Source organism: Solanum lycopersicum, chromosome 10, assembly GCF_036512215.1.
Source record: "Solanum lycopersicum chromosome 10, SLM_r2.1".
NCBI lineage: Eukaryota > Viridiplantae > Streptophyta > Magnoliopsida > Solanales > Solanaceae > Solanum > Solanum lycopersicum.
The window spans coordinates 51993973-52282330 of NC_090809.1; the positions used below are offsets into that span (position 1 = coordinate 51993973).

The 288358-nt window shown below is 33.5% G+C and overlaps 4 protein-coding genes and 4 long non-coding RNA genes across 8 annotated transcripts; 5 read left to right on the forward strand and 3 right to left on the reverse strand.

The window, feature by feature from the left end:
• Positions 1 to 11910: 11910 nt before the first annotated feature.
• On the reverse strand, positions 11911 to 15365 carry LOC101262755 (uncharacterized). Its single transcript, XM_004248656.5, has 5 exons — positions 15220 to 15365; positions 14245 to 15028; positions 13598 to 14145; positions 12581 to 13191; positions 11911 to 12460 (listed from the first exon to the last, which is right to left on the reverse strand). Exons 2-5 carry the CDS (start codon positions 15021 to 15023, stop codon positions 12125 to 12127), a joined length of 2274 nt encoding a protein of 757 aa, XP_004248704.2. The 5' UTR covers positions 15024 to 15028; positions 15220 to 15365; the 3' UTR covers positions 11911 to 12124.
• A 12517-nt stretch (positions 15366 to 27882) lies between these two features.
• On the forward strand, positions 27883 to 48044 carry LOC138338908 (uncharacterized). Its single transcript, XM_069289993.1, has 13 exons — positions 27883 to 27961; positions 28043 to 28185; positions 28295 to 28503; positions 29854 to 30037; positions 30149 to 30244; positions 41767 to 41864; positions 42869 to 42926; positions 43481 to 43642; positions 43724 to 44143; positions 44824 to 44896; positions 46620 to 46803; positions 47459 to 47665; positions 47951 to 48044. Exons 1-13 carry the CDS (start codon positions 27883 to 27885, stop codon positions 48042 to 48044), a joined length of 2007 nt encoding a protein of 668 aa, XP_069146094.1.
• Positions 48045 to 75930: 27886 nt separating this feature from the next.
• Positions 75931 to 76621, forward strand: LOC109121323 (uncharacterized). The gene is made up of 2 exons (XR_002028723.3): positions 75931 to 76097; positions 76185 to 76621. It is a non-coding gene; the product is annotated as an uncharacterized lncRNA (long non-coding RNA).
• Positions 76622 to 80057: 3436 nt separating this feature from the next.
• On the forward strand, positions 80058 to 80593 carry LOC138338909 (uncharacterized). Its single transcript, XM_069289994.1, has 2 exons — positions 80058 to 80255; positions 80345 to 80593. Exons 1-2 carry the CDS (start codon positions 80058 to 80060, stop codon positions 80591 to 80593), a joined length of 447 nt encoding a protein of 148 aa, XP_069146095.1.
• A 2090-nt stretch (positions 80594 to 82683) lies between these two features.
• LOC112940173 (uncharacterized) lies at positions 82684 to 127228 on the reverse strand. Its single transcript, XR_003244119.2, has 4 exons — positions 127120 to 127228; positions 117494 to 117702; positions 116286 to 116646; positions 82684 to 82877 (listed from the first exon to the last, which is right to left on the reverse strand). It is a non-coding gene; the product is annotated as an uncharacterized lncRNA (long non-coding RNA).
• Positions 127229 to 157173: 29945 nt separating this feature from the next.
• On the forward strand, positions 157174 to 157548 carry LOC138338910 (uncharacterized). The gene has a single exon (XM_069289995.1). It carries the CDS (start codon positions 157174 to 157176, stop codon positions 157546 to 157548), a length of 375 nt encoding a protein of 124 aa, XP_069146096.1.
• A 3198-nt stretch (positions 157549 to 160746) lies between these two features.
• LOC138339033 (uncharacterized) lies at positions 160747 to 162666 on the reverse strand. Its single transcript, XR_011212049.1, has 2 exons — positions 162529 to 162666; positions 160747 to 160995 (listed from the first exon to the last, which is right to left on the reverse strand). It is a non-coding gene; the product is annotated as an uncharacterized lncRNA (long non-coding RNA).
• LOC104649629 (uncharacterized) lies at positions 161003 to 165972 on the forward strand. The gene is made up of 2 exons (XR_743503.4): positions 161003 to 163393; positions 164706 to 165972. It is a non-coding gene; the product is annotated as an uncharacterized lncRNA (long non-coding RNA).
• Positions 165973 to 288358: the final 122386 nt, after the last annotated feature.

Consider the following 288358-nt stretch of genomic DNA (forward strand, 5'->3'; position numbering starts at 1 on the left):
AAAATCTGAATACTTATTCTCTTAAAAGACTGAGAAAATTAGCAAATGTTTTGATTGATTCTGTTATTGAGTTAACTTCTGAAAGAGATTTCATGAATATTGAGTTTGAAAGTATAAATGAAAACAGAGATAAAATGGGTGAGAAAATGTCACCAATTGAAGAAAAAATGGCTGTTCTAGAATCTAGAAAACTAAAATTCAAAAAAAAATTGCAACTGATGACTGCGAAGTCTGAAAAACACAAAGGAAAGTCTACTTGAAGAAAAATTGAAAACTACTGAGACTAACCTTGTTTTAGCTTTGGAAAAGAGCAATAACCTAGAGACATATATAGCCAAACTTAAGGATGAACTTGCAAATCCCCTTAAGTGGAAAAAATCCTCTAAGCTGCTTTCAAATGTGAAAAATCAAAGCAACTACAACAAAAGGGTCTAGGAAGCTTGAATATTACTCCTCCTTTCAATCCTCATAGAAAATATGTATTTGTGTCTAATAACTTATTGTGTCTTCACTGTGGTAGAAATGAACATTTAAAAAGGGAATGTACAGCCTGGAGAGAGTCACATGAAAGATTCTCAAATTATATAGAAAAGAAAAGGATTTCAAAAGGGGAACCTGGTCCTAATCAAAATCTCTTGATAAAAAAGAATCTAAATTACCTCACCGGGCAAGAAACACCTTGATTACTCCTTTATCTGCCTTTTGGGAACTAAAATTGAAATGGGTTCCAAGTCTTATAAGTGATTGTTGCTGCAGGTGAGTGAGAGGAGTAGCAGTCAATATTGGTACATGGATAGTGAATGCTCCAAACATATGACTGGAGATACAAAAAACTTCCTCTCTCTCAAGGCACTTTAAGGTGGAGATGTCTCTTTTGGTGATGGAAAGAAGGGGTATATTTTAGGTGTTGGTAAAGTGGGAAAAACTCTTGAAGAATCTATTGATAATGTGTACCATGTCATGGGTTGAAGTACAATCTTCTGAGTGTGTCTCAAATATGTGACAAGGGAAATGAAGTAAAGTTTACATCTGAGAAGTGTACTGTAGTTAATCTGACTACAAAGAAAGTGATTCTCACATCTCAAAGATGTAAAAACATGTATATGGCAAACTTAGAAACATCTCATGGAGATGATCTAACATGTCTAAGTTCTCAGAATGAAAATGTTGATTTGTGGCATCGGAGACTAGGTCATATGAGCTCATCTTTATTGAATAAGTTGGTTTCTAAGGACCTGGTACTAGGTCTTCCAAAGCTGAAATTTTGTGAAAGTAAAATCTGTGAAGCAGTGTGTAAAAGGAAAATAGATCAGAGCGTCCTTCAACTCAAAGAAGCAAGTGACCTCATCAAGAGCATTAGAGGTGCTGCACATGGATTTATGTGTACCCTTGAAAGTTCAAAGTAGAAGTGGAAAGAAATACATTCTGGTGATAGTTGATGATTATCAAGGTTCACATCGACAAGGTTTTCAAGATCAAAGGCAAAAACACCAGATGAATTGATAGTGTTTTTCAAAATGATTCAAACAAAATTGAATCAAGTGATAGTTGGGATCAGGTATGATCATGGAACTGAGTTTGAAAACTCAAAAATTTGTCAATGTTGTCTGAAAAATGACATAAGCCACAACTTCTCAGTTCCAAGAACTCCTCAACAAAACATAGTAGTGAAAAGGAAAAACAGAACCTTGGTAAACATTGAAAGAACCATGACTATTGAGTCAAATTTTCCACAAAATTTTTGGGCTGAGGCAGTCAACACATCATACCATGTCACAAACAGATGTTTGATAAGGTCATTGTTGAATAAGACTCCCTATGAACTACTCAACAACAAGAAACCTACGTTCAACTATCTTAGGACATTTGGATGTAAGTGTTTTGTCTTGAATAATGATAAAGATGATCTTGGAAAGTTTGATCCTAGAAGTTATGAAGGAGTTTTTGTAGGATACTTTTCATCAAGTAAGGCATACAGAGTATTCAACAAAAGAACTCAATGTATTGAAGAAAGTGTCCATGTAGTCTTCGATGAATATGGAAATATGAAAAGGAAAGCATCAAATGATGCAGTTAAATGAGTTGTTTCAAGCTCAGCAAAGTGAAAGAAGTAAAGCTGAGACAGGTGATCAGTTAAAGATAGACAATGCTGATCAAAGTTCATCTGATAAGACCGATGAAGTTGATAAGCCTGAAGAGGAACCTGGTCCCATTCAGAACTCGAATCAAGATATCACTCACTCTCCAGAATCCTCATGATTCTGTCGATGAAGAGGAGGACACTGATCAGTTACATCCTAACTTCAAGACCAAGATGGAAACATAGTTCATCTCATCCACTTGATAATCTCATTTCACCTCTGAACTCTGGAATCCATACTAGATCAAAAATAAGAAATCTAGTTTCATTTTCATCTTTTATCACATCAATTGAGCCTAAGAATGTAAAAGAGTCTTTGTGTGATGCAAACTAGGTTAACTCAATGCAAGAAGAACTACATCAGTTTGAGAGAAGAAAAGTATGGTACCTGGTCCCATGAACTGCTAACAGAACAGTTATAGAACAGGTGGGTATTCAAAAATAAGCTTGATGACAATGGTGTGATTACAAGGAACAAATCCAGATTAGTGGTTCAAGGATATAATCAAGAAGAGGGCATAGACTACGATGAAACCTTTGCACCAATTGCGAGAATGGAGGCTTCAGAATCCTTATAGTCTTTGCTACTTTCATGGGTTTCAAGATGTATCAAATGGATGTCAAAAGTGTGTTCCTAAATGGATACTTAAAGGAAGAAATGTTTGTTAAAAAACCTCCTGGTTTTGAAGATGCTCAGCTACCAAATCATGTGTTCAAATTGAATAAGGCCTTGTATGGGTTAAAACAAGCTTCAAGAGCTTGGTATGAAAGTTTGTCAAAATACATATTGAAAACATGGCTTCAAAAGGGGGAAAATTGACAATACCTTGTTCTTAATGAAAAGAGAACAGGAACTACTTATCATAACATTATGTTTGGAGCTACATCGGAGCACTTGTACGAATAATATTCATCATTAATGGGAAAGGAGTTTGAGATGAGCCTGATGGGTGAACTGACTTTGTTTTTGGAGCTACAAATTAAGCAATCATCAGAGGGAATCTCAATCACTCAGGAGAAGAATACAAAAGAATTGTTGAATGAACTCAACATGTTTGATTCCAAACCTATAGATACTCCTATGGGAACAAATTCCAAGCTTGTAACAGATGAAGCTAATCCTCTTGTGAATCAAAACCATGGATATGTGAATCATTGATCCTTGTTGTATCTGACTGCTAGCAGTCCTGACATTGTATATACTGTTGGATTGTGTGCTAGATTCTAAGTATGTCCTTGAGATTCACATTTAAAGGCTTCCAAATGAATTATGAGATACTTGAAGAAAAAGGGTCCTTTTCTATCCACCTGGTGACTCTTTTGACCTTGTACTCTTTGCAGATGCTTATTTTGATGGATATCAAGTAGACAGGAAGAGCACTTCAGGGATGGCACATTTCCTCGGATCCTCTCTTATTTCTTGGGGAACAAAGAGACAGAATTCAACAGCTCTTTAAACGGTTGAATCCGAATATGTAGCAACAGCTGCATGTTGTTCACAGTTGTTGTGGATCAAGCAACATTTAGAGGACTTCGGAGTAAGCATCAAGTCAATACCTCTTATATGTGATAATAACAGTGTTGTTAGTATGGGAAAGAATCTTGTTCACCATAAGAGAACCAAGCACATTGATATGAGGCATCATTTCATGAGAGATAATGTTGAAAAAGGAAATATTGTGCTGACTTACTACCCAACAGAGGAACAAATTGCAGACATCTTCACCAAGGCTTTCAGCAAAGATCAGTTTGAGAGTAACAAGTTGAAGTTGGGAATGCTGAATTAAAATCGATCTCAAAGTCATTCAAGCATGAAATTTTCTTGGTGGCTAAAATTTGTAGTGCAGGTATCCTTTTTATTAATAATAATTTGTCTCAATAAGATCACTGTTATACCTATTGCAAGTATACATTCATAAAAGATTGGCAAAAGCAAAAATATGGGTAGAACCATTCGGGAATGGTTCTTAAGTTGCATTAAGGGACCTAGTCCCGACAGAGGTTAGCTTTCTTTACATTAATTTTAAACTAGCTTAAAGAGACTGTTGATATAGCCACGTGTCAGTAATCGGTCATTCTGACGATTAGTCCCATAGCTTAAACTCCAAGCGACGCGTCAAATCATAGGGACCTAGCACCGTTTCAATTCTTTTTATACATCCCTTCTCTTTTCTAAATTTCTTCGTACTTGTTTATAATTTCTCTTCTGACAACCCTAAAATTATCTCTCTCTCACTCTTCTCTCTGTTGTTGATCCGTTACTCTTCTTCTCTCCTTGACTGATAAACATGTCGGAACCATCATCCTCATCAAAGAAGATGCTCGCATCTTTGAGTGAGATTGACCCAATATCTTTTTACACTTCATCATCTTCTGGGTCAAAATCCAAAGTTCCACCAACCTCCAAAGTCAATCTTTCTTTCGATAATCCTAAAAAACCCTTTCATTCTATCGATCTAAATTGTCCTATTCTTCCTCTTGGACGTGGTCTCTATTTATAAATGATTTCAGATACCCTTTTTGAAGGCGACTTACCAAAGAGCAAGAAATCTGAGTCAAATATCTTGTCTACGAGTGAAGGACTAGTTATTGAGAGTCTCACTATGATAAGAGAAGAAGCCAGACTAGAGGAATGTGACAACCTCCTGAATGACGACATAAGAGAAATCCAACCTGTTTTTTACAAAAACTCAAATTTTGGGAAATATCCTTCCTTCGACTCTTCTGACACAGAGGGTGATAATCGTCCTATTATGTGGTTGGTGCAGAAGAGAGATGAGAATGTCTCTAAAAATGTAAAGGAAAAGGTAGTTGAAGGTGATTCTATACGAAAACCATTTACTAGATCCGACGCAAAGAAAATGTTGGTTGATGCTATGAAAGACAGTGCAAAATCCACAGCCAGAAATAAAAGTGCAAGAAACTTCATAATGTCAAAATTCCAAATGCTTTCGTCTGTTGTGGTGGAAGTCTCTGGAGGAGAGTCTGATGTGGGATTTGGTAAGAAAAATTTAGGAAAAATGAAACAAAGTGTATAAAAGAAGTCTGAAAACAGAAACCCAAAAAGGTGGCAATGAAAGGGAAAAGGAAAAGAAAGACATCTGCAATAGAAACTAAGAAGTCTGAATAGGGACCTGGTCCTCAGGTGCATGTGGATGAAGTGTTGGCCACCAAGCAAGAAATTGTTGATAATTTGAGTAAGCAAACTGTCTTGGATGGAAGGGTGTTTAACATGAACATTGTTAATCAACCTGGAATGGACTCTCTTCATAATATTGTAGAGATTCAATCATGGATGAATTTATTTGACTATAAGTCTCCCATTCTTCATGAGGAAAAGGTCTGTGAATTCTATTATAATATTTCATTTCAGGAAGATGGTAGTATACGTACTAGAGTGAAAAATATTATTGTTCATCTTGATGAAGACCTACTGGGAACAATTCTTGGAGTACCTCGAGGAGGTATCAAGTCCGTAGTTGGAAAGGCTTGTTTGGTGGATTTTGTAAAGAGTTGTTCTAAGCTTCCTACTACCCAATGTGCTGGACTGTTCAAGAAAATGATGAAGAGTGAATACCAGTTGGTATTTGAGTTTGTCAACAAAATCATCCTTCCAAGAACTGAAAAGAAGACTTCAACAACTTCTGCTGATTTGTTTATCATGGAGTCATTGGGAAAACTTGACTCTTTGGATCTTCCAGGACTTATGCTCGAACACATGTACAAAACTGTCATTGAGCGGATAGGAAAGCATGATATGGGTTATGGATACTTTTTAACTAAAGTATTCAAACACTTTAACATTCTTCTTGGTGTTGGAAAAGTTGGTACTATGAATCAATTTTTCTCTGAGTCTACTTTGGTTGAATGTGAATGGATAGAACGGAAGGGAAATCCTAAGAGCAAAGTGGCTCAACTTGTTGAAGACTAGGATCAACTGAAGCATGTGGTTAAAGAGATGACTATGAGGTTGAGTAGTAAGGATGCATAAATTTCTATTCTTAAGACCTAGCTACTCAAGGCGCAGACTGAGGGACCTGGTACCTCTATAGTTCAAGAACTGAAGAAGGAAAATGCAGAACTGAGGACCAAGAATGTTGCTTTACAAGAGAAAGCAATCAAGGACAATGATGATGCTAATGCTTGACTTACTCTTATCATCCAGTCCTTTTCCATCAACTTCCCCCTTCATAGTTCGTCCTATCATATCCCTGTATGTCTTTTGTGTGGCTTATCTACCAAGTCTTTTGAATCCTACTTTAATTTTAATGTATTGAATGTTATTTATGGATTGTTATTAATCTTATTCCTCTTTTGTTCTGGCCAATGTCTTTTGTCAAATGCACTCTTTTATGCTTGATTGCCTAAAGTCTATGATCTTACCTAGCTGTATTATTGATAATATTGGTTTATTGTGTCCTTTTTTTATGATGCCAAAAGAGGGAATTTTATGTGTGGGTGATTCAGGGTGGAATGGGGAATTATATGCTTCAGGGAGAACAACATTGATGTGTTGGTGTGTGTTACGGCTAGTCTCTGGTTTTGTGAGTTTTCTTTATTTCAGGTGTATGGACAAGCAATTCAGGGGGAACATAAAAGTGATAGTGTGTGATGTTGTCTGGATGTCTGGAGTATAGTTTGTCATCATCAAAAAGGTAGAAAATATTATTTGAAGTTATGATGAATTGACAAAACACAGGGACCTCATGAAGGTACCTGGTTCTCAGCTCAAACTGCTTTTTGACTGCCAGCTGGAGAAAGTACAAATAGTTGGTGCATAGGTTCTAACAGCAGCAGAAGCGTCAGAAAATCTTAACCAATGGCATGGGTTTAAGGATAGTGACCTTTCTATACAAGGACAACATCTCGATGCACTTCACTTAGTTTTTTCAACTTGAAAAATCACATTCAAGAACTCTTGCAAAGGCTTAGAAAATCAAGAAGAAGAAATATTCCAAACAACTCAAGCTCAAGTGAACATAGTGTGTAGTTGTTTTGAAATACTTTCTTCCGATCTTACATTGTGAACTGATCCTAAAACTATAAAGAACTCAGTGTGGTTTTGATTTGAAACTCTAAGTTAGTTATTTAAACTAATTTAGTGAGAAACATGTGTGTTTCTTAGAAAATTCTAAATCATTAGTAGGTTGATGGTTTAGTGGGCAATCTGTAAGATTGCTTAGAAAATCCTAAGGTGTCTAGTGTGATAGTTTAGTGGGCTTCATGTTACTCTTTCCAAGTGACATGTCAGGTCCTGGGCATCCCAATTAGATTGATTGGGATGACAGTAGAGTAATATCTACTCAAGTAATAGAGTTATTGCTTGATAGTGAGATTAAAAAATTTTCCTCATATTTTGTGTAACCGATTTCCTTTTCCTTCTGAAGATTAGTGAAACAGTTTTGAAAATTCTGTGAGACAGGTCGTGGTTTTACTCCCTTGGGAAAGGAGGTTTCCACGTAAAACTCCTTGTGCTATTCAACTGTATTTACTTACAGCTATTACATTTTTGTGTATCATGGGACCTGGTCCATTGACTTGTTGGGACGCACAGATTCTAACACTATCATAATTGCAGGGCAAATGTGTAGATTGGGTGTTGTATATCTCATTTATATTGATTCAGTCTCAGCCCTTATATCACGAGTTGAAATTGAGGTAATCAACATTTTAATCTTTGTGTAGGGAGAAATTGGGATGCAAAAACTAGGTAAACAAACATGTCTGGTGAATCAAGCTCCTGTCAAAACAAGTAATATGAAAAGTTCAGTGTCCTAAATAAACGGCTAAAAAACTTAATACGACTAAATAACTAAATGGTGCCTCTATATGCTCTTCACTGTTCCCAAAACTTGTAGTCATGTTCGTGAAAATGGGAAAAGGAAAAGACAAAGAAGGTAAAAAATGAAAATGAATGAGTTCTTCAAATTTGCACTGTCGACTTCTTATGTTCCTCAGATTCTCCAAAAACGATTACACACTCCTGTTGGATCCTTAAAAGATTCACTAATTTTATATATTAAGAAGTAGGAGATCGACAATTCTCCTAAATGCACCGATATATTTAGGTGTTCGGATGGAAATTAATCTCGTTATTAACTCTGTTCTTTCTGTTCTTTTGGAGAATCCGTTTTGATGGTTGTCAATCTCATCTGCTGATGGCATTTTACAGTCTAACAAAATCGAAATGATACCTAAAGGTACTGACTAGTGCAGACATTGATTTTCTTGACATAAACACCCCAGTCAAGAGGTTTCATTTTTCCCCTCTTATTTTTCTTCTCTAACATCAATTCATTTAGTTAAATTAGAGTAAAAAATGTGTATTAACTTTTTTAAATACAAGCTAAATAAAATAAGAATATTTTTTTAAACAACATTACGAAATATTTTGTAAAAAACTAAGAAATATTTGTTAAATTTTTATTTTTTTAAAAAAAGTTTTTAATTAAAAAAATATATACTTATACACATGGGGGGCGAGTATGTACAAAAACAACTAACTTGGGTGCTTGAACGTGCCAATCAGCACAAAAGGTGTACAAAAATACGAATAAAATGAGTTCACAGGGGTAATAGAATCTTTATTAAGTTTAGATGTGTCATTGGAATTTCGGTGATACGCTAGAAGGGTACTTATGCATTATTCCTATAGTTTTTGAATATCTAATTTTATTATTTAAAATAATTAATAAATGCAATCTTTAACTTTAAAAATTAGTCAAATTGACTTTCGAAAAGCGTCACATGACAAATCCAAATGCTTAATTTAGGTTGTTGATTTATTCAATACTCCCTCCATTTCATATTAATTGAATTTCTGAGATGTTTCGTATATTTTAATAAAAGTATATTAAAACATAAATTGAATATAGTTTTTCATTTTTATGCTTATTAATTATTATCAAATTTCTGATTAAAATGAGTAAAGATTAATTAATCACTAATTTCAATATTAGTAAAATTGAAAGAACACCCTAAATATAGTCTTAAAAATTCAACAATAAAAAATTAATTTAAATTAAAAAATATTTCAACAATTCAATTAATGTGAAATGATTGGAGTATTTTATCATTAATATGGACATAATTTTTTTGTTGTGAACATGGATATACAAAAAGATTTGGACCAGTTATCTTGGCAGAGGCTGACCAAGTTGTTGGAATTGAGGCTAAACCACATGGAGGTCTAAAGAAGTAAACAATCCAACAAAATATTCGCTCGAGATTTAGGGTCCATTGGGCCATGCGATATAGTATTATGATATAATATCATAATATGGAATTACGAGATGAAATTAAAGTTTTGTTTGAACATGTGATATTAAATTTTTGTGTTGTATATTTTCTTATAAACATAAGAATTTTATAAGTTGTAAAACTATTAAATAGCCCCAATTTTTATTTGATCTTACCAAATAAACAAAAATTTACAAAATTGCATGATAAATTATTACGAAGCTATTTTTTCTCCACTTAAGTAACTGTTTTATCTAACTTTAATGGAAAAATGCATAAGTATCCCCTAAACTATGACCGAAATCTCAGAGACACACTTAAACTTAACTAGAGTCATATTACTCCCTAAACTAATTCAAAATGGAATAAATACACCACAAACGCTGACATGTCATAGAGAGAGTGCACACTCTCTTGAAGGCAAGTGATGAGTGCACAAATTGGACATGTGTCATTTTTTAATTGGTAACTTTATAAATAGTTAATGCACATATTTATTGATGATAAAACTTATATTTATTTATTTATTTTTTTAAAAATTTATTTTAATTTCTAAATTATTTTCAATTAATTTATTATCTTGTCACTTTTAATTATTTTTAATAAATTGCATGTATTTAAAAAATAATTGTAAAGTGTTATTTAATTTTAATGTTTTAATATGTATATGTTATACTTGATTTTTCTTCACTTAATTTGATATTCGTTATTAATTAACTTATTTTAAATACAAGACATTTGAAATCAAAGCAAAACGAAAGACAAATAAAATAAACTCAATAGAAAAATAAAAAAAATGAATATAAGTAAAAAAAATTGTTCGATACAAGGTAAAAAATGTGTATTAACTTAATTTAAATACAAGATAAAAAATAAGAATATTCTTTTAAAATATTTTTTTTTTAAAAAAATTATGAAATACTTTTTTGAAAAATTAAGAAATATTTTTTAATATTTAATATTTTTTAAAAAAAATATTTTTTAATTATTTTTTTTACACACTTGGCGATCGAGTGTGTACAAACACAACTAACTTTGGTTGAAGGTGCCACATCAACACAAAAGGTGCACAAAAATATAAATAAAATGAGTTCAAAAGGATGATAGGATCTTAGTTAAGTTTAGGGGGGGTGTCTGAAATTTCGATCATAGGTTAGGGGTACTTATGCATTATCCAAACTTTAATCTAATAAAAAAAAATTAAACATAAATTGTAGTGTATTAGTCTTTAATATAATCCTCCCGTATAGTACGGACAATTTTCTCATGTTGAACTTGCATTTCTCGATCATGTGACCGAGAGCCAACATTGTTACTTTGAGTTGTATTACATACAAAACAGTAGAAGTAATAGATCAGATATTGGAGTAAACGAAGAGAACAAAATGAGTACTCAACAATCAGTTGGTTTGAGTTAAAATGATTATATATTGGTGAGAATAATAAATTTTATGTCGGTGAGAATAATAATAAATTTTAAAAAGTAATGATGCGATTATAAGTTTTATTTACATATGAAATAAATGGTTAATAGATATGAATGTGGGATTGTTTTAACAAAATATAAATTTGTGAATCAATTTTTATATTAAAATATCTTAAATTATGATATGAAATTCTCATATCATAGTTTTTGAAGAATATGAAATCATATCTCATGATATAAAATCATGAGATGGAATCAACGTAAAATCATATATCCAACCATTGATTCCATCTCATGATTCCATATTGTGTTATGGTATCGCATGCCCAAATACTCACTTAGATTGAGTAAGGAGGCACATGTCAAAGGGATAAAACTTAAAAAGGCTTGTTCTCCGCGTCTTTAGCAATCATGCGTATTGTTGAATGCGTATTGTTGAGTAAAGAAAGAGTAAAACTTACCTGTATCGGATGTTTACACCAAGACAATAATAAAAAATGTATTGACTTCATTAATTTCTCTTATTTCCGTTCTCTCAATGCATGTTCGATCATGTTTCTTTATAAATATATGGAGAGAAAAAATCTTTTTCAAAGTGAAAAATAATAGATGTTTATTGATAATACATACACAGAGCTACATTTTTTAGTACTAGATTTATTCTCCCTATTAATACTTAAACATGTATTACAGTAATGTTGATATTAGATATGCTTTTTCTAAGCACTGAATTGCTCAAAAAGGGAGTAGTTTTTCCTTGATGTTTTGAGAAGGCGTAATGCATAAACATGATCTTAACTTCAAAAGATAACTACGCCCTCCAACTTTGAGTGTGTAGAAGTATAAAGTTAAACTTCTGTAAAATTGAAAAAGCAAACACACGTGTCCTACATGACAATATTCTTGTAGGAATTAATGTAGTACGAATGTGTTCATTTATTCAATTTTATAAAAGTTTAAGTTTGTACACACCCAAAAGTAAAGGTTATAGTTGTCCGCTGACGCTAAATTAAGTATCATATTTATGTATAACACCTTTTGAGAATAGTTTTGTCAGCTACAAGTACATTTTATTATTTCATGTCAAACCAAGAATGCCCTGATATGAAATAAAAAAAACAAACTAATCATTAAGCTCCATAGACAATTCATTGTAATTCATGAACAATGACAATGATTAAATTAAAAGAAAAGAATAGAAAAACCAACAAATGTGTTGAGTTTTCCACGAGAAATTGTTGTACCGCTTTGGTTGTAACCCTGTGTCCACACTCTCCGCGTGAAAATTCTCTCCTCTTAGCTTACGACTTCAACGATGACTAGATTCTCAACCTTTTTGGCCTCCCCGGTCTAATCTTCCCCGTTGATGGTAGAACTACTTCTTCTAAGACCTCTCTAGGAATGTCCCAAATGCTTTCATCGGGAACTGGATATGTAGATATGTCATACGTTTTCAGCAAGTGATCCTTGTTGTAGAAGACAGAGCAATATTGATATGCATCCATGCTTTTGAACGTTATAACTGCCAGAGCGTGTGGGCATGGCATTTCATCCATTTGAAACCTTATGCAAGTGCAGGTTCTCTCTCTCAAGTTCACCTCAAATTGTTTTTCATCGTCAATGACAGTGTATACGTAATGAGAGGAAGGCTTCACCTACATTTTGGAAAAAGATGCTCAGTAATATACTACATACAGACTATGTATCATACTTTTATGAAGTATTTCAATTTCATTTTTCGGAATGAAAAAAAAAACATGGTAATGGCATCTTACCGTCATCCTCTGAGATGTAGTGTAATTTTCCTTCATGATGTCTTCATATTTTTTGCCCAGCTTCGTGGTTGTCTCTAATGCATTTATCTTGTTCGCATAATGCCAATCTTGAACCAACTTCGTCATGTATTCCAGCAAATGCAGTATTGGTTGATCTCTTGCGTAATTGTTCACTGTATTCATCGACTCCACAATGTTTGAAGTCATAATCGTGGTCCCGTTGACTTTGGAATGAACTCTTGACCATCTACGATATCCAACCTCCAACAAGCATTCTCCAATCCTCTTATCGATATTATTTATCGCAACCATATGTCGCTCAAATTCTTCAATCGTATATGCTCTGGCTGATGCGAAGAACAGTTCCTTGACAGGTTTATGAATTTTTGTGTACCTTGTCTTTATGTTGTTCCACAAATGGAACATACATATACAGTGAAGCACTTCTGGATACACAATCGAAGTCGCTTTTGAGATGCTTTCATGCATGTCCGATACTATGCACATCCCTTCCCTACCACCATAAGCGTCCCTGAACCTTTCGAAGAACCACTTCCAAGATGCATCATTCTCCGAATCAAACACGCTGTATGCGAGCAAAAATATTCTACCTGTTTAAGTCAATTAAAATTACTTGTATAAACATATATTAAATCAAGAGTGTCAAATACACAACAGGTATAATATTGCAACAATGACGTTTAATAGCAGCCACACAATCCATTTTTTGAATTGAAATTTTTTATTGCATATGTATGATTTATATAGAATGGGAACAGCCTCCTGCAGTAATGCAAGGTAAGACTGCATGCGATAGACCCTTGTGGTTGGGCCCTTCTCCGGACCCCGCGCATGGCAGGAGATTTAGTGCAGGGGCTACCCTTCCTTCTTTTACAGATGATATACACTGCATATGTATTGATTATATAACACAAGTATACCCTAGGTATTTTTCGAATATAACAAATATGCAACTTCAATTATTTATAAATGTTTTCATTTGTTATTTTAACTCACCGGCTGCATCTTGTGTGTAAGCCATGATTAAAGTCCCCCTGTGTGCTGATTCTAGCAAACTCGCATTAACTATCACAATAGGCTTGCAATATTTCCATCCCTTAATTGATGCATCCAACGATACAAAAACATACAAAAAGGAGCCACCTTCTGATTTTTGTAGTTCCGCTATGGATCCAGGGTTTGTATGCGTCAACATGTGCAGGTAGCTCGGCAGCTTACTATATGATTCGATTTTGTTCCCTCTCAACAATTTAAGAGCTTTCTGCTTCGATCTCCAAGCCCTCATATAGGTCAAGTCCACACCATAATCTTTTTTCATGTCACGTATTATGTCTGCTGGAGAATATACAGAATCCGAGTCAGCATACTTGTTCCTGATCATACCTCCAATGATCCCCGCAGAAGAGAGACGTGACTGTAATCTTTCCTCTATCGAGCATGTGTGAACATCATTGAACATTCTTATTTTGAAAAGCTTTGACTTGTGCAGGCTTGAAGACTTAAAACACCAGGAACAATTTTCTTCCGGGCATAAAAGACAATAACTGTTGGTAATATATATACATATACACTATCAATATTAAGTCCGAAATCATCAAATGCACTCGAGATAAAATATATACAATATATGTATCATGCAATACCTGGTGCTACTCGACCTTTCAACTCTAAACTGAAAGTTATTTCGGATGGCATAATGCCTCATAACATTGACGATGGTCTCTTTGTCTAGGTACAATTGACCCTCTACAACATCTTGATGCCGTGGGTTGTCTATTAATACTATACCTCTATCATCATCGAGCATACCATTCCAATCCTCCCCATGAACAGAACTTATCGGCTCAACAATATCTACGTTGTTTATTATACCTTCCTCATCACCTCGTACGCCATTAGAGTCCTCCCCATGAACAGAATTCATAATCTCAACTGTATCTAATTGGTTGTTCATTATACCCTTATCATCACCTTGTATACCATTGCAATTCGTTCCACGAACAGGACTTATCATCTCAACGACATCAGGCAAATATGTATCAGGTTTATTTTCACTCTGTATACCATCAGATGAAACAGTAGCAAGGTTCACATTTGAACAACTTCCAGCAGTACACTTATCCTTAAACGTTACACAAAGCGGATACATTGTGAATTCTGCATTCATCTTTTTCAGTTCAATATACACTCTAACACTCATATCACTGTGTACCGTCATCGGTGGATATCCATCCTTCACTATGTACTTGATATCTATCAAATTAGTATCCAAATCCTTCTCAAGCTGATTCGCTATAACGGAAACTAATTCTTTAAAATTGCATCCAGAAGTAATCAGAACACCATTCACAGAAAAATTCACAAAACTATAGTTACTTTCCCATACTCCATTGTGCTTTATAAAAATAGGTACATTTTCCATGATTTCTGAAAAAAAACCAAAAAACACAACCATTTTAATGACAATCGAAATTACAACAAATGCAATACAATATTGGCGAGAATATTATAGATCAAGTTTTTCGAAATCCCAAATTTGAAACCCTACGTCAATTTTTTTTCTTTCTATCATATCAAATTTATTACTACATTATATACCATTTAAGGCATGAAATTACCTGCAGAGGATTAATCGAATTCTCAATATTCTAACTTACTGCAGAAATGTGGAACGAAAACTGAAATATTTGAGCAAAGAGAATTGGAATTTAGGGATCATTTGAAGAGAATTGGATATTTGGCCGCACTATGATGAATGTGTTTCGAGAGGTGAAAGGGTTTTTTTAAATTTATTTATTGAGATTCTGGAATAATTGTGGGGTTCTTTTGGATTTTGGATATTTGGTGGGTCACATGTGCAGATCCCAGTTTCATTATTTTCCCCTTCTTTTGGCCTTTTTTTGCTTGTGCTTTTGTACTTTTCTTATAAGGGTAATTTAGATTAAAGAACTGATGGTAAGGTGAGATAACATTGGATAAAATTATAAATGCGGAATGACCACAGTGACCCTTGTAATTGACATTGCTTGTAAGTGGATTCTTATACTTATGACTTTGTTAATTCAAACCTTAAACTAGTTGAAATATACTATTTTAAACTTTTTCTCATCAGATGAGTATGCGTGTAGTACACTTATTTTATGCAATTTCATGTCATTATTAATAATACATTATAATTATTATTCGTTTTGTTATATTTTATGTGATAATATTTGGCTGGACACAGGATTTCAAGAAATAAATGAAGACACTGAAATGTTTACCAATTCGGACCTTCAAAAAATAGTCATATTTTAAAATAGACTCATTTTTGTTTCTCCACATAATTGTATTGGAATGTTATCTTTAACATTAAGTAGGACCAATGAGAGTAAAAGAGAAATTTTATTTTTAAATACTTATTATATTAGAAATATAACATTATTTTGAGACTAGCCAAAACGAAAATGATGCCAATAAAATGAGACCGAGAAAGTAACTTTTTTTCAAAAGAAACATCAGAAATTAAATATTTAAAAATAAATAATATAAAAATTACAATTTTCTCTTTTACACTATAATCATGTCTCTCATTCCCCACATGACCTTCTTATTTCACATCCTCACTCCTCCCAAAAATGAAAAAAAATCACCATCGACTTTCACTATTCACTTCTTTGCACCTAAAATCTTTTTCAATCGCAAAAACTTATGAGTACCTTGTAATAATGTTATAAATTGTAATTAATCATTGGTATGCTGTTAAAGGAGGGTTTAATTTATTTTGATTTGGTAAAGAGAGATATTAAATTAAAAAACGTCAAGTTTAAAATTTAAACAATAGATCTTTAAAGATTAAGATTATAAAAAAGGAAAAAGTTAAAAAATATCCTTGTATCAGAGTAGCTTTAAAATTGACCTCTTTCCACTTATTGGTTTAAAAATAACCTTAACTATTTTTTAAACTAAAAAATACCCTTTAATTATCAGAAATTTGATGTGAAATTTAACTAAACAAGTGATAAAATTTCATTGGTCCAACTAATTTTTTATCAAATAAAATAAACCCCACCCAATCGAAACCCGTTTCATTGTCACTTTGAATGTTTTTCTTCCTTTTTTTTCTTTCTTTAAGAACAATAACTTCCAATTCAAAACTAGCAGACTAAACCCAATGCGTTTGTAAAGTCTTGTTATTTTAAAAAATCAGACATACAAATTTAACAAGAGATGAAAGCAAGTAATTAAAATATTTTGATACGATGCTTTATAAACCATAAGTATGAAGTTTGAACCAATTCTAAATTTAGCAAAAATTCTAGCTTTAATCCATTTCAAAATTGATATAGTTAAAAATGATAAGCAAACAGAAGTTTAAATCTCCATGTGACAGAAACAAACAAATATTTGGAGGTATAAAATTAAAGATATTGGGTTAGATTTAGCAAAAATTGTTCGAGTATAAGGTTTATTTTTTTAATAAAAAATAGCTATGTGGGCCACTTATTTAGTTAAATTCCACATCAAATTTGTGTTAACTAAAGGGCATTTTTGAGCCTAAAAAACATTAAGAGTATTTTTAAATCAATAGGTGGAAGGAGGACATATTTGAACCTATTCTAATAGGTCAAGGACATTTTTGAGCCTTTTCCCTTATAAAAATGGCGAATGAGTATATGTTATGACAAAACATTATAAACTTTTTTCTTATGATGGTGATGATGAGGTGTCCGTCAAAAAAGGAAGAATAAAGTAGCATAGAATGAGGTATGAAACATAAGAGGGAGTGATGAAACAGGATGATTGTTGAAGAAGAAGAAGAAAAAGAAAAGAGTAAGGATGGGGGCGGGGCTGTGTTAAGGTTGAAAAATAAGAAGAAGGGGTAGGGTGGGGGTTGGGCGGGGTAAGGGTTGAAGAAGATGAAGAATTTGAGATTTTTATTATGCTCGAAATCCAAGAGACACACTTATACTATACTAAAGTCCTATTATCCCCCTGCACTATTTTTAAAAGTAATTTTTTACCTCTTTTCGGCCTACGTGGCACTAGCTTGTCAATCAGCATTGTACCCACAATATAGTGCCATGTAGGCCATAAAAGGGTAGAAAATTATTAATAAAATAAGTTCATGGGGGGGGAGGGGTAATAGGACCTTAGTATAGTATAAGTGTGTCTCTGAAATTTCCAACATAGGTTGAGGGGGTACTTGTGCAATATCCCTAATTTATTTTTATATAATTTTGAATTTTTTTAAAAATAAAAATTGCATTTCATTGCTTTAAAACGCATGCAGTTATGCACTTTTCCAACTCAACCATTTTAGTGTCAAATAAGCTCGGTCAATGGTCAGAGGAGAGAAATTTGATGAGTTTATGGGTTTAGTTGACAAAGTCATAAGTATAAGGGTCCAACTTACAAACGATGTAAGTAAAAGCGCCACTAGGGTCATTCCACCAATTATAAATGGATGACATTTTGAACTATTCTATGTAGTTTAAGGGCATTTTTTTATTCCTTTAGAATATATTTACTAATCAAGCAGACAATTAGCAAGTAACTCAAGTAGATATTTAGCCACTAGTTTTTGGTAAGTCTTACAACAATTTCTTTTTCTATAAGTAGAAAATCAATTTAGTTTATTTGTATATTGGTTTGAAGAGAAATATTATACCTCTATCCCTTAGTATTTTGCCAAACTGTAATTTTTATTTAACCAAATAACATACATACACCTCTAGTTCATTTTGGACTCTAGAACTAGTTCTCAAGAGATCAACTAAATATTTTTATGTTATAGTTACAACAAATTTTATCTAGGCACGGTAAGCATTCAAATGATCAAGAGTTGACTTCTACTTCAGATTTAATTGTCTTCTGGAGTGCAGTTGGAGACAAACTTCCTTTAATCACTTGGCAGCATGTGTGCACTTTTGTGAGAATCGTCTTGAATTCCATTCATTCTATATATAGTAGAACTCGTTGTGTACTACCAGCCCAATATTTCTGTGAGCAGTCCACCTTTATGGCCTCTATTTAACACCCATTGTAGTTCATCCTCCCAACTTCCTATCTGTCTAGGCCTTTTTATGCATATTAAGAGTGAATCTCATATGTTGGTAGAGTATTCACACTCGAAAAAAGATGGTAGAATAGTTTCGTCGAGCCTGTAGAAATATAGGACATAATGTATGGAAATTTTTATGTATGTTCTTATGATCAATGTACAGATTTCTACCACTATTTATACACGTAATTGCTAAAAATGAACTGTAAAACAAAATTAATGTATTTACTCTAATTCTAGATGATTTTATATTTTACCATATATACAGTTATTCTTTTTGCATTTGTGTATCTTGTGAGTTGTGTATATCTTGTGAGTTGTCACTTCCAATATCAGATCAATTTAAATTGAACGATCCCAATAAATAGTTGTCTCAACTTGTCTGTAAGGAATCCATTCTCCTCTTTCTTATCTTGGTTTACAATGTTAACATGAGTGGTTCCCTTTTTGTGTGAAAGCTACCTCTTATCTCCAACAGCCCTCCTCATTTTGGAGGGGAAAGAAGAGAGCCCCAACTTGCCAAGTATCGAATACAAATATGTACAAAAGACAAAATATAAACCCTGAAAGAAATTGTTGGTGGACGAAGTGATAATGTAGCTTAACGTGCTTTGTACGTTGATGAAAGATCGGGTTCCGGGTAATATGGATTGCAACTTGGCTATCAGAATATATAGGAGCCGGTATGATGACTCAAAGGATAAATCAGCAAGAAGACGAGTGAGCTAGGTTGATTTGGTAACAAGCCGACTCATTGAGCAATATTCAGCTTCAGCTGAAGAAAGGGATATGAAGGTTTGTTTTTTCGATTTCCAACTGATGGGAGAAAAGCCCAAGCTTATAAAGAAGCCACTCACAGATGTGCGAGAATCACGACAAGCCTCCCAATCTACATCACAGAAGGATAAAAGAGAACAATTAGGGTTTGAATTGGGAGAAAGGCCTTGAGTGGGGTTTGGTTTAAGGTATTGAAAGATACGGAGAGCTACTGTGAAATGGAAAATAGAGAGTTATTGCATGTATTTTCTAAGGGTCAAGATAGTGAAAGAAAGGTTGGGTCTTATATGGGTGAGGTAGTTAAATTTTTCCAATCAAATGTTGAAAGATGGTTGGATCAAGTAAAAGAATTCCTAATTCAGCAATTAATGTGATGGAATGAACAAGTGGAGAAGATATTGTAGGGAGACTGGAGCAATCAAATTCACTGAGTAAGTCCCGAGTAAACTTGCTTTGTGTAATGATGATACCTATTGGTTCTCTCATGATTTTCATTCTTAAGAAATAATGAATTTGCCCCAGGTCCTTTATTAGGAATTCTGAATGTAGAAAAAACTTTAGATATTGAAGTATTTGTGAGTAATAAATCATCAACATAAACTACCACAGTAGAGATATAGCTTCCTTTCTTTTTAAAAAATAATGAATAATCATTGAGAGATAATGAAAAACCTTTAAAATTGAGAACCCCTGCAAGCCTTGCATAGCATTGTTGGAGGCTTTTTTTAAATCATAAAGAGTTTTCTTGAGTTTACAGACATGGTGGGGACTAGATGGACACATTTTAGATGGAAATGTCATGTAAACCTCTTCTTGGAGGTCTTTATGGAGAAAAGCATTACTTGCATCACACTGAGAAACTGACCAATTCTTCTCGATTGCAATTAATAATAGGCATCTGATAGTCATCATGTTAACAACCGGAGAAATAACTTCATTGTAGTCTATGCCTTCCTTTTGTATATCACCTCTGATAACCAATCTTGCTTTAAGTCTTTCTGTACTTCTATCATCCTTTTGTTTAACCTTGTAGACCTACTTACAAGGTAAAACTTTCCTTCCAAAGCAGAGAGGAACCACATCCCATGATTGATCAATGATCAAAGCCTGCAAGTCAGAATCCATGGCCACTTTCCATCCCGGATGCTGGAAAGCTTAAGAATAATGAGTGGGTTCTGATATTTGTGAAATAGAATGCAGTAAAACCTGATTTAGATCGGGAAGAGAAGAAAATGGATATGTAGGTGGTGAGGAAGGTAATGCTAGACAAGTAGTAGTATGATAGTGGTAAAATAATTATTGCAAGCAAATTCATGTAAATGACTAGGTAAAGTACGCGAGAAGAGAAAGCAGTAAAAACCTCTCTTATTCGGTCACCGAGAAGTCGGACGACTCTTCAGTAACCCAGGGTGATCCGACCCCTTCGACGTTGTTTTGTCTACAAGATCTTCTAGAGGTTGGGATGGTAACGGGAAGTAAAAGGTCTTGAACAGTGGATGTAGGTGGAGTAGTAGTAGTTTGAGGATAAGAAGCGAAATTAGCGTCCATAGTAGGAGATAAAATTTGTGAGGTTTAGTCTGAAATTGTAGGAGAAGGAAAGAACATGAATTCATCTGTAATGTGTTCAGAATAAATAGAAGATATAGGTTAAAAATGGTATTAGGTTAAGAGGAAAATAGCAAAATGTGTTCATGAAAATGAACATCCCTTGATATGCATACCTTCTTAGAGTGGAGAATTAAGGACTATATATCCCTTTTGTCCAATATGATAGCCTAAAAAGATGCAAACAACTGCTCTGGGTTGAATTTTTCCTTTATCACGTGGTAATTTAGAAGCATACCACAAACATCCAAAGCTTCTTAAAAAATTATATGAAGTTTTCTGATTAAACAAGAGTGCATAATGAGTGTTACCTTGGAGTACTCTAGATGGAAACCTATTAATCAAATATGTTGCAGTGAGTATGCACTCTCCCCAATAAGGAATTGGAATTTCGGAATGGACCATTAAGGCTCTAGAAATTTCCAATAAGTGTTTATGTTTTCTTTCCACAATTCCATTATGTTGGGTTATGGTTGTGCAAGAAGTGTGATTGTAAAAATGAAGAAATTTATGTAATTTTCCCTATTTCTAAGGCATTGTCCGATATTATTAGTTTCACTTTATCATCAAACTATATTTCGATCGTAGATGAGAAATACTTGAGTAGTAAATAGGCATTTGATTTAGCAGTCAACAAATAAGTCTAAGCCCCTCTGCTGAAATTGTCCAAAATTGTGAGAAAGTATTTAGAACCATTATAAATAGGAACCTTATAGGGACCCCAACTATCAATGTGAAAAAGATAAAAAATTCCTTTACTCTTGATATGATTTATTGGACTGTCTTGCTAAGGGGCAAACAATGCAAGTGCATACATAATTTGAAGAGAATGATATTGAATTGATATATTTTATTGTATTGAAAGGCCAATGCCCCAATCTTACATGCCATAACATTACATAAAATTGTGATGTATCTAAAATAGGGACAAAAACAGAAGCTAGAAGAGAATGAGAATTAAATCTCTTAGGGGACGAAACTACTGAATTTGAACCAGAATGAAAACTAGCTCTCTTAGGAAATGAAACTATATTATTTGTAGCAAGAGGTTGAGTCCCAGTAGGCTCTAAAATGTATAGTCCATATTTGAATTCCTAAAAACTTGAGGGCTCTTCAAGAAAAGGCCCTTCAAAAGACAATCAGTAGATGTGAACATAATCACACACTAGAAAGATAGACACAGTTTATGAACTGAGAGTAAATTATATTTGAAACTTGTGATATGAAGGACATTTATGAGTATAAAATCAAGCAAAAGAGAAATATATCCATCATGAGTAACCATTACGCTAGATGAATTAGGTAACCTGACCACTAAAGGCTTACATAAGGGAATGAGAGATAAGAAAGAGTTAGGATCAAAGAACATATGTTCAGAGGTCCATGAATCAATAATTAAAGATTTAGAATATGAATTATCTACTGAATAACAAGAGGGCGAATGTTCAAAAGCTATACCAGCAGCCGAGCTGACATTTACTTCTGATCCAACAAGTTTTCCTTCTTGAATATGTTTTAAGAGATGAACAAGCTGCGTGAAATGATTTGGGGAGAGTTGTTGAGAAAAATTAGGATTCTCAGAAGAATCAAAAATAGGTTGATTGCCATTTGATTCTTCCATTGAAGTTTCAGAGTTGCTTCTCACAGCTCCTTGAAATTTCTTTTATTTGGTGAACTTAAAATTTGCTGGGAAACCCATTAACTTGTCACAATTACCAATAGTTTGATTAGTCATCTTACAATAATTGCATAATTGGTTGCTTTTATTTTCTTTGCAGTAAGTATTTCCATGATTCTGTTGATAATTGAATCCAGATCTAGATCCACTTTTCTGTTGACTATTGAGTTTATTTTCAAAGATAGTTGATTTTTCTACCATGAAGGAAGAACTATCTCAAGGAAACTGAGAAGATAAATGATTCTCTCTCTGATTTTCATCCTGCATCAACAGAGAATATGAATGGTTCATAGTGGGTAATGAATTTAAAATAAGAGTATTGCTCCTGGCGGGTGCATAGCTATCATTCAATCCCATTAGGAAATGAATGAGCCTCTCATCTCCTTTGAATTGAATCATCTTCTTTTTTCCTTCACATGAACAATCACAGGTGAAAAGCATATTAGCATTTGGAGTGTCTAACTTACCACATTACCTTTTTACCTTGGTGAAGTATCCCACAATATCAGCAGATCCTTGGATTAAATTTGCTAATTCTTTCTGTAGATGATACAATTTTGCCTCATTGGGTTGGCCGAATATATGTTCAAGATCTGACCAAAGATCTTTTGCTGTTATGAAATAAAGAACACTGGAAGCAATATCTTTAGAAAGAGAATTTAAATGCCAAGATGTTACCATATCATTGCAGCGACCCCATAGTTTAAAGGTCGGACCAGTCAAGGTTGGATCAGGACAAGCTACATCTGTGAAACCCTACTTGTTTTTTGCTGAAAGAGAGATAAGAATAGACCTTGCCCATCCTAGATATGCTTTACCATAAAAAGAGTATTCACCAGGACCATTCCTGGTGCATCAGATGGTTGAAGAATGTATATATCATAATTGTCAATGATGATTCAATTGTCTTGTTGAACACTTGTAATTAAAGTGCCTTAAATGCTCTCAGAAGTTGAGTTTTGCATCTTTGAAAGGAATAAAGAATAGAATAATTGAAGAAATTAAAAATATATGAGCTATCAGATGTTATTGCTTTGATACCATGTAGAATATAGGACTGATGTATGAATATTTTTTTGCATTTTCTTATGAACATCACGAATTTCTACCATTATTTATACATGTAATTGCTGAAAAAGAAAATGTATTAATGTATGTACTTTAATTTTGGATGATTTTATTCTTAACCATATACACAATTCTTTTTCTTACAATTGTGTATCTTGTGAGTTGTCAATTCCAATGCAATATTAATTCAAATCATACGAGCCAATAGATAGTTGGCCCAATTTGTCTATAAGGAGTCCATTTTCCTCTTTCTTATCTTGGTCTACTATGCTAACATGAGTGGTTCACTTTTTGTGTGAATAAAGCCTCTTATCTCCAATAGAGCATGTATAATAGTATACACTCAACAGGAACAATTATACTCCATTTACTTAGTCTATCAACTGTGGTGCCTTCGCATGCCTTATCAAGTGCGAGAAGCATCCAGGGGACGTTAGGGAATCGTGGTAGGAATGAATTGTACATTCTTTTGATACTGAAAATCATTGATTTGTACACTTGTGTAACTCTTTAACCATGTTCACATTCATAAGCCACTTTGAGCCTCAAGGATCTTCCTAACAAACCAACTTGTTTAGGGATCACTATTTCATCCAAAGGTGTTTTTTTCCCTGTAGAAGCTGTGAATCTAACGAACCAAAAAATTGTCTTTCTTAATAGCGATGGCCTATAAGAGTTAAACTATGTCTTCTTAGTTCCATAAGTGTTAGTATATCAAGCTCAATCCTCCAGCAGATTTGGGCTTACACAAGGCTTTCCAAGCCACCAAAGCTCTTATAAACGTCTTAGTTCTCCCCATCCATAAAAAAGGTTCAACAAATACTAGTGAATAAGTAGATCACTTTGTTTCGTATAAAGAATACTTGAGCCCAGTACATTTGCATTTCAAATAGCACATTTTTGATTTACAATTTGGTTTATTTTATTTCAGTTGCAATTATATTCTTGGAGTTACATGGATGCAAGATAAGTACTTTACTTGATAGTCCTTTACTGTGATAAAATTATATTTTGTTGTATTTTTTCTAATCACTCTCTTCTTGGGGTACTTGAAGATATGTAACGACAACTCATCTGGTCGTTTTTTTTTATCTTGGAGTCTCTTCCTTCTAAAAGATACTTTCTATATCCTTTAAATTGTGATTTATGAATTTTGAGGGTGAGTGATTTAATTTATTAAAGCACATTGATCCATTGATCTACATTCAGAATCACGTGATGACACAATAATCGTTTGATCTACATTCACGATCATGTGAAGTTTAGGTAGTTTATAAACTTTGTATACGTGTCAATGCATATGGTAAGGATTGAAGAAAAAAAATATAATGAACCAATTTCTTAAAGATCTACAAGAAGAAGTGAATGTACTAGTAACATTACTAGAGAAATTTATTCGCGAACTTGTTCACCTAATTAGTAGGGAGGGAGACTGTTAAAGATAAAAAAAAAGTGTTTTTTTATTTGTGCAGAAAGATTCCTTGAAAAATTGCAATACGGGGAAGCCAATCAACAAGAAACTAAAAATTTATACAAAAAATGCTATCATAAACTTGCCTATGAAATTTATCTTAGAAAAAGACAAAGATGCTCATGCACATCAACAAGAAGAACCAAGGGCAACTCTTGCACTACAAGAAAAACAGTCTCTAAGAAAGGAAAATCTAGTCCCTCAAAGTTCAAAATTTTGTCTCAAATGAGAAACTGGGATCAGAAAAATCTGGTCGCCACCTGTCCTAGATACTTCCGTTGCTAGGGGTCAGTAAGGATGGGGTCAAAAATATGGTCCCTAAATTATTTTGTGATGGGAAAAATTGAAGCATTGTACTTCGTTTAGTGATTACAAATATGGTCTCATATAGACACATAGATCTTGCTATTCAAGTCGTTAAACCTTCTTTACGACTTGCCACGTCTGGTCCTTTGTAAATTTTTAGAGACGAGTGTACCAGTCGGTCCTAAAATAGCTTTACAGGCTAGCATCATTTATAGTCCTAGCTTATACATTAGAGACGAGCAACAACTCTAGTCCTAGATTGACCTTTAGAGACGATAAATGATTGTGGTCTCTAGCTGACAACTATTGATCCTAGAGCCATTAATATCACATAGAATCTAAATTCATCAACATATATCACTATTATTACTACTAAGAAGATAGAGAGAAGAGTGTGATTGATTACAATAAATTGGTTAACATCCTATCACTACAAGAAAAATTGACAGTTAAGACTAACATTTAGGGGCGAGTTAGTAATCTCGTCACTATAGATATATGCATTAGGAAAATATTATATTCTGGTCCTTATTTATATATTTTATTGCGGAGATACTAAATTCAGTCCCTAAAGAACTTATTAACTGGTCCCAAATTCTAATTGATGGACTTAAGCGGTAAAATAATCTCCAGCCAATAAATTTTTGATACTTATAATGAAAAGCTTTTGTTTTCACTAGAATTTAGGCGCCAAATATTTTTAATAGAAGCCAAAAAAATTCGCTCAACTTCTGAAAAATAAAAACAAAAAAGGGGAAAAATCTTTCAGGAATTTGGTTGAAGCTTTTCCTAGCTATCTCTTCAAATCAGAATTGACGCATCTCCATAGTATTTTCATTTAAACTATTCCCCAATCTCAACACCAGCGAATTTCTCTAATGATCCGGTTCAATAGAATTATTTAGACAAATAAAAGAATGTCGACAGTGGGAATCAAAGTCGAGTTGCGGAATAAAAATAATTGAGTCCACATTTAATGGCTAAAATCATGAGTCATTAAAGTGGTCAGCAACAGTAGTTATATAACGACCTAGAAGGGGGAATCACATAGATAAAATCCTGGTAAATCTTCCTACTTTTTCTCGTACTCTTTCTCTCCTCTGTTCTTTTTAATAGGTAGTGGAGCCTGATTAATTTTAGGTTTTCCTATTTATTCTCTATTTTAGGTTTTCTATTTGTTCTCTATTTTAGGTTTTCTAATTTATTTTCTGTAACAAAAAAACTCTGATTTATTAATATAAATATACCTCACCGCCGTGGAAGTTTACTCACGGGGTGTTACCACGAAATATTGGGTTTTCTCTTTCTCTCTCTAGATCTCTCATCTCTTTCTCTTGAAAATTCTTGTATTCTTCATTCATCTAGTGTGTGTGCGTGAATTCGATCCTTACAACTGGTATTAGAGCAAAGGAGATTCAACATGATCACAGTAGATGGATAGTTCGAAGCTTGGAATCGAGAAGTTTGATGGATCCGATTTCAGTTTCTTAAAGATACAGACCGAAGATTATCTGTACCAAAAATATCTTCACGAACCGTTGACCGGAGTTAAGCCGGAATCCATGACGGAGGAGAAGTGGAAACTCAAGGATTGCAGGCTCTAGGATTGATGCGGTTGACTTTGTCAAGAAACGTGGCATTCAACATCGTGAAGGAGAAGACTACGTCTGGTCTGTTGAAGGCACTGTCAAATATGTATGAAAAACCATCGGCTATGAACAAGGTATATTTGATGCGTAGATTTTTCAACTTACAGATGTCTGAGAATAGATCCATTTCTGATCATATAAACGGGTTCAATATGATTGTGATTCAACTCAATTCTGTGGATATTAATTTCGAAGATGAAATTAAGGCGTTGATTTTGATGTCATCTCTGCCCAAGTCATGGGATACTATTGTTTCTGCGATTAGCAGTTCCTGTGGATCTGAGAAACTGAAGTTTGATGAAATCTGTGATGTTGTTCTTAGCGAAAATATTCGCAAACGAGAAGTGGGAGACTAATCGGGCATTGCTCTCAGCGTTGATCGAAGGGGGAGAAGTAAGACAAAAGGCCAAAATCAACATGGTCGATCAAAATCCAAGCAAGGAGTTGTTCCAAAACATCAAATCTGGAAATTTTGGAAAAGTATATCTTGCTGACAATAAAGACTTAGAGATTGAAGGAAAGGGGGATGTTTGCATAAATACCATCTCACGAAACTAGTGGACATTGGAGAATGTCAGATATATTCCTGGAATCAAGAAAAATCTGATCTCTGTTGGTTAGTTGGATAGCACGGGATATGCAGCAGAGTTTGGGAAAGGTTCGTGGAAGATCGTGAAAGGTGTTATGGTAGTAGCTCGTGACACCAAATCTGGAACCTTGTACGCCACTGCAGGGTGTATAAACATGGCCATTGTTCCTGAAGGTGCTTCCGGTTCATGTCTGTGGCACAACAGACTTGGACAAATGAGTACTAAAGGAATGCTGGTTGCAAAATGAGCATTAGAGAGTCTGAAGTCTGTTGATATGGGTCTTTGCGAGAGCTGTGTTATGCGCAAACGGAAAAGAGTAAGCTTCACAAAGACTCCTAGAGAGCCAAAGAAAGTGTGGTTGGAAAAGGTCCATACAGATGTTTTGGGACCATCTCCAGTATCATCACTTGGAGGATCCAGATTCTATGTTACCTTCATTGATGATTTCAGCAGGAAGGTATGGGTTTACTTCTTGAAGCATAAGCCAGATGTTTGCAACTTTCAAGAAGTGGAGAGCTAAAGTTGAGAATCATACCGGTTTGAAAGTCAAATGCCTAATGTCTTACAATGGAGGAGAGTATGACAAATCAGAGTTCAAGGCATTCTTTGCAGCTGAGGGAATCAGATTGATGAGAACAGTTCCTGGTAAGGCAAGACAGAATGGAATTGATGAGAGGATGCACAGAACATTGAATGAGAGTGCAAGGAGTATGAGGTTACACTGTGGGCTGCCCAAAACACTTTGGGCGGATGCTGTGAGCACAGATGCATACTTGATCAACAGGGGACCATCAGTTCCTTTAGGGTTCATGATTCCAGAGGAGGTGTGGACAGGAAAAGAACTCAAGTACTCACACTTGAGGACTTTTGGTTGCACTGCTTATGTTCATGTTGATCCAGAAAAGAGAGACAAGCTTGATGCCAAGGCTGTGAAGTGTTACTTCATAGGCTATGGTTCAGATTTGTTTGGTTACAGGTTTTGGGATGACAAGAACAGAAAGATCCTGAGACATTGTGATGTGACATTTGATGAGTCTGTCCTGTACAAGGACAGAGAGCAGAAGGTTCAAGAGATTACAAAGCAAGTGGGAGTTGAGGTTGAGTTGGAGAAGAGTAACCCCAGAGATGTCGAAGCAGATATTCAACCAACTCCTACTGAAGAATCTGAAGTGGAGTAAGTTACACCTGAGCAGGTGTTAAGGAGATCATCCAGATCCATCAGGGCACCAGATAGGTATTCACCTTCATTACACTATCTATTGCTGACTGATGAGGGGGAACCATAGTCTTTTGATGAGGCCCTACAGGTGGAGGATTCGATCAAGTGGGAGCAAGCCATGGATGATGAGATGAGGTCACTTGAGAAGAATGACACATGGGTGTTAACTGAGCTACCTGCCGGGAAGAGAGCTTTGCTGAATAAGTGGGTGTTCAGAATAAAGACTGAACCAGATGGCAAAAGAAGGTTCAAGGCTCGTTTAGTGGTTAACGGATATTCACAAAGGAAAGTACAAATTATGCTGAAATATTCTCTCTTGTTGTGAAGTTAACCTCTATTCGAATTCTGTTGAGTACAGATGCATCGGAGAATTTGCATCTAGAGCAAATGGATGTAAAAACAACATTTTTACATGGAAATCTGGACAAAGAGATCGATATGCAGCAACCGAAAGGATTTGTTGTTCCAGGCAAGGAACACATGGTGTGCAAGCTCACCAGAAGCTTGTATAGACTAAAGCAAGCACCAAGGCAGTGGTACAAGAAATTTGACTCCTTCATGACCAAGAGTGGATTTTGCAAAGCTGAAAAAGATCCTTGTTGTTAGTTCAAGAAATAGACTGATTCATATGTCTTTCTACTCTTGTATGTGGATGATATGTTGATTGCAGGATCTAGTATGAGTGATATTAACAATCTGAATACAAGGTTGTCTGCGACATTTGAGATGAAAGATTTGGGTCCAACAAAACAGATTTTTGGGGATGAAGATTTCTCGGGATAGATCTTTTGGCACTTTAAATCTATCTCAGGAGTTGTACATTGAGAAGGTGCTGATCAGATTCAGGGTTAATGATGCTAAACCCAGGACTACTCCATTAGCAAATCACTTTAAATTGTCAAAGGAGCAGTCACCCAAGCCTGCCGAGAAGCGTGATTACATGTCACTTGTTCCTTATACTTCAACAGTTGGTAGTTTGATGTATGCTATGGTCTGCACCAGACCTGATATAGCACATGTAGTGGGAGTTGTTAGCAGGAACATGGCGAACCCTGGGAAAGAGCATTGGGAAGCTGTGAAGTGGCTTCTGAAATATCTGAGAGGTACATCCAGTGCTTCACTTTGTTTTGGCTATGGCAAGGTGACTCTACTGGGTTTTGTGGATGCTGATCTTGGTGGGGATGTTGACTCAATCAAGAGTACATCTGGGTACATTTACAGCATAGGTGGAACAACAGTGAGTTTGATGTCCAGACTTCAGAAGTGTGTGTCTCTTTCATCTACTGAAGCTGAGTATGTGGCAATAGCTGAAGCTGGGAAAGAGATGATATGGCTGACAGATTATCTTGAGGAATTGGGCAAGAAGAAGAGCGAGAAGATTCTTTACTCAGATAGCCAGAGTTCCATACAGTTGGTGAAAAATCCAGTCTATCATTCGAAGACAAAGCACATCAGAAGGCGATACCATTTCACTTGCAGGGCAGTGGAGGATGGTGATATGTGCTTGGAGAAGATAGAGGGCGCAAAGAACCCGGCAGACATGTTGACAAAATGTGTTGATGTTGGGAAACTGAGGTTATGTAAAACCTCGGTTGGTCTTCTCTAGTTGTTGCTATAGATGTTGTGGTGCGGTAAAGATGTTGATGATGAAGAGATTTTTTTTTGAGAATGTATTTTTTGGATGACTGAGTCAGTCTCCAAGTGGGAGAATTGTTAGGTAGTGGAGCCTGATTAATTTTAGGTTTTCCTATTTATTCTCTATTTTAGATTTTCCTATTTATTCTCTATTTTAGGTTTTTCTATTTATTTTCTGTAACCAAAAATACTCTGATTTATTAATATAAATATACTTCACCTCTGTGGAAGTTTACTCATGGGGTGTTACCATGAAATATTGGGTTTTCTCTTTCTCTCTCTAGATCTCTCATCTCTTTCTCTTGAAAGTTCTTGTGTTCTTCATTCATCTAGTGTGTGTGCGTGAATTCGATCCTAACACTTTTTACTCTTCTAATTCCAGATCTTCTCTTCTTCTTTCTATAGATTCGAGACTCGATTTATTTTAGTTATCATAGAGTAGTTCAGTTTTTCAATTCCTTGTAGTCAATATCCTATTTTTGTATTTAATAAAATCAGAAAATTGTCCCAAAGCACACATTTCTACTCTTATTTGTGAACTACAATCAAGTCTTATTGAGATCTTGACAATTAGTATCAGGAAACATATATGCGACCCGTGTGGTAGACAATGGGTGACGGAACAAGAACTATGATGGTGATTGAATGGTTAGCTAGACATGATTAGATCTTAACGGAGGTATTGGCTATTCAACAGGAGATTCTAAATACACGTACCGGGATCCAATAAATGTTGGAGTTGATCCTTGATCGACTAATAATTCTCGAGAGAATACCTAATCAAACCCATGGAGAACACCAACAAGGAGACAACATACTTCCTAATCCGGCTTAGGATCAAAGGCCTAACACACTTAAAATGGTTCTAATTCCCCCTCCTAAGTAGAAGTCACATAGTTTTGAAGGACATGAACCTAAATTTTGGCTGCGAAAGTGTGAAAGGTATTTCAACTTTTAAAGAACGCAGGAGCATTAGAAAGAAGAAGTTGATGCCTTGTATTTTAATGGGTTAGAAAACACTTGGTATCATTCTCTAGTATTTAGTAGAGGGTTGGTTAATTGGGTGGATTTCAAGGAAGAGTTGATAAGTAGGTTTTGAAGATGAGTTTCTGGATGACATTGTTGAACAGTTGAACAAGCTAGTTCAAACAGTATCAATAGATGAATTTCTCGGGAAATTTGAGGACCTTAAAGCTATAACATCTCACAAATAGAAACAACTAGAATAGGTTAAAATCTGGAAGTATTTATTTTGGAGAGAATAAGAAAAATCTGGAAAATTGACTAAGTGAAAAAGTGAGTTTTGGCCGTTTTAAAACGCTCAAAACTTCTAGCTCAAGAGAAGTCAAGGTTAGTCTTTTATATGGTTGTAAAGACGTGAAGAGATCTTTTTATCGCTGCTGATTATGCAAAAATCCAAGGTTGTATGAGGGAGATATGCTTTTCGGAAGTTGGATTGCTGAGCTGAGGAAAATCCCATCCAGATTTGGGAAGGGCAAAATTGTCTTTTTCTTACCCAATTATTTTAATTCATTTTGGGTAATAAATTGGGTTCTAAACTGATTTCATTCAGTTAAAGCTTTTAGAAAACAAGTTAGGGATTTGAGAGAAGAGAAAAGAAGAGGAGAAAAGAGGAGAAATGAGAAAAGGAAGCAAGAACATTCAAGATCGTCGAAGTCCGGCTTGTGGAAATCATTGGGGGCGATCCCTAAAAATGTTTGTGAGATCTTTCTGTGTTGGGTTATTTCAACCCACACACCAATTTGATTCAATTCATAAAGTTAGAGTATATTGGATGATGAAAATTGATATTTTTATGAACAATTATCAAATTCTTGATTTAATGGTTAGAAACATGTTTTAGTTGATTTGATTCGTATTTCTCGGCTGCTTTACGAAATCTTAACTATTGGATATTGAGTATATTAGTGATACTAAGTGTTATTGGGAAGATCCATTGAAGATTGGAAGGTTTAGAGTTGAAAAACAGAGAAGAAAAGTCTAAACGCGCATTTGTAGGGCCTTGAGGCGTTGGACCTCATATAGCCCCACAAGACAGTGTCTGTCCATAAGGGATTGGGGCGGCGTGCCGTACAGAGCACCCCAACTTGGCCTCTGAAGTTTTGGTCCTGGCTCCCCACGTGTCACAGAGTTCTAAGGACACCAGTTAACCCCATTCAGTCCCCATCTTTTCGTACTCGTTCCTAAGTGATGTACCATATTTCATAGTTGATACCAACGCTCTAAGGTACATCATCATGAGATCATCCATAAATATGAGATCATGAACCTTTAATCCATAATCCAGTTCAAGGAAAGTTAGGATCAAAGTCCAAGAAGCTAAGAGTTAAGTGTAAAGGTTAACAAGTAAGACAATGTAAAGTTTCTTAGAGTTCCAAAAGTCCTATTTAAACATTTTAACTTCGTTCACGTCTCAAGTTAAAGAAAGGGTAAAAGCTAAAGTCTTTCCTTCAAGATTTGTAGTTCATATTTTTTATAAATATAAGGGAACTAAGTATTTCCCGAAGAGTCATTTCAAAACACAAGTTTTAAGCTAAGTAAAGAGTAAAGAGTAAAGAGTTACTTTGAAGTTCTTTTCTTCAAACTATAGGGGGGGCTAAGTATCCCCAAAGAGATTTTGAAATGTTTTCACATTTAAACAAGGAAGCTAAGTTTTCCAAAGAGACTTAGGGCTAGTTTTCATAAAAGAGTTATAGCTTTATAAAATGAATCAAGCACAGAAACTATGATTTCCAAGAGATTTTTAAAGCTATGTTTTGCGCACTAATATCAAACCACAGAATCAGTATGTTTTAAAAACATAAGATCCAGTATATTTTTGGGAGTAGTATTGAGCACCGATTTAGGGAAGCGAGTTTCATATCAAGTCTTTAGGAAAATCATGTAGCCATCATGTGTAGAAAGTCATACTTTTTAGATGAATCCTTTTTATAGTTTACTAGTGGATCCATTAGGCAGTTCAGGTCCTTTATTTGGCTTAAGATGGTCCTTGACAGCGTCAGTTAAAATGGTTTATCATCACTATGACTATAAATGATAGTTGTCGCTTAGAGAAACTCCCATAGTAGTAGTTGCATGGTTCCCAAAGAGGTTATGCCTAGTTGAATGGGGGTATGAAACTTCATTCATGCATTGCACGAGTAGAATTTTAGAAAAAGCATGATGTATTTTCTTTATTATTATTATTATTATGAGTTCACATCAATTTTTTTTGTATTTTTACGTACATTTTAGAATTAATGAAATCTTTTCATATAAAGAGTTGAATACCATGTCTTAAACACCTTTTCTTTTATATTTCACATGTCTCTAAACTTCTATATAATGAAATGAGTAGTTATAATGAGTTAGTTATTAATGAGATGAGTAGAAGCAAGATAAATGTTCTTTCTTAGTCATTATCAAGCCTATGTTGTTTTATCATTCCAACTGACATAATCGTATATTCAATGTAATGATTCCACTTGGCTTTCATCGTATTATGATGCAGACACAGGTAACTAGGATCTATATTCCAGCACTTCGTTGAACCATACCAAGTTCCAGCGTTAGCGGTGAGCCTCCTTGCATTCCGGAGGACATCATTTTTCATTGATTTATTAGTTTAGATTTTAGTATGTTGAGAGGTATGGACTAACATCCCTCTAAATTTGTTTAGAGTCTTCGTAGACAATAGTACATCAGTTTGGAGTTGTTGTCAGTTTTTGAGACATAAATGCCATAATGGCCAGATTTATGAACTGAAGTACTTTCCTTTTAAAATTTCTTATTCTTGTTTAAGTTGAGTTTAGTCTTTCGGTGACTTAAGTAATCCATGCCAAGGGTTTGCTTGACGGCCAACAATGGTCTTCAAGTAGAAGTTCCGCCCAGGGCGTAGGCTCGGGGCATGACAAAAGCGCAAATGCTTATGAGGAATCCATACCTTAATGATGCACACTTCTTGTCTAGTTTTGTGGGAGAATTAAAGAAGGGAATCAGATTTGTTGTAAATATGTTCAAACCAACTACTCTAAAGCTGGCAATTGAAAAAGCTAGAATGCAAGAGAAGGCAATTGAAGTTGTTCAAAGGAGCAACAAGGTTACCATTAAACCTTCTAATACTATAGGCCAGAGTTGTCTTCCCAAGGCGTTACGAAGCTCGACCAGTGGACCTAATGCTTTTTAAACATAGTCCTTTAGTTTATGAGTACAAAAAGAGCAATAGGATGTGTTTTCTATATAGAGACACGTACAACATAGGCCAGTGTAATGTAGGGAACCAGTGTAGACCAAAGCAATTGAATTGGTTAATCGGAAAGGTAAAGACTGGTGAAGAAGTATCTTCGGAGGTGGAGGACCCTTCCTACACTATTTTAAGTATTGAAGGGGAGATAGAACAAGAAGTGCAAGAAGTAGTTTGGTTGAATGCATTCACAGGGAACAATCAAGGGGTCAATACTATACTGGTGAGTGGTACTTTGAAGAATACAAGCCTCACTTTGTTGATTGATTCAGGAAGCACTCACAACTTTGTTGATCAACACACAATCACCAAAGCAGGTTATTAATCTAGTTATTTTGCGCCAGTAAGAGTCACAGAAGCTGATGGTAACTATGCCATGTGCATATCTAATTGCAAAGGGTTTAAGTGGAAAATGCAATGGAGGTCCTTCCAAGAGGATTTGCTTATTACTCTTGTAGGTATGTGTGATATTGTTTTGGGAACTACTATATGAAAAAGTATAACCCAACCAAGTTTGATCACGAAAAAAAATTGTCACTATTGCCAAGAAGGGCAATAAATTGACATTGAAGGGCATACCTGAAGAGAGTAGGTTGAACATGACACATAGTGATTCCATAAAATAGTTTTTGAAAAAGGGCCATGCTTTAATTGTTCATTTGTTCATGATAAGCACAGATACCCAAGGTGATCACGAAGTTGTGGATAAGACTATTCAAGCCATTTTAGATTGGTTTTAAGGAGTGTTCGAGGAGCCAAATTTATTGAATCCTATCGAGGCACTTGATCATGCAATTCCTCTCAAACCAGGCATGGTACTAGAAAACTGAGACCTTACTGATACAACTATTACCAGAAGAATGAATTGGAGAAACAAGTTACTGAAATAATCAATCATGGGCATTGTCCGACCTAGCCAATCTCCATTTTCATCAACGACTCTTTTAGTAAAGAAGATGGATGGTTCCTTGAGGTTTTGTGTATACTATAGAGGACTAAATGACATCACTATAAAAGAAAAAATATCCTATACCCATAAAGGATGATAAACTGGATGAATTGTATGATTTTGTCATCTTTTCAAAAGTGGACCTTAGAGCTGGTTACCATCAAATTAGGATGAAGGCTGACGATATCCATAAAAATACTTTTAGGACCCATTTGGGTCACTATGAATTTAAGGTGATGCTTTTTTGGGCTATTTAATGCTCATGTGACATTTCAGGCCTTGATGAACCAGGTTTTTCAACCCTTCCTTAGAAAATTAGTCATGGTATTTTTTGATGATAAAGTTATTTATAGTATATCATTAAAAGATCGATTGGAACACTTAGTTGTTGTTTCTGATACCTTGAGTGAGAACTCCTTATATGTTAAAAGATTGAAATGTTCTTTCGGAGAACCTAAGGTTGAGTACCTAGTTCATGTTGTTACTGGAGAAGGAGTGACTACTAATCCTTCTAGAATTCAAGAGATGCTGGGTTGTCCTACTCCTAAGTCCTTAAAGGACCTTAGAGGGTTCTTGGGGTTAACAGGGTATTACATGAAGTATGGAGCTGGTTATAGTACGATTTTCAGGCTTCTCACTAATCTATTTTAAAAAAGGATGCTTTCAAGTAGAATGATGAAGCTAATTTGGCATTTTCAACTCTCAAGTCGGATATATCCTCAACACCAGTATTGGTTTTACCTGATTTTACCAAGGAGTTTATTGTAGAGACTGATGCTAGCCATAATGGCATTTATGCTGTTTTTAGACAAGAAGGAAGACCAATAACTTATTTCAGTAAAGTACTAGCACCTAAGAGCAAAGAGAAATCTATCTATGAAAAGGAATACACGGCCCTGTAAAGGATCCTAAGATAAGAAAGAACATATCACATGAAATTGAATGGATAAATGGAACAAAAAACTATTTTTTTTGAACTTCCATATTGGAAGTGTCTCTTGTTGCAACATAATTTGGATGTTATGTATATTTTAAAAAATGTACGTGATAATATCATGGGGGGAAATATGAATGTCAAAGGAAAAACCAAGGACAATTAAAACTCGGTTAGACTTGCAAGAGATGAATATTAGGTCAGAATTGCACCCTATCCAAAGGGGGGAAATTTGACGTTCCAACAGCAAGCTACTCATATTCTTATGAAAATAAGCACAAATTTGTTCCTTTTCTTAAAGAATATTAAAGTTCCTGATGATTTTTATCTACTATTTCTCAATGTGTGAATCTAAATGATCACAAGATATCTAGATTGAAAAATCATGATTATCATATTATGTTGCAACATCTACTCCCTATTTCACTTCGTGGTATGTTGTCTAAAGAAGTGTGTGAGCCACTGATTGAATTATTTATATTTTTAGTGTTCTTGGATCAAAAGAGTTGAGAATTGATAACTTGGAACATATTGAAGCGCAAATACCCATAACATTTTGCAAGTTAGAAAAGGTCTCCCCTCCATTTTTTGATGTCATGGTGAATTTACCGATTCATTTAGCTAATGAAGCTTAAATTTCTGGACCGATTCATTATCAGTGGATGTATCCTATTGAACAATGGCTGCATAAATTTCATTTTTAAAATTTCTGCACTGTTGCAACATTGCAGCCAGCTCAATTAGTTTATGCTAGCTCTGTTTTATAATTTCTGCACTGCTAAAAAATTGCAGCCAACTGCTCAATTTTGTTATGCTAGCTCTGTTTTAATATTTTTGACACTCCTTCAACATTGCAGCCAGTTTCTCTCTATTTTAAAACTTCTTCACTACTGAAAAATTACAGTCAGCTGCTCATTGGCCACATTACTATTCTACTTGCAGGATCTGGACATGTACAAAAAACAGTTACTCAATTTCACTCGAATACTCTCAAATTTCTATTTTTGTGGCTTTTCAATATAAAAAACAACACAGAAAATAGAAAAAATGGAAGAATGTTATTTAAGATGTAATACAAAATATGACCTTGCCTAGGCTATTATTCGCCATGAACTCATATCTACTCCATTAATGGAATATCCCAACAACTTGGTAAGGTTACGATGTTGTACATTTGCTATTAATTTGACTTCATTCTCGAACTCAATATATCCTTGTCGTGAAGTCACGTCTTGCTTCATCCCTGTTATTTCTACTCATTCTCTAATACACCCTACAAATTATGTACATTTGGGTGTTAATTTTGTTGTCTTAGTTATTATAAATATGCACTTTCATGCATCTTGAAAATAAATGATAACCTTATAAACATTGTCAAAACCATCATGCCCTATCTTATTAGACATACACATTTTTTTATAAGATTGGGCATGATGGCTTTTGCAATATTTATAAGGTTATTATTTCTTTTCCACAAGCATAAAAATGCATCTTTACAGTAACTCAAACAAAATAATTAATACCCAAATGATACATAATATTTGTAGGGCGTACTAGAGAATGTAGTAGATATAGCAGTGAAGAAGCAAGACATGAATTCACGCCAAGAATTTACTGAGTTCGAGAATGAAGTCAAGTTATCAGCAAAGCTAACATCGTAATCTGACCAAGTTGTTGGGATACTGCATTAATGGAGTAGAAAAATTCCTAGTGTATGAGTTCATGTCGAATAATAGCCTACAGAAGGTCATATTGGTATGACATCTTAAATAACATTCCTCCTTTTTACTATTGTTTATGTTCTATTGATATTGAAAAGACAAAAAATTGGGTGTATTGGACTGAAATTGAGTAACTGCTTTTTGTACATGTCCAGATCCTACAAGAAGGGGTACAGTTACATGGACAATACATATAGTAGCTGGAAACAAATGATAAAACTGAGAGCTCGCTGCAATTTTTAAACAGTGCAGAAATCGTAAACCAAAGCTAGTGTAATAAATTTGAGCAGTTCGTTGCAATGTTGAAGTAGTAAATAAATTTTAATGCCGCTTTGCAGAAAAATAAAAAATAGAGCCAGCATAAAAAATTGTATGGTTGCAAAAATGTTCTACAGTCGAGGCACCTTAGCTCGTCTCCTCACCTAACCAACTTTGTTTAAACAATTTAAGATTTCAAATTAACTCTAACTATTCTTTGAACATTCAGTAACTTTGCATACAACTATAGACAACATTGCTCAAACAACTCATGTTCCTATATAAATATAGACGAGTTTTTCTCATCTTTTGGAAATACCACTTTCAATAAAAATACTCTCAATACAAAAAATGTCTCCCGACTATTGAATCCATGGTATCAAAAATAATGTTTTCTTCTAAATTGTTGTCATACAGAATTAGACTGCAACTATTATAGAGTGGCATGTCAATGGTGACAACAATATGCAAGCCTAAGACAAATATATATATACAAACAAGGCGTCAATTGTAAGAAATACGAAGTCACTGACTCTAATTAACAAGATTAGAAGAAGATTCATTTTCAATATTTTATCTTATTCTACTGCACAATTAACACAATTAGAAACAAGTTTGTTATTCCATTTTTTTTTAAGTTTACTTTTTTGACTGGGAATATTACTTTTATACGGAATACCTCGTAATTATGCCTTTTGGTATCACCATGGAGAATGTTTGGTTACACCATTATAAGAATCATAATGAAAAAATGAAGACGAAGAACAAATGGGTGAGACAGTAGAAGAATGTGAGAGTGAAGATGAAGTAGAAGAGCTATTGAGAGATTTGTATCCTAATCTTGACCGACAAATTACACATACTGATTGCGATGACTTACTTGAAGAGGAACCAAATGTTGATTTTTTTTTGCATCCTATCAAAGGTTTTCGAGTTGTCATTATACTAATAAGAAACCTTAAATGATTTCCTCTTTGATAAATTGCTGCATATTAAAAGTATGGGTCGTTGGAGTAATGCATCATTTACAATGCTATTGAAATTTTTGAAAGAGGTGTTGCTGCTTGATGTGACCAACTTGCCGAACTTATATTATGAGTCAAAGAAGATAATTCAAGAACTTGGGATTTCATACAAAAAGATTGATGTGTGTACTAATGATTGCATGTTATATGGAAAGGAGGATATCTTAGTTGATTCTTGTAATGTTTGAGGTGCGTTTAGATGAAAAATAAATACACATTGTGAATAAACAAGGAATAAGATGGTAAAAAATAACATCAATGAGTTTACACTATTTTCCTTTGAAGCCTAGACTTTAGAAATTGTTTATGTCTACAAAGGCATATACTCTAATGACATGGCATAAGGATAAAAGATTGATGATGGAATAAACAAACATCCGGTTGATTCAATGGCATGGAAGTCATTGATGAACTTCATCCTTTATTTGTTGTTGAGCCTTTAAATGTTTGACTTAAACTTGATGGTGATTGATTTTAACCACTTCGGAATGCAAAAGCCTCACACAACATTTGACATGTGGTTCTTATTCCTTATAACTTACCACCTTGGTTGTGTATGAAGCAATAAAAATTTATTTTTTAAATGCTTATTTTGTGTCCAAATGGTCCAGGATATGCAATTGATACATATCTTCAACCTTTAATAGAGGAATTGAAGGAGTTGTGGAAAATTGGTATTAAGACCTATGATGCATCAACTAAATAAAATTTTAAGTTGCATGCTTCTTTATTATGAACCATTAATAACTTTCCGACATATGTAAATTTATCAGGATGGAGTACAAAAGGAAAATAGGCATGTCCATGTTACAATAAAGACATTGCCTTAATTTGATAGGCTAATGGTAATAAGCAATGTTTTATGGGTTATCGTGTTATATTTCTCAGAATCACAAATGTAGAAGTGAGAAGAAATCATTTGATGGTAAACCATAGAAAATGTCCCCACCAAAAGTGAGTTCCGGTATTGAGACACTTAATCAAATGCAAGATCTTGAAGGATTACAGTTATCAAAGGATCCTAAGATAAGAAGAAGATATCACGTGAAAATTGAATGAACAATTGGAACAAAAAAAGTATCTTTTTTGAACTTCAATATTGGAAGTGTCTCTTGTTGCTACTTAATTTGGATGTTATTTATATTGAAAAAATATATGTTATAATATCACGGGGATAAATATGAATGTCAATGCAATTCCAAGGACACAATTAAAACTCGGCTATACTTTCAGGAGATGAAGATTAGGTCGGAATTGCACCCCGTCCAAAGGGTGAGAAATTTAACGTTCCAACAGCAGGCTACAGATATTCTTATGAAGATAAGCACAATGTTTTGCCTTTTCTTAAAGAATCTAAAAGTTTCTAATGATTTCATCTAATATTTCTCAATGTGTGAATCTAAATGATCATAAGATATCTGAATTGAAAAGTCATAATTATGATATTATGTTCCAACATCTACTCCCCGTTGCACTTCGTGGTATGTTGTCTAAAGAAGCGTGTGAGCTGTTGATTGAATTATTTATATTTTTAGTGTTCTTGGATCAAAAGAGTTGAGAATTGATAACTTGGAACATATTGAAGCTCAAATACCCATAACATTTCGAAACATAGAAAAGGTGTCCCCTCCTTCATTTTTTGTTATCATGGTGAAGTTACGTATTCATTTAGCTACTGAAGCTTAAATATCTGGACTGATTCATTATCAGTGGATGTATTCTATTGAATGATAGTTGCATAAATTTGTACTGTTGCAACATTGCAGCCAACTGCTTAATTTTTTTTATGCTAGTTCTGTTTTAAAATTTCTTTTATATGAGAAATTGCAGCGAACCGGTCAATTTTTTTATGCTAGATCAGTTTAAAATTTTTGCCACTTCTGTAACATTGCAGCGTGTTGCTCAATTTCTTATACTCTCTATTTAAAACTTCTGACTGTTGAGAAATTACAGCCAGCTGCTCATTGGCCATGTTATTATACTCCTCCTTGCAGGTCTGGCAGAACGAAAGACTTGAAGCGGATAGCTGGAAACTGGCATTTCCACTAGATATATCTCAATGGCTGCAAGGGCTTACCTTGGCGCTCCTACTGTTAGAACCCCAATTGACAAGGGAACTCTAGTGGAAGACCTTAACACTTCCACTGCCCGAATGCCTTATCAATCTAGAAATGTACAGAACACAGTTACTCAATTTCACTTGAATTCTCCCAAATTTCTGTCTTTTCAATATAAAAAACAACATATACATTAGTAAAAAATAAGAATGTCATCTAAGATGTCATACTAAATATGACCGTGCATAGGCTATTATTCACTACGAACTCATAGACTAGGAATTTTTCTTCTCCATTAATGCAGTATCCCAACAGCTTGGTTAGGTTATGATGTTGTACCTTTGCTCTTGATTTGATTTCATTCTCGAACTCAGTATATCCTTGGCGAGAAGTCACGTCTTGCTTCTTCCATGTTATTTCTACTCCATTCTCTAATACACCCTACAAATTATGTATCATTTGGGTATTGATTTTTTTGTCTTAGTTATTGCAAATATGCATTTTCATGCTTGTTGATAAGAATTAATAATCTTATAAGCACTGCCAAAGCCATCATGCCCTATCTTATTAGCCATACACATTTTCTTATAAGATAGGGCATATGACAATATTTGTAAGGTTATTATTTCTTTTCCACAAGCATGAAAATGCATAATTACTGTAACTCAGACAACATAATTAATACCCAAATGATACATGATACTTGTAGGGTGTACTAGAGAATGGAGTAGAAATAGCAGTGAAAAAGCAAGATATGACTTCACACCAAGAATTTACTGAGTTCGAGAATGAAGTCAAGTTAATAGCAAAGCTACAACATCTTAACCTAACAAAGTTTTTGGGATACTGCATTAATGGAGAAAAAATTTCTAGTCTATGAGTTCATGTCGAACAATAGCCTACACAAGGTCATATTTGGTATGACATCTTAAATAACATTATTCCTTTTTACTTTTGTTTGTGTTGTTTTGATATTGAAAAGACAGAAATTTGGGAGTATTGAGTGAAATTGAGTAACTATTTTTTTGTGCATGTCCAGATCTTGCAAGACGGGGTACAATAACATGGCCAATAGATATAGTAGCTGGAAACAAATGGTAATCTGTTGAAGGAAGCTTGACAACTGATGGAATACGTCAAAGGAATATGTCCCTCGAATATGGCTGACTACTTGGAGTTTAGAGTCATACTAGGACTAGACTAATAAATCCTAAGCTATGTACGACTAAGCTACTGAATAATATTGGAGTCGACTATGATAGGTTATTTGACTTGTAATAAAATACTACCAATGTAATTATTTGTATTGTATTAGGGTTCCTAGTAGAACTAGAATATGACTCTAGTCTTATACAACAAGCTTGTAACAACATTATAATTATCAAAACATCCTTGATTTTTCATACTTTCGTGATATTTCTACATGGTATTAAAGAGATAAATTTTTCCGCTCTTTAACGTATTAGACCAAAACCAAAACCAACCAAATTATCAAACCACAATGGCCCCTCGTACCAACACTCTTTAGACCTCTTCTCTTTATCATCTTATTTCGTCATGCTCCATTAAACTTAAGACAAGGAACTATCTTATACGGAGGACACAAATGACTTAGTTGATTCATGTGATGAGATTAACTACCTCATTATAGAACCACGTAGAACGACCTATTCCACTGGACAGACTACTAAAAACTGTAACAGGCGAGAAGGGTGCAGAAGACAACAACATTGTTGATGAATGGGAGGAGAAGGATGTGTTACTAAGGAGTTGGATTTCAGGAACCTTGATAGAAGAAAACATGTACCTGATCGTAGGATGCTTAACTGCCAAGGATATGTGAGAATGCTTAGAAGAAGAATATCTTTAAGAAACTAAAGATAAGGAATTCTAGCCCAAGCAACAGCTGCAAAGTCTGAAGATAGGAATCGAAACAATTGACGAATACATTGAGGAATTCAAAGGCATATGTGATGGTCTTGCATCCATTCAAAAGCCGGTAGATAAAGATAGCAAAGTGATTAATTTTGTTGCATGTCTAGGTTTCAAGTACAAGACCTTCAGGATTGTCATGCTAGGTAAGTCACCATATCCTACTCTTAATCAGTTTGTTAATGCTCTCAGGGGTTTTGATATTAGGGAGGATGAAGAAGAAGTGCCTCAAAAAAACCATAACATGGCATTCTCTACCCAAAGAGGCAGTGGAAGAGGAAACTACTCTAAAAAAAAGGAAACAATAACTTCAATTCAAAAGAAAGTGGCTTCAAACCAGTTGGACAAGGAACATGTCCTTATAATAGTAGAAATGGATCAGGTAACAATCCTTCAAGTGGAAGTCATGTAAAGGAAAAGTTTGATGCGTGCCAAATTTATGGTAGGAATAACCATACTGCTCTTAAGTGTTTTTATAGGTGGTCTTACATTTACCAAGCCACGTATGAGCTATCACAAGCATTGGTTGTTACTAATCTACAAAACACTACTGATGACGCCCTGTATGTGGACTCAGGAGCAAGTATCCTTATGACACATAACATAGGTTTCCTAACTGATCTTAAACACTACAATGGACCAAATAAAATAATTGTTGGGAATGGATCAAAGTTAGACGTAAGACATGTTGGGAACATATCTATAACATTTCTAAAGTTAAAAGAAACTATTGTAGTTCCTAAGATAAAAGAAAATTTACTCTCAGTTAGTCAGCTTGCAAAGGATAATTGTTGTACTCTTAAATTTTATGAAACTAACTTTGCTTGTAAAGGAAAAGAGGACAAGTACAATGCTGGCCAATGTATCTAAAAGGAATGGACTCTATTCTTTGGAAAATAACAATATGCCTTGACTACTCTACACGATTGGAACACGTCAGACAACGTGTGGCATACTAGATTAGGACACCCTACTTTGAAGTCTTTAAAAGTTTTGAGTAGTAATAGTTGCATCAATGTTAGTAGTTGGAATAAAATGCCTATTGTTTGTTCTATTTGTCAGTTGGGAAAGAGTTGTAAACTTCCTTTTGATCTGAGAAATAAAATTGAGAAAGAACCTTTATTGACAATTCATTGTGAGTTAGGGGGACCTGCTCCTATCGAATCTTCCAAACATATGAAATATTATGTCATTTTTTTATGATCACACAATATATACATGGATTTATCCACTGGAAAGGAAGTCTTGATTATTTGAGGTCTTAAATTTTGTTTAGAAATGGTGGACCAATAATTTTCTAAAGAGATAAAGATTTTTCAGTGTGATAGAGGTGGTGAAATTATCCAAACAAACTTCATGAAGCATTTGGAAGATCATGGCATTGTGAGATATATTTAATGTCCTAACACACCGGAACGAAATGGAGTTGCAAAGAGAAAACATAAGCATATTGTGGAGACTGTCTTAACTCTACTACTTCATGGTAATCTACCTTTGTTTTTATAGGTCGATACTTTCCTCACTGCAGTATTTCTTATTAATAAATTGCCTTCATCATTCCTAAAGATGGTGACTCCATTTTTAAGTTGTATAGGAACAACCTAATTAACACGATCTAAGAGTTTTTGGGTGTAGATATTTTCCATATAACAAGAGTGACAATAAGTTCAGTCCAAAGACCTACCCTTGTGTGTTCATAGGGTACAACAACTTACAAGATGGATATAGATGCTATCATTCTCTACAAGGAGGGTTTACATATTGAGACATCTTGTGTTTGATGAAAACACATTACCCTATGTATCTCCAAAGCAATCTCAAACTAACATTGATGTCCCACCTCACATTGCTACTTTTGTTGAATCATTCTCTATACTACATGCACATGATAGTTCTGATAAGGGTAAGTACAAGATGCTAGCGCACACATTAAAAGTGATAATGCTGCTACACCTCATGTACTCATTGATGAATAAGAGTATGATAGACCTCTCAGGCACATGAGTTGATGATGAGGAACAAGTTAAAGGTGAAGACCCATACAATAATATTGAAACTCCAGCTGCAGATTTTTAATCTGTTAGCAGCAATGAGGAACAAGTTTCTCTTATAGTCCAACGAATGATCATCATCAAACAACCACTTTAGTTGATGTACCAGTTGACCATCAACCTGAAAGTTCTACACTCCAGTCAACTACATTGGTTAATGTACCAGTTGAGGTACTTCCTGCACCACAAGGGCATTAATTGATCACTTGACACAAGGCGAAGGAACAACACTTGTCACTTGTTGCTCGCAACAATACAAAAATTGTGAGAGAACCAAATACTACTAAGGAAGCACTAAAATAACCTCATTGGCTTGCAAAAATTTAAGAAGAAATAGATTCTTTACATACTAACAAGACATATATTTTACTTGGTTGTCTCAAAATGGGTGTTCAAGACAAAATTAAAGGTTGATGTGACAAAAGATAGATATAAAGCCATACTTGTGGTTAGGGGATTATCGCAACTTAAAGGGACAAATTTTAAAGAAACATTTAGTCCTGTGGTAAAAGCTACAACTATTAGGGTGATTCTATCCATTGCTGTCAGTTCAAAGTGGGAAGTTAGATAGCTAGATATCGAAAATGCCTTTCTCTATGGTTCTTATAAGAGGAGGTGTACATGATTCAACCTTCTTGTTTTATTGATCCCATCATCCTCAGCATGTATGTCTACTTAAAAAGGAATTATATGGTCTTAAACAAGTACCAAGAGCCTGATTTGATAGGTTTGACATACATCTCTTACACCTTGGTTTCATTTGTAGTAAGGCTGACCCTTCCTTATTTACTTTGCGAACTCATGCAGGCAAAATATTTCTCTTGTTATATGTGGATGATGTTATTGTTATAGGAAGTAATCCATCTCATGTCTCAGAGTTGGTTCTACAACTTGGGAAGGAGTTTGATATGAAAGGTCTTGGTCTTTTACACTTCTTCCTCGGGATTGAGGTGAAGGATTTCGAAGGTGGAATTCACTTAAATCAAAGAAAGTATGTTGCTAAGATCTTGGCCAATACTGAGATGACTTTGGAAAATGTTGTATACACTCCTTCTGCTAAAAAACATGGTTCGCATGAAACTGTGGGAAGTTTTGAAGATGCATCTTTTTATAGAATGATAGTAGGGAGCCTTCAATATTTGACCTCACAAGACCTGATATCACTCATGTTGTGAATTTAGAAAGCCCGTTTATGAAAAGTCCAAACACTGAACATCTTCAAGGGGTAGAATGGATTCTCAGTCACATCAAAGGTACTCTACACTTTGGACTCATAATTATTTCACAATCACCATGTAGGTTGTATGACTACTCAGATACTGATTGGAGAAAATGTACCACAACTAGGAGAGAAACTATAGGTTATATTACCTACCTAGGTTCAAATTGTATTTCTTGAACCTCCAAAAATCAGACCACAGTAGCCCGATCGAGTGGTGAAGCTGAGTATAGAGCACTAGCCTCCACTACTGCAGAAATGACTTGGATTTTGTATCTTCTTCATGACCTTGGAGTGTTCCTTCGATCTGTTCCTACATTGTATTGTGATGATATGAGTGCCTTATACATGATAGTTAATCTAATTATGCATGCTAGAATAAAATATGTTCAAATGAACTATCATTTGTTCGTGAGAATGTGGCCAGGGGACAACTTCTTACTCAGTTTGTGAAGTGTAAGGATCAACTAGCTGATATTCATACCAAAGCCTCAACAAAACAGTTTTTCTCTGGTTTTTGTAGTAATCTAGGAGTTAAAGTTCTTCCACTCACTAGCTTGAGGGGAAGCGTTAAAGGAAGCTTGACGACTGATGGAACATGTCGCAGGAACAGTTCATCGAAGCAGGCTGACGAGTTAGAGTTAGAGTCATACTAGGACTAGACTACTAAATCATAAGTTATGTACGACTAAACTACTGAATATTATTCGAGTCGACTAGGATACGATATTTGACTTGTAATATAATACTACCCATGTAATTATTTGTGTTGTAGTAGGATTACAAGTATAACTAGAATATGACTCTTCTCATATATAAGGAGTTTGTAACTCAACATTATAATTATCAATACATCTTTGATTCCTCCATATTTTCGTGAGATTTCTACAAAACTGAGCAGTTGGCTGCAATTTTTCAGCACTGCAGCAATTTTAAAACAGAGAGCAGAAAATATTGAGCAGTTGGCTGCAATGTTGCAGCAGTGCAAGAATTTTAAAATAGAGCTAGCATAAAAAATTGATTTTTTTTTGTAGTGCAGAAAATTTAAACCAGAGCTAACTTAAAAAAGTTGAGCAGTTGGCTGCAATGTTGTAGCAGTGCCGAAGTTTTAAAAATAAAATTTATGCAACTATGCATTAAAAAAACAGCACCAACATAAAAGAAATTTATGGTTACAAAAATGTTCTACAGTCTCACCTTAGCTCGTCTCCTTGCCTAACCAACTTTGTTTAAACAAAGATAAAAGACATAAGGTGACACCTGAAGTAGTCCCGAAATTTCAAACAAGTGTCCTATAACCCCCATAAACAATCCTGAACCGATATTATTACATCATTTTTTGTCCATCTGGCATGAAGAGTATATGCACTTTCTTAAAGAGCCTGAACAAATTAAAAAAACGAATATAATTTTATTTTTACAAGAATTTTACTATAAAATATATATTTTTATTTTTCTTATTATTTTAACTTTTTCTCCTTATTATTTTTTTTCTTTTTTTTCTTCCTTCTTCAAAAATTCATTGTCATCTTCATTAACTTATCACTTTCAATATCACTTTTTATCACAACTCCATCTCTCTTTTATTCTACTATTAGTTTAACACTCTTAAATTTTAAAATTATATCTAGATATTTTAATATATTTCGACCAATGTGATAAACCCATTAGATTTCAAGATAATTAGTAGACATTCTTTAATTTTTTATCCATTTTCTAATTAAACCTTTTCAATGTCCGGAGAATTCTTGTGCTTTCAAAATTATCATTCTAGTTTTGAATTTATATGGAAATGAGATAAATTAAATGATGATACCTTCAAAATTTTGATCTTTCTTAGAAAAATAATTATTTTTGTTATCAATAACTCAACAAAATCGAGAAAATAGTATGATTTTGGAAAGTAAGAAATTTGACCAAATAAGAAGAAGAAAAAAGAAAGAAAATGGAGGGGCTCAACTTGACATAGGTGTGGGGTTAGGTGAGGATGAGAGATGAAGAAGAAATAAAGAAAGAAAATGAAGGAAGCTTGAAAGTTGGGATGGAAGATGAATTAAAATTGAAATGAAATTAAAATAAAAATAATAGAACTAAAATAAGTCAAAAGTAAGAGAATGAAATAAAGAAAAACATAAAATGAAAAAAAAATATTTCAAATTGAATTAACGCATGTCACACAATGATTGGTGTGTGATTACACTTGCCATTCAAAATCTGGAATTGATCTGAAAATGATGTAATAATATATGTTCGGAATAGTTTTGGGGGGTAATAGAATATCTGCATAGTTAAGGTGTCTTTTTGAAAATTCGAGACAACTTCAGGTGTCACTTTATGTCCTTTCTCCTTAAACAAATTAAGAGTTCAAATTTAAATCCAACTATTCTTTGAACATTCACTAATTTTGCATACAACTATAGAAAAAATTGATCAAACAACTGAAGTTCCTATATAAATATAAATGAATTTTGTTCGTCTTCTAGAAATACCACTTTCAACAAGAAGACTCTCAATACAAAATTGAATCCCGACTATTGAAAATATGGTAGCAAATAAAATCTTGTCTTCTAAGTTGTTTTCATATCGAAGTAGACTGCAACTTTTGTAGAGTGGCATGTCAATGGTGACAACAATGTGCAAGTCTAATATATATATATATATATATATATATATATATATATATATTGTATCTTATTCTACTTCACAATCAACACAATAGGAATATATATATATATATATATATATATATATATATATATATATATATATATATATATATATATATATTGTATCTTATTCTACTTCACAATCAACACAATAGGAATATATATATATATATATATATATATACACGGAACAAGGCGTTAATTGTAAGCAATAAGAAGTCACTGACTCTAAGGAAACAAGTCTATTATTCTATTTTTCTCGAAGTTTACTTGTGTGACTGGAATATTTCTTATTCACATCGAAAGATCCATATTTTTTTCTTTAATCATACATTGTTTACGGTGTTACATTTCAACAAAATAAATCAAAAAGGCAGGTATATTGTTACTAACCTGGTCAGTTGAAAATGCAGTGGTCATTTAGTTGAGGAGGACGATGTTATAGGTGGGACATATGATTGTTGAGCAGTGAAGAATTCTTTCATTTTCATTATTTCTTTCATCTCATCTTCTATGGTAGACAAGCGATAATTCAAGAGTTGTTTTCTTCATTCAAGGATTTGATATCCTCTCGAGTTGAAAGTAGCACATACAGCAATTCAGCCTTTGATAAAGTTCCACCTTTCAAATCATTTTCCTTTACTCAACCCTCAAATCAAAATACATGGCTACAAGTTTGAGGTACACATAATTTTAAAGCAATCTCTACGGTAGGTAGAGATGGATCTTTTTGAATTACTGTTTCGAGTTGAGCCTACAAAATATATCAAAAAAACATTTTATATCATAACACATAACGATTATTTCAAGTAATTTACATATTCAATTGATCAAATGCACATCTTTTTTTCATTCCTTTAGGTTCAACAAGCTTGTTATCTTTCTTACGAGTCTCAAAGAAAATAGTTGTCAAATCTGGTGGATTGCCATCTTTCCTTCCCTTTACATCAAAGTCAAACATGTCAAATAACACAAACCTGGAAAAGATCTTTGAGCTCAAAAATCACAATAGATTTTAAAAAATTATGATAGATTTGAAAAGATGTTACTTGTTTCAACTTCTTGGGTGTATTTCTTTACTTGATTAGTAGATGTAGGAGATGAAGTATTAATTTGAACGTTCTCTTTCTCAAAAGCTGTGAAGTTATGCATCATTTGTATCCCTGACTAGTGGACAAGGTAGAGTTTTTATGTCCTTGTCCCTGCTCCTTCCCTGTAGAACCTGAAAAGCAAATCAGACTTTATAAATTGACTAATGTATCACAAGATACGAAAAGAAGCAAAGATATCTACAAGGAGTTTCTTAAGCCGATTTTGTTTCACAAGTTCTCTTTTGTGAAAATTATGTATTCAACATCAGTTTCTTAAGCTGTTTTTGGCTTGGTATTCACCTTCTTATTATGGTAGTTTTATATATCAGGTATTATGCGTATATTCTGCATAAAACATAAAGCTGGAAAAAATATTTTCCACACCTCCTCCAAGATAAAATACAGAATACAGAAAGCTGCAAAAAAATATTTTCCTTTAACACAATTAAAATTTTTGCTTATGTTCTGAAATAAAAGAATACAAAATATCTTACTTGTTTCAATTTCTCTGATATACTTCTTAACTAGATCAGCTGATTGAGGAAATATACTCTTAGATGGTAAATTTCCTTTATCATCCAAAGATTTAAGCCCTCATCCTCGTCCCTTTTCAATAGCACCAGGCGCGACAAATGTATAAATGATAGTATTCTTCAGATTAGAATCGACTTCATTTTCAATCTTCAATGGTTTCATCTTGAACCTGCAATAAGAGCCAAAAAAGTTAAAAATTAAAATTAAAAAATGTTTAATAATGTGCTGAAAGGAAATTTTGCCATCATAACGTTAAAGGATGAATATACTAACTAAGAAAAGATATTAATTTATCTCATTAGTTCTTTTTCTTTTCTTTTGGGAAGAACTTCCTAAATCTACAATATCATCCGTTTGATCTGCAATTTCATGGGAATCATGAGGTCGAGTCTTCCTCACTACTTGCAAACCTTTGTTAGAATTATCATCAACATAAAATACTTGAGATACTTGATCCACTAAAACAAATGGCTCATTTGTTTTCGAAAATCTACAATGATAAAAACTCACAAAATCATACTCACCTTTTTCAACTACATTTATTTCATCCTATACAAATCAAACCAATTACATCGAAATAAGGATACTCTTGTATCCATGAAAAAATGCAACTCAATGCATCAGTTAAAACTCCATAGTAATCAAGGTTTTCACTATCTTCATTATTCTCACCAAATACAAAAGTGCCATAATTTTGAATCCTTAACTTTTTATTATAATCATGATGTATGGAGTATGGTAACGACATTTATCAGTGGATATGATTTGCCCAGATTCATAAAACATACAAATAATGTGCTGATACCAAAGAAGAATGTTAGGTTATTAGCATTTTAATATTAATATTTAACATATTAAATTGCTTTATTTTGGAGTTATAAGAATGAACAGTGGTAGGCATGTGCTTTAAACTATCAATTTAATCATGGTATTCATCTTTGACTTGGTAGCCATGTAATGCCATTACTTTTGGCTTTATTGGTTGAATTCATTGTAGAGATAAAAACATTCCAATAAACATTCGAATGGATAACTTCTATATCATCTATAAGCATTGGTTATCCATCACTTTATTTCATTCTTAATTCCTCCATTACTCTTTCTAACCTATGTAACTCCCATTGTAACCTATGTAACCTATGAAACTCCTAAGGCCATTATCTTCACTATTTACTACCTCCATTATTTTCCTATTCATTGCTAGAAAGACTTCTTGTATTATAAATAGTGGTGGTCTTCATTTTGTTTGGAACACAAAAAACATAGGAGAAAACAAAGAGTGAAATAGTTAGTCTAAAAGAGAGTTCTTATTAGTTGAAGGGAGGTGTTCTTTTTTGTGGAGCTTTGCACTCAACTCTTGTCCAGATTTGTTGAGTTATACTTTGTGAAGGTTGTTGTATCCTGGAGGGGACAAGTCAAAGAGGAATACTGCTGGACCGGTGAAAACATTTGCTGCAGTAGGCTTGAATCTCTTTAAAAAGAGCGAGATATCCGCGCCTCAGCCTAAAGAGATTAATTTCTTCATTTTTTTTAATTGTAATCTCGCAATTTTATTATCTTGTAAGTTTTTTTACTAACAAAGAATGAGGCTTATTAGCCTGAATACTTTTGGTAATTAAATTATATCAAGGTTGATACAAGAAAGTTTCATTGGTGTTACCTAGTTTGGTTTCTCAAAAATAGTCAGAGTTTGTTAAAGGAGGAGTATAATTGAAAATTTACTTCTGGCTTAAGAAATAATAAGGGACATCAATAAGAGGAACATTTAGCATAATGTAGCCGTAAAATTAGACATGGCAACAGCATATGATAGAGTCTCATGGAAATAGTTAATCTAGGTCTTGAGAAGATTTGGATTTTCTGAGAGATTAATTGACCTGATCGTAAGTCTAATAAGAAATAATTGGTACTCAATTCTAGTGAATGGAAAAACCTTTGGCTTCTTTCAATCTTCTAGAGGTTTGAATCAGGGTGACCCCTTATCACCTACCCTATTTAGAATAGCAGCTGAAGTGTTGACCAGGATCCTAAATGGTTTATATGAAGATACTAACTTTAAGGGTTTTGGGATGCCTAAATGGAGTCCGCAAATAAACCACTTATCATATGCTGATGACACTGCAGGAAGGGGTCCTCACATGATTGGAGAAAGATGATAATTGTAAGGAAGGAGGTAGAGTAGAATATACGGTGGCAGATAAAGTAGAAAATTCCAACTTTTGATTTGATAACTGGACAAAATTGGGAGCCCTATTTTATATTGAGAGTGATGTCCATTGATGTAAAAGTAGAAGTGAAGGAGTTTACTACTAATGGTGGATGGAATCAACAGAAGATGGACACTAAACTCTCAGCAGAAATGGTGGAGTATATTATGGAGAATATATAACCACTTTTTAATGAATATTAGATTGATTTTCCTTGGTGGATGACCAGTAAGCAGGGGAATTTCTCTATTCTTTTATTAATAAAGGTGACTTTGTATTAACAAGAAAATGGTTAGTTACAATCCACCATGTTATTTCAAAAAGAAACAAACCAGGGCTAAGGTTTTATAATTTTCCTATGAAGTCAACTAACAAATCTATATCCCCCACCATATCTTTTTTACACCAAAAACAAAGCAGGCTAATGTAGTTCATCCTAATCCTCTAGATGTTGTTGATTTTGCCTTCAAAACACCTTACATTTCTTTCCTTCCATAAGGTCCACCAAATGGAGGTTGGAATTAGTTTCCACTAGTCTCCCGTAAAATTTCTTCTTCCAATTGTTTCCCATCTCCTTAGTAGATCAAAAGTGTTCCTAGGAATTGTCCAACTTACTCCAAGTTTACATAAGAACATGTTTCATAGATTTACAGCTGTTTTGCGATGTAGGAAGAGGTGGTTATTTCCCTATGCTTTCTTTTCATAAATAAAACACCTTGAGAAAATCTGCAAACCCTCTTCTCTGTAGTGCTTTGTGGGTTAGGAAACTCTCCTAATCACCATCCACATAAATAGGACACTTTAAAGGGGATTTTAATTTCCCATATTAGTTTCTAAGGTTAAATCCCAGTGGAGGAGAAGCTGAAGTTGTTGTTCTAGTAGCATATACTCTTTTATTGTGCAACTTCATTAGAGGTTTTCCTGGATTTACCAAGATACCCAGAAAAGGGTCAAATAATGGCTATTTTGTCTACCTTCCAGTCATTTAAAGCTCATCAAAAGACGAAATTTCACCCTTGTGGGCTCCGTATCTAAGCAACAGTATCATTTCTATGGAGACTGAGGTTGTAAAGGTCTAGGAAGGTGTTATTTAAGATTTCATGATCTATCCACTGCTCATTCCATAACTATATCTTTTTACCATTCCTCATCTTATAGGAAATATTGGTACTGAATTTGGGCCACAATCTTTGAACTGTTTTTGATAAACTGCATTCGAAAGTACCTTCCACATCTTCCATTTTCCATTGGTTTAGGAGTCCATATTTCTCTGTGATGAGTCTCTTCCATAAGGGAATGTCTTCTATGATAAATTTCAACAACCACTTATGCAATAGACAGTTATTATGGAGGTTGATTTTCTTGATGCCTAAACTTCCATGTCTCAATAGATTGTAGCCTGTATTTCCTTTGTTCCCTGCAACAGGAAGCACCTTCTCATTTGGTTGATAATCTTTTCAGTGCTCCTTGGTATGGAAAACAAACTCATCCTATAGGTGGACAGTGCATCCATGGTTGATTTTATCAGTGTCAGTCTTCTTCCAAAGAATAAATATTGACTTTTCCATCTTGATAGCCTCTTTTTACATCTCTCTGATAATGTGATCTATACTTCGAGTTCCTTATTTTTGGCTCCCAGTGGCATTTACAGATAATTTGTGTGTAGGGAAGCAACATTGCGGCCGAGATTCATGGCCAAAAACTGCATATTCAGGACTTCATTGACTCGCTAGAGGAAGCTCTTGTGACAATTTACATTGAGTCCTGATATGCCTTCAAAAATTGTTAGAATAACCTTGTGGTGTCTGATTTTTATGCCTCTGCTTCACATAGTATATGTGAGTCATCGGTATACAGTAGGTGGGAAATTATCATACCATTTGCTATACTTAGATGAGCTCCAAAACCTCTAGACCAACCATTTTCGTTTTCTATTCTGAACATATGACTGAGACCGTTCATAACTAATAAGAAAAGGAAGGGAGAGAATGGGTCACCTTGCCTAAGACCCTTCTGTGATTGAAAGAAACCTAAGACATAACCATTTAACATTACGGAGAAACTCACACTGTATATGCAAAATTTAACCCAATTACCCATTTTTTTGCCAAAGCCCATATCTTTAAGGATGCTAAAAAGGTAGGTCCAGTTCACATTACTAAAAGCCATACACTTCATTATTGAATGTACCAGTTCATTTTCCACAAGTGATGCATCCATTATTTGTCCCCCCCTCAAAAAGTTCATTGATGCTCGTCCACACGTTTGCCCTTGACAGACTTTAATCTATAATTAAAAGTTTTGAGATGATCTTGTTAGTCCCTTCTATTGATATTATAGGTATGGAGTCTTTTACTTCTTTTGCATTTACCTTCGTTGGAATTAAGGCTATGAAGGTGGCAGTCATAAGCTTCTCAAACAATTCCTTCTAGTGGAATTTTTGAATGGTCTTCATGAAATTTGCCTTTATAAAGTCCTAGTGAACTTTAAAAAAAACTCATGATGAAACCATCACGATAGACTTATCAAAAAATTCCTTCTGTTGGAAGTTGTGGATGGTCTGCATCAAATCTACCTTTATAGTGTCGTAGTAAAATTCAAAAAAAACTCATGGTGAAACCATTAGGTCCAAGGGCTTTTTCCCCATTACAACTCTTGATGATGTGTATTACTTCTAACTCTAAGAATGGTATTGGGAGCTATTCATTCTTTTCATTTTTGATTCAAGGACATCCTTGTAAATTGAAAGTAGGCCTCCAAGGATCAGCTTCTAAGTACAGATTTTTGTAGAAATCTTTCATGGATTCTTTTATCACCATAGGTTACCAAGTTTCTTCACAATTCACTCTCAGTCTATTAATGGTGTTTAATCTCTTGTGTGTTGTTGCCTTTCTTTGGAAGTACTTTGTGTTGTTATCACCTTTTTTTAGTCATATTACTCTTTATTTGTGTCTCCATATGGATTTCTCTTGTCTATCAAGATATTTTAGCTCCACTATGATTGTCGCTCCAGTTATTATTTCATTTATGTCAAGGTTTCTACTTTCCTGAGTTAAGTCAATGACAAGGAATTCTTCGAGTAATTTTTTCTTCTTATTGGATTATCCTCAAAAGTAATTCTACTCCACTCTTTGAGTTTCAACAATTTTAACTTTCTATTGAACCTGAAGTGGGGATATCCTTCTACTACATAGTCACTCCACTAGTTTTTACCAAATCGCTGAAACCCTCCATATTGAGCCACAAATTTTTGAAATTGAAACTTAATTTGATTTTATCCCAGTTTCCACATTCTAGCATGGCGGGATTGTAGTCTGAAGTATCGCTAGGCAAAATCCTTTATATGATATTTTTGAATGTTTTCCCATTCTGAGAAAAGGAGGAACATGTCGAGTCTAGCTGCACTAGGATGATTGATGCCTCTAAAGCGGGTAAAATTACCCCAAATTAGATGGTGTTCATGATGTTTCATGTCCTCGATCCATCTAGACAAGTCATACATAACATTAGTGATTATGAAGCTCGTTTTTCTTTTTGACATAAATCTATATGTATCGAAATATCGACAAGTTACCCAAGGACCTTCACAAAGTTGTCTGTAAGCTAAAATTTCCTCCCAACATAATAATTTTTCACTTAATAGGTAGAGCATAGACACCGGTGATGCACTACGTAAAAGAGTTTTGAGAATAGACATATCCATTAGTGATAGAGTGTCACTCTATTTACACCATTATACTTGACAAAACTCTGTTGTCCCACATTATTAGGATCCCCCACTGCTTCCCACAACATTGATGAAATCACATTTCATCCAACTACAAGGCCATAGTTATTTGGTATCTTCTTCAACTTCTCGACTTAACTTTGTTTGTTGGAGACAATAGACATTAGTCTTCCATTTTCCAGTAAACTCTTAACAAAACTCCTATTTTGTATCTTGTTGAGTCCCTTCACATTCCATGAAATTAGGCTTAAATTCATTTATAAGTAAGACGAAGAGTTTTCCCCCTACTTCTGACCCATTCTACTTGGTTGAGATTAGATTACAAATTCTTCAATTCATTCTTTGTGAGTCTCTTACTTTTTAAGGTGTGTGGGGGGGGGGGGTTGATTATCTTCTCTTGCTCTTTCTTCTTTAGCACCGCTTTTATTTTATCTAGAGTCATGAAAATGGCTAGAGTTTCCTCTTCAAAATCTCCAAAAGTTACTCCAAAAGTATTGCTTAATTTAAAAATATGAGAATTTACCCAGTCTGAAACCTCTATCTCAACGTCCTTTAAAGATGCAGGAGACTAGGTGGTAACCAATTCGACGTCGTGGATGGAGTGCAGTTGCACTCATCTGGGATGGCTGCATGCATGGTTGTCCCTTTTACTATTTCTTTTGAATGGTTATCAATATCAATCTCTTCATGTGAGTGAGGGATAATTTCAAGTTGCATGGTCAAGGTCCTTTTTGATTTCACTTTAATCGATTTCTCTATATTGCTTGAGTCTACAAAGCAAGTTTCCAAATTCATATATGATTCTAGGAATTTTGAGGCTAGAAATTGAATGTTCTCCAGTTCGGTAAGAGTATTATAAGAGCTCTTCATATGAAATTGAGTTATAGCTAGGCTCATGATTTTAGGAAAAGGTTTTTGGCCTAATTTAATGGGGACTCCAGAATTAAATTAAACCCGGCCCAAAAGACTTAAATTTTCTATGGAAGTTTTCCCGTGTAACTCAGCATTAGCATGTTTTATCACTATCATATGTGACATAACATTGGCATGTGTTGACACTGTCCATACTCAGCATTGGCATGTCCTAACACTGGTGACAGTGCAAGTGGAAGATTGCCAGTATTTTTATCCACTGGGTGAAAATTCAATGACTACTGGTAATGGGATTCAAAATTCTTCTATCTCCGATAATTGTCATAGACGGAAGCTCGTCCAATATTTCCATGGAGAAGGTTATTCCACCATTTTTGATGGAGATCTTCTTCAGGATCTTCCTCTTGTATCCTTGGATTCTGATTCTCGCCCATTTGATATGGCTCCAGATGGACGTATCTTCCTCAGTTGCAATCCATCCACCACAATGGTCTTCGATGGCCTTAATGGTTTATGGGTCCATAGGTGAATAGGGATTCCCACGAACCTAATATAAGTGGAACTTAGTTTTTCCTTTTAATTGGAAGTGCCCGACAATTGGTTTCACCAGTGAAACATGAGTGGTCTTTTGTTCAACAACTAACTGCTCAAAGGTAATTGCTCATTCGTAAGAATAGAGGTTAACTCAAAAAGAAAGAGGTACATTCCTATTTCGTATTTGTTGAGGCCGAGCACTTATTTACATAGGTTGTTGTCCCATCTGCATATTTGTGACGATATAGATGAGAGATTTGACCTATCTTCGTAATACCAACCAAACTCTTCTTTAATACCTCAGTTATTGAGGAAGAAAAACCATTAATGTAGATGACATACCCCCTCTTTAGTGATTGAAAGTCCATCGAATTATTTTATGCCCTATTGCACCATTTATTGTTTTTGACTGCCTCAACAAAAAGAAAAGTTTGTTATCTTTTAATTTGTGGTTGTGTCTACTGGTCTTCCTCTTTTGTTTGGCAATGAAATTCCTAATTTTCTCATAAATGAAGGCCCAACTAGAGTTGAAGGTCAGTTCACAGATGATGATGATTGATCTCCTCCAGCACCTTACCTTTATGAGACTTGTGTATTTGTCGAAATTGTAAGAAGTTCCTAGCAAAAATTGTTTTTGATAGCGTTTCCTTCTTCTTTAACCTCTTTACTACATTCTCATCAATCTTATAAGCTTCAAAGAGAGTCTAGATAATCCAATGCATTATCTTCCTAGTGAAAAATGTTCTAGTGATGCCGTTTCTACGTCTTTCGATCCAATCATAAAAGTTTCATGACCGAGTATTGTCAAACGACTTGAATCCAAGTACAAAATAGATAGAGTCCTTCATCTCGATGGGGAATGAGAAGGGGGGAGGGGGATAAGATAGGAAAGAGGGAATTTGGTGACCAGAAGGATCATAAGGAGAGGGTTAAAGGGTGATCTAGAATGATTAAAGAATCTTTTGGGAATCGTATCTGGGAGAAAAGAAGTTTTTAATCCCAAAATAATTCAAGTTAAACCTCTTTCAGTGTTAAATGAGTTTGGAAGATTATGATGAAGAAGTAGGAGATAAGAGTTTATTAAGTTTATATTTGGAACAAGTTGGTTCCTTTTAAGGTGAATTTCTTCCTACGGAGGTTTTGGAAAAGAAGAATTCCTATCAATGATAATTTTAGAAAAGGTGAAAATTCATCTAGTTTTAATATGTTGGTGTTGTAATGAAAAGGAAGAAACAACAACCCATGTTTTTCTAAAATCCTCCTTGGCTAACAAGCTCTGGAGACAATTTGCTGATTTTGCAGGTACACAAATTGAAGGAATGCATATACAACAATTAATCATTGCTTGGTGGAAATTCAAATCTTCACCACAACTATTAGAAGTAATGACAGCAATGCCAACAATAATTATGTGGACAATGTGGAAGAGAATAAATATTTATAAAGCATGGAGGAAACACTAACTTTTGAGGGATGGTGATGCAAGTTCAAGAAATGGTTAGGAAGTTGGTGAAAACGCTATATCGCTGGATACATTTGGAGTCAAGTTTATGGCTTGACAGTGTCACAAAACTAAAGTGGTACAAGCCTAGATTACATTATCATAGTTTAATGTGGAAATCCCTAGATAAACATTCCTTCGAATGCAACACAGATGGAGTATCCAAAGAGAACCTAGGGCTGAGTGGATATGGCTTTTGCCTAAGCAACTCACAAGGAAATTTGATTTATGCTAGGTCAACAGAAGTTGGAAACAATACTAACACAGAGATATGGTAAGTAGAAATATATGAATCATTGGAGTGTTATTATGAGAACAGGGTGATGTAAGTAACAATCAAAACAGATTCATTAAATGTAAACATCACTCATATTTTCAGAGAAGGCAATAATGTTGCAGACTTATTGTCTAATGAAGTAGTGGAAACACAACAAAGAAAGAAGTACAACAATTTTGCGGATTTACCAAGAAATATCAGGACATAGATAAATATAGACAAATCACAAATACCAACATTGAGAATCAGAACAAGGAGAATCAATATTCTTCAATGAACATACCTAAAGCATATCTTGATAGGAAAGGAAAGCATATGACTACTGCAGATATTGAACAGAATCTACATAATAGTATAATAATATAATATACAATCACATTGTTAAGGGGGTAGATCAAGACATAAAACGGTAGCTACCACAAAGTTACATCAAATAAACACAGAGACAGGTGGATCGGACACTACCGGTGGAGCTTTAGAATGTTTCAAGGGAAAGATAGATCACCAAATCTACATCTGAGAAAAAGAACAAAAGATAGGGATATCATTCAAAGATCATGCGGGGAGTTGAGAAGAAGAAAATGAGGTAGAAAAGAATCATACTTACCAAATAACAGTGAAGACCACTCGAGCTAAAAAATGATTCAAAGGAGGAGGCAGACAACTGGAATTTTCTTCGACAATGCAGTGGAGAAGGTGGATGAAAGAGTATTGTGTACTCACCAAGAATAAATAGAGACCTGACCAAATTAGGTATTTTGTATTTTTGTTATTATTGGGCCATGGGCCATTTAGTTTTATGGACAATTGTTTTTCAATTAAAGGCTCTAGGCAAAAAAAATTATTTTAAAAAATCTTGCATTATATTGCTAGAAGGAGACGATTTACTCTTATATAAACAACACAACATCAAACCTTTGGGGTTTGGCCACACTCAAAGACTTTATCTTCAAAAAAATTCTAGTTATACATGACGAGTCACAAATAAGAACTTGACGCTACAACAAAAAAAAAACTTATTCCTTTCACAAATTTTCCTATACAATTCTTCAATTTGTTGTAGCTAATTTCTTAGAGTAAATAATTCCAAGATAGATTTTGTATCCAAAACTTGTTTTTGTTTTTATTTTTCCTTAAAAATATTTCTTGAAAATACTCCCCAAGCAGCGAATTTCTTTTAAAAAAATTATTTTAAAAAAATCAGCACCTATTTTATTATAATTTTTTTTAAAAAAAAAATCAATGCCTTGGAATTAGTTAATTGATCAGTTGATTAATTCATTTAGTTAGTCAAGGTAATTAGCTTTATTTTGATTTGGTTACAAAGTTTGTTAGGTTGTCAGATAGTTAGTTAAACTTTTTAGTGATCAGTTGGATCTAGAAGTTGTATATAATACATGTAATGCAGTTGATATACAATTAATTGTGATGAATTAAAATTTCAGTCTCCATCTAAATCTCCCTAGTAAAATCTACATGGTATCAGAACTCTAAATTGTTAATCAGTTCAATATGATCATTGATGAAGCAGATAGATGGGAGATGCTGAAGCTGTCACCATTGATGCATCACAAACATTTACAGTTGAAACTATTGATGATGTTGCTCGAAAGCGAAAACATCCATTTCATCTTCACTATTCAGACATTCTTGCTATTGTGCTCATCATTGAGCAACTTACAGTGATGTAGAATTACTCTCGATGGAGCGTATCCATGTTGATTAACCATCGAGCCAAGAGTAAGTTGGGATTCGAGAAGATCAATGGGAGAAATGCAATGCGTTTGTACATTCTTGGATCATGAACGTTGTGTCAGCGGAGTTGTTCGGTCGTATCGTTTATGCTACAAATGCAAACATCGTGTGGAAAGATCTGAAAGAGAGATTCGATAAGGTTCATGGATATCAACTGCAAAAGGAGATCTGCACGATTTATCAAGGTAATTCGACAATATCAACATATTTCTCGACATTACGATTGTTGAGGGATGATTTTGATGTACTGGTTTCTCCACCTTCATGCAAATGTGTTAAATCTATAGCTTATGTTGATATACTAACTTGTTTTAAGATATTTTCTTTTTTGATGGGATTGAATGAAGTGTATGGTCATGTACGAAGTTAAATCCTGATGATGAACCATCTACCTACTGTTGGAAAGGCATATGCTATGCTGATGGCAGATGAAGGCCAACATCTGACTGCAAGTTCATCTACTGGGGGTATTTCAAATCTAGATCCAACTGCTCTGTATGCAGGCAAAGGATATCTAGATCCAACTGCATTATATGCAGGGAAAGGGAACTCTCAGAGGAAATTTTAGGATAAAAAGAATAATTGGGATCAAATATGTAATCTTTATAAATTGCAAGACCACTTCAAGGTGAATTTTTTCAGGTTAATTAGATATCCTGTTGGTAGGAAGTTCAAGAAAACGTCAAAACAACCAGCAAATAAATTTTAGAAAAATAAGCAACAAGACATGTAAAATCATACAAATGCTGCCAGTTATGATAATTTTAATGATGCATTTGGCCCTTTACTATAAGAGAAGAATATGTATTACAAGTATAAACACACGATAGTCAAGGCGGAAGTACGATCAAGATCCAACGGTAAAATGGATATGGAAAACATGGCAAACATAATTTCAAAACCCAAAGCATTATTAGTGACAACTAGAGAAATAGAGAAGGGAGATAGATGGATAATGGATTCAGGTGCTACATGCCATATGACATCTAAGCTCAATAAATTGTCATCTGCATCTAGTTGTCTAGGTGGGACGGTGAACTTACCTAATGATGAATTTACTTTACTGCCTTATGTTGGTAAATGTTAGACTATTGATGTTGATTAGTTGACTAATGTTTTGGTGGTACATGCATTAAAGCATGATTTTATTTCATTATCACAGATTACAAGAAAATAGAAATGCTCAGTTATCTTCTTTCCTAAGTCTTTTGTTCTTCAGGGCTTCTCGAATGAGAAAGTGAACCGGATTTGTAAGGAGATTGATGAACTCTACTATAGCCATGTGGATAAGGAAGGAACGATGAGATGGTGTCCCTCACAACACTCTGATGCATACAAGCTCTTTTGGCATTACAGGCTAGGATACCCTTCAATAAAGGTCTTGAAATATATAACTTTAGGAAAAGAGAATATATACATTATTGCATGTAATAAATGTTCAATATGTCCCAGTTCCAAGTAAAGAAGATTGCCTTTCCACACAAGTATATCTAGAGTTGTTGAGGTTTTTGACTTGCTTCACTCAGATGTTTGGGAACCATATAAGACTGCTACTCATAATGGTTGTTGATTGTTCCTGACAATTGTTGATGATAATTCAAGAATGACCTAATTGTATCTGTTGAGAATGAAGAGTGATGTCTTCCAAGTTCTAAAGTCTTTTTTACTTTAGTTCAAGCTCATTTTGCTAAGCATGTAAAAAAGATAAGATCAGATAATGGCACAAAGTTCTTTAATACTGAATGCAATACTTTGTTTAAGTCTCTTGGTATTATTTATGAAAGTAGTTTTCCTCACACTCAACAACAAAATGAAGTGGCGGAGATAAAGCACAATCACATACTTGAGTAGCAATGGCACTAAGATTTAAAGGTGTTATTCCCAGCAGATTTTGGGGAGAGTGTATATTAGTTGTTGCTTGTCCGATGAACAGATTACCTACTAATGTTTTGAAGGGGAAAACTCTTTTTCAATGGCCATAAGGAAAATATTGATTATATCATGACAATAGGATGTCTATGCTACGAAACTAGAGTGGTTAAGCCTGATACATTCACTCCTAGAGCTGGCGTATGTGTTATAATGGGATACTCAACAACTCAAAAGGGTTATGTTATGTACAATCTGTTTCAGTAAAAACTCTTGGTGAATATAGATGTTGTTTTCAAGGAGAAATTTTTTTCCTTTTATAAGATGACCAAAACAGAACCATCCTATAATTGCTGATGAACTTAATAAGACATAACTTGGTATGAGGATGGTTCTGTTATACCTTCTGAGCATGATTATTCTTATGTGGAAAATATTACCCATGATCAACCAGGTATAACTGAAGAAAATACAGAGAATGAGGTTCATGTAGATGTTGATGAAACAACCCAGGCAGGAGGAAGTAGAAAGTATTCCAGTGTTTATCATCCCCCCACCCCATTTGGATGAAAGACTATGTTACTCAAGGGTCTATGTCATCTCATCATTACTCTCAGAGCAACTATGTGTCTTATGATTGTGTTTTCCCTCAATATAAGGTTTATTTGTCTCAGTTTTCCACATAGACTTAACCTAGAAACTATGAAGAAATAGTAAAAGACACGGTGGATACAGGTCATGCAACAATAGATTCAAACATTAGAAGAAACTGGTACTTGAGAGGTAGTTCAATTGCAAAAAAAGAAAGGTTGTTGTAGGATGCAAATGATTGTTTAAAATTAAGCATAAGGCTGATGATTAGATTGACAGAAAGAAAGATTAGTAGCAAAAGGTTATAGTCATACTGAGGGGATTGATTATCAAGAAACCTTTTCACCTGTAGTGAAAATGGTGATTGTTAGGGCAATCATAGCCTTAGTTGTTGCTAAGAACTAGAAGATTTTTCAAATGGATGTATTCAATGCTTTTCTATAGAGTGATTTGTCTTAAGGGGTATATATGGAACTGCCTAAGTGATTTTGTGGTCAGGGGAAGAATCTACATCTTGTTTTGCAAACTTCTTAAGTCACTCTATGGACTTAAACAATCATCAAGACAATGGAATGTCAAGTTGACAGACGTTTTCTTTAATTCATACTACACACAGAGTCACCTAGATTATTCTTTGTTTACTAAAAGGAGAGGATCTAGCTTTGTAATAATCTTTGTGTATGTTGATGATATATTGATTACACGAAATAACATTGAGTTAATGGAAGAAACCAAGTATGTACCGCACAAATATTATAAAATTAAAGATCTAGGATAGCTTATATATTTTTGGGAATTGAGTTCTTTAGATCGAGCAAAGATTTTGTGGTGAACCAAAGGAAATATGCTTTGGAGTTGATAGCTGAAGCCGGGTTGGGAAATGCTAAACCAAGTTTGGCACCACTAGAATGAAACATAAAGTTGACCAATGTAGAGTTTGATCAAGCTATCAAGACTACTGACATTTTATTTGAGGATGTTCCTTTATCTTACGAACACAAGGCTGGACATAGCCTTTACAGTACAGACCTTAAGTCAATTTATGAAACAACCAAAAATGTCGAAGTTGGATTGCTGCTCTAAGGGTGATAAAAAAACATTAAACTAGAACCAGGGAAGGGATTATTGATGAGCTCAGATCATAGGCCTCACTTAACAAACTATTATGATGCAGATTGGGCTGCTTGTCCAAATACAAGAATATATGCTACTGATTTTGTATTTGAAATTTGGTGATTCACTCGTTTCCTGGAAATCCAAGAAGAAGAATCATATCTGTAGGAGCTCTGCAGAGGCTTAGTACATCATATTGGCTAGTTTGACAGCTGAAGTAGTTTGGGTTGTTGCTTTGTTCATTGAACTAAATGTAAATTTGATTGAACCATCCTCTATTTTTTGTGATAGCAAGGCTGCTATATAAATTGGTGCAAACCCAGTGTTTCATGAACGTACTAAGCACATAGAGATTGATTTTCATTTCATTTGAGAAAAGATTTAGAAAGGACTCATGAAAACCTACATCAACACTAAAGACTAACATGCTGATTTGCTTACTAAGGCTTTGGGAAGGACACAACATGAATTCTTTCTAGACAAGCTTGGAGTAGTGAACTTGTTCAGTACATCCAACTTCAGGAATAGTATTGGAATTGATTAATTGATCAATTTATTAAATCAATAATTATTCAAGATAGTTAGCTTTATTTTAAGTTAGTTAAAAAGTTTGTTAGGTTGTCAGATAGTTCGTTAAATTTTCCAGTGATCAGTTGGATCTAGAAGTTGTATATATATATACATGTAATGTAGGTTATGTACAGTTCATTCTAATGAATGATGAAGTTTCAGTTTCCATCTAAATCTCTCTTTAAAATCTACAAATATATGATGGCCTTTTTCTAGTTGTTTCATTTGTTGCTAGGTTTTTAGTGCTTTTGACATTATCATGTCTTCTCTAATGAAATTTCTATTGCCTTCTCAGCGACTTCGAAAAAAAATTCAGTTATTTTTTTAAAATTAAAATAGATGCCTGGGGAGTGATCTACTAAAAAAATATTTTTTTAATCAAAACACTGTCATGGCAACGTATTTAGTTAAAAAAATTGAGAAAAATGTTGCCCTTGTAGGACAACGGATTTTATTTTTAATAGAGTAATGAAGTCAATATTTTGTCAGAGGAAAATCGCTTCGCCATGAGTGATTTTCTACTTTTGGTTTTAAAATATATATATGCCCCTCTGAAATTTTCAGAATTTGTTTTCCCTTTAGACTTCAGGCTCGATTATATAGTAGGTATTGCCTTTTTTTTTTTTTTATTGTAAGGGACTTCACTGACCTTGTTAAGGTAATTGAAGATTATGCAAAGCGTTTAAAAGTAGTTCTTTAGGTGTTACAAGGGGCTTTAGAGTTTAGGGTCTAGTTAAGTAAAAGATATTAAGAAATTCCTACACAATGCAAGAAAGATCATGGTCAACAAATGAATGAATTATTGGTCTTGATGAGTTACAAAGTATATCCATTAATTGTACCATAGAATCCATTTATGGTCCATATTTTGCTTACTCGAGGTGTGGATGTACAAGGAAAAAAGATTAGATTTTCTCTTGAACTTGTCCTTAAAAGGCAGTCACACACTTAAACTATCATGGTGACTTATTAGACACTTTAACTATTTAAAAGTGAATTTGGATGTGTAACATCACTCTCGCATTATGTGGTGTACTACACTCGCTGCCACATCAACGCACGTCGGTGTTATGCCAAAAATTATATTTTTTTTGTTTTATTTTCTTTATTTGTTAGTTTTTTATTTGTTAACTATATTTTACTCTAACAAATCTCTAATTAGTTGTTTTAATTCTCTAATAATTGTATCTTCTTTATCAATAATCCCACCCATTTTCAATTCTCATTTTATTGAAAAATCACATTAATTGGGCCCCACCTCCACTATTGATTTTGTTCTTCACCGCCACTATATCACCTTCAATTATTCATCTTCTTTGTCATTCAACATGAAATATCACCACCACCATTACTACTAGTAGTTTTTTCTTCTTCACCGCCCTTCAATTACCTCTTTTAATGTTTGACACCCACCATCACCAAACTCATAAAGCTGCTATTACTACCAAAACAAAAAATTGACTAACAACCAAAAATTCTTTAACAAAGTCAAAAAATGAAAAAGATAGAAACAATTTTGTCAAAAATTTTCTAGATAAAATACAAATTATTCACTAACAAATCTTTGAAAATTAACCTTATTGTGAATCAAAAAAAATTATGCTTTAAAGATTGTGATAAAAAATAAAGAATGTGATGAAAATAAAAAATGAAAAAGAAGAGGACAATGGGTGGAGTTTGAAGAAGAAGAAGTGGGGGGGGGGGGGGGGGAGATTCTAGCTTACTTTAATTTCAAACTGACGCGCCTATTGTAATTTTTATTTTATTGTTTTGCTACAACAGTTTTAAGGGGTAAGAAATTCACTTTTGTATAGTATAGGTGTGATAGGTCACTACAATAATTTATGTGTATAACTGGCTTTTCGGGATAAGTTCAAAGATGAATTTATGCCTTTTCTGAATGTACAATTCATAAATTGAACGTGAATTCAATATACATTAAGGTGTACTTGCACTTTTTCAGATTTCAATTTCCTATGGAACCACATATGCTCTGTATTTTTCAGGTATATATGTAGATTAATGTAATGACTTTAATTTTACCCGTTATTCAATAACTAGTAAATCTGGCTGTGCTAAGCGCGATTTTTAAATATTTCAGATTTTATTTGAATGTTGCTAAGGAATTTCTTTTTATTTGATAATAATTATTATAAAAATTGTGTTTTGTTTCAATAAAATTACAAAACATTATTTCCTTTAATTCTACTGGCACTATCACTGTAAAATTGTGAACACGCGTTGGACCCAGAAGATAGTGCTACATAGGCCTAAAAGGGGTAAAAAATTATTTATAAAGGACCTCAGTATAATATAAGTGTATCTCTGAGACGTTTCCGAACATAGGTTGGGGGATAATCATGCATTTTCCCTTAGTATTTCTCATACACTTATTATTTGACTTATCCTATAAAAGTTTTTGAGTATTCAGCTTCGTAATTATTTTTCATATTTTTGTATTTTCTCCTATTTTAAAAGAGCATGAATACTGTACCCTGAAACATAAAAAAGGTGAATGTCTTGCCTTGCAAAAAAAGGAAGTATATTTTTTAAGTTATACAATATAAATAGAAATAACAAATGGACATTTTATCATTATTTTTACCAAATAGATTTCAAATTATTTAATTTCTTATATGTTTTCTCATTTAACGGCTCATTTTCTCAGATTTATACACTTTTAATATACTGTGTGTTTCGCTAAAACAATCTAAATCAATTTCTACTACAACAATCTATTTGAAGCTAGTGGTTCATTTTTCATAATTATCAAAAAAAGTAGTTACATAGAGTAATTTGTAATTACGTAAGATGAGGTATGGTATGGCAAAATATACTTTTAGATTCTTTTTATTGTTTTGATGTACAAATAAATACAGGGAAATAAGAAATTTTGCAAATTTTTCATAAGCAATTTCAAAATAGAATTTTCACAAGTCCATTACGATTTTTCTCCATCTATCGTATTAGTTTTTCACTTTTTATGCCATATAAAAAAAATATAAACATGAAATCACTTACTGATTTGCAAAAGGATAATCCTACATGAATGAAGCTAATCTTGCTTAGTTGATAAATCTTCTATATTTATATATGTTATGGCGGGTAACATTATATTTTCATATAATATGTAGTGCATAAATAATTGAAAAATTAATAATTTACAATGAATCGATTATATAAATACAATCAATAATGAAAAGTCAATAAGTTTGTGATCTTAATAACATCACATATCCGTGTGATCTACAACAAGAAATTTAAAACACAATTACACTTTTTTTAAATTCATTCACGAAGAACTAATAATTCATAAACATTATCAACAATCAGCGATTAAAATTCACTTTATAATTTTTAGAAATATTTGTGATGAAAAATTAAATAGTAAATTTGTTTGGTAAACTTTGAAGACAAACCAAAAGCATGGTGAGAGAACTACTTGCACTTGTTCATGTTTCAATTCCTCTGGAAAATCAATAAAGAGATAATTTGTTGTAAAACTACTAATAAACTCACAAACATTATTAACAACAAACGATGAAAAGTCACTATATATTTTTTAGAAATTTTTGTGATGAAAAATTAAATAGTAAATTTGTTTGATAAAATTTGAAGATCAACCAAAATCATGGTAAGAGAACTACTTGAATTTTTCATGTTTCAACTCCTCTGATAAATCAATAAAAAGATAATTTGTTGTAAAAACTACAAACAATTAACATATAATTAGAATATTATTTCATATGATATATAAATAAAAATTCATTGCTTGAGGTAAATTAAAATGAAGATAAAAATAAGATGTTGCAATGCTAAACAAAAAGAGATTAAAGGAAGAGACATAAAATAACAAAATTGAAGTAATGATAAAGTAGTACAAAATGGAAAATAGAGGAATTGTGGTAGAATTCTGAAATATTTACAATTATATAGTAAAATTCTAAAATGTTGAATTATCTTTTCATTAAAGTTACCATTAAATGAGAATCGTTTTTAATGAAATTACGTAATCACTTTTTTCGTAATTAACAACATTAATTATGGAAAAGTAAATGTTAATTATAAGGAGTAACCTTTTGGAATTCTATATTTTAGGAATGTACAAGTGACCATTAATAATTTATAATTTATAATTAATACTCTCTTTATTCATATTTACTTGTCCACTTTTCATTTTATAATTGTCCCTAATTATTTGTCTATTTTGACAAAATCAAGAAATGACAAAAAAAAAAAATCTATATGTACCCTAAATTTATTAGGTTGAAAAAGGTAGAACCTTTTTAATTCACCATCCCAATAATTATTTTCTTAATATAAGTTTCAATTCAAAAGTAGACTAGTAATTATGGACAGGAAGTAATTGATAGTACTTAATAATTTAAAAATAGAGAAAAATGTCTAAAATTTAAGAAAATAATTAATAAAAAATTCAGATCATTTCGGCATGCCACATTAGCAGGATTAAGATCCGCTTTTATAATTCTATCTCTCTCTCTCTCTTTATATATATATATATATAGAGAGAGTATATATATATAGAGAGAGAGAGAGATGTTACAAATTCACCTAATTGTGTGGACGTTTCTCTTAATTAATCCCTAATGAAATGTATGTATTTATTGTATTTATTATATTTGTACTAACGTATTTGGTTAAGGATATAACATGTGTTTTCTAAATTCTATAAAAGGGCATTTCACCCTTGTGAAACCCAGTAGAAGATATAAAAGGGTACTCTTTCACCCTTGTAAAGTACACTAGAAGAGATAAAAAGAATAGTCTCTACTACTTTATACTTCTTATTCGTATTTGTCTTTCATTTCTTATTTAGTATTATTATATTTTGCTCTCGTTTTACACTAAGAGATATTTATTTCTTTCATTCCGCAATTACGAGCTAACATATGATGTATAACTCCATTTCACAATCTGTAAATAGATGTTACATTGAGGTGTACTTGAAATACAAAATAGTAAACAAACATATGGTCTGTAATTGAGTTTTACGGCTTGTATGTGACCTATCAGACTAAATTTTCTAATTTTTTTTGTTCAACTCCCTATTTTACACTCATTTGCTCTTTTCTTCCTTTTTCACACGTTTTGTCACTCTTTAAACTCATGAACTCACACTTTAGCTCAGATACTAATAAACTTTTTATTTCAAAAATATTATTATGATTTTTTTTTCTTGTTAAGTTTGTGTCTTCAGTTCAGGTCTCCATACAAAATATTATTATTACTAACTTATGATGTTCCAATTCAAAATATACCTGCATTATAAATTTGTAGACTTGGGCACAATTGCAAAATCATTATGATGTTCCAATTAAAATATTGTGTTTTCAATTTGCACCGCGCCGCATCACAACAACGTAAAATATATCTAATTGGGACAAGAAAGGATAAAATATAAACTATCCTAATGAAATAAGATTATTTCATATGCAAATTTTCAATGAGAAAATATAATATAGAGTTGACTAGAATAATAAAGCCTAGATCAAGAATTTGATTAGATATTCTAATACGAAATATTGTTGTGTGATTTTAAAAAGTTGATGTAATGATGTTTAAATAGTTGACTTCTTGCCGTGTTTAAAATTTTAAGAAGGCACCAAAAAGTAATTTTAATACTTTTTTTTTTTTTTAAACAAACAACTATATAGTTTGTATAACGCACAAGGTTTGGACGTTCGAAAAACTTCAAAATATTCAATAAAAAGAGTATAAAAATAGTGAAGGGAGACCGAAAAAGATAAATATTTCTATTATATAGAAAAGTGAAGTGGTAAGACGATCAAAGGTAAATATATAATTTCATACTAACAAAAATCAATTAAAAAAGATAGTATGTTTTAGAAACATATTTCTATATATAAAGTGAATAATGTTTAAGGGTAAAAATCTAATTTCATGCTAACAGAAATCTACTAAGAATTATAACAAGGAAATTTAATGTTCTAGAAATGTCTTAGTTATTGTTATTACTGTTAACTTATTTTGTTAGTACTTCACTTTTTTTTGCGACTCAGTGTAATATCTATTCATTACTCTATCTTACTATTACTTTAATTTCATTCTTAATATTTTTTCTATTCATTATGCTTATAAAAATACCTACTTTAATGTAAAAATGCATTAGATATTAATTATTTTCACCTTTATTTTGATTTCAATTAATATACTTGAAAATAGAATGATGAAATTAATAATATATATAAGACTGAGATAAAGAAAAAGATGTTAAAAAGTAATTTTACAAATAAAAATGAATAGGATGATATATTTGCATTTAAGAAGACCAAGAATAAAATATAATTTCAATCTAACAAAAATTAATTAAGAAAAAGTAATAATTCTAGAAACGTCTTTCTATATACGAAGTAAATGATGATCAAAGGTAAAAATATAACTTCACGCAAACAAAAATCTATCAAGAATGTTAACAAGAAAACTTAATAGTTCTAGGAATATTTTTAGTTATTATTATTTCCATTTACTCAATTTGTTATTACTTCAATTTTTTATGAGTTATTGTGATATATATTCAATACTCTATTTTAGTATTAGTTAATTGAATTTTAAAAAAAGATTTATTCATTATACTTATTAAAAGTACCCACTTTAATAAAAAAATCATTATTTAGATTAGGGATAATACCCAATTACCCCCCTAACCTATACCCAAAATCCCTACGACACACCTTATCTTTGATGAGGTCCTATTACCCCCTCCAACTTTTTTTTAAGTAATATATTACCACTTGCGTGCCTACGTGGCAAAAATAATCTGCAAGATCAATTTGTTTGTTGAACACGCGCTGGGACCCACTTTTTCAGTTTTTCGATAAAGTAACTTTAATGAAATATACTCTTCCTCTCTCATGTCCCACCCCACTCCCTATGCCCCATAATTAATAAATCTATATGAATAAAGATAATGATTTTTGTTTCAAATTGTTAATATTGATCTTTTATTATTTTATCATTTGGTTTAATATAATTATCAAGTTCAGAATGAATAATCGACATAAAATAAGAATTAATAATCGACATAAAAAGATGTAAACAATACTTAAATTTTACTTTACCTTTTCAAATCAAGGAGCTTGAATGATAATGGATGGAGCTTCTTCAAAAATGAAGAACCATAAACATGGGGTTATTTTTTGAAAAGAGGAAGAAGATGCTTTGAGAGAAACAATAAAATTTATTTTTGATTTTTTTTCAAATTGCTTTGAGACGTGGCTCATTTTTATTGGCCATTGTTAGCCAAAAGCTGCACTCACTCTGCACTCACGCGCCCTAGATGGGTGAAATCGCGATTTTTGCCACGTAGGCACGCAAGGGGTAATATATTACTTAAAAAAAAGTTGGAGGGGGTAATAGGACCTCATCAAAGATAAGGTGTGTCGTAGAGATTTTGGATATAGGCTAGGGGGGTAATTGAGTATTATCCCTTTAAATTATAAAAGTAATTACTTTTATTTTTATTTTGGCTGTGATAAATATTAGCTGAAAAGAAATAAAGGTGATAAATTAATAATACATATTAGATTGAAACTAATGAATGAATAAATTAGTTGTAATACTAAAAACCTAATATTTTAAAAGATGTCAAAAAGTAACTTTACAAATAAAATGAATAGTAGGATGGTATATTAGCATTTAAACTAAACTAATAATCTTTACTAAATTATAAAAGAGTAGTTCTTCATTAAAATATACAATCAAATTTTTACTTTTATTTGATTTCAAACATATTAATCTGAATAGTGAACAAATGTAAGTTTGATTTGAATTTAAAATGGACGGGTCAAAATTTGATTTTTTTATTATATTGAAATATGAAGTTGAGGAAGGATAATATGGTCATTTCATTATATTTTAATTAAATTTTTTATAAATTCTATTTTTAAATTTGTCAAAATATTTTTTCAAGTGGCTAAATTTTCTGTAAGTTCCATGATTATTCTAGAAATTATAAATTACGAGATTTTTCTAGAATTAAATCCATGACACAAGTAAAAAGACACTAACATATTCTTCACTCCATTCACTCCTGAATTATCTCCCCTCTCATGTCTTATACCAATAAACTTATCGCCCTTTATTTCTAATTTGCATCCTAAATAATACACACTTCGGTATAGATCTCTTATTAGAAAGATTAATAATGTAGTTTTTTTCAACATTAATTGAGAACTTTATTTATGGTTAAATCCCTACATGATGGACCTACTTTGGTGAAATGGTCTATTTCAAGCTACAACCTTATAGACAAATATATGGGGCACTAAGGAAGCATTTGAAACTTTCGTCCAAGTATTATGGACTTTACAAGATTTTAGCTAAGACCTGGTCAGTTGCTTACAAGCTTGAGCTACCTGTCGACTCTAAAGTTCATCTAGTATTTTATGTGTCATTGCTCAAGAAGAAGGTGGAAACTACTGTAGTGGTGCAATCTGCTTTACCTAGCACTGGATAGGATGGTCAGTTCATTGTGTAACCAATAGATATCTTACAAAGACATATGATCAAGAGGAACACTACAACTGAGGTGAAAGTTTTAGTTCAATGAACCGATTTGCCTCCAGAAGATGCTACTTGACAAGTTTACAGCTTGAGTTTTTGATTAAAATCATCCTTGGAGTATGACCAAAACCTAAAATATATCCTTGTGTTATATAAGTGAACAAAAAACACCCCTGAACTATCCAAAAAGTTGCAAGATTCATCCTTTTGTCTATATTTTTTAAGAAACTCAAGCCCCAACAAAAAATGTATTAAGTCAAATGAATATATGTACGCATGGTTAAGCTAATCGAGTTAAGTGGTTTTTAAAACTTTTCAAAATTAAGGGTTTAAATTATATTCAGACAAAATATATTCAAATTCTAAATATTCTTTGGAAAAACAAATACTACTCCAACTTCAACAATTTCAAATACAATAAATATTTTTGTATTTTAATAACTAAACACTTACGTAGTTTTACTAAATTTTCAGCATTTCTATACATTGTATATATAGTATATATCCCTCAATATTTTACTAAAGAAAATCTCTTAATAGTTGGATGTAATATATTTGAAATGATTTTTTTACTCAATCTTTCTAACCTTCGGAATGTACTGTATGAATATTTCAAACTTATGTATTAGTGCAACTCAATTTACTTGGTGATGCAAAAACAAATACTCTATAAACTAACAACAACGAAATGTAAATTCAAGATTCATTTCCTATTCATACACTTATTCTTTTAAGTTATAGTTTTGATCTTCTCGTCGTGGTCAAGACGTGACCAAATATTAAAATAGTTTTTTAATTAGTTCAATCAGTTTACTAATAAAAATAGACTGAAGCATGATTCTTGTTAATTTTTTTTGGATAGTATAAGGATTTTTTTGGTTACTTAGATAATATAAGAGTTTACATTAGATTTAAGTCATAGTTGAGCGATGATTTTACCCAAAAATTCATTACAGTTTCCTCAAGGACGACTTTCCATGTATTGATTCACATCCTTGAGGTCAAGAATGAATTAATGGATGAGGGTATGTACCGATCCGGTTCAATAGAATTAATTAGGCAAATAAAGGAATGTCGGCAGTGGGAATGGAAGTCGAGTTGCGGAATAATAATGGAGTCCACATTAAATGGCTAAAATCATGAGTCATTAATGTGGTCAGCAACAGTAGTTATATAACGACATAGAAGGGAGGAATCACATAGCGATAATCCTGGTAAATCTTCCTCCTCTTCCTCGCACTCTCTCTCCTCTGTTCTTCTTCTCTCTTCTAATTCAAGATCTTATCTTCCTTTTTCTACAGAGTCGAGACTCACAATGGATGCCCATTTATTTTAGTTATCATAGAGTAGTTCAGTTTTCAATTTCTTGTAGTCAATATCTTGTTTTCCTATTGAATAAAATCAGAAAATTGTCCCAAAAACACGAGTTTCTACTCTTATTTGTGATCTACAGTCAGGTCTTAGTGAGGTCCTGACAATTTCCTTAGTAGCGGTGTCTTCTTGTTGTTGTGTAGTTGTTTCTTATATTAGCTGCTCAATGACTTATAGATGTTTTCTTCCTCTTCTCATTGAATAGAGTTGCTTGTTTCTTTCATAAATTGTATTGTTTTCTTGTTTTATTCAAGGTACTCTTCTTCTTCTTCCTCTTTTCCAACATTCAATAGGTTTAAAGTTTCGTAATCTGCTTTGTTTTCTTATGTACAATCAATAAAGATTATTGGGTTGAGCTTTCTTGTAGTTGATTCGATTTTGTGAAGTGACTTATGAGACTGTAAGAAAGAGAAATAAGGGTGTGTGATATTTCTTGCTTCGTCATATCTAACGACGGAGGATCATGGTGATCCTGGAAAGAAATAATTCCTCTATTTGTTATTAGAATTTAATCTTATATGAAATCAATGACTATCTTAGATGAAAATATTGATCTTTTTGATGATTTTTCGTGTAAATTATCATATAGTAGGAGTTAGGATTTGAGTCACCTCATATTCACAGTTAACTTTCCACCATCTCGTTCTGGGCACAAAAGGTTAAGTAGGCTGCTTTGACATAGTTTAAAAAATCACCTTTTTGCCCCCCATGTTAATCTATTTGAAGTCTCATCATTGTCTATGTGCAATTGTGGGGTTCAAGTACTGCCTATTAATTTTAAGTTAATTTATAATAATTCCTAGTGCTATTTATCCTTAGATCTTAATAACAAGTTGTTTGCATCATAGCATTTTTGTTATTTTTATGGTCTTGAAGGTAGGGGTATACCCACATGGGTTTCAAGGGGATCAACTGAATTCCCTCGAACAAAAATTACACCGTATATAGTAGGGGCGGACCCACGTGTCGTCCAGGGTGTTTACCCGAACACCCTCGATAAATACATTGTATACCTAAGGTGAATTTTTTGGATTGTGTTGATATATATATTTTGAACACACTGAATCACAAATGGATGAGATAGACCAGCGGTAGCTGAGCTCAAAGTTACGCGCGATGTCTAGGATTTGAGTCCCTAGGTTGGCGTTTTATTTTTTACATTTTTTGGTTTCAATTTTTTTAGTCAAATGTTTATAATTTTATTTTCCGAACCTCCTCAAAGAAAATTCTAGGTCCGCTACTGCTATATATATAGGGTAAATTTTTATTATTTATGTGGATATATGTATTTTGAATCCATTAATGACAACAAGAAATTGATAGTCAAATGGCAGATCTCTTGAAAGTAAGTTTCATGCTGAGGGTCCAAATTCCTCTATTAGCGTTCTATTTTTTTCTTCTTACTTTTCAGTCTTTTCACTTTTTTTTTTAGTTTTTTATTTTGTAAAACGTCTTTTTTGTTTTAAACTAAATAATGAAGAGGTCCTCCACTAAAACTATATACAACTACTTCCTTGAAATTTTGTTTTATTAAATTATTTACATATTTATACTTTTATTTTTCGAACCCCCAAAATGAAAATCCTTGATCCAGCACTACTTGAAGGTTATGACACCTAGTACGCAATGAATGCAACTTATAAATAACTGACTCGATGCAATCTACTTAGTTGGCGTGGAGAAGTTTTGGATTATGCCTTCAAAAAATAGGAGAAGAATATGAAATACGATGTTCATTTGTCAAATATTACAATACAACTTTAAGAACTCGTCAAATAGTTGAGACACATTTTCTAGTATATGGAATACTTCGTAATTGTAGATTTGGTATAACCATGGAGAACGTTTGGGTGAGCGATTATCAGAATCATAATCAAGAGATGAAGATGAAGAACAATATGGTGAGGCAGTAGAAAAATGTGAGAGTGAAGATGAAGTAGAAGAGTTATTGAGGGATTTGTATCTTAATCATGACGGAGGAATTATGCATACTGATTGTGATGACTTACTTGAAGAGGAACCAAATTTTGAATTTTTTTTCTACAAGCTATCAAAGGATTTCGAGTTGCCATTATACCAAAATTCAAAAGCTTCAAACCTTCCCTTTTTGATAAATTCTTCATACTAAAAGTATGGGTCGTTGAAGTAATGCATCATTTACAATGCCATTGAAACTATTGAAAGAAGAGTTACTGTGTAACATCTCGTATCCAAAAAAGACTAAAAATCAGCTTTTCAGAAAAATTGCAGGTGCAATCGAAGGTCACCATCTACGGACCGTACTGTGGGTCCCTAGATTGCCACTGTAGCCCCCTATAAAACGCAGCTAAAAAAAATCGACTAAGTATTGATCCACAGACAGACCAATGGCCCGTAGTTTGTGTCCGTGGATCAAGACACAAATACCCAGTCTCTGACATGAACTACAGATGACCACCACAGACAGTATGGTAGACTTCGATGTCATTCTAGGCATGGATTGGTTACATTTCTTTATGCCTTAGTCGATTATAGAACTATGATTATTTGTTTTAAGTTTCCAAACGAACCAATCTTATAATGTAAGGGTAATAGCTTAGCCCCTATGGGATGATTTATTTCTTACGTTAAGCCAAGAAAGATGATCTTTAAGGGTTATCTCTATCATTTAGTTCGGGTTAAGGATTATAGCTTTGAAACCCCAACTCTTGAGTCAGTTCCAGTAGTCAGTAAGTTTCCAGAAAATCTTCCCGCTCTTCCTTCCAAAAGGGAAATCGACTTTGGAATTGATCTCCTTCCAGATACCCAACCTATTTATATTCCTTCTTGAAGAATAACTCCAACTGAGAACAAGGAATTGAACGAGTAGTTGAAAGATCTTTTAGACAAGGGATTCATCAAACCTAATATTTCGCCATGGGGTGCTAGATATTTCTCGAAGATTGACCTCAGATGAAGTTATCATCAGCTTAGAATCAAAGATAGTGACATTCTAAGACAGTCTTGAAAACTCGGTATGTTTATTTTGAATTTGTAGTATGTCGCTTGGACTAACAAATACTCCTGTAGTTTTCATGGATTTGATGAACAGAGTGTTCAAAAAATACTTGGACTTGTTCGTTTTCATCTTTCTTGATGATATCCTCATCTGCTCTAGGAATGAGGAAGAACATGCAGGTCATTTGAGAATTATTCTACTGACTCTCAAAATCACCAATTATTTGCTTACTTTAGCAAATATGAGTTCTGGTTACAATCAGTTGCTTTCCTTTGTCACATTGTATCTAGAAAGGAGATTCGAGTGGATTTGCAGAAGATAAAAGTAGTTAAACAATGGCCCAGACCTACCTCTGCTATAGATATCTGACGTTTCTTAGGCCTAGTAGGTTATTACAGAAGGTTCGTGGATGGATTCATCCAAAGCCTCACTATTGACTAGGTTGACTCAAAATATGGTCAACTTTTAATGGTCAGATGATTATGAGAAAAGCTTTGCAGAATTGAAAACTATATTGACTACAACTCCTGTCTTGAATACAAAGGGTTTAGATGGTTGTGTGATCTATTCGATGAATCCAGAGTTCCTAGGTTGTGTGTCGATACAACGAGATAAGGTTATAGCTTATGCATCTAGACAACTTAAGGTGCATAAAAAGAACTATCCAACTCATGACCTTGAGCTTACAACAGTGGTGTTTGCACCCAAGATCTGGAGACACTACTTGTATGATGTTCATGTTGATGTGTTCACTAATCATAAGAGCCTTCAACATGTGTTTACCCAGAAAGAGTTAAATCTTTGCTCGAGGAGACTTGAGTTCCTTATGGATTATGATATGATTGTGCATTACCATCCTGGTAAGGCAAATGTGGTAGAAGATGCCCTTAGAAGATTAACACTGGGTAGTGTAGCCCATGTTGAGGAAGAAAGGAAGAAACTAGTGAAGGATGTCAACAGGCTTGCTCGCTTGGGAGTTTGCCTTATGAGCATATCAGATAGTGGTGTAACAGTTCAGAATGAGGTATAATCTTCTTTGACAATGGAAGTTAAGGAAAAGTAAGACAGTGATCCAATCTTTCTTGAACTTAAGGGTGCAGTCCATAATCATAGAGTGGAGGTTTTCTCCCAAGGGGAGATGGTTTAATTCGCTACAAGGGTAGATTATGTGTTCCTAATGTGGGCGAGTTCAAACATCATATTCTTGCAGAAGCCCATAACTTCAGATATTCTATTCATCCAGGTGCCACTAAGATGTACCACAATATGCGGGAAATCTACTGGTGGAATGACATGAAGAGGGATATAGCAGATTTTGTGAGTAAGTACCCCAATTGGCAGCAAGACAAGGTAGAACATTAGAAACTAAGGGGTATGACTCAAGAGATTGACATTCCAAATAGGAAGTAAGTATTGATCAATATGGATTTCATCGTAGGGTTACCTCGTACTCGCAGACAGCATGACTCCATTTGGGTGATAGTTGATAGGATGACTAGGTCTTCTCGTTTTTTGGTAATCAATACTACATATTCTATGGAGGACTATGCCAAGATTTATATTAATGAAATTGTGAGGTCGCATGGGATTCCTTTTTCTATCATCTCAGGTAGAGGTCCTCAGTTTACCTCTTATTTTTGGAAGTCATTTTAGAAGGGTCTTGGTACTTATGTTAACCTTAGCAAAACATTTCATCCGCAGACTGATGGACAGGAAAAACGTACTATTCAGACCCTAGAGGATATTTTGACATCTTGTGTAATCATTTTAAAGGGTAGTTGGAATGATCATCTTCCTCTTATTGAGTTTGCCAATAACAATATTTACCATTTAAGCATTCAGATGCCTCTTATGAGGCATTGTATGGGCGTAGATTTAGATTTTCTCTTGGTTGGTTTGAAGTAGGTGAAGAAAATTTGATAGGGTCAGATTCATTCCTTTATGCTTTGGAGAATGTACAACTCATTAGAGATAGACTTAAGGCATCTCAGAGTCGGAAGAAATAGTATGCAGATGTAATGAGAAGGGAACTAAAGTTCCAAGTTGATGATTGTGTTTTCCTGAAAGTGTCACCTATGAAGGGGGGTGATGAGATTTGGAAAGAAAAGGAAGGTCAATCCTAGATATATAGGCCCTTATAAGATCTTAAAAAAGGTTGGCAATATGGGATATGAGTTAGAGTTGCCAGTAGAACTAGAAACAATGCATCTAGTCTTCCACATCTCGCTCTTGAAGAACTGTGTAGGTGATCCAGCCTCCGAGGATATACTAGTTGAGATTCATTACTGTCATGTTAGAAGGTTGAGAAACAAAGAAGTCACTTCAAACAAGGTTTTGTGGAGGAGTCTGTAGAAGGAGCTACTTGGGAAGCAGAAGCAACCATGAAAGCAAAGTATCCTTACCTCTTTTCTTGTGAATCCAATCCAGCTTGAGGTAATAATTTCTCTTCAGTTTTTAGTCAAATATGCGGGAATTCAACCTTAGAATCATGTTCCCTCAGTTTGTACTTGCATTTTCAGCATATTTGGAAGTCCTTCGCACTCAATTCAGTCAAAAACTCAGTTTCAAGTGTTTAGTGGTAGGCATTGCAGCCTCTCCCTCTATTTTAGCTAGTTTAGTCTTCATTCGAGGATGAATATTCTCAAGGGGGAGATAATGTAACACCCAGTATCCAAAACAGACCAAAAATCAGCTTTAAAAAAAATTTCAAGTGCAATCGAAGCTCACCATCTACGGATTATAGTTTGATATACGGCCCGTATTGTGGGTCTGTATATTACCACCATAGCGCCTCCAAAATTCATCTTAGGAAAAATTTGTTAAGCCTCAACCCAAGGACAGACCTACGGTCCATAAGTCAGACTACAGTATGTAATCTATGTCTGTGGATCAAGACCCCATTACGCAGCCTCTGACATGAACTACGGATAACCATAACAGAACGTCATTTGATCTACAGTTTGTAGGTCTGACTGTAAGTGAAGGTTAGCAACTAGTTAGGGGGAAATTGTTGTTGGGTCAACTTTAAATGCTCATAACTTTTAGCACAAAATGAAATAGGTGTCCCATAACCTATACGATGATATATAATTGAATCAGCTTTCTAGGGCCACCGAGTGTCACATCCGGGAATACCCCCTAGACGTAACTGGCGTCGTCGTCCTCATGGAGGACTAAGACTAGCCTCTTAGATTACATCATTACATTCATAGGTCAAATTTAGAGGAAATTTAAAACTTTTTATTACTTCTACTTGCAGATTTACATAGACCTCTGCATTCACATATTGTGTGTGTGTATATATATATATATATATATATATATATATATATATATATATATCGAGTATACATAGACCCTTCGTATAGAAAGATTACTTAGTCTTCTACTTTTATTGCACATAAGCATATAAAATATAACATAATCATACTAGTCATCTCATCTTATAATAATCTAATAAGAGTGTAAAAACATGGGAGTTGCCCATACATCAAATTAATAATGCCTCACATGGTCTATACAATGTTTCACACTAAATGGAAAAGAAAGAAACATAGAATTCTTAAACTCAAAACAACTCCATTAGCTAGAAAGTGGCATCGCGCCCTCAAATAGTCGTCTTTAGAAGCACTTCAACGACAAAAACCTAAATTGTTGGGAAAAAGTAAGAAATGGGGTTAGTACACCACTTGTACTAAGTATGCACACATACTTTGGAAATAAGCTAAGAAAAGGGAAATGTCATAAATCTATGCCATTTACTTTGAAAACATTTATGCATATTCAACAATACTATACCAAATTACTTAGGCATATTCATTATGTCATAGACATGTACATCAGAAGACCAACAACATCAAAACTAGTCAAGTCAACTTGCATATCATGTATTGAATACATGGTCAAGTATGATAAAGTCATAATAGCAACAACCATGAATGAGAGTACATTTCATCATTACTAAAGCAACACAATTACCCATGAATCCCTATCAAGTCAACAAGTGCAATGACCAAGAAAAGCCCTATAACCTTATTCAATCAAGTAACCCAACAAGAATTATGACTAACATCCTACTTCTCATATCATAACATTGAAGAGTACATAGCATTATGCTTTAACAATATAGACCAACACATATTCATAAGTGACACCAATCAACATATAGTATCAACAATGTGCACGTTCACCATATACATGTCATGTAGAATTTTAAGCATATTCATACATAAGAACATCCTTATAAGACTCCCTTCAAGGATAAATAGTGCAATGTTTAGGTAGAGTCCCATACCCCTACCTAGACTAAGCTAAGCCCCTTAGGTCATCTTAGTTAGAGTTCATTCCTGTAATTCATTTTACCTTTTGGTAACATCTTTCCCTAACCGACATAGACCACATGAGGTAATGTGGAATCCGATGTCATGGAATCCTAAATTGAAAGAAGGAGGACCACTTCCCAAGGTAGTACAAAAACATGAACAACAACTACTATGTGGATCCACTAACTAGTATTCGTACAGGGGAAACATAGTTCAACAACTAGGATATATAGTTGGGACCCTCTTTATGCTACATGCATTGTAGTATCCAATATCAAGAGTACATTAGTGATTCTACCATACCTATGTGGGAACGGACACTCCTCACTCTAGTTCACTCGGTGCTAAGATAGATTCCCTTTTGAAATATCTTTAATGTCTTTATTAATCATCATAGATTATTGTAGGTTATAGGGCCTAACCCTTGTATAACATTATCATCATCATATCTCAATAAGAATTGCATGATTATTTTCCTTTCATTACAAATCATATAGGTGATGTTAGCACATTATTATTTTCATATCATGATAAGACACATTGGTAAATCATTCACCATCCTTATAACATTTACATCTTAAGCCAAAACGTCACAAAACATAGTCAAGACATTTGAATTAAACATCATACCACCCAATCAATCCTATAAAAGTCATATTCCAATACCATATCATGAATTAATTAAAATTAACCACAATTCGATGTAAAGGATAGGGATCATAAGACTTAACAAGTATCCTTCATAATTCATCATCAAGGTCTTATTGTCAACCCTTAATTCAACCCAATTAGGGTATAACATCATCATAATTCAATGACCAACATAATAACAAGGATAAAAGAATCACTACATCACAATTCAATACTAGATCAAGCTATAGACAAGATACTCAGGTCAATTAACAACAAACTTCATAACCTAGATAAATTCATAAGAACTAGAATGATAGGACTATAATTAATCCTAATTTATTCATAATTGATACAACCATACAACATTAATTCAACCAATAATCAATTCAATTGAACCAATACAATACAATTCTTGTGAAAATCACAACATAGGGTTAATGGGAATAGGTCATCTTTTATAAACTAGACTAATCCATCAAGAAATAACATAATTAAGTTAGAATATATGTTAATATATTCATACTATCCAAAATAAATTATAAATAAATTAATTCATAACTTCAATTTTGAGATTGGATGAAACTCACTTGAAACTCAATTTTAGAAATCAATTTGATGGAACCTTTTGAGGAAAGAGGTGTCAAAGGTGAATCACATCCCATACCTTACTAATTGATAAATTTTGATGGAAAAACTTGACTCTTTGCAGACCTTAAGACCTTCCCCAGCTTGGTCTTCAATGGTGTTCTTCACTAGAGCGAGAAAGAAGAGAGTTTTGGGTTTGTGAGTTATGAGAATTTAGATTAGTTTAATGGCGTTTGAGTCTTCATATGGGGTGTTAATTAACTTAATTATACTTACCATAGTCACCAAATAATTACCTAACCCCTTAATTAATTAATTAGACTAAGTCAAAATGTGCAGAAAATTAGACCATCACTAACGACACCAAGATCGACGGATCATGGGTCAATCGACGGCCAACCCCCCTCCTTGCGTGCTGCACATTCATAGATTAGTTCAAAGACTGTGAAAAAGATCCCCTTCAAGTATTTTTCTAAGTGTTGGTATACGTATGGCATCGATGCACCATCGATCCACACACGCCTAGTAGACTGTCTTCGTGGGTGCACATTGCCCAGGCTGTGTTTGACTCCAACGTGCAAGGGTCCTCCTCAAGCGCCCTTGGTTGGTCCTTGGGGAGTCGTACCCAGACCTTTCAACTATGAATCAACTTAAACACATGTTAGACACTCTTCCACCAATTTTCATTATTTTTTGACTCTTAAAAGCTAGTCAAATAGGCTAAGGCACGCGAGCATCTCATTGAACTAGTTTTCCGAAGTCATGGATGTTCTTGGACGTTTTGGTTTCTAGACTTCCTACATGACTTATATTCATTAAAATAGACCTTAAAACAATGTCTAAACCTTATGAAACTTATATTAGGCTGTAGAACACGTCTTAGATTTTGGAAGTGTTAGATTATCCCCCCTCTTAGGAACATTCATCCCCGAATGACACTAAAAATTCTTTTGAAGGAAGGAATAGACTCAAAACTAGAATCCCAAACAACAACAATAGATAACAATACCCACCATATCTTTTACACAAGGCAATTCAAAAAGCTTCAATTACCACACAAAGGCTCAACATTACATTATGAGGAGTATCCTTCTCACAACAACACGAGCTCAACATAGTATTTATGGGTCAATTATGCCAAAGTTCAACTTACCAATATGTTACCTATCATTTAATTAAGACTCACCATATAAAAATGCACAAGATAAGTCAAACAAAAGAAAGTTGCAATTTATTGACATCCTTCACTATAATCGCTGTAACAACATCCCAAAAAATGCACATTTTGCAAAACTTCTCTAAAAAGCAAAGAAACTTAAATTTTTGTCTTTTTTTCCTCTATTAGTAAGAACAAATAACCTTAGTTGTCAAATAGATGAGGATAACGGGACTTCATGTCGGCCTCGGCCTCCCATGTTGCATCCTCAACTAGGTGATTCTTCCATAACACCTTTACGGAAGCCACCTCTTTGTTCCATAACTTCTTTACTTGTCTATCAAGGATTTGTACTAGAACCTCCTCATAAGAGAGGTTATCTTATACACCAAGACCCTCAATAGGAAGAATAGAATCAGGATCACCGATACACTTTTTAAGCATAAAAACATGGAAAACAGGATGAATCGAAGCCAATTCACTAGGCAACCTTAACTCATAGGTAACCTTATCAACCCTTTGCGATATTTCATAGTGACCCACATAACGAGGACCTACTTCCCTTTCTTGCCAAATCTAACAACCTCTTTCATAGGTGAAATTTTCAAATACACCTTATCACCTCTTTCAAACTCTAAATCCCTTCTCCTATGATCGACATAAGACTTTTGCCGACTATACGTCATTTGCAACCAGTCCTTATGATATGAACTTTCTCCAAAGTTGTATAAATCAAATTGGGACCAAGAAGCGAAGGTTAAACTACTTCAAACCATCCAATAGGAGACCTACACCTCCTACCATAAAAGGCTTCATAAGGATCCATGGATATGAATGAATGTAAACTATTATTATAACCGAACTCCACCAAAGGCAAATGCTTATCCCAATTCCCCTTGAAATCTATAATACAATAACTAAGCGTATCTGCAAGGGTTTGATTAGTAAGTTTCGCTTGACCATCCATTTGGGGATAAAAAATAGTAACTTCACCTTACTACCCAACCCTTCTTGGAATGACCTCCAAAACCTAGATGTGAATTGTGCAGCCCGATCCAATATGATGGATAACGGAATACCATGGATATATAAAATCTCATCTATGAAGATCTTTGTATAATCTTTCGCTGAATAAGTAGACTGGACGGGAGGACTTGGTCATCCTATCTACAATTACACAAATAGAGTCATATTGTTTTTTTGTTTGAGGGAAACCTACTACAAAATCCATATTGATGTCTTCCCACTTACAAGTAGGAACTTAAATTTCTTGTAGTAAACCACCCGACTTTTGATGCTCGACTTTTACTTGTTTTAAATTTGGACACTTAGCAACAAACTCCACTATATCGTTTTTCAAACCTTCCCACTAAAGCACTTCCCTAAGGTCATGGTACATTTTTGTCGAACTTGGATGAATGGAGTAGCGGAAACCATGGGCTTCTTGAAGGCCCGGTTCCTGAACCCATCTTCATTGGGAACACATAATCTTTCTTGATACTTTAAGTCACCATCCCCTCTTAAGGAGAATGACTCATTAAACATACCAAGAAGCGAGTTCCTTCAACTCCATCAATGATTGATGAAGGTGTTGTGTGGACTTTACCTCAACTACCAAAGATGACTCGGAGTTATGATGGACCATGAAACCACCATTCGAAGAATCTTCCAACCTCACACCCAATATAGACAACCTATGAAAATCCTTCACTAGGTCTTTGTTGGCTTTCTCTATATGAGACACACTACTCATGGATAACCGACTTAGAACATTCGCAACCACAATGGCTTGCCGGGGTTTTAGAGAAAACTCATGTCGTAACCACCTTCTTTGAGAGATTCAACTCCTTTTGGGTAAACACATATTGGAGACTCTTGTGGTTAGTTTACACATCAACATGGACACCATACAAGTAATGCCTCCATATTTTCAAGGAAAATACCACATCTTCTAATTCAAGATCATGAGTTGGATAGTTTCTCTCACGCACCTTAAGTTTTCTAGAAGCAGAGGCTACCACCTTACCGTGTTGCATAACCACACACCATAAACCCACTAGAGATGTATCACAATACACAATGAAATCCTTTGTGACCTCTAGTAAAGTCAACACCGGAGCGAAAGTAAGCCTATTTTTCAAAATTTGGAAACTTCTTTCACATGTCTCCAACCACTCAAGTTTGTTACTCTTTTGGTCAAAGTAGTTAAGGGAGTTTCTATGGATGCAAAACCATCCACAAACCTCTAATAACAACACGCTAGACACAAGAAACTCCTAATGTCGGTTGGAGTCAATGTTCTAGGCCAATTTTTTACCGCATCGACTTTCCTTGGATAAACCTCAACTCCCTTAATAAAAATGATATGACTAAGAAATGCCATCGACCTCAACCAAAACTCACATTTTTTATACTTGGCAAATAATTGGTTCTTCTTAAGAACTTGTAACACCACACTCAAATGGTTTATGTAATCACCCTCATTTTTCGAATATACCAAGATGTCGTCAATGAATATAATGACAAATGAATCTAGGTAACTTTGAAACACTCTATTCATGAGATCCATAAACGATGTATGGGCATTCGTGAGACCAAAGGACATTACTATGAACTCATAGTTACCATATCTAGTCCGAAATGCCGTCTTTGGTATATCCTCACCTCTCACTCTAAGTTGATGATACCCCGATCTGAAGTCAATCTTAGAAAAGTAGCTTACTCCTTGGAGTTGATCAAACAAGTCGTCAATCTAAGGGAGAGTATACTTGTTGTTAATAGTGACTTTATTGAGTTGGCGGTAATCAATGCACATCATGAGGGACCCATCTTTCTTTTTCATAAACAAAACCCGAGCACCCCATGGAAATATACTAGGTCTAATGAAGCCTTTGTCTAGTACATCTTTGAGTTGAGCCTTCAAATCTTTCAATTTGACTGGAGCCATATGATAAGGAGGAATTTAAATGAGATTTGTATCCGGTAACAAGTCGATACAAAAATAAATTTACCATTCTGGAGGAATACTGGGAAGATCATTAGGAATGATTTCTGAAAATTCCCTCACTACAGGACCGACTCAATGGGAGGAATGTTGCAGTCTAAATTTTGGACTTGTAATATGTGGTATAAATACCCTTTAGTAATCATTTTACATGTTTTCAAACAAGAAATGATTCGGCCTGTAGGGATAGAATTTCCCCCCTTCCACTCTAAATGATTAACCATCCCTATAACATTTACATCTTAAGCCAACACCTCACAACTCAAAGTCAAGAAATTTTGATTCAACATCATACCACCCTATAAATCCTATACAAGACATACTACAATACAGAATCATGACTTAATAACAATTAACCACAATTTGAAGTAACGGATAGGGATCATAAGACTTACCGGTCTCCTTCATAATTCATCATCAAGATCTTACCATCAACCCTAACATCAACCCAATTAGGGTATAACATTATCATAATTCAATTAACAACATAATAACAAGGATAAAAGAATCACTTAATCACAATTCAATACTAAATCAAGCTTAAGACAAGATACTTAGGTCAATTCACAACATATATCAAAACCTAGATCACTTCATAAGAACTAGCATGATGGGACAATATTTCATACTAATTTAATCATAATTGTTACAAAAACATCATCTAACATTAATTCAACAAATAACTAATTCAATTGAACCAATATGATACAATTCCTATCAAGATCACAACATAGGGTTAAGGGGAATACATCATCTTCTACAAACTAGACCAATCCATCATGAAATAACATAATTGAGCTAGATTATATGTTCATCCATTCATAATATCCAAAATAAATCATAAACAGATCAATTCATATCAACAATTTCTTGATTGGATGAAACTCACTTGAAAACTCAATTTTGGAAATCAACTTGATGGAACCATTTGAGGAAAGGGGTCCCAAAGGTGAATTAGATCCCATGCTTTAATAATTTATAAAGATTAATGGTGAAACTTGAATCTTTGCCTTCCCTATATTATTATTCAATGGTGTTCTTCACTAGAGAGAGAAAGAAGAGAGAAGGAAGAGAGTTTTGGGTTTTAGAGGTTTATGAGTTTAGATTATTTTAGTGGGGTTGGGGTCTTTATATGGGGTGTTAATTAAATTAATTAGAATTTCCTTAACTCCTAAATAATGACCTAACCCCTTAATTAATTAATTCAAAATAAGTCAAAACATGCAGAAAATTAGACCTTCACAGACGACACCACGATCGACGGATTGTGGGTCAATCTTCGGTCAACCCCTCTCTTTCGTGTTGCACATTCGTAGGTAAGTTCAGAGACTGTGCAAAAGAGCCCGTTCAAGGATTTTTCTAAGTTTTGGTTGACGGATGGCATTGAGGCCTCATCGATCCACACACACCTCGTCGACTGTCTTCGTGGGTGTACACTGCCCAGGCAGTGTTCGACTCCAATGTTCAAGGGTATTCCTCAAGGGCCCTTGGTTGGTCCTTGGGGAGTCGTACCCAGACGTTTCGATCATGAGTCAACTTAAAATCATGTTATACACCATTTCAGCAATTTTCATCATTTTCTGACTCTTAAAACCTAGTAAAATAGGCTAAGGCACGCTACCACGTCATTGAACTAGTTTCCAAAGTCATGGATGTTCGTGGACATTTTGGTTTCTAGACTTTATAAATGACTTATATTCATTGTAATAGAACTTAAAACAATGTATAAACCTTATGACACTTATGTTAGGATCTAGAACATGTCTTAATTTTTTGAAGTTTTACACCGATTTTGCTAAAACCCGACCTTTGATTAAAAAGTTTTGCCCATTTTAGTGAAAAACCGTCAGGTAGACCCAAACGATGGACCTTCAATTGAATGACGACCCATCAGTCCAGGCCGTCGATTTATCAGACAACAATTATTTTAGGGTCTTTTGGTCTTTTTCTAGTTCGTTTAACCCCGAAGATACATTTCTTAAATCCTAAATAATGATAATAATAAAAAAATCCTAAATAATGATAATAATAATAACAAATCCTAAATAATGAGACTTTAGAAATTTAAGACTAGAAACGAAACTAAAACTTACCTCAGTCAAACTCATTAATAAAAATTTAGAAAATTCTAATCAAGAGAAGAGAAACAGGTCAAGAACCATTGTTCAAGAACTCAACAAGGATCCATCAGTTCATGGAATTCATCACCAGGCATGTGAGATTTCACTAGTGGGTTACTTTCACCCGTTAGATCCCTCTTTATCATTCAAATTCTTGATTCTCTTATCATGATTAGACCTAGGGTTTCTAGAACTTCATCAGATTATCATAAATTATTCTGTTATAAATTCCAAATTGGATTACCATGCTATTACTAAGTTTATTGCATGAATTTCAGAACCCTAGCAGTGTATTTCTTTAGCTCTTGAAATACACATGTTAGGTCAAACATTTCAATTATTAGTTATACATGTCTCTGTTATTGATGTATCATTATCAAATTAATTGTTGCATTCTCAGTTTGTATGTTCAGTGAACTATCTAGTATTTACAAAACTCAGTCATAATATGTTAACCACTTAATCCATTGGGAGTAGCATAATACCAATTTGGACTAGAATTCAACGTACCCAAATAGTCCCTGAACTACTAGCCAAGTAGGTTATAAGTCACCTATGTGGGCATAAGTTTAGTGATCACGCCAGGATGCCTTTATACCTCTGGCAGGGTATATTGGGTCCTCTCGATAGGGCGTATACATCAGACTCCACAATTAGCCTATGTGGTTATATTATCAATTATTAGTATCTCCCACAGTTCAATTAGATTCCATTGCATTGACCATTTATCAGTATATCCAGTATTCAATTTCAGCCTATAATAAATTGGTCACTCCATTCAGTTATCTCAACATTTAGAATTATATCATGTTCAAACTATATCACTGCTTTATTGCTATGTTTAGTTATGTATTATTTTTAGTTGTACTATATCTTACATGCTCAATACATTTAAAGTACTAGCGCATATGTGAGGTACATCTTCTCATGATGTTAGGTTTTCAGAATCAACATTGCGCTTAGATCGATTCCTGATATCCAGTTCAACAGAATTAGTGGTGAGTCCTAATTCTCTAAGGACAATACTTATGAGTTTACTTTCAGTATTTTATTGCTTTAGTTTCAATTTTCCCTAGACTTAACTGGGGTCTATCCCAACATTTCTAGTAAGTTAGAGGCTATTTTAAGACACAGTAAGTTTTAACTTAGTATTGAGTTCATATTGTAACAACCCTAAAAATGAATAGGATAAATACTTAAGGTTATTTATTTATTATTTAAAATCTTAAATTTTAAGGGCAAAATGGTCCTTTCACTAAGTTAATTAAATCAGGTTTTTATTTAAATTAATAAGGAGTCCTAGTTTTATTAATTCCTAAACTACAACTCCGATTACGTTACTACTCTCTGTCTCACGATATCTCTCTCACGTTCATCATTCTCTCCCTCACGTTTGTTTCTGTCAAAAAAACTTCAAGAACTGAAATAATATTATGAATTCTTCACACTTGAAGAACTCATATGAAATTTTAAGAAAAATAAAGTAACCAAAAACATAAAGACAAATAGAAGTTGTCTGTCGAGTGGTGTGGATGTTGAGGGAGGTTGGACTAATTTTGGAGAGGGTTTTGGGCAGCAACTTCAACATTTGAACAATCAAATAAGGTATTCGTTTATTTTGTCTTGGTCCCTTTCCCAAGAGACCCCTTAAGATTCAGTTATTTCCGTCCGAAAACTAGGATTTTTTCCCCGTTTCATGTCCCTGTCACTAGCTCCCAATGATTCGTAGGTTGGGTATGTTTGATGGTAGATTAACGTATGTGTGCTATTCTTGTGTTGAATGTCAATATATTTATGTACGTGAAATTATCAAAAAGACAGTCAATGTGTGTTTGAAGTTATGTGCAAGTGTGTGCAAGTTTGTGAATGTGGAAAGGGCCTCGGCTTGATGCTTAAAATTTGATAAGGCTATAGTTGTTGTTTTGTGTGCATAAATCAATGAAAAATCGTGATGTCCATTTAAGGAAATGTGGCTGATTGAGTGACAATGTTTTAGCCAAATGAACTCATGAAAAATACGCCTAAAGATGTGTTAAAATGGTATATGAATACACCCTATGAATTAAGTGCAAACGTTGATAAAAATGAATCGAAAATGACAAAAATTTCAAGCAACTATGCAAGGTTAAATTAGAATAAAGTTTAATAATGAAAATCTGTAAATTTAATTCATTTTAAAGACGTGAGGCCACAAGGATTTGAACCTGTGACCTCACCTTTTGGCTACTGGAATTCGCGTGAAAAGGAGACGAAAATGTATGGGAAAGAAGAGAAAAATAAATAAAAGAAAATGTGAGGCGTGAGAATCGAACCCATGACCTCAAGGTTAGAGAGGAGAATGGAAAAATTAAATAAGAAAATAAAATGAGGCTGTTGGGGCTCGATCCTGTAACCTCACTTCCAAGGCGCCTAGTTAAGAAATATTTAATTAAAAATAAAGATAGGAGGTAGTGGGGGTTCGAACCCACAACCTCAAAGCCTAGCAAAATTAAAACTAAAAGAAGGAGACTGTGGGGGTTTGAACTCACAACCTCCCATTGTCCAGCGAAAATAGAGAATAAAATGAAAGATACTGGGGGGGTTTGATCCCAACAACCTCTTGGTTTGGGGGACAAAGGGCCATGTGATGTTAGTGAAAAATAAAAAGGGGTTGTGGGGGTTCGAACCCACTACCATTCGGCCAATTTAAGAGGGAAACCAAGTAAAAAAATTAATAGTATAATGTTAATGTTAGGGTTCAATCTTGATTCCCAATGTCATGGAGATTAAAAATAATATCAATGAAAACTGTAAATGTTATTCTGGTGATTCGAATTTGGGTTTCCCTGTCCAAACATCCGTATTGATACATAAGTCATACGTGAACAAAATATCCAAGAATAATGCCATCTACTTAGATCAAATCAAGATCTTGGCATATATACAAGATACATAAGTCTTGTACTACATAATCTTAGAAATGTAGTAATTACTTAATGAACTATGAATGAATCCCCATGGCTTGTATGTGTAGACACATAATTCTAACATACGTTCAAAAGTAAGTGAACCTAAGTTGTATGTAATGCAATGATGAACCCTAGAAAGGTTAAGTATGAGTGTATGATAAACTAAATGGCCAAGTGCATGGGCATATGATGAGATGAACAATGAAATGAAGAAATGATCAATGAAATGATAAAACCCTAGAAGGGTTAAGTAAGGGTGTGAAGCACACTAAGTGTATTGGCATATGATGAAATGAACTTTCACGTAATAAGAGGTGAGTAACTTTAAAAGCAAAGGTGCTAATGATAATGAATGTGGTGACAACATGATATCAGGCTAATGTTAATGATGACAGCAATCTCAAATGAGCCTAAATAAATGTTACCAATACGTAATCACCTATGAGAGTGTAAGATAATGAAGAGACCAGTCTTTATGAACACTCTAATGAGAGTATGGAGCTTAACACACTCAATACAAATGTTGAGATGATAAATCATCTAATGAGGTATGATGTCCTAATACTAGAAGCCTGCTTCTAAGATTTATGAGATGAATGTAATGGAACTTTATACTAAGCAGCGAAAGACTAGCTATGAGTGGTGATGCCTTCTTTTATAAAGGGAGGAGGTTCACGTAACTCTCATGAGATAAGACAGTCCGGCTTGTCGGGTATGGGTCTCCTTATATCTGCTAGTCTTCGAACCTATACATACAATATAAAGATCTGGCGGGGTTGAATTCACATGTATGCTAGCATGTTATGGATCACTTTGGCTGGTGATTCCACCTATTTTTGGTGTGGGGGAGACACTGAATTTCATGATGCTCACATGTCTATGTCGGTTAATGTTAAAGTTCCCAATGAATGAATGAGGCCTACCTCAAATGATGCACATAATGAAATGAATGATACCAAAGGTGTTAGGATAGGATAATCATGAGATGAGACTGCCTCGCTTGCCGGGTATGGGTCTCCATATATCTCATAGTCTTCGAATCTATACAGCCAATATAAAGATCTAGCGGGGTAAAATTCCCATATACGCTAGCATGTTATGGATCACTTTGGCCGTTGATTCCACCTCTTTTTTATATGGGGAAGACACTTGACTCCATGATGCTCACATTATCTATGTCGGTTAAAGTTAAAGTTCCTAATGAATGAAGGAGGCCAGTCTCAAATGATGCACATAATGAAATGAATGATACCAAAGGTGTTAGCATAGGATAATCAAAAGGTGAGTTAGATTCAAGTAATGACTTTACGTCATTCTTGGTCATTGTACAACGAACCAAATAGAAGTCTTAAACTACATCCTAGGTGTACCTGGTGTTTACACTGGCCTATGAATGAAATGAAATGGAGTACGTATGAATGAACGAAGCAAACTCTCTTTTTTCAATGAAGACTCCCTGGTTGAGGTCCCATCTGTTCAGCCCTGATTTCTGGGATGTCTTAATGTTAAGTCCATGATTCTGAGGTATCATGACATATAAATGAATGATATTAAAGAAGTTATGTGCTACATGCAAATTGTGTTATAAGTTATATGATATGTGCTCTATGTAAATGTTATGTGCGCTGTGCAAATGTGAAAAGTATGATGTATGGTATTCTCACGGCATAACTTTCCTATTCCAAATAAGGAAAGCTCATTGACTTTCCTAATCCAAATTCGGCAAGCTCATTGAATTTCCTAATCCAAATTTGGCAAGTCCACTGACTTGACTTCCAAAAATCATGTTGTTAGGAAAGAGCTATTCTTTCTCATGCATGTATGTGTTGTGTGCTTGCATATACTCATACTTAGTACAAGTGTGTACTAAACCTATACAATCTCTACTATTTTAGGTGCAGGCACAGGTGGACGATAGAGGTACAGGATCGCTACTGCAGTTATCCAGACATCCAACATTCATTCGGTTTTGGTAGGTCCTGATGCTTTTGAGGATGCTACTATTTTATATTCTAGCTTAGTTTTAGAATTGAGCTAGTGGAGTATGTTTCACTAGCGTTTCTTTCTTGTTTTTATTCAGACTATGTATTGGTGTCATTTTAGCAATTATACACTTAAATAAGAATTGAACTATTTCTTTCAGTTACTTATCTCTTAAGGTTAGATGGTTGATGGTGAAAAATTACATATTAATGAGAATGTTTTTTTATCAGTATGTTAAGAAACAAAAAGTTTCAAATTTTCCGCTAAAATTTACCTATGTAAAGTAAGAATGACGTATGTAGACTTGTCTGCGACCTTTGAGAGGTCAACGACGCCGATCTCGTCTAGGGTCTAGATTTCGGTCGTGACAAATATTTTCTTGGTATTAAAATCATCAGTTTCAAATATCTTAATTATAGTAAATGGGTTTCTCCATTTTTTATTTTAATTATGTTTTCGATTCCGCGTCACTTTATTTTCTTTAGGAAGCTCATGATCATTCCACCACGGTTAGCTTGAGTTATTTGTGGTCCTACGTCTCGTATCCACATCTCAAGGGTAGCTCAAGGCGTGACATGTTGCCTAATGTGACTAATATGTGAAAAATCATATTATGAGGTAAAAAAGATAATCCAAGAACTCAGGCTTTCATAGAATAAGATTGACGTGTGTACTAATGATTGCATGTTATAATGAAAGAAGGATACCGTACATGATTCTTGTAAAGTTTGAGGTGCGTTCAGATGGAAAATAAATACACATGGTGAGTAAAAAAGGAATAAAAGGTAAAAAATAGCATCAACGCGTTTACACTTTTTTCCTTAAAAGCCTAGAATCTAGAGATTGTTTATATTTACAAAGGCATATACTCTAATGACATGGCATAAGGATAAACAATTGATGCTGGAGTGATGCGACACCCGAATGATTCAAAGGCATGGAAGGTATTTGATGAACTTCATCCATCATTTGCGGTTAATCCTTCAAATGTTTGACTCAAACTTGATGGTGATGGATTTCAACCATTTCAGAATGCAACAACCTCACACAACATTTGACATGTGGTTCTTATTCCTTATAATTTACCACCTTTGTTGTGTATCAAGCAAGAAAATTTTACTTTATCAATTCTTATTTCGTGTACAAATGGTCCAGGACATTCAATTGATACATATTTTTTACCTTTAATAGAGGAATTTAAGGAGCTCTGGGAAGTTGGTATTGAGACCTATAATGCATCAACTAAATAAAATTTTAAGTTGCACGTTTCTTTATTATGGACCATCAATTACTTTCCAACATATGGAAATTATTTATCAAGATGGAGTACAAAAGGAAAGTTGTCATGTGCATATTGCAATAAAGACATTGTCTTAATTTGATAGGCTAATGGTAAGAAGCAGTGTTTTATGGGTTATCTGTGTTATATTTCTTAGAATCAGAACTGTAAAAGTGAGAAGTACTCATTTGATGGTACAATAGAGAAAATGTCTCCACCAAAACTGAATTCTTGTATTGAGATACTTAATCAAGTACAAGATCTTGGAGGACTACAGTTATCAAAGAACCCTTAGATATGAAAGAAGATATAACATGAAAATTGAATAGATAATTGGAACAAAAAAAAACTATCTTTTTTGAACTTCCATATAGGAAGTGTCTCTTGTTGCTACATAATTTGGATGTTATGTGTATTGAAAAAAATATATGTGATAATATCATGGGTACAAATATGAATGTCAAAGGAAAGACCAAGGATACAATTAAAATTCAGTTAGACATGCAAGATATGAACGTTTAGGTTGGAATGGCACCCAATTCAAAGAGGGCAAAATTTGACGTTCCAACAAGAGGCTACACACAGTCTCATGAAGATAAGCACAAATTTGTGCCTTTTCTTAAATAATCTAATGTTTCTTATGATCTTATGCTAAAATTTATCAATGTTTGATTCTAAATGATTACAAGATATCTCGATTGAAAAGTCATGATTAGTATATTATGTGTAACATCTACTCCCTGTTGCACTTCGTGGTATGTTGTCTAAAGAAGTTTGTGAACCGCTGATTGAATTGTAAATATTTTACTGCTCTTTGATAAAAAAAGACTTGAGAATTGATAACTTGGAACATATTGAAGTGCAAAAACCCATAACAATTTGAAAGTTAGAAAAGGTCTTACCTCCTTGATTTTTTAATGTCAGGGTGAACTTACCTATTCATTTAGCTATTGATGCTTAAATGTCTGGACCGACTCATTATCAGTGGATGTATCCTATAACGGCTGCATAAATTTTATTTTTAAAACTTCTGTACCATTGCAACATTGCAACCACTTGCTCATTTTTTAATGCTCTATTTTTTAAAACTTAAGCACTATTGAAAAATTACAACAGCTGCTCACTGGCCATGTTACTATACACCTGCACTACTCACTGGCAATGTTACTATACACCTTCGTGCAGGATCTGGACATGTAAAAAAAAATAGTTAATTTCACTCGAATACTCACAAATTTTTATTTATTGTGGATTTTCAATATAAAAAATGACAGACAATAGTAAAAGAAGAATGTTATTTAAGATGTTATACAAAATATGACCTTACCTAGGGTATTATTCACCATGAACTCATAGAATTTGAATTTTTGTGCCCCATTCAAGTTGTATCCCAAAAACTTGGTTAGGTTACGATGTTGTACCTTTGCTATTCATATGACTTCATTCTCGAACTCTGTAAATTCTTAGCATGAAGTCACGTCTTGCTTCTTCCCTGTTATTTCTACTCCATTCTCTAATACACCCTACAAATCATATAACATTTGGGTATTAATTTTTTTGTCTTAGTTATTGTAAATATGCATTTTCATAATTGTTGAAAAGCAATAATAAACCTATAAACATTCCCAAAGCCATCATTTCCCTATCTTATTAGCCACACATATTTTCTTATAATATAGGGCATGATGGCATTGGAAATGTTTATAAGGTTATTATTTTTTGTCAACAAGCATGAAAATGCATATTTAGAGTTACTCAGACAACATAATTAACACCCAAATGATACATAATATTTGTAGGGTGTACTAAATAATGGAGTAGAAAAATCAGTGAAGAAGCAAGACATGGCTTCACGCCAAGAATTTACGGAGTTCAAGAGTGAAGTCAAGTTAATAGCAAAGCTACAATATCGTAACCTAACCAAGTTGTTGGGATACTGCACTAATGGAGCAGAAAATTTCTAGTCTATGAGTTCATGTCAAATAAAATCCTACACAAGATCATATTTTGTATGACATCTTAAATAACATTCTTCCTTTTTACTATTAGCTGCGTTGTTTTAATATTGAAAATACATAAAATTTGGAGTATTCGACTAAAACTGAGTAATTATTTTTTGTACATGTCCAGATCCTGCAAGAAGGGGTACAATAACATAGCCAATGCATTATGTAAAACTGAGAGCTAGCTGCAATTTTCAGCAGTGCGGAAATTTTATTCTAGATCTAGTGTAAAAAATTGAGCTGTTGGCTGCAATGTTGTAGTGGAGCATAAATATTAATGCAGCTTTGCAGAAAATAAAAAATAGGAGCCAGCGTAAAAATAATTGTATGGTTGCAAATACGTTTTACAGTCGAGGAAGCCTAGCTCGTCTAGTAATTGCTATCTTATTAGGTTCAGCCACTATAGCTGTTCGGAACCTACAAACCATTCCGACCGGGGGTCAGAATTTCTTCGAATATGTTCTTGAATTCATTCGAGATGTTAGTAAAACTCAAATTGGAGAAGAATATGGGCCCTGGGTTCCTTTTATTGGCACGGCGCCGCTATGCCCCTTAATGAATCGAATGGTCCTTCGACCTTCGTTTGATTCCGACGGCCGGCATAGATCTCATGAGACCGGCCCACTATTACTACGAAAAAAGCCCTGCCCTCTCCTTCGCTACTAGGAAAGTAAGCAACTTCTATTAGCGCCGGACCTTGAGTCGAATTGATCCTGTCATGTGCAACGTCCATCAATGATGGTTCATTAATGTCCATTGATTTAGACTCCTTCCCCCTTCTCAACTACGAAAAAGATCGAGATGAATAGTGAGTGGGACCTCATGTTCGCCGGGTAGCCATATTTGCATGGAATTACATCAGTACATTAGTTAGACGAGCTGGTAGCTAGCTACCCCGATTCACACCAAACTCATGTTTCTATAATCAATTCGATCCCCCGATTGAATCGGGGGCAAACGCCTACGAAAAGATCGCTTGAATTTAAGAAAAGGTCGCTTGGATTTATCCATGGTTTGTTTGTTTGTTTAATTTATTCCTTATCCCTTACCAACTTTGTTTAAACAATTTAAGAGTTCAAATATAAATTCAACTATTCTTTGAACATCACTAATTTTGCATACAACTATAGATAACATTGCTCAAACAACTCAAGTTCCTATATAAATATAAACGAATTGATCGTCTTCTGAAAATACCACTTTCAACAAGAAAAATATTAATACAAAAATGTCATAGATGGTAGCAAAAACAATAGTCTTCTATGTAGTCATACAGAAGTAGAGTGGAACTATTGTATAGTGGCATGTCAATGGTGAAAACTATATGCAAGCCTAAGACAACTGGGACATTGAATGTTATATATATATATATATATATATATATATATATATATATATATATATATATGCAAGCGCACACACACACAAGCACGGAACTAGGCATCAATTGTAAGTAACAAGAATTCACTAACTCAATGAACGACATGAAGACAAGATTAATTTTTGATATTGTATCGTATTCTACTGCACAATTAACACAATAGGAAACCAGTCTTTTATTCCATCTTTCTTAAAATTTACTTGTGTGACTGGAATTTTTACTTCTATATGGAATACTTCGTAATATTACTTTTTGGTATCACCATGGGGAACTTTTGAATGAGCCATTATTAGAATTATAATCAAAAGTTGAAGATAAAGGAACAAGATGGTGAGTCAGTAGAAGAATGTGAGAGTGAAGATGAAGTAGAAGAGCTATTAAGAGATTTGTATCCTAATCTTGATGGAGGAATTACAAGTTGTGATTTTTATGAATTACTTGAGGAGGGACCAAATGTTTAATCCTTTTTACAGCCTATCGAAGGATTTCGAGTTGCCACTTTACCAGAATTCAAAAGCTTCAATGATTTCCTATTTGATAAAATTGTTTCATATTAAAAGTATGGGTCGTTTGGAGTAATGCATATTTACAATGCTATTTAAACTATTGAAAGTGGAGTTGCTGCCTGATGTTACCAATTTTCCGAACTCATATTATGAGTCAAAGAAGATAATTCAAAAAATTGGGATTTCATACAATAAGATTAATGTATGTGCTAATGATTGTATGTTATACTGAAAGGAGGATAGCTTACTTGATTCTTGTAAAGTATGAGGTGCATTCAGATTGAAAATAAATGCACATTGTGAATAAACAAGGAATAAAAAGGTATAAAATAACCTCAACGAGTTTACACTATTTTTCTTTAAAGCATAGACTTTAGATATTGTTTATGTCTACAAAAGCATATACTCTAATGACATGGCATAAGGATAAAATATTGATGATGGAATAATCAGACACTCGACTGATCTAATGCATGGTGGTCATTTGATGAACTTCATTCTTCATTTGTGTTTGAGCCTTCAAATGTTCAAATAAAACTTGATGGTGATGGATTTCAGCCATTTCGGAATGCAAAAGCCTCACATAACATTTGATATGTGGTTCTTATTCCTTATAATTTACTACCTTGGTTGTGTATGAAGCAAGAAAATTTTATTTTGTCAATGCTTATTTCATGTCAAAATTGTCTAGGAGATGCAATTGTACATATCTTTAACGTCTAATAGAGGAATTAAAGGAGTTGTGGGAAGTTGATATTGAGACCTATGATGCATTAACTAAATAAAATTTTAAGTTGTATGCTTATTTATTAAGGACCATCAATGACTTTCAAGCATATGGAAATTTATCAGGATGGAGTAGAAAAGGAAAATTGGCATGTCCTTGTTGCAATAAAGACACAACCTTAAATCAATAGGCTAATGGTAAGAAGCAGCATTTAATGGGTTATATGCATTATCTTTCTCAGAATCACAAATGTAGAAGTGAGAAGGACTCATTTGATGGTACAACATAGAAAATGTCCCTCCCCAATAAAAAAAGTGAGTTTCGGTATTAAGATACTTAATCAAGTGAAAGATCTTGAAGGATTACAATTATCAAAGGATCCTAAGATAATAATGAAGATATCACAGGAAAATTGAATGGAAAATTGGAACAAAAAAACTATCTTCTTTTAATGTCCATACTGGAAGTGTCCGTTGTTTGATACCCAATTTGGATGTTATGTAAATATGTGATAATATCATGGGGACAAATATGAATGTCAAAGTAAAGACCTAGGAAACAATTAAAACTCGGTAAGATTTGCAAGAGATGAACATTATGTAGGAATTACACCCCATCCAAAGAGGGAGAAATTTGACATTCCAACAAAAGGCTACACATATTCTCATAAAGATAAGCAAAATTTTATGACATTTCGTAAAGAAACTAAATGTTTCTAATGATTTTATCTAATATTTCTCAATGTGTAAATCTAAATGATCACAACATATCTAAATTGAAAAGTAATGATTATCATATTATGTTGCAACACTTGCTCCCTGTTGTACTTCGTGGTATGTTGTCTAAAGAAGTGTGTGAACCGCTGATTGAATTATTTATATTTTTATTGTTCTTGGATCAAAAGATTTGAAAATTGATAACTTGGAACATAATGAAGAGCAAATGCCCATAACATTTTGCAAGTAAGAAAATGTTCCCCTCCTTTTTTTTTTGATTTCATGGTGAACTTACCTAATCATTTACCTACTGAAGCTTAAATTTCTGAACCGAATGATTATTAGCGGATGTATCCTATTGAATGATGGCTGCATAAATTTTATTTTTAAAATTTCTGCTACTCAATTTTTTTATACTAGCTCTATTTTAAATTTTGTGCAATGCTGAATACTTGCAGCCAACTGCTATAGATTTTTATGCTCTGTTTTAAAATTTCTGCACTACTGAAAAAAATTACAGCCAGCTGCTTATTATCCATGTTACTCTACTCCTTCTTGCGGGATGTGGACATGTACAGAAACCAGATACTCAATTTCACTCGAGTACTCCCAAATTTCTATTTTTTTTGGTTTTCAATATAAAAAACAACACAGACAGTAGTAAAAAAAGAATAATGTTATTTAAGATGTCATACCTTACGTATCCTATTATTCACCATGACTCATAGACTACGAATTTTCTTCTCCATTAATGCAGTATCCCAAAAACTTGGTTAGATAACAATGTTGTACATTTGCTATTAATTTGACTTCTTTCTCGAACTCAGTATATCCTTTGTGTGAAGTCACGTCTTGCTTCTTCCCTGTTATTTCTACTCCATTCTCTAATACACCCTACAAATTATTTATCATTTGGGTATTAATTTTGTTGTCTTATTTATTGTAAATATGCATGTTCATGCTTGTTGAAAAGAAATAACAACCTTATAAACATTGCCAAAGCTATCATGCTCTATGTTATTAGCCACACACATTTTCTTATATATAGGACATGATGGATTTGACAATAGTTATAAGGTTATTATTTCTCTTCAACAAGCATGAAAATGCATATTTATAGTAACTCATACAACATAATTAATACCGAAATGAAACATAATATTTGTAGGGCATACTAGAGAATTGAGTATAAATAGAAGTGAAGAAGCAAGAAATGACTGCACACCAAGAATTTACTGAGTTCGAGAATGAAGTCAAGTTAATAGCAAAGCTACAACATCATAACCTAACCAAGTTGTTGGGATACTGCATTAATGGAGCAGAAAAATTTCTAGTCTATGAGTTCATGTCGAATAATAGCCTATACAAGGTCATATTTGGTATGACATCTTAAATAACATTATTTCTTTTTAATATTGTTTATGTTGTTTTGATATTTAAAAGAAAGAAAATTGGTAGTATTTGAGTGAAATTTAGTAACAATTTTTTGTACATGTCAAGATCTTGCAAGAAGGGGTACAGTAACATGGCAACTACATATAGTAGCTTGAAACAAATGGTAAAGTGTTGAAAGAAGCTTGACGAATGATGGAACACGTCGAAGGAACTAGTCCATCGAAGTAGGCTGACGAGTTAGAGTTTAGAGTCATACTAGGACTAGACAACTAAATCCTAAGTTATGTACGACAAAGATACTGAATATTATTGGAGTCGACTAGGATAGGGTGTTTGACTTTAATAAAATCCTACCCATGTATTTATTTGTGTTGTAGTGGGATTCCTAGTATAACTAGAATGTGAATTTTCTTATATATAAGGGCATGTAACTCAACATTATAATTATCAATACATCCTTGATTTCTCCATACTTTCATGATATTTCTACATGGCATCAGAGCAACAAAGTTTTTTCGATATTGAACGTATTAGAAAAAAAAACAACCAAATGATCAAACCATAACGACCTCTTCTACCAACACTTTTTCGACCTCTTCACTTCATCATCTTATTTAGTCATGCTCCATTTAACTTATGCCAACCAACTATCTTATATGGAGGACACAAATGACTTAATTAATTCAAGTGATTAGATTAACCTACCTCATCATAGAATCACGTAAAGCGACATATTCCACAAGACAGACTATTCAGAAACGGTAACATGATGGGTGTAGAAGACAACAATATTGTTGATGAATGAGAAGGATGTGTTTCTAAGGATTTGAATTTTAGGCACCTTAATAGAAGAAATCATGTACCTAATCATAGGCTGCTCAACTGTCAAGAGGATGTGGTAATGCTCGGAAGAAGCATATCTTCAAGCAACGAAAGATAAGGAGTTCCAACTCAAGCAACAACTGCAAAGTGTGAAACTAGGAACCAAAACAATTGACGAATAAACTAAGGAATTTGAAGACATATGTGATGGTCTTGCAACCATTTACAAACCTGTAGATGAAGATAGAAAATTGGTTAATTTTGCTACAGGTCTAGTCCTTAAGTACAAGACCTTCAGGACTGTCATGCTACGTAAGAGAACATATCCTGCTAATAAGTTTATTAATGCTCTTAGGGGTTTTGATATGGGGGAGAATGAAGAAAAAGTGCCTCAACAAAATCATAACATGGAATTTTCTAAACAAAGAGGCAAGGGAAGAGGAAACTACTCTCAAATAATATGAAACAATAACTTCAATTCAAGAGGAAGAGGCTTCAAGCCTATTAGACAATGAATATTTCTTTATAACAATAGAAACGAACCAAGTCCTCAAAACAGTCATTCAAGTGGAAGTCATGAAAGGGACAATACTGATGCATGTCAAATTTGTGGTAGGAATAACCATACTTCTCTTAAGTGTTTTTACAGGTGGGATTACTCTTAACAAGCCACAAATTAGCTACCACAAGCATCGGTTGTTGCTAATCTACAAAAAACTACTGACGGTGCCATGTATGTAGACTCAGGAGCAATTAGTCATATGACACATAACTTAGATATCCTAATTGATTTTAAAAACTACAACCGACGAGATAAAATAATTGATGGGAATGGATCAATGTTAGAGATATCACATGTTAGGAATATATCTGGAACATGTTTAAAGTTAACGGAAGGTCATGTAGTTTCTAAGATCAATAATAATTTTCTCTCAGTTAATAAGCTTCCAAAAGGTAATTGTTATACTCTTGACTTTGATGAAGCTAACTTTGTTGTAAAGGACAAGAGGACAAGGAAAATGCTTTCCAAAGGATCTAAAAGGAATAGACTCTATGATTTGGAAAATAACAATCTTTTTGCCTTGACTACTGCACACGTTTGGAATACGTCAAACAACACGTGGCATACTAGATTAGGACACCCTAGTTTGAAGTCTATAAAAGTTGAGTAGTAATAGTTGCATCTATGTTAGAAGTTCGAATAAAATGTCTAGTGTTTGTTCTAGTTGTCTGTTGGGAATGAGTTGTAAACTTCCTTTTGGTTTGAGAAATAAAATTGAGAAAGTACTTTTATAGAAAATTCATAGTGACTTAACATGAAGTCTTGATTCCTTGAGGTCTTTCAATAATTTTAAAAAATGGTGGAAAATTAATTTTCTAAAGAAATTAAGATTTTTTAGTCTGATGGAGGTGGTGAGTTTATCCAAAAATACTTCATTAAGCTTTTGGAAGATCATGGAATTTTTTAGATATATTTCACGTCCTAATACACCTGAACAAAATGAAATTGAAGAGAGCAAGCATAGCAATATTGTGGAGACTGGCTTAACACTACTATTTCATGCTAACCTACCTTTGTTTGTATGGGTTGAGGATTTCCTCACTATAGTATTCCTCATCAATAGATTCCTTAATCATTCCTAAAGATCATCACTCAATTTGTTAAGTTGTATGGGGATCAACATGATTACAACAATCTAAAAGTGTTTGGGTGTAGATGTTTTCCACATATCAAGAGTAACAATATGTTCAATTCAAAGACCTACCTGGTGTGTTCATAGGGTACAACAGCTTACACAAAGGATATAGATGTTATTATTCCTCTATAAAGAAAGTTTACATATCCAAAGATGTTATGTTTAATGAAAACACATTATCAAATGTATCTCCACAGTAATCTCAAACTAACAATGATGTCTTACCTCACCCTGTTACTTTTGTTGAATCTTTCTCTAAATTGCAGACATATGATAATTCTGATTTAGAGGATGTACAGGATGCTAACCCACACATTAATAGTGATAATAATGCTACACCTCATGTACTTATTGATGATGAGGGTATTATTGACATCTCAGGCACAGACTAGATGCAAAGGAGCGATTTGAAGCTGGTGAACCATAGAGTAGTATTGAAACTCCAACCACAAATTTTGAATCTGCCAGCAGCAGTGAGGATCATTTTTCTCTTATAGGTCCAACTAATCATCATCTTCAAACAACAACTTTAGTTAATGTACCAATTGACCATCAACCTCAATGTGCTATACTCCAGCAAAATACAATGTTGACATACTAGTTGAGGTACTTTTTGCACCACAAGGGCATCATATGATCACCAGACACAAGTAGAACTAGCATCACTTGACACTTGTTGTAACAACCCTAAAAATGGCTATGCTAAATAATACTTAATGTATCTAGAATGCCTATGATTAGACCGGGTTCACACGGATTAATGCACGTAGAACCAGACCTCTGTACCCTTGCGACAGCCAAGCCAACTGACTTGGGGAGTTATCTGAGCTAGGAGAGGTTGGGTCCAGCCATGTAGGGCTCCCGAATATGAAGATTTACCCGGATGAGTATTTACTGAACATAAAGAGGGGCAATCTTACGTTTGGAGGGTCTAGAGGTAAAATGGTCTTTTTCCAGGCTAAGGGTAGTATCGTAATTACCTTAAATATGTAATTACTTATTTAATTAATAATGTGGAGGGGCATTTTTGGCAGAGAGGGCCAATAATTTGCCTTTGAAGTTAAGTCTTGCTCCACTCGGGTTCGAACCTAGGTGGAAGCATTGATTTAAATTATTTTCATTTAAATTGGTAATTAATTTAATTAATTATTATTTATTGGCTGATTCAAAATAAAAGCAAAATCGTATTTTTTAATATTATTTGAAAGAGTCCTAGTTGACTAAGTCTAAACTACTTCACCTCTTTTAAATCTCTTTCATGTTTAACTCTCTCTCTCTCTCTCTCTCTCTCTCACATCAATATCTCTCTTCTCTTTCATGTTCTTTCTGCCAAAAACATAAGAAATGATCAGCAACTAAAAAATTCTTCACACTTGAAGAGCTTTCACGTTAAAAACTTATTCAAAACATAACCAAAAATGTGAGGCAAAGAGAGGAGTTTTTCCTTCGAGTTAGCGTTGAAAATTTTTGACTTAGACAAAATTTTGAAAAGCTTTGGGAAGCAAGTTGAAGGTTTGAACGTCAAAATAAATAATGGGTTCTCTTCTCTCTCGGTCCCTTTCCAAAGAGACCCCTAAGGTTCAGATGAATCTATTTCGAAAACTAGGGTTGTTCCCCGTTGCATGTCCTTTTCACAAGCTCCTATCAAATAATAGGTTGGGTATGTTTGCTGGTAGAAATTAGGGATATAATGTGTTTTTCGTCATGATTATATTTATGTGTGTATGTTCGGATTATGTGAAATATTGAGCATGTTGTCCAAAATTAAGTGAAAAGGGATATGTGTGCAATGTGTAGCCGTGATATACACTCTTGGATTCAAGTTCGAAAAATTACATCTTTATGGTTGTATTTCATGCTTACAAACTTGCTTAAATCGTGATGTTCATAACTGATGGAAAAATGTTGATTTGAGTGCAAACTAATAGTCAAATGAATCCATGAAAGTGCACCTAAAAACTCACTAAAAACAACTTAAAACGTCTAAACATGTAATGTGAAAGAGGTGAGAAACTATGCTGTAAATATTTCCAGTATCTTGTTGATGAGTTTCGGCCAAGCTAAGGGGATTATCATGCTATGCAAAAATGAATTAAAATATGTGAGGCCACTGAGAATCGAACCTGTAATCTCACCATATTATAAGTCATTGAATTAATGTGAAAAAAAGAGAATGTTGTATGTGCGATTCGAATCCATGCGCCTTGATCCAAAAATGAAATAAAAAAATAAGAAATGAGAGGATTGGGGTTCGAACCCACAACCTCTCAATCAGATTTACGGTGGAATAAAAAGAAAAATAAAAGGTTGAGGCGTATGGGAATCGAACCCACAACGTCTACGCAAAACCAAGGAAAATTAAGGAGAAAAAAATTAAAGTGGGGCTGTGGGGGTTCGAACCCACATCCACTCGACCAAAAGAAGAGAAATTAAAGAGAAGGAGATAAAAAGAAAATGAGGTTGTGGGGGTTCGATCCCACATCCTCTCATTCACAACGAGCGAAATTTAAAGAGAGAAGTTTCAAAAAAATAAAATGGAGGTGTTGGGGATCGATCTTGGGTTCCTAAGTCGTGTGGATCAAACAAAAATAAATAAAAATGTAAGTGTTGTCCAAGGGATTCGAAATCGGGTTCCCTTGCCCATATTCCGTATTGATACATAAGCCATACATGAATTAAATGTTCAGAAATAATGTTGCCTACGTATATCAAAACTGAGATCTTGGCATATATACAAGATACATTAGTCTCTTACCAAATAATCTTAGGAATATATGAATCACTTAAACGAACTATGAATGAAGCCTTATGGCTTTTATGTATAGACCCATAATTCTAGCATAAAAGTAAATAAACCTAAGATGTATGTAATGAAATAATGAAACCCTAGAGGGTTGAGTTAGAGTGTAAAACACACTAAATGTCCAAGTATTTTAGCATAAGATCAAATGAACAATGAAATGATGAAACCCTAGGAGGGTTAAGTAAGTGTGTGAACCATACAAAATGGTCAAGTGCATTGGTATATGATGAAATGAACATTCACGTAATAAGGGGTGAGTAATTACGAAGAGCAAATGTACAAAGGTTAATGAATATGGTGACAGCATGATAAAGGGCTAACGTAAAAGATGAGAGCAATTTTAAATGCTCCTAAGTAAATGTTACCAAAACGTACTCACCTATGAGAGTGTAAAGTTAATGAGGAGACCAGTCTCTATGAACACTCTAATGAACGTATTGATATTAATATACACTTAATAATAATATGATATGAGAAATCATCTATTGATATATTATATCCTCATACTAGAACCCAGCTTCCGTGACGTATAAGTTGAATGTAATGGTACTTTGTACTAAGCACCGATAAACTGTCTGGCATGCTAGGTATTAGTCTCCTTATATCTTCTAATCTTCGAACCTATACTGTCAATATAGGGATCTGGGGGGTTCAATTTCGATGTACGCTAGCATGTTTTGGGTCACTTTAGTCGGTGTTTCCACCACTTTTCGTTGTTAAGAAGACACTGGATTTCAAGATACTCACATGATCTATGTCGGTTAAAGTTAAAGTTCCCAATGAATGAATGTGGTCAGCCTCAAATGATGTACATAATGAAATTAACGATAATAAAGGTGTTAGGATAGGATAATAAAGAGAAGAGCTATATCTAAGTAATGAGACTAGGTCATTCTTGATCATTGCACAGCGAACCCGATGAAAGTCTTAAACTACATCCTAGGTATTACTGGTGTTCAAACTAGGCTAAGAACGAAATGAAGTGAAGTACGTATAAAGGAATGAAGCAGACTCTGTGTTTGCTAAAGAGGACTCCCTAGTTGAGGTCCCATATGTTGAGGCCTCATTTTGGGAAAGTCTTAACATCAATTCCATGATTCCAAGGTCTCATGGCATATGAATGAAAGTTATAAAAGATGTTATGTTCTATATGCAATATGTTATGTGCTATTTGCAAGATGTTATGTATTGTGTGCAATATAATAAGTATAATGATGCATGTTTCTCTCATAGCATGACATTCATAATCCAAATTTAGAAAGCTCACTAACTTTCCTAATCCCAATTTGGCAAGTGCACTTACTTGACTTTCCATAATCATGTTGTTCGGAAATAGCTGTTCTTACTCATGTATGTCCTTTGTGTGTGTTGCATATACCCATACTTAGTACAAGTGTGTACTAATCCCATACAATTCTTCAATTTTAGGTGCAGACACAGGTGGACGCTAGAGCTTAGAGGTTGGCGTTGTAGTTATCCGAACGTGGAGCTTTCGAGGCCTTCATGCTTTCGAGGATGTCTACCGTTATTATCTAGGTTAGATGTAGGCTATAGCTAGTGGATCATGTTCCACTAACGTTTCTTTCCACTTTTTTTATACTTTGCATTGGTGCCATTTTGGCAAAAATACGTTTAATAAAATTATGATATGATTCTTTCATTTGATTATCTCTTTATTAGATGGTTTATTTGTGAATGCCTATGATGTTAAGCAGTATGTATACATGTATGTTAAGAAACAAAAAGTTTCAAATTTTCTGCTAAAATTAACCTAGATGAAGTAAGGATGACGTATGCAAGCTTGTCTGCGACCTCTAAGAGATCAACGATGCCGGTCTCGTCTAAGGTCTAGATTCCGGTCGTGACACTTGTTTCTCGCTGCAGCACAAAAATTATGAGTGAACCAAATACTACTAAGGAAGAACTAAAATCACCTCATTGGATTGCATAAATGCACGAAGAAATTGATGTTATACATACTAACAAGACATGGATTTTGGTGCCCAAATCTCCTGGTATAAACTTGATTGGCTCAAAATGGGTGTTCAAGACAAAATTAAAAGTTTTCATGAGGCAATAGATAGATACAAGGCCTGACTTGTGGAAAGGAGATTCTCGTAGCTTGAATTGACATATTTTGAAGAAACATTTAGTACTGCGTGTAAAGATAAGGTAAGCTTTTTGAAACCCTAGTTTTGGAGTTTTCTCCAACCAAACTATACCTTACTAATAAAAAAAGGCTTCCCTTTTTCAGCTGCATTGCACTGCCGCAAAAATAATGGATCCGCTGGGCTAGATGAGCAACCTTCTATCTGGCCTCTATGTCAATATTAGAGTGGTTTGCTACTTTCAATCAGAAAAGGAAAATTGAGCAATGCAAAGGACAAAGGAGTCGGGAAAAAGGTAGAGAAGATCAGACTGAATGTGTGAAGGATATGGTTCTGGTTCTCTTTTTTCCCGTTCCTTCAATCAAAAAAATCCGTCTCCATGGCTACTGTCAGCGCATAGTCAGTGTCTTCCCCGCATGCCTAATATCAACTCATTTCCGAGTGCCTTGTAACGCCTTTAACGATGAGAGAAGGCGATACAAAGAGAATAACTCAAGGGCATTGGATACTCCATAAACTTAATTTCTATGTGTAAGTGATGATGCCACTCATCAAAGTCTGAACTTGAAATCTTTCGTAGGATCATCTCGTCGATTGACATTCTAATCCTGGTCATTCATCGATAGTCCAGGCATTTAGTAATAGGTTATCGCTCATTCCTGATAGCCGCAGCTCTGCCCGTTCCCTATTCCATTAAAGAATGAATAGGAATTGATTTGACAACAACTGAGAAAAATCCTCTCATAAAATCTTGCTCCAATCTAACTTAGGTGGCGAGCGATCCTAGTTCACGACAGAGAACAAGACAGCAAGCGAGAGTACTTTTATTTGCTTCTTCTCCACCAAGCCCAGAAGCATAAGGAAAACTATACGTCAGTGGCTACCTAAGTAAACTCCGATTCGATCTACCCCCTGGCTTGGAGGCATCTATCTAATCCCGATCACAAGGAGAGGTTCACTACGTGGGGTGGGGGTACCTTTTTTCACTTGAGAAAAAATGAAATATATAGGGGACCATCCTTGCAAGGTACCATTATGATCTCAATTTATACGAGTGTTATTCCGTGAAATAACTTGAATCTCAAATCATTCACTTGCTTTAACTACTCATGTTATGGATGTAGGAGCATCAATCCGTTCTTGTGGGATTTTGAGGAGTGGGAGAAATTGTTGGAATTCTATAAAAGGGTCTTGGGAGCTGGGATGCATGCCAGTTATATAGGATCAGGTGGAGTGGAACAAGAACTTTTTCTTGGCTTGTTTATATATATTGATTCATTCACACAAGAATTTTCTTTTCGTATTGACGAATTAGAACAGATGTCAATCGGCAACCGTATCTTGAAACAACAATTAGTCGATATTGGTACCGTCACTGCACAATGAGTTTTTTTTCCTGTTCCCCCAAACCCACAACATTCTTTATATATGATACCTAGAAAAAGTACCCATAACAAGCTTGACTCATATGGCATGTCGGTAGAATCATACCTAGACCTAACAACCTAGATATTTCATAAAGATCTATTTTTATTGAGTTACCAAGCCCACCGATATCTATTTCAGTATTCTTAAAACTATCGGGGCTCATCTTCTATAGGGTCTTCGGGAAATCAAGAGAGAAATAACTAATACGATCAGCCCATCCATATCTATTATAATGATATAGAACCTAGGACATTTAAAGACAGGAATCAGAGCTTCGCGAAAGAATCGTGTGGCGCGGTGAAAGTTTTCCCATTGAGGTTTCTAACCCTCAATGTCTCCACGTACTTGTGGAATGGGGTGGTTCCTTGATATTAAGGTGTCAATATGGTCAAAGAAGGCCACAGGTGGAAGCAACCAATGCCTTGATTATTCAATTGACTGCTTGCTGACAACAAACAAGTTTAGAGTGGTTCTTTCCATTGCTGTCAGTTAAAAGTGGGAAGTTAGACAACTAGATGTCAAAAAATTTCTTTCCCCATGGCTTCTTACAAGAGGAGAGACTTAACCTCCTAGTTTTATTGATCACAGTATCCTCAACATGTATGTCTACTTAAAAAGGCATTGTATTGTCTTAAAAACGCACCAAGAGCCTGGTATGGTAGGTTTAACATGAATCTCTTACACTTTGTTTTCATTTGTAATAAGGCCGACCCTTCTTTATTTACTTTGCAAACTCACAAAGGCAAACTATTTCTCTTGTTATATGTGGATGCTGTTATTGTCAAAGGAAGTAATCCATCTCATGTCTTAGAGTTGGTTCTACAACTTCGGAAAGAGTTTACTATGAATGATCTTGGCCCTTTACACTTCTTCCTAAAAATTGAGGTGAAGTATTTCCAAGGTGGAATTCAGCTAAATCAAAGCAAGTATGTTTCTGAGTTGTTGGCCAAGACAGAGATGACTTTGGCAAAAGTTGTAGCGACTCTTTTGGCAAAAAAATATGGTTTCCATGAAGTTGTGGGAAGTTTTGTAGATGCATCCTTTTCAGAATGATAGTAGGGAGCCTTCAATATTTTACCCTCACAAGACCTATTATAACTCATGTTGTGAATTTAGTAGGTAAGTTTTTGCGAAGCCCAAACATTGAACATCTTCAAGGGGTAAAAAGAATTCTCAGGTACATCAACAGTACTCTACACTTTTTACTCAGAATTATTTCACAATCACCATGAAGGTTTTATGGCTACTCAGATGTTGATTAGGGAGGTTGTACCACAACTAGGAGATCAACTACAGGTTGTAGCATCTACCTAGGTGCAACTTGTATTTCTTAGACCGCCAAGAAACAAAATATAGTAGCCCAATCGAGTGCTGAAGTTTAGTATAAAGTACTAGCCTCCACTGCCGCAAAAATGACTTGGATTTTGTATCTTGTTCATGACCTTAGAGTGTTCCTATGACCTGTTCCTACATTGTATTATGATAATATGAGTGCCTTGTTAATGACAGTTAATCCAGTTATGCATGCTAGAACCAAATGTTGCAATTGACTATCATTTTGTTCATGACAAAATGGCCAGGGGATGAATTCTTACCAGTTTGTAAAGTCTAAGGATCAGCTAGCTGACATTAATAAACAAGCCTTAACATAACAGGTTTTGCTCTTATTGTCGCAGCAAGCTAGGAGTTACTGTTCCTCCACTATCTAGCTTGAGGGAAAGTGTTGAAGGAAGCTTGACGAGAAATGGAACACGTTGAAGGAACACGTTTACCGAAGCAGGATGACGAGATAGAGTTAGAGTCATATTAGAAGACTAGACTACTAAATCCTAAGTTTTGTACGACTAAGCTAGTGAATATTATTGGAGTTGACTAGGATAGGGTATTATACTTGTAATAAAATACTACCCACATAATTATTTGTGTTATAGTAGGATTCCTATCTAACAAGAATAGGACTCTTCTCCTAGACATGAAGCATGTAACTCAACATTATAATTATCAATACATCCTTGATTTCTCCATATTTCGTGAGAAATCTACAAAACTGAGCAGTTGACTGCGATTTTTCAGCACTGCAGAAATTTTAAAACAGAGAGCACAAAATATTAAGCAGCTGGCTGTAATGTTGCTTCGGTGCCAAAATTTTAAGATTGAGCTAGCATAAATAAATTGAGCAGCTGGCTGCAAGTTTTCAGCAGTGCAAAAATTTTAAACCAGAGCTAGCGTAAAAAGACAGCAGTTGGCTGCAATGTTGTAGCAGCGCAAAAGTTTAAAAATAAAATATATGCAGTTTTGCATAAAATGAAAAACAGAGCCAGCATAAAAAAAAAATTATGGTTGCAAAAATGATCTACAGTCGTGTCACCTTAGCTCGTCTCCTCGCCTAACCAACTTTGTTTAAACAAATTAAGAGTTCAAATTTAACTCCAACTATTCTTTGAACATTCACTAATTTTGCATACAACTATAGACAACATTGCTCAAACAACTCAAGTTCCTACATAAATATAAACTAATTTTGCTCATCTTCTGGAAAAGCCACTTTCAACAAGAAAAATCTCAATACAAAAATGATTATCGGCTATTGAAAATATGGTAGCAAATAAAATAGTGTCTTCTAAGTTGTTGTCATATCGAAGTAGACTACAACTATTGTAGAGTGAAATATCAATGGTGAAAACAATATGCAAGCCTAAGACAACAAGGACACACTGAATGTGATATAAAATATATATATATATATATATATATATATATATATATATATATATATATATATATATATATTCTTTGACCATTCACTAATTTTGCATACAACTATACACAACATTGCTCAAACAACTCAAGTTCCTATATAAATATAAATTAATTTTGCTCGTCTTCTGGAAATACCACTTTCAACAAGAAAACTCTCAACACAAAAATGATTCTGGACTATTAAAATATGGTAGCAAATAAAATGGTGTCTTCTAAGTTGTTGTCATATTGAAGTACACTGCAACTATTGTAGAGTGAAATGTCAATGGTGAAAACAATATGCAAGCCTAAGACAACAAGGGCACACTGAATGTTATACATACATACACACACACACACACACACATATATATATATAGAGAGAGAGAGTGTGAGATAGATAGATAGATAGATAGATATACACGGAAGAAGGCATCAATTGTAAGAAATAAAAAGTCAGTGACTCCAATGAACAAGATGAGAACAAGATTCATTTTGATATTGTATCTTTTTCTACTGAAAAAATTAACACAATAGGAACCAAGTATGTTATTCCATTTTTTCTTGAAGTTTGCTTGTATGATTGGGAATATTTCTTTTTCACATCAAAAGACCCATATTTTGTTATTTAATCACACATTCATTAAGGTGTTACATTTCAATAAAATAAATTTTAAAGTCAGGTATATTGTTACTTACTTGGTCAGTTGAAAAGGCAGCGGTTATTCATTTGAAGAGGGCGATGTTGTAGGTGAGACATATGATTGTTGAGCGGTGAAGAGTTCTTTCATTTTCATTATTTTGTTCATCTCATCTTCTATGGTAGAAAAGAGATCATTTAAGGAGTTGTTTTCTTCGTTCAAGGATTTGATATTCTCTCGAGTTGAACGTAGTACATACAACAATTCAGACTTTGATGAAGTTCCACCTTTCAAATCTTTTGCCTTTACTCCACCCCCAAATCCAAATACATGGCTACGAGTTTCAGGTCCACAAAATTTTCAAAAATCTCTACCGTAGACGGAGATGGATCTTCTTTAACCATTTCTTTGAGTTGAGCCTACAAAAAATATCAAAGAACATTTTACTTCATAAGACATAAGGATTATTTCAAGTAATTTACATATTCAATTAATCCAACACACATGTTTTTCAATTTCTTTTTGTTCAACAAGCTTGTTATCTTTCTTACGAGTCTCAAAGAAAATAGTTGCCAAATCTTGTGGATTGCCATCTTTCCCGCCCTTTACATCCAAGTCAAACATGTCAAATAATACAAACATCTTTGAGCTCAAAAACATGAAAACACAATTGATTTTAAAAAAAAAACAATACATTTGAAAAAATCTTACCTGTTTCAACTTCTTGGGTGTATTTATTTACTTGATTAGAAGATGTAGGAGATGAAGTATTAATTTGAATATTCTATTTCTCAAATGTCGTGAAGTTCTTGTTCATCATTCGTATTCCTTGACTAGTAGACACAATAGAGTTTTCAAGTTCTTGTTCCTATTCCTTCCCAGTAAAACATGAAAAAGGCAAATCATACTTTATACGTTGACTAATGTATCACAAGACAACGAAAAAGAACCATAGATGTCTACAAGGATTTTCTTAAGTTGATTTTGTTTCACAAGTTCTCTTTTGTGAAAATTATGTATTAAGCATCAGTTTCTTAAGCTTTTCCTTTTTTTGGCTTGGTATTTACCTTCTTATCATGGTATAGTTTCGTATATCACTTAACATGCCTATATTATGCATGAAACAGAAAGTTGGAAAAAAATATTTTCCACAGCTTCTCTTCCAAGATAAAATACTGAATACAGAAAGCTGGAAAAAATATTTTCCTTTAACACAATTATAACTTTTTCTCATTGTCTGAAATAAAAGAATACAAAATATCTTACTTGTTTCAATTTCTTTGATGTACTTCTAAACTAGATCACTTGATTGAGACAATATACTTTTAGATAGTAAATTTCCTTTCTCATTGAAAGATTTAGGCCCTCATCCTCGTCCCTTTTGAAAAGTACCAAGCGTGAGAAACGTATATATGATAGTATTCTTCATATTAGAATCTACCTCATTTTCAATATTCAATGTTTTCACCTTGAACCTGTAATAAGATCCAAAAAAGTTAAAAATTAAACCTAAAAAATGTTTAATAATGTACTAAAAAGGAAATTTTTCCATCCAAACATTTAAGGATGAATATACTAACTCATAAAAGATTTTAGTTCACTCATTAGTTCTTTTTCTTTTCTTTTGGGAATAACTTCCTAACTCTACATATCATCATCCATTTGTTCCACAATTTCATGAGAATCATGAGGTTGAGTCTTCCTCTCTACTTGCCAACCTTTGTAGGAATTATCATAAACAAAAAATACTTCAGATGCTTGATCCACTAAAACAAATGGCTCATTTGTTTTTGAAATATACATGGATTAACACTCACAATATCATACTCACTATTTCTAACTACTTTTATTTCATTATACACATAAAACCAATTACATCGAAATAAAGCTACACCTTCTATCCATGAAAAATTGCAACTCAGTCGCATTAGTTAAAACTCCATAGTAATCAAGGTTTTCACTATCTTCATCATTCTCACCCAATACAACAATACCACAATTTTGAGTCCTTAACTTTTTATCATAATCATGATGTATGGAATATGGTAAGGGCATTTATCATTGGATATGATTTGCCCAGATTCAAAACACGTACAAATCTAGTGCTGATACAAAAGAAGAATGTGGTGGATAATTTTGTGACTTAAGGATTATTAGCCTGAATACTTTTGGTAATAAAATTATGTCAAGGTTGATATATGAAAGAGTTTTATTGGTGTTACCTAGTTTGATTTCTAATAAATAGTCAGACTTTGTTAAAGGGAGGAGTATTACTTAAAATGTACTTCTAGCTCAAGAAATAATAAGGGACATCAACAAGAGGAACAATTTGCATAATGTAGCGGTAAAATTTGACATGGCAAAGACATAGGCTAGAGTTTCATGGAAATACTTAATCCAGGTCTTGAGAAGATTTGGATTCTCTGATAGTAAGGCTAATAAGAAATAATTGGTACTCAGTTCTAATGAATTGAAAAAGATTTGGCTAATTTCAATAATCTAGAGGTTTTAAATAGGGCGACCCCTTATTACCTACCCTATTTATAATAGCAGATGAAGTGTTGATGGGGAACCTAAATTGATTATATGAACCACTTATCATATGCTGCTGACACTATTCTTTTTTTGCTGAGGACAACCCAAGTCAATAAGGATGATGATGATGATTGTGCTAAGAATACATGAGAGGGTGTTTGGACAAATGATATACATAGACAAAAGCATTTGTTATCGACATAAGAAAGTCCTTGTTGCACTGTGTCATCAAATAAAGAGGATAACAGGGGTCAGTCAAGGTAATTTTCCTTTTACTTATCTGGATTTTCCTATTTTCTATGAAAGGAAAAATAAAGGTCATTTTGAAGTTCTGATTAAAAAGGTGGCTAAGGGAAAGGCTATATGGCAGAATACATTACTATCTTATGAGGGGAAGGTATATTTTAGAAGCACGTATTTTGTAATATATGCCCATGTATTTACTATCAGCCATGAATCCTCATGTAGTGTAATAAACCAATTACATAAGATATTTGCTAATTTTTTCTGGGGAAATGCAACTGGATATAAGAACAAGCACCGGGTTTCATGGGGACACATGTGTTATCCCAAGGAACAAGGGTGTCTAGGTTTCAGGTCATTGCATAATGTATCAAAGACTTTTTTTGCAAAGATTCAGTGAAATTTCAGAACATTAATTTCTTTTTTGTGGAGTGGCTATATGTGGAACAAGTATTTCAAGAAATTGCATCAAAATATAACTACAGGAAGGGGTGACTCACATGTGTGGAGAAAGATGATAATTGTAAGGGAGGACGTACAGCACACGATATATATATGGTGGCAAAATAAAGCAGAGAAAATTCCAGCTAAGCAGGGGGATTTCACTTTTTTTTAATTAATAAAGGTAACTTTGTATTCACAAGAAAATTATTAGTTACAACCCTCCATGTTATTGCAAAAAGAAACAAACCAGGGTTAATGGTTTACAATTTTCCTATAAAGTCAACTAAAAGATTTATACCCCCCACCATATCATTTTTACCCCTTAATAAGTAACGCTAATGTAGTTCATTCTAATCCTCTGGATCTTGTTGATTTTGCCTTCAAAACGCCTGACATTTCTTCCTTCCATAAGGTTCACAAATGCATGTTGGAATTAGCTTTCACCAGTCTCCCCTAGAATTTCTTCTTCCAATAGTCTCCCAACTCCTCAGTAGATCAAAAGTGTTCATAGGAATTGTCCATCTTACTCCAAGTTTACATAATAACATGTTCCACAACAGTTGTTTTGCAATGTAGGAAGAGGTGGTTGTTTCCCTCTGCTTTCTTGTCATAAAGAAAAACACCTTTAGCAAATCTACAAACCCTCTTCTCTGTATTGCTTCGTGGGTTAGGAAAGCTATCCTAATCACCATCTACATAAAATAGGGCACCTTCAAGGGGATTTTAATTTTCCAGATTAGTTTCTAAGGCTAAATCCTAGTGGAGGAGAAGTTGATGTTGTTCTACTAGCATGATTTGTCAGAGAATACTCCTCTACTATGCAACTTCAATAGAACTTTGCCTGGATTTATCGAGATACCCAGAAAAGGATCAAAGAATAGCTATTTTGTCTACTTTTCAGTCATTTAAATTTCTTCAAAATATGAAATTTCACCCTTGTGGGCTCCATTCTTAAGCAACAGTGGCATTTCTGTGGAGACTGAGGTTGTAAAGATCTGGGAAGGTGGTCTTTAAGATTTTATCACCTATCCACTGCTCATTGCATAACTATATCTTCGTACCATTCCTCATCTTAAAGTAAATGTTGGTACTGAATTGGGGCCGGAGTCTTCGAATGTTTTCGATACACTTCATGCAAAAGTACCTACCACTTCTTCCGTTTTCCATTGGTTTAGGAGTCCATATTTCTCTCTGATGAGTTTCTTCCATAAGGGAATGTCTTCTATGCTAAATTTCCACAACCACTTATGCAATAGACAATTATTGTGGAGGTCGAGTATCTTGATGCATAAACTTCCTTGTCTCACTAGAGTGTAGCCTCTATTATCTTTGTTCCCCTGCAATAAGAATCTCCTTCTCATTTGGTTGATCTACTTTTCAATAGAATACTCTTTTGGATGGAAAACAAACTCGTCCTATAGGTGGGAAGTGCATCCATGACTAATTTATGAGTAGGACGGGCAGTGCATCAATGACTGATTTATGAGTGTCAGTCTGCCTCACAAAAAATAAATATTGACTTTTCCATCATGATAGACTCTTGTTACATGTTTATATTGTGGTATATACTTTGAGTTCCATATTTTTGGCTCCAAGTAACATTCCTAGATAATTTGTGGGAGGGGAGCAACATTGCCACCATGATTCATGGCCAAAAACTGTATATTCGGGACTTTCTTGACTTGCTAGAGGAAGCTTTTGTGACAATTTACATTGAGTCCGGAAATTCCTTTATAAATTTTTAGAATAGCCTTGTGGTGTCTGATTTGTAACACTCCTTCTTCACATACTATAAGTGAGCCATCGACATTACAGTAAGTGGGAAATTCTCATACCATTTGCTCTACTTATATGAGCTCCAAAACCTCTCAACCAACCATTTTCGTTTGCTTTTCTAAATATATGATTGAGACCCTCAATAAGTAGTAAGAAAAGGAAGGATGAGAGGAGGTCATCTTTCCTAAGACCCCTCTGTGATTGAAATAACCTACAACGTCACCACTTAACATTAGGGAGAAACTCACACTAGATATGGAAAATTTAATCCTTACCCTTTTTTTGCCAAAGACCATATCTTTGAAGATCCTAAGAAGGTAGGTACAGTTGACATTATTAAACGCCTTTACACTTCACTCTTGAATCTACCAGTTCATTTGCCACAAGTAATGAATCCATTATTTGTCTCCCTTTCAAAAAGGTCATTAATGCTCATCCACCAATTTTACCATGCAGACTTTAGTCTATAAAAGTTTTGAGATGAGCTTATTAGTCCATTATATTAATATTATAGGTATGGAGTCTTTTAATTCTTTGGCATTTACCTTTGTTGGAAGTAAGGCTATAAAGGTTGCAGTGATAAGTTTCTCAAACAATTCCTTCTTGTGAAATTTGTGGATGGTCTGCATGAAATTTACCTTTATAGTGTCCTAGTGAACTTCAAAAACAATTCATGATGAAACCATTATGCTAGACTTCTCAAACAATTCCTTCTAGTGGAAGTTATGGATGGTCTGCATCAAATCTGCCTTTCTAACGTCCCAACAAACATAAAAAAAACTCACGGTGAAACAATCAGGCTTAAGGGATTTTTTCCCATTACAACTCTTGATTATGTGTATTACTTATAATTCTGAGAAGGGTCTTTAGAACAATTCATTCTCTTCATTTGTGATTCTGGGACGACCTTGTAATTTGAAAGTAAGCCTCCAAGGTTCAGCTTCTAAGTACAATTTTTTTTGTAGAAATCTATAATGTCTTCTTTTATCACTGTAGGTTCCCGAGTTTCTTCACCATTCACTATCATTCTATCAATGGTGTTAAATATATTATGTGTTGTTTCCATTCTTTGGAAGAACTTTGTGTTGTTATCACCCTTTTTAGTCATAGTACGCTTCATTTCTGTCTCCATAAAAATTCATCTTGTCTAATCATTATTCAATTTTTAGTCAGGTATCTACTTTCCTTAGTTAAGACAATGACAATGAATTCTTAAAGTATTTTTTTCTTCTTGTTGGCTTATTCTCCAAATGTAGTTCTACTCCACTCGTTGAATTTCAACATTTTTAACTTTCTATTGAACCTAAGGTCGGGACATCCTTCTACTACATAGTCATTCCACTAGGTGTTTACCAACCCGCTGAAACCCTTTTTATTGAGTCACCAATTTTTGAAATTGAAACTTAATTTTGCTTTCTCCCAGTTTCCACATTCTAGCACAATGGGGTTATGGTCTGAAGTAGCTCTAGGCAAAATCCTTTGTCTGATATTTTTGAAAGTTCCTTCCCATCCTGAGAAGAACAGGAACATGTCTAGTCTAGCTGCACTAGGATGGTTGATGCCTCTAAGGCAGGTAAAATTACCCCCAATTAGATGGGGTTCATGAAGTTCCATGTCCTCGATCCATCTAGAAAAGCAAGACAACACACTAGTGATTGTGAAGCTCCTTTTATTTCTAACATAAATCTATGTGTATTGAAATCACCACAAGTTACCCAAGCACTTTCACAAAGTTGTTTGCAAGCTGCAATTTCCTCCCAACATTATAACTTTTCACTTAATAGGTGGAGCATAGACACCGGTGAGGTACCACGTAAAAGAGTTGTGAGAATGGACAAATCCATTGATGATAGAGTGTCGCTCTATTCACACCATTATCTTTGACCTTACTCTGTTGTCCCACAATATTAGGATCCCCCACTACTCCCCACAACTTTGATGAAATCACATTTCATCTATCTACATGGCCATAGTTATTTGGTTGCTTCTTTAACTTCTCGTCTTAACATTTTTTATTGGAGACAATAGACATCAACCTTCTATTTTGAAGTAAACACTTAACAATATTCCTATTTTCTATTGTGTTGAGTCCCACACATTCCATGAAATTAGGTTTACATTCATTTGTAAATGAGACGGAGTGTTTTCCCCCTAGTTCTGACCACTTCTACTTGGTTGAGATTGGATTGTAAATTCTTCAATTCATTCTTGGTGAGTCTCTTACTTTTTGGGGTGGTGATTATATTTTCCTGTGCTTTCTTCTTTAGCACCGCTTTTCTTTTATCTAGTTTTATGAAAATAGCTAGACTTTCCTCTTCAAAACCTTCAAAAGTTACCCCATAAGTATTTCTTAAATTAAGAATGTGAGAACTTACCCAGTCTGAAACATCTATCTTAGCGTCCTTTAGGGATGCAGGAGATTAGGTGGTAACCGATTGGATGTCATGTATGGAATGCAGTTGCACTCATTTGGTATGGATGCATGCAAGGTTGTCCCTTCTATTATATATTTGGAACGGTTATTAATCTCAGTCTCTTCGCCTGACTGAGGGGTAATCTTAAGTTTCATGGTCAAGGTCCCTTTCGATGTCACTTTAATTGATTTATCTATATTGCATGAGTCTACAAAGCAAGCTTCCAAAGTCATATATGTTTCTAGTAATTTTGAGACAAGAGCTCGAATGTTCTCCAGTTCGTTATGAGTATTAGAAGAGCTCTTCATCTGAAATTGAGTTATAGCTGGGCTCAAGATATCATAAATAAGTTTTGGTCTTGATTTAGTTGGGTCTCTAGAATTAAATTTAACCCGGCTCGAAAGATTTAAATTTTCTATGGAAGTTGTCCAATGTAACTCAGCATTAGCATGTTTTATCACTATCACATATGACTCAACATTGGCATTGTTGACATTGTCTCATACTCAACATTCCATGTGCTATCACTGGTGACTGTCCAGGTGAAGAATGCAAGTATTTTTATCCACTGGGTGAAAATTCAGTGACTGTTGGATAATGGGATTCAAAATTCTTTTAGCTCCGATAACTGTCATAGCTAGAAGCTCGTTAAAGATTTGCATGGAGAAGGTGATTCCACTATTTTTTGTGGATACTCCTTCAGGATCTTCCTTCTATATCCTTTGATTCTGATTCTCTCCCATTCGATATTGCTCTAGATGGACGTATATTCCTCAGTATCAATCCATACACAATAATGGTCTTCTATGGACTTAATGGTTTTATAGGCCCATAGGTAAAGAGGGATTTCCACGATCCTAATATAAGCGGAACTTGTTTTTTTTATTTATTTGGAAGAGCCCGCCAATGGGTTCCACCAGTAAAGCGTGAGTGGTTTTTGGTTCCACAACTAACTGCTACAAGGTAATTGCTTTGTTGTAAGCCTAGAGATAAACTCATAAAGAAAGAGGCCCATTCCTATTTCGTATTTGTTGAGGTCGAGCACTTATTGACATAGGTTATTGGTCCATCTACGTATTTGTGATAATGCAGGTGAGAGATTTGACCCATCTTCGATAGTACCAACCAAACTCCTCTTTAATCCCTTATTTTGGCGACGAGAAACCATTATTGCATATGACATTCCCACTCTTTAGTGCTTGAAATTCCATTGAATTATTTTATGCCCCGTTGCACCATTTATTGTTTTTGACTGCTTCAGCGAAAGAAGAGTTTGTTGTCTATTAATCTGTGGTTGTGCCTACTGGTCTCCCTCTTTTGTTTGGCAATGAAATTCCTCATTTTCTCAGCAATGAAGGCCCAACCAGAGTTGAAGGTCAGTTCAGGGATGATGATGTTTTATCTACTTGCCCCTTACATTAATGAGACATATGTATCTGTCGAAATTGTAAGAAGTTCCTAGGAAAGGTTTCTGACAGCGTTTACTTCTTCTTCCACCTTTTGACTACATTCTCATTAGTCTTAGAAACTTCAAAGAGAGTCTAGATAATCCAATACTTTATCTTCCTAGTGAAAGATGTTCCAATGACGCTATTTCTACATCTTCCGATCCAATCATACAAGTATCATGACATATTAATGTCAATAGACTTGAATAAAACTACAAATAGTCCTCCATCTCGATGGGGGAGGAGAGGGGGGCAGAAGAGAGGAGAGAGGGAATCCGGTGATTAGAAGGATCATAAGGAGAGGGTTAAAGGGTATCTGTAATGGTTATAGAATCTTTTTGGGAATCATTTCTTGGAGAAAAAAAAATTTCATGACCGGGTAATGTCAATACACATGAATACAACTACAAAATAGATAGTCCTCCATCTCGATGGGGGAGGAGAAGGGGGGAAAGAGAGGAGAGAGGGAATCCAGTGAATTAGAAAGATCATAAGAAGAGGGTTAAAAGGTGATATGTAACGATTATAAAATCTTTTTGGGAATCATGTCTTGGAGAAAAATAAAGTGTAAAAATTCCAGTTAAACCTCTTTCAGTATAAAATCAGTTTGGCAAACTATGACAAAGAAGTAGGAGATAAGAGCCGACTGTGTTTATATTTGGAACAAGTGAGTTCCTTTTAAGGTGAATTTCTTCCTATGGAGGTTTTGGAAAATAAGAATTCCTACAATATGATAATTTAAAAAAGGTGAAGATTCATCTAGTTTCAATATGGTTGTGTTGTGATGAAAAGAAGAAGGAAACAACAACCCATATTTTTCTAAAAGCCTCGTTGGAAAACAAGCAATGGAGAAAATTTGTTGATTTGCAGGTACACAAATAGAAGGAATGTATTTACAACAATTAATCATTTTTTGGTGGAAATTCAAATCATCACCATAACTATAAGAAGTAATGATAGAAATGCCAACAATAATCATATGAACAATTTGGAAGAGAAAAAATAGTAGAAAGCATGGAGAAAACACTACTTTTTGAGGGATTGTGATGCAAGTTCAAGAAATGGTTAGGAAGTTGGTGAAAACACTATATCCTTGGATACATTTGGACTCAAGTTTGTGTCTTGAAATTGTCAAAAAACATAAGTGGTACAAGCCTAAATTACATTATCATAGTGTAATATGGAAAACCCCAGATACACACAGATTGGGATGCAACACTAATGGAGTATCCAAAGGGAACCTAGTGCTGAGTGCATATGGCTTTTGCCTAAGGAACTCACAAGGAAGTTTGATTTATGCAAGGTCAGCAGAAGTTGGAAATCATACTAACACAGAGATATAGTCAGTGGCAATCTATGAAGCATTGGAGTATTATTGGGAGAACAGGGTGATATCACTAACAATCAAAATAGACACACTAAGTCTGATAAAAATGATAAGAGGGCAGTGGAAGATACCTTGGGAGTTGGCGGAAAGAGGAGATAATATAAGGATGAGATCAGAACAATTAAATGTAAACATCACTCATATTTTCATAGAAAGCAATAATGTTGCAGACTAATTGTCTAATGAAGTAGTGGAAACACAACAAAGAAAGGAGTAAAACAATTTTGATGATTTACTAAGAAATATCATGACACAGATAAATATAGACAAATTAGAAGTACCAACATTGAGAAACAGAACAAGGAACATACCTAAAGCATATCTTGATAGGAAAAGAAAGCATATGACTACTGCAGATATTGAGAGAATCTACATAATATTAATAATAATATAATACATAATCTAAGTGTTAAGGGTGTAGGTCAAGACATAAATGTTATACTCTACCCTAGCTACCACAAAGTTACATAAAATAAACACAGAGACAGGTGGATCGGACACTACCGATGAAGTTTTAGAATGTTTCAAGGGAAAGTACATCACCAAATCTACATCTGAGGAAAAGAACAAAATAAAGGGATATCATTCAAAGATCATGGGGGGAGTTGAGAAGAAGAAAATGAGGTATAAAGGAAGCGGACTTACCAAGTAATAGTGAAGACCACTCGAGATCAAAAATGATTCAAAGGAGGAGGCAAACAACTGGAATTTTCTTCGACAATGAAGTGGAGAAGGTGGAGGAAAGAGTATTGTGTACTCATCAAGGATGAATAGAGTCCAGACCAAATTAGGTATTTTGTATTTTTGATATGATTGGCCCATGGGCCATTTTTAGTTGTATGGACCACAATTTTTTCAAGAAAAGTCTCCCGACCAAAATATTTTTTTTTAAATTGCATTATAGCACTAGAAGGAGACGATTTACCCTTATATAAACAACGCCACATCAAACCTTTGGGGTTTGGACAGACTAAAATACTTTCTCTTCAAAAAATTTCTAGTTATACATGAAAAGTCATGAATAAAATGTTGCAGCTACAACAAAAAAAAACTTATTCCTTTCACAAATTTTCCTATATAGTTCTTCAATTTGTAGTAGTTAATTTCTTAGAGTAAATGATTCCAACATAAGATTTTGATTACTTTCGTATAGGAATCAAGATCCAAAGTGCAAGAAACAATTGCCAAAAATTTTAAAAGGGCACATTAATTTTATTTTTTTAAAAATAATAGGGAAAATTGCTCTGACTAAACAATTTTCTTCTGACATAATATTGATGTTGTTACTCTGTTAAATATAAAAGTCTCTTCCATAGCAACGATTGTATCCAAAACTTGGTTTTCTTTTTTTCTTCCTTATATATTTCTTGAAAAAAACTCCCCAAGCAGAGATTTTTGTTAAAAAATCAGCAACTGTTTTATTATAATTTTTTTAAAAAAAAATCAATGCCTTGGCAGCGATTTATAAGAAAAATAAATTTAAATTGATGACAAGACAGAAAAAAATCTCTCTTTTCTCAAAGAAATATACTTTTTCACTTATGTATATTTGAATTGGTTAATTGATCAGTTAATAAATTCATTTAGTTAGTCAAGGTAATTATCTTTATTTTAAGTTGGCCAATAAGTTTGTTAGATTGTAAAATAGTTAGTTAAACTTGTCAGTGATCAGTTGGATCTAAAACTTGTATATACATACATGTAATTTAGCTGATATACAGTATTGTGATGAATGACTATTTCAGTTTCCATCTAAATCTCCCTTGTAAAATCTACATGGTATAAGAGCTCTAAACTATTGATCAGTTCAATACGACCATTGATGAAGTTGAGAGATGGGAGATGCTGAAGCTTCCACCATTGATGCATCACAAACATTTACAATTGAAACTATTGATGATGTTGATCAAAAGTTAAAATGTCCACTTCATTTTCACTTTTTAGACACTCTTAATAGAGTTGCTCATCACTGTGCAACTTACGGTGATGTGGAATTACTTTATGGAGCAGATTCATGTTGATGAACCTGCGAGCCAAGAATAAGTTGGGGTTTGTGTTGGGGACTTGCAAGAAGAGTGCTTATCAATGTGAACAATAAGAGCAATGGGAGAAATGCAATGCATTTGTACCTTCTTGAATCATGAACGTTGTGTTGACGAAGCTGCTCGGTCAGTTTGTTTATCCTACAAATGCAACCATCGTCTGGACAAATCTGAAAGAGAGATTTGATAAGGTTCACGGATATAAACTGCACAGGGAAATCTGCATGATTCATCAAGGTAATTTGACAATTTCAACATATTTCTCGACATTATGGTTGTTGACGGATGATTTTGACGTACTAGTTTATCCACCTTCACTCAAATGTGATAAATGAAGAACTTATGTTGATAACCTAGCTTGTTTGAAGATATTTTCTTTTTTGATGGGATTGAATGAAGTGTATGGTCATGCACGAAGTTAAATCCTGATGATGAACCCTCTACCTATTGTTGGAAAGGCATATGATACGTTGATGGCAGATGAAGGCCAACGTATGACTGCAAGTTCATATGTAGTGGGGCTGTTTCATATCCAACTGCTCTGTATGCAGGGAACAAAATTCTAGATCCAACTACATTATATGCATAGAAAGGGAATTCTCAGAGGAAATTTTAGGATAAAAAGAATAATTGGGATCAAATATGTGATCAGTGTAAATTGAAAGACCACATCAAGGTAAATTGTTTCAGGTTATTGGACACCGGTAAATTGTTTCAGGTTATTGGACACCCTGTTGACTAAAAGTTCTAGAAAATTTCAAAACAACCAGCAAATCAAAATCAGAAAATCAGCAACAAGACATGGAAAATCATGCAAATGCTACCAGATATGATGATTTAGATGATGTATTTGGACCTTTACTCCAAAAAAAAACATATATCACAAGAATAAACACATGATGGACAAAGAGAAAGTAGGATCAAGCTCCAAAGGTAAAATGGATATGGAAAACATGGCAAGTATAATTTCAAAACCCAAAGCATTATTAGTGACAACTAGAGACAAAGAAAATGGAGAGATGGATAATGGATTCAGATGTTACATGCCATATGACATCTAAGCACAATAAATGGACATCTGCATTTAGTTGTCTAGGTAAGAGGGTGCATTTACCTAATGTTAAATATACTTCAGTGTCTTCTGTTGGTAAATGTAAAATTATTGATTTCAATGTGTTGAATAATGTTTTGGTGGTACATGCACTCAAGCATGATCTTATTACAGTATCATAGATTACAAGAAAATAGAAATTCTCAGTTAACTTCCTTCCTGAGTTTTTTGTTCTTTGAGACCTCTCCAATGAGAAAGTGAAAGGGATTGGTAAGGAGATTGTTGAACTCTACTACAACCATGTGGATAAGGAAGGACTGATGAGATGGTGTCGAGATGGTGTCCCTCACACAACACTCAGATGCATACAAGTTATTTTGGCAGTAAAGGCTAGGACACCCTTCAATAAAGGTCTTGAAATATGAAACTCAAGGAAAAGAGAATATATACATTACTGTATGTAATAAATGTTCAATATGTCCCATTTCCAAGTAAACAAGATTGACTTTCCACACAAGTATATCTAGAGTTGTTGAGGATTTTTAACTTGCTTCACTCAGATGTTTGGGGACCATATAGGACCGATACTCATAATGGTTGTAGATTGTTCCTGACAATTGTTGAATATAATTCAACAATGACCTAGTTGTATTTTTTGAGAATGAAGAGTGATGTCTTCCTAGTTCTAAAGTCTCTTTGCTTTAGTTCAAACTCAGTTTAATAAGAATATCAAAGAGATAAGATAATATAATGGCACAAAGTTCTTTAATACTGAATGCAATACTTTGTTTAAGTTTCTTGGTATCATTCATAAAAGTAGTTTTCCTCACACTCCACAACAAAATGTAATGGTGGAGAGAAAGCACAAACACATACTTGAGTAGCAAGGCACTAAGATTTAAATGTGTTATTCCCATCAGATTTTAGGGAGAGTGTGTATTAGTTGTTGATTATCTGATTCACATATTACCTACTGAAGTTTTTAAGGGGCAAACTCTTTTTCAATGGCCATAAGGCAAATATACGTCATATCATGACAATAGAATGTCTATGCTATGCAACTAGAATGGTTAAGCCTGATAAGTTCACTCCTAGAGATGGCGAAAGTGTATAATGAGATACTCAGCAACTTAAAAGGGTTATGTGATATACAGTTTGTCTCAGTAAAAACTCTTGGTGAATATAGATGTTGTTTTCATGAAAGATGTTTTTACCTTTTAGAAGATGAACAACACACAACCATCTATGATTTATGATGAACTTCATCAGACACATATGCCCATAGAAGATAACTTAGTAGATCTGAATGAATGTTTATTCTTATGTGGAAAATATTACCCATGATCAACAAAGTATAGCTAAAGAAAATACAGACAATGAGGTTAGTGTAGATGTTGATGGAAGAGCCTAGGCAGTAGGAAGTAGACAGTGATCCAGTGTTTCTCATCCCCCCATTTGGATGAAAGACTATGTTACTCAAGGTTCTAAGTCATCTCATCCTTACTCTCAGAGCAACTATCTGTCTTATGATAGTGTCTTTCCTCAATATAAGGTTTATTTGTCTCAGTTTTCCAAAGAGACTGAACCTAGAAACTATGAAGAAACAGTAAAAGACACAAGGTTGATATAGATTCAAACATTAGAAGAAAATGGTACTTGCGAGGTAGTTCAGTTGAGAACAATAAAGGCTTCTACAGATGAAAATGGGTGTTTAAAATTAAGTATAAGGTTGATGATGAGATTGATAGAAAGCAAGATTAGTAGCAAAAGGTTATAGTCAAACTGAGGGGGGATTAATTATCAAGAAACAATTTCACCTATAGTGAAAATGGTGATTGTGTCACAACCCAAAATGATTCGTGAGTGGCACCCACACTTACCTCCTTAGGTGAGCGAACCAACACATCTACACCTCAACATATACCAACATTTCAACTATAAATAATATAAATAATGCGAAAGCTCCAAAAGATGCTAAGCAACCAATTTAAATAAGTTTCTAAAGTTTAATACTTATCATCCCAAAATCAGATAGTCATCACATCAAGGACATCTATTTCCAAATTACCAAGTCTAAGAGTGTTTAAGAAACCAAAATAAGCAATAAGATGGTTCATGTCCAAAATTCAAAGACATCAAGACGTGAATAAGAGAATCCAGCACGTGCTAGAATTAATAGCTCACCCTGAACTCTAATGTGCTAGAGACTGGCTAGAGCTGAGGGCGAGTCGAAGTTGATGGTACACTTGCTGCACTCCACAAAAGAACAGAGAAGAAATACAAGTAGGGGTCAGTACAAGGAAACGTCCTGAGTAGGTATCATCAGCCAACTCAAAATAGAAACCAATATATATTGAATAATATCATAAAATCAACTACAATACTTAACAGGTGGCAAGCAACAAACACATGAACCATTGACAACAACATCATAATAGGTACACCATCAATCACAACATCAAGCACACCTATGAGTACTTATGCCTCCACACCATACTCATTTGGAAAACAGGTTCTTTGAGAATAAGTATATTACTTCAAGATTTCTTTCCTTTAATGTTATTGTGTCGGAACGTGACACTCTGATCCCACATATCGTGTCGGAATGTGACACTCCATTACAACATTTAATATGTTTTTCTTTTAAATTTCATCAAAGACACATGCTGAATTTTCTTTATATATAAATTGCTCCAATTGATTCTCTTTCAAGAGTTTGGGTGCAACAGGTATACAACAACAATCACCGCTTAATGACCATTACACACGAGCACCGTCAACCAACCCAATGCTACTATCTAACCTCAATTTCAACCCAACCAAATTACATAATCAATATAATCAAATTGGGACATAAATCAACAGCGAAATATATTTAACACTAAGCATATTACCTGGTTCGCTAGTTCTCTTAGACGCCGCAGGAAGATTTGCTAGGTTTATTTTTCCCTATCCTTCTTTTTCAGATTATATCTTTTCCAAAATTCTTATATAACCAATTATAATCATGGTAAAAGTGACCCATTACTAAATTTAAATGTTACTTTCTCTAACCACCAACTCTATAAATTATTAAAATAACCCCACTAATTACATAATTTTAATTACGAATAGTCCAAAACACCTCTTTAAATCTATTGGAAAGTATTTTATGACATAAAAAAAATTTAGTGCTCAAAACGATTGAAAATGACCGTTACAAATTGTTAGGCCAATCATAGCCTTAGCTGCTGCTAAGAACTAGATGATTTTTCAAATACATATATTCAATTCTTTTCTATAGGGTGATTTGTCTTGGGTGGTATATGTTGAACTGCCTAAGGATTTTGTGGTTAGGGGAAGAATAAACGTATTGTTTGTAAACTTGTTAAGTCATTCTATGGACTTAAACAACCATCAAGACAATGGAATTTCAACTTGACAGAGGCTTTCTTTAATTCAGACTACACACAGTCACCTAGATTATTCTTTGTTTACTAAAAGGAGTAGATCTAGCTTGGCAATAATCTTGGAATATGTTGATGATCTATTGATTATACGAAATAATATTGAGTTAATAGAAGAAACCAAGTGTGTACTGCACAGACATTTTAGAATTAAAGATCTAGGAAAGCTTAAATATTTTTTGGAAGTTGAGTTCTTTAGCAAAGATTTTGTGGTGAACTAAAGGAAATATGCTTTCAAAGTTGATAGTTGAAGCCGGGTTGGGAAATGCTAAACGAGTTTTGCACCACTATAATCCAACATAAAGTTGACCAATGTAGAGTTTGATCAAGATATCAAGACTACTGACATTTTATTTGAGGATGTTTCTAGATACAAAAGGCATATAGGTAAGCTGCTTTATCTTATGAACACAAGGCCAGACATAGCCTTTGCAATACAAACCTTAAGTCAGTTTATGAAACAACAAAAAATGTCATACTGGATGCTGCTCTAAGGGTAATGAAATACATTAAACTGGAACCAAGGAAGGGATTGCTTATGAGATCAGATCACATGCCTCACTTAACAAGCTATTCTGATACAGATTGGGCTTCTTGTCCAAATACAAGAATATTTGTTACTGGTTTTATATTTGAAGTTTGGTGATTCACTCATTTCCTGAAAATCAAAGAAGCAGAATCTTGTCTCTAGGAGCTCTGCAGAGGCTGAGTACAGGAGTATGGCTAGTTTGACAGATGAAGTAGTATGAGTTGTTGGTTTGTTCATGGATCTGAATGTAAAACGGATTGAACCATCTTCAATTTATTTTGTTGATAGCAAAGGCTTCTGTACAAATTGGTGTAAACCCGGTGTTTCATGAACGTATAAAATGCATAGAGATTGATTGTCATTTCATTCGAGAAAAGATTTAGAAAGGACTCGAGACAACCTACATCAACACTAAAGACTAACAAGTTGATTTTCTTACTAAGTCTTTGGGAAGGACACAACATGAATTATTACTAGACAAGCTTCGAGTATTGAACTTGTTCAGTACATCCAACTTGAGGAGGAGTATTGAAATTGATTAATTGATCAGTTAATTAATTCAATTAGTTAGTCAATATAGTTAGCTTTATTTTAAGTTAGTTAAAAAGTAAGTTAGGTTGTCAAATAGTCCGTTAAAATTTCCAGTGATCAGTTGGATCTAGATGTTGTATATATATACATGTAATGTAGCTTATGTACAGTTAATTGTGATGAATGATAATGTTTTAATATCCATATAAATCTCTCTTAAAAATCTACAAATGTATGATGACCTTTTTCTAGTTGTTTCACTTGTTTCTAGTTTTGTAGTGCTTTTGACATTATCATGTCTTCTCTAATGAAATTTCCGCTGCCGTCTCAATGGCTTTTAAAAAAATTGCAACTATTTTATTTTTATTTATTAAAATGGCTACCTGGGGAGCGATTGACTAGAAAAATATTTTTTAATTAAAACGCTGTCATATAAACGATTTTAGTTTATAAAATTTGAGAAAAATGTTGCCCTTGTAGGACAATGATTTTTATTTTTAATAGATTAACGACGTCAATATTTTTTCAGAGGAAAATCGCTTCGTCATGAATGATTTTGTCCTTTTGGTTTTAAAAAATATATATGCCCCTTTGGAATTATCGGCAATTCTTTTTGCCCTTTAGACTTCGAACTAAATTATATAGTAGGTATTGCCTTCTTCTCTTTTTTTTAAATGTAAGGGATTTCATTGACCCTTATAAGGTCAATCAAAAATTATACGGGCATATGCAAAACTGTTAAAAATAGTCCTTTAGGTGTTACAAGAGTCTTTAGAGTTTAGGGTCAGGTTAAGTAATATTGGAAAATTCCTACACAATGCAAGGAAGATCGTGGTCAACAAATGAATGAACTATTGGTCTTGATGAGTTAGAAAGTGTTAGAACAAATGAACAGGAATGATAAAATTACAAGGAATACAAAATAAAACTTGCTTGGCTTAGAGGCACGTTAATACGTTTCTTGAAGATAGTTGGAGTCTCTCCCACGAGCAATCGGAAGAATAAATAACAACTCTATCTTCGGGATTCAACTAAGCCACAAAACAAGTAGCATTCAAGAATGTTGCTCTTCTATTCTTGAATTGGTGATTTCACCTTTTGATCAATGTCTCACAAGTGTTTTCAAGGGAAAGTATTTTTGTTTGGATGCATATCTTTTTCAACCAAAAGAAACTCAATTTATAGGATAAAAAGTTTTGCAAGAAAAAGTTTTTTTTTTAATTAATAGAATTTATTAGGTTCATGAATTGGAAATAAAAAACTTATCTTTCCAAAAATCATAACATAGAATTTAAAAAAAAAAACTTCTTGCAATAACATAGTTTTAAAGTAAATGAATGTTACAACTCACATTCATGTATTTGTTAATTCAAAACGGATTAATTTGTTTCAAAATTAATTGAAACACTAACTCTTACAATCCTCCACTTGTTTCAAGAAATTTTATCTTTGAAAAATCCAAAAAAAAATTTGAGACATTAATCTAGCAACATGCATCAATAATGGTGTCTTTTGGACTTGAACCATTAGCTAGTGAAGGTTTTTTTTCTAAATCATTGACTACTTAGTGAACATATGTTGAACTAAGTGAATCATTGAATGAAGTTAGAAAAATATTCCACGCATATCACTATGTTCCGGTGAACATCGAAATCCTTTGACACCTTACGGCCATGTGTCCTGAATCCTTTTTTTTTTAGCCAAGTGCTTTAAGATTTCCTGTTAAAATCTTATTGAAGCGGCCTCCACTTCGCACTTAGTGCGGTGAATTCATCAAGAGTAACTTTGTATACTCCGACCAAATAGTCTATGAACTTCATTAAGAGAAATTAATCTCATCCTCCTTTACACAAAGTATCCGTAAATCTATCAAGAGTATTCCTACACACTCCAATCGAAATCGATTTATAGACTTATTAAGAGAATATAATCTCATACTTCTCTTCAGCAGGAATATCGAAAAAAAATTATCAAGAGTTTTCTTACTAACTCCAACCGAGATCGGTCTTATAAATTTATGAAGAGAAAAGAATCTCAATCATGCACATCTACTTATTTCATTTTATTTTGAAAATGAGAATTTTATTGATGTGCTGCAGAATTGTAACTTTACTTGTTTTTCCCTTTGAATCCAAGATTACATCATTAGGTAGGGTTACCATAAAGTACAATTAATTTACAACGGGTTTTATTCCCATTCCATTACAAGTTTCCACCACTAACTCTTTGCCTAACCCTTTAGACAAAGGATCCGCTAAATTAAATCTGGACTTCAAATATTGAAGCGATATCACGCCTTCCTCTAATAATCTCCTGACATGATTATGTTTGAGACGAACTTGTCTCGACTTGCCATTATAGCAGTCACTTGAAGCCCGAAATATAGCAGCTTGATTATCACAATAGATAGTTAAAGGTGGTATTGGCTTACTCCATAAAGGAATATCTATCAGCATCGATCTCAACCAATCAGCTTCTTCTCCAGCAGAAGACATAGCTATAAATTCTGACTTCGTGGTTGAATGAGTAATACATGTCTGCTTCTTTGATTTCCAAGAGATCGCTGCTCCAGCGAAAGTGAAAATCCAAGCAGTAATAGATTTAGAGTCATTCGGATCAGAATTCCAAGTAGCATCACTATAACCTTCAAGAACAATGGGAAATGTAGAATAATGCAGGCCAACATTAATTGTACCCTTCAGGTATCTTAAAACACGAATTAAGGCATTCCAATGTTCAACTCCGGGATTGCTAGTAAACTTGCTCAAAGTTCCTACTGCGTAAGCAATATCCGGCCTGGTACAATGCATGGCATACATAAGACTCCCAACAATCTGAGAATATGTCAGCTGGTCGAGAACATCACTAGAGTTCCGCATTAGTTTGATGCTAGGATCAAATGGTGTAGGAGCAGGTTTGTCATCAAAGTGACCAAACCTCTTTAGAACTTTCTCAATATAACTTGATTGAGTAAGAGTCAAGCCATTCGCTGATCTTATAATTTTAATACCCAGAATTACATCAGCTTCTCCAAGATCTCTCATTTCAAATTGAGAAGCTAGAAAATTTTTTGTTTCTTTGACTCTTTCAATATCAGTTCCAAAGATCAACATATCATCTACATAAAGACATATTATAACACCAGATTTTTCTTGAAATTTGCTAAATATACAAATATCACCACCATTGATTGAGTAGCCATTAGAAATCATTACTCTTCTAAATTTCTCATTCCATTCTTTTGGAGCTTGTTTTAATCCATAAAGAGATTTAAGAAGCTTACAAACTTTGTGTTCTTGACCAGGAACAACAAATCCTTCTGGTTGTTTCATGTAAACCTCTTCATCTAGATCTCCATTCAGAAATGCAGTCTTCACATCCATTTGATGTATTACTAGGCTATGAATTGCGGCTAAATCAATCAAGAGTCGAATAGAAGTCATTCGAGCTACAGGTGCAAATGTACCAAAATAATCAATATCTTTCAATTGAGTAAAACCTTTTTCCACCAAACGAGCTTTGTACTTATCTAAGGTTCCATCAGATTTTAATTTCTTTCTAAAGATCCATCTACAACCAATAGACTTACATCCAGGAGGGAGGTCTGATAAAATCCATGTATTGTTTAAAATAATGGAGTGCATTTCATCATCAATAGCTTCACGCCAGAAATGAGCATCATGTGAAGCCATTGCTTCAGCATAACTTTCAGGATCCCTTTCAACTAAATAGACTTGAAAATTTGGTCCAAAGTCTCTTGGTTTGGCTGATCTTGCACTACGTCTTGGTTGACTTTCTTCCAAAGGTTCAATTATTTTTCTTTTAAGAGTAGATATTGAAGAACTTGTATTTTGTTCCAAAGACTCTTTTTTCTTATGAAATATATGCTCAAAAAAGTTAGCATGCAACGATTCAATAATTGTGTGAGGGATTGGAGTATCAAGATTCAAAAATCTATAAGCCTTACTGGTTTGTGAATAACCAATAAATACACAATCTACTCCTCTATATCCAATCTTAGTCAATTGTTGATCTGGTAATCTAACATGAGCCAAACAACCCCATACTTTAAAATAGTTTATATTTGGCTTTTGATTCTTCCAAAGTTCATATGGAGATGAATCATGTTTCTTGGAATGAATTTGATTCAAAATATGACATGCAGAAAATAAGGCTTCAGTCCACAAATTTTCAATGATACCAGATCCATAAAGCATAGAGTTAACCATTTCAATGAGAGTTCTATTTTTATTTGTGCTACACCATTTTGTTGTGGTGTATAAGACATAGTCAATTGTTTCTCAATGCCTTCTTTTTCACAAAAATCAATAAAATTTGATTTTAAATATTCTCCACCTCTATCAGATCTAATTGATTTAATCTTCAAACTCAATTTATTTTCAACTTCTGCTTTATATGTTTTAAAAGTCTCAAATGCCTCATCTTTTGTTTTTAATGGAAAAACATATGTATACCTTGAGTAATCATCAATGAAAGTGATAAAATATCTCTTTCCATGACGTGATAAACAATCCATCTCACAAATATCAGTGTGGATTAATTCCAAAAGTGTGGATATCCTTTCAACAAAATTAAAAGGTTTCTTTGCTATTTTACATTTACTACAAGTAAAACACTTAGCAACATGATCCTTTCCACAGTTTTTAATTAATCCATTTTTCATCATAAGTTGAATGGATCTAAAATTCACATGACCAATACGTTCATGCCATAAATCTAAAGACTCCACAATATAAGCAGAAATATTTTCATTTTCAATATTGAGTTTGAACATGTCATTTGTAGCATAACCTTTTCCAACAAGCATGCCTTGTTTAGACAAAATAAATTTATCTACCTCAAAAATCATTTTAAAAGCATGCTTCGAAAGAAGCGTACCTGACACCAAGTTCTTTCGAATATCAGGAACATGCAATACGTCTATCAATGTGACAATCTTTCCGGAAGTGAATTTTAGTTCAACAGTTCCCTTTCCCACAACCTTAGCAGAGGATGAGTTTCTCATATGCAAAACTTTATCGCCCCCCACTAATTCATATGTCGTGAAAGAATTTCGATTACCTGATATATGACGAGTTGCACCAGTGTCTATCCACCATTCCACTTGATCTCCTGCTACAAATGCTTCTGTGACCATTGCCACCAGTTCATTTTTTGTATTGTTATTTGCCTTTTCTTTCTTCTTTTCAGCTTTAAGAATTTTACAATCACGTGCATAATGACCAATTTTATGACAATGATAACATTCAATCGACTTAGAATTAGAATTCGTACGCTTGAAATTTTTACTCTTTTTTGCCTTCACAAATTTATTATTGGCAGGTTCCTTTTTGATCTTTTCTTCAACAACATGAGCTTTCATGATAGGCTCCCTCAAGATGTTATTGTTGCGGTATCGTGTCTCTTGTTCAATTTGCAGGTGTTGCAATAATTGTTCAAGAGTCAAATCTTCCTTCTTGTGTAAGAATTTGCTTCTGTACTCTTTCCAAGATGGAGGAAGTTTTGAGACAATCGCACCAACATGAAAGTTTTCATCAAGAGCAATTCCAGTTATAACAATTTTATTAGCTATAAGTTGAAATTCTTGTACTTGTTCAGTGGTTGACTTGTCATCAACCATTTTGAACTCCATATAATTTGAAATAAGAAATTTCTTTGAACTCGCCTCTTCTGCTAAATGAATAGCTTTAAGAGTGTCCCAAATCTCCTTAGCAAATTTACACTTAATATAATATTGATCATAATATTTATTGGACATTCCTCCAAGAATATAATTCTTGCATAAGTAATCATCATCTTGCCATTTGGCAATTTGTTCTTTAATTAAAGTAGCCTCGTCCGTTGCTACCTCAGAACTAGGAGCCTCAGGACAAGGTTTCTCAAGAACATACGCTAACTTTAATCGTCCTAAAAAGAATTCCATCTTTCCACGCCATCTAGAAAAGTCTTTTCCATCAAATATTTCAAAATTAGGATTAGGCAAAGACAGAACACTGTTCGTTATTGATGTGGATGCCATAGAGACAACTATCTTCAAATTGTTAGAACAAATGAACTGGAATGATAAAATTACAAGGAATATAAAATAAAACTTGCTTGGCTTAGAGGCACGTTAATACGTTTCTTGAATATAGTTGGAGTCTCTCCCACGAGTAATCGGAAGAATAAATAACAACTCTATCTTTGGGATTCAACTAAGCCACAAAACAAGTAGCATTCAAGAATGTTGCTCTTCTATTCTTGAATTGGTGATTTCACCTTTTCATCAATGTCTCACCAGTGTTTTCAAGGGAAAGTATTTTTGTTTGAATGCATATCTTTTTCAACCAAAATAAACTCAATTTATAGGATAAAAAGTTTTGCAAGAAAAAGTTTTTTTTTAATTAATAGAATTTATTAGGTTCATGAATTGGAAATAAAAAACTTATCTTTCCAAAAATCATAACGTAGAATTTAAAAAAAAACTTCTTGCAATAACATAGTTTTAAAGTAAATGAATGTTACAACTCATATTCATGTATTTGTTAATTCAAAACGGATTAATTTTTTTCAAAATTAATTGAAACACTAACTCTTACAGAAAGTATATCCATTAATGTTACAATAGCATCCATTTATGGTCCATACTTTGCTTACCTGGGTTGTGGATGTACAAGGAAGCATAGATTTCCTCTTGAACTTGTCCTAAAAAGGCAGTTACACGATTAAACTATCATGGTAACTTTTTACACACTTTAACTATCCAAAAATAAATTTATTACCATCCTAAGATGTGTAACACCACTATCACATTGTGTAGTGTATTACACTTACTGTCACATAAGAGCACGTCAGTTTCATGTTATAAATTATAATTTTTTGTTTTCTCTTCTTTATTAATAAGTTCTTCATTTGTTAATTATATTTTACTCTAAGTAATCCCTAATTAGTTGTTTTAATTCTCTAATAATTGTATCTTCTTCATTACTAATCCCACCCATTTTCAATTCTCATTTCATTGAAAAATCACATTAATTGGGCCCCACCATCACTATTGATTTTGTTCTTCACCGCCGCTATATGACCTTCAACTCTTCTTCTTCTTTGTCACCAACATCAAATATCAACACCACCAATATTAATATCATTTTTTTCTTCTTCACCCCCTTCAGTTACCTCTTTTTATGTTTATCACCCACCACCTATCACCACCAAACTCTTAAAGCTGTTATTATTACCAAAACAAAAAATTGATTAACAACAAAAAAATTCTATAACAAAGTCAAAAAAAATGAAAAAGACAGAAACAATCAATTAAAAATTTTCTAGATAAAATACGATTATTCAGTAACAAATCATTGAAAATTAACCTAATTGAGGATAAAAAATAATTGTGCTTTAAGATTGTGATAAAAAAAATTAAGAAATGTGATGAAAATAAAGAAGAGGACAATGGGTGGGGTTTGAAGAAGAAGAAGTTTGTGTTGGGGGGGGGGGGGTGGATATGATTCTAGCTTACTTTAATTTCAAACCAACACGCCTACTTTTATTTTTATTTTATTGTTTTTCTACATTAGTTTTAAGGGGTAAGAAATTTACTTTTGTGTAGTATAGATGTGTAATAGGTCATTATAATAATTTAACTGTTTAACTAGCTTTTTCGGATAAGTTCAAAGATGAATTTATGCCTTTTCTCGAATGTACAATTGATACATTGAAATGTGAATTCAATATACAATAAGGTGTACTTACACTTTTTAGATTTCAATTTCCTATGAAACCACATATGCTCTGTATTTTTCAGGTATACATGTAGATTAATGTAATGGATGACTTTAAATTTACCTATTATTCAATAACTAGTAAATTTGGCTGCGCTACACGCAGTGTTTAAATATTTCATATTTTATTTGAATGCTGGTAAGGAATTTCACATTATTTGATAGTATTTATTATAAAAATTGTGTTTTGTTTCTATAAATTTACAAAACATTATTTCCTTTAATTCTACTGGCACTATCATAGTAAAATTGTAAACACGAGCTGGACCTAGAATATAGTGTCACGTAGATAGAAAAGGGGTAAAACGTTATTTTTAAAGGACCTTAGTATAGTATAAGTGTATCTCTATGACGTTTTCGAGCATAGGTTGGGGGTACTCATGCATTTTCCCTTATTATTTCTCATACACTTATTATTTGACTTTATCTTATAAAAGTTTTTTGAGTATTCACATTCGTAATTATTTTTCATATTTTTTGTGTTTTCTCCTATTTTAAAAGAGCATGAATATTGTACCCTGAAACATAAAAAAGGTGAATGTTAGGCCTTTAAAAAAAAATAAAGTATATTTTTTAAGTTTTACAATATAAATGGAAAGAAAAAATGTGCATTTTATCTTTATTTATACCAAATAAAATAGATTTCAAAATTTATTTAATCTCTTATATGTTTGCTCATTTAAAGGTTTATTTTCTCAGATTTATACACTTTTAATATATTGTGTGTTTCACTAAAACAATCTAAAATAATATCTACTACAACAATCTATTTGAAGCTAGTGGTTCATTTGTAGTAATTTTCAAAAAAAAAGTAGTTACATGGAGTAATTTGTAATAACGTAAGATGAGGTATGGCAAAATATACTTTTAGATTTTTTTTTGTCGTTTTGACATACAAATAAATACAAGGAAATAAGAAATTTTGCAAATGTTTTCACAAGCAATTTCAAATGTCGTATTATTTTTTTCACTTCTTATGTCGTACAAAAAAACATAAACATGAGTTCACTTATTGATTTGCAAAAGGATAATCCTACATGAATAAAGTTAATCTTGCTTAGTTGATAAATCTTCTCATTTTATATATGTCGTCCCGGGTAGCATTATATGTTCATATAATATGTAGGGAATAAATAATTTACAATAAATCGATTATATAAATACAATCAATAATGAAAAGTCCATAAGTTTGTGTTCTTAATAACATCACATATCCGTGCAATCTACAACAAGAAATTTAAAAGACAATTACATTTTTTTTATTCATTGACGAAGAACTAATAACTCATCAACATTATCAACAATCAATGATGAAAAGTCACTTTATAATTTTTAGAAATATTTGTGATGAAAAATTAAATAGTAAATTTGTTTGGTAAAATTTGAAGACAAACCAAAAGCATGGTAAGATAACTTCTTGCACTTGTTCAGGTTTCAACTCCTCAGAAAAATCAATAAAGAAATAATTTGTTGTAAAACCACTAATAATTCGTAAAACATTATCAACAACCAACGATAAAAAGTCACTATATATTTTTTAGAAATATTTGTGATGAAAAATTAAATAGTATATTTGTTTGGTAAAATTCGATGATCAACCAAAAACATGGTATGAGAACTACTAGCACTTGTTCATGTTTCAACTCCTCTGATAAATCAATAAAAAGATAATTTGTTGTAAAAACTACAAACAATTAACATATTATTAGAATATTATTATCATATGATATATAAATCAAAATTCATTGCTTGAGGTAATGAAAATGAAGATAAAAATAAGATGTTACAATGCTAAACAAAAAGAGATTAAAGGAGAGATATAAATAACCAAATTGAAGTAATGATAAAATAGTACAAAATGGGAAATAGAGGAATTGTGGTAGAATTCTGAAATCTTTATATTATATAGTAAAATTTTAAAATGTTGAATTGTCTTTTCATTAAGGTTACCATTAAATGAGTATTGTTTTTAATGAAATTATGTAACCACTTTTTTCGTAATTAAACACATTAATTATGGAAAAGTACATGTTAATTGTAGGGAGTAGCCTTTTGGAATTTTGTATTTTAGGAATGTATAACTGACCATTAATAATTAATACTCTCTTTGTCCCAATTTGCTTGTCCATTTTTTATTTTATACTTATTCCTAATTATTTTTTCATTTTGACAAATCAAGAAATGACCAAAAAAATGTTATTATACCCTCAATTTATTACTTTGAAAATGGTAGAACTTTTTCATTAATTTTTTAATTCATCTACTTCATAATTAATAGGGATAAAATAGTAAATTCACTATCTCAATAATTGTTTTTTTAATAGGCGTTTCAATTCAAAAATAGACAAGTAATTAAGAACAGAGGAAGTAATGGATAGTACTTAATAATTTAAAAATAGAGAAAAATGTCTAAAATTTAAGAAAATAAATCAATAAATTTTCTGATCATTTAGACATGCAACATTAGCAGGATGAAGATCCTCCTTTATATATAGAGAGAGAGAAATGTTACAAATCCACTTAATTGTGTGGATGTTTCTCTTAATTATCTCGAACGTAATGTATGTATTTATTGTACTTATTATAATTGTACTAACGTATTTAATAATATAAGATGTAACATGTGTTTGCTAAATCCTATAAAAGGGTACTGTTTCACCCTTGTGAAATATACTAGAAGAGAAAAAAGAATACTCTCGACTACTTTATACTTCTCATTAGCATTTGTCTTCCATTTCTTGTTTAGTATTATTATATTTCTCTCTTGTTTTACAACATGTTATCAGAATGAGTCTTTAACCAAGTGGGACATACTTAATTCTAAATTAATTCCTAAAACTCCATAAACTTTCTTTTAGAGTCGTGTATGTTTTTGTGTGTTTATAACATCTCTAATAGGACTCGCATAAATCCTTGATCTGTATTTTTATTACTATATATAAAACTTTCTTTAGGTATCATTATAATACTTTACTAGGCATAATAATCAATACATTTTAAGTTTATTTTGTTAAGTTATTTATGCTACTAATTTATAACTCAAAATTTCATACTAAGCAATACGATAGCATGATAATTAGAACACTTATTAATATTTTCTTGTCATAAATTTATGATAAATATTTGTATGTCATAAAGAGAGTAGTATTATATTAAATAGGCATGAAAAACTCGCAAAAGTTCGACGTTAATAACTATTGAAACTAGAAATAAATACTTAAAACAAGTAGAAAGTATATTAAACTTACCGTTTCAATGCTTCATGAATTTACATGTTTTTGTGACATAATGTTCATGCATATAATATACTTTATACTAATTTTTAATCATTTGAAACATAAATTTATCTTTTATTATAAACAAATCAACATCATGTTATTAACTCAACTATTTTATGATAGTTTTCATCATGCTGAATTTGTCAAAGCTTAAATTTGTGGCACTCGAAATTTCTGGAAAGAAATATTTGTCATGGATACTTGATGCCGAAATTTACCTTACCACTAAGGGTCTTGGTGATTTAATAATCGAAAGAAATATGACACCAAGTCAAGATAAAATAAAAACTATGATTTTCCTTCGATATCATCTTGATGAAAGCGTGAATGTTGAATACCTAACAGTGAAAGATCCATTTGAATTGTGGATAGGTTTGAAAGGGAGGTACGACCACCTCAAAGATACAATATTGCCAAGGGCTCTTTATTAGCGGATGCTCTTACAATTTCATGATTATAAAACTGTGATTGAGTATAGCTTTGTTAAATTTTAAATCACTTCTTAATTAAAATTATGTGAGGAAGTTATAAAAGATGAGGACATGTTGAAAAAGACACTAACTACTTTCCATGACTCTAGTATGCTAATACAAAAACAATACCGTGAAAGGGTTTTAAAAAAATACTCTGAATTAATCTCATTCCTTCTGGCGGTTGAGCAACATACTGACCTTTTAATGAAAAATCATGAAGCCTGTCCCGCTGAAAGTGCTCCATTACTGAAGGCACACACAGTTGAAGCATATGATCAAGCTGAAATAACACAAAATAATCGGGGTCATGATAATGTGCGTGGGCATGGCAAAGGCAAATGACGATATAATAATCATCGAGCTAGTGGTCATAACAAAAGGGAGAACAATATGAATTCTCAAAATAATTATTCTAAAGGAAAAGGCGATCATTGTCATTGTTGTGGCCTTAAAGGTCACTGGAAAAATGAATGTCGAGCACCTGAGCATTAAAGGCGATGCCTCCTCTTATAATGCCCGAGTAGAGTCACATTTGACTCTCAAAGATGATTCTCACGCAGGATCTTCACAAAATTATACCCTATAATAATAAGGTGGGAGATCTCAAATATATATTCAGTTAGTCATAAAAGAAAGTTGATAATAACCTCTTCAAAAAATAATCTGAGGATAATATGACTTAAATAGTAGCTCCTTGTATCAAATGTGACAATTTGATCATTTATAATTTATTCATGCATCCAGAGAAAAATCATAAATTCAAAAAAAACAGAGATGATCGTAGCTGTGCTTGTTTTGCGTTTAGAGTTGCATTCCGTTGTGATGAAATTTTTGAGCATTGCTTAAAAATTTCTGCCCCGGATTAGAGTATAAGATATATACTCACTTTGTTTAATATTCTACAAATTTTTTTGAGGTTTTCTCAAAAATTCTGCCCCAGTTTATTAGTATGGAATTTTTTATCCTGCTTCACTCAAAGAAAATAGTAAGTTTCAAAGAAAGTTATTGTCTTGTATTTGGACATTAAGGCTCGACTTCATATTCTAGTATCCATTATGTTCATGGATTGTCAATTAGCCTAGATTTGAATTTGTAAAGGAGTGTTTTAAAATGACATGGCAAAAAGAGAAATTTTTTTTATAGAGACCGGACCCATCAAGGGTTTCCTACGTATCCAAAGAAGAAATTAGGTCAAAAGTAGTTTAGATATTACAAAGAAAATGGAAGGAATGAGGATAATTTTTGGCATAAGGTCTGAGAATAATAGAATCATCTTTATTCATAAGTGTCTTGTCCTTATCAATTTCTGTGATGTGATTTACGCTTCCTTGTAAAGTGCCTAGCATTCTTCTTTGTAGGATCTTCTTGACGATGAATGCATTTGCCATAGAAGGATTGCAATTGTTGTTTTGTGGCCCTTGCTGCACTATAATTTTTCCTTTTTCAATCATATTCTGAATCTTATTTCTCAATGCTGCACATTCTATTGTGTCATGACCTTGAATGTTTGAATGATAGGAACAACTTTTGGACAGATCAAAGTTTGAAGAAGAGTGCTTGGGAGTCCATCCATTTCGTGGTCTGAAAAGTCCTTTAGCCCATAATCTCTAGAAAATGTCAGTCAAAGTTTCCCTTAAGGGAGTGAAGGCACGAGGTTCTCTTACCTTATATTGAGATATCTACAGGTTGGAATGCTCAAGAATAGCATGAATTTTCTCAATATTCTAATTTTTTTTGTTTTGGAGGTATGAAGGTTGATGCATCTTCATTCCTTTCATCTAATGAAATTTTTAGGACTTGACGAGGATTTTGTGTATCAGTAATTCATCAAGACTGAATGTCATATTCTATATCTTTTTCAATTCGAATTAGACTGTTGAAACTTTGAATACCAGCGAAGAGCAGGGTTTGATAGTATATACCCTCAAATGACCTGATAAGAGTTTGGACCAACTCCTCTTCATGCAGTAAGTGACGTATCTTGGAGGCTTCCATTCTCCACCGTATGAAATATTCCTCAAAATATTCACTACTTAATTTCTTTACTTTGAGCAAATTGAATATTGTAGGGTCAATCTAAGCCTTGCTTCTTCTGGTCGGCTCGTATTAGCCTGTGCTTTATTACAGGTAGTCATTCCCCCGTTCCTTTAGTCACCTTCTTATTAAACTTGTATTGTTCCAAAAGTGTTGAGTCATGTCTTCCCATGCGATCCACTTGTCAAAGTCTTGTTTGACGTACCAAGTGAAGGCTATTCATGAAAAGCTTTGAATAAATAATCTCATTAGGGGAGGTTCATTGTTTTCTAAGCCAACTAGCCTGCTGCAAAAATCTTTGAGATTTGCCATTGGATCCCCACGTCCGTCGAACATGTTAAATGTTGGAAATTCAAATCCCGATGGAAATTCAACTCCTGGGTGTAGACATAATTTTTTACACCTCAGGTAATGAGCGGATATTGAGTTTAGTCCTCCATTTACCTTTTCCTCCAAGTCATGCATTTTTTCGCTGCATTGCATCTAGCTTAGACTTCTCTATTTTGTCACTTATTCCCTCATATTGTAAAGCATCAAAGTTGAGGCGTGTTGGAGACCTTTGTTGAGAGAGGGTGTGAGTAGGAGTAGAATGAGGAGAGATGGTACAAAAAGTACTTTGTGTTAGGCGAGGAAAGGGGTGATTTTTTCAAAGGTTGAACATATTTATCATATTGCAGGTTCTAAGTCAAGCCAAAGTCCAAATACTAGACAACCTTTAATCAAAGAGGTAATGAAAAACAAAAGCGAGTTATTATATAGTGAGCCAAAATTATAATTTTAAATGAATGACGCAATACCTTCAAAGTGGGACAATTATAATGGTTAATAGAATAAGGTCATATAATTGATTCAACGTATACTTTACCAATTTGAAGTTTAGAGTCAAAGAAAACTTTTAATTCCATTTTGACATAATGACTTGATTTAAATATGATGATCAGATTGACACCAAAGGTTGAACCACCTAGGGCTTATGCAACATGTATGACCTAACTAGGACTTCTAAGAGTTGGCTTGACACCGACTTGAAAGGGATTCTATGCAAAGGCTCGTGGTTTCGCGGTAGTAAAACTATTTGTTACGTCTACGCATATGTCGACTGTCTATAATAGGTGGTTGAAGTAAAATGAAGTAGTTGTGAGAGGTGAAAAGACAAAACATCACGAGAACAAAATAAAAAAGGCAGAGGGTCTCAATTGGGGGAAGTATGAGAGGAATGACAGTTATCAAATCAATAAAGACTTTAACATTTAGATTGGAAAGCGGTAACACATAGGTAGTTTATAAAGCGATATATAAATAAATAAATAACCATAAGTAAGTAAAGAAAAGTAAACATATTAACATATTAAAAATCATGAAAATAAAGAAAGAGGGCATGAGATTAAATATGTAAGTGAACAAATAAGGGGAAAAGGAAAAGATGAGACATGGTAATAAACAAATAAGTAAAAGAGAAAGAGGTGAAATATTGAAAGAAGACGATAAATAAATAAACAAAATAATAACTAAACATGAAAAGCACCTATAAAATAGTGAAATAACCAAAAAAAAAGTTAACCCCACATAAATAAGCATGAAACACGTAATGGTAAGAACCTAATATTCTCCAGAAGAAACTCCATTCAGTCGCGCCCCCATTTATCATAAAACGGGTTTTGTGCACGACCTAACAACTCTTTTGGGATTTTGAGTTTAGAGTCGACACTAACAATTTAAATCGCGTTAGAAAATCTATCTAACCTAACTAAGTCTACCTAAGGTCAACGAGCCAGAGATCAAGGTAAGGGTTCAAATTACCTCGAGGAGATGGTGTTAGGCATCACTCGAGGTCCACAAATGTGGGTTCCGACCGTATCTTATACAATTTATGTGGGGGTTAAAAATAGCACATAAGGTCACTTCATTAATATGTCTGCTAGGCTATAAGAAAATTTTAACAATTAAATCTCTTTATTATTTTAAGTAATTAGGTAAGCATGTTAGACTATCTGATAATATAATATTAAACAATTAAGATAGCATCCTTATTTTAATTTATTATTTAGGCATACGAGACTAAGTGATAAAATATTAAACAAATTGAGAAATAAATTTATTATTTTTTAAATTAATTATTCAAGCATATAAAAATAAGTGATAGCAATAGAAAAAACATCAAATAAAATTTTAAAAATAAGCGAGAGGATAGAAAACGGGACAAATAAATAAGCAAATAAATCTATTTTTTTACCTACCTCAAATAAACATAATTATTAAACAAGTAAAAGGGTAAAAAGGAAGGGAGACTCAAAAGTGACTTTTGGATTAACACTCTACTTTTCTTTTTATTTTTTGATAGGCTGCTGTATAGGGACAGACAAAATCAAGGTTTGTCTTTCAAGCCTGAGTCGATGTCATCATCTCCATTGGGCCAACTACCCCTACCCAACCACCGCATGCATTTCGTACCTAAAAGGAGCCTAATCGCCCCAACTTGATTGTCCAAGAGACATTGGACTCTTAAAGCAGTGGGTTTAGATAAAAATAAAATATAAAGCCCTCCTAGACACCAAGTCAAATAAAAAGAACAAATAATACAGTCATTTACCACGATAGGTCTCAATTTGGCCTCTAAATTTTACTAGACATGCTTTACAAACAACATATAATTGTGGAATGTTTTCATGATAAATTGTGTGAGCATACAAAATTATAATAACAAAATAAAGATTAATTATGAGGGCAACATATCACATGAATGTAGATTTTAAGAAATACATGCAGAGATTGATTGATTCAAAGTGACAATATTTTTTTTTGTGAAATTATTTGATAGTGAGCAGAAAATATGCAACAAAATTTATTTGAATTATTTAACATGCTGAAAATTGATTTTAACGGTCTAATTGACATTTACCTTATTACTTTAAATCCTAGGGACATGATTTCTATATGAGAATGTTGAAAAATTATTAGTATACAAAGAGTTATAAAAATCTAATCGATTAGCCTACTAAGATTATTAGAATCTGATTTGAATATGCAAAAGTTATTAGAATCTACTTATTTTAAAACTTTTTAACAAACTTAAAGTTACTAAAAGAAATCACTAAGAGTGTTGAAGATTAATATTATTCAAAGCTCACAAAAAAATGACTAGCTCATTATTAATTGATTGATAAAATTAACATAGAAAACAAGATTGTACTAAATTTAACACATATTCATTACAAGTTCATTAACACAGTCAAGTTTTAACAAAGGTTTCTCAATAATTAGGCATGGTAATTTTATCAGAATTTTGAGATTAGGTAAACTTGATAAATGAACTACCAAGCTTAAGATGTTGAAACATGCGAGAATAATTAAAACTAATCAACCTTGATTTTATATGTTGAATCCTATCAGCATGATATTTAACCTTATTATTTAAATCCTATAGGCATGATTTCTAAATGAGTTTGCAAATAAACAACAAATAGCATGTAATTCCCTCCCCTTAGGCGATTCCCCAAATTCATTATATATATATAGAGTTAAAGAGTTGTACAAATATTACAAGTAAAAATAAAGAACAAATAAACATATATATAACAATAAAATGAATGAGGCTTCGTCCACCATTTCTTCTAGGCAACTCTTCAACATCTTGAACTCTAAGTTCAAAACCTCGTAGAAGATGTAATGTAACACATATACAATGAGGAAATATTTGTAATATAAAATACTCATAATAATACATTATTCTCATATATATGTAAATAACATACAAAAAGAGATAATGAACGACCATAGTTGTATTCTCACACATAAAAGGATTATGAAACTAACTTGGATGTTTTCTTGTTTTTCATTTTCCAACACACAAATATTTATTATTATGCAAAATCAAATTTAAACTAATAAAGAGGGTTAACCAATTATGCAGAAAAGATTATCAATAATATAGACAGCGTAATCCGAACACAACAATGTAGCAAAAAACACTTGAATGCTTATCAGAATCTTAACTTGTTTTTATGAGTAGAGCAATATTATTAGTATTCAAGTATGAGCAATGAGAGAATGAGAGAGAGTTAGGTACCACTTGTATTAGACGAATGAGTGAATGAGGAATTGATAGGATGAATGTGTGAGTCTTGAAAGTGAGTGTTGAGAGTTAGAGAACTTGGGATCAAAAGTGAGTGGATGAATGTATCTTTGAGGGGAATAACACATAAGGAAAATAAATAAATTAAGGGGTCAATTAATATACTATTTTTCTTATTTAAAAGAGAGCCAAATTAGAAAATTTTAAAATATATATTACCAAATATAAACAAGAATAGAAAAGGAAATGATAATAATATTTTCCTTAAAAACACAAGATCCAAATCAAATTTTATTGTTAATTTATTTTACCAAATATGTATGCAACTAAATATAACAATAATGATGTCATAAATAAACAAGTAAGAATTAGTCAAGCCAAATATTAATGGCAGGAGAGACCAATTAATATAATTTTTCTTTTTCAAAATAGCCAAAATCAAAATTATAATAATATTTCAAAAACCAAATATAAACAAGTAAAATAAAATTAAGGAGAGTAACATCATTTTCCTTTAAATAAAGCCAACTTGGAGAACTAATTTGACTATTGATATATTTTTGTTTTTATTTCTCAATTAAACAAATCATTACAAATACATATTGAGTAAGAATCTACCTGTTTATTTATGGAAAAAGGCTTTATTAACAATAGATACTAAATCAACGGAAGAAAAGAAATATTCAAGCAATGATTGCTTAGAAATATACAAATAATGGTAAAATTCTGCAGTCATTAACTCAACAGACAAACTTACTCACAATAAACTCAATAAAGCCAAGACTACTACACTTAAATAAACCTTGACATATTATTGCATAATCAATTAAAACATCAAATAAAGCAGAACAAAGGAAGTTTACGTCTAAGATCGATAAAAAAAATTGATGAGGGTTCATAAAATCTCCAACAATAATAAAACTCAAAGGATATTTAATTTAATCATGTGAACATATCATGGGAGAGCAATGAAGTTTTAAGAAGACATCCAAATAGATGGCAACCTAGATGATGCTTAACTAATAGCAATGGACAAATTTCAGAAGATTAAAACAGTTTAAGCAAGATGCATATCGATTTTCACGTAACCATACATGAAACTTCCGTGAAAATTTAAATCGAACTGCAGGTAAAAGAGAAGAATAGAAAATGCTAAAAGCGAGATAATAATTTAAAAGTGATGTTCCCGAACGGATCTGTTAAAAATCCATCTTTTGAACAACTTGAAAATTTCAAAAACTCCATCGCAGCTCGCCTTGTTTACTGGTTCGGAGCTGTTGGTGGTCTTAGCTGCTATTGCCGGTTGAAGTTGCTACTCCTGCTTCCTCACTGCTGCTAGCCACTGGAAAAAAAAGGGGCGGAGGCGGCCAGCGAACTTGCGTCGTTGCTCCTCCACCGAAGCTGCTGCCGGTCGGCCGATCTTCTTTTGTTGCTGTCAGCGATGGAGAAGAGAAGGTGGGGAGAGAGGAGTGAGTGGCATCGAAGAAGGGAGAGCGAAGAGGGGTCGCTGTAAAGAATGGAGAGAGGGAGAGGGGGAGGAGGATCTGTTAAGAGATGGGGAGGAAAAAGATAGAGAGAGGAAGGAAAAAAAGAGTGAATTTGTTTTTTAGGTTTTGGTCTTTTTAGGTAGAAAAGTAAAGGGTTGAGCTTAACCGTTTGATGAAAATTGTATAAGTGGTTAGGATTTAATTTAAGAGATGGACGGATGAGATTAAAAATAAAATGAGTCTTAAATTAAAATGGAATGGATATGGAATAACCATAATTGCAATAGAAACTGGCTAGAATTGAAATGAAAGGGTGGTTACTATTGAAATAAGATTTGAATTGGAGGAACTAAAATTGAAATAACATGGAATAGAATGAACTATTTATTTTTTAAAAAATAATTGAGGAAAATTTAAAAAGATGTTATTCAATTAAAATACTAAAAATATCATAAATTTTTTATTTAATTAAAAAAATTGCCTAAATTTTATAACATTTGAATAAAATAATTATTTCAAAATTTATTATGAATTTTTAAAAATATTTTGATAGTATTTACAATAGTTTTATAAAATAAACATACTTAAAATATATAATTTTTATGTAAAATCGACTAAAATTCTAAACTTAAAATAAATTCTACAATATGTATTTAATTGCATAGCATTCCTAAAAATAGTTAAAGATCGGTCAATATTGGGTGTCAACAGTTGAGATCAATGACTCAATACATTTTGCAATTATGCGGTCTTTCTGTGCAAATAAAGTCTCCAACAATATTGTATTAAGATAATATTATTTGCATAGCACAATTAAAGTGAGGATATATCAGAAGAGATCAAACAAAGCATATTTTACCCAAGTTTTTTCAAACATGATCTTCAACAAAATAGTGAGATAAATGTTCAACAACTTCGTTCAAGTAATTATCTTACGGATTTATTCACTAAGGCCATCATTAACATTTGAGAAAATAAGATATAAGATTGGAATCTGTCATTTTCGAGATATTAAATAAAGTTTTCATCATGGGGAGTAAATACGCATTGTACTTTTTTTCCCTTAACCAAAGTTTTGTCCCATTGGTTTTCTTGGTAAGTTTTTAAATAGGCAACACTCAAGGCGTATTACAAGATGTGTGCACTCGTTTTCCTTTATTAGGCTTTTTCCCACTGGATTTTTCCTAGTAGGGTTTTAACGAGGCACATTATCTATAAACATCCAAGGGATTGTTGCAAATTCACCTAATTGTGTGGATGTTTCTCTTAATTCATCTCTAACGTAATGTATGTATTTATTGTATTTGTTATAGTTTTACTAACGTATTTGGTTAAAGAATGTAACATGTATTTTCTAAATCATATAAAAGCATAGTCTTTCACCCTCATGAAATATATTAGAAGAGATAAAAAGAATAGTTTCTACTACTTTATACTTCTCATTCCCATTTCTCTTCCATTTCTTATTTAGTATTATTATATTTTGCTCTTGTTTTACAAAAAGAAATATTTATTTCTTTCATTCCTCAATTACGAGCTAACATATGATTTATAACTCCATTTTACAATCAGTAAATAGATGGTTACATTGAAGGCGTACTTGAGATACAAAATAGTTAACTAACATTTGGTCTGTAATTAAGTTTTATGGCTTCTGTGTGACCTATCACTCTTTTAACTCATTAACTCCGCCTTATCTCAGATACTAATAAACTATCTGTTTCAAAATGTTATTATGATTTTTTTTTTCATGTCAAGTTTGTCTCTTCAGTTCAGGTCTCCATACAAAATATTATTATTACTAATTTACGATGTTCCAATTCAAGATGTGATTGCAATAAAAATTTGTAGACTTGGGCACAATTGCAAATTACGATGTTTTAATTAATATATTGTTTTTTCAATTTGCACCGCAACCGCACCACAACAACGTAACGTATATCTAATTGAGGACAAGAAAGGATAAAATATTCTATCCTTATGAAATAAGATTCATTTCATATGCAAACTTTCAATGAGAAAATATAATATAAAGTTAACTAGAATAATAAAGTCTAGATCAAGAATTTGAATAGATATTCTAAAACAAAATATTGTTGCGTGAATTTACTAAGTTGATGTAATGATGTTTAAATAGTTTTGACTTCTTGCCGTGTTTGAAATTTTAAGAGCACACCAAAGAGCAATTTTAATCTCTTTTTTTTTTTTTGTAAACAAAAAACCATATAGATTTTATAATGCAGAAGGTTTGAATGTTCGAAAGAGTTAAAAATATGCAATAAAAATAGTGAAGGGAGACCGAAAAAGATAAATATTTTTATTATATAAAAGAGTGAAGTGGTAGAACGATCAAAGGCAAATATGTAATTTGATTCTAACAAAAATCAATTAAAAAAGATAGTAAATTTTAGAAACATTTTTCTAAATATGAAGTGAATAATGATTAAGGATAAAAATATAATTTCATGCTAACAAAAATCTACTAAGAATGATAACAAGGAAATTAAATAGTTTTAGAAATATCTTTAGCTATTGTTATAACTATTAACTTATTTTGTTATTACTTCACTTTTTTTGTGAGCCAGTGTAATATCTATTCATTACTCTATCTTATTATTACTTTAATTTCATTCTTAGTATTTTTCTATTCATTACGCTTATAAAAGTGTCTACTTTAATATAAAAATACATTGTATATTTATTATTTTCACCTTTTTTTTCCTAATTAATATACTTGAAAATAAAGTGATGAAATTAATAATCAATATTAGATTGAAATAAAGAAAAAGATGTAAAGAGTAATTTTACAAATAAAAATGAGTAGGATGATATTTTTGCATTTTAAGACGACCAAAAATAAAAATATAATTTCAATCTAACAAAAATCTATTAAGAAAGATTAATAATTCTAGAAACATCTTTCTATATATGAAGTGAATGATTATCAAAGGTAAAAATATAACTTCATGCAAACAAAAATCTACCAAGAATGCTAACAAGAAAGTAAATAGTTCTAGGAAAATTTTTAGTAATTATTATTATCATTTACTCATTTGTTATTACTTCACTTTTTATGAGTTATTGTGATATCTATTCAATACTCAATTTTACTATTACGTTAATAGAATTCTTAATATTTTTTCTATTTATTATACTTACTAAAAGTGCCAATTTCAATTAAAAAAATCATTTTTAAAAAATAAAAATAATTATTTTTATTTTTATTTTGGGTCTGACAAATAGTACCTGAAAAGAAATAAATGTCATAAATTAATAATACATATTAGATGAAACTAAAGAATAAATAAAATTAGTTGTATTATTAAAAACATTATATTTTAAAAGATGTCAAAAAGTAAATTTAAAATAAAATGATAGGATGATATATTAGCATTTTATGTAAACTAAAAATCTTTACTAGATAAAAGAGTATTTCTTCTTTAAAATATATAATAAAATTTAAAATTTTATTTGATTCAAACATATTAATCTTAATAGTAAATAAATGTAAGTTTGATTTGAATTTAAAGTTGACTGGTCAAAATTGGAAATTTTTTTATATATAGAAATGTGATGTTGAGGAAAGATAATATGGTCATTTCATATATATTTTATTTAAAATTTTTATAAATTCTATTTTTAAATTTGTCAAAATATTTTTTCAAATTGCTAAATTTTCTGTAAGTTACATGATTATTCTAAAAACTATAAATTATGATATTTTTCTAGAATTAAATCCATGACACAAGTAAAAAGACACTAACATATTCTTCATTCCATTTACTCCTGAATTCTCTCCCATCTTATGTCTTATACCAACAAATTTATCACCCTTTATTTCTAATTTACATCTTAAATAATGAACACTTCGATATAAATCTCTTATTAGGAAGATTAATAATGAATTTTTTTTCAACATTCATTAAGAACTTTAGTTTTGGTTAATACCCTACATGATGACCCTACTTTGGTGATATGGTCTATCACAAGCTACAACCTTATAGACCAACATATGTGGCACTAATAAAGCATTTGAAACTTTCATCCAAGTATTATGGATCTTACACGATTTTAGCTAAGATCGGGTCAGTTGCTTACAAGCTTGAGCTACCTGTTGACTCTAATGTTCATCTAGTATTTCATGTGTCATCGCTCAAGAAGAAGGTGGGATCTTCTATAGCTGTGCAATCTGCCTTGCCTAGCATTGGAGAGGATAGTCACTTCATTGTGCAACCAATAGCTATCTTACAAAGACATATGATCAAGAGGAACAATACAGTTGAGGTGAAAGTTTTAGTTCAATGGTTTAATTTGCCTCCAGAAGATGCTACTTGGGAAGTTTACAGCTAAAGTTTTTGGCTAAAATCATCCGTGGAGTATGACCAAAACCTAAAATATATCCTAATGTAACATAAGTGAACAAAAAACATCTCTGAACTATCCAAAAATATGAAAGATTAATCCTTTAGTAAATTTTTCTAAAGAAATTCACGCCCCAACAAAAAAGTGTCAAGTCAAATGAATATATGTACACATGGTTAAACTAATCGAATTCGGTGAATTTTTTAAAATTTTAAAAATTGAGGTTATTAATTATATTCAGACAAAATATATTCATATTCTAAATATTCTTTGGAAAAAACAAAAACTACTCCAGCTTCAACTATGTCAAATACTGTAATTATGTAACAACCCTCATAATCATTTTATAAATTTTACCCACTTTCTGAGTTAAAACCTTTTTAATAATTTTTATAAATAATTTATGATATAAGAGGGACTGACATGATTCTCAGGTTTAATAAAGGACTATTTTGTTGCTAATAATAATGGAAAAAGGAAAAAAATAGAAATAAAATAAAATAAATAAATAAAATAATAATAATAATAATAAAAATAAAAGAGTAAAGTTGCCTAAAAGGTTAAAAGCCTCAGGCGGCTACGTTGAAGAAAAAGAACGAACAGAAACAAAAAAAAAACGCAGGAAAAAGAAAAGAAAAGGAAGGGAGAAAAACAAAAAGAAAAAAGATGAGAAAATTTGATAGGTTCATCCTAAGGCGTTAAGGTAATTACTCTTATCCTTCATATTAATTTTTTTATTTAATCAGGAGTATATTCAGGTTAAAACCGTGTATAATTTATGTTAATATATGAACTTCTGATTTTGAATAGAGGTCATTATATACTAAATTATTATTTTATTAGGTAGAAGTTCGAATAATAGATTCATTAGATGTGGGTGGTAGTATATCCTTGTTAGTATTATTATATTATTATTATAATTAAAAATTAAAAAGGGAATTAAAAAGTGACGAAGTTGTCACTGTATACATGAAACAATTTTTTTTCTACAAAAATTGGAAGATCATGCAATTTTGATGATGGAAGTGATTATACATATTGAGTAATGTTATTTAATTGGTAAAGTAACAAACAATTATGACTGTATCTGTGCTTTAAAGTTTCGGTCATGGATATTCTAATTATTTGAAATATTTTAGGGTGTTATTTAGAATATTTTTCACCGTTACCTTTTTCAAATGTCTGTAATCAATACACATCCTCATAGTCCCATCCTTCTTCTTTACAAACAATACATGGAGCATCATTGTTCTCTACGAGTGACTTGAGGTCTAGGTATCATCAGTTGAAAATTAGGGCATCAAATATCCCTAAGACAACTTTTCGGACACGGTATGGGCATTATGAGTTCCTAGTGATGTCCTTTGGATTGACTAATGCCCCTGCATCATTCTTGAAGTTGATGAATGGGGTGTTTTTGACCATACCTTGATTCTTTTGTGATTGTTTTCATCTATGACATCTTGGTTTACTCAAAAACTAAGGATGATCATGTTCGACACTTGGGGATTGTACTTCAGAGGTTGAGATAAGAGGAGTTGTATGTCAAGTTCTTAAAGTGTGAGTTCTGGCTTACTTTTGTAGCATTCTTGGGTCACGTGGTGTCCAAGGAGGGTATTAGAGTAAATAAGGCCAAGATTGATGAAGTTAGAGGTTGGACGGGACCTACTTCACCTGTTGAGATTTGGAGTTTTGTAGGATTGACAGACTATTATTAACGATTTGTTCAGAGTTTCTTTATTATTGCAGCTCCATTGACTAGATTGACTCGACAGGATGTGAGTATTTCTCTGTGAAAATTGTGATTGATGAATATTGAGTTGTTGTTGAAAATGACTTGGAGACTTGTTGCTGATTTGTTGGTGTTGTATTCGTTGTTGTAAATTGCGATTTATGGACCAAAAGGTATCAGAGCCCCAGGTTCATAGGTCTCACGTGTATACAAGCCGAGTCTAAGTAGATTATCGAGGATCGATACATAGACGTCTGTACTTATCAACGAAAGGCTATAGTGACTTTTAGGAAAAATCTTTCACTTCTTGAATCGATATGGTGAGTACTTGGTCTGAGTTGATTCTTATCGCTTTACCCCATTCAAACTCATTTATGTAATGACTCATGTGTAGTTCTCATATTAGTAGTTTGTGTTGCGTATGGCTTGAATGTCAGATATGGTACTACTGTTGGAGTGATATCACTTTGGAGATGATTTCTGGTCAGATTTAGAAAGTTCAATGATTTGAAAAGGTGGAGTTAGGTGATGACTTGACGAATCATTTTGAGGATATTTAAATGATGAGGTTGAATAGTTCTTCATGAACACGTTATATTTTTTGGAATAGTTATTTAGATACAAAAAATAATACTTGCGGGGTATTGTCAATAACTTGATTAGTTTGATAATTGGAAGTTGAATGATTAAAAGGATGGATAGGAAATGAACAGTGTCACTTTGAAAACTACAGTTTATATAATTGTCATAACATATATTGTTGCGTAGAGAATGATGTTGTGCCAATCAAGATTAGGATATCTGTGATAGATTGAGAGTATATAAAAAGGGTTCATAATACGACTACTATAATGGTACTATTCTTACTTGTTTAGAGTTAGATAATGTGTTACTGTTGTTATTAAGTTGATCTACAAATACGACTACTATAATGGTACTATTCTTACTTGTTTAGAGTTAGATAATGTGTTACTCTTTTTATTGACTTGATCTACAAAGGGACACATATTGTTTTAGATGAGACACCGAACATATTGGATAGTGTATATTAGATACTTAATGGTACAAGAATGTGTAGGCTATTTGGCTACTTCTCGATAGGTATGGTTTGTTCTAATTGTGGATTTAACAGACTTCACAAGGTGATAATAATGGTACATGAAAATGGATATGTTGATGTCAAGTGAGATTACAAACTACTTAAAGAGTTTTCCATTGTATCACATTCTCATATAATAAGATTTGATGATGCATTCATGTTTAACAAACCAACTATCTTGATACTATGAACGAATGAGTTAAGCATTATTTATAAGAATGATGTTAGTGGTGGATCGTTGATACGATATTAATGTGTTAAGCTGAGAAGTTGTCACGACCCAAAAATGGACGTGATGGCACTCGTCTTATCCCACCAAGACAAGTCAGCGTAAAACTCAACTATTACAATAAAGTGCGGAAATAAAATATAAGTAACTTAATAAAAACCCCAAAACCTGGTAGTCACGTGTACAAGCCTCTAAAGTATTACAATTGATTCAAAAGAAAAACTCAAGTCTCAAATAAACTTGTTTCTAGAATAGAACAAGGTCATAATTATGGAGAAGAAAGTCTGTTGAGATGGAAACAACTACCTCACAAATCTCCAAGAAGCCTCAGAAAAGAAGAGAATGACAAATACAACAAAAATCCACGCTCATAACCTACAAAAATTTGTAAAAGCAAGGGGTGAGTACCAAACCACACGGTACTCAGCATGTAAACCCCTAAACACAAGCTAAGGGGATGAAATACGGGTACTCCTACCACCCCCAAACGAACCTCCACAACTAGATCCTGCAGTAAAATCAACCCAACCTAACAGCTCACAGTTTACATAGCACGTAGCTCAACAACAACACTTAGACAAATTACATATCCTCAACAACAACATTTTATCAAATTACACATCCTCAACAACAACACATCAACAAATTATATATCCGCAATAACAAGATCAATATTGATCAATCATAAGTTCCGCAGAAAGGCAATCAGAAGATTAGCAAAACACGATATCAAGTTCACTAATGATAAGTATGTGCAATGCATTGGAATGCAATGTCAAGGATAATGATGCATGTCTGACCTAGTGATACACATCCACTGTCTCTCAGTCCGGGACCCATGGGGGACATATCTATCCATGCATCTGTCGCGGCGCACGACAGGACCCTCGATAATAGTAACCATCGCGGCGCGCGATACGTCCCTCGAAATATAGTATCCATCGCGGCGCGCGATACGTCCCTCGATATGGTACATCCTCTTTAAGTTATCATTCTTTCTCAATGCACATAACACTTTCACAACCATGTCTTAGAATAATGCAAATGACATGTTCACACAAATAATGAGGAGATGACAATTTTCATAACATTGCACAGTTCACAACCACACAAACATGAAATCACATCAACAATGATTCAACAAGCCATCAAACCTTTCTCAACACATCACACATAAACAATTAATCACATTGTTTTTTGTTATTCCTTTTTTTTTCATCATTAGAATTAATCAATGTGGACAAGTCAACCCATCACCAATCCCGTTACTCCCAAACATATAACATAAGGAGATACACGCATTCCATACACTTAACAAGAGTTTAGAAATTCAATTGCCTGAATCCAATAAGAATTTACTTCGTGACTTGAGCCTTTCCCATTTGTTGAACTTCCAACTCAAACCAATCTAGTCAAATAATTAACCACAATAAGATTTCAAAACTAAAAACACCCATATTATTATGTGTCTTGTCAATAAGTCACCCCGAATTTATAATCATGTTCCTAATCTTAATGTCAATTAATATTTCAACTCTCATATCTCTCAAATTCAAACCTAGAGTTAAGTCGTAATTCCTCCAAACACTACAAACCTAATAGCTTTCATATAATATAATACACTAAAATAAGGACCCTAAAGAAAATGACAAGTCAGTAGCTTAAATCGCTACAAAAAAACAACTATCCTATCATTCTTTAAACACGATACAATTAACTTATATTTTATTATAAAATAATTATCAAATTTTATCTAAACATGGACAATTAATTCCATCACAAAGAATGCACAGTTACTTTGAGAAAAGGTGATACTATTAATATATTTCTTAAATCATCCTGCAGGACATTTTAAATAAATTCATTTCTCCAATTCAACCAACCCAATATTCCAGCCCACGTCTTTACCTTTAACCCAGTCTAAAATCATTGTCTTCTTCTCCAAAGAGAAAAATCAGAGCGTAGTAGCAACAAAACGCGTCAAAATTCAGCGCGTCAAATCCGGCCCCCCTCTTCACGTTGGACACATGCATCAGTAGTACTCTCATTTTTCTTCTCTTCACGAGACCCGTGAGGAACATGAGTGAGTGTAACCGAAGGGAAATACTCAACGTCTCTTTCTCCTTTTTGGTATGGTTCGACTTTAGCCGAATCTCTCTGCACTCAGCCAGGAAAGCACGCCAAATTGTCCCATGAATGCTGGAGATTGAGCCACATCGCTTGTCAAGGACGATGGGATAAATTTCGGTCGTCGATTTTCCCCTTTCCCCTTTCCCCTTTTGGAATGGGTCAGGAGCCTCAGAAAAGTTTGTTCACCCATTTTATGAAAGATTTTTGGGGAGTTTGGAATTTTTCGAAATGGAAATTTTGCCCCTCCCCCCCATTTTCCTAAACCTAATCTGTCCCTATATATATATTCTCTTTGTCATTTGTAACGGGGATTTTTTTTGGTCGAGGATATTTTTGGTTGAGTAAAAAGAAGATTTTTTTAAAAAATTTCCTCTGGTCAGTAGAGAAGAACAAATAAAAAAGAAAGATATTCAAAATTCACAGATAAAAGTTGAAAAAGATCTTTTAGTATCGATTTAAAAAAAAAAGCCTAGAGTTCCAGGTCGACTCAAAATTTTTGTTCATTGTTCACGTCGGTAATTTGTGTTCAAGTTTTGTGGAATGGAAGTCGCTGCCTATTCCAGCTCATTTGAACCCCATTTGTTGCCCTGAAAAAAGTGAAATTTTTCTTACCTCACTCGTCTTATCGAGTGCTTCTTCTTCCGTAAGTTTGAGACAATCGGTTGATTTGTTTTCTTCTATTTCATCCTTGTCTGTCTCCTCTGACTAAATGATGATTAATGAAATAGCGTATGGTTTTGGATAGAGTAATTTTTTTAGATTGAAGCATGAAGTGTGTTTTTTTTCTTTCCATGTGAGTTATTCGTCTTCAAACGTCTATGGGGGATTGAGCAGAATACGAGGTTCTGTTAATTTTGCTCTATAAGGATCAAATGCTACCTCTACTATTGAGTTTGGTTTATGATGGATTTTAAGTGTTACCATGTCGTTCTTATAGAGTGATTTATTTGGGAATATGGGCGAAATATGAAAGTGGTGGTGTATGTCTCAAAACTGTTTTCTCTAGCTTTAAAAATCGTTATTTTCCTTTTGTATTTTCCAAGTTCTTTTTTTTTTCACGGCTGCATTCTGTTTTTTTATTTTGAAAACTATTTATACTCGTCTTAAGTCCATTTTTCCTCCCTTTTATTTTTTTTGATCTTCTCTATCTGTGCACATGTCCTTGTTTCGATCTAGTGTTGAATCTCGTTGCCTTTGCTTTCTTTTTTTGAACTCATTTTAGTTGGCTTTTATCCATATTGATGTGGGTAAAGATTCATACCATAGCGGGAAGTTTCTTTAATTGATACCCTCGTTCTGATTTTTCTACATATCTATACGTTTTACCGATTTCTGCTAATGTGTTCTCTATGCCTTGGTGATGTTGTTATCTATGTTAGTTGCTTCACTATGTAAAAACCGTGTTGTTGGGTGCTGATTTTTTTCACTGCCTCTTCAAGGTTATTTGATAACCCCTTTTATTTGCATAGAAATATGATTATTTTGGGATGGAATGTGATTTCTTTTAAGTAAGAATTTGATAAAAGCCTACTTCAATTGGTTTGTATTCAAATAATGCATTGCTTTCAAGTTTTAAGTGCAGGCAATTAGTTTGTGAAATTTGTACTGAAAATTGTTGAAACATTTGCTAGAGTTGCTGCCCTTTTATTGAATCTCAAAAGATGAAATGGAATCTTCGTGACTTATATGTCATATTTCCCTACAATATTACGTTGTTAATATAATTTATGAATGTGGCACAAAATAGCTTTGCTCATTCTTCTCACGGTAGCCAGAGTAATTGTTAAAATCATCAAAAGTTGATAGATTATGTCCATTATAACTTTACCATGATCTGTTATACTATGTTATTGGTCACTCTAATGCTATTAATTTTATTTCATAGAGGTGTATTAGAGTTTTTCCTCTTCCCGTACTAATATGATTTTATTTATGCTTGGCATGTAATTTGTTAGAATCCGCCATGGATTTTAACCCTTCCCTTGCATTTCGACAAAATCGTAAAGGCTTAATTTCTTACTTTCGAGTTAACCCTTAGAAAAGGCAAACAAGTGTCAAACTTGAAGAATGCGCGCAAATCAAGAAGTTGAAGAAATAGGGAAAAATAGTCAATTTTTATTATTATTTTATTTTCTTTATCTTTATATTGTATTTTGTTAGCTTTGGGCCTAAGCCCTTGTCTGTTGTATTACTATTATTTTGCTAGTTTAGTACAGGTACAATGGGCCTAAGTCTCAAATGCGAAACGGGTCCAAATACGGATCCAGGCGTACAAAAAACCCAAATTTGGGCCCAAAACTCTCTCTTTCTCTATCTCTCTCTTTATATGCTTCTAATTATTTGTTATTTAATTGTCGGTTGGTTTTAGGGTTAAAGAATTCCGATCCCCGCAAAATGCCACATTTGTTTTAACGACTCAGTTAAATCAAGTACATAGCTCTAAAATTTTTACAAAATTAAATTTACTTAGATAATTATTATTTCACTTTCAAACAATCTTAAATGACTTTAGCATTCATTCTGAAGCAATTCTTAGAAATATTTTTATCACATTTAAGTTAGATGATTTTTAGCCAAATAAGTTAGTTGTATGATAACAGTAAGTAAGTCGATATCTTAGGTGCTTTATAAACCTTCCTAAGATGCTAATAAGTATCTCTGAACCCTACCTTAAAGTATTTTCAAATGATTTTTCTATTAAGTCTTTTGAAAATAAAGGTTTTATTGATTTTTCTCAAAAATTAAGTGGAGAATCTAAAAAAGTTGAAAAATTATAAAATATAAATGTTTTTTCTATTTTTTTATTAAACAATAATCGGGACTATATTGGTGATTGTCGATAACTAGAATATTAAAGAGATGGAGTCATATGAAAGAAAATGTTTGGTATGGTCACTATGGGAGAAGAATCTAGTGTTATTCGACTGTGGTTCTGTATATTTTAATATGACCATCTACTTTGTTTTGGATATGATTTGGATTGTTATTCGCTCTATACCTACACATGTTTTCATATTAATTGTTGAATTCCTTATGGTGGATCGGGTGTACCGATCCTATGAGTGTCCTCCTTGTAAGATGGCACCCTTGGTTAGACTTGTTCATTCTGGGAGATCTTGTGTTGTTTGGGATAGCTCAAGTATAGTAGTGATTCTATACGCACAATCTTGCTTATAAGAACTTATATAAGAGCTACCATATATGAAGAGTTACAATTTTCTAAAAGTATTGTTAGAGATTCTGCATTTTGGAGTGTATCATATTTTTGGATGTTTACTTAATCATTTCTTTCATTGGGTTAGATATGTTTGATCCCCTTTGGGTGAGTATCCGATGTCTAAAGATCATATTTTTATAACTTAAGTTCATTGAAAGATTGTGTTGTGAAAATGAAATCTTGATGAAATATGTGATGGTTGTGCATTTTGAGTGTGGTGGTTTATTATAGTTCACTTCTGGTCGTAGCCGGTATCGATTCACAATGTTAGCTTTGTTATACAAGAAAAGACTCGTCATGGTGGTAGTGTTATCGTCTAATAGGTTTCAATTTAGATTGAGTTCATGGGTTAGTTTGTGGCTTGATAGTAACTCTTGATATATATTGATATTCCAAAGTTTTATTTGAATGTTCTTTTGTTAGTAGTTGATCTTGATGAAATAGTTTTAAGAAGGAACTTGCTTGGAGAGATGAGCACGACTTTAAAAATCATACCTCATGTTTTTAGTCATGTTGGTTATTCTTCCTTGTTCTTCTTCTCAATGTTAGAGGACGAACATGTATTTTAGTGGTGGATAATGTAACAATCCTCTTAATCATTTTATAAATTTTACCCATTTTCTGAGTTAACCCCTTTTTAATAATTTTTATAAATAATTTATGACTTATAAGAGGGACTGACATGATTCTCAGGTTTAATAAAGGATTATTTTGTTGCTAATAATAATGGAAAAAGAAAAAAGAAAAGAAAATAAATAAATAACATAATAATAATAATAAAAGAGAATAGTGACCTTAAAGGTTAAAAGCCTCAGGCGGCTACGTTGAGGAAAAAGAACGAACAGAAACAAAAACAAAAAATAAGCAGGAGAAGAAAAGAAATGGAAGGGAGAAAAAGAAAAAAAAAAAAGGAGGAGAAAATTTAATAGGCTCATCTTAAGGCGTTAAGATAATTATTGTTATCCTTTATATTAATTTTTAATATAATCAGGAGTAGATTTTAGGTTGAAACCCTGTATCATTTATGTTAATATATGAACTTGTGATTATGAATGGAGTTTATTATATACTAAATTATTATTTTATTATGAAGAAGTTCGAATAACCGATTTAGTAGATGTGGGTGGTAGTTTATCCTTGTTAGTATTATTATATTATTATTGTAACTGAAACTAAAAAGAGAATTAAAAAGTGACAATGTTGTCAGTGAATACATGAACAATTTTTTTGTAAAAAAATACGAAAATCATACAATTTTAAGGATGGAAGTGATTATACATATTGATTGATGTTATGAAAATGTTGATTTGAAATGTAACAAACAATTATGATCGGTATCTATGCTTTAATTTTTCGGTCATGGGTGTTCTAATTATTTGGAATATTTTAGGGTGCATAGAATCTGGGTATTGTTGACTATAATAAGTTGATGTGTTATTGTTTCATTATTTCATAATAATTTTCTAGATATTTGGAGAAATGCAAATTTTACCCTAAGTTTGAAATTTGAAAAACATGAGAGTTGACAAGCTAATTGGCACCAAGACATAAGAACTTGATTATAGAATCGGGTAAGTTTTTGGGTCTAAACTAGACACATAGTGATATGAGTGTTGTTAATTCCAAAATCATAGTGTGATTACTTGTATTAATAGATTGCTTTGAGTTTGAAGTTCAACAAAAAGGAAAGGATCAAGTCCCAGAGTGATTGTTCGAGTATTTAAGGCAAGTGGATTTCTAAACCCTTGTTAAGTGTCTGGAATACATGTATTTCGTTGTGGTATATATTTGGGAGCAGTAGGACTTGGTGATGGGATGACTTTTCCACATTGAATAATTCTAACTATGAAAACAAAGGGTAATAAAGACGATGTGAATAATGGGTTGTGTATGATTTGTTGATAATGGAGAATGGTTTGAAAGACTTGTTGAATCACTGCTGATATTTTTGTGAAATGTGCAATGTTATGAAAATGGTAATATCCTCTGTATTTGTGTGAACATGTCATTTGCATTATTTGGAGACATGGTTGTGAAAAGTGTTATGTGCATTAAGAAAGAATGAGAACTTAAAGAGGATGTAACATTTCGAGGGACATATCGCGCGCTGTGATGGATACTATATTTTGACTGACGTATCGCATGCCGCGATGGTTACTATTATCGAGGGTCGTGTCGTGTGCCACAATAGATGCATGAACAGATACGCCCCCGTGGGTCCGGGACTGAGAGACAGCGGGTGTGTATCACTAGGTCAGGTATGCATCATTATACTTGACATTACATTTCATTGCATTGCACATACTTATCATTAGTGAACTTGATATTATGTTTTGCTGATTTTGTGAATGTGTTTCTGTTGAATTGGTGATTGATGAATACTGAGATTGTTGTTGAGGATATGTAATTTGTTAAAGTAGCTTTGTTGAGGATATGTAATTTGTTAAAGTATCGTTATTGAGGACATGTAATTTGTTCAAGTGTTATTGTTGAGAACATGTAATTTGTCAAAGTGTTGTTGTTGCGGATATGTAATTTGTTTAAGTGTTTTTGTTGAACTATGTGCGCTTAAACCGTGAGTTGTTAGGTTGGGCTGATTTTTATGCAGGTTGTAGTGGTGGAGGTTCGGTTGGGTTGGTAGGAGTACCCGTATTTCATCCTCTTAGATTGTGTTTAGAGGTTTACTTGCTGAGTACCGTGTGATTTGGTACTCACCCCTTGCTTCTACAATTTTTTTGTAGGCTATTAAGCCTTGATTTTTGTTGTACTTGTCATTCTCTTCTTTTTTGAGGATTCTCGGAGATTTGTGAGATAGTTGTTTGTCGTCTCAGAGTACTCTCTTTCTTCATAGTTTTGATCTTGTTATATTCTAGAAAAAAGTTCATTTGAGACATATATTTTCTCTTGATTCAATTGTAATACTTTAGAGGCTTGTACATGTGACCACCAGGTTTTGGGGTATAATGTAAGTTGTTAGTAAAATTTTTGAATTTTATTGTAATATTTGAGTTTTAGGCTGACTTGTCTTGGTGGGATAACACGAGTGCCATCACATATATTTTTTGATCGTGACAAATTAGTTTTATTTTAATAACTAAACACCTAAATAATTTCACTAAATTTTCAGCATTTCTATACATTGTATAAAATGTGAACATTGTATATACATTATATATCCCTCGATATTTTACTAAAGAGAATCTCTAAATAGTTGGATGTAATATATTTGAAATGATTTTTTACACAATCTTTCTAACCTTTGGAACGTACTGTATATATATTTCAAACTTATGTATTAGTGCAAGTCAATTTACTTGATGATGCAAAAACACATACTCGATAAACTAACAACACGTGAAATTTAAATTCAAGAAACATTTCCTATCCATGTCCTTATTCTTTTTAGGTTATAACTTTGATCTTTTTTTTTGTGGCTAAGACGTGACCAAATTTTTTTTAAATTTTTTTTTATTACTTCAATCAGTTTCTTAATAAAAATAGAATGAGGGATGATTCTTGTTATTTTTTGGATAGTATGAGGATAGTTTTTGCTCACTTAGATAATATAATGGTGTACATTTGATTTGAGTAATAGTTGAAGGATGATTTTAGCCAAAAACTCATTACAGCTTCCTCAAGGACAAAATTTCCAACTTTTGATTCACCTCCTTGAGGTCAGGGATGAACTAATGGATGAGGGTATGTAATAATCCAGTTCAATTAAATTAATTAGGCAAATAAAGGAATATCGGAAGTGGGAATCGAAGTCGGATTGTGGAATAATAATGTAGTCCACATTTAATAGCTAAAATCACGAGTTATTAAAGTGGTCAGCAACAATAGTTATATAACGTCCTAGAAGGGAGGAATCACATAGGTAAATCTTCCTCCTCTTCCTCGTACACTCTCTCTTCTGTTCTTCTTCTCTCTTCTAATTCAAGATCTTATCTTCTTTTTTCTACAGATTTGAGATTCACTATGGATGCCGATTTATTTAGTTATCAAGGAGTAGTTCAATTTTCGATTCCTTGTAGTCAATATCTTGTTTTCCTATTGTATAAAATCAGAAAATTGTCCCAAAAATATGAGTTTCTACTCTTAGTTGGGAACTACAATCAGGTCTTATCGAGGTCTTGACAATTTCCATAGCAGCGGTGTCTTGTTGTTGTTGTCTAGTCGTTGCTTATATTTGCTGCTCAATGACGAATAGAGGTTTGTTTCCTCTTCTAATTAAATAGAGTTGCTTGTTTCTTTCATAAATTGTATTGTTTTCTTGTTTTATTTAAGTTACTCTTCTTCTTCCTCCTCTTTTCTAACATTCAATAGGTTTAAATTTTCATAATATGTTTTGTTTTCTTATGTACAATCAGTAAAAGATTATTGGGTTGAGCTCTCTTATAATTGACTCGATTTTGTGAAGTGACTTATGAGTGTATAAGCAAGAGAAATATGGGTGTGAGATATTTCTTGCTTTGTCATATTTAGCGACAAAGGATCATGATGAACCTAGAAAGAAATAATTTCTCTATTTGTTATTAGAATTTAATTTTATATGTAATCAATGGCATCAATGGCTGCCTTAGATGAAAATATTGACCTTTTTAATGATTTTTCATGTAAATTTTCATACAGTATGAGTTAGGATTTGAATCATCCCGAATTCACAGCTAACTTTTACCGTCTCGTTCTGGGCACAAAAGGTTAAGTAGGCTGTTTTGACATAGTATAAAAAATCACCTTTTTGCCCCAATTTAATCTATTTGCAGTTTCATAATTTGCTGTGCAATTGTAGGGTTCAAGTGCTTCCTGTTAATCATAAGTTAATTTGTAATAACTCCTAGTGCTATTTATCCTTAGTTTTCAATAACAAGTTGGTTGCATCATAACATTTTTGTTATTTTTATGTTCTTGAAGGTAGGGGATAAGTCGAATTCCCTCGACAAAAAACTACACCATATCTAGGGTAAATTTTCTGTATTTATGTAGATATATGTATTTTGAACCCATTAATGACAACGAGAAATTGATAGCCAAATGGCAGATCTCTTGAAATTTAGTTTCATGCCGAGAGTCCAAATCCCTCTGTTAGTGTTTTAGTTGTTTCTTTCTTAGTTTCATTTCTTTCAGTTTTTTTAGTTTTTTATTTTATAAAACTTTTTTTTTGGTTTTAACCCAAAAAATCTAGGGGTCCGCCACTAAAACTATATACAACTATTTCCTTTAAATTTTGTTTTTTTGGCTCATTTACATGTTTATACTTATTTTTTTTCGAACCCTTAAAATGAAAATCCTAGATCCGCCACTGCTTGAAGGCTATGGTACCTAGTACGGATGAATGCAACTTATTGATAACCGTATCGATGCATTCTACTTAGTTGGCGTGCAGAAGTTTTTGGATTATGCTTTTCAAAAAATTGGAGAAGAATATGAAATATGGTGTCCATTTGTCAAATGTTATAATACAACTTTAGGAGCTCGTCAAATAGTTGAGGCACATTTTCCAGTATATGAAATACTTCGTAATTATACTTTGTGGTATAACCATGAAGAACGTTCTGGTGAGTCATTATCAGAATCATAATCAAAAGATGATGAAGAACAATATAGTGAGGCTGTAGAAAAATGTTAGAGTGAAGATGAAGTAGAAGAGCTATTGATGGATTTGTATCCTAATCATGACGGAGGAATTACACATACTGATTGTGATGACTTACTTGAGGAGTAACCAAATGTTGAATTCTTTTCTACAACCTATCGAAGGATTTTGAGTTGCCATTTAAAAAGGTTCAAAGCTTTCCTGTTTGATAAAATTTCTTCATATTAAAAGTATGGGTCGTTGGAGTAATGGATCATTTACAATGCTATTGAAATTATTGAAAGAGGACTTGTTTTGTAACATCCCGTATCCAAAATAGATTAAAAATTAGCGTTAAAGAAAAATTGCTGGTGCAATCAACGGTCACCATCTACGGACCATAGTCTGATCTAGAAACATAATGTGGGTCCGTAGATTTCCACTATAGCCCCTTCAAATTGCAGCTCAGAAAAATTGGCTAAGCATCGACCCACTGACGGACCTATGATCCATAGTCTGTGTTCGTTGATCAAGACCCCATTACCGAGCCTCTGACATGAACTATGAATGACTACCAGAGACCTTCGTTTCATCTATGGTCTGTGGGTCTGACTGTAGGTGAAGGTTAACAACTCGTTAGGGGAAATTATTGTTGGGTTAACTTCAAATGGTCATAAATTTTATCACAAAATGAATTAGGTGTCCTATAATCTATAAGATGATAGATAATTGAATTATCGTTCCAGGTCCACCGAGTTTGCTAAAATCCAACCTGTGAGTAAAACATTATGCTCATTTTCGCAAAGACCTGTCGAGCAGACTCAAACAACGGACCGTCGATTGAACGACGGCTCGTAAGTCTAGGTTGCCGATTGCTCCGACAACAATTATATCAGGGGTCTTTTAGTCCTTTTCTAGTTCTTTTAACCATTAAGATATGTTGAAACCCTAAATCATGATATTTTAGTTAGTTGAAGCCTAGAAACATAAATAAAATTTACCGAAGTCAAAATCGTTAATTAAAAATTAGAAAATTAGAAGCAAGAGAAAAGAAAAAAGTCAAGAAACCTAGTTAAAGAATTAAACAGTATTCCATCTGTTGCAGGTCCAAAATCTAAAGATTTCTTCGTGGAATTCATCACCGGGTATGTGGGATTTCACTAGTGAGTTCCTCTCACCCATTAGATTCCTATATATCAGTCAGATTCTTGATTCTTTTATCATGATTAGACCTAGGGTTTCTAGAACTTCACCAGATTATCATAAATTAGTTAGTTATATGTTCCAAATTGAATACCATTTCATTACACAATTTATTGAGTGAATTTCAGAACCCCAACTACGTATTTCTTTAGTTATTAAATCACACATGTTAGGTGAAATATTTCAGTTATACATGCCTAAGTTGTTAATGCATCATTATCAGAGTAATTGTTTCATTCTCAGTTTGCATGTTCGTTTTGAGCTATCTAATATTTAGAAAATTCAGTCATAATATATGTTAACCACTTAATCTTTTGGGAGTAGCATAATACCGAGTTTGACTAGGGTTTAGCGTACCCAAATCGTCCCAGAACTATTAACCAAGTAGGTTATAAGTCTCCTCTGTGATTATCAGTTTAGTGATCACGTCAGCATGTCTTTATATCTCTGGCAGGGTATCACATTTATCTCATGATGTTTTATTATCAGTTATTAGTAGCTCCCACAGTTCAGTCAAATTCCATTGCATTGAACATTTATCAGTATATCCATTATTCAGTTTCAGCATGATATAAATTGGTTACTTCATTCAATTATCTCAGCATTCAGAATCTATATCATGTTCAGATTGTATCATTACCTTATTAATTTGTTAAATTATGTATTATTTTTGTTTTACTTTATCATACAGGCTCAGTACCTTTCTAGTATTGATGCATACATGCGTTACAACTTCTCCTGATATAGGTTCAGGTTCTCAGCGTTCAGATCATGGTTAAATCGATTCTCAAACTCCAGCTCAATAGAATTAGTGGTGATTCCTCATTCTCGGAGCACAATAGTCATGAGTTTACTTTCAGTTTTTTAGTCCTTTATTTTCAATTTTTGCTAGACTTTGCTGGGGGTTTTCAAAAATTTCTAGTCAGTTAGCGGCTATTTTCTGACATAGTTAGTTTTTGCTTAGTATTGAGTTAATATTTTCTTTGTATTAAACTAATCATTTTCAAATATCTCAATTATAGTTTATGAGTAGTCTCCATCTTTTAATTTTAATTATATTTTAGCTTCCACATCACTTTATTTTCTTTAGTATGCTCACGATTATGCCAGCAGGGATACCTTGGGATCACTTGTGGTAATAGGTCTGTGTCCATGTCTCGGGGTAGATCGGGGCGTTATAAACATTGTATCAGAGCAATAGATTTAAATGTCCTAGAATTTTGAAAAGTCGCACTAAGTAGAGTCCTTTTAATGGGTGTGAAGTGCACCACATCTAATGAGAGGAAGTCTATGAAGTATTTTAAAAAAAAACTTCGCTTTCTTGTTACATTTATCGTGCATAAGGTATGATCTAATTTCATTCTAACTTGGCGTTAGACATTTCAGATCATGCCTCCTCGTAGAGCTAACGCCAGGAATTCGAAATCCAGGAATGCAAAAACAATTCATCTAGTCCAATGATCAGGAAGTCTCCAATGCTGAATTCAGGAATGCCATTCAGATGTTAGCTTAGAGTGTAGTCAACTAGAACAATCGGGTTCAAGATCCTTTGAATGCTATTGGTGGATCAGCAGCAACAAGTGTCTATGACTTTGTTATGATGAACATGCCAGAGCTCTTACGATCACAAACTAGTGAGGATCCCCACAACTTCTTGGATAAGATCAAGAAGATCTTTGAGGTAATGTAGGTCACTTGAAATGATCGGGTAGAGTTGACATCATACCAGGTGAAAGATGTTGTTCATATTGGTACACTCAGTGGAAGAAAAATAGGGGTACAGATGCAATTCCTATTACTTGGGATTGCTTTAGTGAGACCTTTTTGTATAGGTTTTTCCTAATAGAGTTGAGAGAAGCAAATGCTCAGGAATTCAAGAATTTAAGGTAGGGAAACATGAAGGTCCAAGAGTATGGGCTCAAGTTTAACCTAATCTACAGGTATTCACATGGTTGTTGAATCAACGCCTCAGATGAATAAGGTCTTGTATGGAGTGTTAGATTTGGTGAAAACTGAGTGCTGAACTGCTATGTTACTGGGAGATATAAACATTACTAAACTCATGAATCATGCTCACCAGGTTGAGTGTGATAATCTTAGGGAACGTTTCAAGGATAATAATAAGGCTAGGAATGGGAACTATGACTAGTCTCGGCAAAAATCGGGTGGTGAAAACTGCTCGTACAGTCAGCAAAAGTATTCAAACCCAGCCCCTTCAATAGCTAGTGTTCCATCCACCAAGAACCTGTATGATCAGAAGGTTAGGGCACCAAGATATAAGTCTCCCACAAGTGTTTCAGGAGTAAACACTTACCCCACCTTCCCTAAGTTTAATAAGAACCATCAAGGCAAGTGAATCACAGGAAGGAAGGATGTTTTGGGTGCGGTCAGTCTGGTCACAAGTTGAGGGATTGTCCTTCTAGACATGGTCAAGGAGGTAGTAATGGTATATCTCAGTCTACAACTTCGGTAACACCGGCAAGTAACCCAACTCAACAAGGTAACTCATCTGGTACAGGTGGCGGTCAGCACCAAAACATGTTGTATGCTCTTCAGGCTCACCCGGATCAGGAAGGTTCTCCTGATGTAGTCACTCGTATGTTACGATTCTTTGACCTTGATGATTATGCATTGTTATATCCAAGGGCTACTCTTTATTTTCTAACTCCTTACATAGCAGTCCAGTTCAGTGTCAGTCCAAAAACCATCTGAGACTTACATAACAGTCTCTCAGTAAGTCACCTTAGTATATCTTGTATAGTTAGATATGAATTGGTTACATTCCTGTTATGCATCACTCCATTGTAGAACTAGGATTGTTAATTTTCAGTTTCCAAACGAACCAATATTAGAATGGAATGATAGTAGCTTAGCCCCTATTAGACGATTCATTTCATATTTTAAGGCAAGAAAGATAATCTCTAAGGGTTATCTCTATCATTTGGTTTGGGTTAAGGATTACAACTTTGAAACCCCAACTCCTGAGTCAGTTCCAATAGTTAGTGAGTTTCAAGAAGTGTTTCTTGAAGATCTTCCCGTAGTCCCCCTGAAAGGGAAATCTACTTTGGAATTGATCTCCTTCCAGATATCCAACCTATTTATATTCCTCCTTACAAAATGGCTCAAACCGAGTTTAAGGAATTGAAAGAGTAGTTGAAAGAACTTTTAGATAAAGGCTTTATCAGACCTAGTATTTCGCCATGGGGTGAACTAGTATTGTTCGTAAAGAAAAAAGATGGTTCTCTCAAAATGTGCATTGACTATAGACAGTTGAACAAGGTCACAATCATGAATAAGTATCACATCCCCATGATTTATGACTTGTTTAACCAACTTTAGTGTGCTATCCATTTCTCGATGATAGACCTCAAATCAGGTTATCATCAACTTAGACTCGGATATAGTGACATTCCAAAGATAGCCTTCAGAACTCGGTAAGTTCATAATGAATTTGTAGTTATGTTGCTTGGACTAAAAAATGCTTTTGCAAGTTTCATGGATTTAATGAGCAGAGTATTCAAGTAGTACATGGACTTGTTCGTTATTGTCTTTATTGATGATATCCTCATCTACTCTAGGAATGAGGATGAACATGTGAGTAATTTGAGAGTTTTTCTACAAACCCTTAAAAATCGCCAATTATTCTCTAAGCCTAGCAAATATCAGTTTTGGTTACAATCCGTTGCTTTCCTTGGTCAAATTATCTCAAGAGAGGGGATCCGAGTGGATTTGTAGAAGATAGAAGCAGTGAAACAATGGCCCAAACCTACTGCTACAAATATCAAAAGTTTCTTAGGTCTAGCGGGTTATTATAGAAGGTTTGTGGAAGGATTAATCCATAGCCTCACCATTGACTAGGTTGACTCAAAATATGGTCAAGTTTTAATTATCAAATGATTGTTGTAAAAGCATTACAGAATTGAAAACTAGATTGACTACAATTCCTGTCATGACTATACCAGAGGGTTCAAATGGGTATGTGATCGATTGCGACGAATCCAGAGTTCCTAGGTTGTGTGTTGATACATCGAGATATGATTATAGCTTATGTTTCTAGACAAGTTAGGTGCATGAGAAGAACTATCCAACTAACGACCTCGAGTTTTCAGCAGTGGTGTTTGCACTCAAGATCTGTAGACACTACTTGTATGATGTTCATGTAAATGTTTTCATTGACAATAAGAGCCTTCAATAAATGTTCACCCTGAAATATTAAAAATTTTTCAAGAGGAGATAGCTTGAGTTCCTTCATGATTATGATATGAGTGTGCATTACCATTCTGGTAAGGCGAATGTGGTAGAAGATTCTCTTAGTAGATTATATATGGGTAGTGTAGTCCATGTTGAGGAAGAAAAGGAGGAACTAGTGAAGGATGTTCACAGGTTTGCTCACTTTGGAGTTTTCCTTATGAGCATATCAGACAGTGGTGTAACAGTTCAGAATTGGGGAGAATCTTCATTGATAGTGGAGGTTAAGGAAAAGAAAGATAGTGATCAAATTTTGCTTGAATTGTGCATTACATAATCATAGAGTGTATGTTTTCTCCCAAGGAGAAGATGGTGTACTTCAATACCAGGACTACTAGGAATTTGATCTACTGCCAAAGTTCATTTAACGTTGCAATTGAATATTATACTGTAGCCATAGGTCTAACGCAGCGGTTAAGGCAACTGCTACAACAGATTGTGTAGCAATAGATCTGTCGCTACGGTTATGTACGACGGTTCCTATAACTGTAGCTGTAGATAGACCTATTGCTATAGTTTTTACTTTATTTACTTTCCAACAATTAATGTAGTATTTGTACGGTTATGAACCATTGGAAAAGAGGTTTATGCATCAGTTGTTTTGATGCTATGGCTACAGCTAATCTTTTGTTTCAATAAATAATTTTATTCTGTTGCAACGGTTTATAGGGTAATGCAACATTTTTAAACAATTATAAAAATGTTGCATCATAACCATTGCAAAGGATATTACATGGTACTGCAACGATTCTTATTACATTCTGCAACAACTATTATCAAGAATTTGCAATGTATATATATTATTGGTACAGTTCCACAAATGGTACATTATTGAGGTATTGTAGTAATTTAATAACAAAAAATACACATGAATTATTCAGGAGAATAAATATTCAATACTAAAATAAGAATTCAAGATCCACGATTCTAATATCAATATAGAAAAATATACAAATTATTTTTTTACCATTCCAAAAAGGTTAAACACTTTAACCACAGAGTTTTCGATCTTCAAAATAAAGGATTTCTAGAATACCAATAAATATAACATCCACAATTCAGCTCCTATGTCAAGTCTTCACTGCTACTTTCACCGCCTTCATCAATTTCATCACCTACATACAATTAGGGAAAATATAAATAATATAGCAAATTTTTCATAAAAGCTTAATTGATCCACAATAGTCATATCTATTACAAAGTTAATACTTAGGAATTTCAAGTTAAACACCTAGCAATATAAGACAAAAACAAGAAAAAATTAAAGCTTTCCGCAAATTCAACTCATTAAACTCGTCGAACAATGAAACAACAAAAAAGTTCAACGTTACGTTTCAAGAAACTCATTCAAAATTCACCATTCACTGTAAAATAAAAGAGAAAAAGGTACCCAATAGATGCATGCTATAGTGAAACATCAAAGCAAAATACAGTCTAAAGACCGAAACCTAATGAATGGACTATATTACTAAGAGAGTTGAGAAAAAATAAAAACCTGATGAGTTAAAAATTAAAACCTTGCTCTTAATGCTTTCATAAAAGGAATATGTGCGTTAATACTTTCATAACTATATGAAACTGCTGACTTTTTAGCATCTCAGATGTCATAAATAACTTGAACTAAATAGTAATGCAATGTATTGCTTCTTCCTATATATGTTAAAATTAGTATACCATAAGATTACATCAATAGGCCAATTCACTCCAAAGTAAGATAAAGAACTTTTGTTCCTCTGAAAGCTAAAAAATACAAGATTCAATTTGTAAACTCGTTGAATAACATAACAACGAAAAGATTCAAACTTTAAAGCAACTCATTTAGAATTCACCAACCACTATAATTCAAAATGCAATGAATTGTTTCTTCCTATGTTAACCACTTAATATTTCACAAAAAAGAAGAAGCTTTCCACATATTCAGCTCATAAAAACTCATAAAATAACAAAACAACACAAAGGTTCAATATTTTAAGAATTTCATTCAGAATTCACCAACCACTATAAAGTAAACAACGACATATCAAATGTAGAACTTTTTTTCATTGCTTCCATAAATGCTTAATATCTATTGAATAGTGGGCCTTTGAGTACACATACAAACCCCTGCCCCATTGGTCCTAGAAATTCATTTGTCATCTTCTCTCGAACAAGATTTAATTACAACCACAAATAAAACATCCATTGTTTCCACAAACCATTTTAAGAAGTGGAAACAAAGTTCAATTCCATTTATAACAATTTTCTTTCACAGCCAAAGAAAATACTTCACCACACTTCCATATTACAATAAATAGAAAATAAAGAAGAACAACAAAAAAAAGAGTTGCAATAGAAAAAAATTAAAAGTCGTAATAGAGAAAGGAAATAAAGTTTCAACAGAATCATAAAGAAGAAGAACAAACAATCAAAATACAAATGTACACTTCAACACTTTCACATTTTGATAGTATTTCAGCTTTATTAAGCTCAACAAACTTCAGTACGTTCAAAAATAAGCTCCACAAATTTCAGAAAATTCACATTAAATACGTTAAACTTCACATTTGAACACTGTAAATTTACTTAAAAAAATCATCTGTGTAGTCATTTAAGGTAACAGGCAGTCAGTGCATTCCGATGATCAAGTCTCTGAACTAAAACTTCAACGTCTTTTTTCTTTAAAATCAGTACTTCACACTATAGCTTTTAAAATTATCACCAAAGATAGTTCTTTTTCAGTTATCGCAATTTTCATCCACAGCCAAACAACATACTTCATAACACACACCACATTACCATCAATTAGAAAAAACAATAAGAACAACAACAAAAAAGAGTCACAATAAAAAAATAAACAAAGTCACAACAGAAAAAAGGAAATAGAGTTGTGATAGACATATGAAGAAGAAGATGAAGAAGAAGAAGATAAAATAATCAAAACATAGAATTAGCGACACCAACCTTCGTCACCCCCTTTAACAGATGTCGAATCTCTAGGTGAAGAAATAGACAGTGCTGCAAGTATATTAGGATCAATTAATCTCGCATGCTTAAGTTGTTAAATTACATCTTCTATAACTTCCTGTCGCATAGTTTTTTTTTTGTTCCTCCATTTGTTTCTCCATTTTCTGCATCCTTTCTTGCATTTTTTGTACTCAGTCAGTTGTTGCATTTGTTTTTAAATTTCCTCCATTTCAGCCTTCCAAAGCATATACAACAAACACAATCTTATGAAATATATAATTGATATCAATAAAAAGTAATAATAGACAATACTCATACAATTTTACTAGTAGCATCTCCATTCGAAGCCTTGTACAAATGCCTGGATTTTCTTGTTCTTGTAACCACAAAGAGATTCTTAAATGATACTGTCTCCTTACCTTTCTCCTTGTCACACTGAAATGTATAAAAAAATTGTTTAAATTCCATGTTAATACCAGATAATAAATAAGAGAATACACCAGCTTATTTCCGTTTTGACTCAATTAATTCTCAAACACAGTTAAATATCATGCACAATATTCATAATGATTCCCAGGTCCTCGATGTCCCTGGAGGCTAGGTGAAATTCACCTCACATTTGAACTTTATTCCTGAAACAAGGAAGGAGAGAGTACAATGTTGTTGAGTCCTTGATGATGATAGTTATCCAATAAGTAGTGATTTTAGACAGATTGAAAAGGACATTGTTAATGGGTTTACAATAAGTACACCAGTTAGTGACCAGTTCCGAAGTGATGGTGTTGTTACTAAAGTTCAAGGCTATGAAATTCATAGTATTGATGTAGATGGTAACGATGGTCTTTCTATTTTAACCGTTGTGCATGAGGCACGAAAAATGGGTGTTAATGAACCTAAACCTATTCTAGTTGAGACTCTAATTTATAGAGAGCGTATATCTCAAATGACTCAACCAAATATCGTCTGTATAAATAAATCGAATGGTGGAGAAGAGAAAGAGACCCTGTAAGCAAATTTAGGAAATGGATTGAAAGAGAAGGCAGATTGAACTCTATGGTTGAATCCAAACTTCGCAGTAATATTAGGAAGCAGGTATTCCAAGCCATTCAAGTTGCAAAAAAGCAAGAGAAGCCCCCAATTAAGGATGTATATACAGATGTGTATGACGTTTTTCTAGCCAACCTCCAAGAACAAGATTTATCTATTAGTGAAACAATCCTTAGACATCCACATGATTATCCTACTCATGCCTGTCTAGTTGAAAATTTAAACTACTTGTCTATGATATGAAAATGCAAATTATAAAAAGAGTTAATGTAATTAGCATTGTTGTTGCAAAAAAAATAATCATAAGTAGCTCCAGAAGCATAAATAGAGTATCCACATAGTTGAGTTATTGTAAAATTTCCAGGGAACTAAGCACAAATCAGATGCACATATTGAGTATCCACATAATTGAGTTACAGTAAAATTTCAAGGGAACTAAGCACAAATCAAACTATTAGAAGCTAAAGCCAAATAAGTTTCAATATTGAATAAAGGATAAAATATTTATAGGGGAAGAAAAATTCAAATTTTAACAACATAATCAGTTCCATCCCACTTGAAATAATACTTCCTAAACGACATAAAATGCAAATCCAAAGGCAATTAAATCAGCCATATAAAATGAGAAAATTTGTCAAAGATTAATGAGATAAGCAAAGAAATCACTTGAACTATGTGGATAGTTGCAACCTCCCACTTATATGCTCTTTTAACTCTTCGAAATTTGTTAAAGATTAAAGACGAAACTCCACATATCACAAACAAACATGACAAAAGAAATTACTCAAATTAATGCGGTAAGTAAAAGGAAGCAAGCACACAAGCTGAACTAGAGGAACAACGAAGAAACCAGACAACTAGAACCATGATAAAAAAACTTAAAAAAAGTTTATAGATAACTACTTAAGGATACCTGACTAAATCAACAAGTGATTGAAACAACATCAATCACGAACAAAACAACACCAAACACAAGAGCATAGTTTTTTTCTCAAACAACTAAGACACACTCAATTTGAAACCAAATAGTCCATCACTATGCACCAACAATAAATCAATGAAGAAAACAACCATCCGAGGGAAGGAGAACAAAATATGACAGTAAGCTTTAGATTATCAAAACAAAATGCCGGCTGAAATGAGTTGAGGTCAAAAGAATTATCTTTTCAGGACAGCGACACTGAGACGAGAACACAAAAAGGTTTCTAACAGATTTTTCAACAGTTCTACTATACAAAGGGATGACTCAACCCTAAATCTCCTTCATGTTTAACCCCAAATCCGCTTCAATTTTAACCCTAAATCTTCTTCAAGTTTAACCCAAAATACTGAATTGTAACTTTTATTTGGAAGTGTTTTCTTTTCTTGTTTAACTATACATCACAAATTAATACAGGGGAAGTGTATAGACTACCTATACTAGAAAACATAACATAGATTTAAGACTAACCCATTGTTTATTATGATTTTTAAAAAATAATTCAATGGAGACCTACAAATCATGAACTACCAGAGAAAACATAAACATTACTCACGTTTGTATGGAAGATTTCAAAGTGGAATGTCAGTATCCAAGAGGACCAACGAGCTTTACCAAGAGCTTCAAAAGTGTTCGTTGTTGTTTTCCTCACCAAATGCTTAATTGTCGTAGAGCTTCGCTGTCCAAGAGCTGCTTTGATTGAAATTCTATGGAATAGGGATTTGTTAACGTTGCTTGTATAGTATGCTCACATTGCTAAAGGTTTTGGAGAAAAAGTCTTTTTTCTTTTATATTTTTTAATGAGAGAATATATTTAGGGATAAAAATAAATTTAGGATCTTTGAAAAATTAATGGAGGGAAATATATTTTTTATGATGGAAATATATTTTGTGATAAAAATCAGAACCACAATATTTTTCCTAAAATAACCGTTGTCGTGGAGTAAGCTATTGCGACAGTTATAAAATTTGTGGCCATAGAATCTCTATAGTGATGGTTATAGGAATGATGCAACAGTTCATTTACAGAATTGTTCTATTAGATTCAAGGTTATTTGTTCACAGTTATACCCATTGTAATAGGTGAGCTATTGCTATGATTATAGAATAGTTGCTACATAAGCGTTGCAGTAATTCAAATTTCTAGTAGTGCAGGTTAGATTACGTGTTCCTGATGTGGGCTGGCTGAGACATCATATTCTTGCAGAAGCCCATAACTCTAGATATTCTATTCATCCAGGGGACACTAGATGTACCGCAATCTGTGGGAAGTCTACTGGTGGAAAGTCATGAAAAGGGATATACAAGATTTGGTGAGTAAGTGTCCCGATTGCCCGCAAGTCAAGGTAGAACATTAGAAACTAGGGGCTATGACTCAAGAGATCGGCATCCCAACTTGGAAGTGGAAAGTGATCAATATGTATTTCATCACAGGGTTACCTCGTACTCCCAGACAACATAACTCAATTTGGGCAATAGTTGATAGGATGACTAAGTCTTCTCGCTTTTTGGCGGTCAAGAGTATAGATTAGACGGAGGACTATGCCAAGCTTTAAATCAATGAAATTGAGAGGTTGCATGGGGTTACTTTGTCTATCATCTCAAATAGAAGTCCTCAGTTTACCTCTCATTTCTTGAAATCATTTTAGAAGGGTCTTGATACTCATCTTAACCTTAGCACAACATTTTATACGCGCACTGATGGACAAGCAGAGCATACCATTTAGAACCTAGAGGATATATTGATATCTTGTGTGATCAATTTCAAGGGTATTTGGTATGATTACCTTCCTCTTATTGAATTTGCCTACAATATTAGTTACCATTCCAGCATTCAGATTGCCCCTTATGAAGCACTGTATGGGCATAGATGTAGATCTCTTGTTGGTTGGTTTGTAGTAGGTGAATCAACTTTGATAGGTCAATATTCATTACTTTATTCTATGGAGAAATCATTAGAAATAGACTTATGACATCCCAGAGGCGTCAGAAATCCTATGCAGATATAAGGAAAAGGGAACTAGAGTTCCAAGTTGATGATTGGGTTTTCCTGTAAGTGTCACTTATGAAGGGGATGATAATATTTGACAAGAAAGGGAAGCTCAATCCTAGATATGTAGGCACTTACAAGATATTGAAAAGGGTTGACAGTTTGGCATATTAGTTAGAGTTGCCATCACAACTAGCAATAATGCATCCAGTCTTCTACATCTCGCTCTTGAAGAAGTGTGTGAGTGATCCAGCCTTTGTAGTACCATTAGAAAGTGTGGCAGTGAAGGATAGTCATTCTTATAAGATGTACTAGTTGAGATTCTTGACAGTCAGTTTAAAAGGTTGAGAAACAAAGAAGTCGCTTCAGTCAAGGTTTTTTGGAGGAGTCAGTCCGTAGATGGAGCTACCTAAGAAGCAGAAGCTGCCATGAAAGCCAAGTATCCTCAACTCTTTCCTTCCGATTCCACTCCAGCTTAGGGTAATAGTTCCTCTTCAGTTTTTTCAGTCATTCATGTGTTAATTCATCCTTAGAATTATGTTTCCTCAGTTTTTACTAGCATTTTAAACATATTTTCATGTCATTGGAACTCAATTCAGTTCGAAACTCAGTTCTCAGTGTGTAGTGGCATGGATTGCATCTCTCTCCCTTTATTTTAGCTAGTTTATTCTTCATTTGAGAATGAATGTTCTTAATGGGGAGATAGCACCCTATATCCAAAATAGACCAAAAATTACCTTTTCAAAAAAATTGCAGGTCCAATTGATGGTCACCATCTACGATTCATAGGCCGATCTATTTCCAGTACTGTAGGTTCGTAGATTGCCACCGTAGCCCCTCCCAAACACATCTTAGAAAAAATTGGCTAAGTCTCGACTATGGAAAGACCTATGATCCGTAAGTCACACTACATAGTCTGTAATATGTTTCTGTAGATCAAGACCCCATTACCTAGCCTCTGATATGAACTATGCATGACCAACACAGGCCATCGTTCGATCTACAGTCCATATGTTTAATCGTATGTGAAGGTTAGCAACTAGTTAGGGGGAAATTATTGTTGAGTCAACTGAAATGTCATAACTTTTAACACAAATTGAATTAGATGTCCTATAACTTATGAGGTGATAGATAATTTAATCATCTTTCGAGGGCCACCGGAATTTCTAAATTCGAACATCGAGTAAGAAGTTATGCCCATTTTAGTGAAAACATGTTGAGCGGACCCAAATAACGAACCGTCGATTTAATGACGGCCCATCAGTCCAGGTCGTTGATTTCTCTGACAACAATTATTTTAGGGTTTTTTTTGGATTTTTCCTAGTTCGTTTAAGCCCTAAAATACGTCGTTTAAACCCTAATTCATGAGATTTTATTTAGTTTAAGACTATAAACATAACTAAAACTTACCTATGTCAAAATAATTAATCAAAATTTTGAAAATTACAAGCAAGAGAAGAGAAAAAGGTCAAGAAACCTAGTTAGAGAACGCAATAAGGTTCTATCAGTTTCAGCTCCGAAATTAAAGATTTCTCCGTGGAATTCATCACCAAGCATGTGGGATTTCACTAGAGGGTTCCTTTAACCCATTATATTCCCAGATATCAGTCAAATTTTTTATTCTCTTATCATGATTAGACCTAGGGTTTCTTGAACTTCACCAGATTATCATAAATTAGTTAGTGATATGTTCCAAATAAGATTACCATGTTATTACTCAGTTTATTGCATGCACTTTAGAACCCTAGCTCTGTATTTGTTTAGGTCTTAAATTACATACCTTGGGACAAATATTTCAGTTATTCAGTTATACATGCCTTAGTTATTAATGGATTATTATCAGATTAATTATTGCATTCTCAGTTTGCATGTTCAGTTTTAAGCTATCTGGTATTTACAAAACATAGTCATAATAGGTTAACCACTTAATCTATTAGGAGTAGCATAATACCTAGCTGGACTAGGACTAAGTGTACCTAAATAGTCCAAGAAATACTAGCCAAGTAGGTTATAAGTCACCTCTATGGGTATCAGGTTAGTGATCCCACCACCATGCCTTTATACCTCTGGCAGGGTATATTGGGTTCTCTTCATGGGGCGTATACAACGGAATCCACAATTAGCTCATATGGCTTTATTATCGGTTATTATAGCTCCCACAATTCAGTCAGATTCCATTGTAGTGACCATTTATCACTGTATCCAATATTCAATTTCAGCATCTTATAAATTGATCATTGCAATCAGTTATCTCAGCATTCAGAATTAATATCATGTTAAGATTATATCATTGCTTTATTGCTTTGTTCAGTTATGTATTATTTCAACTTTTATCTATCCTACATTCTCAGTACATTTCAAATATTGACGCATACGTGCGCTACATCTTCTAATGATGCAGGTTCATGTTCTCAGCATCTAGATCACACTTAGATAGATTACCGATCTCCAGTTCAACATAATCAGTGGTGAGTCCTCATTCAGTGAGGACAATAGTCATAAGTTTACTTTTAGTATTTTAGTCCTTTAGTTTCAGTTTTTACTAGACATAACTGGGGTCTATCTCAGTATTTCTAGTCAGTTAGAGGCTATTTTCTGACATATTTAGTTGCTGCTAGTATTAAGTAAATATTTTCTTTGTATTAAACTCATTAGTTACAAATAACTCAATGATAGTATATGGGTATTCCACAACTTTTTATTTTAATTAGGTTTTATCTTCCGCATAAGTTTATTTTCTTTAGGAATCTCATGATCATGCCACCAGGGTTAGCTTAAGATAAATAGTGGTCCTAGGTCCCGTGACCGCATCTCGGGGGTAGCTCGGGGTATGACATGATGCCTGATGTGACCAATTTGTCAAAGTCATATTATGAGGTACATAATACAATTCAAGAACTCGGGATTTCAGAGAACAAGATTAATGTGTTTACTAGTGATTGCATATTATACTAAAAGAAGGATAGCTTACTTGATTCTTGTAAAGTTTGAGGTGCGTTGAGATGGAAATTAAATATACATGGGTGAGGAAACAAGGAATAAAAAGTTAAAAAATAGCATCAACAAGTTTACACTATTTTCTTTAAAAGCCTAGACTTTAGAGATTATTTATGTCTACAAAGTCATATACACTATTAACATTGCAAAAGGATAAATGATCGAAGATGGAATAAGAGGCGCTCGACGGATTCAATGGCATGAATGTCGTTTGATGAACTTCAACCTTCATTTGCGGTTGATCTTTTAAATGTTTGACTCGAACTTGTTAGTGATGGATTTCATCTATTTTTGAGTTCAAAACCCTCACACAACATGTGGCATGTGGTTCTTATTCCTTATAATTTACCAGCTTGGTTGGGTTTGAGAAAATTTTATTTTATCAATGCTTATTTCTTGTCGAAATGGTCTAGGAGATGCAATTGATACATATTTTGAACGTTTAATAGAGGAATTGAAGGATTTGTAGGAAGTTTGTATTGAGACCTATAATGCATCAACTAAATAAAATTTTAAGTTGCATGCTTCTTTATTATGGACCATTAGTGACTTTCCAACATATGGAAATTTATCAGGATGGAGTACAAAAGGAGACTGGCATGTACATATTGCAATAAAGAAATTGTCTTAATTTGATAGGCCAATGGTAAGAAGAAGTGTTTTATGGGTTATCGGCGTTATCTATCTATAAATCACAAATATAGAAGTGAAAAGGACTCATTTGATGGTACAACAAAGAAAATGTCCCCACCAAAAGTGAGTTCTGGTAATGAGATACTTAATAGTACTAGATCTTGAAGGAATATAGTTATCAAAGGATCCTAAGTTAAGAGTGAAGATATCACATGAAAATTGAATGGTTAATTGGAACAAAAAAACTATCTTTTTTGAACTTCCATATAGGAAATGTCTCTTGCTGTTACATAATTTGGATGTTATGTGTCTTGAGAAAAATATATATGATCATGTCATGGGGAAAAATATGAATGACAAAGGAAAGACCAACGATACAATTAAAACTCGGTTAGACTTGCAAGAGATGAACATGAGGTCAGCATGGCACCTCATCCAAAGTTGGAGAAATTTGACATTCCAACAAGAGGCTACACATAGTCTCATGAAGATAAGAACAAATTTGTGAATTTTCTTAAAGAATCTAAAAGATTCCGATGATTTTAAGATAATAATTATTAATGTGTGAATCTAAATTATCACAAGGTATATGGATTGAAAAGTCATTATTCTCATATTGTGTTGCAACATCTACTCCCTGTTGTACTTTGGTATACATTGTCTAAAGAAATGTGTGAACCACTGATTGAATCATTTATATTTTTAATGTTCTTTTATCATAAGAATTGAGAATTGATAACTTGGAACATATTGAAGCGCAAATACCCATAACATTTTGCAAGTCAGAAAAGTCTTCCCTCTTTGATTTTTTGATGTCATGGTGAACTTACCTATTCATTTAGCTACTGAAGCTTAAATTTCTGGACCGATTCATTATAAGTGGATGTATCCTATTGAACGATGCCTGCATAAATTTTATTTCTAAAATTTCTACACTATAGCAACATTGCAGCCGGTTGCTCATTTTTTATGCTCTCTGTTTTAAAACTTCTACACAGCTGAAAAATTACATAAGTTGCTCATTGGCCATGTTATTATACTCTTCTTGCAGGATCTGGACATGTACTGAAAACTATTAATTTTACTTGAATACTCACAAATTTTGACTTATTGTTAAAAACAACACAGTCAATAGTAAAAAAGAAGAATGTTATTTAAGATGTCATACTAAATATGACCTTGCCTAGGCTATTATTCTCCATGAACTCATATACTAGGATTTTTTCTGCCCCACTGATGTAGTATCCCAACAACTTGGTTAGGGTATGATGTTATACCTGTTCTATTAACTTGACATCATTCTCAAAGTCGAAATTCTTGGTGTGATTCCATGTCTTGCTTCTTCACTGCTATTTCTACTCAATTCTCTAGTACACCCTAAAATATTATGTATCAGTTCGTAATTAATTATGTTGTCTATGTTACTAGAAATATGCATTTTTATGCTTGTTTAAAAGAAACAATTACCTTATAAACATTCCCAAAGCCATCATTCCCTATCTTATTGGCCATACACATTTTCTTATAGTATAGGGCATGATGGATTTGGAAATGTTTATTAGGTAATTATTTCTTTTCAACAAGCATGAAAATGCTTATTTCAAGTAACATAGATAACATAATTAATTACGAAAGGATACATAATATTTTAGGGCGTACTAGAGAATGGAGTGGAAATAGCAGTGAAGAAGCAAGACATGAATTCACAACAAGAATTACCGACTTTGAGAATGAAGTCAAGTTAATAGCAAAGCTACAATATTGTAACCAAACCAAGTTGTTGGGATACTGCATTAATGGAGCTATAAAAATTTCTAGTCTATGAGTTCGTGTCGACTAAAAGCCTACACAATTTCATATTTTGTTTGATATCTTATGTAACATTCTTCCTTTTTACTATTAGCCGTGCTGCTTTGATATTGAAAAGACAAAAATTTTGGAGTATTTGACAAGAATTGAGTAACTATTTTTTGTACATGTTCAGATCCTGTAAGAAGGGGTACAGTAACATGGCCAATACATTATGTAAAACTGAGAGCTAGCTACAATTTTTCAGCAGTGAAGAAATTTTAAACCAGATCTAGTGTAAAAAAATTGAGTTGTTGGCTGCAATATTGTAGTAGTGCATAAATTATAATCCAACTTTTCAAAAAATAAAAAATAGAGCCAGCATAAAAAAAATTGTATGATTGCAAAAATGTTCTATAGTCAAGGAACCTTAGCTCGTCTCCTCACCTAACCAACTTTGTTTAAACAATTTAAGAGTTCAAATTTAACTACAACTATTCTTTGAACATTCACTAATTTTGCATAGAACTATAGACATCATTGCTCAAACAACTCAAGTTCCTATATAAATATTAACAAAATTTTCTCGTCTTCTGGAAATACCACTTAAACAAGAAAAATCTCAATACAAAAATGTCTCCTGACCTTTGGATATATGGTAGCATTTATGTTGTTGTCATACAGAAGTAGACTGCGACCATTGTAGAGTGGCATGTCAATGGTGACAACAATATGCAAGCCTAAGACAACAGGGACATTGAATGTGATACACACACACATATATATATACATGAACAAGATGAAAATAAGATTCTTTTTCGATGTTTAATCTTATTCTACTATGCAATTAACACAATAAGAAACAAGTATGTTTATCCATCGTTCTTAAAATTTACTTGTGTGACTGGGAATATTATTTGAATATGGAATACTTCATAAAAATATTTTTTTGTATCACCATGGAGAACGTTTTGATGCACCATTATTAGAATCAAAATCAAAAGATGAAGATGAAGAACAAGATAGTGAGGCAGTAGAAGAATATGAGTGGGAAGACGAAGTAGAAGAGCTATTGAGAGATTTTTATCCTAATCTTTACGGAGGAATTACACATACTGATTGTGATGACTTACTTGAGAAGGAACCAAATGTTAAATTTTTTAAAGCCTATCGAAGGATTTAAAATTTCCATTATACCAGAATTCAAAAGCTTCAAAGCTTTATTCTTTGATAAAATTGCTTAAAATTAAAGTATAGGTCGTTGGAATAATGCATCATTTACAATGCTATTGAAATTGTTGAAAGACGAGTTGCTGCATGATGTGACCAATTTTCCGAACTCATATTATGTGACAAAGAAGATAATTCAAGAACATTGGATTTCATACAACAAGGTTGATGTGTGTACTAGTGATTGCTTGTTATACTGAAAGAAGGACAGCTTACTTTATTCTTGTAAAGTCTGTGGTGCGTTCAAATTTAAAATAAATACACATTGTGAATAAACAAGGAAGAAAAAAGGTTAAGAAATAGCATCAATGAGTTTACACTATTTTCCTTCAAAGCCTGAACTTTAGAAATTTTTTATGTCTACAAAGGAATATACACTAATATAATGACATGGCCTAAGGATAAAAGATTGATGATGGAATAATGAGGGACCTGGATGATTCAATGGCATGAAAGTCATTTGATGAACTTTATCCTTCATTTGTGGTTGAGCCTTTAAATGTTGGACTCAAACTTGATGGTGTAGATTTTAACCCTTTTGGAATGCAAAAAACTCACACAACATTTGGCATTGTGGTTCTGATTCCTTATAATTACCACCTTGGTTGTGTGTGAAGCAAGAAAATTTTATTTTGTCAATGTTTATTTCATGTCCAAATGGTTCAAGAGATGCAGTTAATATATATTTAACCTTTAATAGAGGAATTGAAGGCGTTGTGGGAAGTTGGTATTGACACCTCTGACGCATCAACTAAATAAAATTTTAAGTTGCATGCTTCTTTATTTGTAACATCAATGACTCTCCAGCATATTTAAATTTATCAGGATGGAGTACAAAAGGAAAATTGGCATGTACATGTTGCAATGAAGACACAACCTTAATTAAATAGGTTAGTTGTTAGAACCAGCGTTTAATAGGTTATCGACGTTATCTTTTTCAGAATAGCAATTGTAGAAGTGAGAGGGACTCATTTGTTGGTACAAAAGAGAAACTATCCCCACCAAAATGGAGTTCCAATATTGAGATACTTAATCAAGTGCAAGATCTTGAAGGATTACAGTTATCACAAGAAATTGAATGGGTAATTTGAACAAAAAAATATCTTTTTTGAACTTCCATATTGGACGTGTCTCTTGTTGCTACATAATTTGGAGGTTATGTATATTGAAAAAAATATATGTGATAATATCATGGGGATGAATATGAATGACAAACAGACGACCAAGGACACAATTAAAACTCTGTCAAACTTGCAAGAGATGAACATTAGGTTAGAATTACACTCTATCCAAAGGGGGAGAAATTTGACATTCCAACAGCATGCTACACATATTCCCATGAAGATAAGCACAAATTTGTGCCTTTTCTTAAAGAATTTAAAAGTGTCTGTTGATTTTAATCTAATATTTCTCAATGTGTGAATCTAAATGATCACAAGATATATAGATTGAAAAGTCATCATTATCATATTATGTTGCAACATCTACTCCCTGTTGCACTTTGTGGTTTGTTGTCTAAAGAAGTGTGTGAGCATCTGATTGAACTATTTATATTTTTCTTATTCCCGTAAGTTAGAAAACGTCTCTCCTCCTTCATTTTTTGATATCATGATGAACTTACCTATTTATTTATCTACCGAAGCTTAAATATCTGGATCAATTCATTATCAGTGGATGTATCCTATGGAACGATGGCTGCTTAAATTTTATTTTAAAAACTTCTGCAATGTTGCAACCTTGCAGTCAGCTGCTCAATTTTTTTATGCTAGCGCTGTTTTAAAATTTCTGCACTGCTGAAAAATTGCAGCCAACTGCTCAATTTTGTTATGCTACTATTTTAAAAGTTTTGACTCTCCTGCAACATTGCAGCCAGTTTCTCAATTTTTTATGTTCTCTGTTTTAAAACTTCTTCACTGCTGATAAGTTACAGCGAACTGCTCATTGTCAAGTTATTGTACTCCTTCTTGCAGGATCTGGACATGTACATAAAACAGTTACTCAATTTCACTCGAATACTCGCAAATTTCTTTTTCTTGTGGCTTTTCAATATCAAAAACTACAGAGACAGTATTAAAAAGAAGAATTTTATTTAAGATGTCATTACTAAATATGACCTTTCCTAGGCTATTATTCACCATTAACATATAGACTAAGAATTTTTCTGCTCAATTAATGCAGTATCCCAATAACCTGGTTAGGTCACAATGTTTTACATTTGTGATTATTTGAATTCATTCTCGAACTCAGTATATCCTTGGTGTGAAGTCATGTCTAGCTTCTTTCCTATTATTTCTACTTCATTCTCTAATACACCCTACAAATATTATGTATCATTTGGGTATTAATTTTTTCATCCTACTTATTGTAAATATGCATTTTCATGCTTGTTGAAAAGAAATTCTAACCTTATAAACATTGTGAAAATAATCATGCCCTATCTTATTAGCCATACACATTTTCTTATAATATAGGGCATGATGACTTTGACAATATTTATAAGGTTGTTATTTCTTTTAAACAAGCATGAAAATGCATATGTGCAGTAACTCAGACACATATTTAATACCCAAATGATGCATATAATTTGTAGGGAATACTAGCGAATGGAGTAGAAATAGCAGTGAAGAAGCAAGACATTACTTCACGGCAAGAATTTACTGAGTTTGAGAATGAAGTCAAGTTTATAGCAAAGCGACAACATCTTCACCTAACCAAGTTGTTGGGATAGTACATTAATGGAGCAGAAAAATTTCTAGTTTATGACTTCATGTCGAATAAAAGCCTATACAAGGTCATATTTGGTATGACATCTTAAATAACATTATTCCTTTTTAGTATTGTTTGTGTTGTTTTGATATTGAAAAGACAGAAAATTTGTAGTATTTGAGTGAAATTTAGTAACCATTTTTTATACATGTCAAGATCTTTCAAGAAGGGGTACAGTAACATGGCAACTACATATAGAAGCTTGAAACAAATGGTAAAGTGTTGAAAGAAGCTTGACGACTGATGGAACACGTCGAAGGAACTAGTCCATCGAAGTAGGCTGACGAGTTAGAGTTTAGAGACGTACTAGGACTAGAAAAATACATCCTAAGTTATGTACGACTAAGATACTGAATATTATTGGAGTCGACTAGGATAGGGTGTTTGACTTTAATAAAATACTACCCATGTAATTATTTGTGTTGTAGTGGAATTCCTAGTATAACTAGAATGTGTATTTTCTGATATATAAGGGCATGTAACTCAACATTATAATTATCAATACATCCTTGATTTCTCCATACTTTTGTGATATTTCTACATGGCATCAGAGGGTTAGAGGGTTATTTGGAATGATTGTATTATCTTTTTGGGAATCTGGTGTGGGAGCGAAAAGAATTCTTAATCCCAAAATAACTCAAGTTAAACCTCTTTTAATGTTTAATCAACATCGCAAACTATGAGGACGAAGTAGGAGATAAGAGATGACTATGTTTATATTTGGAACAAGTGGGTTTCTTTTATGGTGAATTTCTTCTTATAGAAGTTATGGAAAAGAAGAATTTCTACCGATGATAATTTTAAAAAGGTGAAGATTCATGTAGTTTCAATATGTTGGTGTTGTGATGAAAAGAGGGAGGAAACACCAACCCATATTTTTCTAAAAGCCTCCTTGGCTAACAAGCTATGGAGAAAACTTTTCTAATTTCGCAGATATACACATAAAAAGGAATTCATTTACAAAAATTAATCAATATTTGGTGGAAATTCAAATCATCGCCACAACTACAAGGAGTAATGAGAGCAATGACAACAATAAACATGTGGACAATATGGAAGAAAATAAATAGTATAAAGCATGGAGGAAACACAACTTTTTGAGGGATGGTGATGCAAGGTCAAGAAATGGTTTGGAATTTGGTGAAATCTCTACATCCTTGGATACATTTGGAGTCAAGTTTGTTGCTTGAAATTGTCAAAAAACTAAAGTAGCACAAGCCTTAATTGCATTATCATAGTGTAATATGGAAACCCTGAAATACAAATAGATTTGAACGCAAAACTGAGGGAGCATCCAAAGGGAACACAGGGCTGAGTGTATAGGTCTTTTGTCTAAGGAACTCGCAAAGAAATCTGATCTATGATAGGTATGCAGAAGTTGGAATAATATAACACAGAGATATAGTAAGTGGCAATGTATGAATCATTGGAGTATTGTTGGGAGAACAAGGTGATGGAAGTAACTATCAAAATAGACTCACTAAGTCTGATGAAAATGATAAGAGGGCAATGAAAGATACCTTAGGAGCTGGCGGAAAGAAAAGATAACATAAGGATGAGATCACAACAATTTAATGCAAACATCACTCATATATGTAGAGAAGGTAATAATGTCGCAGACTTATTGGCTAATTAAGTAGTGGAAACAGAACAAAGAAAGGAGTACAACAGTTTTGCAGATTTACCAAGCAATATCAAGACACAGATAAATATAGACAAATAATAAATACCAACATTGAGAATCAGATAGAGAAGAATCGATTTTCAGCAATGAACATACAAAAAACATATCTTCATAGGAAAGAAAAGCATATGACTACTGCAGATATTAAAAAGATCTACATAGAATAATATAATAATATAATATATAATCATAGTGTAAAAGGGGGAAGGTCAAGATATAAATGCTATACTTTACCCTAACTACCACGAAGCAACATCAAATAAACATACAGACAAGTGGATCGGACATTACCGATGTAGCTTTAGAATGTTTCAAGGGAAAGATACATCACAATATCTACATCTGAGAAAAAGCACATAAGAAAGGGATATCATTCAAAGATCATGCGGGGAGAAGCGAAGAAGAAAATGAGGTAGAAAGGAAGCGAACTTACTAGGTAACAGTGAAGACCACTCAAGCTCAAAAATGATTCAAAGGAGGAGGCATAACTACTTGAATTTTCTTCGACAATGCAGTAGAGAAGGTGGACGAAAGATTGTTGTGTACTCACCAAGGATGAGTAGCGATCGGAACAAATTAGGTATTCTGTATTTTTGTTATTATTGGCCATGGGCCAATTTAGTTGTATGGACCACAATTTATTCAATAAAAGGCTCCAAGCAAAAAATTTATTTAAAAAAACTTGCATCATAACGCTAGAAGTACTCTTGTTTAAGCAACACCACATAAAACCTTTGAAGTTTGGCCACACTCAAAGACATTCTCTTCAAAAAAAAAAATTCTAGTTATAAATGAAGAGTCACGAATAAGAAGCTTATGCCACAAAAAAAAATTTATTCCTTTTAAAAAAAATTCTATACAGTTCTTCAATTGGTAGTACCTAATTTCTTAGAGTAGTTAATTCCTAAATATAACTTTTATTACTTTCATAGATTATACAATAGTCAATAGACAAAATAAAAAAAAATAAAAAATTGTCAAAAAATTCAAAAGGACACATAAATTTTTTTTAAAATACAATCAATACGGAAAAATTGCTTTGATGAAATAATTTTCCCCTGACACAATACTGGCGTCGTTACTCCATTAAAATTAAAAATTATTGCCTGGGAACAATTGTATCCAAAACTTGTTTTTCTTTTTTTCCCCTTATATCGTTGTAGGGGCAATATTTTTCATGAAAAAAATACAGTTATAAAAAAATATTCTTGAAAATACTCCCCAAGTAGCGACATTAATAATAAAAACAACAACACCTACTCTACTATATTTTTTTTATATAAAAAAAATCAATTCCTTTGCAGCGATTTTATCAAAAAATTTAAATAAATAGGGGTTTCATAATTCACAAAAGAGAGGAAAGAAATTTCTAAACAATAAGCTAGAGAAAATCCATGGTACAAACACAATTTAATTCTTTACAAAGCTACAAGTTTAAGAATTCAAGCATTCAAGTTCAAGAACAATCAAGAACAAGGCCATCAAATTCAAGAACAAGCTCGAAGCCCTTGAATTAAAAAAAAGTCAAGATCAAGATAATGTTCAAGTTCAAGTTCATTAGAGATTCAAGAACAAGCTTTAAAACACTTGAATTTATATTTGAAAAGGAGAATTCAGAGGAATCATAGAGATTGTAACACTCACATTTGAAATAATAAAATCGATTGTTGCTATAATCTTATATTCTTGATTATTATTTTCTCGACGCAAATTTTACTGTATACAAATTCTGAACGCCTAGTAGGACAATCTCTACCTCTCATCTCAACTTTTCAAGAATCAAAGAATATCAAAATGTCTTCCACTAATAAAGAACAACTAGCAAGCTTAACTAAAGCAATTGAAGGCCTAACAAAGTGCGCACGCGAGCAAGATGCTAAAATTTCAAAGCTAACAAATAAGATGGATAACATGATTGAAAGAAGATCAAGTCAATCACCTCTGGAGTTTTCTAAAATTCAACACAAAGAAGTTTCTTGCTTAAAGCAAAAAAGATCAAAGAGATTCATATATCAAACGAACGTTTGATTCCAATTGATCAGTTAAAGAACTTTATCATCGAGACAATCAAAGACAAATCAGAGTCTTTATCCAAATTTTATCCCGTATATGCAAATTCATATACACAAAGGGTTGATAACTTAAAAATGTCTGAGGGTTATCCACCTCCCAAGTTTCAACAATTTGATGGCAAAGGAAATCCCAAACAACATATAGCTCATTTTATCGAGACTTGCAATGTTGCTGGGACTAATGATGATTATCTTGTTAAAAAGTTTGTTCAATCCCTCAAAGCAAATGCATTTGATTGGTACACAAATCTTGAACCTAATTCTATAGATAGTTGGGAGCGATTAGGGCAAGAGTTCCTTAATCGTTTTTAAAGCACAAGACGTGTCATTTGTATGATGGAACTTACAAAGGCTCGTCAAGCTGAATATGAATTATTTGTTGACATTATCAATCGTCGGAGAAGTCTTAGCCTCAACTACAAAGATCTCCTTAGTGAAATTTCTACCTTTGAAATGTGAATCCAAGGTATGAATTGGGGTCTTCACTAAATTTTATTAGGATTAAAGCCCAATACATTTGAAGACTTGGCAACTAGTGCGCATGACATGGAATTAGGTATGACTTTAAGAGAAGATCAACAATCTCCTATCTATGGACATCATGAAGATGAAAATATAGAAGAACTCCAAAGTGGGGGCAAGTCTTCATACGAAGATGATTTGGAAGAGTCATTGTATATCTAGACGCTCCTTAACGCATGAGCTTAAATTGAAAAGTTGTAATGCTCATGAGCTTAAACTGCAAGTTACAATGCTCCTTGAAACACGGGCTTAAACTATATATCACTTAAATCTTCAAGTTAGAGTTAAATCTTCAAGTTGAAATGATCTTTTAAACACAATCTTACACTGTATGTCACTTAAATATTCAAGTTTGAATTAAATCTTAAAGTTGAAATGATCCTTGAAACACAAGCTTAAATTGTATGTCACTTAAATCTTCAAGATAGAGTTTAATCTTCAAGTTGAAATACTCTTTGAATCACGAGATTAAATTGTATTTCACTTAAATCTTCAAGTTAGAGTTAAATTATCAAGTTGAAATGCTCCTTAAAACAGAAGCTTAAATTATGTGTCACTTAAATCTTCAAGTTTGAGTTAAAATTTAAAGTTCAATGCTCATTGAAACACGAGCTTAAATTGTATGTCACTTAAATCTTCAATTTTGAGTTAAATATTCAAGTTGAAATACTCCTTGAAACACGATCTTAAATTGTATGTCACTCACATCTTCAAGTTAGGCTTTAATCTTCAAGTTGAAATGCTCCTTGAAACACGAGCTTAATTGTGTGTCACTTAAATTTTCAATTTTTAGTTAATTCTTCAAGTTGAAATACTCCTTGAAACACGAGCTTAAACTATATGTCCCTTAAATCTGTAAGTTTGAGTTAAATCATCATGTTGAAATGCTCCTTGTGACACAAGCCTAATCTGTATATCATAAAGCTCTTTAAATTTGAGCTAAATCTTTAAGTTAAAATGCTCCTCAAGGTACGAGCCTAAAGTGCATGTCACTCCTGGACTGGAAGAGTATAAACTATGTACGACACAACAAAAAAGTCACTCACTCCTCCAGAACAATGTTGCGACTTGATCTTCTTCATTGAGGTACGTAGACACTTAGAACCATATTACAAGTTCAGCTGTATGAGTGTCAAAATATCAAATGTTTCCACTTGATCTGTTACATAAGTTAAAGCTATGAGTAAGATTTCATAAAATCTAAGGCTTGCACTAAATGGTGGTGACTCAATGGGGGCAAACCCATATGAATAAAATTGTTTCAACATGAAGTTTCGAAATGGGGTGTACTTGCTGAGAAAGGAGAGAGCAAAAATTTAAATAAATAAAATGGGAGGCGTGGGAATTGAACCCACGACCTCCAGGCTGCGAATGAAGGGAAAGTAAAAAAAAATAAAGGAAGTCTGAGGTGAGGGAATCGAGCCCAGGACCTCAAAGATGGAAAGGAGAAAGGGCGAAAAAAACAAAAAATAAATTGAGGTTGTGGAGGATCGATCCCACAACCTCTTGCCAATGCTTAGCCAAGTCAACTTTTAACTAAAAATAAAATAATAGGTTGAGGTGGTTCGAACCCACAACCTCACAGCCCCTAGAGAAATAAAGCATAAATAAAGAGAGGTTGTGGGGGTTCGATCCCACAACCTTATCATCCATGCGAACTGGACAAGAAGAATTAAATGAAAAAAAGGGGTTCTGGAGGTTCGATTCTACAACCCTTATGCCAAATAAGAGGAGAATCAAAGGAGAAAATTAAATACAAAATGTTGATGTTGGGGCTCGATCTAGGGTAGCAATGTCATGAAGACTAAAAGTTAAGTAAAAAAAATATATATGTATTGTACAAGGGGTTTGAACTTAGGTTATTTTGCCCAAATTTTCTTATTGATACATAAGTCATACGTGAATTAAATGTTCAAGAATAATGCCACCTACTTAGATCAAAATAGATATCCTGGCATACATATAAGATACATAAGTCAAGTACTACATAATCTTAGGAAGATATGAGTCACTTAACGAACTATGAATGAAGACTCATGGCTTGTATGTATAGACCGATAAGTCTAGCATACGTTTAAAAATAAGTGAACCTAAGATGTATCGAATGAAATGAAGTAACCCTAGAAGGGTTAAGTACAAGGTAATACACACTAAATGGCCAAGTACATTGGCATATGATGAAATGATTATTATGTAATGAAATGATAAAACCATAGAAGGGTAAGTAAGAGTATGAAACACACAAATGGCCAAGTGCATTGTCATATGATGAAATGAACATTCACGTAAAATGGGGTGAGTAATTATGAGCAGCAATTGTACTAATGTTAATGAATGTGGTGACAACATGATATGAGGCTAATGTGAAAGATGAGAACAATCTCAAATAAGCCTAAGTAAATATTACCAAACGTACTCACCTATGAGAGTGTGATTTAATGAAGAGACCAGTCTCTATAAACACACTAATGAAAGTATTGAGATTAACACACTTTGATGAGATGAGAAATCATCTATTGAGCTGTGATGTCCTCATACTAGAAGCCAACTTCCATGATGTATAAGTTGCGTGTAATGGAACTTTATACTGAGCACCGATAGACTAGCTATTAGCGGTGATGCCTTCTTTTGAGAAGGGAGGAGGTTCGCTTAACTCTAATTATATGAGACTGTCCGTCATGCCGAGTATGGTTCTCCTTATATCTCCTAGTATTCAAACCTATACTACCAATATAGGGATCTGGCGGGGTTAAATTCCCATGTAAGCTAGCATGTTTTGGGTCACCTTGACTGTTGATTCCACCGCTTTTTGGTGCGGGTGAGACACTGGATTTTATGATGCTCCCATGATCTATGTCGATTAAAGTTAAAGTTCCCAATTAATGAATGAGGCCAACCTTAAATGATGTACCTAATAAAATAAATGATACCAGAGATGTTAGGATAGGATAATCAAGAGGTTAGCTAGACTAAAGTAATAATACTAGGTTATTCTTGATCGCTGCACAACAAATTCCATGAGAGTCTTAAACTAAATTCTTGGTATAGCGGTGTTTACACTAGCTTATGAATGAATAAAATGAAGTACATATGAATGAATGAAGCAGACTCTGTGTTTGCTAATGAAGACGCCCTAGTTGAGGTCTCATATGTTGAGCCCTCATTTTGAAAGTCTTAATGTGAAAGTTACATGATTCAAACGTCTCATGGAATATGAATGAATGTTATAAAAGATGTTGTGTGCTATATGTTATGTGATATGTGTTATGTGTGAAATGTTATGTGTTGTGTACAATATGATAAGTATGATGATGCATGTTACTCTCATGGCATGACTTTCCTAATACAAATTTAGAAAGTTCAGTGACTTTTCTAATCCATATTTGGAAAGCTCACTGACTTTCCTAATCAAATTTTTGAAAGTTCACTAACTTTTCTAATCCAAATTGGGCAAGTCCACGGATTTGACTTCCCATAATCATGTTGTTAGGAAAGAGCTATTCTTGCTCATGAATGTCCGTGGTGTGTGTTTGCATATACCCATACATAGTACAAGTGTGTGCTAACCCTATATAACTCTACAATTTTAGGTGCAGGCACATGTGGATGCTAGAGCTACAGGTTGACGCTGAAGCTCTTCAGACGTCGAGCATTCATCCAGACTTGGTAGGCCCTTATTCTTTCGAGGATGCTTGCCATTCATATTGTAGCGTAGACTTAGGATTGAGTTAGTGGAGTATGTTCCACAAGCGTTTCTTTCCCGTATTATTTCAGACTTTGTATTGGTGCCATTTTTGGAAGTATTCAGTGATTGCTATATTAAACTATTTCTTTCATTTGATGATGGTGAACAAATTATGATTAAATTAGAAATAATTAGTTAGAATGTTAAGTAACGAGAAGTTCAAATTTTCCGCTAAAATTAACCTAGATGAAGTAACGATGACCTATGTAGGCTTGTCTGCGACCACTGAGAGGTCAACGACGTCGGTCTCGTCTGGGGTCTAGATTCCGATCGAGACAGATTGTTTCTATAATCTTCCGTTCTTGATTATTGTTTTCTCGATGCGAATTTTATTGTCTATAGTGCATTTTTCGTCGTTTCTTCGATAATCAGACGTCTCTCCTCTAGTTTCCGTTAAAAATTGCACAAGTTTGGTATAATTGATAGTTGGCCACAATATCATTTTGTAGGGATTCGTATTTAGAATTTGAAATTCTCCCTCTCGATTTCACTCCTTTTTCAAATCCAATTCTCCCTCATATAAATACCCATATCTTTTACTGTTTTGGGGGGATTTTTTCGGGGGAAGCTATTTTACTATTTGAAACAGAAGAAATTTTCATCAAAGAAAATAGACGTAGAGATAACAAATCTCAAAAATAGCTATGGAAAATATACATTAAGAGCTCACAAGCATAATGATTTTCTCATTTAAATTCTTCAGAGTTTTTAGGAATCCGGTGAGGCTCCCTTTGGTGTGAAGTCGCTGCACATTCTCTACTTGTTGCTGCCTCCATATCTCTGCTCAAAAGATAGTAACACGTCTTTCTTGATAGAATTCTTTTTTTCCTTCTCTTTTCCGTTTTGAGTTTATATTTTTAGTATCAGGAATCTGTTATTGATGTTCGTTTGTCTATTTAACGTTAGATTAATGGTGATATTAGTAGGAAGAGTGTGTTCCTATTTGTTTCATTAAGTTCGCATATTATCCGTTTAAAGTTTGGAAGTCCGCTTGTTTTATCATAATGCTATTCTTCTATTCTTCCTTTTTGAGCATGTTTTCTCAAATATAGTTGAATTTTTACTGTTATTTAATATCCGGTGTCTTATCTTTTCATTTTTTAACCCAGTTGAATGAATGAACTGACATGTTGAGATTTGGAATTTTCCTGTGGAGTTGGTGAGTGTTTGAAGTTCATTTTTGCATTTTTCGGTTCGTCTAAATGATTTTTGCGGTTCCAAGATGATTCTAAGTTTGGTTTTCTATTGAAAATATTTCACAACATTGTGCTAAAATCATATGGTGTGTTTTGTTGCCTAGAATTTTTTTCTTCTCTACCTGGAAAATACAATTCGATTTTGCCATAACGACCAAAACATTGATTGTATCTGCTGTTGAGGTTGAAGATCAGATCCATGATTGCAGAGGTATGTATCTTATATATTATGAATAATACTGTTTATAGTTCATTATATATTATAAAAATTATATATCTCATTCATATTTTTCTTAAATATAATTAAATATATCATTAACATATTTGTTAACATTTGTTTGTTCTAAAACTTCAAATATAGATTGATGATACCCTCAAGAATCGGAAATGGTGGATGTTTCAGATGTCTAACCGAAAGATGAAAATATTCATGGTACTACAAAAAAATCAACACCAAAACGAGATTTTTTCAGAACTCCAAGTCATATATGAAAATATTCATGTTACTATAGATGTAAGTGCGCATAAGATTGTATTAGTATGATCATAAATTTAGTATTATGATACATTATCAGATATTTGATACATCAAAATTTGTTTGTACATGATGCATTATCAATTTAATGTATCCTGAGTTATACCACATGCTGCTTCTTTAGGATGATGAACCAATCAAGGCCCTCAAGATCTTAATGAAGCAAAAAGGAATGAAGATACATAAATAGTAATATAACTTGCATTAATTTATTAAGCATGATACTATATCGAATTTATACTAAATATATCTCATATTCATATTTTTTTTATATATGGCACATTGCAAATATGGACATGTTTTATAAATACTAATTTATACTACATGTATCAATCTCAAGGCAAACAACTTATGAGCAACAATTAATTGTTTAATGTATCCCGTAATTACACAATACTTATCACTTGAAAGAAGATACATAAATAGTGATGTATCATGTACTAATTTTTTAGTGTATCAATTGCATAACAACTATTACATAATAATGTCTCAATCTCAAATCTAACATCTTATGACTTATAAGCAACAATTGCTTATTTGATGTATCTAGTATAAATACAATATTTATCAACAAAACTATATTATATTAGTACTAAGAATTATTGTATCAATTGTCGTACATATTTGTCTTATATAAACTAGTACAAAATTTGAAATAAATTAAGTATCAAATTCATTAATGCATAAGCACGTAATAATATTTCTTCTCATTAGTTTTAGTCAATTGTTGAATAATTTTGACACCTAACCGATGTAATGTAATTTATAATTTTATTGTTGATTCAATTATGTATTTACTTGATAATTTTGTTCAAGTTAGTTGCGCATTGATTTGAGTTGATACATTGAATAATTAGTTATATTTAGTCTTGATTCATTCGTTTATCTAATTGATAAATTAATCTTACTTATACATTTATAGTTTCACTTGATTTTATTTTACATATTATTTTTGCAACCTTGTTATATCATATACATTTTCAACTACATAATGATACATTATATAAAAATGTATCTGAACAATATTGAATAGAACATGTTCACAAACACTTTCTCTGCTACATCATTATCAAATAGCTAATGATAAATTATCTTTTTTTTTAAAAAAAGGTATATGAAACACAATGTGTTACAAAAAATGAATACAAGGTTGAAAATCAAAATATTTCAATTTATTGTATCTAAATTTTACAAACTATTAGTAAATTGTAATGTTTTATCAAAGTAAAAGTTGGAAAACAATAACTAAAAATCGATAATCTCAAAATTATGTATATGAAAAATAACAGTTGTCCCAAAAAAAGAGTTTGTCAATCTCCTTTCGGAAAGAAAGTACAATTTCATCATTTATGACCCTCAATGTCCACAATAGTTTGTGTTTGTGCTTATCTTTTCATCTAGATCTTTTCTTCTTTTCTTTGGTCGTTTAGGGATCTTTTTGTACCTAGGTGGTAAGACAATTTCTTTCAAAAAAAAATCCAATATTGATCAATCATCCTTATCCAGCATTGGGACCATTGAAACATCATACGTGTTTGCTAATGCAGCTGGTTTGTAGTAATTAGAGTAGATGAATGTATCTTTGTAATCTTTTACTCCTCACAACAATAATTGTATGTGCACAAGGAATCTCGTCATACTGAAATCTCCTATAGTAACATAATTTTCTCTCAAGGCAAACGATGTATCGTCATCCTCCTATATATATTGAATAAAAATTATTTGAAGATGGAACAACTTGTACACATTAAAAAGTGAGAGATGCATTACATAACAATTAAGTCAATTTAAGATACTCAAAAATCTATGATAATTAATTCCAGATACACAATAGTTTAGATATTGATATATATAAAGAAATTCATATCATGATAAATAAAAATTCACATGTATCTGATACTTTATAGTAATGACACACTGACGCACATCTATAGAAATTCATTGCATATACAAGTAAAAATAAATCAAGTTTCAATAGCAATATATCATGATTTATATGTGCATATAAAAATTCAAATCTTAAAAAAGAAATTCACATTTATATGATATTTTATATTAAAAGTATAGTAACTCGGATATCTTTAAATCCGTAACGTCTACTTCAAAGTTTTAATGTATCAAATTCTATCAGTAATGTATCATGAATTATCAATCATATATAAATTCATGAATGAAAAACAATCATTAAAGAACATGAATAGGTGCTTTATACCTTTTCTATCAAATATTTAACTACAAAATTGAAGTTACGACAAATAATAACTAGTTTACCCAATCTAAGTGTAAAATAACAACTTTCAATTGCTTTGATATATGGGATCTGCCATTAAACAATGGTAAGTAACCACCAGTACAAAAATAAAGATACCAAAAAAATTGGCAAAGAAACCCAACCTGATCGTCCATAGTGACATTCGTGTAGAATTCAAAGAACCCAAAAGCTACGATCTTCGATTTTTTCTTCCTTCAATAGTGTTAATCAAAAACCAAAATATTCATTATATATATTATCAAATTTTCAACAAAAAATTTGAATCCTACTCGAAAGTTTCTTCGTTCAAGATTGGACAAAGATGAACATGGATTATGAATTTTAAATTGATTTATTATTTTAGGATATATGTTTCTTTGATTGATACAGTAAAAAGCAATTGAATAGCATAAATTATGGGATATTATTTTGATTTTCTATTTTATTTTGCAACAGCCATATATATTAAGTGTCACAATTAATATATCCGCACAACCAATTATGTATCCGGATGTCTAATATTTAAGAGATTTTTATAAAATAAAAAAAAGTAGGGATAGGATGTAATATAAGTTTTACACCATGGAATTTATGTAAGTTATACAATTAATTTCCAGTAATATTGAATTTAAATGGGCCTGGGCCTATTTTTGCAATCTTAGATCAGGACAAGTTACTAGAAGCCCATAAAATTTGGAATTTGGGCAAAAGGCCCAAATTTAATACTCTCTCCCTTTTCCTCCTATTCATTTGTGATTATGTTGACTAACATTATATTTATAGTTTGGTTTTAACTTAATTAATTCCCAAAAGATAGTCATGTTATCTAATATGTTTAAATTTAAATGTATTTTATTTATTTATTATTTAGTTCTATTTGATTTTATTTGTCTTGCAAAATATAAATTAATCACTTTAAAAATTCCCTTTAATTGTTTTTCCTTTAAATAAAATTTAGTTTTATTTCTTAATAAAAATTGTAAAATTTTATTGAAAAGTCGTTTAGTCAAATCGCCGGTCAACTGCAAGTTAGCGGACATCCGAGAGCCTAACACCTTCTCGAAATGTACATTGAACTTCGATGTATATTTATTTCAAATTGATTTTTATCTGCTTAAATTATATTGAAAAATTACGCTTTTTTCTAGTTTTTATCAAAAAATTAAGTGGCGACTCTATTTAGTTGAATTTTCGATTTCTCTTAAATCATAAGTTTATTCGATTTTCCGAATGCAAGTCATTTTTTAATTTTTTTTTTGAGTAAAAAAATGGCAGACGGTCAATGTATGATTGCAAGTTCACATGTAGTGGGGGCATTTTAGATATGCGAGGGAAGGAATTCCATCCAACAACATTATATGTAGGGAAAGGGAATTCTAAGAGGAAATACACAATAAAAAGAAGAATTTGGATCAAATATGTGATCACTTTTAATTGTAAGGCCACATTAAGGAGAACTGTTTCAGGTTAATTGGACACTTTGTTGACAGGACGTTCAAAAAGAAGTCAGAACCACCGGCAAATCATGTTAAGAAAAATAAGCAACAAGGCATGGCGAATCATACAAATGCTATTTAGATGTGATAATTCTGATGATGCATTTGGCCCTTTTGTCACGGATTTAGATTCTTACTAAAGATCCCTGTGACACTTGACAACTTACTCACAAATCTTTCACGATCTTGTAATCTCAAATAAGACTTTAAAACTAAGATCGCTAAGAGAATGAAAGGAAGACTTAGAAAGATTTGAGAACTTTTGGAGAAGGCTTTCATTATTTGAAAGATTGCTTATAGCTTGTTGGATTGCTTGTTTCAAGCTTCGATAAATTTAGAAATGAGTGCCCCATCTATTTATACTACAACCTAGGGGCTAAAGTGTAAAAATAATATTAACTGTATAAGTTATCCTAATAATTACACTTTGGTCCCTCTCTAGAACTTTCTACATGTTTTAGGATACTCCGAAGCTTTCTAAGACATCTTCTAAGTTATTCTAGAGCCTTCCAAAGAAAGCCCAAAAGAATTGTCGAGTCTTCTTGGAATATCTAAGGGCCTCTAGATTTTCTATAAACTTCTCCAAAACTCTAAACTATTCCGCCTCTATCTAGATGCAAAATGTTACTAAGAATCGGCGTGACATGACACTGTCCACCACATATTGATGCAATGACCGCATCACATCGTCGCTACATCAACAATATAGTCTTTTTTCTTGTATGCACGACCAGTAGTCTGTTAACTCGGTCAATGCCCTCGCACAATTCCTTTGATTACTTTTTATTCTTCTATCTTGGCCTCACGATCTACCTCCTTCATGTGAGGCAAGTGCCACAGTGAATTTTTTGGCATCACGACATTGTTCCCTTTTGGAACCTTATTCGTGCATAATGGCAAGGACTTTTTAAAACCATTGTGTTCTTTCAAAGTTGTAATTATGTCGACAAATTTTGAATTCTCTTTATTAAGATTTTTCTTGAGTTGCATGGTTGTTAATAGAAACTGCCTTAACCATGGGATCCATGCAAGTTTGTCCTTGCTCCATGACCAGAATTCGTTCGACGTAAGGATCGATCACATCGTGGCACTACTGGAAGAACTCTTACCCAAGAATGATATCGAAGAAGTGTAAATGAGCAATAATGAAATTGGTCTTACCTTGCCACACGTCGAGCGTGAAGATTACTCCATGTGTTACTCTGCTAACACGAGTCGATGGTGCATTGACCATCTTGAGTTTGGCATTACTTGGACTGTAACTCCGACCCAACCTTTGTGCTGCCGTCTTGGTCTTGAATTAGGCCTTTGCACCCGACCGTATCACTAGTAATGCTTTCATTGATAGTGATGTCGACATACAATGTGCCATATTATTTTGTCTTCCTAGATGCTTTGCGATTTCTCCGCATAGTCCTACAAAGCCCAACTGCGTCATCTCTATGCCTTGCTTTTTCTCTTGTGCTTCCTTTTCTTTTCGCTCTCATAGGATAGCACCAAGTCTCCTCAATTTGGCACACCTTGCATAGCCATGCGACCCACCGCATATGTAGTAACCACCTCTTTTGGCAGAACCTGTCCTTTTCTCCGTGTCACCATGACATCCAGACATCTAACCATCGGACTTATAGGTATCATGCTTCTTAGTATGTGGCTACTGCTCTTTGACTTTGCCACAATATCCCCCACCATGGTTATGAATACCTCTCTTCTGCTCTCCTCTTGCTCGGTCGGCCTTCTCGTGCTTGAAGTATATCAAAACTTTGGCCTGCATGATGGCTTCACCAATAGTACTAATCTGTCGGTGTTACAACTCCATCCTGGACAAATTCTGCATTCCATCCATAAAGTGGAACAACATATCTTCATCTATGAGGTTGGGAATCTGAAGCGTGAAGATGATGAACTTTTGCACATAGGCGTGTGTGCTTCCCCTATTCTTAAGTTCCCTAAACATGAAATTCGCCTTATATATGACATTGTTAGATAAGAAAGTTTTCTTGAAATCCTCATGGAATCGCTCCCAAGTGTTGATGGTGCAACGTCCATTCCCTATTTTAAAATCTTGACGCCTCCACCAGAACATGGCCATCTCCGTAAGATATGACCCAATAGTATTGATCTTTTTTTTGTCTCTCTTCACTCAGTTACACTTTAAATAATTCTCCATGTGCTACGACAAATTTTGCACCTCTCGAACGTCATGGACACCTTTTGAATATGGGTGGCTTGGGAGCCTAGAACTTGGCCTCTCTATCACGGTCGGGTGATGTAAATCCTCCAGTATTTGTGCCTATCTTGAGCGTCGTAACTTCCTCCTTAGTTTCAATAGTGCTTATTTCTTCCATGAACCGAAACTCCAAGGAAGTGATGGATTTCTTGATCTCGAACTCGGCCCACTGGCGACCCTCCAACTCCTTGTGGATGTTTTTGATCTCCTCAAGGGTGAATTCCTAAAGGTTCTTGAACTTGCCGTCAGCCATATTCATACGCCTGTGTAATATCTCCATGGCCTGTCTCGCCACTTCCATCCTTACAACCCATTCTTCTCCAGCGGAGACGTCGATAACGTCCTCGCCAAGTTCATCGCACTTGCTTCGGTGATCGAGGGTAGATGAGATGTTATCACATCGCTTGGTGTGGGATTAGATAGCACCTCCTCATTACCTTTTTTATGCTTATTTACATTCTAGTTCTTCTTTCCACCATCCAAAGAACTGTTGGTGGTTCTAGCGCCTTTTACCTCTCACTCGATAGTCATCCCTTAGTATCAACCTTTGCTCTGATACCACATTGTCACAGACTTAATGTCATACTAAATCTCCGTGTGGCACCTGACAACTTACTCATGAATGTTTCACGATCTTGTAATCTCTAGTATGACTTCATTAGTATGATCGCTAAGAGAATTAAAGGAAGATTTAGAAAGGTTTGAGAACTTTGGAAGAATTTTTTTTATTTGTAAGACTGCTTACAACTTGTTGGATTGCTTGTTTCAAGCTTGGATGATTTACAAATGAGTGCCCCCATCGATTTATACTACAACCTAAGAGCTAAAGTGTAAATAATATTTACTTTCTAAGTCATCCTAATAATTACGCATCGGTTCCTTTCTAAAACATTATACATGTTCTATGATATTGCAAAACTTTCTAAGACATCTTTCTAAGTTATTCTATAGTCTTCCAATGAAAGACCTAAGGAATTCTAGAGTCTTCTTTGAATATGTAAGGGTTTTTAGAGTTTTCTATAAACTTTTCCAAAACTCTAGACTCTTCTGCCCCTATCTGGATGCAAACTCTTAATGAGAATTAGCGGGACATGAAACTTTGCTTCAACGGAAGAACATGTATCACAAGTATAAACACATGATGGACAAGGAGGAAGTTGGATCAATCTCGAAAGGTACAATGGATATGGATAATATTGCAGGCATAATTTCAAAACCTAAAGCATTAAAACTGACAACTAGAGAAACAGAACAAGGAGATACATTGATAATAGATTAAGGTACTAAATTCCACATAACATCTAAGCCCAATATATTGATATATACATCTAGTTGTCTATGCAGGAGGGTGAATTTACCTAATGGTGAATCTAATTCAGTGTCTTACGTTAGTAAATGTGAGGCTATTGATGGAAATGTGTTGAATAATATTTTGGTGGTACTGGATTCAACCATGATCTTATTTTAGTATCACAGATTATAAGAAAATAGAATTGCTCAGATAACTTCTTTCATGAGTTTTTTGTTCTTCAGGAATTCTCCAATGGAAAATTAAAGTAAAGGGGATTTGTAAAAAGATTTATGGACTCCATTACTTATTCAGAAACCAAGTGGAGAAGGAACGAACGATGAGATGGTGTCCCTCACACAAAACTCATATGCATGCAAGCTTCTTTGGCACTAAAGGCTAGGAGACAACCTTCAATAAAGGTCTTGAAATAGATAACTCTAGGAAAATAGAATATAGACATTATTGCATGTAATAAATTTTAAATATGTCCCCTTTCAATGCAAACCAGATGGACTTTTCACAAAAGTATATATAGAGCTATTGAGGTTTTTGACTTGCTTCACTTAGATGTTTGGGGACCCTATAGGTCTGCTACTCATAATGGTTGTAGATTTTGCTTGACAATTATTGATGATATTCAAGAATGACCTGGTTGTATCTATTGAGGATGAATAGTTATGTGTCAAAGTTCTAAAGTCTTCTTTTACTTTAGTTCAAACTAAGTTTAACAAGCATGTCAAAAGGATAAGATCAGATAATGGCACAAAGTTCTTTAATACTGAATGTAATACTATGTTTAAGTCTCTTCTTATTATTAATGAGAGTAGTTTTCCTTATACTCCATAACAGAATGGAGTGGTGGAGATAAAGCACAAGCACATACTTGAGGTAACAATGGCACTAAGATTTCAAGGTGATATTCCTATCATATTTTGGGGAGAGTGTATATTAGTTGTTGTTTATCTGATTAATAGATTACCTACTGATGTTTTGAAGGGAAAACTTCTTTTCAATGGCCATAAGGCAAATATTGATCATCTTAGGACAATAGTATGACTATGATATGCAACTAGAATGGTTAGGCCTAATAAGTTCACTCCTAGAGCTGATGCATGTGTTATAATGATATACTCATCAACTCAAAAGGGTTATGTTATGCACATTATGTCTCATTAAAAGCTTTTGGTAAACATAATATGTGTTTCCCTTTTATTAGATTACCAACACACAACAATTATTGATTATGAACTTGATAAGTCACATATGTCCATAGAAGACAATTTAGTAGATCCGAATGTTGAATCCTCTGAGCATGATTATTCTTATGTGGAAGATATTTCCCCGACCAGATGTATTCAGTGCTTTTCTATAGGCTGATTTCTCTTAGGAGGTATATATGGAATTGCCTAAGGGATTTTATGATAAGGGGAAGAATAAACATTGTAAACTTGTTAAGTCACTCTATGGACTTAAACTATCATCAAGACAATGGAATGTCAAGTGGACAGAGGCTTTCGTTAATTCAGGATATACACAGAGTCACCTATATTATTCATTGTTTATTAAAAGGAGTGGATCTAGCTTGGTAAGAAACTTTGTATGTTTTGATGATCTGTTGATTACAAGAAATGATATTGAGTTAATCGAAGAAACTGTGTATAGTACAAATATTTCAAAATTAAAGATCTAGGAAAGATTAAATTTATTTTGGGAATTGAGTTCCTTAGATCAAGCAAAGGTTTTGTGGTGAACCAAAGGAAATATGCTTTGGAGTTGATCGCTGAAGTTGGGTTAGGAAATGCTAAACCACGTTTGACACCACTAGAATGCAACATAAAGTTGACCAATGTAGACATTGATCAATATATCAAGACTACTTACATTGTACTTGAGGATGTTTCTAGATACCAAAGGCTTATAGGTAAGCTGCTTTATCTTACAACACAAGGCCAGACATAGCTTTTTTAGTACAGACCTTAAGTCAGTTTATGAAACAATCAAAAATGTCACACAAGATTACTGCTCTAAGGGTGATCAAATACATTAAACTGGAACCAGGGAAGCGATTGTTGATGAGCGCAGATCACATACCTCACTTAACAGGCTATTGTGATGCAAATTGGATTATTTGTCCAAATACAAGAAGATTAGGTACTTGTTTCTATTTGAAGTTTGGTGATTCTCTCATTACTAGAAATTCATAAAGCGGAATACTGTCCCTAGGAGTTCTGCAGAGGCTGAGTACAGGAGTTTGTCTAGTTTAACATCTGAAGTAGTATGGATTGCTGACTTGTTCATGGAAATGAATGTTAATCTGATTAAACCATCTTCTATTTTTTGTGATAGCAAGGTTGCTATATAAATTGGTGAACCTAGTGTTTCATGAACCTACACATAGAGATTGATTGTCATTTCATTTGAGAAACGATTCAGAAAGAACTCAAGAAAAACCTACATCAACAGTAAAGACTAACAAGCTGATTTGCTTACTTAGGTTTTGGGAGGACACAACATAAATTCTTACTATATAAGCTTGGAGTAATTAACGTTTTCAGTAAATCCATCTTGAGGAGGAGTATTGGAATTGATTAATTGATCAGTGGATTAATTTAATTAGTTAGTCAAGATAATTAGCTTTATTTTAAGTTAGTTAAATAGTTTGTTAGGTTGTCAGATAGTTCATTAAACTGGCCAGTGATCAATTGGTTCAATAAGTTGTATATGCATAGATATAATGTAGCCGACGTACAGTAATTGTGATGAATAGTAAAGTTTCAATTTACATCTAAATCTCTCTTTAAAATCTACAAATGTATGATGACCTTTTTCTACCTATTTCATTTGTTGCTAGCTTCTTCATGCTTTGAAATGATCATTTCTCTAATGAAATTTCTGTTGCCTTCTCAGCGACTTTAAAATAAATTTGTAGCAATATTTTTTTAACTAAAATGGTTATCGGGGGAGCATTTACAAGAAAAATAATTTCTTAATTAAAAAACTTTAGGACAGTGATTTTTATTTTTAATAGATTAATGGCGTCAATATTTAGACTTCGGACTCGTTTATATTGTAGGTATTGCCTTTTTTTAATTAATGTATGGGACTTCGTTGACCCTGATAAGGTCAATGAAGATTATAATGGTAGTTGCAAAACTATTAAAAATAGTTCTATAAGTGTTACAAGGGAACTTATAGTTTAGAGTTGTGTTAAAAGATACTGGCAAAATTCCTACATAATGCAGGGAAGATCTTGGTCAATAATATGAATCATTAGCCTTAATGAATTAGAAAGTATATCCATTAATGGTACCATAGAATTCATTTAGGGTCCATATTTTGCTTACCTGAGTTGTGGATGTACGAGGGAAAAGGAATATATTTCCTCTTTAACTTGTCCTAAAAAGACAATTACACTATTAAACTATCATGGTGACCAATTACACACTTTATCTATTCAAAAGTGACCTATAATATTTTTGTTTTTTATGTACTCTTGATTGTCAGGGCGAACCCTTATGGGATCAAGGGGTTCAGTTAAACTCCCTCAGCAAAAATTCTTTACATAGTATGTAGGGTGAATTTTCTGTATTTATGTCTATATATATATATATATATATATATATACATACATACATATATATATATATACATATCTATATATATATATTGAAACCCTTAATGTCAAAGAGAAGCTAATAGCTCCCCTTGAAATTAAGTTTCATGTGAGTGTTCAAATCCCTTTATTATTGTTTGTTTTTCTTTCTTAGTTTCAGTTCTTTCACTTTTTTTTAGTGTTTTATTTTATGAAATTTTATTTTTGGTTTTAAACCCCAAAAAAAATTAGGGGTCCGCAATTTAAAACTTTATACAACTACTTCTTTGAAATTTAGTTTTGTTGGATTATTTACATGCTTATACTTTTTTTTACAAACCCGCTAAACGAAAATCTTAGATTTGCCACTACTTGAAGGTTATCACACCTAGTACGCTATGAATGCAACGTGTTGATAACTGTCTCGATGAAATCGACTTAGCCACCATGCAGAAATATTTGGATTATGCTTTGCAAAGAAAAAGAAAAAGAAAAAGGAGAAGAATATGAAATAGGATATCCATTTGTCAAATGTTACAATACAACTTTAGGAACTCATCAAATAATTGAGACACATTTGGTAGTATATGGAATACTTCGCAATTTTACTTTTTGGTATCATTATGGAGAACTTTTTTGTGAGCTTTTATTATAATAATAAACAAAAGATGAAGATGAAGCTAACAATGATGAGGGAGTAGAAGGATGTAGTAGTGAAAATGAAGTAAAAGAGCATGAGAGATTTGTATCAAATCTTGACGGAGGAATTTCACATACTGATTGTGATGACTTACTTGAGGAGGAACCAATTGTTGAATTCTTTTTACAGCCTATCAAAGGATTTTGAGTTGTCATTATACAAGAATTCAAAATCTTCAAAGCTTTCCTCTTTGATAAAATGGCTTCATATTAAAAGTATGGGTCATTGGAGTAATGCATCATTTATGATGCTATTGAAACTGTTTGAAAGAGGAGTTTCTTCTTGATGTGACCAATTTTTTGAAATCATATTATTAGGCAAAGAAGATATTTTAAGAACTCGGGATTTCATACAACAAGATTGATTTGTCCACTAATAATTGCATGTTATACAGAAAGGGGGATAGCTTACTTGATTCTTGTAAAGTTTGAGGTGCGTTATGATGGAAAATAAATTCATATTGTAAATAGACAAGAAATATAATAGGTAAAAAGTTACATCAATTAATTTACACTATTTTCCTTTAAAGCCTAGACTTCAGAGATTGTTTATGTCTACAAAAACATATACTTTAAGAACATGGCATTAAGATAAAAGATTGATGATGGAGTAATTAGGCACCCGACTGATTCAGTATTATGGAATTCATTTGATGCTTCATCCTTCATTTACATTTGAGCCTTTAAATGTTAGACTCAAACTTGATGGCGATGTATGCCAACTATTTCAGAATGCAAAACCTCAAACAACATTTGACGTGTGGTTCTTATTCCTTATAATTTACCACCTTGGTTGTGTATGAAGCAAGACATATTTATTTTGTCAATGCTTATTTCGTGTCCAAATGGTCTAGGAGATAAAATTGATACATATCTTCAACCTTTAATAGAGGAATTGAAAGAGTAGTGGGAAGTTGATATTGAGACCTATGATGCATCAACTAAATAAAATTTTAAGTTGCACGCTTTGTTATTATGGACCATCAATGACTTTCAAGCATATGGAAAATTATCAGGATGGAGTACAAAAGGAAAATTGGCATGTCCATGCTGTAATAAAGACACTGCCTTAAGTCAATAGGCTAATGGTAAGAAGCAGTATTTATAGGTTATCAACGTTATCTTTCTCAGAATCACAAATGTATAAGTGAGAAGGACTCATTTTATGGTACAACAGAGAAAATGTCCCCACCAAAAGTGAGTTCCGGTAATTAGATAATTCATAAAGGGCAAGAGCTTGAAGGATTGAAATTCTCATAGGATCCTAAGATAAGAAAGAAGATATCACATGAAAAGAAGATCCATATTGGAAGTGTCTCTTGATGCTATAATTTGAAAGTTATGTATACTTAAAAAATATATGTGATAATATCATGGAGAAATATGAATGTCAAAGGAAAGACCAAGGACTCAATCAAAACTTGGTTAGACTTGCAAGAAATGAACATTAGGTTGGAATTGCACCCCATCCAAAAGGAGAGAAATTTGACTTTCCAACAGCAGGCTACACATATTCTCATGAAGATAAGAACAAATTTGTGCCTTTTCGTAAAGAATCTAAATGTTTTTGATGAGTTACAGTTAATATTTCTCAATGTGTGAATCTAAATGATCACAAGATATCTTGATTGAGAAGTCATGATTATCATATTATCTGGCAACATCTACTCCCTCTTGCACTTCGTGGTATGTTGTCTAAAGAAGTGTGTGAACCGTTGATTAAATAATTTATATTTTTAGTGTTTTTGGATCAAAAGAGTTGAGAATTGAAAACATGGAATATATTGCAGCACTAACACCCATAAAAGTTTACAAGTTAGAAAAGATCTCCCCACCTTCATTTTTTGATTTCATGATGAACTTAACTATTCATTTAGCTACTAAAGGGTAGATTTCTGGACAAATTCATTATCAGTGGATGTATCCTACTGAATGAGAGATGCACGGTTGCAACATTGCAGCTAGCTAAGCTGCTCATTTTTTTTTTGCTAGCTCTGTTTTAAAATTTCTGCACTTTTGAAAATTTTTAGCCAACAGCTCAATTTTGTTATGCTAGTTGTGTTTTGAATTTTCAAGACTCCTTCAACGTTGCAGCTACTTTCTCAATTTTTTATCCTCTCTATTTTAAAACTTCAGCACTGCTAAAAAACTACACCCAACTGCTCATTGGCCATGTTACTATACTCCTGCTTGCAGGATCTTGACATGTACAAAAAATAGTTACTCAATTTCACTCGAATACTCGCAAATTTCTATTTTTTGTGGCTTTTCAATATCATAAACAACACAAACAATAGTAAAAAAAGAAGAATGTTATTTAAGATGTCATATTAAATATAACCTTGCCTAGACTATTATCCGCCATGAACTCATCGACTAGAAATTTTTCTGCTCCATTTATGCAGTATCCCGACATCTTGGTTAAGTTACGATGTTGTAAATTTGGTATTAATTTTACTTCACTATCGAACTCAGAATGTCCATGGCGTGAAGTCATGTCTAGCTTCTTACCAGTTATTTCTACTCCATTCTCTAATACACCCTACAAATCATGTATCATTTGGGTATTAATTTTGTAGTCCTAGTTATTGTAGATATGCATTTTTATGCTTTGTTGAAAAGAAATTATAACCTTATAAACATTGCTAAAGTCATCATGCCCCTATCTTTTTTGACATACACATTTTGTTATAAGATAGGGCATGATGGTTTAGAATGTTTAAAAGTTTTTTTTTCATCAAGCATGAAAATGCATAGTTACAGTAACACAGACAACATAATTCATTCCCAAATGAAACATAATATTTGTAGGGCGTACTAGAGAATGGAGTAGAAATAGGAGTGAAGAAGAAGACATGACTTGGCGCCAAGAATTTACTGTGTTCGATAATGAAGTCAAGTTAATAGCAAAGCTACAACATCGGAACCTAACCAAGTTGTTGGGATACTGCATTAATGGAGCAGAAAAATTCCTAGTCTATGAGTTCAGGTCGAATAATAGCCCACACAAGGTCATATTTGGTATGAAATCTTATGTAACATTCTTCCTTTTTACTATTGTCCCCGTTGTTTTGATATTGAAAAGAAAGAAATTTGGGAGTATTCGATTGAAATTGAGTAACTATTTTTTGTACTTGTCCAGATCCTACAGGAAGGGGTATAGTAACATTGCCAATACCTTATGTAAAACTGAGAATTGGCTGCAATTTTTCAGCAGTGCAGAAATTTGAAACAAGAGCTAGCGTAAAACACTGAGCAGTTAACTGAAATATTGTAGTAGTGCAAATATTTTAATGCAGCTTTGCAGAAATTAAAAATTAGAGACAGCATAAAAAAATTGTATGGTTGCAAATATATTTTACAGTCGTGGCGCCTTAGCTCGTCTCCTCGCCTAACTATTTTGTTTAAAGAGTTTAAGAGTTCACATTTAACTCCAACTATTCTTTTAACATTCATTAATTTGCATACAACTATAGACAACATTTCTCAAACAACTCAAGTTCCTATATAAAAATAAACGAATTATGCTCGTCTTCTGAAAGTTCACTTTCAAGAAAAAAACTGTCAATAAAAAAAAGTCTACCGACTATTGAATAGATAGTAGAAAAAATAATGTTGTCTACAAAGTTGTTGTCATACAGAAGTAGACTGCAACCATTGTATAGTGGCTGTCAATGGTGACAACAATATGCAAGCCTAACACAACAAGGACATTGGATATGGACAAGGCGTTAATTGTAAGCAATAGGAAGTAACCGACTCTAATGAACAAGATGAGAACAAGATTTTTTTTGATATTGTATCTTTTTCTACTACACTATTAACATAATAGGGAACAAGTCAGTTATTCCATCTTTCTTGAAGTTTACTTGTGTGATTGCGAATATTACTTGCATATGGAATACTTCGTAATTATTCCTTTTTGTATAAACATGGAGAATGTTTGGGCGAGCCATTATTAGAATCATAATAAAAAAGATGAAGATGAAGATTAAGAAAAAGATGGTTAGGCAGTAGAAGAATGTGATAGTGAAGATGAAGTCGAATAGCTATTGAAAGATTTGTATCCAAAATCTTGACGGAAGAACTACACATACTGATTGTGAAGACTTACTTGAGGGGGAACAAAATGTTGAATTTTTTTACAGCCTATCCAAGGATTTCTACTTGCCATTATACCACATTTCAAAAGCTTCAAAGCTTTCCTCTTTGATAAAATTGCTTCATATTAAAAGTATGGGTCGTTTGAGTAATGCATCATTTACAATGCTCTTGAAACAGTTGAAGGAGAAGTTGCTGCCTGATTTGACAAATTTTCCAAACTCATATTATATTTCAAAGAAAAATAATTCAAGAACTCGGGATTTGATACAACAAAATTGATGTGTGTACTAATGAATGCATGTTATATTGAAAGGAGGATAGCTTACTTGATTCTTGTACAGTTTCAGGTGTGTTCAGATTGAAAATAAATACACATTGTGAATAAACAAGGAATATAAAGGTAAAAAATATCATCAAAGAGTTTATACTACTTTCCTTTAAAGCCTAGACCTCAGAAATTGTTTATGTCTACAAAGGCATATACTCTAATGACATGGAATAAGGATAATCTTCATAAATTGTTTTTATGGCTTTTCAATATCAGAAACAACACCGACAATAATAATAAAGAAGAATGTTATTTAAGATGCCATACAAAATATGACCTTGCCTAGGCTATTTTTCACCATGAACTCATCGACTAGGAATTTTTATACTCAATTAATGTAGTGTCCCAACAACTTGGTTAGGTTACGATGTTGTACATTTGCTATTAATTTGACTTCATTCTCGAACTCAGTATATCCTTGCGTCAAGTGATGTCTTGCTTCTCCCCTGTTATTTCTACTCCCCATTCTCTAATACACCCTACATATATTATATATCATTTGGGTATTAATTTTGTCATCTTAGTTATTGTATATATGCATTTTCATGCTTGTTGAAAAGAACTAATAACCTTATAAACATTCGCAGAGCCATCTTTCCCTATCTTATTAGCCGTACACATTTTTTTTAATAATATAGGGCATGATGGCTTTGACATTGTTTTTAAGGCTATTATTTCTTTTAAACAAGAATGAAAATGCGTATTTACAGTAACTCAGACACCATAATTAATACCCAAATGATATATAATATTTGTAGAACGTACTAGAGAATAGACTAGAAATAGCAGTGAAGAAGCAGGACATGACTTCACGCCAAGAATTAAGTAAGTTCGAGAATGAATTCAAGTTAATTGCAAAGCGTCAACATCGTTACCTAACAAAGTTATTGGGATACTGATATAATGGAGCGAAAAATTTCTGGTCTATGAGTTCATGTCGAATAAAAGTCTAGACAAGGTAATATTTGGTATGACATCTTAAAGAACATTCTTCCTTTTTACGATGGTTTGCATTATTTGATATCAAAAAGACAAAAATTTGAGAGTATTCGACTGAGATTAACTATTTTTTGTAAATGTCTAGATCCTACAAGAACGGGTGCACTAATATAGCCAATACTTATAGTAGATGGAAACAAATGGTAAACTATTTAAGGAAGCTTGAAGATTGATGGACCACGTCGAAGTTACTGGTCAATCGAAGAAGGCTGACGAGTTAGAGTTAGAGTTAGAGTCATACTATGACTAGACTACTAAAGTCTATGTTATGTACGACTAAGCTACCGAACATTATTGGAGTCAACTAGGTTAGTGTATTTGACTTTTAATAAAATACTACCCACGTAAATATTTGTGTTGTAGTAGGATTCCTAGTATAACTAGAATATAACTCTTGTCCTAGATAATTTCAGTCCAAAGACCTACCCTTGTGTGTACATAGGGTACAACAACTTACAAAAAAGGATATATAGGCTATCATCACTCTACAGTGAGGGTTTACATATCCACACATGTTATGTTTGATGAAAACACATTACCCTATGTGTCTCTAATGCAATCTCAAACTAACATTGATGTCTCACCTCACCTTGCTACTTTTGTTGAATCTTTCTCTAAACTGCATGCACATGATAATTTTGATCAGGAAGTACAGCTGCTAGGTAACACGTTAATAGTGATAATGTTGCTACACCTCATGTACTCATTGATGATGAGAAGTATTATTGACCTCTCAGGCGCAGGATCAGATGCTAAGGATCAAGTTGAAGATGGTGACCCATATAGAAGTGTTGAAACTCTAATTGCAGATTTTTATTCTGTCAGGAGCAGTGAGGAACAGCTTTATCTTCCAGTTCAAACCAATGATCATCATCAAAGAACCACTTTGGTGGATGTACCAATTGACCATCAACCTGACAGTGCTACACTCCACTCAATTACATTGGTTGATGTACCAGTTGAGGTACTTCCTGCACCACAAGGGCATCATATGATCACCGGGCACAAGGCGAAGGAACATCACCTATCACTTGTTTCTCGCAGCAGCACAAAAATTGTGAGAGAACCAAATACTACTAAAGAAGCACTAAAATCACCTCATTGGCTTGCAGCAATGCACGAAGATATTGATGCTATACATACTAACAAAATATGGATTTTGCTTCCCGAATCTCCTGGTATAAACTTGGTTGGCTAAAATGGGTGTTTGATACAAAATTGAATGTTTTTACGGGACAATAGATAGATACAAGGCCAGACTTACGGCAAGGGGATTCTCACAACTTGAATTGACAGACTTTGAATAAACATTTAGTCATGTAGTTAAAGCTACAAATATTAGGGTGGTTCAATCAATTGATTTCAGTTCAAAATTGGGAAGTTAGACTTAGATGTCAAAAATGTCTCTCTCCATGGGTTCTTACAAGATGAGCTGTACATGAGTCAACCTCTTGGTTTTATTGATCATAGTATCCTCAACATGTATGTCTACTTAGAAAGGCATTGTATGGTTTAAAACAAGCAACAAGATCCTGGTTTGATATGTTTAGCATGCATCTCTTAAACCTTGGTTTCATTTGTAATAAGGCTGACCCTTCCTTATTTACTTTGCAAACTCACAAAGGCAAAATATTTCTCTTGTTATATGTAGATAATATTATTGTCAAAGGAAGTAATCCACCTTATGTCTCAGAGTTGGTTCTACAACTTGGGAAGGAGTTTGCTATGAAATATCTTGGCCCATTACACTACTTTCTAAGATTTGAGGTGAAGTATTTCGAAGGTGGATTTCACTTAAAATCGAAGAAAGTATGTTGTTGAGCTATTGTCCAAGAAAGAAATGACTTTGGCAAAGGTTGTAGCCACTTTTTTGGGTAAAATCATTGTTCGGATGAAGTTGCGGGAATTCTTGTAGATGCATTCTTTTACAGAATGATAGTATTGAGACTTCAATATTTTATCCTCACAAGACTTGATATCACTCATGTTGCGAATTTAGCAGGCTAGTTTATACAAAGCCCAAACATTCAACATCTTCAAGGGGTAAAAAGGATTCTCAAGTACATCAAAGGTACAATAAACTTTAGACTCAGAATTATTTCACAATCACCATGTAGGTTGTATGGCTACTCTGATTCTGGTTTGGGATGTTGTACCACAACTAGGAGAGCAACTACAGGCTATAGCATCAACCTAGGTGCAAATTGTATTTCTTGGACCTCCAAGAAACAGAACACAGTAGCCCGATCTATTGCTGAAACTGAGCATAGAGCACTAGCCTCCATTGCCGCAGAAATGACTTGGATTTTGTGTCTTCTTTATGACCTTGGAATTTTCTTTTGATCTGTTCGAACGTTGTATTGTGATAATATGAGTGTCTTGTACAAGACAGTTAATCCAGTTATGTATACTAGAAGCAAACATGTTTAAATGGACTGTCATTTTGTTCATGAGAATGTGGCCAGGGGATGACTTCTTACTCAGTTTGTGAAGTGTAAGGATCAAAAGATGATATTAATACCAAAGCCATAACACAATAGGTTTTCTCTGATTTTGTAGCTAGTTAGGAGTTATAGTCTCACTAGCTTGGGGGGAAGTGTTGAAGGAAACTTGACGACTGATGGGACACGACGAAGGAACAGATCCATCAAAGAAGGGTTACGAGTTAGAGTTAATTCATACAAGGACTAGACTACTAAATCCTATGTAATGAATGACTAAGCTACTGAATATTATTGAAGTCGACTAGGATAGGGTATTTGACTTGTAATAAATACTACCTATGTAATTATTTGTGTTGTAGTAGGATCCCTATGTAACTACAATAGGATTCTTCTCTTATATAAGGAGCTTGTAACTGAATATTATAATTATCATACATCCTTGATTTTTCCATGATTTCATGAGATTTCTACAAAACCGGGCAGTTGGCTGCAATTTTTCAGCATTGCAGAAAGTTTAAAACAGAGAGCACAAAATATTGAGCAGCTGGCTGCAATGTTGCAGCAGTGCCAACAATTTAAAATTGATCTAGCATAAAAAAATTGAGCAGCTGCCTGCAATACGAAACAAGTTTTTTATTCCATCTTTTTTAAAGTTTACTTGTGTGACTAGGAATATTTATTTTTCACATCAAAAGACCCATATTTTGTTATTTAGTTAGATATTCATTACGTTGTTATGTTTCAACAAAATAAATCAAAAAGTCAGATATATAGTTACTAACCTGGTCAGTTGAAAAGACTGTGCTCATTCAGTTAAGGAGGACGATGTTGTAGGTGGGACATATGATTGTTGTGCAGTGAAGAATACTTTTATTTTCATTATTTCTTTCATCTCATATTCTATGGTAGACAAGCGATCATTTAAGGAGTTGTTTTCTTCGTTGAAGGATTTGATATCCTTTCGAATTGAACGTAGTACATACAACAATTCAGACATTGAAGAAATTCCACCTTTCAAATAATTTGCCTTTACGCCACCCCCAAATCCAAATACATGGCTACGAGTTTGAGGTCCACAAAAATTTTTATCAAGATCTACCGTAGGTAGAGATGGATCGTGTTGGACAATTTCATCGAAATAAAGTTACTTTTTATCCATGACAAATTACAACTTAATCGCATCAGCTAAAACTCCATACTAATCAAGGTTTTCACTATCTTCATCTTTCTCACCCAATAAAACAATACCACAATTTTGAGTCCTTAACTTTTTATCATAATCATGATGCATGGAATATGGCAAGGGCATTTTTCAGTGGATATGATTTGCCCAGATTCATAACACATACAAATCTGGTGCTGATACCAAAGAAGAATGTGGTGGATAATTTTGGGGACTTAGGATTTATTACCCTTAATACTTTTTCTAATTAAATTATATCAGTTGATACATGAAAAATTTTAATTGGTGTTACCTAGTTTGATTTCTAATAACTAGTCAGGCATTGTTAAAGGGGGGAGTATTACTGAAAATGTACTTTTAGCACAAGCAATAATGAGGGACACAACAAGAGAAACATTTTGCATATTGTAGTGGTAAAATCAGACATGACAAAGGCATATGACAGAGTCTACTGGAAATATTTTATCCAAGTCTTGAGAAGATTTAGATTCTCGGAACGAATAATTGATATAATAGTAAGGCTAATAAGCAATAATTGGTACTCAGTTCTAATGAATGGAAAAAACATTGTCTTATTTCAATCTTCTAGAGGTTTGAAAGAGGGTTACCCCTTTTCACCTACCCTATCTATAATAGCAATTGAAGTGTTGACCAGGATCTAAATTGTTCATTTGAACATAGTGACTCAAACGGGTTTTGGGATGCCTAAATGGAGTATACAAATAAACCACTTATCACATGTTGATGACACTATTCTTTTCTTGCTCAGGACAACACTAGTCAATGAGGATGATGATGATTGTGCTAAGAATATATGAGGGGGTGTATGGAAAAATGATATACATAGACACAAGCATTTTCTATCGACATAATAAAATCCTTGTTGTACTGTTTCATCAAATAAAGAGGATAACAGGGGTCAGCAAGGTAATTCTCCTTTTACTTACCTAGATTTTCCACCTTTCTATGAAGGAAAAGTAAAGGTCATTTTGTAGTACTTATTAAAAAGGGAGATAACATAATGGCTATGTGGAAGAATAAATTACTATCTTATGGGAGAAGGTATATATTTTAGTAGCACATGTTTTGCAATCTATGCCCATGAATTTACTATCAGCCCTGAATCCTCCATTTAGTTTAATAAACCAATTACATAAGCTATTTTCTAAATTTTTCTGGGGAAATGCAACTGGATCTAAGAACAAGCACCGGGTTTCATAGGGAAGCATGTGTTATCCCAAGGAAGAAAGGGGTCTAGGTTTCAAATCTTTGCATAATGTATCAAAGGCATTGTTTGCAAAGCTTTGCTGGAATTTTGGGACATTAATTTGTTCTTTGTGGAGTGGATATATGTGGTACAAGTACTGCAAGAAATAGCATCCAACTATAACTACAGGTGGGGGTGCATTACATGTCTGGAGAAAGATGATAATTATAACGGAGGAAGTAAAGCAAAATATATGGTGGCAGATAAATGTAGAAAATTCCAGGTTTTAATTTGGTAATTTGACAAAATTTGAAAACCTCTTAAATATTGAGAGTGATATGGCCATTGAGGAAGATATAGAAGTGAGAGAGTTCACTACCATTGGTAGATCGAATAAACAGAAACTGGCCACAAAACCCTCAGCAGAAATGGTAGAGTATATTACAGAGAGTAAGAAACCACCTTTTAATGAACATCAGACTGATTTTCCTGGTTGGATGAGCAGTAAGCAGGGGATTTTCTCTATTTTTTTTATAAAGGTAACTTTGTATTCACAAGAAAATGTTTAGTTACAATCCCCACATGTTATTGTAAAAACAAACAAACCTAGGCTAAGGTTTTACAATTTGTCCTATGAAGTCAACTAATAAATCTATGTCCCCCACTATATGTTGTTTACACCATAAAATAAAGAAGGCTAATGTAGGTTATTCTAATCCTCAGGATGTTTTTTGTTTTTCCTTCAAAACACCTTGCATTTATTTCCTTCCATAAGGTCCACCAAATGCAGGTTGGAATTAGTTTCCACCAGTCTCCTCTAGAATTTCTTCTTCCAATTGTCTCCCAACTCCTCAGTAGATTAAAAAGTGTAGGAATTGTTTAGCTTATTCCAAGTTTACATAAAAACATGTTCCACAGATATATAGTTGTTTTGCAATGTAGGAGGAGGTGGTTGTTTACCTTTACCTCCTTGTAACAAAGAAAACACCTTAAGCAAATTTGCAAACCCTCTTCTCTGTAGTGCTTCGTGAGTTAGGCAAGCTCTCCTGATCACCAACCCCATATAATAGGACACCTTCAAGGGGATTTTAATTTCTAGATTAGTTTCCAAGGACAAATCCTAGCGGAGGAGAAGCTGATGTTGTTGTTCTAGTAGCGTAATTTGACAGATAATACTCTTTTACTTTGCAACTTCCATAGAAGTTTTCCTAGATTTACCGAGACACCTGGAAAAAGGTCAAAGACGTAGAAGACTAGTTGTTTTGTCTACCTTCAAGTCATTTAAATCTCTTCAAACATGAATTTCAACCCTTGTGGGCTTAATATCTAGTAACAGTCTCATTTATCTTGTGACTGAGGTAGTAAAGGTCTGGCAAGGTGGTCTTTATGCTTTCATTACCTATCTACTGCTCATCAGCAAAGATCTTTGTACCGTTCCTCACCTTATAGGAAATGTTGATATTGAATTGGGACCAGAGTCTTTGAATTATTTTCGATACACTGCATCCAAAAGTACTTTTTACTTCTTCCGTTGTCCATTGGTTTAACAGTCCATATTTCTCTGTGATGAATCTCTTCCATAAGGTCATGTCTTATGTTCCAAATTTCCACGACCACATTCTCTGTAAACAACGACTGTGGAGGTTGAGTTTCTTGATGCCTAAACTTCATTCTCTCATGTTAAGGTAAGGACATCCCGGTTCACTAGATTGTAGCCTTTATTTCCTTTGTTCCCTTGCAACATGAAGCTCCTTCTCATTTGGTTAATATTTTTTTCAATGCTCGTTGGGATGGAAAACAAACTTATCATATAGATAGGCAGTTAATCCATGAGTGATTTTATGTGTGTCAATCTGGCTCCGAAGAAAAAATATAGTCTTTTCCATATTGATAGTCGCTTGTTACATCTCTCTGATACTGTTCTCTATACATTGAGTTCCTTATTTTTGGCTCCCAATGGCATGCCTAGATAATTGGTGGGTAGGGAAGCAACATTGCAACCGAGATTCATGGCATAAAAAAATCCTTTTTTGAAATTCATTGACTGGCTAGAGGTAGCTCCCATGCCAATTTAAATTGAGTCCTGCGATGCCTTATAAAATGGTTAGAATAGACTTGTTGTGTCTAATTTTTGACACGTCTATTTCACATAGTGTAAGTGAGTCCATCGGCATACAACAGGTTGAATATTCTCATGCCATTTGTTCTACTTATATGAGCTCCAAAACCTGTCAACCAACTATTTTACGCTTGCTTTTCCGAACATATGATTGAGACCCCTCCATATATAGTAAGACAAGGAATGGTGAGAGGGGGTCACCCCGCCTAAGACCCTTCTTGATTGAGAGAAACCTACAACGTCACCATATAACATTACGGAGAAACTCACATATGATCTGCAAAATCTAATTCAATTTAGCCATTTTTAACCAAATCCCGTATCTTTAAGGATCTTAAGATGGCAGATTCAGTTGACATAATAAAAAACCTTGTCGCTTCACTCTTGAATCTACCAGTTCATTTTCCACAAGTGATGCATCCATTATTTGTATCCCTTTCAAAAAGGTCATTGATTCTCATCCACCAGTTTTCGCATGATAAATTTAATTCTATGATTAAAAATTTTGAGATGAGCTTGTAAGTCCCTTCTATTAATATTATATGTCTGAGGCCTTTTAATTCTTTGGCATTTGCCTTTTTTATAATTAAGGATATGAAGGTGGCAGTCATAAGATTCTCAAACAATTCCTTCTAGTGGAAATTGTAGATGGTATACATCAAATCTACTTTTATAGTATCCAAGCAAACTTCAAAAAAAAAACTCATGGTGAAACCATCAAAACTAGGAGCTTTTTCCCCCATTACAACTCTTGATGATGTGTAGTACTTCTAATTCCCAGAAGGGTCTTGGTGTCTATTCATTCTCTTAATTTGTGATTCTGGGACAACCTTGCAAATTAAAAGTTGTCCTCCAAGGTTTAGCTTCTAAGTAAAACTTTTTGGAGAATTCTATAATATCTTCTTTATCACTGTAGATTACCGAGTTTCTTCACCATTCACTATCAGTCTATCAATGGTGTTGAATCTCTTGTGTTGTTGCAATTCTTTGGAAGAAATTTGTGTTGTTCTCACCTTTTTTAGTCATAGTACTCTTGATTTCTGTTCCATATGGATTCATCTTGTCCGGCCAAATATTTTTGCTCAACTATAATTATTACGACAATCATTATTTCATCTTCAGTCAGGTTTCTACTTTCCTGAATTAAGTCAATGACAATGAATTCTTCAAGTAAATTTTTCTTCTTGCTGGTTAATTCTCAAAAACTAGTTTTACTCCACTCTTTGAGCTTTAAAATTCTTAACTTGTTATTGAACCTGAAGTCGGGACATCCCTCCAGTAAAATTCATTCCACTAGTTATTTAGTTACCAACATGCTGAAACCCTTCATATGGAGCAATCAATTTTTGAAATTGAAAATTGATTTTCTTTTCTCCCAATTTACACATTCTATCATGATGGGGTTGTGGTTTGAAGTAGTTCTAAAAAAATCCTTTGTCTGATGTTCCTGAAAGTTTCTTGTTATTCTGAGAAGAAGATGATCATGTCTAGTATAGCTTCACTAGGATGGTTGATGCCTCTAAAGAAAGTAAAATTATCTCCAATTAGATGGGGGGGGGGGGATCATTAAGTTCCATGTCCTCGATCCATCTAAAGAACACATACATCACATTAGTGATTCAGAAGCATAATTTTCTTTCTAACAAAAATCAGTTTGTATTGAAATCTCCACAAGTTACCCAAGAACCTTCAAAATGTTGGCTACAAGCTGCAATTTCCTCTCATTATAATACTTTTTCACTTCTAATAGGTGGAGCATAGACACCGGTAAGGTACCACGTAAAAGAGTTGTGAGAATGAACAAATTCAAGAGTGATAGAGTGTTTCCTTATTTGCACAATTATCCTTCACCAAACATTGTTGTCCCATATTATTACTACCCCCATTGCTTCCCACAACTTTGATGAAATGACATTTCATCCCTCTACAAGGCCACAGTTGTTTGGTTGCTTCATCCCTCTCGAATTAACTTTGTTTCTTGGAAACAATAGACATCAGAAGACTCCCATTGCAACAAACTCTTAAAAAGATTCATATTTTCTATATTGTTGAGTCCCATCACATTCCATGAAATTAGGTTTATATTCATTTGTAAGTGAGATTGAGAGTTTCCCCCCTATTTCTAACCCCTTCTACTTGGTTGAGACTGGATTGCAAATTTTTCAATTCATTCTTGGTGAGTCTCTTACTTTTTGGAGTTGTGATTTTCTTCTCCTACTCTATCTTTTTTAGAATCACTTTTCATTTATATAGCTATATGAAAATGGCTAGTGTTTCTTCTTCTAAACCTTCAAAAGCTACTCCATAAGTATTTCTTAGTTTAAGAATTTGAGAATTCACCCAGTCTAAAGCCTCTATCTCAGTGTACTCTAGGGATGTAGGAGACTAGGAAGTAACCGATTGACGTCGTGGACAGGCTACAGTTGCAAGTTGCACTTATTGGTGCATGCATAGTTGTACCCTCTACTATTTCTTTGGGATGGTTATTAATCTCACTCTCTTTAGCTATATGAGGGGTAATCTCATGTTTCATGGTCAAGGTTCCATTCAATGTCACTTCAATCGATTTCTCTATATCTCCTGGGTCTACAAAGCAAGCTTCCAAAGTGATATATGATTCTAGGAATTTTGATGCAACAACTCGATTGTTCTCCACTTAATTAAGAGTGTTAGGAGAGCTCTTCATCAGATAGTGAGTTATAGTTGGGTTCAAGATTTTAGAAATAAATTTTTGGTCTGATTTAATCTGGCCTCCAAAATTAAAATTAACCCAGCCCGAAGGTTTTAAATTTTCTGGGGAAGTTGTCCGATGTAAGTCAGCATTAGCATGTGTTATCATTGTCAAATGTGACTCAAATTGGCATGTGTTGTCACTATCCCATATCTTTATTTGTTTTAATCCATCCGCCACAATGGTCTCGGATGACCTTAAAGGTTTTATGGGCTCATAGGTGAAGAAGGATCCCCATGATCCTAATCTAAGTGGAACTTGGTTTTTCTGTTGTGTTGGAAGTACCCGACGATGGGTTCCACCTTTGAAGCTTGAGTTGTATTTTTTTCAATAACCAATTTCTAGAAAGTAATTTCTCTATGATATTACTAGAGGAAAACCCGAAAATAAAGAGTCCCCTTCCCGTTTTGTATATGTTTTGGCCGTGCACCTGTTTCCATAGGTCGTTTACCCATCTCTGTATATGTGACAATGTAGGTGAGAGATTTGACCCATCTTCGATACTACCAACCAAACTCTTGTTTAATACTTCATTTTTGGAGAACGAGAGACCATTAATGCAGATCAAAATCCCCCTCTTTAGTGCTTGAAAGTTCGTTGAATTATTTTCTGGCTTCTTGCACCATGTACTGTTTTTAACTACTTCAGCAAAAGAAACGTTTGTTTTTGGTTAATCTGTGGTTGTCTCTTCTGGTCTCCCTCTTTGTTTGGCATTAAATTCCTCATTTTTTCAGCAGTTAACGTCCAACCAGAGTTGAAAATCAGTTAAGGCATGATGATGGCTGACCTTCTCCTACCCCTTACTTTAATAAGACTTATATGTATTTGTCAAAATTATTGAAGTTCCTAGAAAAGAAGATTTTTGACAGTGTTTCCTTCTTATTCAACCTTTTGACTACATTCCCATTCGTCTATGAATTTTGAAAGAGAGTCTAGATAATCCAATGCATTATCTTCCTAGCGAAAGATGTTTTAGTGACGACGTCTCTACATCTTTCGGTCCAATCATTAAATTTTACTAACTGAGTGCGGTCAATAGACTTGAATCCAACTGCAAAATAAATATATTCCTCCCTCTCAATAGGGGAGGAGAAGAGGGGAAGAGAAGAGGAGGGAGGGAATCTGGTGATCAGACAGATCATCGGGAGAGGGTTATTTGGAATGGATGTAGCATCTTTATGGGAATCCTGTCATGGAACAAGAAGAGTTCTTAATCCCAAAATAATTCAAGTTAAACCTCTTTTAATGTTTAATCAACATCGCAAACTATGAGGACGAAGTAAGAGAGAAGAAATGAATATGTTTATATTTGGAACAAGTGGGTTCCTTTTAAGGTGAATTTCTTCCTATGGAGATTGTGGTAAAGGAGAATTTCTACCGATGATAATTTTAAAAAGGTGAAGCTTCATTTAGTTTCAATATGTTTGTGTTGCGATAAAAAGAGGGAGGAAACACTAAGCCATATTTTTAGAAAAGCCTCCTTGACTAAAAACCTCTGGAGAAAAATTTTCTAATTTCGCAGATATACACATGAAAGGAATGCATTTACAACAATTAATCATTACTTGGTGAAAATTCAAATCATCACCACAACTACAAGGAGTAATGAGAGCAATGCCAACAATAAACATGTGGATAATATGGAAGAGAATAAATAGTATAAAGCATGGACGAAACACAACTTTTGGAGCGATGGTGATTCAAGTTCAAGAAATGGTTTGGAAGTTGGTGAAAACTCTATATCCTTGGATACATTTGGAGTCAATTTTGTGGCTTGAAATTTATAAAAAAACTGAAGTGGCACAAGTCTAAATTGCATTATCATAGTGTAATATGGAAATGCTTAAATACAAATAGATTTGAGTGCAACATTGAGGGTGCATCCAAAGGGAACCCAGGTCTGAGTGTATAGGTCTTTTGTCAAAGGTACTCGCAAACAAATCTGATCTATGCTAGGGATGCAGAAGTTGGAAATCATACTAACACAGAGATATAGTCTGTGGCAATTTATGAAGCATTGGAGTATTGTTGGGAGAACAGGGTGATGGAAGTAACAATCAAAATAGACTCACTAAGTCTTATGAATATGATAAGATGGCAATGGAAGATACCTTAGGAGCTGGCGGAAAGAAGAAAAAAATATAAGGATGAGATCTCAACAATTTAATGCAAACATCACTGATATATCTGGAGAAGATAATAATGTTGCAGACTTATTGGCTAATTAAGTAGTGGAAACAAAACAATGAAAGAAGTACAATATTTTTGCTGATTTACCAAGCAATATCAGGACACATATAAATATAGACAAATAATGAATACTAATTTTGAGAATCAGATCAAAAAAATTGATTTTCATCAATGAACATACCAAAAGCATATCTTCATAGGAAAGGAAAGCATATGACAACTGCAGATATTGACAAATCTACATAGAATAGTATAACAATATAATATATAATCATAGTGTGAAAGGGGACACGTCAAGACATAAATGCTATATTTTACCCTAACTACCACAAAGTTACATCAAATAAACATAGAGACAAGTGGATCGGACATTACCGGTGGAGATTTAGAATTTTTCAAAGGAAAGATACATCACCAGATCTACATCTGAGAAAAAGCACAAACGAAAGGGATATCATTCAAAGATCATGCGGGCAGAAGCGAAGAAGAAAATGAGGTAGAAAGGAAGCGAACATACAAGGTAACAGTGAAGACCACTCGAGCTCAAAAATGATTCAAAGGGGGAGGCAGAATTATAAGAATTTTCTTCGACAATGTAGTGGAGAAGGTGGACGAAACAGTATTGTGTACTCACTAAGGATGGGTAGAGATCGGACAAAATTACGTACTCTGTATTTTCGTTATTATTGGGCCGTGGGCCATTTTATATGTATAGACCACAATTTATTCCATAAACTGCTCCAAGCAAAAAATTTATTTTAAAAAAACATGCATTATAGAGATAGAAGTACTCAGATATAAGCAACACCACTCAAACCTTTGGATTTTTGCAACACTTAAAGACTTTTTCTTAAAAAAAAATTCTAGTCATACATGAAGGGTCACGAATTAGAAGTTGCTGCCAAAAAAAAAACTTATTCCTTTAAAAAAAATTCTATACAGTTCTTCAATTGGAAGTTCCTAATTTCATAGAGTAGTTAATTCCTAAATAATATTTTTATTTCTTTCATAGATTAAATAGGAGTCGATAGCAAAAATGCAAAAAAAAAAAAATTGTCAAAAATTTCAAACGGACACATCAATTTTTTATAAAAAAATTCAATAGGGAAAAATCGCTTTGATGAAATAATTTTCCTCTGGCACAATACTGAAGTCATTCCTCCATTAAAATTAAAAATAATTACGTAGCAACAACTGTATCCAAAACTTGTTTTTCTATTTTTCCTTTATATTGTTGTAGGGGCAACATTTTTCTCGGAAAAAAGAACTACAGTTATAATATAAAAAATATTTTTCTTAAAAATACTCCCCAAGTAGCGACTTAAACAGTAAAAAAAAAAACAGTTACAACACCTATTTTACTATAATTATTTTTATATAAAAAGAAAATCAATACCTTGGCAGCGATTTTATTTAAAAATTTAAATAAATTGCTGACAAGGCAGAAAAAAATCTCTCTTTTCCCAAAGAAATATACTCTTTCACTTATGTATATTGGAATTTGTTAATTGATCAGATTAATTCATTTAGTTCGTCAAGATAATTAGATTTATTTTAAGTTGGTTAAAAAGTTTGTTAGGTTTTCATAGTTAGTTTAATGTGTCAGATCAGTTGGATCTAGAAGTTGTACATATATAAATGTAATGTAGCTGATGTACGAGTAATTGTGATCATAAGGTTTCAATTATCATCTAAATCTCCCTAGTAAAATCTACCTTGTATCAGATCTCTAAAATTTTAATCAGTTTAATACAATAATCGATGAGACAGAGAGATGGGAGATGTTGAAGCTTCCATCATTAATGAATCACAAATATTTACAGTTGAAACAACCGATGATGTCGATCGAAAGCAAATCCATCCACTTCATCTTTATTATTCACACCCGTGCTAGTGTGCTCATCACTGTACAACTTACAAGGATATAGACTTACTCTTTATGAAGCAGATTCATGTTGATTAACCTTTGAGCAAAGAGTAAGTTCAGGTTTGTGTTGGGGACTTGCAAGAAGAGTGCTTATCAAGAAGAACGTGAAGACCAATATGTGAAATGATATGCGCTTGTACTTTCTTGGATCATGAACTCTATATCGATGAAGTTGTTCGGTGGGATTGCTATTGCTACAAATGCAATCATCGTGTGGCAGATCTAAAAGAGAGATTGATAAGGTTGATAGTTATCAACTGCACAGGGAGATCTGCACGATTCATCAGGGTAATTCGACAATTTCAACATATTTCTTGAAATTATGATTTTTAAGGATGAGTTTGATGTACTGGTTTCTTAATCATTATGCAAATGTGATAAATCTATAACTTATATTGATCACGTAGCTTGTTTAAGGATATTTGGTTCTTTTAACGGGATTGATTAAAATGTATTATCATGCACGAAGTCATATCCTGATGATAAACCCTCTACATACTATTGGAATGGCATATTCTATGTTGATGGTTGTTGACACAAAATTTTGGACTTCCACCATATAAATTAATCAATTCGAGCTTCTTCGAATACTAACGATTTAAGATAATTAGTTTTTTAAAATCTTAAGAAAAATACAAAGTTTCCACCTAAATTATTTTCCATAGTTTAATCACTTTTTATAATTTCTACATAAAATATATTTTACATAATTTTGTATATAATTAATATGTTTTATGATTATTTGAAAATCATCTCAAGAGTATTTTAATTTTAGTAAGTATTTTATCAAATTAGTTTAGTTTAAATTATGGTTATATTTTTAAATCATTAGTTTGTAATTAAGTTAATTATTTTATTTCATTAATATTTAGAAGCTCGTTAATTAATTAATATTAATTAGTCCTACTTAAATTCTAGTCGAATGTTCGAAAATTAATTCTTTCGTTACGCCTTTAATTCACTTGATTAAATTATTAATTATTCTATTACAATTGTAGTCAAACATCTTCAACCTATTCAGAGACTAATGTTTTAGGCCTTTATTTCAGCCAACCCAATTCAATATTTCTTTCAGCCCAATTCTTTCTCAAGCGCCCCAGCCCAAACTTTACACCCTCCAACCCGATCCAAGCTCAATTCTAAACAAATATCCAACATCACCTAACAACTTCAAAAAAAAAATTATGATCCCTGTGTCTTCATCTTCTTCTCCAGATACCTAACAAATCAAAGACACATGAATCTCGAACAAGTTCAAAACCCAGCAATCCCGAGCCCAGTCCAAAAAAAATCCGACCCAGCAATTTTGTTTTCCCTTCGTCGCCTCACATTTCTTCCAAGTGGCGAAATCTGGTGCGTGTAGTCACTTAAAAATTATTAAATATAAATTTATAAAGTTATTCTGATTATATTAAAATAATTAATATATTAGTCAAAATAAATATTATGGATTAATATAATTTATTTAATCATTTAAATTCAGATACACATGAATTTAATTAAAGCCTGCTCCATAAAGCCCATATGATATTTCACTTAAATATGATTGGCAGAAGGGATTCCTGTTCCAACCGCAACTCCTTTATTCTAAAACTACAAAATAGGGGTTTCATAATTCAGAAAAAGAGGACAAAGAAATTTCCAAACAAAAATATAGAGAAAATCCATAGTACAAACATCATTTAATTCTCTACAAAGCTACAAGTTTAAAAATTCAAGCATTCAAGTTCAAGAACAATCAAGATCAAGGCCATCGAATTCAAGAACAAGCTCGAGGCCCTTTAATTCAAAAAACAGTCAAGATCAAGATAATTTTCAAGTTCAAGATCATTATAGATTCAAGAACAATCTTTAAATCCCTTGAATTTATATTTGAAAGTGTGAATTCAGAGGAATCATAGATATTGTAATACTCACATTTGAAATAATACAATCTAGTGTTACTATAATCTTCCATTCTTAATTATTATTTTCTCGATGCGAATTTTTTTGTCTACAAATTCTGCACGCCTAGTGGGAAGATCTTTACCTCTTTTCTCAACTCTTCAAGAATCAAAGAATATTAAAATGTCTACCACTAATGAAGAACAATTAGCAAGCTTAACTAAAGCAATTGAAGACCTGACAAAGTGTGCACACGAACAAGATGCTAAACTTTCAAAGATAACAAATAAGATGGATAACATGATTGAAAAAAGATCAAGTCAATCACCTTTGAAGCTTTCTAATATTCAACACAAAAAAGTGTCTTGCTTAAAGCAAACAAAGATTAAAGAAATTCATATCTTGAATGAAGGTTTGATTCCAATTGATCAGTTAAAGAACTCTATCATAGACACAATCGAAGACAAATCTGAGTGTTCATCCAAATTTTATCCCTTATATGTAAACCCATGTACACAAAGGGTTGATAACTTGAAATTTTTTTAGGGTTATCAGCCTCCGAAGTTTCAACAATTTTATGGAAAATGATCTCCAAAACAACATATATATGTGACATTATCGACACTTGCAATGCTGCAGGGACGTATGATTATCTTGTGAAAGAGTTTGTGCGATCTCTCAGAGCAAATGCATTGGATTGGTACAAAGATCTTGAACCTAATTCTATAGATAGTTGGGAGAGATTAGAGAAATAGTTCCTTAATCGTTTTTATAGCACAAGACGTGTCATTAGTATGACGGAACTTACAAAGGCTCTTCAAGGTTAAGATTAGTTAGTTGTTGACTTTGTCAATCATCGGAGAAGTCTGAGCGTCAACTACAAAGATCGCCTTAGTGAAATTTCTACCAATGAATTGGGATCTTCACTACATTTTTTAAGGATTAAAGACCAATACTATTGAAGAGTTGCCAACTCGTGCACATTACATGGAATTAAGTATGTATTTAGGAGAAGATAAACAATCTCCTGTCTATGGACCTGATGAAGATGAAGACATATAAGAACTCCAAAGTGCGGGCAAGTTTGCATCCGAAGATGACTTTGAAGAGTCATTGTATATCTAGATGCTTCTTAATGAATGAGTTTAAACTTCAAGTTACAATTCTCCTTAATGCAGGAGCTTAAACTGCAAGTTACAATGCTCATTGAAACACGAGCTTAGACTATATATCACTTAAATATTCAAGTCTTCAAGTTAAAATGCCCCTTGAAACACGATATTAAACTGTGTGTCACTTAATTCTTCAAGTTTCAGTTAAATCATCAAGTTGAAACGATTCTTCAAACACAAGCTTAAATAGTATGTAACTTACATCTTCAAGTTAAGGTTAATACTTCAAGTTAAAATGCTCCTTGAAACACGAGCTTAAATTTCAAGTTAAAGTTAAATCTTCAAGTTAAAATGCTCTTTGAAACACGAGCTTAAACTGTGTGTCACTTAAATCCTATAGTTTTTGAGTTAAATCTTCAAGTTGAATGCTCATTGAAACAAGAGCTTAAACTGTATGTCACCTAAACTTCAAGTTTGAGTTAAATCATCAAGTTGAAATACTCCTTTAAACACGAACTTAAACTGTATGTAACTTACATCTTCAAGTTATGGTTAAATCTTCAAGTTGAAATGTTCCTAGAAACAGGAACTTCAATTGTGTGTCACTTAATTTTAAAGATTGAAATAAATCTTCAAGTTGAAATGATCCTTAAAACACGAACTTAAACTATATGTCCCTTAAATCTTCAAGTTTGAGTTAAATCATTTGTTGAAATGCTCCTTTAGAAACGAGTGTAAGCTGTATATCATAAAGCTCTTTATATTTGAGCTAAATCTTCAAGTTAAAATGCTCCTCAAGGTACGAGCCTAAACTGCATGTCACTCCTGGCCCTCAAGAGTATAAACTATGTATGACACAATGAAAAATTCACTCACCCCTCTAGAACTACGTTGCGACTTTATCTTGTTCATTGAGGTACGTAGGCACTTAGAACCATATTCTAAGTTCAATTGCATAAATGTCTAAAACTCAGATGTTCCCACTTGATCTGTTACATGAGTTAAAGCTGTGAGTAAGCTTTCATAAACATCAGACTTGCACCAAATGGTGATGACTCAATGGGGGCAAACCCATATGAATAAAATTGCTCCAAAATGAAGTTTTTAAATATCCAAGTATGCAAGTAGAAGTCTTCAAATTCTTCAAGCCTAGTCTTTGAAAGATAAAATATCTGGAGAAGATTTGAAGAAGGGGGCATTTGTAGTCACTTAGAATTTACTAAATATAAATTTATAAAGTTGTTATGATTATATTAAATTAATGAATATATTAGTCCAAATAAATATTATGCATTAATATAATTGATTCAATTATTTAAATTAAGATAAATATGAATTTAAGTAAAGACCGCTTTATAAAGCCTATATGATATTTCACTTAAATCTGATTGTCCGAAGGGAGTCGTGCTCCAACCGCAACTCTTCTATGCTAAAACTATAAATAGGGGTCTCATAATTAAGTAAAAGAGGAGAAAGAAAATTATAAACAAGAAGCAATGGAAATCTGTGGTACAAAAACCATTCAATTCTCTACAAAGATACAAGTTTAGGAATTCAAGCATTTAAGTTCAAGAACAATCAAGATCAAGGCCATCAAATTCAAGAAATAGCTCGAAGCTCTTGAATTCAATTAAAAGTTAAGATCAAGATAATGTTAAAGTTCTAGTTCATTAGATATTCAAGAACAAGCTTTAAAGCCTTTAATTTATATTTTAAAAGGTGAATTCAGAGAATTCATAGCGATTCTAACACTCAGATTTGAAATAATAAAAACGATTGTATAACAATCCTAAAAATGAATAAGATAAGAAATGCCTAATGTGTCAAGAATGCCTACGATTAGACCAGGGTTCACACGGATTGATGTCCGTAGAACCAGACATCGGAACCGTTAAAAAAACCAGGCCAACAAACTTGCGTAGTTAGTTGACCTTGACAAGGTTGGGTCCAACCATATAGGGCTCTCGAATATGAAGATTTACTCGAACGAGTCTTTACTGGACTAAAAAAGAAGAAATTTTAGGTTTGAAGGGTTAGGGGTAAAATGGTCTTTTCCTTGATAAGGGCAGTATCTTAATTACCCTAAATATGTAATTATTTAATTAATTAATTAATAAATTATAGGGGCATTTTGGGGAGAGAGGGTCGAAATTGAGCCCTTGAAGTGAAGTCTTGCTCCAGTCGAGTTCGAACCTAGGTGGAAGCAATAGTTTAATGTTATTTTTTTAATTGGTGAATTAATGTAATAAATTAATAAATTAAAGGATTATTTAAAAAGAAAAAAAATATTTTATTATTAATTATTATTTATTTATTAATAATGTATTTTTATGACTAAGTCTCCTAGTTGACAAAGTCTAAAGTACTTTACCTCCTTTAACACTCTCTCAAGTTTTCTCCACTCTTTTCACGATTTCTCACTGCATAAATGACTACAAGAATAGAAAAACTGCTAGAGTTCTTCACACTTGAAGAACTCACACTAAAATATAAGAAAACAAGCTAAGTGAACACGTTAGTTAAAGAGAGGGGCTGGTTTGATGTTACAAAATTTTTGCTAAACGAATCAATGAAATACCCCCCAAAAAGTGTTGAATGATCCGTGAATTTTCCTATGTTTTCAAGTTGATATATTGATGAAAATCAATAAAGAAAATGATTAGGTTTCCATACAAAAATATAAGTTTAGTTTAGGATAAAATATAGAGAAGAAATATGGAAAATTTAATTTATTTTAAAGGGATGAGGCCACTAGGATTAAACCTGTAACCTCGCCCGTTTGGTAACTTAAATTCGCAATAAAGGAACAGGGGTCAAGGGGATTCAAAATGGGGAGTATTGGCTGAGAAAGGAGAGAGCAAAAACTTAAATAAATAAAATGGGAGGCGTGGGAATCGAACCCATAACCTCTAGGCAGCGAATGAAGGGAAAGTAAAAAAAAAGAAAGGAGATGTGAGGCGTGGGAATCGAACCCAAGACCTTAAGGACTGAAAGGAGAAAGGGAAAAATAAATCAGAAAATAAATTGAGGTTGTGGGGGCGCGATCACACAACCTGACTGCCAATGCTTAGCCAAGTCAACTTTTAACTAAAAATAAAATAAGGTGGTTGTGGTGGTTCGAACCTACAACCTCACAAACCCTATCGAAATAAAGCATAAATAAAGAGAGTTTGTGGGGGTTCAATCCCATAACCTCGTGGTCCATGCAAATTGGACAAGAAGAATTAAATGAAAAAAAAGAGGTTGTGGGGATTCAACCCCACAACCCTTCGGCCAAATAGGAGGAGAATCCAAGGCGAAAAATAAATATAGAATGTTTATATTAAGGCTCGATCTAGGGTCCCAATGTCATAGAAGCTAAAAGTAAAGTAAAAAAAAGTATGTATTGTCCTAGAGGTTCCAACTTTGGTTCCATTGCCCAAATTTTTTTTATTGATACATAAGCTATACGTGAATTAAATGTTCTAGAATAATGCCACCTACTTTGATTGAAATCGGTATCTAGGAATACATATAAGATACATAAATCATGTACTACATAATCTTAGGAAGATATGAGTCACTTAACGAACTATGAATGAAGCCTTATGGCTTGTATGTGTAGACCCCTAAGTCTAGCATACATTTAAAACTAAGTGAACCTAAGATGTATGTGACAAAATGAAGTAACCCTAGAAGGGTTAAATACGAGTGTAAAACACACTAAATGCCCAAGTGCATTGGCATACGATGAAATGATTATTATGTTATGAAATGATAAAACCCTAGATGGTTTAAGTAAGAGTGTGAAACACATAATTGGCCAAGTGCATTTGCATATGATTAAATGAACATTCATGTAAAATGGGGTGTGTAATTATGAAGAGCAATTGTACTAATGGTAATGAATGTGGTGACAACATGATATAAGGCTAATGTGAAAATGAGAACAATCTCAAATGAGCCTAAGTAAATGTTACCAAAACGTACTCACCTATGAGAGTGTGAGTTAATGAAGATACCAGTCTCTAGGAACACTTTAATGAAAGTATTGAGATTAACACACTTAATACTAATGATGAGATGAGAAATTATCTATTGAGCTATGATGTCCTCATACTAGAAACCAGCTTCCATTGTGTAATAGTTGAATGTAATGGAACTTTATACTGGGACATATATACTAGCTATTATCAGTGATGTCTTTTTTGGGAAGGGAGGAGGTTCACGTAACTCTCATTAGAGGAGACTATCCTGCATGCCGGGTATGGGTCTCCTTATATCTCCTAGTCTTCGAACCTATACTGCCAATATAGGGATCTGGCGGGCTTAAATTCCCATGTACGCTAGCATATTTTGGTTCACCTTGGCCGGTGATTCCACCTCTTTTTAGTGTAGGGGAGACATGAGATTTCATGATGCTCACATGATCAATGTCAGTTAAAGTTAAAGTTCCCAATTAATGAATGAGGCCAGCCTCAAATGATTTACACAATCAAATGAATAATACCAAAGGTGTTAGGATAGGATAATAAAGATGTATGGTAGACTCAAGTAATGATAGTAGGTTATTCTTGATAATTGCACAGCAATCCCGATGAAAGTCTTAAACTACATACTCGGTATAGGTGGTGTTTACACTAACTTATGAATGAATGCAATGAAGTACGTATGAATGAATGAAGCAGACTCTATGTTTGCTAATGAAGACGCCCTAGTTGACGTCTCATACGTTGAGCCCTGATTATCTAAATTCTTAATGTCAAGTGCATGATTACAACTTCTCATGGAATATGAATGAATGTTATAAAAGATGTTATGTGATATGTGTTATGTGTAAAATGTTATAAGTTGTGTACAATATGATAAGTATGATGATGCATGTTGCTCTCATGGCATGACCTTCCTAATCTAAATTTGGAAAGTTCACTGACTTTCCTAATCCATATTTGGAAAGCTCACTAACTTTTCTAATTCAAATTTAGAAAGTTCACTAACTTTCATAATCCGAATTTGGCAAGTGCACAGATTTTACTTCCCATAATCATATTTTAATGAAAGAGCTATTCTTGCTCATGAATGTCTGTGGTGTGTGCTTGCTTATACCCATACTTAGTACAAGTATGTGCTAACCCTATACAACTCTTCAATTTTAGGTGCAGGCACCAGTAGAGGTTAGAGCTACAGGTTGACCCTGAAGCTATCCGAACGTCGAGCATTCATCCGGACTTGGTAGGACCTCATGTTTTGGAAGATGCTTGCCATTTATATTCTAACTTAGTATTAGGATTGAGTTAGTGGAGTATGTTCCAGTAGCGGTTCTTTCCCGTATTATTTCAGACTTTGTATTTGTGCCATTTTGGCAAGTATTTAGTAATTGCTATATTAAACTATTTGTTTCATTTGATGATCTTAATGTTAGATGGTTGATGGTAAACAAATTATGATTATATTAGAAATGATTAGTAAGAATTTTAAGTAAAACAAAGTTCAAATTTTTTGCTAAAATTAACATAAATGAAGTAACGATGACGTATGTAGGCTTGTCTGCGACCTCTAAGAGGTCAACAACGCCTGTCTTGTCTGCGGTCTAGATACTGGTCGTGACAAAATTTGTATCAGTGCACTAAGTTAAATTCTAAGAATTATAAGTTTTCATCAACCACATTAAGTAGTTTCTATGTCATGGTAATGAAGTGCACCATTATCCTTAATTAGAGACTGCATGGTGTGTACGAAAATTTCCCCTCTTCTGATCATATCGTGCCTTTTCTAATGTTCAATTTCTTTTTGTTATGAGAGTGTCTAACATCAATACTTATTGTTTTGATTCAATGAATACTAGGAGGAACGTTTGTTAGAGGAGAAGAGGAGAAGCTGTTGGGAACAATCAGGTTCCACCCAAGGGTCCAGCTGAAGGAGTTGCAATGCCAGTTAACCCAGCTGGATTGACTGATGCGGAGGTGTGGGCATCTCTTGCCCAGATTGCATAGGCCATGACTATGTAGGCCCAGACCATGACTGCCCAGGTCAACCGATGAATATTGAGAAGGAGAACCCACAAGTGCGTAGCATGGCTGACAGGCTGAGAGACTTCACGAGGATGAACCCTGCTATTTTTACAAGGTCTAAGACTTCAGAGGACCCCTAGGAATTTGTGGATGAGATGCATAAGATTTTTGTGGCTATGGGGCCACAGATACTAACAAAGTAGTGCTGGCTTCCTATCAGCTCAATGATGTTGCACAGACTTGGTGCAAAATATTGCAGGATAGCCGAGCTTTGAGCGAAGTTTCTGTCACTTGGGAGTTCTTTAAGACAACCTTCCTGGAGAAATTCATTTCCAGGGAGATGAGGGAGGCGAAGGTTGAGGAGTCTATCAACCTTAAGAAGGGATCAATGACAACCAGCGAGTATTCCCTAAAGTTTGTCGAACTATCCAGGTATGCTACATCCCTTGTATTTAACAGCAGGGATGATATGCGCTGGTTCCTCACAAGAATCAACGGAGATTTGGAGGAGGAGTGTCAGCCATCTATACTCTATGATAATGGTGCATGTCCAGCAGGTAGAGCAGCGCCGTAAAAAAAGGGGTGTTCGTGATGCTAGGAGGCCGAATCCTGAAGATAAGGTAGGTCCCAGCCATGGAGGCCATAGAAAAAATTTAGCGTCCGTGAGAAGCCCAGGTTCAAGAAGGGGCGGCAGAATTCTGGGAATTCTAATTCCTACAGGAGTAAAACACCTATTGGAGGCAGAACTAATCCCAATAAGGGAAATGGAGGTGATATGAAGCGTCCCAAAAAGAATTGTGCTAAGTGTGGCTGTGCTCATAGTGGAGAGTGTAGACAGTGCACTAATGCCTGTTTCGGTTGTTGTAAGAGTGGGCATAAGGTTAGAGACTAACCATAGAACAGAGGTTAGGATAAAGGTTATGCTCAGACTAGGCCTAATCCATAGGGTATAGTAGTAGCCGAGCCTCGTAAGAGGAATAAGTTTTATGCCCTAAAGGGCAGGGAGGAGCAGGAGAAGTTCACTTCATATGGTCACATGTATGCTACAAGTATTCTTTACTTCTGTTTATCCTTTACTTGATCTAGGGTGTACTCTTTCCTTTGTAACTCCATACTTTCTCTCACTTTTGAAATATTTGCTAAAGTTCTGCATGATCCTATAGTTGTTAGTATACTTTTAGGAGAAAATGTAGGAACTGATAGAGTATACAAGGATTGCCCAATAGTTGCAAGTGCTAAGACTATGTGTGCAGACTTGGTTGAGTTACCCATGCATGATTTTGATGTTATCCTTTGCATGGATTGGATTCAAAATTGTTATGCTTGTTTGGATTGTTGTAGTAGAGTTGTAATATTTCGTTTCCCTAATGAAGGGGAACTAGTCTGGGAGGGGTACAACTTGAGTCATCCTAATCCGTTGATTTTAAACCTTAAGGCCAATAAAATTATGTCCAAGGGTTTATTATTTCATATTGCGAGTGTTAATGATTTAGATCATAATATTTCTTCCATAGAGTCATTGCGTGTTGTGAATGAGTTCCTAGATGTATTTCCTGATGATTTTCTTGGAGTCCCTCCTCCTCGAGAGATTGACTTTTGTATCGACATGGAACCCGATACTAAAAATTTTTTGATTCCCTACAGAATGGCTCCCCCTGAATTCAAAGAGTTGAAGCTACAGTTAAAAGATCTCACTGATAAGTGTTTTATTCAGCAGAGCATATCCTCATGGGGCTCTCCAGTGTTGTTTTCGAAAAAGAAGGATGGAACCCTTATAATGTGTATTGATTATCAACTGCTAAACAAAGTCATTATAAAGAATAAGTATCCACTTCCCAGAATAGATGATTTGTTTGATTAGCTCCAAGGGCTTAATTTCTTCTCTAAGATTGATCATTGTACAGGGTATGATCAGCTTAGGGTTAGGGATGGACATATCCCAAAGAAAGATTTTCGTACCCTTTATGGTCATTATGAGTTCTTAGTTATGTCATTTTGTCTCACGAATGCACCTACTGCATTTATCGATCTCATGAACAGGATATTCCGTGAGTACCTTGACTCTTTTGTCATAGTATTCATTGATGACATTCTTATCTACTCTTGGACAAAGGAAGAGCATGAACAACATTTTACACTAACCTAGCAGGTACTTAGACAACATCAATTGTGCACCAAATTAAGCAACTATAAACTTTGGCTTAGTTCAATGACCTTTCTGGTTCATGTTGTGTCCGATCAAGTTGTAGAGGTGGACCCTAGGAAGACTAAGGTTGTTAAGAACTGGCCAAAACCTCTTACTCCAACAGATATCAGTAGCTTCTTGGGAATGGGTGGTTACTACCGTAGATTCGTGGAGGGCTTTGCTTCCATTGTTGTCCCACTAACCGTTCTAACTAAGAACAAGGCTAAGTTTGAATGGACAGAGACTTGTGAGAAGAGTTTCTAGGAGCTCAAGGACAGACACACTTCAACCTAGGTACTTACTTTGCCTAAGTGTATTGAGAATTACACTGTTTATTGTGATGCATATAGGGTTAATTTAGGTTGTGTTCTTATGCACGGTGTTAAGGTGATATCCTATGCGTCCAAATAGCTCAAGGTTCATGAGAAGAATTATCCCACTCATGACCTGGAGTTAGTAGTTGTGGTGTTTGCACTGAAGCTTTGGAGGCACTACTTGTATGGAATATATGTGGAAGTATGTCAGCAGAGATGGTTGGACCTTTTGAAGGATTATGACATGAATGTTCACTACCATCAAGGTAAGGCTATTATTGTAGCCTATGCATTGAGAAGGATGATCATGGGAAGTACAATCAACGTTGAGGAAGAAAAAAAGGAGTTAGCAAAATATGTACATAGACTGGCCATACTAGGTGTGCGATTGGTTGACTTTACTAGTGGGAGTGTTTCAGCTCATCCTAGTTCTGAATCATCGTTGGTAGTTGAAGTCAAGTAGGGTCAGCAACTCGATCCTGTGTTGATGGAGCTGAAGTACTCAGCGTTGATAAAGATGAATGAGTCTTTCGCTTTGGGAGGTGATGACTTACACAGGTAGCAAGACAGGTTGTGTGTACCATATGTGCATGATTTGTGGACTAGGATTGTTATAAAGGCCTATGGTTCCAGATATTCGATATCCAGGTTCCACCAATATGTATCATGATCTTAAATTGATTTATTGGTGGGATGGCATGAAGAAGGACATTGCAGAATATGTGGGCAGGTTAAGGCAGAATATCTTAAACCTGGCGGTCTTACACAGATTATTGAGGTTCCGACTTGGAAGTGTGAGGCCATTAATATGGACATCGTGGTTCGTCTTTCGAGGACTAGGAGACAACATGACTCTATATAGGTTATTATGGATAGATTGACTAAGTCTACCAACTTTATCCCTGTGAAATCTACTTACAGAGCCGAGGACTATGCGAGACACTACATAAATGAAATTATGAGATGGCATGGGATTCCTCTATCTATCATTTCAGATAGAGGAGCTCAGTTTACTTCACATTTCTGGAGATCTTTCCAAAAAATCTTGGGTACGTAGGTAAAGCTTAGTATTGCTTTTCATCCTCAGACTGATGGGCAGGCAGAGTGCACCATTCAGACATTGGAGGACATGTTGAGAGCGTGTGTGATTGACTTCACGAATAGGAAAGAGCTATGAATGCCCGTGGTGTGTTCTCTCATATACCCATACTTAATACAAATGTGTTCGTACACTATACAACTCTACAATTTTAGGTGCAGGCACATGTGGATGCTTGAGCTACAGGTTGACGCTGAAGCTATCCGAACTTCGAGCATTCATCCGGACTTGGTAGGCCCTCATGATTTCGAGGATGCTTGCCATTTATATTCTAGCTTAGTCTTAGGATTGAGTTAGTGGGGTATGTTCCAATAGTGTTTCTTTCCCGTATTATTTCAGACTTTGTATTGGTGCCATTTTTGCTAGTAATCAGTTATTGCTATATTAAACTATTTCTTTCATTTGATATTCTTAATGTTAGAGGGTTGATGGTGAACAAATTATGATTATATTAGAAATAATTAGTTAGAATGTTAAGTAACAAAAAGTTCAAATTTTCCGCTAAAATTCACCAAGATGAACTAACAATGACATATGTAGGCTTGTTTGCGACCTCTGAGAGGTCAACGACACCGGTCTCTTCTGAGTTCAAGATTACGATCTTGAAAGATTGTTCCTATAATCTTCCGTTCTAAATTATTGTTTTCTCGCTGCGAATTTTATCGTCTATAGTTCGTTCTTCATTGTTTCTCCGATAATCAGATGTCTCTCCTCTAGTTTCCGTTACAAATTGCACAAGTTAAGTACAATTGATAGTTGGCCACCTTATCATTTTTAAGGGATTCGAATTCGAAATTCCCCCTCTCGATTCCCCTCGTTTTTCAATTCCAATTCTCCCTCTTATAAATACCTATATCTTTTACCGTTTTGGGGTGATTTTTTTGCATGAAGCTATTTTACTATTTGAAATAGAAAGAATTTTCATCGAAGAATATAGACGTAGAGATAGAAAATCTCCAAAATAGCTATTGAAAAAATACATTAAAAGCTCACGAGCTTAGTGATTTTATCATTTAAATTCGTCATAGTTTGTCAAAATTTGGTGAGGCTCCGTTTGGTGTGAAGTCGTTGCATATTCTCTATGCTGCCTCTATATCGCTGCCCAAAAGATGGTAACACGTCTTTCTTGATAGAATTCTTTTTTTTTCTTTCTCTTTTCTATTTTGAGTTTATATTTTCAGTATTGGGAATCTATTATTGATGTTCGTTTGTCTATTTAACATTAGTTCGATGGTAATATTAGTAGGAGAGTGTGCTCCTATTTATTTCATTAGTTGGCATATTATCCGATTAGAGTTTGGATGTCCGTTGGTTTTATCTTTATGTTATTTTTCTATTCATCCTTTTTAGCATGCTTTCTCGAATATAGTTGAATTTTTACTGTTATTTAATATCCAGCATCTTATCCTTTCATTCTTTCACCGAGTTGAACGAATGAACTGAGATGTTGAGATTTGGAGTTTTCCTATGGAGTTTGTAAGCGTTTGAACTTCGTGTTCGTATTTTCGATTCGTCTAAATTATGTTTGTTGTTCGAAGATGATTCTAAGTTTTGTTTTCTATTGGAAATATGTCACAATATTGTGCTAAAATCATATGGTGTGGTTTGTTACCTAGAATTTTCTTTTCTACCTGGAGTGGTGGAATATTCTAAAAAAGGGGAGATAAAGGAAAAAAGTCTCTCATTATTTTCATGCCTAACTTTAGCAAGAAATAGTGGCATATCTTGATATTTTTTGCTACTTCTTTGCTCCAGTTGAAGATGTTTAATATTATTCTAAATATATTGTTATCTTTGCTTAGTTTTATGTTGTATCTTAATCTGAATGACATAAACTTTCCATTTGGTCACTGTTTTTTTTCACTATTATCAATCACTATCGTTGGTTACATTACTTTATCATGAGGATATTGGTTTAGTTTTAAGTGGATATGCTTTGAATGTTGCATGTTTTGCTTGGTCAATTTTAGCATAACATGGGTATAGTAAATCAAACACATGCATTTTTCTCTTATTTTATTTTCATTTGTCTTGGCTGCATTATAAAGATTTAAAGTATGCTATATCATTAATCTTTATCTTGTTTTAATCTCTTCTATGTTTGAATTGACTTCTCCCGAGTTTTTGGATACTCTTTTCCGAGCATTCTTCCAATTCCCTTCATTGAGTCAGCAAACATGAAGTTGAGATACAGGTTTCCAAAGGTCCAATACGAAGCTGGAAATTAACTTATTAAGTCTCAAAAATACCAAAAAATGAGTTGTATATACTGATATACAGATCTGAAATGTCAAAAGTATGAGGGATACATGTTGGGAGACAAAATACAATTGGAAAACTTGTAAAAGGGAACAATGCAAAAATACGAACATAGAATATAGCCCATATAAACCAATATACATTAAGCGTATACAAATTCTCAAAGGTCAAAAATGGGCTCAAAAGCCTCAAAATAAATTTGGAAAATTTACTTATATAAACAACTTTACTTATCTTATTATCTCTTTTTCCCTTTTTTTAAAAAAAATATTACATAAGTCCCTTATTCCTCTCAATAATTGAAATTTTCGGATACAAAAATTCCATAGTCAAGACCACGTTCCTACTTCATTTTTTGTCTCCCTAAATTCACTCCACCTAGTAAGTTGTTACAAATGTAAAATCAATTTGATTTTCAAAAGAATTTTTTTTCTAGTCGATCAATTTCAAAATAGGTAGGAATTGTCTTCTCTATTGTTGTTTTTTCTCTCCATAAATTCTTAGTTTATAAAATGTGTACACATGAAGACAACCAACCACAAAAGATATTAGGTTCTATATGTATTTTTTCTGGATTAAATTGCATAGATTAATATGTTATTAATTTTTTGATGAAGGATGTTGCTATTAAATCTATGTACTGCACGATTAACTTTTTTGGAAAAATCCAATATTGAACATCAAGAAAGTACCTTTAAGTTTGATTCACAATGAACATCACCAATACAATTTGATTTTGTCATAATGACCAAAAAAATGACTGTATCTTCTGTTGAGGTAGATGATCAGATCCATGACTGCAGAGGTATGTATCTGATATATTATGATTTAATAGTGTTTATAGTTGATTATATATTATATAAATTATATATTTCATACACATTTTTCTTGAATATAATTAAATGTATCATTAACATATTTGTTAACACTTGTTTGTTCTTAAACTTCCGATACAGATTGATGATACTATCAAGAATCAGAAATAGTGGATGTTTCACAAGTCTAACCGAAAGATGAAAATAGTCATGGTACAACAAAAAATCAACACTAAGTAGAGATTTTTTAAGAAATCCAACTCATGTATGAAAATATTCATGTTACTCCAGAAGTAAGTGCACATAAGATTGTATTAGTATGATCATATAATTTAGTATTATGATACTTTATCAGATGTTTGATACATCATAATTTGTTTGTACATGATGCATTATCAATTTAATGTATCATGACTTATACTACATGCTGCTTCTATAGGATGATGAACCAGATTAAGGCCCTCAAGATCTTAATGAAGCAACAACGAATGAAGACATATAAATAGTATATATCATGCATTAATTTATTAGGCATGATACTTTATTCGAATTTATACTAAATATATCTCATATTCATTTTTTTGTATATGGTACATAGATACGTCGAATATGGACATGTTTTATAAATACTAATTTATACTACATGTATCAATTTAAAGGCAAACAACTTATGAGAAATAATTAATTGTTTAACGTATCCCGTAATAACACAGTACTTATCAGTTGAAAGAAGATACATAAATAGTGATGTATCATGCACTAGTTTTTTAGATATGATACGTGAACTCAAATTTATACGAAATATATCAATTGCGTAACAAGTATTGCATAATAATGTCTCAATCTCAAATCAAACATCTTATGACTTATAAGCAACAATTTCTTATTTGATGTATCTAGTATAAATACAACATTTATCAAGAAAACTATATTATATTAGTACTAACAATTATTGTATAAATTGTCGTTCATATTTGTCTTGTATAAACTAGTACAAAATTTGAATAAAATTAAGTATAAAATTCATTCATGCATAAGCACGTAATAATATTTCTTCTCATTAGTGTTAGTCAATTGTTGAATAATTTTAACACCTAACCAATATAATGTAATATATAACTTGATTGTTGATTCAATTATATATTTACTTGATAATTTGTTCTAGTTAGTTGTGCATTGAATTATGTTAATACATTGAATAATTATTTGTATTTATTCTTGATTCATTCATTTATCTAATTGATAAATTAATCTTACTTATACATTTATAGATTCACTTGATTTTATTTTACATATTATTTTCGCAACCTTATTGTATCATATACATTTTCAACTATATTATGATATATTATATAAAAATGTATCTGACCCATATCGAATGGAACCATCTTCACAAACACGTTCTATGTCACATTATTATCAAATAGCTAATGATACATTATTTTTTTAAAAAAAGGTATATGAAACACAATGTGTTACAAAAAATAAATACAAGGTCGAAAATCCTAATATTTCAATTTATTGTATCAAAATTTCACAAGCTATTAGTAAATTGTAATGTTTTGTCAAATAAAAAGTTGGAAAAACAATAACTAAAAATCGATAATCTCAAAATAATTTATCTGAAACATAACAGTAGTCCCAAAGAAATGTTTGTCAATCTTCTTTTGGAAAGATAGTACAATTTCTTAAGGCAAACGATGTATCGTAATCCACCTTTATATATTGAATAAATAAATTTAGAAGATAGAGCACTTGTACACATCAAAAAGTGAGAGATGCATCACATATCAATTAATTCAATTTAAGATACTCAAAAACCTAATGATATTATACTCTAGATTGATATATATAAAGAAATTCATATATTGATAAATAAAAATTCACATGTATCTGATACTTTATAGTAATAAACTCACATCTATAGAAATTCATTGCACATACAAGTAAAAAAAAATCAAGTTTCAATCAGCAATGTATCATGATCTATATGTGAATATACGAATTCAAATTTTAAAAAAGAAATTCACATGTATCTTATATTTTATATTAAAAGTCTAGTAACTCGCAGATCTTCAAATCCATAACATTTACTTCAAAGTTTAAATGTATAGATTCTATTAGTAATTTATCATGACATATCAATCATATACAAATTCATGAATGAAAAACAATGATTAATGCACATGAATGTGTTTCATACCTTTTCTATCAAACATTTAACTTGAAAATTGAAGTTATAGCAAATAATAGCTATTTCTATCCAAGCTAAGTGTAAAATAACAACTTTCAATTGCTTTGATATTTGGGATCTTCCGTTACACAACGGTAAGTAACCACCTATACAAAAATAAAGATACCAAGAAAATTGGCAAAGAAATCCAACTTGATCGTCCATTGTGAGATTCATGTAGAATTCAAAGAACTCAAAAGCTACGATCTTTGATTTTTTCTTCCTTCAAGAAAGTTAGTAAAAAACCAAAATATTCATTATGTATCTTATCAAATTTTGAACAAAAAATTTGAATCCTACTCGAAAGTTTCTTCGTTCAAATATGGACAAAGATGAACATGGATTATGAATTTTAAATTGATTTATTATTTTAGGATATACGTTTCTTTGATTAATATAGTAAAAAGCAATTGCATAACATAAATTATGGGATATTAATTTGATTTTCTATTTTATTTTGCAACATCCATATATATAAAGTATCACAATTAATGTATCCGCACAACCAATTATGTATCCGGATGTCTAACATTTAAGAAATTTTCATAAAATAGAAAAAAGTAGGGATAGGATGTAATATAAGTTTTACACCAGAAGCCCATCAAATTTAGAATTTGGGCAAAAGGCCCAAATTTATTACTCTCTCCCTTTTCCTCTTATTGATTTGTGATTATGTTGAATAACATTATATTGATAGTTTGGTTTTAACTTAATTAATTCCCAAAAGATGGTCATGTTATCTATTATGTTCAAATTTAAATGTTTTTTATTTATTTATTATTTAGTTCTATTTTATATTAATTGTCTTGCAAAATATAAATTAATAACTTTAAAAATTCCCTTTAAGCTTATTTTCCCTTTAAATAAAATTTTATTTTATTTCTTAATAAAAACCTTAAAAGTTGATTGAAAAGTCATTTAGTCAAATCGGCGGTCAACTTTAGGTTAGCGGACATCCGAGAGCCTAAAACCTTTTCAAAATGTACATTGAGCTTCGAACTATATTTATTTCGAATTGATTTTTATCTGTTTAAATTATTTTGAAAAATTATGTTTTTTTCTTGATTTTTATCAAAAAATTAAGTGGCGACTTTATTTAGTTGAAATTCGATTTCTCTTAAATCATAAGATTGATCGATTTTCCGAATGCAAATAATATTTTTCTTTTATTTTTTCGAGTAAAACAATGGCAGAAGGTCAATGTATGACTTCAAGTTCACATGTAGTGGGGGCATTTTCGATATGCTGGGAACGAATTTTAAATCCAACTACATTATATATAGGGAAAGGGAATTCTCAAAGGAAATTTAGGATAATAATAAGAATTTGGATCAAATATGTGATCATTGTAAATTGTAAGGCCACATTAAGGACAACTGTTTCAGGTTTGTTGGACACTTTGTTGACTGGAAGTTCAAAAAGAAGTCAGAACCACAATAGGAAATTTAATTCAGATAAATATGCAACACGTCATGGCAAATCATGCAAATGCTATCAGATATGATAATTATGATGATGCATTTGGCCCTTTCGTCACAGGATTAGATTCTTATTGAAGCTCCGTGTGACATTTGACAACTTACTCACAAATCATTCATGATCTTGTAAGCTCAAATAAGACTTCCAAACTAATATCGCTGGTAGATTGCTTACAACTTGTTGGACTGCTTGTTTCAAGCTTGGATAAATTTACAAATGAGTGCCCCATCTATGTTTACTACAACCTAGGGGATAAAGTGTAAAATAATATTTACTTTATAAGTCCTCCTAATAATTACACTTTGGTCCCTCTCTAGAACTTTCTACATCTTTTAGGATACTTCGAAGCTTTCTCAGACATCTTCTAAGTTATTCTAGAGCCTTTCAAGGAAAGCCAGAAGAAATTCTCGAATCTTCTTGGAATTTCTAAGGGCCTCAAGAGTTTTCTATAAACTTTTCCAAAACTCAAGACTCTTCCGCCTCTATCCAGATGTAAAATCTTAGTGTGAATTGGCGGGACATGACATTCTTCCCCACATACTTATGCGACGACCGCATCACATCATCGCTGCATTAGAAAATGAGTATTTTTCTTGTATGCACAACCAACAGTCCATTGACTCGGTCAATGCCCTCGCACAATTCCTTTAATTGCTTCTTTATTCTTCTAACTCTTTCGCACGATCTACCTTTTTCATGTGAGGCAAGGCCTCAATGTCTTTTTTGACATCACAACATTTTTCCCTCTTAAAACCTTCTCCGTGTTAGTGGAACTAACTTCTTAGCACCGTTGTGTTCTTTCAAAGTTGTAATAATGGCTACAAATGTCGAATTCTCCTTATTAGGTTTTTTCATAAGTTGCATTGTCGTTAATCAAAATGGCATTTCTGTCTTCGATGCCTTAACCATGGGAACCATACAAGTTCGTCCTTTCTCCATGACAAGAATTTGTCAAGGTAAGGATCGATCACAGCGTGGCACTACTTGAAGAACTCTTGCCCAATTATTATATCGCTGAGGTTTAAATGAACGATAGTGAAATTGGTTTTACCTTGACATACCCTGAGCGTGAATCTTACTCCATGTGTGACTCTGCTAACAGGATTCAATGGTGCATTGACCATCTTGAGTTGTGCGTTACTTGGACTGTAACTCATCCCCAACCTTTTTGTTTTCGTCTTGGTCATGAATTGGGCCTTTGCTCCCGTGTCTACCATATAACAAGTGATTTTTTCATTAATCATTATTCCGACATACTGCATGCCATATTCGTTTGGATTCCTTGATGCTTTGAGATTACTCCGCATAGTCCTACGAATCCCAACTGCGTCATCTCCGCGCCTTGTTCTTTGTCTTGTGCTGCCTTCTCTTTTCGCTCTCGCAGGATAGCACCAAGTCTCTTCAATTCATTGCACCTTTTATAGCAATTTGACCCACCGCATATGTAGAAAGCACCTTTTTTGGTAACCTCTGTCTTTCTCTCTGTGTCACCATGACGTCAATAAATCTAGCAATAGGACTTATAGATATCATGCTTCTAAGGATGTGGCCACTGCTCTTCGACTTTGCCACAGTCCCCCCTACCATGATTATGACTACCTCTCTTCTCCTATCCTCTAGTTTGGTCGGCCTTCTCGTGGTTGAAGTTTGTCAAAACTTCGGCCTGCATGATGGCTTCATCAATAATACTGACCTGTCGGCAAAGCAACTCTATCCTGGACCAATTCTGCAATCCATCCATGAAGTGGAACAACATATCTTCATCTATGAGGTTGGGAATCTAAAGCGTAATGATGGTGAACTGCTGCACATATGCGTGTATGCTTCCCTTATGCTTAAGTTCCCTAAAATGGTGCTTCGCCTCATAGATGACATTGTTAGAGAGGAAGGTTTTCTTGAATTCCTCACGGAATCACTCATAAGTGTTGATGGTTCAACGTCCATTCACTAATTTACAATCTTTACGCCTCCATCAGAATATGGCCATCTCCGAAAGATATAACACAATGGTATTGATCTAGTTTTCGTCTCTCTTCACTCAGTTACACTTTAAGTAATCCTCAAAGTGCTACAGGATCGAGTGGCTTGGGATCCTTGAATTTGGCCTCTCTATCATGGTCGGGTGATGTAGATCCTCCAGCCTCTGTGCCTTCCTTGAGCGTCATAACTTCGTACTTCAAAGTTTCAATAGTGCTTAATGCTTCCACGAACCGACACTCAAAAGAAGTGATGGCCTCCTTCATGTCGAACTCGTCCCACTGGCGACCCTCCAACTACTTATGGATGATTTTGATCTCCTCAAGGGTGAAGTACTCAAGGTTCTTGAACTTGCTATCGGCCACATTCATACGCAGACCTTATATCTCCACGGCCTATCTCGCCACTTCCATCCTTGCGACCCATTTTTCTCCAGTGGAGACGTAGATAATATCCTTGCCAAGTTCATCGTCACTTGCTTCGGTGAGCGAGGGTGTATGAGAGGTTATCACATCACTTGTTGTGGGATGAGGCAGCACCTCCTCATTACCTTTTTGATTATTCTTTACCTTTCGATTCTTCTTTCCACCATCCAAATGGATGTTGGTGGTGCTAGCGCCATTTAAGTCTCCCTCAATACTCATTCCCTTAGTATAAACCTTTGCTTTGATACCACGTTTTCATAGACTTAAAGTCTTACTAAAGCTCCGTGCGGCACGTGACAACTTATTCATGAATCTTTCACGATCTTGTAATCTCAAGTAAGCCTTCAATACTAAGATTGCTAAGAGAATTAAATGAAGATTTAGAAAGATTTGAGAACTTTGGAAGAATATTTTTTATTTGGAAGACTGCTTACAACTTGTTGGATTGCTTGTTTCAAGAATGGATGATTTACAAATGACTGCCCCATCGATTTATAAGTCCTAATAATTACGCTTCGGTCCCTCTGTAAAAAACATTATACATGTTCTAGGATATTCCAAAACTTTCTAAGACATCTTTCTAAGGTATTATAGAGTCTTCAAAGGAAAGACCTAAGGAATTCTATAGTCTTCTTGGAATATCTAAGAGTTTTTAGAGTTTTTCTATAAAACTCTCAAAAACTCTAGACTCTTCTGCTCCTATGTGGATGCAAAATCTTAATAGTGGGACATGACACTTGGCTCCAAAAGAAGAACTTGTATCACAAGTATAAACACATGATGGACAAGGACGAAGTAGAATCAAGCTCCAAAGGTATAATTTCGAAACCTAAAGCATTATCAAAGACAACTAGAGAAATAGCGAAAGGAGATAGATGGATAATAGATTCAGGTGCTAAAGGCCATGTAATATCTAAGCCCAATATATTGATATATGCATCTAGTTTTCTAGGCAGGAATGTGCATTTACCTAATGGTGATTGATTGATTTGTGTTGAATAATGTTTTGGTGGTACCTGCACTCAAGTATGATCTAATTTTAGTATCACAGATTAAAAGAAAATAAAAATGCTCAGTTAACTTCTTTCCTCTATTTTTTATTTTTCAGGACCTCTCCAATGGGAAATTAAAGTAATGGGGATTTGTAAGGAGATTGATTGACTCTATCACATGTTCAGAAACCATGTGGAGAAGGAATGAATGATGAGATGGTGTCCCTCACACAAAACTCATATGCATAAAAGCTCCTTTGGCACTATAGGCTAGGTTACCATTTAATAAAGGTCTTGAAATATATAACTCTAGGAAAAGAGAATATAGACATTATTGCATGTAATAAATGTTCAATATCTCCCCTTTCAAAGAAAACCCGATGGACTTTTCACACAAGTTTATCTAGAGCTATTGATGTTTTTGACTTGCTTTACTTAGATGTTTGGGGGACCCTATAGGACTGCTACTCATAATGGTTGTAGATTTTTCTTGACAATTGTAGATGATATTCAAGAATGACCAAGTTGTATCTATTGAGGATGAAGAGTTATGTCTCCAAGTTCTAAAGACTTTTTTTGCTTTAGTTCAAACTCAGTTTAACAGGCATATCAAAAGTATAAGATCAGACAATGGTATAAAGTTCTTTAATACTGAATGCAATACTTTGTATAAGTCTCTTGGTATTATTAATTAAAGTAGTTTTCCTCAAACTCCATAACAGAATGGAGTGGTACAGATAAAGCACAAGCACATACTTGAGGTAGCAATGACACTAAGATTTAAAGGTGATATTCCTATAAGATTTGGGGGAGAGTGTATATTATTTGTTGTTTATATGATTAAAAGATTACCTACTGATGTTTTGAAGGGACAAACTTCTTTTCAATGGCCATAAGGCAAATATTGATCATCTTAGGACAATAGAATTTATATGATATGCAACTAGAATGGTTAAGCCTAATAAATTCACTCCTAGAGCTGACACATGTGTTATAATGGGATACTCAGCAACTCAAAAGGGTTATTGTATGTACAGTATGTCTCAGTAAAAGTTCTTAGTAAACATAGATGTGGTTTTGAAGTAGTATATGTTTCCGTTTTATTAGATGACCAACAAATGACCATCCCATTATTGATTATCAACTTGATAAGACACATATGCCCATAGAAGACAATTTAGTAGATCCGAATGTTTAATCTTCTGAGCATGATTATTCTTATGTGGAAGATATTACCCCAACCAGATGTATTCAATGCTTTTCTCTAGGGTGATTTCTCTTAGGAGGTATATGTAGAACTACCTAAGAGATTTTGTAATCAGGGGAAGAGTAAACATTGTAAACTTGTTGAGTCACTCTATGGACATAAACAATAATCAAGACAATGGAATGTCAAGTGGACAGAGGCTTTCTTTAATTCAGACTATAGACAGAGTCACCTAGATTATTCATTGTTACTAAAATAAGTGGATCTATATAGGTAATAAACTTTGTATGTCTTGATGATCTGTTGATTACATGAAATCATATTGAGTTAATCAAAGAAACTAAGTATGTCTAGTACATATATTTCAAAATTAAAGATCTAGGAATGATTAAATTTATTTTGGCAATTGATTTCCATAGATCAAGCAAAGGTTTTGTGTGAACCAAACGAAATATGATTTGGAGTTGATAGCTGAAGTAGGGTTAGGAAATGCTAAACCATGTTTGACAGCACTAGAATGCAACACAAAGTTTACCAATGTAGACTTTGATAAAGATATCAAGACGACATATATTGTATTTGAGGATGTTTCTAGATACCAAAGGCTTATACATAACATGCTTCATCTTACAATACAAGGCCGGACATAGATTTTTTAGTAAAGACCTTAAGTCAGGTTATGAAACAACCAAATATGTCAAACTAGATTACAACTATAATGGTGATCAAACGCATTAAACTTGAACTAGTGGAGGGACCGTTAATGAGCGTAGATCACATACCTCACTTAACAGCCTATTGTGATGCAGATTGGGTTGTTTTTCCAAATACAAGAAAATTAGTTACTTGTTTTGTATTTGAAGTTTGGTTATTCTCTCTTTAGTGGAAACCAAAAAGCGGAATATTGTCCATAGGAGTTCTGCAGAGGCTGAGTATAGGAGTTTTTCTAGTTTAACATATGAAGTAGTATGGATTGCTGACTTGTTCATGGAGCTGAATGTCAAACTAATTAAACCGTCTTATGTTTTTTGTGATATAAAGGTTGCTATATAAATTGGTGCAAACCTAGTGTTTCATGAACGTACACATAGAGATTGATTGTCATTTCATTTGAGAAACGATTTATAAAGGACTCACGACAACCTACATCAACACAAAAGACTATCAAGCTTATTTGCTTACTAAGGTTTTGGAAAGTACACAACATAAATTCTTACTATATAAGCTTGGAGTAATGAAGTTTTCAGTTGGTTCCATAAGTTGTATACGCATACATGCAATGTAGCTGACGTACAGTTAATTGTGATGAATGGTTAAGTTTCAGTTTACATCTAAATAGCTCTTTAAATCTACAAATGTATGATGACCTTTCTCTAGGTCTTTCATTTGTTGCTATCATGTCTCTAATGAAATTTCCGCTGCCTTCTCAGCGACTTTAAAATAAATTTTTAGCAATTTTTTTAAAACTAAAATGGTTATATGGGGAGCATTTACAAGAAAAATAATTTCTTAATTAAAACACTTTAGGACAATGATTTTTATTTTTAACAGAGTAATGGCATCATTATTTAGAATTCGGACTCGTTATATTGTAGGTATTTCCTTTTTTTTTTAAATTACAGTAAGGGACTTTTTTGACCCTGATAAGGTCAATGAAGATTATATGGTTAGTTGCAAAATTATTAAAAATAGTTCTATAAGTGTTACAAGGAAATTTATAGTTAAGGGTTGTGTTAAGTAAAAGATACTGAAAAATTCCTACATAATGCAAGGAAGATCTCGGTCAATAATATGAATCATTGGCCTTGATGGATTGGAAAGTGTATCCATTAATGGTACCATAGAATCCATTTATGGTCCATATTTTGGTTACCTGGGTTGTGGATGTACGAGGGAAAAGACATAGATTTCCTCTTTAACATGTCCTGAAAAGACAGTTACACTATTAAACTATCATGGCGACCAATTACGCACCCTAGCTATTCAAAAGTTACCTATAACATTTTTGTTATTTTTATGTACTTTTGAAGGTCAGGGCGGACCCTCATGGGCTTCAATGGGTTCACCGAACTCCCTCAGAAAAAAATATTTAGATCACATATAGGGTAAGATTTCTGAATTTATGTAGATATATATATATATATATATATATATATATATATATATATATATATATATATATATATATATATATATATATATATATATATATATTTTGAAACCCTTAATGACAAAGAGAAACTGATAGCTCCCCTTGAAATTCAGTTTCATGATGAGTGTTCAAATCTCTTTGTTACTGTTTTTTCTTTCGTTCTTAGTTTCAGTTCTTTTCATTTTTTTAGTGTGTTATTTTATGAATCATTATTTTTGGTTTTAAATACCAAAAAGATTAGGGGTCCGCACATTAAAACTATGTACAATCACTTCTTCAAAATTTAGATTTGTTGGATTATATACATGTTTATACTTTTATTTTACGAACCTGCTAAACGAAAATCTTAAATCTGCCACTACTTGAAGGTTATAAAACCTAGTACGCAATGAATGCAACATGTTGGAGACCGTCTCGATGAAATCTACTTATCGAGCTTGCAGAAGGTTTTGTATTATGCTTTGCTAAAAAAAGAGAGAAGAATATGAAATAGGATGTCCATTTGTCAAATTATAATACAACTTTAGGAACTCGTCAATTAATTGAGACACATTTTCTAGTGTATAGAATACTTCGTAATTATACTTTTTAGTATCAATATGAAGAACACAATGGTGAGGCAGTAGAAGGATGTGGCAGTGAAGATGAAGTAAAAGAGCATGAGAGATTTGTATCCATATCTTGATAGAGGAATTACACATACTGATTGTGATGACTTACTTTAGGAGGAACCAAATGTTGAATTGTATTTACAGCCTGTCGAAAGATTGGGTTGTCATTATACAAGATTTCAAAAGCTTCAAAGCTTCCGTCTTTGATAAAATGGCTAAATGTTAAAAATATGGGTATTTGGAGAAATGCATCATTTACAATGCTATTTAAACTGTATGAAAGAGGAGTTTCTTCTTGATGTGACCAAATTTCTGAAATCATATTATGAGGCAACGAATATAATTCAAGAACACGGGCTTTCATACAACAAGATTGATGCGTCTACTAATAATTGCATGTTATACACAAAGGAGGATAGCTTACTTCATTCTTGTAAGATTTGAGGAGCGCTATGATGGAAAATAAATGCATATTGTAAGTAAATAAGAAATATAATAGGTAAAAAAATTGCATCAATTAATTTATACTATTTTTCTTTAAAGCCTAGACTTCATAGATTGTTTATCTCTACAAAAACATATACTTTAATGACATGGCATTAGGGTAAAAGATTGACGATGGAGTAATCAGCCATCTGACTGATTCAATAGAATGGGATTCATTTGATGAAATTCATCCTTCATTTGAGTTTGAGCCTTTAAATGTTCCAATCAAACTTCATGGCGATGCATTTCAACCAATTCTGAATGCAAAAACCTCAAACGACATTTGACATGTGGTTCTTATTCCTTATACTTTACCACCTTGGTTGTGTTTGAAGCATGAAAATTTTATTTTATCAATGCTTATTTTGTATCGAAAAGGTCTAGGATATGCAATTGACACATATCTTCAACCTTTCAGAGAGGAATTGAAAGAGCTGTGTGAAGTTGGTATTGAGACCTATGATGCATCAAATAAATAAAATTTTAAGTTGCACGCTTCTTTATTATGGACCATCAATGACATTAAAGCATATGGAAAAGTTATCAGGATAAAGTACACAAGGAAAATTGTCATGTCCATGCTGCAATAAAGACAATGCCTTAATTCAATAGGCTAATGTTAAGAAGCAGTATTTTATAGGTTATCGACGTTATCTTTCTCAGAATCACAAATGTAGAAGTGCGAAGGACTCATTTTATGGTACAACAGATAAAATGTCCCCACTAAAAGTGAGTTCCGGTAATGAAATACTTCATCAAGTGCGAGATCTTGAAGGATTGCAATTCTCAAAGGATCCTAAGATAAGAAAGAAGATATCACATGAAAATTGAATAAATAATTGAAAAAAAAAACACTATTTTTTAAACTTCCATATTGGAAGTGTCTCTAGTTGCTACATAAATTGAAAGTTATGTATACTGAAAAAATATATGTGATAATATCATGGATAAATATGAATGTCAAAGGAAAGACCAAGTACTCAATTCAAACTCAGTTAGACTTGCAAGAAATAAACATTAGGTCGGAATTGCACCCCATCCAAAAGAGGAGAAATTTGTCTTTCCAACAGCAGGCTACACATATTATCATGAAGATAAGCACAAATTTGTGCCTTTTCTTAAAGAATGTAAAAGTTTCTGATGACTTAAACTTAATATTTCTCAATGTGTGAATATAAATGATCACAAGATATCTTGATTGAAAAGTCATGATTATAATATTATCTTGCAACATCTACTCCCTCTTGAACTTCGTGGTATGTTGTCTAAAGAAGTGTTTGAACTGCTGATTAAATAATTTATATTTTTAGTGTTTCAGGATCAAAATAGTTGAAAATTGATAACTTGGAACATATTGCAGCGCAAATACCCATAACAGTTTACAAGTTAGAAAATGTCTCCCCTCTTTCATTTTTTGATGTGATGATGAACTTAACTATTCATTTAGATACTGAAGCTTAGATTTCTGGACCGATTCATTATCAGTGAATTTATCCTACTGAATAATGGATGCACTGTTGCAACATTTCAGCAAGCTGAGCTGCTAATTTTTATGCTATCTCTGTATCCAAATTTCTACACTGTTGAAAAATTGTAGCCAACTACTCAATTTTGTTATGCTAGTTGTCTTTTAAATTTGCAAGACTTCTTCAACATTTCAGCCAGTTTCTCAATTTTTTATCCTCACTGTTTCAAAATTTCTGCACTGCTAAAAAACTACAGCAAGATGTTCATTGGCCATGTTGCTATACTCCTTCTTGTAGGATCTTGACATGTACAGAAAACAATTACTCAATTTCACTCGAATAATCGCAAATTTCTATTTTTTGTGGCTTTTTAATATTAGAAAAAGCACAAAGAATAGTAAAAAGAAAAATGTTATTTAAGATGTCATACAAAATATAACCTTGCCTTGACTATTATTCGCCATGAACTCATAGACTAGGAATTATTTCTGCTCCATTTATGCAGTATCTCGACATCTTGGTTAAGTTATGATGTTGTACATTTGGTATTAATTTGACTTCATTATCGAACTCAGTATGTCCATGGCTTGAAGTCATGTCTTGCTTCTTCCCTGTTATATCTACTCCATTCTCTTATACACCCTACAAATTATGTATCATTTGGGTATTAATTTTGTTGTCTATGTTATTGTAGATATGCATTTTCATGCTTTGTTGAAAAGAAATTATCACCTTATAAACATTGCTAAAGTCATCACGCTCTATCTTTTTAGCTATACACATTTTCTTAAAAAATAGGGCATGATGGTTTAGCAATGTTTATAAGGTTATTTTTTCTTTTCAACGAGCATGAAAATGCATAGTTACAGTAACTCAGACAACATAATTAATACCCAAATGAAACATAATATTTGTAGGGCGTACTAGAGAATGGAGTAGAAATGGCAGTGAAGAAGGAAGACATGACTTCACGCCAAGAATTTACTGAGTTCGAGAATGAAGTCAAGTTAATAGAAAAGCTACAACATCGTAACCTAAAAAAGTTGTTGGGATACTGCATTAATGGAGAAGAAAAATGCCTAGTCTATGAGTTCAGATCGAATAATAGCCTACACAAGGTCATATTTGTTATGAAATCTTATATAACATTCATCCTTTTTACTATTGTCCACATTGATTTGATATTGGAAAGAAAGAAATTTTGGAGTATTCGACCGAAATTGAGTTACTATTTTTTGTTCTTGTCCATATCCTACAGGAAGGGGTACAGTAACATGGCGAATATATAATGTAAACCTGAGAATTGCCTACAATTATTCAGCATTGCAGAAATTTGAAACAAGAGCTAGCTTAAATAACTGAGTAGTTAACTGCAATATTGTAGTAGTGCATAAATTTTAATGCAGCTTTGCAGAAAATAAAATATTGAGCCAACATAAAAAAATTGTATGGTTGAAATTTTTTTAACAGTCGCGGCACCTTAGCTCGTCTACTCACCTAACCATTTTATTTAAACAATTTAATAGTTCACATTTAACTCCAACTATTCTTTTAACATTCACTAATTTGCATACAACTATAGACAACATTTCTCAAAAAACTCAATTTCCTATATAAATATAAACGAATTTCACTCGTCCTATGAAAATACCACTTTCACAAGAAAACTCTCAATAAAAAAAATGTCTACAGACTATTGAATAGATGGTAGGAAAAACAACTTTGTCTACTAAGTTGTTGTCATTCAGAAGTATAAGTATCGTATTCACACATACACACTTGATGAATGAAGAACACAAGAACTTTCAAGAGAAAAAGATGAGAGATCTAGATAGAGAAAGAGAAAAACCAATATTTCGTGGTAACACCCTGTGATTAAACTTCCACGGCGGTGGGGTATATATATTAATAAATCCAAATATTTTTGGTTATGGAGAATAAATCACACTCCACAAACCTAATAATTCTCCCACTTGGAGACTGATTCAGTCATCCAAAAAATACATTCTCAAAAAAAAATCTCTGTATTATCAACATCTTTACCGCATCAGAACATCTGCAGCAACAACTACGGAAGACCAACCAAGGTTTTGCATAACCCAAGTTTCCCAACAACAACACATTTTGTCAACATGTCTATTGGATTCTTCCAACCCTCTATCTTCTCCAAGTACATATCACCATCCTCTACTGCCCTGCGAGTGAAATGGTATTGCCTTAAGATGTGTTTTGTCTTCGAATAATAGATTGGATTTAACAAACTATATGGCATTTTGGCTATCTGATTAAAGAATCTTCTCACTCTGCTTCTTGCCCAATTCCTCAAGACAATCTGCTAGCCATATCATCTCTTTCCCAGTTTCAACTATTGCCACATACTCAGCTTCAGTAGATGAAAGAGAAAGATATTTCTGAAGCCTAGACATCAAACTCGCTGTTGTTCCACCTATTCTGTAAATGTGCCTGGATGTACTCTTTCTCGATTCAACATCCCCACGAAGATCAGCCTACACAAAACCCTATAGGGTCACATTGCTTTGCAAAAACGAAGTGAAGTAATAGATGTACCTCTTAGATATCTTAGAAGCCAATTCAAAGCTTCCCAATGCTCTTTCCCAGGGTTCACCATGTACCTGCTAACAACTCCTACTGCATGTGCCATATAAGGTCTAGTGCAGACCATTACATACATCAAACTCCCAACTGTTGAAGCATATGGAACAAGTTTCATATGATCACGCTCCTCGGCAGTCTTGGGTGACTGCTACTTTGAAAATTTAAAGTGATTAGCCAATGGAGTAGTCCTAGGTTTAGTATCATTATTCCTGAATCTGCTCAGCACCTTCTCAATGTACAACTTCTGAGATAGATTTATAGTGCCAGTAGATCTATCCCGAGCTTCATCCCCAAAATCTGCTTCGCTAGACCCAAATCTTTCATCTCAAACGTTGTAGATATCCTTGTCTTAAAATTGTTAATATCCCTCAAAGTAGATCCTGCAATTAACATATCATCCACATACAAGAGTAGAAAGACATATGAATCAGTGTATTTCTTGATGTAACAACACAGATCCTTTTCAGCTTTACAAAATCCACTCTTGGTCATGAAGGAGTCAAGCTTCTTGTACCACTGCCTTGGTGCTTGCTTTAGTCCATACAAGGTCCTGGTGAGCTTGCACACAATGTGTTCATTGCCTGAAACCACAAATTCTTTCGGTTGTCGCATATAGATCTCTTTTTCAAGATCTCCATGAAAAAATGTTGTTTTTACAATTACTTGCTCTGGATGCAACAATACTCAACAAAATTCGAATAGAGGTTAACTGGACAATAGGAGAAAATATTTCAGCATAATCAATACCTTTCCTTTGTGAATATCATTCAACCACTAAACGAGCGTTGAACCTTCTTTTGCCATCTGGTTAGTCTTGATTTTGAACACCCACCTGTTAAGGAAAGCTCTTTTCCCAACAAGTAACTCAGTCAACACCCATGTGTTGTTCTTCTCAAGTGACCTCATCTCATCATCCATGGCTTGCTCCCACTTTATCGAATCCTCCACCTGTAGGGTCTCATCAAAAGACTCTGGTTCCCCCTCGTCAGTCAACAATAGATAGTGTAATGAAGGTGGATACTTATCTGGTGCCCTGATGGTTCTAGATGATCTCCTTAACACCTGATCAGGTGTAACTTGCTCCACTTCAGATTCTTCAGTAAGAGTCGGTTAAGTATCTGCTTCGACATATCTGGGGTTACTCTTTTCCAACTCAACCTCAACTCCAACTTGCTTTGTAATCTCTAGAACCTTCTGCTCTCTGTCTTTTTATAGGACAGACTCATCAAATGTCACGTCACAATGTCTTAATTTCTTTATGTTATTGTCATCCCAAAACCTGTACCAAACTAATCACAACATTAGCCTATGAAGTAACACTTCACAGCCTTGACATTAAGCTTGTCTCTCTTTTCTGGATCAACATGAAAATAAGCAATGCAACCAAAAGTCCTCAAGTGTGAGTACTTGAGTTGTTTTCCTGTCCACACCTCCTCTGGAATATTGAACTCTAAAGGAAATGATGGTCCCGCATAGCTCAAGTATGTAGCTGTGCTCACAGCATCTGCCCAAAATGTTTTGGGCAGCCCATAGTGTATCCCCATACTCCTTGCACGCTCATTCAATGTTATGTTCATCCTCATAGCAATTCAATTCTGCCTTGCCAAACAAGGAACTGTTCTCATCAATCTTATTCCCTCAGCTGCACAGAATGGCTTGAACTCTGATTTGTCATACTCTCCTCTATTGTAAGACCTTGGACATTTGACTTTCAAACCGGTCTGATTCTCAACTTCAGATTTCCACTTCTTGAAAGTTGAAAATACATCTTACTTATGCTTCAAGAAGTAAACCCATACAATCCTACTGAAATCATCAATGAAGGTAACATAGAATTTGGATCCTCCAAGTGATGATACTAGAGATGGTACCCAAACATTTGTATAGACCATTTCCAACCACACTTTCTTTGAATCTCTAGGAGTCTTTGTGAATCTTATTCTTTTCTGTTTGACAATAACACAGCTCCTGCAAAGACCCATATCAACAGACTTCAGACCCTCTAATGCTCCTTTTGCAACCAACATCTTCATTTCTTTAGCATTCATGTGTCCTAGTCAGTTGTGCCGCAGATATGAACCGGAAGCACCTTCAGTACCAACGGCCATGTTAATACACCCTGCAGTGGTGTACAAGGTTCATGATTCGGTGTCACGAGCTACTACCATAACAACTTTATCAATCTTCCACGAAACTTTCCCAAACTGTGCTGCATATCCCGTGCTATCCAACTGACCAACAGAGATCGATTTTTCTTGAGACCAAGAATATATCTGACACCCTGCAATATCCACTGGTTTACCAAGGCTGTGTTTATGCGAACATCTCCCTTTCCTTAAATCTGTAAGGCTTTATTGTCAGCAAGATACACCTTTCCAAAATTTCCAAATTTAAAATTTTGGAACAACTCCTTGCTTGGAGATGAATGGAAAGATGCACCAGAATCCAACATCCATGATTCAACCGGGCTGTTTACACTAAGGATTATCGAAAATGTCCTCTGCTGAATTTATGGAATCATTGTCATCTCCAGATTTCTGATTCTGTTTCTTCTTTGGCTTTATACAGTTTGTCCGAAAGTGTCCTTTTTCTCCACAATTCCAACAAGTCAGGTTTGATTTGTTCAGAGATTTTACTCGATTCTTTGATTTTGATCGACAATGTTGATTTTGGCCTTTCTTCTTATTTCTCCCCCTTGGTCAACGCTGAGAGCACTGCCTGATAAATCTCTCACTTCTCGTTTGCGAATACTTCCGCTAAGAACAACATCACGGATTTCATCAAACTTCAGTTTCTCAGATCCACGAGAACTGCTAATCGCAGCAACAACAGTATCCCAAGACTCTGACAGAGATGACCTCAAAATGAATGCCTTAATTTCATCTTCGAAATCAATATCCACAAAATTGACTTGACTCATAATCATATTGAACTCGTTTATATTATTAGAAACAAATCTATTCTCATACATCTATAAATTGAACAATCTATGCATCAAATATACCTTGTTCATCCCCGATGGTTCTTCATACATGTTTGACAACGCCTTGAACAGACTCGACGTAGTCTTCTCCTTCACGATGTTAAATGCCACGTTTCTTGACAAAGTTAACCGGATCAACCCTAGATCCTGGCAATCCTTTAGCTTCCACTTCTCCTCCGTCATGGATTCCGGCTTCACCCTGGTCAACGGTTCGTGAAGATATTTCTGTTACAGATAATCTTCGATCTGCATCTTTAAGAAACTGAAATTGGATCCATCAAAATTATTGATTCCAAGCTTTGAACTATCCATCTTCAGTGATCGTGTTAAGTCTCCTTAGCTCTGACACCAGTTGTTAGAATCGAATTCACGCAGAAACACTTGATGAATGAAGAACACAAGAACTTTCAAGAGACAAAGATGCAAGATATAGAGAAAGAAAGAGAAAACCAATATTTTGTGGTAACACCTTGTGAGTAAACTTCCACGGCGGTGGGGTATATATATTAATAAATTAGAGTATTTTTGGTTACACAGAATAAATCAAGCTCAACAACCTAACAACTCTCCCGCTTGAAGACTGATTCAGTCATCCAAAAAATACATTCTAAAAAAAATCTCTTCATTATCAACATCTTTACCGCACCGCAACATCTGTAGCAACAACTATAGAAGAACAAGCGAGGTTTTGCAAAACCCCAGTTTCCCAATATCAACAAATTTCGTCAACATGTTTGTCGGGTTCTTCGCACCCTCTATCAGAAAAAAAAACACAAATAATAGTAAAAAACAAGAATGTTATTTAAGATGTCATACTACGTATAACCTTGCCTAGACTATTATTCTCCATGAACACATAGACTAGGAATTTTTCTGCTCCATTTATGTAGTATCCCGACATCTTGGTTAAGTTATTATGTTGTACATTTGGTATTAATTTGACTTCACTATTGAACTCAGTATGTCCATGGCGTGAAGTCACGCCTTGCTTCTTCCCTGTTATTTCTACTCCTTTCTCTAATACACCCTACAATTTATGTATCATTTGGGTATTTATTTTGCTGTCTTAGTTTTTGTAAATATGCATTTTCATGCTTTGTTGAAAAGAAATTATAACCTTATAAACATTGCTAAAGTGTTCATGCCTCTATCTTTTTAGCCATACAGATTTTCTTATAAGATAGGGCATGATGGTGTAGCAATGTTTATAAGGTTATTTTTTCCTTTCAACGAGCATGAAACTGCATATTTACAGCATCTCAGACAAGATAATTAATACCCAAATAAAATATAATATTTGTAGGGCGTACTAGAGAATGGAGTAGAAATAGCAGTGAAGAAGAAAGACATGACTTCAGGCCAAGAATTTACTAAGTTCAAGAATTAAGTCAAATTAATAGCAAAGCTACAACATCGTAACCTAACCAAATCGTTGGGATACTACATTAATGGAGCATAAAAATTCCTATTCTATGAGTTTAAGTCAAGTAATAGCCTACACAAGGTCATATTTGGTACAAAATATTATATAACATTCTTTCTTTTTACTATTGTGCGCGTTGTTTTGATATTAAAAAGAAAGAAATTTGTGAGTATTCGACTGAAATTGAGTATTTTATTTACTTGTCCAGATCCTACAGGAAGGGGTACTGTAACATGGCCAATACATAATCTAAAACTAAGAATTGGCTGCAACTTTTCAGCAGTGCGGAAATTTGAAACAAGAGCTAGCTTTAAAAACTTAGCAGTTGACTGGCTTTGCAGAAAATCAAAAACATTGCCCGCATAAAAAAAATTGTATGGTTGAAAAATGTTTTACAGTCGTGGAACCTTAGCTCGTATCCTCGCCTCACCAATTTGTTAAAACATTATAAGAGTTCATTTTTAACTCCAACTATTCTTTTAACATTCACTAATTTGCATACAACTATAGACAACATTTCTCAAAAAACTCAACTTCCTATATAAATATAAACGAATTTTGCTCGTCTTCTGAAAATACCACTTTCAACAAGAAAACTCTCAATAAAAAAATGTCTACCGACTATTGGATAGATAGTAGAAAAAATAATGTTGCCTACTAAGTTGTTGTCATACAGAAGTAGACTGCAACCATTGTATCGTGGCATGTCAATGGTGACAACAATATGCAAGCCTAATACAACAAGGACATTTAATATGGACAAGGCGTCAATTGTATGCAGTAAGAAATAACCGACTCTAATGAACAAGATGAGAAAAAGATTCATTTTTGATAATGTATCTTATTCTAGTACACTATTAACACAATAGGGAACAAGTCAGTGATTCCATCTCTCTTGAAGATTACTTCTTTGACTGGTAAAATTACTTGTATGTGGAATACTTCGTAATTATTCCTTTTGATATAATCATGCAAAATGTTTGTGCGAGCCATTATTAAAATCATAATAAAAAAGATGAAGATGAAGAAAAAGATGGTGAGGCAGTAGAAGAATGTGAGAGTGCAAGATGAAATGGAACAGCTATTGAAAGATTTGTATCCAAATCTTGACGGAGGAATTACACATACTTATTGTGATGACTTACTTGAGGAGGAAAAAAATGTTGAACTTTTTTTACAGCCTATCAAAGGATTTCTAGTTGCCTTATACCACAATATAAGAGCTTCAAAGCTTTCGTCTTTGATAAAATTGCTTTATATTAAAAGTATGGGTCATTGGAGTAATGCATCATTTACAATGCTATTAAAACTGTTGAAAGAGGAGTCGTTTCCTAATATGACAAATTTTTCGAACTCATATTCTTAGTCAAAGAATATAATTCAAGAACACGGGATTTCATACAACAAGATTGATGTGTGTATTAATGAATGCATGTTATATTGAAAGGAGGATAGCTTACTTGATTCTTGTAATGTTTGAGGTGCGTTCCGATGGAAAATAAATACAAATTGTGAATTAACAAGGAATAAAAAGGTAAAAGATAACATCAAAGAGTTTATACTGTTTTCCTTTACTTCCTAGACTTTACAAATGGTTTATGTCTACAAAGGCATATACTCTAATGATATGGCATAAGGATAATATATTAATGATTGAATAATAAGGCACCCGACTAATTCAATGGCAAGGAAGTAATTTTATGAAATTCATCCTTTTTTTGTGGTTGAGTCTTTAAGTGTTCTAGTCAAACTTGATGGTAATGGATTTCAACCATTTTTGAATGCAAAAGCCTAATAAAAAATATGGCATGTGGTTCTTATTCCTTATAATTTACCATCTTGGTTGTGTATAAAGAAAGAAAAAATTTATTTTGTCAATGCTTATTTCGTGTCCAAATGGTCCACAAGTTTCAATTGATACATATCTTGAACCTTTAATAGAGGAATTGAAGGAGTTGTGGAAAGTTGGTGTTGAGACCTATGATGAGTCAACTAAATAATTTTTAAGTTGCATGCTTCTCTATTATGGAGCATCAATGACTTCCCAGCATATGGAAATTTATCACGATAGAGTACAAAAGGAAAATTGGCATGACCACGTTGCAATAAAGGCACCGTGTTTATTCAATAGGCTAATTGTAAGAAATAGTGGTTTATTGGTTATCAGCGTTATCTTTCTTAGAATCACAACTTTAGAGGATTCATTTCATGGTACAACAGAGAAAATGTCCCAACCAAAAGTGAGTTCTTGTATTGAGATACTTAATAAAATTCAAGATCTTGAAGTATTGCATTTATCAAAGGATCCTAAGATAAGAAAGAAGAAATCACATGAAATTGATTGGATAATTGGAATAAAAAACTATCTCTTTTGAACTTCCATATTGGAAGTATCTCGTGTTGCTACATAATTTGGATGTAATGTATACTGAAAAAATATATTTGATAATATCACGTGGATAAATATGAATGTCAAAAAAAGACCAAGGGCACAATTAAAACTCAATTAGACTTGCAAGAGATGAAAATTAAGTCGGAATTGCACCCCATCCAAAGGGGGAGGAATTTGACTTTCCAAGAGCAGGCTACACATATTCTCATAAAATATAAGAACAAATTTGTGACATTTCTTAAAGAATCTAAAATGTTATGATGATTTCCATTTTATATTTCTCAGTATGTCAATTAAAACATCACAAGATATCTTGATTGAAAAGTCATAATTATCATATTATGTTGCAACATCTACTCCCTCTTGCACTTCATGGTTTGTTGTCTAAAGTAGTGTGTGAGCCGCTGATTGAATTATTTATATTTTTAGTTTTCTTGGATTAAAAAAGTTGTGAATTAAAAACGTTGAACTTATTGAAGCACAAATACCCAAAACATTTTGCAAGTTAGAAAAGTCTCCCCTCCTTTTTTTGATTTCATGGTGAATTTACCTGTTTATTTAGTTAATGAAGGTTAAGTTTCTGGACGGAATCATTATCAGTTGATGTATCCTATTAAACGATGATTGCATAAAATATTTTAAAAAGTTTTTTGCACTATTGCAACATTACAGCCAATTGCTCGTTTTTTATGCTCTCTTTTTGTAAAATCTTCACTGTTCAAAAATTACAGTCAGCTGTTCATTGTCCATGTTACTATACTCCTGTTTGGAGGATTTGAACATGTAGAGAATACAGTTGCTAAATTTCACTTGAATACTCGCTAATCTCTATTTTTTGTGGCTTTTCAATATTAAAAACAACACCGACAATAGTAAAAAGAAGAATGTTATTTAAGATGTCATATTAAATATGACCTTGCCTAGGCTATTATTCATCATAAACTCATAGACTAGGAATTTTTCTACTCCATTAATGTAGTATCCCAACAACTTGGTTAGGTTACGATGTTGTATATTTGCTATTAATTTGACTTCATTCTAAGAATTTACTAAGTTTGAGAATGAAGTCAAGTTAATACCAAAGTAACAACATCATTACCTAACAAATTTATTGGGATACTGATTTAATGAAGCGGAAAAATTTCTGGTCTATGAGTTAATGTCGAATAAAAGCCTAGACAAGGTAATTTTTGGTATGAAATCTTAAATAACATTATTACTTTTTACTATGGTCTGCGTTATTAGATATCAAAAAGACAAAAAATTGGGAGTATTCGACTGATATTAACTATTTTTTGTACATGTCTAGATCCTACAAGAAGGGGTGCACTAATACGGCCAATACATATAAGAGTTGGAAACTAACGGTAAACTATTTATGAAAGCTTGAAGACTGATGGAACACGTCCAAGTTACTGGTCCATCGAAGCAGGTCGACGAGTTAGTGTTAGAGTCTTACTAGGACTAGACTACTAAACCTTATATTATGTACGACTAAGGTACTAAACAGTATTGGAGTCGACTAGGTTAGGGTATTTGACTAGTAATAAAATGCTACAAATGTAAATATTTGTGTTGTAGTAGGATTCTTAGTATAACTAGAATATAACTCTGGTCCTATATAACTTCGGTCCAAAGACCTTCCCTTGTGTGTTCATAGGGTACAACAATTTACACAAAGGATATATAGGCTATCATCCCTGTACAATGAGGGATTACATATGAAGACATGTTGTGTTTTATGAAAACACATTACCCTATGTGTCTCTAAAGCAATCTCCAACTAACATTGATGTCTCACCTTACCTTGCTACTTTTGTTGAATCTTTCTCTAAACTGCTGACACATGATAATTTCATTCAAACGAAGTACATGTTGCTACAACACACATTAATAGTTGATAATGTTGCTACACCTCATGTACTCATTGATAATGAGAAGTATTATTAACCTCTCAGGCGCAAGATCAGATGCCAAGGAACAAGTTGAAGCTGGTGACCCATACAGTAGTGTTGAAACTCCAATTGCAGATTTTGAATCTGCCGGGAGCAGTGAGGAACGAGTTTCTCTTCCAGTTCCAACAAATGATCATCATCAAAGAACCACTTTAGTTGATGTACCAATTGACAATCAACCTGACAGTGCTATACTCCAGTCAACTACATTGGTTGATGTACCAGTTGAGGTACTTCCTCCACCACAAGGGCATCAAATGATCACCAGGCACAAGGCGAAGGAACATCACCTGTCACTTGTTTCTTGCATTAGCACAAAAATTTTGGGAGAACCAAATACTACTAAGGAAGCACTAAAATCATCTCACTGGCTTTCAGGAATGCACGAAGATATAGATGCTTTACATACTAACAAAATATTGATTTTTGTTCCAAAATCTCCTAGTATAAACTTGGTTAGGTCAAATGGGGGTTTAAGACAAAATTAAAAATTTTGATGGAACAATAGATAGATACAAGGCCAGACTTATGGCTAGGGGATTCTCGCAGTTTGAATTGACAGATTTTAAAGAAATATTTAGTCTTGTAGTTATAGCTACAAATGTTAGGGTCGTTCTACCCATTGCTGTCAGTTGAAATTGGGAAATTAGACAATTAGATGTCTAAAATGTCTTTCTCTATGGCTTCTTACAAGAGGAGGTATACATGAATCAACCTCTTGGTTTTATTGATCACAATAACCTCAGCATGTATGTCTACTTAAAAAGGCATCGTATGGTTTTATACAAGCACCAAAATTCTGGTTTGATATGTTTAGTATGCATCTCTTAAACCTTGGTTTCATTTGTAATAAGGCTGACCCTTCCTTATTTAATTTGCAAACTCACAAAATCAAAATATTTCTCTTGTTATATGTAGATAATATTATTGTCAAAGGAAGTAGTCCACCTCATGTCTTAGAGTTGGTTCTACAACTTGGGAAGGAGTTTGCTATGAATGATCTTGGCCCATTACACTATTTCCTAAGAATTGAGGTGAAGTATTTCGAAGGTGGAATTTACTTAAATAAAAACAAGTATGTTGTTGAGCTATTGTCCAAGACAGAGATGACTTTGGCAAAGGTTTTAGCCACTTCTTTGGGTAAATACATGGTTTGGATGAATTTTTGGGAAAGTTTTGTTGATGGATTCTTTTATGGAATAGTAGTAGTGAGAATTCAATATTTGATCCTCACAAGACTTGATATCACTCATGATGTGAATTTAGCAGGCTAATTTATAAAAATCCCAAACATTCAACATCTTGAATGAGTAAAAAGGATTCTCAGGTACATCAAAGGTACTATACATTTTAGACTCAGAATTATTTCACAATCACCATGTAGGTTGTATGGCTACTCTGATGCTGATTTGGGAGGTTGTACCACAACTAGGAGATCAACTACAGGCTATAGAAGAAACCAAGGTGCAAATTGTATTTGTAGGACCTCCAAGAAACAGAACACAGTAGAACGATCTAGTGTTGCAACAGAGCATAGATAACTAGCCTCCACTGCTGCAGAAATGACTTCGATTTTGGATCTTCTTTCTGACCTTGGAATGTTCTTTAGATCTTTTCCTACGTTGTATTGTGATAATAAGAGTGTCTTGTACAGGATAGTTAATCAACTTATGTATGATAGAACGAAACCTGTTTAAATGGACTGTCATTTTGTTCATGAGAAAGTGGCCAGGGGATGACTTCTTACTCAGTTTGTGAAGTATAAGGATCAAAAGCTGATATTAATACCAAAGACTTAACATAGTAGGTTTTCTTTGATTTTGTAGCTAGTTAGGAGTTACAGTTCCTCCACTCACTAGCTTGAGTGGAAGTGTTGAAGGAAACTTGACGACTGATGGAACACGTCGAAGGAATAGATCCATCAAAGCAGTCTTACGAGTTAGAGTTAAATCATAATAGGACTAGACAACTAAATCCTAAGTAATGTACTAATAAGCTACTGTATATTATTGGAGTCGACTAGGATAGTGTATTTGACTTGTAATAAAATACTACCAATGTAATTATTTGTGTTGTAGTAGGATTCCTAGTATAACTACAATAGGACTCTTCTCCTATATAAGGATCTTGTAACTGAACATTATAGTTAATAATACATCTTTATTTTTCCATGCTTTCGTGAGATTTCTACTAAACTGAGCAGTTGGCTGCAATTTTTCAGCACTGCAGAAATTTTAAAACATAGAGCACAAAATATTTAGCAGCTGGCTACAATGTTGCAGCAATGCCAAATATTTAAAATTGAGCTACCATAAAATAATTGAGCAGCTGCCTGTAAGTTTTCCGCAGTCTAGAAATTTTAAAATTAAAATTTATGCAGCTTACAATTTAAAAAACAGAGTCAGCATAAAACATTATTGTTACAAAAATTTTGTACAGTTGCCTCACCTTACCTCGTCTCCTCTCCAAACTTTTCAATGAACATTCACTAATTTTGTATACAACAATAGACAACATTGCTCAAACAACTCAAGTTCCTATGTAAATATAAATGAATTTCGCTCGTCTTCACAAAATACCACTTTCAATAAGAAAACTCTTAATACAAAAATGACTCCTAACTATTGAAAATATTGTAGCAAATAAAATGTTGTCTTCTAAGTTGTTGTCAAAAAGAAGTAGACTGCAACTATTATAGAGTGACATGTCAATGGTGACAAAAATATGCAAGCCAAGACAACAGGGCCATTGAATGTGATATATATATATATATATATATATATATATATATATATACATATAAAGCGTCAATTGTAAGAAATAAGAAGTCACCGACTCTAACGAAAAAGAAGAGAACAAGATTCATTTTTGATATTGTATCTAATTCTACTGCACAATTAAAACAATAGGAAACAAGTCTGTTATTCCATCTTTCTTAAAGTTTACTTGCGTGACTGGGAATATTTCTTTTTAACATCAAAAGACCCATTTTTTGTTATATAATTATACATTCATTATGTTGTTATGTTTCAATAAAATAAATTAAAAACTCAGATATATTGTTTATAACCTGGTCAATTGAAAAGACTGGGGTCATTCAGTTGAGGAGGATGACGTTGTAGGTGGGACATATGATTGTTAAGCATTGAAGAATTCTTTCATTTTCATTATTTCTTTCATCTAATCTTCTATGGTAGACAAGCGATCATTTAAGGAGTTGTTTTCTTCGTTCATGGATTTGATATCCTCTTGAGTTGAATGTAGTACATACAAAAATTCAGACATTGATGAAGCTCCACCTTTCAAATCTTTTTCCTTTACTCCACCCCCAAATCCAAATACATGGCTACGAGTTTGAGGTCCAAAATTTTTTTGAACAAGCTCTGCTGTAGGTAGGAATGGATATTCTTGAAAAATTTCTTAGAGTTGAGCCTACACATATCAAAGAACATTTTATATCATAACACATAATGATTATTTCAAGTAATTTAAATATTCAATTAATCTAACTTCACATATTTTTCAATAGCTTTAGGTTCAACAAGCTTTTTATCTTTTTACGAGTCTCAAAGAAAATAGTTGTCAAATCGGTGGAATGCCATCTTTCTGACATTTACATCAAAGCCAAACATGTCAAATAACACAAACCTGGAAAAGATCTTTAAGCTCAAAAACTTGAAAACACAATAGATTTTCAAAAAAATACAATACATTTGAAAAATATCTTACTTGTTTCAACTGCTTGGGTGCATTTCTTTATTTGATTAGTAGATGTACGAGATGAATTACTAATTTGAACGTTCTCTTTCTCAAAAGTCGTGAAGTTCTTATGCGTCGTTCGTATTCCTTGACTAGTGGACACGGTAGTGTTTTTAAGTCCTTGTTCCTGTTCCTTCCCTGTAGAACCTGAAAAAAACAAATCATATTTTATACGTTGACTAATGTATCACAAGACAAGAAGAACCAAAAATGACTATAAGGAGTTTCTAAAGCTAATTTTGCTTCACAAGTTCTTTTTTGTGAAAATTAGGTATTCCGCGTTAGTTTCTTAAGCTGGATTTTGGCCCGGTATTTACCTTTTTATCATTATAGTTTCATACATCACGTATTATGCCTATATTCTTCATCAAATAGAAATATGGAAAACATTATTTTCCACACCTTCTCCTCATTGATAAAACAATGAATTCAGAATCCTAGAAAAAATATTTTCCTTCAACACAATTAAATCTTTTGCTTATGGTCTGAATAAAAGAATACAAAATATGTTACTTGTTTCAGTTTCTTTGATGTGCTTCTTAAATAGATCACTTGATTGAGGAAATATACTTTTAGATGGTAAATATCATTTTTCATCCAAACATTTAAGCCCTCGTCCTTTTCCCTTTTCAATAGCACTAGGCGTGATAAACGTATATTCAATAGTATTCTTCATATTAGAATCGACCTTATTTTCAATCCTCAATGGTTTCATCTTAAACATGCAAAAGAGACAAACAGTTAAAAATTAAACCTAAAAATGTTTAATAATGTACTAAAAAGGAAATTTTGCCATCATAACATTTATGGATGAATATACTAACTCATAAGAGATATTAATTAATCTTACTAGTTCTTTTTCTTTTCTTTTGAAAGAACTTCCTAAATCTACAATATCATCATCCATTTGTTCTACAATTTCATAGGATCATGAGATAGGATCTTCCTCACTACTTGCCAACCTTTGTTGGAAGTATCATCAACATTAAATACTTGAGATGCTTGATCCACTAAAACAAATGGGTCATTTGTTTTTTAAAATCTACATGGATTAACATTCACAAAATCACACTCACTCTTTTTAAATTCTTTTATATCATCATACACATCAGACCAATTACATCAAAATAAAGATACTCTTTTATCCATGACAAATTGCAACTCAATCGCATCAACTAAAACTCCATAGTAATCTAGGTTTTCACTATCTTCATCTTTCTCACCCAATACAAGAAAACCACAATTTTGAATCCTTAACTTTTTATCATAATCATGATGCATGGAATATGGCAAGGGCAATTTTTAGTGGATATAATTTCCCAGATTCATAACACATACAAATCTGGTGCTGATACCAAAGAAGAATGTGGTGGACAATTTTAGGGACTTAAGATTTATTAGCTTGGATACTTTTACGAATTAAATTATATCGGTTGATACATGAAAGAGTTTAATTGGTATTACCTAGTTTGATTTCTAATAACTAGTTAGGCATTGTTAAAGGGAGGTGCATGACTGAAAATGTACTTTTGGCTCAAGAAATAATAAGGGACATCAACAAGAGAAACAATTTGCATATTGTAGTGGTAAAATCAGACATGACAAAGGCATATGATAGAGTCTACTGGAAATACTGTGTCCAGGTCTTGAGAAGATTTACATTCTCTGAAAGAATAATTGACATAAGAGTAAGTCTAATAAGCAATAATTGGTACTCAGTTCTAATGATTGGAAAAGCCTTTGGCTTATTTCAATCTTCTAGAGGTTTGAAAGACGGTGACCCTTTCCCACCTACCCTATCTATAATAGCAATTGAAGTGTTGGCCAGGATCCTAAATTGTTCATTTGAACATAGTGACTTTATGGTTTTTGGGATGCCTAAATGGAGACCACAAATAAACAAGTTATCATATGTTGGTGACACAATTCTTTTCTTGCTCAGGACAACACAAGTCAATGAGGATGAGCATGATTGTGCTAAGAATATATTAGGGGTTGTCTGGACAAATGATATACATAGACAGAAGCATTTGTTATCGACATAATAAATTCCTTGTAGTACTATGTCATCAAATAAAGAGGATAACATGGGTCAGCATCGTAATTCTCCTTATACTTATCTAGATTATCCACCTTTCTATGAAGGAAAAATAAAGGTCATTTTGTAGTACTGATTAAAAAGGTTGATAACATAATGACTATGTGTAAGAATAGATTACTATCTTATGGGGGAAGGTATATATTTAACTAGCACATGTTTTGTAATCAATGTCCATGGGTTTACTGTCAGCCCTGAATCCCCTATTTAGTGTAATAAACCAATTACATAAGCTATTTGCTAAATTTTTCTGGGGAAATGCCACTTGATCTAAGAACAAACACCGAGTTTCATTTGGAAGCATGTGTTATCCCAGGGAAAAAAGGGGTCTACGTTTCAGGTCTTTGCATAATGTATCGAACGCTTTGTTTTCAAAGCTTTGCTGGAATTTTAAAATATTAATTTGTTCTTTGTGGAGTGGATATATGTGGTACAAGTGTTGCAAGAAATTGCATCCAACTATAACTACAGGTGGGGGTGCATTACATGTCTTGAGAAAGATGATAGTTATAAGGGAGGAAGTAAAGCACAATATTTGTTGGCAGATAAATGTGGAAAATCCAGGTTTTTATTTGATAATTGGACAAAATTGGGATACCTCTTACATATTTAGAGGGATATGGCCATGGACGAAGATGTAGAAGTGAGGGAGTTCACTACCATTGGTGGATGGAATGAACAGAAACTAGCCACAAAACTCTCAGCAGAAATTGTAGAGTATATTACAAAGAGTAAGAAACCACGTGGTAATGAACATCAGACTGAATTTCCTGGTTGGATGAGCAGTAAGTAGGGGAATTTCCCTTTTTTATTATAAAGGTAAATTTGTATTCACAAGAAAATGGTTAGTTACAATCCTCACATGTTATTGTAGAAACAAACAAACCACGACTAAGGTTTTAAAATTTGTCCTATGAAGTGAAGTAATAAATCTATGTCCCCCACTATTTCTTGTTTACACCAAAAATAAAGAAGGCTAATGTAGGAAATTCTAATCCTCTGAATGTTTTGGATTTTCCCTTCAAAACACCTTGCATTTATTTCCTTCCATAAGGTCCACTAAATGCAATTTGGAATTAGTTTCCACCAGTCTCCTCTAGAATTTCTTCTTCCAATTGTCTCCTAGATCCTCAGTAGAATAAAAGTGTATGAAGTAATTGTTCAGCTTACTCCAAGTTTACATAAAAACATGTTCCACAGATTTACAGTTGTTTTGCAATGTAGGAAGAGGTGGTTGTTTACATCTACCTCCTTGTAACAAACAAAACCCCTTAAGAAAATTTGCAAAACCTCTTCTCTTTAGTGCTTCGTGAGTTAGGCAAGCTCTCCTGATCACCAACCCCATATAATAGGACACCTTCAAGGGGATTTTAATTTCTAGATTAGTTTCCAAGGACAAATCCTAGTGGAGGAGAAGCTGATGTTGTTGTTCTAGTAGCGTAATCTGAGAGAGAATACTCTTTTACTGTGCAACTTCCATAGAAGTTTACCTAGATTTACCAAAACACCTGGAAAAAGGTCAAAGTTGTAAAAGACTAGCTGTTTTGTCTACCTTTCAGTCATTTAAATCTCTTCAAAGATGAAATTCCACCCTTGTGGTCTCCATATCTAGTAAGTGTCTAATTTATCTAGTGACCGAGGTCGTAGAGGTCTGGGAAGGTGGTCTTTATGCTTTCATTACCTATCTACAGCTCATTCAACAATGATCTTTGTACCGTTCTTCAACTTATAAAAAATGTTGATATTGAATTGGGACCGGAGTCTTTAAATTATTTTCGATACACTGCATCCAAAAGTACTTTCCACTTCTTCCGTTGTCCATTGGTTTAGGAGTCCATATTTCTCTGTGATGAATCTCTTCCATAAGGTAATGTCTTCTGTTCCAAATTTCCATGACCACTTTCTCAGTAAACAACGACTGTGGAGGTTGAGTTTCTTGATGCCTAAAGTTCTTTGTCTCATGTTAAGGTAAGGACAACCCAGTTCACTAGATTGTAGCCTTTATTTCCTTTATTCCCTTGCAACATGAAGCTCCTTTTCATTTGGTTGATATTTTTTTCAATGCTCTTTGGGATGGAAAACAAACTCATCATATAGGTGGGCAATTAATCCATGAGTAATTTTATGTGTAGGAAAACAACATTGCAACCGAGATTCATGGCCAAAAACTGCAAATTTACATTGAGTCTTGAGATGCCGTATAAAATTGTTAGAATAGCCTTGTTGTGTCTAATTTTTGACACGTCTGCTTTACATACTATAAGTGATTCCATCGGCATACAGTAGGTCGAAATTTCTCATGCCATTTTTTCTACTTATATGAGCTCAAAAACCTTTCAACCATCGCTTGCTTTTCCGAACATATGATTGAGATCCTCCATAAATAGTAAGAAAAGGAATGGTGAGAGGGGGTCACCATGCCTAAGACCCCTCTTGATTGAGATAAACCTACAACGTCACCATTTAACATTAGGGAGAAACTCACATATGATAAGAAAAATCTAATTAAATTTAACCATTTTTAACCAAATCCCATATCTTTAACGATCTTGAGATGGTAGATCCAGATGACATGAACAAAAACCTTGTCGCTTCACTCTTGAATCTACCAGTTCATTTGCCACAAGTGATGCATCCATTATTTGTCTCCCTTTCAAAAAGGTCATTGATTCTCTTCCACCAGTTTTCCCATGATAAACTTAATTCTATGATTAAAAACATTGAGATGATCTTGTAAGTCCCTTCTATTATTATTATATGTATGAGGCCTTTTAATTCTTTGACATTTGCCTTTTTTTTTAATTAAGGATATGAAGTTGGCAGTCATACGCTTCTCAACCAATTCCTTCTAGTGGAATTTGTATATGGTCTGCATCAAATCGACCTTTATAGTATCCTAGCAAACTTAAAAAAAACCCATGGTGAAACCATCAAAACTAGGCGCTTTTTCCCCCATTACAACTCTTGATGATGTGTAGTACTTCTAATTCTCAGAAGGGTCTTGGTTGCTATTAATTCTCTTAATTTGTGATTCTAGGAAAACCTTGCAAATTAAAAGTAGTCCTCCAAGGTTCAACATCTGAGTACAACTTTTTGGAGAAATCTATCATATCTTCTTTATCACTGTAGATTACCGAGTTTCTTCACCATTCACTATCAGTCAATCATTGGTGTTGAATCTCTTGTGTTGTTGCCATTCTTTTGAAGAAATTTGTGTTGTTCTCACCTTTTTTTTACTCATAGTACTCTTGATTTCTGTTCCATATGGATTCATCTTGTCCAGCCAGATATTTTAGCTCAACTATAATTATTGCTACAATCATTATTTCATCTTCAGTAAGGTTTCTACTTTCCTGAATTAAGTCAATGACAACGAATTCTTCAACTGAATTTTTCTTGTTGCTGGTTTATTCTCCAAAAGTAGTTTTACTCCACTTTATGAACTTTAAAATTCTTAACTTGTTATTGAACCTGAAGTCGGGACATCCCTCATCTAAAAGTCATTCTACTAGTTATTTAGTTACAAATATGCTGAAACCCTCCATATTGAGTCATCAAATTTTGAAATTGAAAATTGATTTGTTTTGTCCCAATTTACACATTCTAGCATGATGGGGTTGTGGTTTGATGCAGATCTAAAAAAATCCTTTTTCTGATGTTTCTGAAAGTTACTTCTTATTCTGAGAAGAAGAGGAACATGTCTAGTATAGCTTCACTAGGATGGTTAATGCCTCTAAAGAAAGTAAAATTATCTCCAATTAGATGGTCGGTCATGAAGTTCCTTGTCCTCGATACATCTAAAGAACACATACATCACATTAGTCATTCTAAAGCACCATTTTCTTTCTAACATAAATCAGTCTGTATTGAAATGTCCACAAGCTACCCAAGAACCTTCAAAAAGTTGGCTACAAGCTGCGATTTCCTCCCATTATAATAATTTTTCACTTCTAATAGGTGGTGCATAGACACCGGTTAGGTACCACGTAAAAGAGTTGTGAGAATGGACAAATTCAAAGGTGATAGAGTGTTGCCTTATTTCCACAATTATCCTTCACCAAACATTGTTGTCCCACATTATTACGACCCCCCTTGCTTACCACAACTTTGATGAAATGACATTTCATCCATCTACAAGGCCATAGTTGTTTTTTTGCTTCATCCCTCTCGATTAACTTTGTTTCTTGGAAACAATAGACATCAGAAGCCTCCCATTACAATACACTCTTAACTAGATTCATATTTTTTATATTGTTGAGTCCCATAACATTCCATGAAATTAGGTTTACATTCATTTGTAAGTGAGATTGAGATTTTCCTCCTATTCCTGAACCCTTCTACTTGGTAGAGACTGAATTGCAAATTTTTCAATTCATTCTTGGTGAGTCTCTTACTTTTTGGGGTAGTGATTGTCTTCTCTTACTCTTTCTTTTTTCGTGTTGCTTTTCATTTATCTATCTATATGAAAATGGCTAGTGTTTCCTCTTCTAAACCTTCAGAAGCTACTCCATAACTATTGCTTAGTTTAAGAATGTGAGAATTCACCCACTTTAAAGTCTCTATCTCAGCGTACTCTAGGGATACAGGAGACTAGGTGGTAACCAATTGACGTCGTGGACAGGCTACTGTTGCGAGTTGCACTTATCTGAGATGGGTGCATGAATGGTTGTACACTCTATTATTTCTTTGGGATGGTTATTAATATTAGTCTCTTCAGCTATATAAGGGGTAGTCTCAAGTTTCATGGTCAAGGTTCATTTAAATGTCACTTCAATCGATTTCTCTATATATATAGGGTCTACAAAGCAAGCTTCCAAATTCATATATAATTCTCAGAATTTTGAGGCCACAACTCGATTATTCTCCAGTTAATTAAGAGTGTTAGGACAGCTCTTCATCAGAAATTGAGTTATAGTTGGGCTCAAGATTTCAGAAATAAATTTTCGGTTGGATTTATTTGGGCCTCCAGAATTAAAAATAACCCAGCCCGAAGGATTTAAATTTTCTGGGGAAGTTGTCCCATGTAACTCAAAATTAGCATGGGTTATCATTGTCAAATGTGACTCAAATTGGCATGTGTTGTCACTATCCCATGCTCAGCATTGGCATGTGCTTTCATTATTGAGTGTGTAGGTGGTAGACTGCCAGTATTTATATCTACTATGTAAAAATTCATTGATTATTAGGTAATGAGATTCAAAATTCTTCTATATTTGATAGTTGTCATAGTTGAAGCCCATTCCATATTTTCATAGAGAAGGTAATTCCACAAATTTATATGGAGATCTTTTTCAGCACCTTACTCCCGATTCATTGTATATTGATTCTCGTCCATTTGAGTTTTCTCTAGATGGACATATCTTTATTTGTTTTAATTCATCCGCCACAATGGTCTCGGATGACCTTAAAGGTTTTATGGGCCCATAGGGGAAGAAGGATCCCCACGATCCTAATCTAAGTGGAAGTTGATTTTTCTGTTGAGTTGGAAGTACCTGACGATGGGTTCCACCATTGAAACTTGCGTTGTATTTTGTTTAATAACCAATTGCTAGAAAGTAATTTCTTTATCATATTACTAGAGTAAAACCCGAAAATAAAGAGGCCTCTTCCCGTTTTGTATATGTTGAGGCCGTGCACCTATTTCCATAGGTTGGTTGCCCATATCTGTATTTGTGACAATATAGGTGAGAGATTTGACCATCTTCGATAGTACTAACCAAACACTTATTGAATACTTCATTTTTGGAGAACGAGAGACCATTAATGCAGAAAAAAATCCCCCTCTTAAGTGCTTGAAAGTTCGTTGAATTATTTTCTACATTCTTGCTCCATGTACTATTTTTAACTACTTTAGCAAAAGAAACGTTTGTTGTCGGTTAATCTGTGGTTGTCTCTGTAGGTCTCCCTCTTTTGTTTGGCATTAAATTCCTCATTTTCGAAGCAGTTAAGGTCTAACTAGTGTTGAAAATCAGTTCAGGCATGATGATGGTTGACCTTCTCCTGCCTCTTACTTTCATAAGACTGATATGTTTCTGTCAATATTATTGAAGTTCCTAGCAAAGAAGATTTCTAACAGAGTTTCGTTCTTATACAACCTTTTGACTACATTCTTATTCGGCTAAGAAGCTTCAAAGAGAGTCTAGATAATCCAATGCATTATCTTCGTAGTGAAAGATGTTCTAGTGACGTCGTCTCTACATATTTCGGTCCAATCATTAAATTTTCCTAACTTAGTGCGGTCAATAGACATGAATACAACTATAAAATAGATAGATTCCTCCCTCTCAGTGGGGGAGGAGAAGGGGGGAAGAGATGAGGAGGGAGGGAATCTGGTGATCACACGGATCATCGGGAGAGGGTTAGAGGGTTATTTGCAATGAATGTAGCATCTTTTTTGGAATCCTATCATGGAACAAGAAGGGTTCTCAATCCAAAAATAATTCAAGTTAAACCTCATTTAATGTTTTATCAACATTGCAAACTATGATGACAAAGTAGGAGAGAAGAAATGAATATGTTTATATTTGGAACAAGTGGGTTCCTTTTAAGGTGAATTTCTTCCTATGGAGATTGTGGAAAAGGAGAATTTCTACTGATGATAATTTGAAAAAGGTGAAGATCCATCTAGTTTCAATATGTTTGTGTTGCGATGAAAAGAGGGAGGAAACACTTACCCATATTTTTCAAAAAGCCTCCTTGGCTAACAAGCTATAGAGAAAAATTTGCTTATATCGCAGTTATACACATAAAAGGAATGCATTTACAACAATTAATCATTACTTGGTGGAAATTCAAATCATCACCACAACTACAAGGAGTAATGAGAGCAATGCCAACAATTAACATGTGGACAATATGGAAGAGATGAAATAGTATAAAGCATGGACGAAATACAATTTTTGGAGGGATGGTGATTCAAGTTCAAGAAATGGTTAGGATGTTGGTGAAAACTCTATATCCTTGGATACATTTGGAGTCAAGTTTGTGGCTTGAAATTTTCAAAAAACTTAAGTGGCACAAGCCTAAATTGCATTATCATAGTGTTATATGGAAACCCTTAAATACAAATAGATTTGAGTGCAACATTGAGAGAGCATCCAAAGGGAACCCAGGCCTAAGTGTATAGGTCTTTTATCAAAGGTACAAAGAAATCTGATCTATGCTAGGGATGCACAAATTTGAAATAATACTAACACAGAGATATAGTCAGTGGCAATCTATGAAGCATTGGAGTATTGTTGGGAGAATAGGGTGATGGAAGTAACAATCAAAATAGACTCACTAAGTCTGATGAAAATGATAAGAGGGCAATGGAAGATACCTTAGGAGCTAGCGGAAAGAATAGATAATATAAGGATGAGATCACAACAATTTAATGCAAACATAAATCATATATATAGAGAAGGTAATAATGTTGCAGACTTATTGGATAATTAAGGGCCCGTTTGGATGAGCTTAATAAAAGCAGCTTTAAAAAAATATTTTTGAAAGTGTTGAAACTTATTTTTAAAATAAGCAGTTATGTCTTTGGATAAAAGTGTTAAAGTTGCTATGCCAAATGTGAAAAGGGAAAATGGAAGAAAGAGATGTTAGGGTAATGTGGGTAATTTGGAGATTGTATAAAAATATTAAGGGCAAAAAGATAAAAATGTGGTCAACTTAAAACAACTTATAAGCTAAAAAAAGCACCTCTACCCCAGCTTTTAACTTTTGGCTTAAAATAAGTTTTTTTTAACTTAAAATAAGTTATTTTGAGTATTGCCAAACAGCTGAATAAGTCAAAAATCAGCTTTTAAGTCAAGCTGACCAGCTTTTAAGCTGAGCCAAACAGACTCTAAGTTGAGGAAACAGAACAAAGAAAGGAGTACAATAGTTTTGCTGATTTACCAAGCAGTATCTGGACAAATATAAATACACAAAAATAATAAATACCAATATTGAGAATCAGATCAAGAATAATCGATTTTCAGCAATGAACATACCAAAAGCATATCTTCATAGGAAAGGAAAGCATATGACTACTGCAAATATTGACAAATCTACATAGAATAGTATAATAATATAATATATAATCATAGTGTAAAAGGGGACAGGTCAAGACATAAATGTTATATTTTACCGAAACTACCACAAAGTTACATCAAATAAGCACAGAGACAAGTTGATCGGACATTATCAATGGAGCTTTAGAATGTTTCAAGGGAAAGATACATCACCAGATCTACATTTGAGAAAAAGCACAGAAGAAAGGGATATCATTCAAAGATCATGTGGGCAGAAGTGAAGAAGAAAATGAGGTAGAAAGGAAGCGAACATACCAGGTAACAGTGAAGACAACTCGAGTTCAAAAATGATTCAAAGGAGGAGGCAGCACCACTAGAATTTTCTTCTACAATGTAGTGGAGAATGTGGACAAAAGAGTATTGTGTACTCACTAAGGATGAGTAGAGATCGGACAAAGTCAGGTATTTTGTATATTCGTTATTATTGTGCCATGGGCCATTTTATATGTATGGATCACAATTTATTCAATAA

Coding starts and splice junctions, on each gene's coding strand:
- LOC101262755 (XM_004248656.5), bottom strand. CDS start 15,023: ATGGAAAATGTACCTATTTTTATAAAGCACAATGGAGTATGGGAAAGT. Junction 14,146..14,244: donor GAAAGGTCGAGTAGCACCAG/GTATTGCATGAT, acceptor TATTACCAACAG/TTATTGTCTTTTATGCCCGG. Junction 12,461..12,580: donor CTACATCTCAGAGGATGACG/GTAAGATGCCAT, acceptor TCCAAAATGTAG/GTGAAGCCTTCCTCTCATTA.
- LOC138338908 (XM_069289993.1), top strand. CDS start 27,883: ATGGTAGTAGCTCGTGACACCAAATCTGGAACCTTGTACGCCACTGCA. Junction 27,962..28,042: donor CATGGCCATTGTTCCTGAAG/GTGCTTCCGGTT, acceptor AATGAGCATTAG/AGAGTCTGAAGTCTGTTGAT. Junction 28,504..29,853: donor GAGAGTGCAAGGAGTATGAG/GTTACACTGTGG, acceptor GATCAGATTCAG/GGTTAATGATGCTAAACCCA.
- LOC138338909 (XM_069289994.1), top strand. CDS start 80,058: ATGGATTATGATATGATTGTGCATTACCATCCTGGTAAGGCAAATGTG. Junction 80,256..80,344: donor GTGTAACAGTTCAGAATGAG/GTATAATCTTCT, acceptor CCATAATCATAG/AGTGGAGGTTTTCTCCCAAG.
- LOC138338910 (XM_069289995.1), top strand. CDS start 157,174: ATGGTCTATCACAAGCTACAACCTTATAGACCAACATATGTGGCACTA.